Source organism: Equus asinus, chromosome 3, assembly GCF_041296235.1.
Source record: "Equus asinus isolate D_3611 breed Donkey chromosome 3, EquAss-T2T_v2, whole genome shotgun sequence".
NCBI lineage: Eukaryota > Metazoa > Chordata > Mammalia > Perissodactyla > Equidae > Equus > Equus asinus.
This window is the reverse complement of record NC_091792.1, coordinates 77,894,746-78,183,103: the sequence shown is the minus strand read 5'-3', so window position 1 is coordinate 78,183,103 and position 288,358 is coordinate 77,894,746. Positions and strand designations below refer to the sequence as shown.

Below are 288,358 nucleotides of genomic sequence, written 5' to 3'. Positions count from 1 at the left end.
CATGTTTCTCATGTAATTTGATATATCAAATAAGCCTAATTAGTGTAATATGTCTCTTTTTATAAGGAGAGGGAATAAATCTTTTGAGATGTCCGAGGTGCCACTCAGAAAATCCCAAAATTATATCCAGGTTGAAAAAAACTTCATTTAGAATTTGAATATTTTGGGAAGCTTGTCAAAATAGCAAAAGGTTTGGACGCTTGACCAAATAGGATCACACATCAGTATAAAATAATATTTAAGTATCTATTTGACCAAAGTAACAGAACAGGTTTCAAAGGCAAATAAAAAAGTCACGTGGTGATAAGCAAAACTCAACTTCAACCCTAAGAAGATTGAGTTTTCCTAAGAAAGTAGAGACCTAATTTTAAAAAGCACAAGAAATCATTTTGATAAAACATAAAATCTCTGTTTTGTAGGCATATTACTTAAAGGCAAAGAAGCTTTCCAAATCTGTTATCACGAGCAGACCAATAGCCCAAGAAAACCTTGTCCTTTCCATAGAAAAGAAGGCCAAGTTTTAATTTTGCATCACCTTATTTTAGTATTAAAGCTCATTTTAATAAATTCATTTTAATCTTACCCAGCCTGACCACACATTAAAATTCTTTTCACAAGATTCTTTTCCATAAACCTTCTACAGCTTTCTTTTTACATTTAGATTTTGTCCTATGATTCCCTCTTTCCCATTCCAAAATAACCAGCTTCTTTTTAAGACAAAATTACTTTCTTTTTGCTCAATAAAATGCATTTCCAATCCTTATACCTTCTTTTACCGAAAACACATGCTACTTCCCTTGCATACAGGGGTGTTTCCCTTTTTATTTCTTGTAGCTTTAGTTACATATATTAGAATTCTTAACCCTTAGAGTCCCCAATTCCTGGTAAAAATTAAGAAATAAGAAATTGTGAACTGTATTAGCATTTTGTGGCTTAGCAAACCTAAAATACCTTTTATAAATTTCTAGAAACATTGCCCTTTTTTCTGTGGAAAATTTCTCAGCATGGCATAGAACTTGTTCACTAATAGACTCAAATATCTTTAGTTTTCTGCCACAGGAAGCCAAAATGAGATAAACTTATCTTCGGTAATTAATGTTTTGGTATTTTGTTTAGTTTGGAAAATGATTTAGGGATTCGATGAGTAGCCATTATTTAGTTTAACTTAGTATAAACTTTGATCTCATTTACATTTATTTTAATTACTTGCTTTAGCAATCATGCTTGGAGTAGACATTAAACAGCCAACCGTCATCTTGTTACTTTCTTGCTGACAAATTTTGTAGCAGACAGAGACAGCATGAGCCTACATGACTCGTGAACCCAGGCAGAGAGAAAAGTTGCACGTTTGCATTACACCCAACTAATGACTCTGAAGATATGCCTACTTTTTATTTACACCAACAACCTTCAGCCAGCTTTTATTTACTAAAGATTAATTCTAGATCACATAAACTTGAAAAGCATTTGAGTTAGTTTCTTTTATATTTCTGAGATTTAGGAATACTTAATTTATAAGTAGTTAATTTCAAGCCAATTAAATTGAGCTTTTTACAAGTCAATTCTAGTAACATCATTTGGAGGTAGAAAAATATCACATCTCTATAACATGCATACATAGACACATAGACAGACACAAAGAAAGATCTCATAGCTTTCATTTAAAGAACTTTAGACATGTCTCAAAAGAATAATCGGATCCAAGCTGTATTTCTGGCAGATGGACTAAGGTGAAGTTTAGCTGTTCAGAGACGGCTGAAGTCTCTTACTGAAGGTTTTTATTTGCATCATTTTAGAGCTACTTTTGGAGTCATTTTGTCTATCATCAAAAGTCTAGGGTAGTTGATATTTAAACTTTTCCTTCTAGTTTTTATTTGTTCCAGTTAACTTAGAAATAGCAATAAGGAGTTAAGCTTTTGAATCCTCAGAGGTCTGATTTTAAAGGGGCAGGTTTTTGCAGAGAGGAAGAGTGGAAGGTGGCATCTGGGGTGGAGCCTGAGACAAAGGAGTCTGGGAAGACAAGATGGTGCCTGAGACAGAGAAAGGGGGAAGGGAGCAGGAGGCTTAAGAAACCTTTTTGTTTTCCCTCAGCTTTTTAGTTGTTTTGGTGAATTTAGACAAGATGTCTAGTAGTGAGGCAATTTTAGAGCTTTGTGGGTATCCAGTGAAAATACACTTACCATTTGTTTTGCTTCATTTTAGAGCCATGGTCTTCCAATATGATTTTAAGAAAAGCTAGTTTGGGGAGATTGAAAGTTCTCCATGATGGCCATTGCAATTCTGAACTGCTTTTGGTCAGTTCATCCCACTTAGTTAAAAGTGCACATATAGAGGCCCACAGTTCTTAAACATAACCCGGCTGGCATCCCTGAAGGAGGATTTCCCTCAGAACATTTAGATGACTGGGATCCCATTTCCGAAATGTCCTCTGAAAACCCAAGAAAGTCTCTGGAGTCCTAGCCCTGAGCCCTGAAGGAATCTAAAGACAAAAGAGTTGCTGTATTCCCAACCCTGATTCCAAAAGGAACCTGAAAACCAAAGAAACCTCCAGGAAGTCAGCCAGCTTTGAGCAGTCCCACGAGTCCTTCTAGGAGGTGAAGTATCAAACCTGACTGTGATCTGGAGGACCCCACCCTTGGGCCCACAACACTGATGTTCATGCCAAATCCTAGACATGAATGATGCCAGCAGCTCTGTTCATCACTGCTCCAAGCTGGAAACCACACAATGTCCTTCAAAGAGCAAATGGCTAAACATAGGGTTGGGGGTTAGTTGAACAGTGGGTGGAAGTGGAGAGAGGTGTTGGGAGACACATACCAGAGGAGGACTGGGCAGGACCGGGCAATGAATTGTGTGTGATTTGGGGAGATACAGGATGAGGACACACTTCTGGAGTTTGGAAAGAGTGAGGTCACCAGGTGAACAGGGATACAGTCCACTCAGCGGGGAAGCCTGGGGCACGGCCCAGATGACGCTGAACAAACTTTTAGTGTCAGATCATTCTTGGAATGTAATGTTCAGGCAACATCCAAGCCAGAAGATCAACCAGGCAGTTGTATGTCTGATTCTGGGTGGAGATAAATCTGGGGTGCATAAGCACTAAGGTGGTAATGAATGCCTTCAGAATGGATTGGATCACCCAGAGGTTATTTAAAACAATGAAAGCATAGAGATAAAAGATTACGGCCCTGAGTTGAGCATGGGAGCACTTCAATTATTAAAACCCAGGCAGATGAGGCTCTGCTGGCAAACATTCCTGCGGAGGAGCATCCAGAGAGGTAGAAAGAGAAGGAGAAGATTCTGGCATCAGGAGCAGAAACCAGAGTGTCCTCAGAAACAAGGAGGAGCCCATCCCCACTTCTTTGCCCCTGTCCGCCCCAGAGCCAGGCAGGTGCTGGTATCCCAGCCCCTCAATCTCTCTGCTCCACCCTGACCTGGGGCCAACCAGGGTGGGTGGGACCCCAAGCCTCTAGGTCATTGGCCTCTTCCATATACCAGAGCCCCTGGAGATTCAGTGGGCTGTCCCAACCCTCCAAGACCTGGGGCTGGCAGTCCTGATCTCTGGGCCAGTGCAGTCCTGCTCTGCAGGAGACTCAGGCTGCTTTCCCAAGGGAAGGATATTCCTGTCACATGGCAGGGATGAGCCAAGGGGGCAGCATCCCTTTGCACCTGGACCCCATCTTACAAACTTTGAGTGCCCTCCACTCTGGAGAAACAAGATGACTGATGCTTCAGGCCCCACTGGCCTACTGATATCCACTGCTCTCATGGGAGGCATGAGCTCTCATTAGGTCCAGGGTTACCCAGCAGGCAGGGGAAAGACACACACAACACATACACTCACACACTCCCCAAGGGCCAGTTGGTCCTCCTGCTGGGGCCCAGCAGTGGTGGTAGTAAAAAAAATTTCAGGAGACCATCGCTGCCACTTCTTGGTCCCCTAAGCTGTCACCCCCAGCTGATTCAAGTTTGTTTGTTTGTTTGATGTTACCACAAATTGAGAGCTTGGAGCTTCCTAATCTGCCATTGCATTTTATTCTTTCTACTCCACTCCTTCTCCAGAGCACACAATCATAATTAAGAAAACAATATTATGCATATATTGCATTTGGCTTTCAAACTTGAACCAAGGTTAGTAAGAGAGGGAAATTGAGTTGTCTTTGTTAAGAGAATTTTATCTTTTTTTGGTACTATCAAAATGTTCAAGTATAGTCTATAAAACTTTAATATGTTCAAAATTGAGAAACATACATAAGTGGTTCCTCATTGCTGTCTCTGGTCCTATCCTCTCCCCCCACCTCCAGGCTGCAACTATTTACTGGGGGGCTTTGGGGAGAAAAGAAAAAGAAAAAAAAAGAAGATTGGCAACAGATGTTAGCTCAGGTGCCAATCTTAAAAAAAAATATTGATTTAGTTGGTACTTTACAGATTACAAATGCTGTTATATATGTAAACTGTGAAATGAAGAGTTGGTCTTCTCACCACATCCTCACATGGTCTTTCCTCTGTACACTATAGCTTATAAAAACTTTAATATGTTCAAAATTGAGGGACATAAATAAGTGGTTCCTCATCGCTCTCTCTCGTCCTATCCTCTTCCCCCACCTCCAGGCTGCACAGCCTCCACTCCAGCTCTTGTGACACTGGACTCACCTGCTGAAACACCTACCTCCCCACTGGTCTAGGAGCTTCTGCCCTCACTCATCTCTATTGCCTGTGTTCACACATATGTAAGGCCACTGCAGCTACTAACATGGTAAGTGAGGGAATTATTTCTCCACTGAGCCACTGGATGAGAAGAAAAACTTTCCCATCTCTTCTGTGAAGACACAGCCTCAATGGAGACTAGAGCAAGTGAGTGTGAATGCTGGGAAGATTATTTCCACACCCATCCCTCACCTGCTGCACGCCTAACAGGGTGGTGAACATAATGGACACCAATATTTCCCAGGGTGTTTAGAGGATCCAGGCCCGAAGGAGAAACCCGACCACTTGGCAAAAGAGGGATCAATCCAGGAATGAGAGCAAGTCCCTTCTCACCTGTTGTGTCATTGTCAGGAGCTCAGCTGCCACCCGTCCTCCTCTGTGTCTCATCCAGGAACAGTTTGAAAACTAAGCAGATCAAGCTGATGAAAAAGAAGGAAGTCATGAGAATCCAGTCTTTAAAACAAAAGAGAGACCACATAGGTAGGGAGTATCGCTGGATACACCAGGCACGAACCCCTGAACATTCACCTGGGAGTGGCCCCCACCCAGCCCAACCCACAGGAATGCCCTGTGAGTGAAGACCAGCAGGGAGACCCTCTCCCCTCCCAGGGTCAAAAGTAAGAAGGCTTTGGTGACTTCGCACATAGGAAGATAGCAATATCCCCATTTTACAGATAACAAAATGAGCATCGGGGGTGTTATGGGCTGGACTGTGTCCCCCTAACTCACATGTTGAAGTGCCAAGCCCCACTGTGTCTGTATTTAGAGACAGAGTCTTTAAAGAGCTAATGAACATTAAATGAGGTCCTCTGGGTGGGGCCCTAACCATAAGACTGGTGTCCTTGTAAGAAGAGGAAGACACACAGAGGAAAGACCATGTGAGGACGTGGTGAGAAGGCAGCTGTCTGCAAGCCAAGGAGAGAGGTCTCTGGAGAAACCAACCCTGCTGACATCTTGATCAACTTTCAGCCTCCAGAATTGCGAGAAAATACATTTCTGTTATTTAAGCCCAGTTTGTAGTATTTGGTTAAGGCAGCCCTTGCCAAATAATAATAGTTTTAGACTTTAATTAGACCTCCTGTTCATAGTTGTTATTTAATTTTTAATTCCTAGGATTAAAACCATATCCTAGGAAACCCTCACAATTGTCACATGGGGATTCTTGTCTCCACAGCAGCACACCACTCTGGAATTTATGGGTTAATAATTCTTGGTTAGGTGCACCCGATTGCTTCTCCAACACCACCCCAGCCCTTTAGAGCCCCCACCCTCCCTGCTGTGCCCTGCCACCACTCTCTGGATGCACCTGCCTTCAGTCCCCTTGGCTCCTCCACATGTGGGATTCAGATAACATCAGAAATTCAGCCCTAGCTCTGCTTAACATGGCCTCGGACATGTGGCCAGGCTCCTGTGGTATCTCTTTTTTTTTTTTTTTTTTAGGAAGATTAGCCCTGAGCTAACATCTGCTGCCAATCCTCCTCTTTTTGCTGAGGAAGACTGGCCCTGAGCTAACATCCATGACCACCTTCATCTAGTTAATATGTGGGACACCTCCCACAGCATGGCTTGCCAAGCAGTGCCCTGTCCGCACCCGGGATCCAAACCAGCAAACCCTGGGCTGTCAAAGCAGAATGTGCGAACTTAACCTCTGCGCCACCGGGCCGGCCCCTGTAGTATCTTTTTAGTGGTGAGTGGAACGATCTAAGGACTCATGTCAGTGACTCTCATTACACAAGTCAGGCACTAACCCCTCTCACCCAGGGAAGAAGGAGGAGTGCACACATCACAAGTCTAGTCGTGTCCCACAGTCCCCACAGGGTGTACAGGCGGAGCAAACAGAGAGTGCAGGAGTTTAATTTGGGGGAATTGAGTTGACTCCTGCAGATATCTTAGTGAAATGCTAGCTAGAGTTCCGTCTTAGTCATTAGCATTGGCAGAAACATTCTTCACCTCACAATTTACGTATATACATATATATTTGTAAACTGTAAAGTACCACCTAAATCAATATTTTTTTTAAAAGATTGGCACTGGAGCTAACATCTGTTGCCAATCTTCTTCTTCTCCCCAAAGCCCCCCAGTATGTAGTTGTATGTTCTAGTGGTGGGTGCCTTTGCTTGTGCTATGTGGGACGCCACCTCAGCATGGCTTGATGAGCAGTGCCATCTCCGTGTCCAGGATCCAAACCGGTGAAATCCTGGGTCACTGAAGTGGAGCACACAAACTTAACCACCTGGCCACGGGGCTGGCCCTAAATCAATATTAATCATTAACTACTGCAAGGTCAAATACTGATAATGTGTCAGGAACAAGGATGGCTTAAAACACTTTGACCCTGGAGGTCCCAAAAAGAGAAAACATTTCTCGTAGCTTTAATTGAAACCCTGCGATGGGGATTTACATGTATTTGCTTCTTTAACCTCTACCATAACCCTGCTAGTTATAGACAAGTTATTCATTTTATAAGTGACATGAGCTAGGTTCAGAAAGCTTGATTAAAATGACAAAATCATGAGGCTAGAAAATGACAGAGCCAGAACTTAAACTTAGCTCTGCCTGTCTCTGAATCTCAAATTCCTAAACCCGGTGGTCTTGAGGGGTGGCCCCCAGACTCTAGCTTTACCTGGAAATGTCACCTCTCAGATCAGTGATCAGAGACACCTCTTCTTATCACAGTGCTTCCCAGTGCAGCCTATTTACACAGTCTTCCATGCCCAGGTTCTCCCACCGCAGGGGTCCTCAAGGGTGCTCAACCAACTTCCCCAAATCAGCCGCAACTTTCCTCTGCTTTACATGTCAGTTTCACCACGCAAAAAAGTCTCAGGCCCCTCTGACCTTTCAGCATGGCTGATGACCAAGCCTCAAGCCCACAGGATAATACTATCTCCCCATCCCACAGCTGCATCTGTCATAGCCCCCACTGGGTTTTATAACTGACATTTATCACTTGACCCAGGTGGCTGGGACAGCTGGCCTCCTTTGGACAAAGCAGGCAAGCTGCAGGGTGCTCCTCTCCTACTGCCCCGCATGTATGCACTCACGGAGAGGGCCAGGGGAGGGCCAGTATCAGCTCACAGACACAGATTTCTCACAAGGTTAGTGCCTTAGGGAATAGGAGAGCATGGCTTTCCTGACTCCAGAGTTGAGGGCAGTACCTGCTGATGGAAGGGCATGCCTGATGAGTTCCCTGTCTGTTCCCTAGGGTGTCTGCCTTGTGTGGTCACACTCCTTTGGCAAGCTGTTCTCGGCCTTGTGACTTGACGAAGTCTTTCCCTCTCTGGGTGTCAAAAGATTCATTTGTGATGAGAGGCAGTGTCTGTCAGAAGAACAAATGAGGCCTGGAATGAACCATCAGGCAGAGGGACAGCTTGACTGACTCTGCGGTCTGTTGCAGGCAAAGAGGGTGAGAAAACCACCACTGCCAAACAATGCAAATGGGCCCTTGGAAAAGTAGAAGGGGATGTGAGGCACAGCTGAGGGAAATGGGGACCACTGCCTTCACTGGCAAATGATCACTGGAAGAGTGTGCCCCACACCATCAGAGCCCTGCTGACCCGATACTCAGCCATCGTGAGGGTCACTGCGAGGCCACAGGCACCAGTCACAAAGCGTGTGTAGTTGGAGTGATGGGCTTAAATAAAGGCAAGAGGGCTCCTAAAGGGGTGAGAGTCAGCAGGAACTTTGGGAAAGGTCAGGGACTTGGGGATGGTGTGAGTGGTCCATGACACTCTCCTCAGATTCCCAAGATGCCAGGTGTCTGGATTACAGCCACCTCCACACCCCACCAAAGCAGCCACTGCCACCCCCCCCACCCTTTCTCTCACCACTGCCAATAATATCTCAGCATAGGCCCAATAGAGCGGTGAAAGCTGGGTCCCCAGGTCACATCTGTGGCCTCTGAACCAGACCTGGTTTCATGGGGAAGGGGGGCATGAGGCAGGATGAAATCCACTGAGGCATGGGTGGTGAGGATCCCTGAGTCCCATTCCAGTGTATGGTCATGGCAACTGACAATCTCTGGACCACAAGACAGTCCTTCCAAGACCAGGCCAGAGGCAGCCCGTTCCCTGGTCCCAAAACCTGGGGTACCCAGCTCCTCCCAGGGCAACACAGGAAATGATGGAAGGCCTGTCTCACCACTCACATCCTTCTCCCCACCACTGCCGAGACAATCAACCTCCCTCAGGAGGAAGGACATGGTCGGCAAGGACCCGGATGAAGCTGGTGCTACCTCCCATGTCAGGCACATGACATGCACAGGAGCTTCCTCCCAAAACAGGGGCAATGACACCTCCCAGAAAACCTTCAGGACTCAGGGCCCTTTCCTCTGTCCTTGCCCCACTGACAGAGTCTTGGCCCAAATGAGTGGGACAGTCAGCCTCCTTTGGGTATATCAGGCAAGCCCTAGTGTGGTCTCCCTCTGCCCCTCCTCGGTAGACTCAGGGAGTGGGCCAGGAGAGGGCTTCTCTCAGCCCTTCTTGTCAGGTATCTCCCAAGGGGAGCACCCTAGGCAGCAGCAATGCAGGCTTTCCTCAGTCCAGAGTGGAGGGTGGGAACCGCTGATAGGAGAGCATGCCTGTGGGTTTCCCCTTCGTTCCCTGGGTGGCATGCCTGTGCTGCCACACTCCTTTGGCAAGCCTTTCTCAGCCTTCTGACTTGACACAGCCTTTCCAACTCCTGGGGAAGAAAGGTTCATTCGTGATGAGAGGCTGTGTTTTTTCCAGCAATAAGTGAGGATGGGGATGAACCAGCTGGCACAGGGAGAGTCTTGCTGCCCTTCTGGGTCAGATGTGAGCAAACAGGGCTGGAAAATCTCTTCCAAGGAGGCAGCAGTGACCTGAGTGGAACGGGGGAAGGGGATGTGAAACACAGCTGAAGGAAAGCAGGCAAGCCAGAGTGCGCCTCCCCCTGTGCCCTGTGGCTGTGCACTCAGGGAAAGAGCCAGGAGAAGGTGTCTCTCCGCCCTTATTCTAGGATTTCTGGCAAGGGTAGTGCCCCAGGCAGCAGGACATCAGGCTTGTCTGACTCCTGGAGCTGAGGGTGAGTCCTGCTGAGGGAAGAGCTTGCATGGAGGGCTCCTGGTTTGCTCCCTAGGTGGCCTGTCTGCCTTGCCACACTACTGAGCAAGGCATTCTGGGACTTCTGAATAGACAGGGCCTTTCCTCCTCCTGGAGTCAAAGGGTTCATTTGTGATGTGGGGCTGTGATTTTTCTACCAGTCACTGAGGCCTGGAATGAGCCAGCTGGCAGAGAGACAGCCTGGGTGTCCTCCCCTAGTCGTTGTTGGAAAACAGGGTCAGAAGGCCTCCCCCGTGAGAAGGCCAGCAGCCACCTGAGCCGAAGGTCAGAAGGGGAGGTGAGAAACAGGAGAAGGAAAGGTGGACCCTAGTTCACCTTTGAACATTTCTACCCCAGGAGGAGGGAAGACTGTGCCTAGTCTGTCAGAAGGCCTGGAGCTCCTTGCAAAGAAGAGCGGCACAGCAGACTGGCCACCTACGTAACGGATGGGGCATCCCCCCAGGTAAGTGCTTGCACTGGGAGGACCCACCCACATGCCACTCTGGGGCAGAGGGAGAGGAGAACCCTATAACTTGCCGACTTTCCCAAAGAGGGCCAGCCAACGCAGCCCCTCGAGCCAAGACGGTGTCCATGGGACTGCTAGGAAGGAAAGAGCCCTGGGTCCAGAAAGTTTTCGGTGAAGGGTCATCAGCTCTATCAGAGGTAGAAGCTGCTGGAATTCTGGTGTGCCCGACCTGGGAGCTGCTGCCCGCCGCACCCGGGTCCTTAGTGCCCTGCCTGGGCTCCCCAGGGAGGATGCCAGACTTAGTCTTGGCCTTGGCCTGAGGGATGCCTGCGGTGATGGGGGCGTTCCACAGTTGCCTGGGCTTCCCTGGGAGAGTCAGAGATCCCTGGGTGGTGGCCTTATGGAACGGGCCACCTCTGGCCAAGTCTAGGGGAGGGAGCCGCCTCAGGGTCGAGATGGGTGGTGGCCAGCATCATCCTCACCAGGAGCAGCCCTCGGGGATCTTTCGCAGGGATTGTGTCACGCCCCGCCTTCCCCGTCGGATGCTATCCTCCTGCACCCAGATCCAGGTTGGAGGCCACGGATGACGCCTGGAAACTGCCTTTCAGCACCCTGTCTGGCCTTCCCTGCGCCTTGTAGGGCAGCGGTGGGAGAAAAACCTGTAGGGACGGCTGGACGTTGGCTTCGTGGGCTGCCACGTGGGCATCCAGAATCTTGGGGACCTGAGGAGAGGAGGGCAGGTGCACCCATGGCCTCTCTACCTCCCCGACCTGACCTAGGGTTCTGACTGACTCTCACGACTGTGGGAGCCCTGCTCCCTGGCCTGAGGACCATTCCTCCCACTGTGCATGCACGGGTGGGAGGGAGGGGTGGGGGGAGGAATCCGGCCTCTGGCCTCACTGGGAGCCCCGCACTGGGTGGGGGGGATCTGGCGGGGTGGGGGCGCCCTCTGGCGGAGGCCCCGTGCAGCTGCCAGGGAGCTGGGGTTCCCACTTCCTTCAGGGCTTCTCATGACCCTTTCCCCTCTCTGCTCAGGTAGCTGCTTTCCTCCTTGGAAGAGGTTTTCTGGCCCTGTTTGCTCCCAACTGACCCAGAAGGGCAGCAAGACTCCCTGTGCCAGCTGGTTCATCCCCATCCTCACTTATTGCTGGAAAAAACACAGCCTCTCATCACAAATGAACCTTTCTTCCCCAGGAGTTGGGAAAGCTGTGTCAAGTCAGAAGGCTGAGAAAGGCTTGCCAAAGGAGTGTGGCAGCACAGGCATGCCACCCAGGGAACGAAGGGGAAACCCACAGGCATGCTCTCCTATCAGCGGTTCCCATCCTCCACTCTGGACTGAGGAAAGCCCGCATTCCTTCCGCCTAGGGTGCTCCCCTTGGGAGATACCTGACAAGAAGGGCTGAGAGAAGCCCTCTCCTGGCCCACTCCCTGAGTCCACCGAGGAGGGGCGGAGGGAGACCACCCTAGGGCTTGCCTGATATACCCAAAGGAGGCTGACTGTCCCACTCATTTGGGCCAAGACTCTGTCAGTGGGGCAAGGACAGAGAAAAGGGCCCTGAGTCCTGAAGGTTTTCTGGGAGGTGTCACTGGCCCTGCTGGGGGAGGGAGCCCCTGGGTGTGTCATGTGCCCGACATGGGAGGTAGTGCCTGCTTCATCTGGGTCCTTGCTAGCCATGCCCTGCGTCCCAAGGGAGGTTGATGGTCTCGGCAGTGGTGGGGAGAGGGATCTTCGTACCTCACAGAGACCTCCCCTAATCTAAGAGATGCCCTCTGAACTCAGAGAGACCTCTCCTGACCTCACAGAGCCCTCGCCTGACCTCAGAGACACCCCATCTGACCTCACCTGGATCTCCCCTGACCTCACAAAGAAACCCTCTCACCTCACAGAGACCTACCAAGACCTCACAGAGACCCCTTTCTGTCCTCAAAGGGCCCTCCTATGACCTCAAAGAGACCTACTCTGATGTCACATCCTCCGCTGAACTCATAGAGACCCCCTCTGACCTCACAGAGACATCCCCCTGACCTCACAGAGATGTCCAACATCACAGACACCCAATCTGATCTCATAGAGATGTCAAGTGACCTCAGAGACCACCTCTGACTACAGTGACCCCTTCTCTGACCTCAAAGAGAACCCTGGTGATGACACAGAAACATCCCCTGACATCATAGATTCCTCCCCTGAACTCAAAGACCTCCCTGACCCCAGAGACATCCCTGATCTCATAGAGACCTCCTGTGACCACACAGAGAACTCCTCTGAAATCACAAAGACTTCCTCTGACATCAAAGAGACGTTAGCTGACCTCAGAGACCTACTGTGACCTCACAGGGACCTCCCCTGACTTCACAGAGACCCCATTTGGCCTCACAGAGACCTCCTCTGTTCTCAAAGAGATGCCATCTGACCTCACAAACTCATCCTCTGGTTTCATAAAGACACACCCTGACCTCAAAGAGACCCCACAGAGACTTCCTCTGACATCACAGGGACCACCTTTGACATCACAAAGTCCTTCCTGACCTCACAGTGACCCCCTCTAACCAAACAGAGACCCCCCTGACCTCACAGAGACCTCCTTGATCTCACAGAGGTCTGCTCTGACCACACAGAGACCTCCCCTGACCTCACAGAGAGCCCTCTGACTTCACTGAGGCCTCCTCTGACCTTGCAGATAGCCCCTCTGACCATACACATACCTCCCTTGCCCTGATGATGACCCGCTCTGACACACGGAGACATCCCCTGATCTCACAGAGACCTCCATGACCTTGCTGAGACCCCATCTCACATCAAGAGACCTCCCTAACCTCACAGAGACCAACTGTGCCCTCACAAAGACCTCCCGTGACCTCACTGAGAAACCCTTTGACCTCACAGAGACCTCCCCACACCTCATAGAGACTCCCTCAGATGACACAGAGACCTCACATCACCTCACAGTGATGTCCTCTGGGCTAGCAGAGACCTCCTGCGAACTCAGATAGACCACTTTGACCTCAGAGAGAACTCCCCTGACCTAAAAGAGAACTCCCTGACCTAAAAGACCTCCCCTGACTGCACAGATACCTCCCCTGAGCTCACAGAGACCTCCCTGACCTCAGAGACCTCAGTGGCATCAGAGACCTCCACTGAACTCAGAGACATCAAGTGAGCACGAAGAGACCTCTCTGATCTCAAAGACACCTCCCTGACATCAAAGAGACCTGTGTGAGGTCACAGAGACATCCAGTGATGTCACAGAGACCACTCTGACCTCACAGAGACCTCATGTGACCTCACAGAGACCTCCAGTGACCTCAAAGAGACCATCTTTATCCTCAAAGAGACCTCTCCAACCTCACAGAGACATTCTCTGAACACACAGAGACCTCCCTGCCCTCTGAGACATTCTCTGATCTCACAGAAACCTCCCCTGACCTGGAATAGACCTCCCCTGTCTCACAGAGACCTTGCCTGACATCACAGATACCTCCCTGTCTTTGAGGACCGCTCCTGACCTCAGAAAGACACCCTCTGATCTCACAGAGACCTTCCCTGACCTATAGAGACCCACTTTTATCTCATAGAGACCTCCCCTGATGCCACATAGACCTCCCCTGAACTCACAGAGGCCTGCCTGAACTCACAGAGATCTCCTTGATCTCAGAGACCTCCCATGACCTCACAGATACCCACTCTGACCTCACAGAGAGCTGATCTTGCCACACAGAACTTGGTCTGACTTCACAGAGACCTCCGCTGACATCACAACATGCTCTCTGACCTCACTGTGACAAGATCTAATCTCACAGAGACCTCTGATCTCACAGAGACCTCCTTGAAATCACAGAGGTCTCTCCTGACCTCACAGAGACCTCTCTGCCATCTGAGAAACACCCAGATCTCACAGAAATCTCCCCAGACATCAGATAGGCCTCCCTTCTCTCACAGAGACCTCGCCTACCATCAGAGACACATCTCTGTCCTCACAGACCTACCCTGACCTGAGAGACAGCCCCTCTGACCTCACAGAGATATCCCTTACTTCACAGAGACATCCTTGACTTCACAGAGACCTCTCCTACCTCACAGAGACTTTACTTGACTTCATAGACACACCATCTGGCCACAAAGAGACCTCCCCCTAACTCACAGAAAGCCCCTCTGACCTCATTGAGACCTCCCCTGGCCTCACAGATACACACTCTGATGTCACAGAGACCTCCCAAGACCTCACCGAGAACTCCCATGACCCCACAGAAACCACCTCTGACCCCACAGAGTACTCCCTGACCTCACAGAAGCCACAGCTGACATCAAGAGACCTCTCTGACCTCAGAGAGACAACCCTGACCTCAGAGAGACAACCCTGACCTCAGAGAGACATCCCCTTACATCACAGAGACCTACCCTGATCTCACAGAAACCTCCCCTTATATCATAGATATCTCCTCTGACCTCACAGAGAATTCCTCTGACAACACACAGACCTCTGCTGACCTCGGAGACCTCACATCCCCTCGCAGAAGCCTCCTTTGAACTCAGAGAACTCCCTTGATTTCAGAGATCTCCCTGACCTGACAGAGACCTCCCATGAAGACACAGAGAACTGTGGGGGACTGGAATTGGCCATCCCAAGATACGTCTCTTTAGCATGAGGATTATTTTGGGCTGGTTAATTTTAAAAACTGCAGACATGGGGGCTGGCCCGATGGCCAAGTGGTGAGTTTGCGCGCTCCTCTTCAGTGGCCCAGGGTTTTGCTAGTTTGAGTCCTGGGTGTGAACATGGCACCGCTCATCAAGCCATGCTGAGGCAGCATCCCACATGCCACAACTGGAAGGACCAACAACTAAGAATACACAGCTGTGTAGAGGGGCGCTTTGGGGAGAAAAAGGAAAAATAAAAAAAAATTTAAAAATCTTTCAAAAAACTGCAGACATGAGAGAAACTCTGAAAAGTAGAATTTACTTACCCTCTGTTAAGAGATATTTACATTTGTAAAGGAAATCTCCATCTGTAAAGATATCTCCCTTTCTGTACCAGGAAGAAGGGGGATGACCTTATCTCTAGAAACTCTTATCAATGCAGAAGGCAAGGACTTATATCTGTATATAACCTTACTCTTGTGTACTGTGCTTTTCTGATAATCTCCCATAACTGACTCCCTCCACCCCCAACATCCTCCTTTGTCTTTAGCTGAAGATGGTATTTAAGGTGATGGCTTCAGCCATTTTGGGGAGTTACTCAGTTTTTCTAGGTCTCTCCCATGTATACATGTTATAAAGCTTTAATTTTCTCCTGCTATTCTGTCTCATGTGAATTTAATTCATTGTACAGCCAGAAGGACCCAGAGTGGATGGAGGAAATGTCTTCCTCCCCTGCAGAACTCTGACCTCACAGAGATGACCCTGAACTCAGAGACCTGCATGGCCACCCAGAGACCTCCCCTGACATGAAAGACCACCCATGATCAAACAGAGACAACATCTGTCCTCACAGAGACTCCCTCTGACCTCACAGAGGCCTCCCCTGACCTAACAGAGAACTTCCCTGGCCACATGGCTCTCCCATGTGATCAGAGGCAACCCCTCTGACCTCACAGAGACCAAATCTGACCTCATAGAGACCTGCCCTGACCTCACAGAGACACCCACTTACCTCACAGAGACCCACCCCTGAACTCAGGGGGAGTGCCCCTGACCTCACAGATACCTCCCCTGACCTCACATATACCCCCTCTGACCTCACAGAGTCCTCCCTTGAATTCACAGTGACCCTGTCAGAACTGACAGGGACCTGCCCTTATCACTGACTAGTTGTCCTGAGGAACTCAAGAGTGGGTTTACAAGAATTTAACTTTTTCCAAATTTTTTCCTTTTGTTATGTTAAGAAGATGCCATCACCAACCTCCTGGTGCCAGACCAGACCATCCCACAAGAGCTACATGTATGACCTTTGCCTTATTTTTAATGCTAAGTTCTCTCCAGGAGGAGCGTAGGCCTTGTTACCATCACCTGCAGTGTGTGTGGAAGCATGCTTTCTATCTGAGTCTGTGCAAGAGGATACTCACCTCTCCCTTTTGAATATTCATTCCCCATCTGAAATAAATGTCCCTCCTTCCCTTTGTCTGGGGACACCATGACTCTGGAAATGATTCCTCATGGTCTCCTATTTGCTGCAAATATAGCTTACTTTGTGAGACTACTTCTGGTAGAGAGTCTGATGTAACTCACCAGGATGGAACGCGTTTTGCTTTCAGTAACAAATTGGCACCCAATATCGGGTTTGCCTCTTTGTGGTGCTCATGTTGCCAGCTTGATGTCTCCGCCCCCTCGGGAGACCCAGCAGCAGCTGCACTGAGCGCGTTGCTCTGTGGATCTTTCAATGGAGGTGAGTGGCGCCAACCGCACAGCATGGCTATAAGATTTATTTCTTTAAGTTGCCTCATAAAGTCTTCCTGTTAATGTCTGGCTTCAGGGTTTGAGTCCCATCTGGGGGTAGCCTGGCTCAGGGGAGTGAGAGTCCCCTCTGAATGGAAGGATTGCATGACCCAGCTACTCAGGATGGGACGATGCTTGGCTCTGGTGAAACAGGAGCAATCCCTGTTGACTAGTCTAGGGTTCCGGATCCCTCTGGAGAATGAATCTCCTCTGGAATGATGAGGTGGGGCTTTTAGGCTCCCACCCGAAGTCACTGAGTCTGTCTTTGTGTTATGTCTGTGATCGGAGAGGGGTCCCTTTAGATGCGGTCAAGCCCCCTCTGGAGTTGGTGAGTCTGTTTTTTTGTCATTGGTTTTTGTTGAGGATGCTCGACATCAATCTTGTTTGTCCACAGTCTGGCTTTTCTGGACTCCTAGGTCTCTTTCCTTGCCCTCCCTATCACTGACCCCTGGGTGAAACCCAGTGTTCACCCAGTATTATTTTCCCTTTTCCGGCACTTGGTTCTGGCATGTCCGGCAGGTAGTTTCTGCGAATCAGGCACCTGGTTCTGGCGTATCCAACAGGTGGTTCTGGCGTGTCTGGCAGGTGGTTCCAGCATGCCTTGCAGGTGGTCCAGTCGTGTCTGGACCCTGGTTTTGGCGTGTGCGACACATGTTTCTGGAGTATCCGTCCGGTGATTCCAGTGCATCCAGCAGGTGGTTCTCGCAAATCTGGCAGGTGGTTCTGGCGTGTCCAGCAGTTGGTTCTGGAGTGTCAGGCACCTGGTTCCAGTGTGTCTGGCAGGTGGTTCCGGACCATCCGGCAGCAGGTTGTACTGTGTCCCCTACCTGATTCCCACGTGTGTGGGGGGTGGTTCCGGTGTGTCTTAATGGTGGTTCCAGTGTGTCCGGTGGGTGATTCCAGCATGAGTCCTGGGTGGTTCTGGTGTATAAGGAGCTTGGTTCTGTCATATCCAGCAGGGAATCTTGGCTTGTCCGGCAGGTGGTTCCAGAGAGTCAAGCAGTTGGTTCCAGACTGTCGGGCAGGTGGTTCAGGTGTGTCCAGCAGGTAGTTCAGGCCTGTCTGGAAGGTGGTTCCGGCGTGTCTGAGAGCTGGTTCTGGCATATCTGACAGGTGGTTCCGCCGTACCCGGCGTGTGGTTCCGAAGTGTCTGTCAAGTGGTTCAGGCATATCCGGCAGGTGGTTCAATCTTGCCTGACACGTGGTTCAGTTTTGTCTGGCAGGTTGTTCTGGCATATCCGGTGGGTGCTACTGGCTTATCATTCAGATGGTTCCGGCGTGTCAGGCAGGGGGTTCCTGTGTGTCTGGCATGAGCTTCTGGGATGTCTGGAAGGTGGTTCTGACCTGTCCATTGGGTGCTTCCGGTGAGTCTGGCAGTTGGTTCCCGCATGTCTGGCGGGTGATTCCAGCATGTCTGGCAGGTGGCTACGGCATGTCTGGGACCTGATTTCATCGAGTCTAGTTGGTGGTTTCAGCATCTCCAGGTGATGGTTCTGGCATGTCCGGCATGTTGTTCTGAAGTTGGTTCTGGCGTATCCAGGACCCGGTTCCAGCATATCCACCAGGTGATTTCAGCGTGTCTCGCACATTGCTCCAACGTGGCAGGCGAGTGGTTCTAGCTTGTCCGGCTGGTCGTTCTGGCGTGTCCACCAGAGGGTTCCAGCGTGTCCTGAAGATGGTTAAGGAGTGTCAGGCAGGTGGTTCAGTCTCGTCCAGCAGGTGGTTCAGGCTTCTCCAACAGGTGTTTCAGTCATGTCCAGCACCTGGTTCAGGTGTGAGACACCTGTTTATGGTGTATCAGGCATGTGGCTCCATAGTGTCTGGCAGGTCTTCAGTCATGTCCGGCACCAGGTTTCGGCGTGTGCCACAACTGTTTCTGGCATATCCAGCAGGTGCTTCCAACGTGTCCGGCAGGTGGTTCACAAAAGTCTGGCAGGTGGTTCGGGCGTGTCCAGCAGGTGGTACTGGCGTGTTGGACATCTGGTTTTAGTGTGCCTGGCATGGTGCTTCAGAATGTCAGACTACCCGCCGGACATGCTGGAACCACATTCTGGCCATGCCTGAACCACCTGCTGGACACCCTGAACCACCTGCCAGATACGCGTGAACCACTTGATGGAAACTCCAGAACCACATGCTGGGCACGCCGGAACCACTTGTCAAGTACACCAGAATCAGGTGCCGGACAAGCTGCAACCACCTGCTTGACTTGCCGGAACCACTGCTGGACATGCCAAAATCACCTGCCAGAAACGCTGGAAACAGGCAGCTTATATGCTGGAAAAACCCGCCAGACATGCATGAACCACCGGCCGGACACACTGGAACCACCACTCAGACACACCGGAACCACCTGCCAGACATGCCAGAACCAACTGCCGGACATGCCGGAAGCACCCACCAGACACGCCGGAACCACCTTCTGAACGTACCAGAACCACATGCCAGTCACACAGGAACCACCTGCCAGACACACCGGAACCATCTGAGGGAAGTGGCAGAGTCACCCACTGGACATGACAGAGCCACCTTCTGGACATGCCGGAACCACCTCACTGACACGCCGGAACCACCTGCCAGACACTTCGGAACCACCTGTTGGATATGCCGCAACCAGGTACCAGATACTCTGAAACCACCTGCCATATACGCCAGAGTCAGGTGCCAGACATGCCACAAACACCTGCCACGGAGGCCGGAACCACCAGCGTAACACGTCGGAACAACCTGCTGGACACGCCAAAATCACCTGCCGGATACACCAGAACCAGGTCCTGGGTACGCCAGAAGCAATTTCTGGAAAAGGCCAGAACAACCTGCTGGACACACCGGAATCACCCCTGGACATGCGGGAACCAATGGCCAGACATGCTGGAACCAACACCTGGACACTCTGAAAGTACCAACCGCACACGACGGAATCAGGTCCTGGACACATGGTAGCCACCTGACGGACACGCTGGAACCACATTCAGAGCATACCGGAACCACATGCCAGACATGCAGGAACCACCTGCCAGAAACCATGGAACCCACTGTCAGATACGCCGGAACCAGGCACCCAGTACGCTGAAGCCACCTGCCGAATATGCCAGAACCATGTGCCAGCCACGCTGGAACCATGTGATGGATACACCAGAAACAGGTACAGCAGAGGCCAGAACCAGGTGCCTGAAATGCCAGAACCACCTGCTTGACACACCTGAACCACCTGTCAGTCTTGTGAGAACCACTTGCCGGATACACCAGATGCAGGTGTCGCACATGCCAAAAACCAGGTTCCAGACACATCTGAACCACCTGCCAGTCTTGTGAGTACCACCTGCCAGATACACCAGACACAGGTGTCACACATGCCAAAACCAGGTGCTGACATGACGGAACCACCTGCAAAACATGCCAGAACCAGGTGCTGGACATGCTGGAACCACCTGCCGGACACGTCGAAATCCCCTGCCGGATACACCGGAACCACATGTCACATGTGCTGGAATCGCCTACCAGACATGCCGGGACCACCTGTTGGATACGCCGGAACCAGGTGCCTGATTCACTGAAACTACCTGCCGGACGCGCCAGAATCAGCTGTCGGACACGCATGGAAAACACACAGGATATGTCGAAATCACCTGCATGATATCCCATAACAATGTGCCAGAAAATAAAGTACCTAGGATGTGTGAAATCCTATTGAGGCATATTCATATAATGCATTTATTATCATCTTTCTCGCTTTTTCTGTTTTATTGTTATTATCATTTTTTTTTGAGGAAGATTAGTCCTGACTAACATCTACCACCAATCCTCCTCTTTTTGCTGAGGAAGACTGGCCCTGAGCTAACATCCATGCCCATCTTCCTCTACTTTATATGTGGGACTCCTGCCACAAAATGGCTTGATGAGTGGTGCATAGGTCTGCACCCAGGATCTGAACCGGCAAACTCCAGGCCACTGAAGGAGAACATGCAAACCTAACCACTGTGCCACCAGGCTGGCCCCAAGCTTTCTGTTTTTTTAAAGCAATTTCAATTCTTGCATTTGTTTCACCAGCAGTGGTATCATCATCTTGGACAGTTTCCTCCAGAGTCACAGTATCTAAAATTTGGAGCATTTCTGTTGCTTGTTTGGATAAGTGATGTCAGAATGTCTAGTAAATCTTCCCTAGGAGAACTGTCTAAAAGACATCTCAATTTAGCAACTGCAGGGACATGTATATTCAACATTTCAATCAATAGTAGTTCATTTTTGTAGAACTCTTCTGATAATTCTCCTAGTTTCTCTTTAGTTTTACAGGTGTTGAAAAATTCCTCAAGGCAGCCCACCAGTTCCGCTTTAACGACAGGATATGACTTCTCTTTTAAATCTGTACCATCTGCAAACAGCACAGGTGTGTGGTCAACAAAAGTGGGTGGGAATTGGGCTGGGTATTGCCCACAATCTGAACCATCAGTGCAGCTGCCCCAATCCTGTGCAGTGGAGGCAGATCCTGAGTATTGCTGGCCATGTAGGTCATGCTGGGGATGACACTTAGGATGGTGCTCTGCAGCCCTCGAGCAGGCAGCTCCACACCAGCTGCCAGTTGCAAGTCCAGTCCACACTGGGTGCACATGGGGGAGCTTGGAAGCAGGCAGCCATCTGGGTGAGCAGCAGCAGGAAGTGGCTGAAGAAAAATTATGGGAAGAGGAGGGGAAAAAATGTATAATAAATAAAGCTTGCCTTGTTATGCAGATAAATCTCTCAGTTAAAAAAATTCTCTAGGGGTTGGCCTGGTGGTTCACTGGTTAAGTGCGCACGTTCTGCTTCGGTGGCCTGGGGTTCGCCGATTCTGATCCCTGGTGCAGACATGGCACTACTTGGCACGCCATGCTCTGGCAGGTGTCCCACATATAAAGTAGAGGAAGATGGGCGTGGATGCTAGCTCAGGGCCAGTCATCCTCAGCAAAAAGAGGAGGATTGGCAGCAGTTAGCTCAGGGCTAATCTTCCTCAAAAAAAAAAAATTCTCTAGGGGCTGGCCTGGTGGCACACGGGTTAAATTCACACATTCTGCTTTGATGGCCTGGGGTTCACCAGTTCAGATCCCAGGTGCGGACCTACACAACACTTATTGAGCCATGCTGTGGCAGGCATCCCACGTATAAAGTAGAGGAGGATGGGCAAGGATGTTAGCTCAGGGCCTATCTTTTTAAGCAAAAAGAGGAGGGTTGGTGGGGAATGTTAGCTCAGGGCTAATCTTCCTCAAAAAAAAATTCTCTAAGAGTCATTCTCTTTCTGGTGCAGATGCTTTTACTAATGGAAATTTCCTTTATAAACATAAATTTCCTTTCCAAAGAGGAAGTCTATCCTTCATTTAAAGCAGTCAAGGTGGAGATCAAGAGTTTTTTCTGCATCTGCGGGCTCTCGATTGCTTTTGGCTCAAAATAATTTGTATGTCAAAGTACCATACTTTGGGCATCTTCAGCATTCCTTCAAGAAGAAACAACTTGTTCTTGGAAGTCTCTGTCTCCTCCCCAACCCAGATGCACTCAAGCTGTTAGGGGCCAACAGCAAACAGGGTTCTGCCACAAGATGCTTTGGGGAAGCCTCTTCACCCTCAAAGGCCTGAGACACACTAGAGGGATAGATCACTGCAGGTTCTTCAGCCATTGAAAATAATATAAACAGCTCCATTCTCATAAATTTAACAACTTGAAAACAAGGAACAACTTACCAAAAATTTCAAACTAACAAAACTCAACCAAGATGATAGTATTTTCCTCGATCGGGCACTGCCAGCCAAGCTTTTTGCCACAAAACTCAAGACTTGGATTCATGTGACACACCTAAAGAAAGCACAAAACCCTGGGGGACTGCACATCATTTGGTGACTTAAAAATAAAGATTTCTCCAAATGGAAGCAGACAGTATCTGATGCGAAGGTTTCCAAAGTGTCCGGACCAGGTCTGTTGGAAGTTTGTCTGCCAAACCTTTGATGATGACATGACACTTCAGATCATCTCCAATGCCTATGATCTTGATAACATGCAAACTTTAGGTCAAAAGTGCCAGAGAGTTCTCCTTCCTCTCACTCCGTGTTCCTCAAATGTGGCCACGATAGGTTTCCAATCTGTGTGTTTTTCCTCCAACATGGGACATGACTCCCAGAGAAGGTCCTTCCTGGCCTCGAGGGACGAGAGGCTACTGAAACTGGAAAAATCTGACTGCAGATCAACAATGCTTTCAGAGAAAGATCACAATCAAAATGGGGACATGTGAAAGTTAATAAACGGAAACGTAGTTGAAATAGTGTTGGAAGGCTAATAGAGGGAGTTCTCATGCCCTATGTCAAAAGCGCAGTGCAACAGGAAGAATAAAGACTTTCTCTTCCTGACCAGTCAGAAACTAAGCCAAGGAGAGACTGTCACAACTCTGCCGATGAAAAGCCACTGCCCTCAAGACTGTGTCCAATAGCCCCCCAATTTTCCCCACTCTGAGATAAAAGAGCTTCTCCTCTCTTTCTTGCTGGGTGCTCCTGCATAGCTTGCCATGGTTTCACACTCCAAATGGCTATTCTTTGCTAATCCCAGGTAAACCAATTTTCACCAGAGAAATAACTGGCTGTCTATTTGTTTAAGGTCAAGACTTGTTAATAAGCCAGAGATGTAGAGAAAACATTTGATAAAATCGAACTCCTGTTTGTCATAAAATTTTCTAGCAAGTTTGAAATAGATGGAAATTACTTTCACTTGTTGAAGGTCATCTACAGAAAATGCACAGTTGACTTCATGCTTAACAGGGAAAGACTAAAGGATTCTCCCCATAATAAGGAACAAGGAAAGGAATACCACTTTCACTATTCTTATTCAATAAAATACTGAAGCTTCTGGCAATAACAGAAGTAAAGGAAATAAAAGCCATAGAGTTTAGAAAGGAAAAATATAACCATTCTTAGTTTCATTGTTGTCTGTGTAAAAAAGTCTGGGAATCTACAAAAAAAAAAAAAATCAGAACTAATACATGAGTACAAAAAGTTCACCAAGTACAAGATCAACACACAAAAGACCATTTTATTTCTACAACTAATGATGAACCTGCAGATGATAAACTTGAAAATGCTGTATCATTTAAAACCACTCCGAAGAACATGAAACATTCAGGCATATATTCAGGAACATGTGTACAGGATCTGATGCTGAAAATTATAAAATACCGATTACGGTAATTAAAGAAGATGCAAATAAATTGAGAGCCTTACTATTGTCAAAGACAAATGCAACAGACATTAGTTAAAGTGGTGAAAGCAGATTTTATTCAGTAACGGCTCACAGAAGCTGAGCTGCGCTCAGATTTGTACGCAGGTGAATTTAGAATTTTAAAGGGAATGAAGGAGCAGGGTTCAGGGGCTCAGTGGAGTCAAAGAAGTGAAAAAGTACAAAGGTTGGTCAGTGTAACTGTGATTAGACCCACTGTGTTCGTTACTTTGCAGTTATCAAAGTTAGGATTCTATCCTCACTCAGAAGTTGAGAGAAAGAGTCTCTATCTGTCTTAATGATCGTATTTCAAAGGAGTGGCTCTTAGGTCCTTTAGAGAATTGTGAGAGATACATATCGACAGTTGTAAGCCCTCTTTAGTAAATACTCTAAGGAGGGGGATCAGAGGCCTATAATTGGGTGTTGACTAAAATAAATAGCAAATTTTTCTGGTAGCTTTGAGCTCTCAGGAAGGCATTTTAATGGTGGGCTGGAGTCATTCCGGTTACACAGCCTTATGCTGCTAGAAGCCACGCCAGAGTTTGGTTGAGTCTCCTCCTGGTGTGGGGGTTTGGAAGGAGTTGTTATGTGCTGAGAATTCTGCAGTCCTCACCATACTACTGGATAGAATAAAGAGTACAGGTCTCAATTATCCCCAAATTGATCTATAGGTCTAATATTATTCTAATAAAAATTCCACCACAGTTTGTAGACAGAGACACCTTTTTCTAAAATTTATATAGAAAGGCACATAGCTGAGAGTAGCTAAAACAATCGTGACAGGAAGAATAATGTGGCAGTAAACACTTTAACAATATTTAGTATTGCCTTGTAGATAGTGTAATCACAGCATCGTCATTTTCATTGTAGGACAGCTACATAAATCAATGGAACAGAGTAGACAATCCAGAAATGGACCACAGAGTTATACCCTAGTGATCTCTGACACCAAGAGTGAACCTTAATGTAAATTATGGACTTTGAGTGATAATGGTGTGCCTATGTATGTTCATCAATTGTGAGAAGTATACTACTCTGACGAGAGATATTGACAACAGAAAGGTTATGCATATGTGGGGGCAGGGACTATATGAGAACACTGTATATTTCATTAAATTTTGCTGTAAACGTAAAACTGCTCTAAAAAGTAACATCCGTTTATTTTTTAATAGGCAATACAAGAATACCTTGTGGTGATAAAACTAGTCATTATTTTAGCGGTGATGGATACACAAACTTGCACTTCTGATAAAATTGTACAGAACTAAATACACAGGAACAAATTAGTACAAGTAAAACTGAAGAAACCTGAATAAGATAGTGGATTGCATCAATGCCAACAAGCTGGCTGTGGTATCGTCCTATAGTTTTGCAGAATGTTATCATTGTAAGGAACTGGGTAAAGTGTACACTGGAACTTTTGGAGTTATTCCTTACAGCAGTGTGGAATCTACAACGATCACACTATAAATTTCAATTAAAAATAGTTGGCAAATGGAAAGTCAGTCTATGTTCTAAGTTAGGAAGTTTCATTAAATGGTCAGTCCCATTACTTTATAAATTGAATATAATGCCAATAAAAATTTTAACGAGCTTTTCTGTTGAGTTAGATAAATGATCCTACATGGAAAAAATAAACGCATAAGCTAAGCTAGGAAAATATGGACCAGGAAGAACTCTGAGGGAGGAACTGTTCTATCACACGTTAAAAATATTGCAGAGACTGTAATGCGACAGGAGAGGATTGTTGCATGCACAAGAAGAGGAGAGAAGGGAAAGGGAGGGGAGAGGGTGGCAGAGGTCAGGGGAGTGGGGGAGGGGTGGCCTGATTGGAAGTTGTTGACGTGGAGAAGCGGGAGCTCACTAAGTAGAAGGCAGGCATCCTATGTGATGGTTTAGGGAGCATACGTGGCTTTCTCTGGCGGTCCTGTGTTGAAAGCAGAACGAGAGTTTTGGAAACTGGCAGTTACTGACCAAGTGCTGACTGTTCTGTGCTGAATGCTGCAGGGGCTGTGACTTGGCTTCTTGGGATGTTTACTTCCCACGTTGGGGGTCAGAGTTATACTGTCATATATGATCTGGCCTTTGTCCATTTGTATATTCAGTCTCAAAAAAACAGTCGGTGCACAAATTCATCAGTTAGCTCATCATTAAAAAATCGTCTCTTGGAAAGTTAAACCTTTGAAAGTTAAAAAGATGAAAATGTTAAAAAGATGAAAGATGCCAAATAAGTTTTATAGATGAATATGAAGAAAGTGAATAAGAATCTCAAAATTATCCTTCAACAGATTAGGGTGTCATGAAACAGGTTTCTCAAACTTAAAGTCCTATATTAACATTATTTTCTAAAAAAGAAATTTGGCAAAATGTATTAAAGGACTTCAAACGTCCTTAGCGTTGACTTCATGTTACACTTCTAGTAATTTACAATCAGGAAGTAATTCTAAATAGCAATACGTTTTATCTCCTAAATTGATTTTTTTGTGTAAATTATTGATTAAAAAAAGAAAAAAATGAAATCAAATGTCCAGCAGTTAAGTATATTTACTTGAGAATATATCATGCAAACTACGTTTAAGTAGAGTGTCATTTTTATTATCAGCATAGGAGAAAAGATGAGTTATGGAAGGGATTCTGCTCATGCTCAGTTATTTCCTTTACTTAACATTAAATCTTGAATAAAGTATAATGTCAAGCTGCCTCATTTACTTGTTCATTTTAAAAGCTGAAGACTATTTCCTTGGTTTTTAAATAATGAGGTGTAAAGAAGGGGGTGAGGTGTTGAAAATAACTTCCACTGAGATTGACAGTAGCAACTGCTCTTGATTTTTTTGAGAGTTGTGGGGTCACCCATCAAAGCAGGAATGCTATTTATGTTCAGAAATTAACAATCTGAATTTTATTAGAAATTTTGACTTTTATACACCCTCAAAAAGTAAACTTAGGAATTTATTTTAATTTTTAGCTCTGTTGAGGTATGAGTAATAGACAAAAAATGCACACGTTTTCTATATGTGTATTGATTAGTTTGGACATATGCATACACCCATCATATCATCCCCACAACCAAGTGCTGAACACATCCATGACCTCCAAAACTTTCCTTGTGATTTTTGTGTGTTTTTTTAATCTTAGGAATTTCATGGATTTTAACCTTATGCTCAGATAAAAGAGGGAGAAGATGAGGTGTACGTTGTTTCATTGTGGTACCTTAAGACATAGACTTTCAACATACACATGACTTCTGAAAAGCAACATTTATTACTTTCACAATGAAATATTTTCTCCTATTTCCTTCAAATATATGGCCTTCTTATTCTACCCCCCACCCACTTCCTTTTTGAGTAGGGACTCAGGAGAAATTTCCAATGGTACTAACAAACAGGGTCCAAGGGGTGGCTGCCCCTCAGCCCTGCAGGCTTTTCCCCTGTGAGAAGCGCCCACTTTGCACGTGTGTGAGCCAGTGTGGAACAGGACAGAGTATGTCTGCAGACTGGTTCAGCCTGCTGAGCCCCTTTGCTGCTTCTAACCTATGGCCACAAAAAAGGCTAAATGGAGGGAAATTAAACTTTGATGTGTTGATGATTGAAAAGAAAAGTGGCTTGCTATCTAAGGGATAAAGTCATTTGGAGGAAAATCAAATAACTATCATAGTTATTTTTTCCTATCTTATTTTTCCACTGAAGGCACTAGATATTTCAATCTGACTTCCTAACACAATCCAGTAGTACCTTCCTTTTCTAAGGCCAATGAACTGTTATGTAAGGGGCTTCTATTGCTTTTTCCAAACCCTCCTGGGATTCTGTTTATCTACTGTTCATTTTTCACCCCCTGCTTTTCAGATTGCTTTGTTCACTGTCCTTGTCAAATAAATGTGGCTCATTAAAATAAGCAGCATTAATATGTATCTCTTTCACTGCATTTTATCTAATAAATACGCTGAAGATTTTCTGTATTCTCCATGTGAATCCTTTGTTGAATATTGGAACTGGGACAATCTCTTCACATCCTGTGACTTGCCAATTCCCTCTTGTAATGTGTCTTATGATGAACCGAAAGCCTAAATTTTAATGAATCCCAGTTTACCGATATTTCTTTTATGGAGAGTGTGTCTGTGTGTGTGTGTCTTCTTTGAGAAGTTTTTTCTACCCTGTGGTCCCGAGGATGTTTTCTTATGTTGTCTTCTAGAAGTTTCATTATTTTACCTTTCCCCTTTAGGTCAAAGTGTCCAGGAATTGAGTTTTGTGTATTGTGAGGGTACGGCTCAAGGTTTCGTTTACATCCATATGCTCATCTCTACGAGTAATAACAGGCAGCATTGGGACAGGTGAACACAAGCCTGGGAGTTCGGGGTCCTGTATTCTCAGCCTTACCCTCCCTTTAAAGCACCCTCTGAACGTGGGCAGGTGATTTTCCCAGTTCTCCCTCCTCTCAGACTCCTTCCTTCCTCTCTTCCTTCTATCCTTCATTCCTCCCTCCCTCCCTCCATTCTTTCCTTCCTTCCTTCCATCTATCCACCCGAGCATCTGTCCAGGTATCAATCTGTCCAACTGTCCTCCTGCCTGTTCGCCTGTTTCTCCTTCTCTCCTTCCATCCTCTTTCCTCCCATGTCTCAACTTCTCTTCCTTGTCTTTGTTCTCCCTGCTTTCCCTGTGACCCTCCATTTGTCCGCTCTTCTTCTGTCCATCCAGGTATCCCCTCTATCTGTGCCTCTACCTATCTCTTTGTCGCGTCTCTCTCTTCTTCAAGCACACTGTCTCTCTTGGGTTCATCTCACTCACAGGCTCGAACATCCCTCTACTCACACAATCCCTCCTTCTGTCACATTTATGGCTCACCTGTGAATGGTTGTCCTGGGACAGCCACTGCTGGAGTGCAGATGAGCCTGTGGGGCTTCACCCACTGTGTGGGGTCTCTGTGTCTCCCAGACGACAGCCCTTTCCACAGCTCCTGAGCTGGGCAGCATGTTCCTGCCTACTTCCTCATTGCTTGAGCAACCAGAAGCCACCACAGGCCTAGGGGGGCCCCTCTTCCTTCCCCAGAGGAGCTCTCCAGCCCCACAACTCCACTGCACAATTATTACTGGGCAGCTGGGAAGCCGAGGTGTGCAATTCTGCTTTGAGGGCAAGCATGCTGATCACAAGGATTATAGCAATATTTCAATCTGATGCAGCCCTCAGAGAGCCCCTGGTCTTGTGAAAGTCACAGAAAATTCTAATACAAGGTGGGATGTTTTGAGGAGAAGCACCTGGCATCCTTTGGGTGAGAAGGGCTCTCTGGAGGAAGTTTTGCCCAATTGGGGTCTTTAAGAAGGAGTAGGAGTTATATAGGGAAATAGGGTGTGGAGCGTGTTCCTGGCAGAGGAAATTGCATGAGCAATGGCCCTGTAGGCAAAAACAGCATAGTGTATGGGAGAATTGACAGGAATTTGGTTTGCCTGAAGCACAAAGCCTAACTCAGAGTGAATGGATCAATAAGGCTGAAGAGTCAGCAGGAGCCAGATGTGCAAGGGCTTTGAGTGCCAGGTCAAGAAGCTTGAACTTAACCCTGAAGGCCTTAGGGAGCCATGGGTGATGCTAGAGCAGGAGTGTTCTAGTGAGATCTTCACTTCAGAAAAATGCTTCTAATGTTCAAGGCAGAGAACATCCTTTAGACAATGCATCCAGTGAGCATGTTAGGGTGTTGGTTCCGGTGAGAAAAGGTAAGACCTACCTGGGACGTGAATGAACAGAAGGAACGCATTGAGGAGCAATCTGTAAGTGCAATTGGTGTTACTGGCAGGTGAGGGAGGAGAAGCTGAGAGATATGCTGGCTTCGACTTGGATGAGCACAGCATTGGGTGGTGGTTCCACTGGGAGCAAAGGCAACAGATGATACTGAGTTCAGGACTCTGATCTGGTCTCAGCTCAGCTCTCAGTGATGGCCATCTCTCCCCCTCTCTTCTTGCAGCCAAGGGACACGACCTGAAGGCCCTCACACTCAGTTCCACCCTCTCCAACATCCAGTATTTGACAGACATGAGCAAGAGCTCAGCCACATTGAACTCCACTGAGAGAGGCCTGCAGCCCCTAATGAGACCCTGGTGTCAGCAGCTCCTGGCTGGATGAGTCCCAGCCAGCCACTGTCCACCTGCTGTCTCTCCTGCTCGTCGTCCTCCTGCCTCCTCCCCAGCTTGGATCCTTGTTCAAGAAGAGCAGCCTGGGCCCCTTGTCTTGGGCTGTAGACTGATCTCCCTCAGGGAAGTCCCTTTTCTGAGCATTTGAGAGTCATGAACACTTTCGGTGACCACCCCAGTTTTCACTCTTCCCACTGACTGCCAATTTGCTCCTCCCTCCCTCTGGCCCCCATTATCAGAGGATTCAGGACATCTCTCTAGAGTCCCCACATTCCTCTCTCCCCGGGCCTGCGGAGGAAGGGGCAGCCTCCAGCATGGAAGCTGTCTGCACCTAACACCCTGACCCCATGGCTCATGATGGAGAGTGTGACAGAGACCCCATGTGACAGAGAGCAGCATTCCTGGGTGTGGAACCAGCTGATCCACCCTGTCACCCCGAGGGGCCTCTACTCCCTGCTCAGGGACAGCCTTTTTGTCAGTGGTGAGTGTTCGTGCTGAGCTGGATTGACAGTGATCGTTACTTATGCCTGTTCTGCTTTATATCCTCTCTAACACGTCAGCCCAGGTTCTGCGTGGGGGACACAGAAACCGTATATGTAAAAAATTTCAACTTACAAATGGAGACTATGTAAATGGATTTGTTGATCCCAATAAAAAAAAAAAGTGAACTGTCTCACTATTAATTTTTATATAGATTGCCTGGACAAATGGTAATATCTTGGTTATAATGGGTTTACGTATACAATTATAACTTAGTTTCACTTGTTTATTTTTACTTTTTTAAATGTCAGTATTTAAAAAAAGTTTAAATTTCATTAGATAGAGTGTGAAATTCTACTGTTGGACAGCACTGTTCAAGACGTGAAAATGAAGCCCAGAGAAAGTGGTTAGGGACAATTTTTCCCAGGAAAGGAGTCAATCTGACCCACGTGGCAAGATGCAGACAACAGTCTCATACACACATACATACACACACACACACTTAGAAAGCAAGACCAACATCATCATAGAGTTGAACCACTACTTCTCAAGTGGCAAGAGCTTGCAGTCCTACATTGTTCTAAGTGGACGAACCTCAGGAAAGGAGCCAGGAGTCAAGAAAATTTACCAATCAGGAAGATCTAAAACCAGAGAGTCAAGGTCAGGATCTTTGGTGAAGTTCCCAGCGGTGGATTCTGTTAGAGACTCAATACATTAGCGAGAACTTTGCAAGAAGGGTTGTTACAGAACTCACCTATCGTTTCCTATGTAAAAATACACAAGTTTTGTAAAGAATACTAGCTCCTGCCAATCAACGAAAAGATGGTAGAAGACGAATATCGCCCTTGTAAATCACTCCTGGATTAGTGAGCCAGTCAGGGAACAGATGACAGTGGATTGAGCTGGACCTCACTAGGCTGATTCTGACTTCATGACCATCCTGTGGATTGTCTCATGCCAGGACCTCTAAAACATGCTGCCCCCGCCACTCTTTTGCCACCAAGGTCCACCAACCAGACCTTGCTGACAAATGCCCTGGCTGGGCCCCTTCTGACCACACCTGGAGGATTCTCCCCAAATCCTACTCCATCACGGCGCTCTTCCACCTGCCACTGGCCAGGGAGGCATTTCCTCCAAGGCTGACACTCTGTGTGCCCAGCTCTGGGAATGACATGTCTCCCTCAAGTGAAGAAAAGGATGTCAGTTCAGAGCCTGTGGGCTGAAGCCATTAGGACAAGGCCTGGGGTTTGCTGTCAGAGAGAAGAGAACCTGTGGTGGGTGTGGGTCCCAGGTTTCAAGAAGCCCCCGTGATTCCTGGATAGAATCCCAGAAGACGATGCAGGACAGAGGAGGGATGCTTGGGTGTGATTGTGCTTGGGAATGTCCATAGGGAGGCGGATGTGCCATTGGTAATGCCTTCAACAGTGTTGTTCATTCATCGATTCATCCTGTCTCAGGGAGTGCTGTCTACAGCCTTCCAGCCCCTAGTCTCCCGTCTGGAGCAAACAGACAGCGTCAGAAGAACATTTGCATTTCATTTGTAATGTATGCGTACAGGGCATGCAATGTGCTGGATGTTGCAAGTGTTTTGAAACATTAACTCCTTTAGCACTCTCCATATCCTCACAAATTAGGTACGCTTATCCTTCTTGCCAACAACAGATGAAGAAACTGAGGCACCAATGAGGTAAGTACTTTGCCCTCTACCAATATCTAGGAAGTGATTGAGGTGGAATTTGAACATAAGATGTTGGCTCCATAGTCTCTGCTCTTAACCATGTTCTTTGCTCTGTAAGACTTCACACCATGAAGACGATGGCTCAGTGTATCCATTTTCTTGTTACACCCGGTAGCCCCACTCTTTGATCTCTGTCTGAAAAAGATGCTATTCGCATCAAAACTGTTGCACATACACAACCAAAATGACTTCTCCCCATATCCCATGTCCTGGAAAATACATAGAGAACATTTCAAAACATTTCTTGCCCAGGCTGGGAGTGCTTCTGGGAAATCCCACTGTTCCTGTAAGAAGCCAAGGGCAGGCTGGGAGCTGTGTCTCAGGGGAAAGGTGAGCAAAGGAGTTACAATGGGGTTACAAAATGGATGGGGGGCCTCAGCAGGAAGTGACTTCAGGATCTGGTTGTGTTTCAAGCTGGGTGCTAATTTTCAGGCTTTGGGTGTAGGGGCTGGTGCTGCATTCCAGGGAGAGGGGAGTCTCCCTGTGTTCTTGGGGAAACCAGACCCTTGAAAGCAAGGGAATGAGAATTTCCTTTCACAATGGACTTGGGAGGGGAAACATTCAGCCCAGAAGAGACAGTCATGATCCTGAGGAAACCAGAAGAAGCTGCCTCCTCATCCGCCAAGCAGAAAGCCCTCCTTCATGGACTCACTTTATCCAGATGAGACCAAGAAGGAGGACATGATGAGATGCCCTTGCAGGTGGGAGACCTGTGACAGTGGAGCCTGTTCCTGGGAGGCTCTGAAAGGCATCATAGGGGTGACATTTGCTGTGAGCAGGGTGCCAGATGAGAGGCACGCCTGCCTGTGTCTGGGAACAGTTTGAGTGTCAGGGAGAAGGCACCGCTGGCGCAGAGGCTCACAGGAAGAAGTGGGTCTGACCAGACAAGGTCAGAAAGATGGCGGTGTAGCTGGAAGGAGCCTGAGAAGAGAGAGGAGGGCAGATGGGGACAGGCAGGGCCAGAAGGCAGGAACTGGCAGACTGTGCTTTTCACGTCACTCTCTGATGACACTGCTCTAAGACATTGCACCTAGAAAATACAAATCCTTAACATCTCACAAAGTGTGTGTGCCAGGAATGGGGCACAGCTTAGCTGGGTGCCTCTGCCTCAAGGTCTCTGTGAAGCAGGGGCTGTGGCTCTATTGCGGCTCGACACGGGGAGGGTTTGCTCCCAAGTTCACTCACATGCATGTTGACGGGGTTTGTTTGGACTGAAAGTCTGAGTTCCTGCCTGTCTGTTGGCCGATCATTCCTTCCCTTCTCTCCTATGGAGCCTCTACATAGGGCAACTGAAAACATGCACACTTGCTCCCCCAGTTCCAGAGATATAAGATGCAAACAGAGAGAGAGATGGAAACAGAAGGAGGGAAAGACGGAGGGGACTAAAGCCAATGAGTAAGAAGGAAGGGCCAGGCTTTTTGTTCTTAACCCTGGGTTGCAGGCCATCCCATGACCTTGGCTGCATTCTATTCAGAAGGCAGTTCCTGACCACTTGTGGTTGCACAAGGACATGCACAGCAGAAGGCAGTGAGCACTGGGAGCCATGGTGGAGGATGCCCACCACATAGGCCGACATGAGGCACTTGGGTCTGATTCTAAGTCAAACAGGAGACCGTGCAAGGTTCATGCCAGTAAATGGAAATATCTGAATTTCCGCTAATTTCCACCTCTTAAAGGTGCAGACCTGGAAACGAGGCCCAGAGGGGCAGTGACTTTCTCAAGGTCACAGAGCTGGAACCCAGGCCTGTTTTGAGGGGTACTCCACACTACATCCCACCCCCTCTTGTCATTCTTTCATCTCTAAGTGTGTGCATCAGACACATGCAAACCAGACCACAAGTGTTGTTGCTATTGTCTCTTCTACACCTGAGGATGTCCGGAGGGAGATATTTCTGGCCTCGTCTCCATTGTGCAGGTTGGGTGATTGAGGAGGCCCTGGGAGGCCCATTGGCATTTCCAGGACACAGAGCTTGTAGGAAAAAAGAGGTCGGAACTCAGCTGCATGTCCTCAAGCTGGCACCCTGGTTCCATCTCAAGGTCCTGTTTTGGGATCTGTGCTGGCTATTTGTGTACAGTTCTGGAGGTGACATGGGCAAGGAGGGTGAGCAGCCAAGATCCCAGAGAGGTTTTCGGTGGGTGTGATTGAAGGAAGGGGCCCAGGTAAGGGAACCTTGAGGAAGTGACCTCACTTCCTTGGAGACAGACCCCAACAGAACTTAGCACACTGGTCTCCAGGTGCCCACATTCTAGACATAGCATCCTATCGAGCCCACTTGAGTGGCGACACTGAAGACAAGAGGATGTTCTCCTGCTGTCTCCCGAGTTGTGGAGGCTCTGGCTTCAGGAAAGCCAAGAAAAAGAGCCTTTTCAGTCACTATAGACACTGGCTTGGCCCTCACCTGCACCGCCTCTGTCCAACTGGCAGGAGGAGCACTCAGGTAACACAGGGCAGGCCATCCGGGTTAGGCCAAAACTGGATGCCACCCGCACACCCCTTTGAGCCTACTTGTGTGTCTGAGGGGAGTGAGTGAGGGACGGCGGGGCAGAGCGGGGACCCACCCTGGGTAGGAGCCGTTTGCTCGGTGTTGGAAGCCTGGCAGTGTGTCATGTTCCCAGCCTAGGTGGTGGCTAGCAGGATGGGAGAGTGGGTGCTGGGAACCAAGCTCCTTTACCCATAGGTTAGTCCCGAGCCATCCGGTTGTCATCTCATTCCCTCCCTGGCTGGAGGTCTATGCAAATGCTGCTTGGTACCTGATCTGTGCTGGGGTTTCCTCCTGTGGCCAAGTCGAGGCAGGCCCCTGAGACCTCCCGGCCGGGATCTCGGGCACTGTCTTTGCAGAGCTGCACGCAGGAGGTGGTCAAAGATCTGGCGGATGTCTTCGGGTACTCCATCTCCCTGGACAGGGACCAGCTGCACCGCACCATCATCAATAACCAGGGCTGCTCTGAGGTGAGAGTGGGCACAGAGGGGTCTTCCCACCCAGAACCCTGAGATAACCAGGGCCGGCCCAGAATCCAACCTCAAACTGCCGTTCTCCTGGGACCCGAACAGGGCTGTCCCCCATGAGTGTCCCACAGTCCCATTCCCAAAGGAATCTGGACTTCCGCTTCTCCCCACCAGCTGCATAGGAGGGTAGGAGGGCACTCTTTGCATTTCCCTAGGAAGATTAGAGAAAACGTTGCTGTCGTTGTCACTTCCCAATAGGCCCTGAGTATCTTTGAATTTTGCCTTTTTTGGAAAATGGAACCTCGATAATGAGGGTCTCCAAACTCCCTTTAATGTAAGAGAGATAACCATCAGCGTGTTTTGGAAGTCAAAGGGATTCTCAGAGTGTGTCACTGCCCTGTACACTGTTTCCAGACCTGTGAGGGGTGAGGTGGCCACATAACATTTCCCTCCGGGTCAGGGTCCGATGAAGCCTCAGGCAGTTAGAAGGGCTGGCCCTCAGCCCCCAGTTTGGGCGGTTCTCAGTTCTGACCCACAGGACCTAGAGAAGCCACCTGGCATGTCTAAGCCTCTGTTCTCCTCTCTAGAGAGGGCATGTCTGTTGAGGATTCACTGGGCTGGTGCTCTGCACAGAGGGAGGTGTGTTGTCCCTCAGCGAGCAAATGGCCTCGCGGGAGATCAATGTGAAGTCCTTCGCAGGACCAAAGTCAGATTGTACTTTGAGAGCCCAGAACCTTGCTGAGTGTGGGAGCTCCTGTGTCTCCTGTCGCACACGTCTGGGAGGGGCTAGGAGTTCCTGGGTCAGCTGCAGACCTCGATAATGCTGGTGGTTTGCAGTGGTGACCCTGACTCTGTGTCCCTCCTCGTCCCACCCAGAGTGAAGATGAGTCCACTCTGTCACTGAGGCCTGCAGGATGCGTGCCCTCCAGGCAGGCATGATGCAGAGGCTCTCAGAGTCTGTGCTGCCAGCCTTCCCCAGCAGAGTCCTCTGCAGTGTCATCACCTCCCTCTGCAGCTACTCAGGCTCCAGCACAGCCCACCAGGTGCTGGACCAGCTGTTTCCCAGGTGACTGCCCACCTCCTCCTCAGCACAGTGGTGACTTTGCCCACTGCCAGCTGTGTCTTGTCTTGGGAATGTCACCACATCTCTCTGAGCCTGAGTTGGCTCCTCTGAAATGTGGGGTGGCAGAGGATGAACTTGCTAGGCTTCTCCCAGGGATGAATGGGATCAGCCCTCCAGGTGCTGCCCTGGTGCCTGGCTCTGCAGAGAGGGTGGTGGGTCATGCTGTGGTTGCTGGTGTTGATTATTTCTCTGTCCCCCACGGAAAGTAGTCTTCCTCTCCCTTCACTGGCTTGTGGCTTTTTGAGTTTGGAAAAACACCTGGAGAGCATCCTGTCAAGGAGTTTGAGATGCCATCCAGCTGGTCCTGGTGCTTGTCTTTGGTGTAGCCATTTAGGGATCTCTGGGGCCCCAGAGGGGCCCCAGGCCTACTCAGACACCTGGGGTGGTTCAGGTTGGAGTTCATTTAACAATGTCTATGAAGGACGTACTGTGTGCAGAGCATCTGGACACACTAAGTGTCACTCAGTGAATGAAGCAGACAGCCTCCCTGGGCCTCTCCTCTAATCTGAGAGTCAGTCAGTCACACTTGACATCATTCACAGGTCCCATCTACCCTCCATCCCGGCCGATGCCCTCATCCCCTTTGGGACACATGGAGGCAGCTTGGCCCATTGTGTGCAGGATGCTGGAGGACAGCACCACCTCCCAAAGTGAGTGGTCTTTGGGTGCAGACCGAGGGCCTCCTGTCTCTAGCAAACAGAGTGCGGGGAGAGGACGGAGGCTGTGGCCGGGTCAGGCCTGGGAGAACCCTGCATCTCACCCATCTTGTGATTCCCATGGGAGGGCTGAGTTCTGGTGGCTTCCACTCCAGCAGGGCTGGACTCAAAGAGAGCTATGCATGGGTCCCAGGCCCCCTGAGAACAGGAAGGGAGGCTGGGCTGAGTTGCCTCCTAGAGACCCAATCCCAGCAGAGTCCCAGCTCCTTCTGCCTCCCTTTGTCCACATCCACCTCTTGTGAGCGGCACCACCAGGTCCATAGTAGGAGGTGTGTGAGCAAGCTGCTCACAGATGTGCTGGTGTCTTCATTCCAGTGGCCCATTTGCATGGAGGGCTGGGGTGGGCTGTGTCCAGACCCTTGGGGAGGAGAGTGTCGGTGGGAACAAGAGACTCTCACAGACTCTGTGTTCAGCCTGCTGGATGAGCAGGCCTGCCACTGCCAGGACAGTCAGCCGGGGCTCAGAGCTGGGATGGGCCCCTCCTCTGGAGGGGGAGGGGATGGCACAGGGGCCCAGATGCTAACAAGAGTGCTTTGGGCGGGCAGTGTTTAAGGAAAGGCCAGGCCACTGACTCTCTGGCCCATCTGCCTCCCCGCAGTGCTATCTATTTCCTGCTGGGAACCTGGCTGGGCCAAGGGCAAGATTGCAGGGAGCCCCTACAGTTTCCATGCTGGACCCTGCAGCTGGCCACTCTGCACGTCAGCTTTGGTGGCTCACATGTGGAGGGCCATGCCTACCTTCTGCCAGGCCACCTGGAGCACCTCAAGGCCATTGAGGCCAAACGGAAAGGTGAGGGGACTGGAGTCTGAGAAGACTGTCTGTATTGAGGTTCATGGGCTAGAGTTCCCTTAAAGGCAGTGGAGTCCTTCCTGTCTTTGGAAAGGCAGAGAAACTGTCAGGTGTGTGGGTGAAACTTTCTCCTTATCCTGCTGCAGAGCCAGCTCCAAAGCTCCTGCCACATCCAGAGCCAGAGCCAGAACCAGCCCCTGGGCTAGAGCCAGCTCCAGCTCCAGCCCCACCACCCGTGGCAGAGCTGGAGCCAGCGTTACCTGCATCGGACCCTACAGGGCTGGAGGAAGGGGCACCATTAGCTTCAGCCCCAGTGCCAGCTCCTGAACTAGAGCCCACTAGACCCTGGGCTGTGACCACCGAAAACCAGCTGGGGGAGGAGAAGCCGAACATCTTGGACTTCCCTCCCTGGCTGGTGGCAGAGCAGCTGACAAGGATGGAGGCGGTGAGCAGCGGGGCTTGCAGGGCAGGGGGGCCCTGCCTTCCTGTGCCATGAGCTGCCCCACACCTGCCATTCCCTGATCCAAAATCTGATGATCTGGATCCACATTCCTGCTCCCCTGTTACCAACACTGCGACTTGGGCACTTTCTTAACCCCAAGCGCTCGCTGTCCCCATGTGCACAGCAGAGCCGGACACTAAGGGCACCTGCTGCACGGGGTGGCTGTGCCGATGAATGAGGTGGAACAGAGAGGAAGTTGGGCAGGGTCTGGCCCTTTGGTGCAGGAGGGAGCTCACTGAAGTGCTGCCAGGTCCTTGGGCCTATCACGCGTGTGCCCAGGGGGCCTTCAAATCCTCAGCACACATCAGGCATGTGATGTGTACTGACTCCAGTGGAGACAATCACACAAAGCCGGTGCTTCTCCCTGCCTCGGGGGAATGTGCATGGGAATGGGGAGTGGGACCCGAGGGGGACTGTGATGGGTGGAAGATGTCCCTTGGGGTGGGCCGGTGAGGGCTGTTTTCCGGAGCCTGGAGGAAGTGAGATGGGGCTGGGAGCAAATGCCCTCCCTTCTGCACAGCACTGTGTCCCGGGTCATCTTGTGCTGACACCTTCAGTGGATACAGACAAAACCCAGGGAATCCCACACACCTCAGAGATCACATCCTCTGATTCCTGAGCTCCCGCTCTGTCCTCAACCCGCCTGGGACTGTGGAGGACCATGGAAGCCGACCTGGGGTGAGGCAGTGCTGGCTACACTCTGAATCTTCCTCAGGAGCTGTTCAAGAAATTGGTGCCTGCCCACTGCCTGGGCTCCATCTGGTCCCAGCGAGACCGCAGGGACCACAAGTACCTGGCACCCACCATCCGTGACACTGTGGCACACACGAACACCTTGGCCAACAGTGTCATCGCTACGTGCCTCGGGGCCCTGGGCATGACAGCGCAGGACAGGGCCAGGATGGTGGAGCTGTGGATTCATGTGGCCGAGGTAAGTCATGGGAGGCCCATGGAGGCCCTGTCTGGAGTCATGGGAATTGCCTCTTGTTTCTCAGCTGTCGATATTGAAGTCTGTGGTCTGAGTCCCTGCACTGGCCCTAGACACTCCTGCCAGGGCCACACTGACCTTGACTTGAGGTCCTGGTGGTGGCAAGCTCACTTCCTTCCTGTGCTCCTTCCTTATGTTCAGCTAAAAATCCTTGTGCCTGGCAGTGCTACTCCTCAGGTCCCAGGTGTGCCTTCCCTGGGTTTCCTGGGCATCTGTCTCATCAGGGACAGGAGAAGTCCATGAGGGGACAGAATCCAGAGCTGGAGAGCTCCAGCCCCCACTCACAGCTCAATCTCTTCCCTTCCCTAGGGGTGCCTAGGCCTCAGAAATTTCGCATCCTTCCACACGATCCTTTCTGCTCTGCAGAGCCCTGCCATTAAGCGTCTCAAAGACACCTGGGGACAAGTGTCCAGGTGGGTAGGCTGCTCTCCATCCAAGCACCACGAGGGGGAGGTGGACCCTGCACCCGGCATTGGGTGGCCATGGCCCCCGCAGTCAGCTGAGACCACCTGGGAGACAGTGAATGCCTGGGACACGGACTGATCTGGTTCCTGGGTCTCTGAGCCTCTCAGGGCCCTTAGGCCAGCGATTCTGCCCAGGAACTCATTTCCTTCAATATCAGATCCTGACTTGAGCCCAGTTGGAGATTCTCAAGTGTTTCCTTTGCAGCAACAGAAATCTCCATCCAACTGAAACCAAGAGTGTTCAAAACAGATCTGTGTGGTAGATATGGGAATGGAGGCCCCAGGTGACAACAGGAGAGGCCCCTCCCCAGTCCCATGGGGACCTTGGGGCTCAGAGCAACCCAGTGAAATCCCTCATCCAGGCCCCAGGCTGTTTGGGTCTTCTGGGATCTCAAACAAATGGGATTTGCCCTTCAACCACCCCATAATCTTTCTTTCTTTCTTTCTTTCTTTACCCACTCCCCCAGGGAGAGATCCTACACCTTTAAGAAGTGGTGCAGGGGACAGCAGCACGTGAGCAAGAGACTGTTCCTGAAGGTAACCTGGGGCTGGAGATCTGGGAGGAGGGGTGCGCCAGGGCCCGGGAACATCCTGAGGGCATCCTAGGAAGCGAGGCTATGGTAAGGCCATCCTGGGGTTCAGAGACCCCTGTCGGTGGGGTAGGAAGGAGATGCCACATGGCCACCACCAACACCCTCTGCCCTCTCCCTCCATGTCTCAGTTTGGCTATTGTTGGGACACACTCTGGGAGTGCAGAGGTCAGGACCGTGGTCAGTGGTGGGGCAGGGCGAGGGGTGAAGGCAGCGGGGACAGGGACTCTGGCTGGGACAGAGAGTGGACTCTCTTCAGTGGGTCCTTGAGCAAGTCTCTGCCCCTCTGTGGGCCTCGGTCTCCTCCTCTGGGAAATGGAGGGAGATGATGTGGTGCAGGCCTCACGGTGGGGTGATACCGTCCAAGGGCGGACAGGAATGGGAGGAGATTTGTGCTGGCTCCTCCTCGAGAGCTGAGGGGAGAGCGGTGATGACAGTCAGATGACAGGGACTCCTCAGGAGAGCCCTGGAGGCAGGTGGAGTTCTCCCCACTCTTTCCTGATGAGGAAAGAGTCTCAGGGAGGCCTGGGCAGGCCCAAGGTCACACAAGAGTGAGTCCTGGAGCCAGGACTGGTCTAGAATCAGAGCACCCTGGAGGTGGGAACAGCATGGGCAGCAGGGGACTGGAGCCAGATGGCCAGGGTCTGAGGTCAGGGGCCTTGGGGGACATGTGGAATGGAGCAGGGCCTCTCTGACCCTGTCCTCGGCACTGACAGGAGGCGACCTCCGTGTTGGCCACTGCACAGAGGGGCCGCCATGGAGCCCGGCAGAGGCGGCGGCAGCAGGTGAGGGTGCCTGGGGGGGAGGTGCCCAGGAGTCAGAGGCGAGGGTGCTCGCCCTCCCAGCTAGAGGCCTGCCCCAGGAGAGGGGCCTTCCTCCTCCAGCGCATCTGCTGGGGCTGCCGAGCCTGAAGTGCCTGCACTGGCAGTGAGCAGGAGGAGGCCTGAAAGGGCTGGGAGCAGGATGGTTTTGGGGTGGGGAGGGACAGGGGCCACACCCCCTGGGATTGGCCCACAGCCAGCCCTGGGACGTGACTGGGGGAGTTTGGTGTTCCTGGAGGGGAGGGGAGGAGGGCATTGTGTGTGGTGGGGGCTCCTGAGGGTCCTAGGCTACTGTACGTGGGAGCCTGGGGTGGGCAGGTGGCTGGGGTAAGGGGTTTCAGGGGAGGGTTCATGGGGGCACCTGAGTGCTGGAACTCATCACCATCCCCACCTTGATGGAGCAGGGTGTCATCCCCTCCCTCGAGCTGATCTTCAGTTACCTGGAGCTGCTGCATGATGAGACGGATTATTATGTGGAGGTGAGTGAGCCTGGAGGTGGGACCCCGGGATCAGGCTCCTGAGGGTTTGGGAGGAGAGAGTCCTGCCTGAGCCCTGAGCTCTCACACTTGGAAAGGTCCTCTGCAGAGCCTCCCAGCCTCCTGTGGAAGCCAGGGCATCAGGCCCATCTCAGCAATGAGTGATGGGAGGCTCTGCCTAGGCCACCATCCAGATTCCCTGGGCCGCTGAGGCTCAGAGCTGCCTGGCTGTGTGGCCACAGGAGGTGGTGTCTGAGCTGGACTCAGCGTCTCCCTCTGGCCCTGCCCATGAGGGAAGAAAAGTCGGGCCCCTCCCAGTCAGGAAGCACATCAGTGGCTGAGCTGTCCCTTCCTGCCTGAGGCCTCAGTCTCCCCATGTGTCATCAGAGAGGGTTAGATTACAAGGTCTCAGCTCCTCTGCCCCAAGGTCTGGAGCCCAGAGACTGGCCCAGGTCCAAGTCCTGTCTCTGGAAGGGCCTGCCCACTGGCAGCAGTGCAACACTGGAAGGGGTGGGATGGGGGCTAGTTCTGGGCTAAGGGGGCTGTTTCTGATGGACTTCGGCTGTCTGCCTTCCAGGGCAATGTGCTCAGCTGTCGGAATGAGGTAAGGAGCTGCGGCCTCACTGTGGTGAGTGTGGGTGTGTGGGAATCAGAGAGCCCCCCTTTCATAACAAGCCCTTTAGCTCAATCCCTGGGGTTGGACATTTATTTGCAGAGTTCGATATACAGAGCTGGGGATCCTATGGCGTTGGCGGGTGGGGGAAGGGCTGGCATCAATGACCCCTTCCTTGTAGAGGATCTATTTCGGGCCAACTGTGAGAACAGGCACGTCCTGACTGGAATTGCAGGGAAGGAGAGTTCCCAAGTTGACAAAGGCCCCACACTGGCTCCTTGTCCCCCTCCTCACCCCCTCCAAGAGCCCTGCAGGGTCCCCCACCCAGGCCATGTCTCCATCCTGTCCTTCCTCTGTCCCAGGAATTCAAATTCATCAAGGACATCGAGCTGGTCCAGAAGGCTGCAAATCTGTACACTGTGCAGCCCGATGAGCACTTTGGGGCCTGGTTCCAGGCCGTGGAGCCCCTGAGTGAGGAGGCGAGGTGAGGCGGGGCAGGAGTTGGGTGAGGGCAGGGCAGACTCTCTCTGCAGACCAGCTCCAGTGTCCATGGCCGTGGCTCCATGGTCAGCCTCAGATCTGGCTGCATGGTGACCTCTGGGGCCCTGGGACTCCAGCTGCTGGGAGGCTCTGGGAGGCACAGCTCCAGTGTGGCTCCTGGGAGCCCACAACTCCACTCTGTCCTGTAGCTACAGCCTGTCCTGTCAGCTGGAGCCACGATACCAGTGGACCAGAAAGATTCGACTCTTCTTCAAAGACAAGAAGAGCCACTCATCTTCCCGCCCAGGGCTGAGTGAGTGTCTGGACTGGCAGTGGCTGAATCCAGGGGCTCAGTACAGATTCAGGCCAAGTCTGGGCCAGGGGAGTCGGACAGCTGTGGTGCTGGGGCCCCAGCTCCACCGCTGAGCAGTCCTGTCACGGGTGATTCCCCTCACATTTCTGGGACTGGTTTGTTCCTCTGTGAAGTGGGTGACACTAAATATCAGCCCCTGTGTCGGGGACAGATGGGGTGCATTGGCTGACTGAGCACTCAGCACTGGGGCTGGGGCACAGGGTACAGTGGGTGCAGGGAGGGGGGAGAGTATGCTGTGATACTGGGGGAGGCCTCCTAGGAAATTCCTCTCTCTATCCAGACACCAGGCCCCCAAAAAAGAGCTCAGCGGTGGTGGCAGATGACGCTCCTGAGACCAGCTGAACTACAGCAGGGACACAGCGGGGACACTCAGGTGCACGGGGCCACCTCTCAGATGCTGATGTGAATGAAAACTTTGTGATCCATTTCCTGGGGTCCCTGAAGGCCACAAGGCAGTGGACGACACCCCCATCTCCCTCACACATTTTCCCCAGCGCCTATTTCCCTCTTTGGAGGGGCCATGTTTTTGTTGTCAATGATAAATGCTAAGTTTGAGTATTCTATTAAATTTCTGTTTTTTTCTCAGCCTGGGAGTGGACATGTGGTTCTTTCCCTCTCTGAGCTCATGGAAATGAGATCCAGAATCTCACATTCCTCCTTGAATTCAGAAACCTTGAAGAGTCCTCAGCTCAGAGCATGTGGTGAAGGGAGAAGTGCCAGTGCCATCCCTGGCTGCTGAAGGACAGTCGTGTGTCCCCCTCACTAAGAGGACAGGATCATTGCAGTGTGGTTCACCTGGTCCTGGAGCAGAAGCGGCCCCTCCGATCTCCCGGGCCTGACACATTGGAGGGACTTTCTCTGGCAAAACAACAGCCACGGAAATGGGGTTGTCTTTAAAAGTAGCACTTGCTTGGGGCCAGCCCAGTGGTGCAGCAGTTCAGGTCCCATTGTCCCCTTCGGTGGCCTGAGGTTTGCTGGTGCAGATCCCGAGAGCCGACCTACACACCCCTTGTCCAGCCACGCTGTGGCAGGTGTCCCACATTTAAAGTAGAGGAAGATGGGCCCGGAAGTTAGCTCAGGGCCAGTCTTCCTCAGCAAAAAGAGGAGGATTGGCTGCAGATGTTAGCTCAGACCTGACCTTCCTCAATAGCCAAAAAGCTGGCCCTGGCCTGTGCCCAGCACAATTCCTGCCCAGGACCGTGGCTGCCTTTCTGCGCTTGGAGGACGAGGGAACATTTTCCCAGTTCCTCTTGCCCAAATGAGGAACTTGTTTTCTGATTCAGCCCCTGGAATTGCATCCACTGTAAGTGGGGAAAATCCTGTAAAACCTCAAACTGTGCACGTGGAGAGGGTGAGGCTGGAGGAAGGCCCTGTGCAAAGGGACTAAGGGCAGGCAGGACCCTCCCTCTCTGGGCCCCTCTAGGGTCTCCCTGTTCACCTTTGACCTGGGCTTGGTCCTCCTGGGATTCGGGTCCGTGACTGATTCCCACTTCCTGCTTATTTTCTCTCCAAGGGGAAAGATTGGGGAGGCAGCTTTTAGTGCCACAGCCAGGTCTCCCTCCACGAACCTGGTGCTCCCTGGGAACTAGGATTTTCAGCATCCCTGCGCTTCCGCATGCAATTCTCTCTTAGGGCAGAAATTCCCTAGATGCCCCTAGCCTTTCTGTCAGGTCCATCGTGGCCACTCCTTCCAGGCTGGACCTGATGGATCCCAGGGGAGCTCTGGTTGTCCAGGATAACAGACCATCATCCTGACCAGGAATGACCCCACAGTGTTCCTTGCTGCCCAGGGTGACCTCTGGGCCTGTGTGGTTCTCAGGTCCATGGTCTTGGACAATCACCAGTTTACACACTCTGGTGTAATTTGACTGGCTTTTCCTAAAGTGGCAGCTGGGCCCGAGCCCATGAAGCACGTAGCCCCTGGGGTGACTGGGGTCTTTTCCACAGTCTTGTGCGGTGGTTCTGTCATCGAGGTGTGAACCTTTCCTGTTGGGAAGTTGGAAAGATGAGGCCTAAGAAGGGTGTGAGTTGGGGGTCCTGCGGGCAATGCTACCAAACTAATCTGTGGATGTGCACGGACACAGCTTCACCAAGTATAATCCGGAAATGCTCCCCATGTGGGTGTCCAACAGACACTGGTCTGGCTCAACCGGAGAACCCGCCTGATAACCAACAGGTAAAGGGTGACCACCCGGCCTTTTGAGCCTCATCCCCAGGAAACACCATGTAAGCAAGGACCAGATGAATCGCTTGTCACTTCTGAGTTATCCCCTCCTTCCTGATGGGTGCAAGTGTCACTCAGACACTCGGCAGGCTGGACTCTGCCAGGGAGGCTGTCTCATGACACCCAGAAGATGAGGATCAATCCTGGTTCCCAGCAGCCGAGGTCCTTGCTGATGCAGCACAGCCACCCAGGAAAAAGACTTGCCAGAGGAAGGTGGGGAAATGTGTGCTGTCCCTCCAGGGAGAAAGAGTCATGGCAGGTCCCAGGGCTAGTCCAGGGCCAGGATGAAGGCACGGGTGTCCCAAGAGTGTCTGCTGCAGGACTGGGATGCTCCTGAGAGCCGACCCGGCACGTAGCAACATTCAGTAAGTCACATGGGTACAGCTGTGGCAGAGGAGGGACAATTTATCCCATCTTTGGGTTTCCAAATTGGAAATTGTTTGCTGAAGTCCGTGAGTAAAGCAGTTAGAAAATCTGGATGACAGGTTTATTTTTGAAGGAAAGTATGAGTTACCAAAACTGGCTTCATAAGAGCTAAGTAAAGGGAAGAGAAAATAACAATGTGAATCTCTTGAAATCCCTCAGGTGCATATAGTGTCAGAGAGAAATCCTCAAAATGTTTCAGGAACTGGAATGCTGCGTTCTTTTTAAACTGTTGCAGGTGTAAGGTGGGGATGGGTGCTTGCATCTCGTCTTCCAGTGTAAGTGAAAACAAGATCACATTAGGATTGAACTCAGTCTTTCCAAAGTGGTGTAAGACATGGGATTGTACTCCTCACTCACGTCCCTCAAGAATATCTTGCCACGTGGTCCACTCATTGATGCATCTTCCATTTACAGGAGCTAACAAAAAATCTGTCCCATTGACAGCCATACCATCCAGCTAAATGCCACCTCACCCCACTCACAGTGCCCCGCAAGCCTCTCTTGGTGATCTGTCTCATCACAGTTAGGGAGTCATGCCAGAGTGTTCCAGAGCCCTGGGAACCATATTCATACCACCTCCAATTGTCAAGACAGGAGGATCTCTGAATGGGAAACCTGACTCTCAAACACTGCCTTTCCCTTGTCTCGCCTTAGGATTTCTCCCTGAATGACATGATTGGACCATTCACCCGACTGCTGCCCCCTCGGTTTTGGTGGCTCTGGAAGAAGTACCAAGATGTACTGGCCTTTCCTTCACCATTGAGGAGATCAATGTGAACCCCTCTTGACTCCCCAACCTGCCCTTAGGTTTTGATGTCTACACTGCCTGTCCCAGTGACCACAAGACCTTGGAGACCACTCTGACTCTCCTTAGGGAATTGAACTCTCTCTAACTACAACCACCAGACTAGAGCAAAACTGGGGCCACTGTTTTAGGAACAACTTCAGCATTTGCAGCTAAGGTTGGAACACTTCTGGAGATCTACCAAAGCCCCTGGGTAACTGGCCTGGATTCTGGAGAGAGAGATTCTGGTCTTCACCAATCAGTTCTCTCATCCAATCATAGGGAAAGGCAGAAGCTGTACGTGTGTCATCCCAAGGATTTCTCAGTTTGTGAGATTATTAACTGGGTTGGGAAGGAATATAATGGTGAAGGAGAAGTGCCATGGAAACATTGAGACTCAGCCCAGGGTCATGCTCAAGGCCAATGCATCCACCGCACTGCTCCTGGGAACATTGGCTGAGGACAGCTCACAGCTCTTTCCCTCACAGGACATGCCCACAGCATAGGGAACTGCCTAACCTTAGGACACAGCCCTCTCGAGGGACAGCCAGAGGCCCATGTCTGGCCGATAAGGAAATAAGAAGCCTGGTCTCAATTTGGGACAACACCAAAGGGCCGTCCCATCTCCAGAGATCCTTGAGGGTTGGCAGAGACTCAGTGGCAACTGTCTTGTGCTTCAGCTTCTCCTTCATCTATCCCTGCCTTGCTAACTTCCCATAGGGATATCTCCCCACAACCCTTCCCTAAACCTTCCACATGGAATCCTCCCCCTCACAGTCTCTTTCCAGCGTCCCATCTGTGACAGGCAGCAATCAGGAGACATTAATGCTGAACACAGCAGCATGAGATTCGGCAAATGCTGTTCTGGAAGAATGATCTGTTAGACGATCAGAGAGGGTAGGTCATTGTAGTCTCCAGGATAACTTAGGTAATGCTCTGGTAATAAATGCAACAATTGAGAAATTCATGACTAAAGATGTATTTCTCCTCAGATTTACATCATACATTGATAGTTGAGGTGAAGGGACCCCTGCTTCCTAAGTCACATGGGGCAAGGTTGATGGAGGCCCCACAATCACGTTGGTACACCATGTGAAACTGATGCCTTCTTCAGTTGCCACTAAAGGACAGAAAGAGCACCTAGGGTCTTACATATCCTTTTTTATTCTTTGGCTTAAAAATGATGCCATTGGTCGGAAAGTGCCACACGTCCTTTCCAAAACCAAGAGGTCTAGGAAACATAGTCTTCTGTGTGCCAGAGTGAAAGCAGAAGTGGATGCTGGCCACCACACTCTCTTTCTTTTCACCGAAGGATATGATTGCTCTCCCTCTCACATAGAGAATTCATTCACCCTCTTTCCCAAGGAGGACATCTGAAGACCCAGTAAAGTCAGAAACCCTAGCTGACCCTTGGGCTAATGGGACAAAGACTTCAGGGACCACACATGACAAAGAATACAGAACTCGCAGGAGTGGATCTGAAAATTCACTAAAGAAACTAACAAGGACTATTGTAATAAGCAGAAACAAGAAACGCTGGGGATGGGGAGAACCTGACATCCATAATTGTCACATTATCATACTCAGTCTTCTGCAAGAAGTTGCAGGGCATACAAAGGGACAAAGAAGGATGGCTCATACAGAGGAAAACTTCATGATTAGAAGGGGCCCTTGAGGAAGCACTGAGGGGTTACTGCAGAAACTTTTGTCTGCTTGTTGCTATTCACATTCCTGTGCTGAGCCTATGTCTTCACAAGCTTCTCACGGGGATGCTGAACAGCTCTGTTTCTGAGTAAGACAGTCAGAGGTCATGGATACCAGCAACTGATTTGTCCATTTTCTTCTGTCTTTCTCCATGACTATATCTACTGTCTCATCTTGCTTTACAAGCAAAACCTGGAAAACCTACCAAAGCAACTGTTTTTTGGTTTTTCTACGAATAGTACAGAAAATATGGCTGTTATTTTTGGTGCTGAAACTCAATTTTGTGGAGTAAATTTCAACCTGAATTTGAAGTTTGTTTAAAATAGTTAAACATAGAATAACCATATGACCTGACCCTTCCACTCCTAGATATTTACCCCTAAAGCCGAACACAGGTATGCAACCAACAATTTGTCTAGAAATATTCACATCAGCCCTGTGCATAATAGTCCAAGGTGCAAGGTCCATCAACCGATGAAGGGAGAAACAGAAATGGGTACATCCATGCAATGGGATAGGAATCAGCCAGGAAAAGAAGTGAACTGCTGATGTGTGTATAATCTTTAAAAACATTATGCTAGTGAAAGAAGGCAGACACGAAAGGAGAAATCTTTGTGTTTCTATTGATATGAAAAGTCCAGAAAAGGCAGATCAATAGATAGAGTGTCCCTTCCTGGTTGTCAGAGGCTCGGCGCAGGGTGGAATGGGGAGCGACTGCTTAATTTGTACAGGGTTTCCTTTAGGATGATGAAATCTTCTGGTATAGACAGCAGTGATGATTGCACAGCACTGGGAATGTCCTAAACCCCACTGAATTGTGGGTCATTCACCTTTTCACAGTGAATTTTACGTGATGTGAATTTTACCTTAATTTAAGAAAACAATACAGAGTTCATTATCTCCCACAACAGAGTGTCAAGAGCCCCTGTGGCTCAAGGATGAAACAGCTCTATCAACAACCTCATGACTACTCCAGGAGTGGTAGATTTTCATTTTCTCTCATAGTGAGAGTGTTCTGTCCATTGTCACAAGGCTATTCTATTCTTGGCCCCAAATGTCCAAAGACAGTGAGAGAAAATATGCCCTGTCATACCCCTTTTCACTAGACAGGTGTTTCCTTCCAGAAGCCCCAAGGGAACTTTCTGGGTCAGGGTTGCAATCCAGCCCATGACTAAGCTACACTTTGAGCAGTGACAGGATTGTATTCAATTCCTTCCCCACTGTTCTCAGGTGGGAGGATAAGGTCATGTTGCCTGAGTCCATGAGATGGGAAATACCCAAACCAAACTTAGATTCTAGCAAGGAGAAAGCCTGAGAGTGGGGAGTTGGGAAAAGAATGGTGGCTTTGTAAGGATGCGCCTTCCATCTCTCATTTGAACGCACTCTCCACTTTGCAATCTTTCCTGTCTGCTAGCTTCACCCAGTCCTGAACAAAACCCAACTTAGAAAAGGTGCTGTGGAGCACACGTTCTTTGATGAAAAAGAAACACTGTGACTTGATAGGACATGCTGAACACTGCATATTCCTGCTGGTATTGGGCTCCTGGCCAGAATGCGAGACTTTGGGTTCAATAGTCTATGTGATGAAGACTTGGTCATCAGCAAAGAGGTGATAGGATGGCCCGTTGGATACAAAGCAGTATGCCATCTTCTCAAGACTAGATTGATAGATTGTAAAGGTATCAGAGCACAACCCTCATATGAGACGAAGCGTTTGCTCACTGAACACTGTGCCCAGTTCACCTTTGGAAGGCGATGCCTTGACTTCATCCCATGTCATGCTGCTCACCTATATTCAGAGCCAATGCCTAGAAAGAGTAGGTTTGTGCATGTTATTCTCTTTGAGTATATGCACCCAGGCAGCGGTTGTGTGAGTGCAATGAATGAAGTGGATGGATATATCGGGCATCCTGAGCCTCCTGTACGAATGATAAGAGCACTTCTCATGTATGGATGCACTGCCGAGACAGGTAGACTGTGGATGTCTACTCTCTCAGGAGACCCCACTTACATTTTCTCTTGGTTACTTTATTTGCATACCATCTGGTTATCAAACTCCATTCTGCTTAGCATCATGAAGCATTGACCACTATTTCCCTTAACTTTCCCACAGTTGTAAAGTCCCAGGATATTTTGTAGCTGATTTATACAATCATAATGCTTTGTGTCCTTAATATGTTGCTAATTTTCTGACAAAGCAGTGCCATACCTGAATCAAGAGCCCAGGACTGGGTTAATCCAGATCTGCATTTCATAGCATGCTCTCATAGTTTGTGTCTGCCAGGACCACATTGATTTTTTCATGGAGGGACCTTTAGTAGTGTGTCTACTTTGCACCTTCTTAGCTTCTCTTTCCTGGAACCTGGAATCTTCTATCCAGCCAGGTAAGAGAGCATAGTCAAATAGGTTTGGCCACATAATGCCTCATTATTGTGGCCACACACATATCTGCTTGGAAAGAATTTTTGGATGAAGTGTTTAAATAAGAGAAAACCAAGGTATGTTGCCAGTAATATATGCAACAAAAGTGATAAAATAATTTGGTAAAATTGCCTTTGTCTCTGTAAATAGTTCAGAAGAGAAGAAAGAAAGAGGGAACATAATCCTGGTAACTCACAATTAGCTGTGTAGATAATATCAAGCCAGGTGGACCGTGGGGAGAGCGTAGGGATGTAATAGAAGGTAAAAATATGCTCTCTTCTCAGGGGAGAAATAGAGATAGCCTCTTGGAGCTGCTAGTAATGTAGAAAATGATGAGCAGTGATACTCTCTTTTTCCTGCCACTCACCCAAATCCGTGTGTCGCCAGAGCTGCAGTTCAGGATTCAGGAACATTCCACAAGAAGGAAGGCCTCTTTGCTGCTTTCCTTGAGTTTTGGTTTTGAGAGACAGGCTTGCAATCAGGCGGGTATAGATGTTACTAATCATCCTGTGAGAGCTCCACCTCTTCCCTATATAAAGAAGTCTAAGCAAAAATATTTATAATTAAGTTATCAAACTTTTAAAACGGAGAGAGACTTCTGAAAGTAGCAACAGAAAAGTGACTCTATGCATACAAAGAAACATCAACAAACCGACAGGTAGGTATTTCAAAAGAAACTTTGAGATCAGGAATAATTGATATAATCAAAGCTGAACATATGACGGAAAGTATATCATACACAGAAAAACCGTCTGAACAGTAATTTTTCCAAAGATGTATAGAGGGTCAACGGACACATGAAAAGATGTTAAACATCACCAATTATTAGATAAATGCAAATTAGAACCTCAATAAGATATCACCTCACACCCTCCAGAATGACTGTAATTAACAAACAGGAAACAAGTGTTGGAGAGGATGTGGAGAGAAAGGAATATTCATACACTGCTGGTGAGAATGTAAACTTGTGCAGCCACTATGGAAAACAGTATAGAGATTTCTCAAAAAGTTAAAAATAGAACTACCATATGATTCAACGATTCCACTTCTGAGTATTTATCCAAAAAAATGTGAAAACATGAATGTGAAAAGATATTTGCACTCCTATGTTCATTCTAGTATTATTCACAATAGGTAAGACTTGGAAACAACCTAAGTGCCCATCACTGGATGAAGAGATAAAGAAGATGTGGCACATATATATATATATATATATATATATATATATATATATGCACACCATGGACTACTACTCAGCAATAAGAAAACATAAAGTCTTGCCATTTGTGACAAAATGGATGGAGCTTGAGATCCATGGATGGACACTCCAGGGGGTGAGGACATGTACATGGGCCAGGACTGTGTTGACAGTGTGTGTGGGCCTATGGGCCATGGGGTTTATCAGTGGCAGAAGAACTGTGCTTTGCAAACAGCCACATAGGTGACCAGGCCCACCTTCCAAAGCCTGAACAATTGGGTGCTCCTGTGCCTGGGCCCAGCCTCACACAGCTACAATCCTGAGAGAGCTGACAACAGCCTTGCAGGCCCAAGGCCCACAGCAACTGTAAACCCCTGAGCCTAGCAACCAGGTACGCTGGGGGCATACTAAGATAGCAGAAAAACTGCAAGAGGATTGTGCTATTAGATCTTGTAGCCAACTGTGCTGGGGCTCCTCAAACCCAATAAACTGACTGATGGGTCCGTATCAGCCACACACACCTGAGCATTACAACCAACTGGGCAAGGGAGACAATCCAGATACCCTGGGAATCTGCAGCAAAAGCAACCCTGCCACAACACAAGGACATACGTAGTCCACATAGGGGAAACCCCTGGAAGGTTTGGAACTGGCAGTGAGAGGGAAGGACACGGTTGGGCCTCAAAAGGTGTCTCTCACATACGGCCACTTCTCCAAGATGAGGAGACATAACTGATCCGTCTAATACATAGACATAAGCACAGAGAAAGAGGCAAAATGAGGAGGAAAAGGAATATGTTACAAGCAAGGGAACAGGACAAAACCCCAGAAAAACAACTAAAGGAAACAGAAATAAACAATGTCCCTGACAGAAACTTCAAACAAAAAGTCCTAAGGACACTCCATAATCTTGGGAGAAGAATGGATGAAGGCAGTGAGATCATCAACAAAGAATTGGAAAATATAAAAAAGAACCAATCTAAAATAATAAATACAATACTGGGAAAGAAAAATTCACTAGAGGGACTCAATAGCAGAAAACATGAATGCCCATAAGTATATATTGTATCGTCTTGTATTAACTCTCTAATTCTATCGTTTCTAAATGTCAGACTTTTGTTTGGTTGTGGTTGTTTTCTTTCTGATCCATTTCCTCCAATTTATCTTTAAAAGCTTTCATTGACTCTATTATATTAATTATTGTATCTTTAATTTTTAGAGCTCCCTTTATTGTCATCTGACATTTCCTCTTATATTACTCTTGATAATTGTACTGTGGATTTAACTTCTCATATTTCTCTGGATGTGAAATTATTCTGTAAAGATTTCTTGCATTTTTACCAATCATTTTTTAACTCAGTATGTGTGCCTGTGCGTCTATGGGTGTGTGTATCTCCTTCTTTCATTTGGAGACTTCCTCAAAAGTCTGATGACCTTTGGTCTTAGAGCAGTATTATAAGACTGAAGACCTAGAGACCCTTTTTGGGAATGGCATGCTGAGCTTGCTCACTTATGGTATTCTCTTTGAAAGGGAATTCCCCCACTCATTCCCCAGAAGAAGATTTTCAGGATGCCATCTCCCCTTCTCCATTTAAGTGATTGAATTTTTCTCAAAATTCTTTCTTCCAAAAGGTCCTGAACTCTTTCATCCCTGATTCCCCTCCTTTACTCTCATCCACACTTTCTTTAAATGATAACATTTATCTTTTTATTATCATGTTAGTTGAATTTTATGGTGGAGAGGTGATAAATAGATGTGTTTATACTCCCACACTCATTTACAAATAGAAAGAGCTTTAAATACATAAAAACAAAAGGGAAAAAAATGAATAAGTAAGAAAAGATTCCATAAAGAAATGTACGATGCTATATGAGCATTGGGAAGCAGATGGACAGAATTGGTATCTTTTGGGAGACCTTGAGTGGAGTCATGGAGGCTACAATGAAACTGGAGTATAGATTCATAAGAAAAGGATCTATTTTAACTTGAGCAGTTGGAGGTTGAGTGAGAAGGCAGAAGAAAATTGCTTTGCATGAATGGTGTTTGGCAATAAAGATTCTTTGTAGATTTCTGAAAGGAAGAAGCAAATAATGAAATGATGTCTAAGCAGCTTGATTTGGCAAACTTCTTGAGGAGAATTAAAAAAATGAGTTTAGGCCTGCAAGGTGAGCTGATAGGCTGCTGCAGTCTGAGAGGTATCAGGGCTTCACTATAAAAGAAAAACTCATTCCCTGAGGGTCATAAAAATGTATTCAAATATTGGTCTATATTTTATGCATTTGCATTGAATTTTTTCATATACATTTAAAGTATAAGGTCTGGAATTAGTAATGCTGGAATTATGTTGGGGAATATATCTACATCCTAATAAAGTCATTAAAGAAATACATTTTTTCTTACATTGCAGATGTCTATAAAATATTTTGGCCACAGATGTTTGTCTCATCAAGCTTTTATCTGTGAGGCAAAAACTGTAGACTTTTTTTCCAAAATAGGTAATTCTGTTCTTCATTTAAGAGCTGTAATTTTTCATGAATAAATCATAGTATGACTAAAATTATAAATTAAAAATGCCTTATTATGCTATACTAACAATTTTGTGTCTGTCTTTAGGAAAAAATTAATGAAAACCCCTTGGAAAATGGTCAATTATTGAGATTATTCCACCATCTGGAATTGGCCTGTTCTTCATTTCCATTGTTCTCATTTTCATGATGGCTCTGTTTGGCAATCTGTCCATGATCCTCCTTATCCTGCTGGACACCCATCTCCACACACCCATGTATTTCCTACTTAAACAGCATTCCTTCATGGCCCTAACTACATCTCCACCGTTGTCCCCAAATGGTTTCTAATCTTCTGTTTGCAAATAAGTATATTCTTTCATTGGGTATTACGTTCAGAGCTTCTTCTTGGCTTTAGCAAGAGCATAATGCTCACTATTTGCCTCTATGTTCTATGATTGTTATATGGCTGTTTGCTTTCCTCTCCACTACGCTATTCATACAAGGAGTGTGTGTGCTGATGTTAATAGGATCCTGAATAATGGTCTCTATCAAGTCTTGTGCCCACATTGTATTTGCCCTCCATTTCTCTTATGGCTGATTTACGGCCATCAATCATTTCTTCTGTGATGTCCCAGCCATGTTGACTATGGCCTATATGGAAACCTGGCTCTATGAGTATACAATGTTTGAGTCCCACCCTCTTCCTTGTGTTGCCTTTTTTCTTTTTTTTTTTTTGAGGAAGATTAGCCCTGAGCTAACTGCTGCCAATCCTTCTCTTTCTTCTGAGAAACACTGGCCCTGAGCTAACATCCGTGCCCATCTTCCTCTACTTTATATGTGGGACGCCTACCACAGCATGGCTTGCCAACCAGTGCCATGTCCACACCCGGGATCTGAATTGGCAATCCCTGGGCTGCCAAAGTGGAATATGCGCACTTAACCGCTGGGCCACCTGGCCGGCCCCTGTGTTACCTTTTATTGGTACTGTGTGTTCCTATGTCTGGGTTCACCTGGATCTCTATCACATGTAATTAGCAGAATGGAGGAAGAAGTCTATTCGAACTGCAGCACCCACCTCACTGTGATGACTTTCTAATATGTGCCTTTTGCTTACACTTCCTGTGCCTGAGATCCCGCCAATCTCCTACAGATGTCATTGTTCTGGCTGTCTTCCACTCCCTCCTGACCCCAAGGCTCAACCCCGACTCTACAGCCTGAAAAACAAAGAGGTGATGGGGCCCTGAGAAGAGCGATTTAGAGAATCCACTCGGTGAAAAGGTAGACAAACCATCTGTCTTAGTCTCCAGGTCTCAGTTACACATCTTTTCAGCTGTGTCCAGTCATGAAGAAAACTGATATTCTGTGTCTAGAGTGAAGGAACTAAAATTAATCTAGAAGATTAAAAAAATTAAAGTTTCACATAATAATTGTAAATTCTAAGGCATCATTTTTGTTTATCTTTGTGAACCTCTCTTTTCAGTAATACTAAAGCAATGGATTTTCCACTAACTCATGGGCAAGGGGGCTTAACTAACATGTATAAATGAAAACAGAAAATGCACAAACATGACGTCATTCAGCATACCAGTTCTACAATTCTTTATCTCTCAAAATTAGTAAATTAAGACCAAAGAACAATAAATGACTTAGGATGGACCCGATCTAATTGGAACCAAATATTTTATTTATTTGTATAATAATTTACATTTTTTCACCCTCATTGAATGTAATTGACTAATAAAATTGTATTGTTTTCAGTTGTGCAGTAGGATGATAGGATGCATATCCATTGTGAAACCATCACCACAGTCAAGCTAATTGACATATCCACAACCTTACATAGTTAATTTTTGTTGTTGAGAACAGCTAAGACCTAGTTGCTTAGCAAATTTCAGGTATGTAATTCAGCACCATTAACTATAGTCGCCCTATTCTGCATTAGAGCTCCAGAACTTCTTATCCTGCATATCTGAAGTTACGTATCCTTTGACTAAAATTTCCCCATTTCCCCCATAGTCCATCCTCTGGTAAACATCATTTTACCCTCTGCTTCTAAGAGTTTGAATTTTTTATATTTCACATATAAGTGAGAACATGCAGTATTTTTCTTCCTGTGTCTTCCTTATATCACTTAGCATAACATCCTTCAGGTTCATCCATGTTGTCACAGTGAGCGACAAGATTTCCTTTTCTAAGGCAGAATAGTATTTCATTGTTTATATTTATTTATATTTATTTATATTTACCACATTTACCACATTATTTATATTTACCACATTTTCTTTATCCATTCATCCATCCATAACCACTTAGATTGTTTCCATGTCTTGGTTTTTCTGAATAATGGTACAATGAACATGGGCATACAGATACCTCTTCAAGCCAATGACTTCATTACCTTTGGATATACACACAAAAGTGAAATTTCTGGGCCATATGGTGGGTCTATTTTTAATTTTTTGAGGAACCTTAACTGATTTTCATAATGACTGTGTCAATTTGCATTCCATCAACAGTGGGAGAGATTTGAATAGATGATATAATTCTTGACATTTTATACACATGTCAATTAAGCATTTACTAGAAAACTAAATTATTAGAAGTTTAACTTGTAGAATAGTAATTGCCTATAACTTGCTTCTCTCCAAATTTAAATTAAGTGGAATTATTTCTTCACAAGGAACAGGATGAAAATGTCATAATAATGTGAAAAAAATGTGACAGTTGCTTGTTGTTAAAAGATTTGCTTTATCCAACTTAACTACATGCTTCTAGAATTTGGGGAAATTTGAAAAATATTTAAAAATATACAAAAATATTAAAAAGACAATTGTTGCTTAAGACCAGTGACCAAATACTTACTAAGTACTTCACACATTGTGAGGAACATTAAGACATATTTCAGACTAAATGGTGAGCCAATGACAATTGCAAGTTAGCATAAGCCTTTTGTTCTTGCATTACAATAAACCAATCAGCCATAAAATTTTCTAAATGTTTTCTACTTGAACATTTTTTAAGATCTCTCTTCTTCAATTCCTGTTATCACTTCATTACTCTAGGTCCTCCTTCTCTCTTTACTGGAATATTTCCTAGCAAGATTTTCTAACTGAATTCAAATGGAGTTTGGAATTCAATATCATTAGCTAGGGTTCTTAAGTGCAAAAAGAGAAATAAATTCAGTCCAATATAAACCGATAATATAACACTAAAAATGATTGAAAGACTTATAGAATCTTCAGAAATAGAGGTGAATCTTGTCTGAAGACTGCAACCATGAAGAATGTCCAAGATGAGCCTGAGGATGAGTCCTGTGATGATACCTCTGTTGCTCCATCTGGGTGCCATTGACAGCCTCAGAAACATGTGATGAGCTCCTCTAGAAACGTCATGAGTTTACTTCTGTTGCATCCATATTCCCTTAGAGGCTGTGCACTTGCCCTGGTTCTTTGAATGACACACTCCCAGGTTAAATCCTGCAGATAAAGAATCTAATGCATAGCGTAGACATATGTCTTGGTCATAGAAGTACATCAAGTAAGGAAGCAAGCATTTAGGTTCTATCGTAGATATGGAAATGTTTGCTTTATAAGACATCTCAAACGAGCTCAGATAAAAAATGATGATAAATGATTTCTAGACTTTCTGCTTAACCAGAAGTCCTGTGGCCCTTCGTTTATCTATTTACATGAGCCGTGACAAGTGAGATATAGGGATATGTGAGGAGTTTGTCTTAGTTACAATGTCTGGGGAAATAAATATGAGAGATTGGAAAAATAGAAACGATTCGATCTCTACTTCCTGATTAATTCACAAAGACTTCCTATGACTCTATTTGGGTAGACACAGTGAATGGTCACAGAGAGATAGCACCTATCATGAAGTTTGTGAAATTCATGTGTGACTATTGGTGCCTCTAAAGACTGGTGATCTAATGTGACTCAGAGCTGTGTAGAAAGGCCATATCTACATTTCAGTAGTGAATGTAATACGGTGGCAACAATACAGGAAGTTCTCTTACTTCCTTTGGTATCTCAAAGCTCCTGCATCTTTCATATTTTCCAGAATGGTGTCTTCTTGGGGAGGATCCCAATAACCATTCTCATAAGCTAAGAGAATCTAGAGATGATTGTGTTATTATGACTGCAGTCTCCCAGCACAAGCCTGTTTTTCTTCTATCTCCCTTTCAATCCTGACTGGCTTGAATTTCTCCTAGAATTTCTTAGCTACAATATATATTGATCATGTTAATCTCCTTAGTATGGTAAGTAATTATCTCCTTTAGCTTGTAAACCCCCTCATTTGCAGCAACATGCAGTACAATGTCCTACCTAAAACTTTATCTTGTCTTCATGCTAAATTGAATGGAGTTCTCTGAAATGTTTTGACAAGTCAGAATTGCATCAGGTATACAATGGCCTGTATCTTCAATATATTATCCACCATCCTCACAAAAAGTTCTTTGACTGGATAATTCTTTCTCACTGATCTCAAGTTTCAGATCAGGAGTCATTTACACAAGGAAGCTGTATCCTTCCTCTCTGCTTGCATAGATCCCAATATCCTACAAATAAAACATGCCATCATCATATGGGAATCATCTTTTTCACTATCCTTCCATGGACCATTAACTGTTATTTTTCTTCTTTAAAAGCATTCTTAAAATATGATTTACAAACACTTGGTAGATTTTCACAAATAGGAAACACTGAAACAGGCGTCCTGACTGGTGAGCAGACATGTCCAGAACCTCACCAGCTACCCCTGTGCTCTCTTTCATTATCTATCACTCAAAGAGTAGTCCATTTTACAACTTCTGACTGCATAGATTAAATTTGTCATTTAAATGTTTTATTTGTATATCATGTGCCTTTTTGTATCTGTCTTCTTTTCCTTCACATTATGTCTGTAAAATTCATTCCAGTCATTTGTGCATTTGTAGATCATTAATTCACGTTGCTACTGAATACTCTATTTGGTAACTATCCTCTATTTACTCACTCAGTTTTGTTAACAGACATATGTGAATATTGTAGGATTTAACTATTACAAATGTTGCTGCTATGAATATTTTGTACGTGTCCTTTGGAGACTTTATTAAAAAATTCTGTTGGAAAAGACCTAGAAGTGGAAGTTCTCAGTCATTGGACATGCTTATGTTCACCTTTTTTCATCAGCTTTATTAAAGTACAATTGGCAAATAGAAATTGTATATATTTATGATGTGCAACATGATTTGATATATATGAACCATTAACTGTTAACCGTCAATGGCTTTCTTTTTTCTTTTCCATACTCCCAGATCTTGCTTACTGAGTATTTGTTCTACTTTTGAAATATTTGCACATCAAAGCATGTCTCAGTTATTCTTAGCCCAATGCATTTCCACATAATTACTAGAATTAGTTTATAAAATTTCCACCAAAAAATTGGGATTTTGAGTGAGATTGCATACCATTTGGATGAAATTTGTGGAAAGAAAAAAATCTTTTACAAGTTGACTCGATTCATTAAAAAACATATCTCACCATATATATGTCAATTTATAAAGGCTTGAAACACATCCATATTCTATTAAATTAGTATAGAAATGTTTTCTTTTATGATTTTGTAGATATTTTCAAACAATTTTATGAAAATATTTGTCATCTGAATCTCGCATTTTTCAGAATGGGGCTTCTTTTTCAAAATATATAAATGTGATTGTTCATGTAAGAGCTGTGTGATTTTATGAATAATTTAACTGGACTGAATACAGAAATTTATAAAAAAAGAGCTGAGGAGTTTATTTAAGTTTCACACTCTTCTTTCTTCTCTTAAGATAAACCAGATGCCATGGTAAAAAAAAAAAATAGAGAGAGAAATGTACCAAACAGAAATTCTAGAACTGAAGAACACAATGACTGAACTGAAAAAACTCAATGCAGAGTCTGAACACTAGACTTAACGAAGCCAAAGACAGAGTCGGTGAGCTCAAGACAGGTCATCTGAAATTACCCAGTCAGCAGAACAAAAATAAAAAAGAGTGCAAAAGGGCTACAGAACTCACAGGATTCCACAAGTACACCAACATATGCGTTGTGGGAATCCGAGAAGGAGCAGATGAAGAGAAAGGGGCAGAAAGCTTATTTAAAGAAATAATGACAAAAAACTTTCCAAATCTGAGGGAAAAGAACATCCAGATCCATGAAGCCCAAAGAACTCAAAACAGAATGAACATACAGAGGTCTTCACTGAGACAGTTTATAATCAAAATTTCGAATATTAAAAAATATTTTTAAACAATTTTAACCAGGCCAATATTATTCCCTCTCAAGTAAAAGATGTAATTAACTTGGTTACTAGAAATCATGAGAAATGTAAGAACAATTAGACTATTTTCTTCAATAGCATTGTTTTATTAAATATTTTGCAAATATAAATGTACCAATGAGTACTATCATTATTTTCGTTATTAAGTTGAACTGTTTATAGTTTAATGGGTTTTTCCAACAGAATGGAAATAACTGGAGAATATGTAGTAACTAAAATAAATTAAAGATAACTCACATATGTGTGATACATTAAGAAGTTTTATGTATACATTTTTATTAAACTAACTAAATTTCATTTAATTTAATAAATTTGTAGGCCAATATAATCAAAACGGGGAAATAATATATGCAGACACAGGTTTACTGTGCACCTACTGAACAACAATGTATGAAATATACGATCCATAAAACTTTAGAGATGTAATAAGAATGTGAATAAATATATTTGTTTCTTTCCCCACTGAATTTACCCTTAACACACCTGTAGAAACATCTAAAGAAGTTATCAGAACTCCTTCTCCAAACGTGGCTTACAGCCATCCCGGGCAATTAGTGACTTAGCTTACATTTTCCGAGCCTCAGAGAACATACCCAAGTGAATACCAAAAAAAAAAAAAAAAAAATGAGCATTAGACTAAATCTCCAGGTAAAGAAGCCCTAGAATCATTGTTGCTGCTGAGTTTCATTGGATGTACCTAAAATTTCAAGTATAGACATGAAAGTTTAATATGTATGTTGGTTTGGAAAATATTCAAGGAAATTTACAGAAAATGACTTTGTTCATTTTATGACAGTTGGACCACAGCCAGCTAACCAAGCCAGTGAGTTTGTGAAAGTGTGGAGATAATGAAAGGTATTAATCTTAATTGTATGTTTATCTTTATTAGCCGCTTAAGAGGAACTCTTCAGCAAGTGCTTAAGAGAGATTTATTCAGAATTAAGTACTTCTGTTTATAATAAGCCATGGATACATTCAGGCATCTCATTAACCAGGGAACTCCAAAAAGAAAATTCCATTTGAATATAGTGGGTTTGAATAAGATATATAAATATTTTATCCTTAAAAATAAGAAATGGATGGGCTGCTTGAACACTTGTTCACATTTTTTCAGATATGAGTTCTTTATAAACCTAAAATGTGATATTATACAATTCTGAGAACTGATCTATTTGTGAACAATTGGTCATGAAATGACAATAAAATATGGTAAAATTGACAGAAAAGCAGATGATGATATTGTCTATGAACTACCGTTCTGGAACTATGGTGAATAATACGTGGGCCTAGATGCAACAATACCATATTCTGAAATATAATTGAAAATACTTATGATACTCTATGATACAATATACAATAAAAGTTTATATGAATTTCAGTGATACTTCAAATGTGAGAAGAGTTTATTTGGCCATATTTGGCCCAAGACATTTATAGAAAAAATGAATTTGCAGGATAAAGAATATTCACTGAAGAAGAGAGGATGCATTGTACCCACAGTCTGTGATCTATCCTCTGGGAACAGGGAAGACTGAAGCCAAGTCAACAATGCTTGACAGCAGTGTAGGTAACATGAATTACATTCTTCAGATGTAGAGGTGTTTTCATTCAAGGACATTAGGTGATCACAAAAGTATCGATTTCAATGTTAGCCACTTTGGCAGTGTTGGTTACCATTTGTATTCAAATCACTTAGAATTTAAGGTGGCAGTTTAGAAATGAGTGATGTAATCCATGTAAGAGTTTTAAGTTAATAAGCAAAAGATCTGAAATGCAGTTTGAGGTTGAGCGAGTGGCTGCACATTTTCGATGCTGTTCAGAAGGAATTGTAGAGTATGAAATTGACAACAGAAAGTGGTTTTGGAGCTGATCCATAAATGTGCTCTCTAGAGACAAAGTGAGATGAGGGTCATGAGAAGAGGTAGGGCCTAATCACATTGGAGTGTGCTTTGGATGTGCCCAAGTGAAACTTGAAGAATAAACCTAACACTTAATGGTCCACATCCTCAATAAAGATTGTAATGGATAGCCTTTCCTAGTTCCTGCTGCTTTATTATATTTTTTTCCCACGAAAGAAGAGAGGTTACATGGCACCCATGGTGATCTTAATGTTGCTTACTACTTCCTCTTTTACTCTCCACTCTTTTTAAATTTTAATTTTTAAATTAATTTTCTGTTTGTTGAGTTGTAGGAGTTCTTTACATATTCCCTGTATCAATCCCTTATCAGATGTATATTTTGCAAATATTTTTCCATCTGTGGGTTGCTGATTCACCCTGCTGATAAAATTCTTAGATGCACAGGAATTTTCTAATTTGATGAAGTCCAGTTTATCTATATTTTTATTGTTTTACGTGCTTTGACGTCATAGTCAATAAAGCACAGCTAAATCCAACATCATGAAATGTTTCCTCTATGTTTTCTTCTAAGAGTGTATACTTTTAGCTCTATATTTAGCTCTTCTGTTCATTTAATTTTTGTGGATAGTGTAAAGTAATGGTACAATTTTGTTATTTGCATCTAGATATCCAGTTTTCTCACTGCGATTTGTTGAAAGGATGTCTCCATTGAATGGTTTTGAGATCCTTGTCAAAAATTTGACATTTGACCGCACATGTGAGGATTTTTTTCTGGTATCTCTATTTTACTGGTTTATGCTTGTCTTTATGCCAATACTACACTATTTTTATTATAATAGCTTTTTAGTAAGTTTTGAATGAGAAAAAAATGAGTTCTCTAATTCTTTTTTATGGTTATTTTGGCTGTTCAGAGCACCTTGAGATTTCATATGAATTTTAGGATGCATTTTTCCATTTCTGTAAATAATCTCATTGGGATTATGACAGGCATTTCACTGAATCTGAAGTTACTTATGGTAGTATCGACATCTTAATAATATTAAGTTTTCCAATCCACGAACGCAGGATGCATTTCTCTTTATTTGTCTCTTCTCCAATTTCTTTCAGGATCTTTTATGATTTTCAGTGCACATATTTTTTGCTTTCATTGTTAAGTTTATTTCTAAGTATTTTATTCTTTTTGATGATATTATAAATGCAATTGTTTTCTTATATTCTTCTTAGGATTGTATGTTATTAGTGTACGGAAATACAACTGATTTTTGTATCTTGCAACTCTGCTGAACTTCTTAGTTCTAACAGATTTTTATTTGTGGACAGTTTAGAATGGAAACCTTCCTGCTCTGCATGCCACCCACTTCCACCTCTTTTTCTGTTTCCCATCCTTTCAACATAGTTACATACCGCTTTGGGTCTGGGGGGCAAAGTTGACAGCGTTGTTTCATCTTCCAGCATATATTGCTAAAATACAAAAATATAAACTACAATAAAATCTAATGATAATTTAGTTACTATTTCTTTGTATAGTTCTTTTCATTATTATGGCTATTTACTCCGTCAAGGCACTTTTCAGGTCATAAATTTATCAGCAATGTTGACAGTTTTCAGAAAGTATTTTCAAGAAGACATTCAGCATTTTCAAGAAAATATCTTTCAATAAAATATTTCTCATTTACTTTTCTGTGTTCTGTTCATGATGTTTGAATATGGTGGATCATATATATCAATTCTGAAAAATTTTTTTTGATAATATTAACTCCATTATTATTTTGCTAATTGCATTTCTAGGAATAACAAGCATACACTGGTTTCCCTGTATTAACTCTCTAATTATCCTAACTTTTCAAAATGGCAATCTTTTTATTTTGTTGTTGCTGTATTCTTTTAATTCTGGTAGATTTTTTCACTTTGTCTTTGAAACTTTCACCTAATCATTTGATGAACTATTATGTATTTTTTAATTTGCAAACCCTTTCTTATTATCTGACACTTTTTAAATTAATCTAATAATACATCGTGGAATGATAATGTTTCATACTTCTTTAAAGATATGAATCCTGATTTTTAAAAATGTGCTGTCTTTCTGCATTTTCCCAATCATGTGTAACTCACTTTATATTTGTGTGGGGTGTGTGTGAATACACGTGTGTTTGTGTGTGTATGTGTGCACATTTGTGCATCTTCCTCTTTCATGTTGGAAGCTTCCTTAAAAGTCTGGGAACATTGACTCTAAAATAATATTTAAGACTAAAACATCGCGCACTGTGTGGAGCTTGTTCACTTCCGACGTCTCTGGAGGAGAAGCCTCCTCCTACCTCCGTGAAGACCGTCAAGGTGCCAAGTCCTTTTTCTCCATTTAAGTAACTGAACATTTCTCTAGCCAAATTCTTTCTTTCAGAGAATCCTGAACTGTTTCATTTCTCATTGTGCCTTTTGCTCACCTGCTGTCTTTAATTTATAACACATCCAGTTGTTTATCATCATAATAATTGGGTTTTAAAAGAGAGAAATGGTAAGTATATATGCTTAAATTCACACACTTATCTAGAACTGGAGATAATTTTAAATACAAAAAAAGGGAAAAATGAATAAGACAAAGTGTCATAAAGCAATGTATAATGTTATATACATGTTAGAGAAGCAGAGAGACAGAAAACATCCTCTTGGGGAGATGTTGAGCAGAGTGATGACAGCCACAATGAGCATGTGTGTAGATGTTGGAGCAGAGGGTCTTCTTTAACTGCAGCACTCAGAACCTGAGTGAGGAGGCAGAAGAGAATGACTTTGCATAAGTGCAACTTGACAATAACGATTTATGCTATATTTCAGAACAGATGAACCAAATGATAATACCTGACTTCAGGAAAACTTGACTTGACGTTATTGTGAAAAGAAGATTTAAGAAAGACAAAGCTCCTCAAACATGAGCTGATAGACTACTTCAATTTTAGAGGTAAGTTTTAGTGAAAAATATGAAAGAAAAATCATCCCTTAAGGGTCATAAACATTTATTGATACTAGAACTCTATCATATATGGGTTTCCATAAATTTTCTATGCATGAACTTTGAATACAACAACTGATGTTAATGATATCTGAGTTTGTGTAGGGCAGTAAAACATATTTATCCTAAGGAGATCAAAATAGAAATCTTGTTTTTAAAATATTTTAATAGATTCTTAGAAAACACTTTGGCCACAAATGTTCGCATTTTCACATTTTAATCTCTGGATCAGAAAATAAAGTTTATTTCTCCCAAAATAGATAAGTTCAGTTCTTCATTTAAGAGCTATGAAATTTTAAATAATACACAGTCTAAAATATTAAGTTAAAAAGAGATTATAGTTTTATACTCAAATCACTTACTCTTGTGTCTGTCTCTAGGAAAAATCATGTTAATGCTCCATGGAAAATTATAATCTAACATCAACTGATTTTATTTTATTGGGGTTGTTTCCACTGTCAAAAATTGGCCTGTTCTTCTTCATTCTCGTTGTTCTCATTTTCCTAATGGCCTTGTTTGGCAGCCTGTGCATGATTCTCCTCATCTTCCTGGACTCCCAGCTCCACACACCCATGTATTTTTTACTTAGTCAGTTCTCCATCATTGACTTGAATTACATCTCCACCATTGTCCCCAAAATGATTTCTAATTTTCTCTTTGGAAACAAATCTATCTCCTTCATTGGATATGGGGTTCAGAGCTTCTTTTTCTTGACTTTAGCAGGTGCGGAAGCGCTGCTCTTGACATCTATGGCGTGTGATCGTTATATAGCTATTTGCTTTCCTCTCCACTATCCCATTCGTATGAGCAAAAGAATGTGTGCGCTGATGATAAGAGGATCTTGGATAATGGGCTCTGTCAACTCTTGTGCCCACACCACATATGCCTTCCACATCCCTTACTGTTGATCCAGGGCCATCAACCATTTCTTCTGCGATGTCGCGGCCATGTTGACTCCGGCCTGCATGGATACCTGGGTCTATGAGTACACAGTGTTTGTGAGCACCACCCTCTTCCCCGTGTTTCCTTTCATTGGCATTGCATATTCTCATGGCGGTGTTCTCCTTGCTGTCCACCGCATGCACTCAGCAGAAGGGAGGAAGAAGGCCTATTCCACCTGCAGCACCCACCTGACTGTGGTGACTTTCTATTATGTGCCACTTGTTTACACTTATCTACACCCAAGATCCCTAAGATCGCCAACAAAGGACAAGGTTCTGGCTGTCTTCTACACCATCCTGACCCCACTGCTCAGCCCCATTGTCTACAGCCTGAGAAACAGAGAGGTGATGGGGGCCCTCAGAAGAGTGATTCAGAGAATCTGCCCTGTGAAAATGGAGACAGAGCTTTTTGCATGTGTAGCCAGGACTTGGATATACGTTCATTCACCAGTGTACAGAATTAAAAATATTATTTTATGCTTAGGGTGCAAGGACCACAATTAATCGAGAGAAGAAGATTATCACTTAGGTCTGGACAAAATTCTCTTGTAAATATATATGCATGTGAGTATATATATACATATATAAAATTCTAAGCCTTATCTTTTTTCTTCATGATGCTTTTTCCCATCAATTTCAAATAAATTTCCAAATTAATTTATTTTTTGCTGATGTGATGTTGATGATAATTATTGTTTGTCATGCAGCAACGAAAGGAGAAACTAACTGAAGTTGTCATTCATCATAGCAGTTCTACTATTTTCAAAAATATCTAAAACAAAAATAAATTTTTCCTGAATGTCAAGATCTAATTGAAAGTCAGAAGACTTCTTGTTATTCTCATAGTAAACCTGTAATTTACCATGCCAGTTAGTCTTTCTTTTAATTTAAAGAAACTTATCATTACAGGTATTTAGCTGAGACTTCAAGAATTCATCAGGGGTTCAGAATTCCTTATACTACTCTGAGTGGAATATGAGAGGTTTATGTCTCTAATAGGGTGATGAATGCTAAGGAAACGATTTAATTTCAGGTATACCTCAGGATCAACAATAAAAACGTGGAGGTGCTAACAGAGGTCAAGGAAATTGTGCAGTTAATTATACGATGAGTGGCTCAAAGGTTTAGTCAAATTAGTGGGAATTCATTAATCAAGGACATTCCCACACCCATCACTGGTTTTCTACATATACTGTTTGCATCCTAAGTAATGTTAAGAAACAAATTCAACTGAATAAATTTTAAAGGTTGTATTGGTTATATTTAATGAATCGGGCAACATCCCATCTAGTAAACAGAAAGGAGCTCTGAAGAACTTTACACAATGAAACACTCTTATAGGCAGAAGCAGGCAGGGCAAGAAAGTTACTCTTGCAAAGAGCTGATTGTTTCAGGCAAGGTCACCTTCCCTTGGGGGATGGCAGGAGTCCATTAGGTGGGTTACGTCACTGGTGCTGAAGGGGTAATTCCAGATTGACTGGTTTGAGACTCCAACCCTGTGGAAGGTTGAAATTGTAATTAAGTTTGGTATCAAATCTCAGTTTTGTGATTTGGGCTTAGCGCATACGACTCCATTCTGAACCTTTTGTCTCTTTTTTAATAGTAGCCACTGCTACTCGTAGCATTAGATAATGTCTCTCAGATGAGATTTTATTCCCCATTACTGCATCTCATAGCTCTACTGAAATATGTTGAGAGAAGCCAACATCTATGGATCAATTTTACTCATTGATATTATGGCTCAGTCGCTATCACAAATAGATCCCACCATTACATCCAATAAAAATCCATCAGCTCCAGTAAACTCCCTCGGTGAAATGCCCATCAGTGATGAGTGCAGAAACGCTCTTTACCCTCTCAGGTATGGCAGGAGGGGAAGGGTCATACTCCACAGAATTTGAAGGGCACAGCACAAAATGAAAATACGAGGCTTCTTGTTCAAAAAGCAGGAAAGACTACCACTATTGGTGCTAAAGTATAAAGTTTCTTCCTTCAGAATTAATTTATTAGCTATAAAATGAAATACAAATTACAAACAATATGTTTGTATTATAATTTTATATATAATCAATAGATATAGTTTATTATGTAATATCAATATTGGTCATAAGATTTTTCTGGAACTCTTTTCTCCAAATTTATCTTCATCAAAATTTATAGTTTTAGGAACTTCGGTTGTTGTCAATATAATTGAAAATATTGTCAGTCACTGGTGGCAAATGCTAAGTTGCAATTACGTTTTGGTGATTTTTAATTTTGAGAAGAATCTGCTTAAGTTATCGGAGATATTAAGAGTGTTTGTGGGTTATGAAAATTTGGACTGAATTTCTGATACCTTATATAAAAATATAAATTACAGTAAAGATAGAGCTAATGATTCTCAAGGAGAATTTTTTATAAAAAAATTTCTCTTATGAATAAATTTCAACCTATCCATATCAGCCAATTTCATGTAACTCTGAATTTAATTTTAAATATAAAGCTAATAAATGGCATTTTAAAATAAAAAATCTGAATGAAAATAAACTTAAAGCTTCCAAATGATGGTCTCACTATTTCAAATCATGCTTATTGCTACCTAACTTCAATGAAAAGGACACATTCTGACAATTATTTCACGTTTATTCTTTATAAATAAATGAACCTACATTGTTGATTTGACTTCCATATGACTTTCTTTGACAAGGAAAAGAGCTTAAGAGAGATTGTCATCTATGAGCTTAATTTTAAAGAAGTGAGAAAGAAAAAAGCAGACTGACAGTTTTCTACTCAGCTTGTCTGATTAAACAGCTGGGTCACGCGGTCCTGTTGATCATCACTAATTGGAGTCGGGAAGACCTGTAGGGGGAGCTCTCACACCTTGTCACATGTCATCAATTACTCCAAACAAGAAGACGCAGAAGCTTGAATCTCTGACAGAAAGTACAACTACTTCACCACTGAAGGGAGATTTCTCTCTCTACCTGCCAGTAGCCCAGCCAATAAGAAACGCCACAGCTCAGCCACCGAGAAGTTGTTGCCACCCTGAACTTCTACTTTTCCCCAATGAACTTCGTTTAGAATAGACCATCCTTACTCTCTTCTTTCATTATAAAAGCATGCTCCTCTCCTTTCTTGTCTGGATTTGCCTGTGGTTCACTATAGCATGCACATCCCAAATGGGAATTCTTTTGGCTATTCCAAAATAAACTCATTTTGAGGGTAAAAATAATAAAATTAGCTTTAACGTTGACAAAACATATTTCTATATATTTTATCCTGAATAATGTCAAATGACGTGCGACAAGAAAGGCCCGTTTGGTCTTTTTTTTTTTAAGATTTAATTTTTTTTCCTTTTTCTCCCCAAAGCCCCCCGGGTACACAGTTGTATATGCTTCGTTGTGGGTCCTTCTAGTTGTGACATGTGGGACGCTGCCTCAGCGTGGTTTGATGAGCAGTGCCATGTCCACGCCTAGGATTTGAACCAACGAAACACTGGCCGCGTGCAGCGGAGTGCGCGAACTTAACCACTCGGCCACGGGGCCAGCTCCCTGTTTGGTCTTTTTGTCCCTCTTTATAATGGCTGTTTTTAAATGTGTGCTTTTTAACTCTGATGAAGTAAGATTTCATATAAGATCTACTTTATGGACTGTATTAGATCAAGTGGAGATAAGCAAGTAATATGGTTGGGATGACAATGTTACATTTTTAAAATGGCAAATAAAAGAAATGTGCTATGGAGGGCAGATCTCAGAACTGCATTTGTTGATATGCATCTAGAAGATAGAGTAAATGTTAGATATCAAATTGTAATTAAAAATATTTAAACACTATACACTAAAGCTATCCAAATACTGAATAGTTTCACTTCCTATATACATTTATTTTATATATGATACAAATATTTTACATATATTTATATGTAATGTGTATATTATCTATATTATCTGTATACTATTACATTTATCTTGAAAAGAGAAGATTGTTATATATGCCTGTCAAAACAAATATGTAAGGGCAAAATGAAAGTGGTGGCTATACAAAAAGAGTGGAAACTAAGAAACCCTTAGACGAGGCTTTCAATATCCACAAGGAACCCTCTGTTCTGTGAATGTTACAAAGTAACATAGATCACTCAGGGGCACTGTTTGGCCGGTTGCTAAACCACAGTTGTGTGTGTGGTCTGACCAGTAATCAGTTATCTAAGTAATTTAGTCTGTGCGCTGTAACCAGTCTTTGTTTAAAGGTAGTTGGCAGGAAGAAAATATGAAAGAGGAGTGGGGTGTAAATAGATTATAAAATCAAAACTGATTTTCCAATGATAAATGTTAGTGTCGTTTCTCCTGAGGCTTGTGCGTTAACGGAGGACTCAATAATATATTCTGTCTGTTTTTCAAAGGTGAGTTAGGGGGTTTATGGAACAACGACAAAAAAACCAAAAAACTTTTATTTGGGAACAAAGAAAAGGCATCAGGATTACCCAGTAATTGGAATTCACAGTGTGATTGCTTTGTTCTCACGGACACTGTTCACAGGGAGTTTCCAGTTCGTGGTTTGCTTTCTCCAACTTGAACATCACCTGGCCTCCCACAGAGACTATTTACGAAAAACAGGGCAGGTTAAAAGCTCAGGGACTCAGTAAAGATTTACATTGTCTCTCACATAACATGAAAAAAAGGCTTGAAAGCAGCTTTGTTTCCTTTGCTAACCAACTTCCGAGAGCTGGGAGCCCTGCCAGTTCAACTCCTTCCTGGACAGGCCAGGGCACTTGTTAGAGTCTACACTATAACAATAACAACTTAGAACTAAGTAGGAGAAATTACAAGCACTTGCACCTGTAGTTTGGATCCAAAAAGAAAAGCTTGTTAAAACATCCCTGGGGTTTCCAACTCAGCTCTCCCAGGCATTTTGGAAAGTAATGAGGTCCCACATGAACATAAGGAGAATTTGGCAACAGTGAGATAAAAAAGAAACTTTGAGAACAAGTTTTAGGTTTGCCTCATGCAATTCTCATACACAATGCATGGACCTTTCGCGTCTCATTAAACTCGGTGTGTCTGTGTTGACAAGCACATCGAGAAGAACTCATTTTCACCCAAATATTCATTTTTACATTACTTTTGAACAGATGCCTTTTTGAAAATCTTAAAAAAACAAACCTTTCAAACAGTTGGCTAACACGCATGAACTAACACTCATTCAGTTTTTAAATTACGGATAATATCCGTATTAACATTATAATGACTCTGTACTACAGATTGACACGGTACATCGTAACAGCTCCGAAGGATTCTTCCTTGATGCATCTCAACACATCCTTGAAGCACCTCAACATGGACTGGAGAGGAGGCACTTGGAAGGAAATCAGAATGTACACTAAATAATACAGTCAACTTTTGGGGCGTGGATGGAAGTGGGGGGCCTCCATTTAAAAAGTAAAGTATGGTGGCACTGCCCCACTGGTCGGGGAACAGGACACCTTGTAAAGTGTGCCAGGAGTGTAACCTGTTTGGAAGGTGCGGTTCGCTCCAGGGTACATGTTGGGGGAGTAGGCGGGAGCCGCTGCTGCGTAGCCCGTGGGGAAACCAGCTGGATAACCAATTCCTTTGGCATTGGCATAGGGAACCCCAGAAGAACCAGGGCTATAAACAGGATTCATGATTTCAAGAACATGACATCCACAACCACGGCTAAGACAGAGGTCCAGATCAGCGCTGTCCTACAGCACTTTCTGCAGCGATGAAGCTCTTCTCCATGTGGGCCGTCCGATAAGCACCCATCACCTAAAAGTAACAATCGCTCCCCGCGCCGCGGCGGGCGGCCTGGGCCACGCTGACCAGCGCGCCGGCCAGGGGAGCGCCGCGAGGCCTGCTCCGATGCGGGGCCCCAGCCGCCAGGGCCAGTGTCCGCCGCCGCCGCGGGCCTCTCCCCTGCTCCGCGCCCGGCGCGCCTCTCCGCAGCCCGCGCGACCCGCCCACGCTGCTGCATCTTTTGTTTTTATATATTCTTTGATATTTTTGTTTTTCTCCCAACATTGTAGTATGAAAATTATTTTATAAATGAGTAAGTTGAAAGACACATACAGTCAATGCTCATATTTCTACCTTCATTTAACTGTTTGTTTTATTTGTTTTATCCCATATCTATATATTTATGAATGCCTTTCTCTATTTAGTCCATTTTATTTATCTATTTTATTTGTTTCAAAGTGAATTTCAGACACTGGTACACTTTAGCCCCTGAACATTTGAGGATAGATATATAATATTAACTAACTAGAGTTGTTTGCTTAGTTTTAAATTTTATTTCTATATTTTCAATTAAAAAATTAGTATGTAAAACTACATATGCTATATTTTTACTTAAATACAATTAGATACACAAATTTAAGTGTACCACTCAATGAATTCTGGCAAATGCATACACCCACGTAGTGTGTTGCATTTATCCTGCAGAAAATTTCTTCCTCCTACGCCCATTCCCGTTAATCCTTGCCCCAAACCCCAGAAGTTTCAACATCGTTCTGACTTTTTACCACCTTGGATTAGTTTGTTTTCTGGACGTTTATACTAGTGGAGTTCTATGGCATCCAGTTTTGAGTAAGAGTTCTGTCATTCTACATGTTTTTGAGATTCACCCATGTTGTAGTATGTATAAATACTTGATTTGTTGTTGTTGGTTAATTTAAACTCTTTTCTTTTGAGAGATAATTTTAGATTCATATGCTATTGTAAGATATAATGTAGAGAGATACTAAGTAACTTTTACCCATCTTTCCTCAAGGATGACATCTTACAAAACTAAAGTACAATAATTATAACCAGCACAGAAACATTGATAAAATTTATCAATATTTCTCAGATTTTCCTAGTTTTACTTTTCTCAAAAGTATGTGTGTAGGTGTGTGCGTTTAGTTCTATGTAAGTTTATTATGAATGTAGGTTAGAGTGTCCTCCACTGTGGTCAAGATACAGATCAGGTTCATTACCATGAGAGTCCATCAGTTTGCCATTTACTGCCATACCAACACACCCTCCCCTAATTCGTGGAAATCATTAATTTATTCTCAACTCTATAATTCCATCATGAATTACATGAATTTATGTATATTACATAAATATTATATGAGAGGAGTTTTATACACTATATAATTTTTCAGGACTGGCTTTTTTTCACTGAGCATAATTGTCTGGAGATTCATTCAAGTCATTGAATGTAACAATTCCAAAAACTTAGACCATTTTTAATTAATTTGTTTTTATGTTGGAAATGGAAACATCTTGTATATTTTTTAACACTAGAAAAGAGGGGACTGGTGAAAGAGAAAGTTGACTAATATAAAGTTATTACCATGCAAGCTGTAGTTGAAATTATTCTGTTTAATATAATAAATTTATATAATAAATTTAAAAATCTCAAACTACACTTCAACATACTAAACTTTTGAGATGGAATGAAAATAGTTAATAAGAGAAATTTTATAGGAGCTAATGTCTGCATTTAAAAAAAACCTTAAATAAACAACCTAACCTTGAAGTTTCCAAAGAACTAGTAAAAGAATAAATTAAGTCCTAAGTTTGTAGTAGAAATAAATAAAACTGAGACTGAAAACAATAAAAGAGATGAATTAACCTGAGAAATGCTTTTTTTTAAAGGTAAACAAAATTGGCGAAAATTTGGCTGGACTAATCAAGAAAAAAAAGAAAGAGGGGTCAAAAAATACAATCAAAAATGAAAGATTACACATTACAAATGATACCACAGAAATAAAAAGGCCCATTACGTATTATTATGAACAACTATATGCTAACAATTTAGATGGTCTGGAAGAAATGGATGAATTTCTAGAAATGTAAAATCTACCAAGACTGTCATGAAGAAACAGAAATGATATCTACATATACAATGTAATATTATTCAGCCATAAAAAAGAGTGAAATCTTGCCATTTGTGACCATGTTGTTGGACCCTGAGAACATTATGCTAAATACAATAAGTCAGACAGAGAAAGACAAATACTGTAGGATCTCTCTTATATGTGGAATATATCTATACAAACACACACTATTTATACACACTATGTACTATACACCATGTATATACTCTATAATATGTATGCTAGATATGTATGCTATGTACTATAGATAGATCGATCGATAGATAGATACAAGCTCATGGATACAGAGACCAGACTGGTGGTTGCCAGGGGTGGGAGGAAGGAGATGGGAGAAATAGTTAAATTGCTGTTTGTTTTTGTCTAGTTTAAATCAATTGAACAAAAAAGTAGAAATAAAAAGAAGTAGAAAATCCAAACAGACTAATATCAAGGAAGAAGATTGAATTAGTAATCAAAAATCTTCCAACAAATGAAAGTCCAGGATCAGATGGCTTCACTTGTGAATCTGACTAAACAATTAAAGAAGAATTAACACCAATCCTTCTTAAACTGTTTCAAAAAACGGAAGAGAAAGGAACACTTCCGAACTCATTTTATAAGACCAGACTTATCCTGATAGCAAAGCCCGATTAGGACACTAGAAGAAAAGAAAATTACAGGCTAATATTGCTGATAAACATAGATGCAAAAATTCTCAAACAAAAATTAGCAAACTGAATTCAACAGCGTATTAAAAGAATCATATACCATAATAGAGTAGGACATATCCCTGCTATGAAAGGATGTTTCAATATGTGTAAATCAATAAATGTGACATTAGCAAAATGAAGAATAAAAATCATACAATCATTCCCATAGATACAGAGAAAGGATGTGAAAAACACTTAACATCATTTCAGGATCAAACATGATAGCTATAGTTCCCACTGTTGTATGATATATATGAATGTTGTTAAGAGAGTAAATTCTGAGTTATCATTAGGAGAAAAAATATTATTTTATTTCCATGTATTTTTATTGTATCTGTGTGAGATAATGAATGTTAGCTAAATTTATTGTGGTAATCACTTCTCAATATATGTGAGTCAAACATTTATGCTGTACACCTGAAACTCATACAGTGATGTATGTTAATTATATCTCAATGAAACTGAAAAAAGACCTCTCAAACTAGATATGGAAAGAATGCAATTCAACATAATAGAGACTATGCATGACAAGCCCACAGCTAACATCATACTCAACAGAAAAAGCTGAACACTTTCTCTCTGAGATTAAGAACAAGACAAGGGTGCCACTCTTGCCACTTCTAATTAACATAGTACTAAAATCCTAGCCAAAGCAGTTAGGAAAGAAAAATAAATAAAAGGCATCTGAATAAGAAAGGATGAAGTAAAATTTTCTCTGTTTGTAGTCGACATGATCTTACATATAGTAAACCCTAAAGACTCCACAAAAAACTGTTAAAACCAATAAATGAATTCAATAAACTTGCAGGTTATAAAATTAATATGCAAAATAAGTTACATTTCTATACACTAACAATATACTACCTGAAAAAGAAATTAAGATCTCATTTACAATAGCATCAAAAAGAATAAAATATTTAGGAATACATTTACTAAAGGAGGTGAAAATCTGTACACTGAAAACTATGAAATACTGATAAAAGAAACTGAAGACTCAAATAAGCTGAAAGATATCTTGTGCTCAAGCATGGAAAGAATTGATGCTGTTATAATGTCCGTTATACCCTAAATGGTCTACAGATTCAAAGCAATGCTTATCAACATCCGATGGCTTATTCCAAGAAATAGAAAAAAAATCTTAAAATTTGCATGGAACCCATAAGGCCCCAAATAGCTACAGCAGTCTTGATCAAGAACAAAGCTGATTTCAAGCTGTGTCACAAAGATATAGTAATCAAAACCATATGGTAATGGTATAAAAAAGACATAGGCCGCTAAAAAAGAAAAAAGAGAACAGAAATAAACCTGACTGATGTTTTTACAAAGGCACTAAGAAGGGGCTGGCCCCATGGCCGAGTCATTAAGCTTTGGTGGCTCAGGGTTTTGCCAGTTCGGATCCTGGGTGTAGACCTAGCACCACTCATCAGGCCATGCTGAGGTGGCGTCCCACACAGCACAACCAGGGGACCTACAAGTAGAGTATACGACTATGTACTGGGGGATTTGGGGAGAAAAAAAAGAAGATTGGCCACAGATGTTAGCTCAGGTGCCAATCTTTGAAAAAAAAAGGCACTAAGAATACACAGTGGGGAAGGGTATGGATGTTAGCTCAGGGCCAGTCTTCCTCAGCAAAAAGAGGAAGATCGGCAGTAGTTAGCCCAGGGGTAATCTTCCTCAAAGGAAAAAAATCATTAAAACTCAAAAAAGTAGCACAAATCTCCCTGGTAATGGTAAATGTACAGCCATAGTTAAATCTGCAATATGGTAATAGTGGTGTATAACTCACAACTCTAGTTTACAAGGTAAAAAAGTCAACGTGGCAAAAATAACCAAAAATTCAATAATCTGTCATTAGTTACACAATACTAAAAAAATTTCAATTGTAGCATCAAAAATCTAAAATTTGAGGAGGAGAAGAAACCAAAATATAAAGCATGTAAAATATATTGATGTTAAATTGTTAACAGTTCAAAATAGGATGTTATAAGTTTAAGGTATTTTATGTAAGCCTCATGGTAATCACAAAGAAAAATCTCATAGTAATTATTCAAAAGAACATGATAAAAAGTCAACGCATACAGTTACCAAAAACATGAAAACACAAAAACACAGCAGGAAAAGGAAGAGAAACAAGGAACAATGGATATATAAAACAGCCAGAAAACAATTAATAAAATAGCAATAGTAAGTCCTACCTATATATAATTACTTAAAATTTAATCAAATTAAACTCTTCAATCAAAAGATAAAGAATGGGTGAATGGATAAAAACAAGACCCAGTGATATGCTGCCTACAAAACACTCATTATAATTTTAAGGACACACATAGGCTGAGAGTGAAGGGATGAGAAAAGACATTTCAGCAAAAGTTAAACAAAAAAAGAAGTGGTAGCTATACTTATCACAGACAAAATAGACTTTAAACTAAACATGATAAAAAGAGATAAGATTATTACATAATGATAAAGGGATCAACACATCAAGAAGATATAACAAGTGTAAATATTTATGCACCCAAGATCTGAGTAGCTAAATATATAAAACAAAAACTAGCAGACCTAAAAAGAGAAAGAAACAGCAATACAATAATTATTGGGGACTCTAATACCACATTCTCAACAACAGATGGATCATTCAGACAGAATCAATAAGAAAACAGTAAATTTGAGCAACACTATAGATCAAATGGACCTAACAAACATATAATGAACATTCTGTCCAGCAACAGCAGAATACACATTTTCTCAAGCTCACGTGAAATATTTTTCAACATATCATATGTTAGGCCACAAAATAAGTCATAGTAAATTTAGGAAGATTGCAATCATCCAACTATCTTCTCTGACCACAATGGCAAGAAACCAGCAATCAAAGCAAGAGGAAAACTGGAAAATCCAAAATCACATGGAAGTTAGATAACATTATCCTGAAGAACCAATGGATCAAAAAAGAAATCAAAGAGGAAATAAAAAAGTTTCTTGAGACAAATGAAAATGGAAATACAACATACCAGAATTTATCGAAAGCAGCAAAAAGAGTTCTAAGAGGGAACTTCAAAGCAATGAGCACCTACATTAAGAAGCAAGAAAGATCCCAAATAAACGACCTAATTCTACATCTTTAGGAACAAGAAAAAGAACAAATTGAGCCCAAAGTTAGCAGAAAAAAAAGAAAATCATAAAGATTAGAGCAGAAATAAATTAAAGAGAACAGAAAAACAATAGAAAAGATTAACCAAACTGAGTTGATTCTTTAAAAAGATAAACAAACTCTTAGCTAGATTAACCAAGGGGAAAAGAGAAAGAACCCAAATCAAGAAAATTATAAATTAAAAAGGAGTTAACCTAGATTCACCAAGAAAGAAAAAGGCTCAGATAACGAAAATCAGAATTAAAAGAGAAGACGTTATAACTGATACCACAGACATTCAAAGGATCAAAACAGGCTACTATGAATATCTATATGTCAACAAACTGGACAACCTAGAAGAAATAAAAGAAAATTCTTAGAAACATACAACTTACCAAGAACCAATCAGGAAGAAGTAAAAAATCTGAATAGACCAATTACTAGTGAGGACATTGAACCAGTACTCAAAAGTCTCCCAGCAAAGAAAAGCCCAGGATCAGATAGTTTCACTGGTGAATTGTACCAAACTTTAAAAAAATCCTTCTCAAATTCTTCCCCAAAACTGAAGAGAAGTAAACACTCTCAAACTCATTTTACAAGGTCAACATTAAGCTGATACCCAAACCAGAAACAGATATTACTAGAAAAGAAAATTACAAGCCACTATCCCTGATGAATATCAATGCATGAATTATCAATAAAATACTAGTAAATTGAATCCAGCAGCACATTAAAAAGATCATTCACCATGTTAAAGTTGGGCTTACCCCTGGGATGCAAGAGTGTTTCAACATATGCAGAGCAATCAATGTGGTGCATCACATTAATAGAATGAAAGAAAAGAATTCTGTAATCATCTCAATAGACACAGAAAAAGCATTTGACAAAATTTAGCATCCATTCATTAAAAAAACTCAAAAATTTAAACATGGAACATATCTCAACATATTACAGGCCATATATGACAAGTCCACAGCTAACATCATACTCAAGAGCAAAAGGGTGAAAGATTTTTCTCTAAGATTAGAAACAGGACCAGAGTGCTCACTCTCACCACTCCTATTCAACAGAGTACTAGAAATCCTAGCTAGAGCAATCAGGCAAGAAGAAGACTAACAAATTATCAGAATTGGAAAGAACAAAATAAAATTGTTCCTATTTGCAGATGACATGATTTTATATAGAGAATATTTCAAAGATCCAACCAAAAATCTGTTAAATCTAATCAATAAATTGAGTAAAGTTATAGGATACAAAGTTAATATACAAAAATCAGTAGCATTTCTTACACTAGCAGTAAAATTTCTGAAAAAGAAATAAAGACATTGATCCAATTCACAATAGCATCAAAAACAATAAAATACTCAAGAACAAATTTAACTAAGGAGGTGAAAGATCTCTGCTGAAAACTACAAAACATTGATGAAGGAATTCAAAGAATGCAAGTGGAAAGGTATTCTGTGTTCATGCATCGGAAGAATTAATATTGTTAAAATGTCAATATTATCAAAAGCTATCTATAGATTCAGTGGAATCACTATCAAGTTTCTAATGGCGATTTTTACAGAAATAGAAATAATACTCCTAAAGTTTACATGGAATGACCAAAGACCCCAAATAGCCAAAGAAATTCTGAGAAAGAAGACCAAAGCTGGGAGAATCTCAGTTCCAGATTTCAAGATATAGTAGAATGCTATAGGCACCAAAATATTACAACACTGGCATAAAAACAGACGAATAGAAGAGCATTGAGAGCCCAGAAATACACCCAAGCTTGTGTGGTCAACTAATATCTGACAAGGGAGCTGAGAATGCTCCATGGTGAAAAGACAGTCTCTTCAATCAACGGTGCTGGGATGATTGCATATTCACATTTAAAAGAATGGAACTGAGCTCATGTCTTACACCACTTGCAAAAATTAACTTGAAATGGATTAGGCTTAAATGTAGGACCTGAAACAAGGAAATTGCTAGAAGAAAACTTAGGAATAAAGCTCCTTGACACGGATCTTGCAATAAACTTTTGTATATGGATTTTTTTGACGCATAAAGCACAGGAACAAAATAAAAAATAAACAAGTGGGACTACATCAAACAAAAAAGCTTTTGCATGACAAAAGAAACCATCAACCAAGTGAAAAGACAACACCTGGAATTGGAAAAAATATTTGCAAACCATGTATCTGATAAAGGGTTAATATCCAAAACATAAAAACTCATACAACTCAATGGCAACAAACAATGAAATTGAAAAGTGGGCAAGGGATCTGAATAAACATTTGTCCCAAGAAGATCTGCGAAAGGCCAACGTACATAAAAATATGCTGAACCTCATTTGTTATTAGGAAAATGCAAATGAAAATCACAATGAGATATTAGCTCATGCCTGTTAGAATGACCACGGTCGAAAAGACAACAGTTAAGAGATACTGACCTGGAAGTGGAGAAAAAGGAATGCCTGTGCCCTGTTGGTGAGATTGTAAATTGGTACAGCCACTGTCAAAAACAGTATGGAGGATTCTCAAAAAATTAAAAATAGAACTACATTATAATTCAGCAATTTCACTTTTGATAATATATCCAGAAGAATAAAAGCATAAACCCAAAGTTAAAATAATACTCCAAAGTAACCCCATTGTTAGCCTCCAATATGGTTCTTTTTGCTTATCATCACCTAGAATATCAATACAGATTACAAGATATCCTGCTAAACTGTGTGCTGCTTAGTTTCATGTTTGGAGATTTCTGATAAATGTTATGGCAATAAAATATTCTTTTATATTTTGATTTTAATACTCAACTTCAAGTTTGTGTTCTTCGTTTAGGTTCATTAATGCTGCTCTGTTTGTGATTATTCTTCTTTAGGTTTAGAATGACAGTTCTTCCATCCTGGGAAAAAATGAAGACTATTAAAGGAAAATGCCACAGATGAAATTATTTTTGTGGCAAAAAGAGGGGAGATCATGCATGCATGTGTGAATACCTGCTAATGTACTCCATTCACGTGTGGCGATTCTGCCCAAATCTGAGCCCTTTTGTTGAACTAAGTGCTATGGACTGGATATCTGTATCCTCTCAAATGAATATGTTGAAATCTTAGCTGCCGATATAATGCTATTGGGAGACACTAGGCACTTTTGTAGATGATTATGTCATAAGGAGGCAACTCTTAAAAGGGATTAATGTTGTTGTAAACGAGAAGCCAGAAAGCTCCCTTACCCCTTCCACCATGTGAGGACACAACAAGACTATGGTCATCGATGAACCCTCACCAGACATCAGATCTGCAAGACCTGATCTTGTAGTTTTAGTGCCCAAAACCGTGAGAAGTAAATTTTTGTTTTTTAAGCCGCCCAGTCAGCAAATTCTTGTTATAGCAGCTGAATGGACTTACACCAAGGAAAGCATCCTTTGACAGGTTGGAAAAGATCACAGCCCCCAGTACAAGGTAGACGTGCAGACAGGGAAACTATGGAATGCAGAAATTCTGCAATGTCAACAATTTGCTGCTTTGGGGCCTACTGTAGAAACAGTTCAGAGCTGGGAATGTCTGGGTCATAAGGAGAAGGTCTCTCTGATCGCTCACCAGGGGAAGCTGGTGATAACGGCCCCAAATATGCCGGGACACTAGACAAGTTCTTTCCTATGCTAAGGAAGGAGAACTCACCACAAACCTGGAAACTATTCAGTGTATACTCCAGCACATCTCCAAATCCAAATCTTGTCTATGGTCTTGTTTCACTCTTCCTCAAAGCTTCTCTGAAGAACCAAAGGTTCCCTCAAGTTTTTAGGGGAGGGTGAATGCAGGGAGGTAAGCATCTTATATAAGCTTCTCTCCCATAATCAACTTAAAAACTAGTCTCAGAAACACACCCAAACAGAGACAGTGGAGAAGGCAGACCCTAACCCCCCACACAGGCTCTCTGACCTCATGTAGCAGCTTAACATCTGGTTGTCCTGGCCTCTCTCACATCACAGGATGAAGATAGTATGATAACAAGCAGGAGACACTGCTTCAAAGTCCATTCTGCAGACTGCAACTCCGTCTTCCTTAGAATCTGGCTACGAAATCAACTAAGGTATAATGGGAAGTGGGGGAGAAAGGTGATACATAGGTGGGGGGATTTTCCTGTTGTTGGATCTTTGCAAGCCAGCTGTTCCAGTCTGGTTCAAGCTCACTATAAGCAGAGTATTCCATCGGCAACCATATCCACCTGCACAATCTTCTGGGCCACCCCTTGCCAGACCCCTTCCCTCCCATCCCCCAGGGACTTAGTGGAGGGCTCTCCCTTTTCCATACAAACGTGGCCCTCCTGGCTCAAGAAGTCATTGACTGTGCCCCTCTTCCATGAAAGAATGAATTGTACACAGCAATTGCTCAGCCTTCTCTTGAAGGGTGTGAAAACACCACAGAGGACAAGTGAAGGAAACAGAGGGAGGTGTGAACTGTATGTGACTCCTTATGACAGGCCTGCTTCCCCTTGGCTGGCGAACTCTCCTATATGTGCTCCATTTAAAAATGATGTGATATTAAACATGGCAAATCACAGAGAATCAATGTTAAAACTAATGCCAACAGTTCAAACATCCAATGACGTAGCAGGATGTCAAACTAACGTGCAAAAGTCAGCAGCTTTCATGTAACAAACAGTAGCCACAGCATATAATAGATGAGTAGACCTTATTTACAATAGAAATAAGGAAAGATAAACTAAAAAAGGTTGCCAAGAAATGACCTGGACCTCTATGCACAAAAGTACAAAATAACCTATAAATGCATAACAAACACAGAGACAAGATGGTCCTCTCTGCTAAGTTCAACCATAAAACCTGGACAACCGTAAAAGAAGAAATTTAGTGAGAACTCTGAAAGGTGGTAAGAAGAAGGCAAACTGACTTGGGACTTCAGGACTGGAGGAACAACACAGTGACAGGGTGTCTTACTCCCCAACTTTAGAAGGAGACCCAGATTCAGTAATCTCAGATCCTGATCTGCCAACAGAACTCAGCCCAGATAGGCTTGTCCTCCTCCAGATGTAATGAGTCTCAGGAACTCTTCCGAATTAGCACAGCAACACTCCCAAGGGGGTCTTTGGAAAGTGTCACTAACAAAGAAACCAAGAGAAGATTCTCCTTCCCTGTCACCCATGAGACTTTCCTGCTTCCCCTGGAGGTACCAAGCCTGCTGGGCAGCAGCAAGAGGGACTTTGCCCACTGGAGGGGACAAAATGACTTCCTCCTAGGTTTTTAGGTTCTGTGGCTGCTCTGCAGATTAAGTTTGCGTGAGACAAATTAACAAAAGGAAATAAATTGATTACACAGTAATTTGTCTATGGCTTGAATTTCATAAAATATAAGACTCAAAAAGGTAGCCAGATGATTCAGACTTTTTTCAATTTTTACCAATTTATTAAATTAATGTTTCTCTAATAAACACTAACCGCCACTTGAGTGAGGTTCATAATCATTCTTGTGATTGTGTTCACAAATTAGAGACAGTTTACTTACCCCTACTGCTGTGAATAAAATCAATTTTGTCAGTGCTGTTGGCACGTCATAACTGAAAATTCTGTAAAGTTGAGATTTGGGCCTACAAAACGCAATTTAAGAGAGTAGGTAGGTCTTGACAGTAAAGACAGCATCAAAAGCTTCATCCAGGCAGTTTGCTGTGACAAAACTTCAATGCTATCATACATCGCCTGGGATTTCTTCAAGGTCTTTTTCATTCCTCTGAGAAATGATGATTCACTTCCATCCTGCTCTGTGTGCTGCCAGCACTTTTTCTTTAATTCACTGGAAGATCAAGACCCCTCTGTAATTTCTCCAGTCATAACTACATTTGAATGTAAAAGCAGCCCACTAAAAGGTGAGGCAAGACAAGTCACTGTGATAACTCCAGCTTGGGGTCCATCTTTTGTGACAGCTCCAGCTGGAAAGTGCACGTGGATGTCTGTGTTGTTAAGATCAAAACTTCCAGAAGCACAGGGCAGATGGTATTTCTCGGCATTGCTGCAGAGTCTGATAATAGCAAGATGAGCAGACTCTTCTCATGATATCCCCTAGCTGAGCAGTTGGAGTTAAATGACCTTCGCCATCCATTCAACTTGCCTCCACAAATATGATTTCTCCACCTAAGGGAGTCCAAGCCAAACTTATTGCCATTCCTGGTTGACTCAATTGCCCATTTTATATATCTGGAGCCCAAAGTTGTCTTTTGGAGCATAGAAATCAATCAAAATTGGCATTTCAGGTGGTAGGGCCAAGTAACTGCTGTCATTGATAGATTCAGATTTTGCGTCTTCTAAGATGTTTTCTCTGTAAATTTCTTTCTCATTCACATCAAAATGGCCCAACTTGACTTCCTTATATTGTTCTTTTCCCACCTTCACAGCAACAGCTGGGCAAATGGCCCCAAACCAGCTATCCAGAGAATGACCCCCTGCCTCTCTGGCACACCTGGTGAAGATGTGAAGAGGAGTAACCTGAGAGATCTGAATCTGCTGAGGACTCAGCCCATGTTGTTCCAGTTGCTTTGGGATCAAGTGCTTGCTGGCAATCTATCTTCTCTTGTGTATACCCTGGCACCTGAATGTCCTCATTCTGTCCAAGAAGACAGGTGGAGTAGTAGCAGTGGTATTGGCGATAGTTATTAAAATAACTTGGGAGAGGTTAAAGCCCACATTTAGAGAATGATTTGTGAAGCTATGGTTTTGTTCATGATCCAATACCTCAAGCAGAGCTGCTGCAGGATCACCTGGACACAATTTTTTCTAATTTGTTAACCTCATCTAATAGAAACACCAGATTGTTAACCTCAACGGTCTTCAAGTCATTGATTTTATGACCAGGTATACTGCCAACATAGGTGTGCCTGTGTCCTCCAGTGTCAGACTATTCACGTTCTCATCCAAATACAATCTTGTGGAAGTCTTGATCTAGAGTCTTGGCCACAGAATTTCCCACATTGTTTTGCCAACTCTAGGAGGGTCAGCAAAGCAAAGAATGGGCCCTTCAGATTGGTTTTCAGCTGTTTGACAGCCTAATATTCCAACATTCTTTCCTTCAATTTTTCAAGGCAAAATGCTTATTATTCAGAAGAATTTAGGCTTCTTGAATGTCTGGATGGTCAGTTGCACTTTTGTTCCAGAAAGTTCCACCATAAATTCTAAATAATTTCTAATCTGAACATATTCTGGCATTGCTTGCAGCATTTTTTAAGTCTTTTTCTCTTGTTGACACAGATCTAATGGGCTTCTTCTGACATATTGGATGCTCACTTTTTTTTCTAGCATGACAATATCATGATTATCTTCTTCCTCACGTTCGTTTTTTAAAGTACCTAGGATGGTGTCCAGCCCGGTGGTGTAGCAGTTAAGTGCACACGTTCCGCTTCAGCAGCACAGGGTTTGCAGGTTCGGATCCCGGGCATCGCTTGGCAAGCCGTGTTGTGGTAGGCATCCCACATATAAAGTGGAGGAAGATGGGCACAAATGTTAGCTCAGGACGAGTCTTCCTCAGCAAAAAGAGGACGACTGGCAGCAGATGTTAGCTCAGGACTAATCTTCCTCAAAAAATAAAAAAAATAAAGTACCTAGGATGTTTGAAATCCTATTGAGGCATATTCACATAATGCATTTATTATCATCCTTCTCGCTTTTTCTGTTTTATTATTATTATAATATTTTTAGGAAGATTAGCCCTCATTAACATCTGCCACCACTCCTCCTCTTTTCGCTGAGGATGACTGGCCTTGTGCTAACCTGCATGCCCATCTTCCTCTACATTATATGTGGGACTCCTGCCACAGCATGGCTTGATGAGTGGTGTGTAGGTCTGCACCCAGGATCTGAACTGGCGAACCCCGGGCCACTGAAGGAGAACATGCAAACCTAACCACTGTGCCACCAGGCTGGCCCCAAGTTCTCTGTTTTTTTAAAGCAATTTCAATTCTTGCATTTGTTTCACCAGCAGTGGTATCATCATCTTGGACAGTTCTTCCAGAGTCATGGTATCTAAAATTTGGAGCATTTTTGTTGCTTGTTTGGATAAGTGATGTCAGAATGTCTAGTAAATCTTCCCTAGGAGAACTGTCTAAAAGACATCTCAATTTAGCAACTGCAGGGACAGGTATATTCAACATTTCAATCAATAGTAGTTCATTTTTGTAGAACTCTTCTGATAATTCTCCAAGTTTCTCTTTAGTTTTACAGGTGTTGAAAAATTCCTCAAGGCAGCCCAACAGTTCCACTTTAATGACAGGATATGACTTCTCTTTTAAATCTGCACCATCTGCAAACAGCACAGGCGTGTGGTCAACAAAAGTGGGTGGGAATTGGGCCGGGTACTGCCCACAATCTGAACCATCAGTGCCACGGCCCCAAGCCTGTGCAGTGGTGGCAGATCCTGAGTATTGCTGGCCAGGTAGGTCATGGTGGGGATGAGACTTAGGATGGTGCTCTGCAGCCCTTGAGCAGGCAGCTCCACACCAGCTGCCAGTTGCAAGTCCAGTCCACACTGGGTGCACATGGGGGAGCTTGGAAGCAGGAAGCCATCTGGGTGAGCAGCAGCAGGAAGTGGCTGAAGAAAAATTATGGGAAAATGAGGGGAGAAAATGCATAATAAATACAGCTTGCCTTGTTATGCAGATAAATCTCTCAGCTAAAAAAATTCTCTAGGGGTTGGCCTGGTGGTTCACTGGTTAAGTGCGCATGTTCCGCTTCGGTGGCCTGGGGTTCCCCGGTTCTGATCCCGGGTGCAGACATGGCACTACTTGGCATGCCATGCTGTGGCAGGTGTCCCACATATAAAGCAGAGGAAGATGGGTGTGGATGCTAGCTCAGGGCCAGTCATCCTCAGCAAAAAGAGGAGGATTGGCAGTAGTTAGCTCAGGGCTAATCTTCCTCAAAAAAAAAAAAATCTCTAGGGGCTGGCCTGGTGGCACACGGGTTAAATTCACACATTCTGCTTTGATGGCCTGGGGTTCACCAGTTCAGATCCCAGGTGCGGACCTACACAACACTTATTGAGCCATGCTGTGGCAGGCATCCCACGTATAAAGTAGAGGAGGATGGGCACGGAAGTTAGCTCAGGGCCTATCTTTTTAAGCAAAAGAGGAGGGTTGGTGGGGAATGTTAGCTCAGGGCTAATCTTCCTCAAAAAAAAATTCTCTAAGAGTCATTCTCTTTCTGGTGCAGATGCTTTCACTAATGGAAATTTCCTTTAGAAACATAAATTTCCTTTCCAAAGAGGAAGTCTATCCTTCATTTAAAGCAGTCAAGGTGGAGATCAAGAGTTTTTCCTGCATCTGCTGGCTCTCGATTGCTTTTGGCTCCAAATAATTTGTATGTCAAAGTACCATACTTTGGGCATCTTCAGCATTCCTTCAAGAAGAAACAACTTGTTCTTGGAAGTCTCTGTCTCCTCCCCAACCCAGATGCACTCAAGCTGTTAGGGGCCAACAGCAAACAGGGTTCTGCCTCAAGAAGCTTTGGGGAAGCCTCTTCACCCTCAAAGGCCTGAGACACACGAGAGGGATAGATCACTGCAGGTTCTTCAGCCATTGAAAATAATATAAACAGTTCCATTCTCATAAATTTAACAACTTGAAAACAAGGAACAACTTACCAAAAATTTCAAACTAACAAAACTCAACCAAGATGATAGTATTTTCCTCAATCGGGCGCTGCTAGCCAAGCTTTTTGCCACAAAACTCAAGACTTGGATTCATGCGACACACCTGAAGAAAGCACAAACTCTGGGGGGAACTGCACATCATTTGGTGACTTAAAAATAAAGATTTCTCCAAATGGAAGCAGACAGTATCTGATGCGAAGGTTTCCAAGGTGTCTGGACCAGGTCTGTTGGAAGTTTGTCTGCCAAACCTTTGAGGATGACATGACACTTCAGATCATCTCCAATGCCTATGATCTTGATAACATGCAAACTTCAGGTAAAAAGTGCCAGAGAGTTCTCCCTCCTCTCACTCCGTGTTCCTCAAATGTGGCCACAATAGGTTTCCAATCTGTGTGTTTTTCCTCCAACCTGGGACATGACTCCCAGAGAAGCTCCTTCCTGGCCTCGAGGGACGAGAGGCTACTGAAAGTGGAAAAATCTGACTGCAGATCAACAGTGCTTTCAGAGAAAGATGGCAATCAAAATGGGGACATGTGAAAGTTAATAAACGGAAACGTAGTTGAAATAGTGTTGGAAGGCTAATAGAGGGAGTTCTCATGCCCTATGTCAAAGGCGCAGTGCAACAGGAAGAATAAAGACTTTCTCTTCCTGACCAGTCAGAAACTAACCCAAGGAGAGACTGTCACAACTCTGCCGATGAAAAGCCACTGCCCTCAAGACTGTGTCCAATAGCCCCCACAGTTTTCCCCACTCTGAGATAAAAGAGCTTCTCCTCTCTTCCTTGCTGGGTGCTCCTGCATGGCTTGCCATGGTTGCACACTCCAAATGGCTATTCTTTGCTAATCCCAGATAAACCAATTTTTGCCAGAGAAATAACTGGCTGTCTATTTGTTTAAGGGCAAGACTTGTTAATAGGCAAGAGATGTAGAGAAAACATTTGATACAATCCAACTCCTGTTTGTCATAAAATTTTCTAGCAAGTTTGAAATAGATGGAAACTACTTTCACTTGTTGAAGGTCGTCTACAGAAAATGCACAGTTGACTTCATGCTTAACAGGGAAAGACTAAATGATTCTCCCCACAATAAGGAACACGGAAAGGAATACCACTTTCACTACTCTTATTCAACAAAATACTGAAGCTTCTGGCAATAACAGAAGTAAAGGAAATAAAAGCCATAGAGTTTAGAAAGGAAAAAATGTAACCATTCCTAGTTTCATTGTTGTCTGTGTAAAAAAACTCTGGGAATCTACAAAAAAAAAAAAATCAGAACTAATACATGAGTACAAAAAGTTCACCAAGTACAAGATCAACACACAAAAGACCATTTTATTTCTACAACTAATGATGAACCTGCAGATGATAAACTTGAAAATGCTGTATTATTTAGAACCACTCCGAAGAACATGAAATATTCAGGCATAAATTCAAGAACATGTGTACAGGATCTGATGCTGAAAATTATAAAATACCGATTACAGTGATTAAAGAAGATGCAAATAAATTGAGAGCCTTACTATTGTCAAAGACAAATGCAGCAGAAATTAGTTAAAGTGGTGAAAGCAGATTTTATTCAGTAACAGCTGACAGAAGCTGAGCTGCGCTCAGATTTGTACGGAGGTGAATCTAGAATTTTAAAGACGGAATGAAGGAGCAGGGTTCAGGGGCTCAGTAGAGTCAAAGAAGTAAAAAAGTACAAAGGTTGGTCAGTGTAACTGTGATTAGACCCACTGTGTTCGTTACTTTGCAGTTATCAAAGTTAGGATTCTATCCTCACTCAGAAGTTGAGAGAAAGAGGCTCTATCTGTCTTAATGATCGTATTTCAAAGGAGTGGCTCTTAGGTCCTTTAGAGAATTGTGAGAGATACATATCTACAGTTGTAAGCCCTCTTTAGTAAATACTCTAAGAAGGGGGATCAGAGGCCTATAATTGGGTGTTGACTAAAATAAATAGAAAATTTTTCTGTCAGCTTTGAGCTCTCAGGAAGGCATTTTAATGGTGGGCTGGAGTCATTCCGGTTACACAGACTTATGCAGCTAGAAGCCACGCCAGAGTTTGGTTGAGTCTCCTCCTGGTGTGGGGGTTTGGAAGGAGTTGTTATGTGCTGAGAATTCTGCAGTCCTCACCATGTTACTGGATAGAATAATGAGGACAGGTCTCAATTATCCCCAAATTGATCTATAGGTCTAATATTATTCTAATAAAAATTCCACCACAGTTTGTAGACAGAGACACCTTTTTCTAAAATTTATATAGAAAGGCACATAGCTGAGAGTAGCTAAAACAATCATGACAGGAAGAATAATGCGGCAGTAAACACTTTAACAATATTTAGTATTGCCTTGTACATACTGTAATCACAGCATCATCATTTTCATTGTAGGACAGCTACACAAATCAATGGAACAGAGTAGAGAATCCAGAAATGGACCACAGAGTTATACCCTAGTGATCTCTGACACCAAGAGTGAACCTTAATGTAAATTATGGACTTTGAGTGATAATGATGTGCCTATGTATGTTCATCAATTGTGAAAAGTATACTACTCTGATGAGGGGTATTGACAACAGAAAGGTTATGCATATGTGGGGGCAGGGACTATATGAGAACACTGTGTATTTCATTAAATTTTGCTGTAAACGTAAAACTGCTCTAAAAAATAACATCCATTGATTTTTTAATAGGCAATGCAAGAATACCTTGTAGTGATAAAACTGGTCATTATTTTAGCTGTGATGGATACAGAAACTTGCACATCTGATAAAATTGTACAGAACTAAATACACAGGAACAAATTAGTACAAGTGAAACTGGAGAAATCTGAATAAGATAGTGGATTGCATCAATGCCAACAAGCTGGCTGTGGTATCGTCCTATAGTTTTGCAGAATGTTATCATTGTAAGGAACTCGGTAAAGTGTACACTGGAACTTTTGGAGTTATTCCTTACAGCAGTGTAGAATCTACAATGATCACACTATAAATTTCAATTAAAAATAGTTGGCAAATGGAAAGTCAGTCTATGTTTTAAGTTAGGAAGTTTCATTAAATGGTCAGTCCCATTACTTTATAAATTGAATACAATGCCAATAAAAATTTTAACGAGCTTTTCTGTTGAGTTAGATAAATGATCCTACATGGAAAAAATAAACGCATAAGCTAAGCTAGGAAAATATGGACCAGGAAGAACTCTGAGGGAGGAGCTGGTCTATCACACGTTAAAAATATTGCAGAGACTGTAATGCGACAGGAGAGGATTGTCGCATGCACAAGAAGAGGAGAGAAGGGAAAGGGAGGGGAGAGGGTGGCAGAGGTCAGGGGAGTGGGGGAGGGGTGGCCTGATTGGAATTTGTTGACACGGGGAAGCTGGAGCTCACTAAGTAGAAGGCAGGCATCCTATGTGATGGTTTAGGGAGCACATGTGGCTTTCTCTGGCGGTCCTGTGTTGAAAGCAGAACGAGAGTTTTGGAAACTGGCAGTTACTGACCAAGTGCTGACTGTTCTGTGCTGAATGCTGCAGGGGCTGTGATTTGGCTTCTTGGGATGTTTGCTTCCCACGTTGGGGGGTCAGAGTTATACTGTCATATATGATCTGTCCTTTGTCCATTTGTATATTCAGTCTCAAAAAAACAGTTGGTGCACAAATTCATCAGTTAGCTCGTCATTAAAAAATAGTCTCTTGGAAAGTTAAACCTTCGAAAGTTAAAAAGATGAAAATGGTAAAAAGATGAAAGATGCCAAATAAGTTTTATAGATAAATATGAAGAAATTGAATAAGAATCTCAAAATAAAATGTCCAGCAGTTAAGTGTATTTACTTGAGAATATATCATGCAAACTATGTTTCAGTAGAGTGTCATTTTTATTATCAGCATAGGAGAAAAGATGAGTTATGGAAGGGATTCTGCTCATGCTCAGTTATTTCCTTTACTTAACATTAAATCTTGAATAAAGTATAATGTCAAGCTGACTCATTTACTCCTTCATTTTAAAAGCTGAAGACTATTTCCTTGGTTTTTAAATAATGAGGTGTAAAGGAGGGGGTGAGGTGTTGAAAATAACTTCCACTGAGATTGACAGTAGCAATTGCTCTTGATTTTTTTGAGAGTCGTGGGGTCACCCATCAAAGCAGGAATGCTATTTATGTTCAGAAATTAAGAATCTGAATTTTATTAGAAATTTTGACTTTTATGCACCCTCAAAAAGTAAACTTAGGAATTTATTTGAATTTTTAGCTCTGTTGAGGTATGAGTAATAGACAAAAAATGCACACGTTTTCTATATGTGTATTGATTAGTTTGGACATATGCATACACCCATCATATCATCCCCACAACCAAGTGCTGAACACATCCATGACCTCCAAAACTTTCCTTGTGATTTTTGTGTGTTTTTTTAAGCTTAGGAATTTCATGGATTTTAACCTAATGCTCAGATAAAAGAGGGAGAAGATGAGGTGTACGTTGTTTCATTGTGGTACCTTAAGACATAGACTTTCAACATACACATGACTTCTGAAAAGCAACATTTATTACTTTCACAATGAAATATTTTCTCCTATTTCCTTCAAATATATGGCCTTCTTATTCTACCCCCCACCCACTTCCTTTTTGAGTAGGGACTCAGGAGAAATTTCCAATGGTACTAACAAACAGGGTCCAAGGGGTGGCTGCCCCTCAGCCCTGCAGGCTTTTCCCTTGTGAGAAGCGACCACTTTGCACATGTGTGAGCCAGTGTGGAACAGGACAGAGTATGTCTGCAGACTGGTTCAGCCTGCTGAGCCCCTTTGCTGCTTCTAACCTATGGCCACGAAAAAGGCTAAATGGAGGGAAATTAAACTTTGATGTGTTGATGATTGAAAAGGGAAGTGCCTTGCTCTCTAAGGGATAAAGTCATTTGGAGGAAAATCAAATAACTATCATAGTTATTTTTTCCTATCTTATTTTTCCGCTGAAGCCACTAGATATTTCAATCTTTCTGACTTCCTAACAGAATCCAGTAGTACTTTCCTTTTCTAAGGCCAATGAACTGTTATGTAAGGGGGTTCTCTTGCTTTTTCCAAACCCTCCTGGGATTCTGTTTATCTACTGTTCGTTTTTCACCCCCTGCTTTTCAGATTGCTTTGTTCACTGTCCTTGTCAAATAAATGTGGCTCATTAAAATAAGCAGCATTAATATGTATCTCTTTCACGGCATTTTATCTAATAAATATGCTGAAGATTTTCTGTATTCTGCATGTGAATCCTTTGTTGAATATTGGAACTGGGACAATCTCTTCGCATCCTGTGACTTGCAAATTCCCTCTTGTAATGTGTCTTATGATGAACCGAAAGCCTAAATTTTAGTGAATCCCAGTTTACCGATATTTCTTGTATGGAGAGTGTGTGTGTGTCTTCTTTGAGAAGTTTTTTCTACCCTGTGGTCCCGAGGATGTTTTCTTATGTTGTCTTCTAGAAGTTTCATTATTTTACCTTTCCCCTTTAGGTCAAAGTGTCCAGGAATTGAGTTTTGTGTGTTGTGAGGGTAGGGCTCAAGGTTTCCTTTACATCCATATGCCCGTCTCTACGAGTAATAACAGGCAGCATTGGGACAGGTGGACACAAGCCTGGGAGTTAGGGGTCCTGTATTCTCAGCCTTACCCTCCCTTTAAAGCACCCTCTGAACGTGGGCAGGTGACTTTCCCAGTTCTCCCTCCTCTCAGACTCCTTCCTTCCTCTCTTCCTCCTATCCTTCATTCCTCCCTCCCTCGCTCCCTCCATTCTTTCCTTCCTTCCTTCCATCTATCCACCCGAGCATCTGTCCAGGTATCAATCTGTCCAACTGTCCTCCTGCCTGTTCGCCGGTTTGTCCTTCTTCTCTCCTTCCATCCTCTTTCCTCCCATGTCTCAACTTCTCTTCCTTGTCTTTGTTCTTCCTGCTTTCCCTGTGACCCTCCATTTGTCCGCTCTTCCTCTGTCCATCCAGGTATCCCCTCTATCTGTGCCTCTACCTGTCTCTTTGTTGCGTCTCTCTCTTCTTCAAGCACACTGTCTCTCTTGGGTTCATCTCACTCACAGGCTCGAACATCCCGCTACTCACACAATCCCTCCTTCTGTCACTCACATTTATGGCTCACCTGTGAATGGTTGTCCTGGGACAGCCACTGTTGGAGTGCAGATGAGCCTGTGGGGCTTCACCCACTGTGTGGGGTCTCTGTGTCTCCCAGACGACAGCCCTTTCCACAGCTCCTGAGCCGGGCAGCATGTTCCTGCCTACTTCCTCATTGCTTGAGCAACCAGAAGCCACCACTGGCCTAGGGGGCCCCTCTTCCTTCCCCAGAGGAGCTCTCCAGCCCCACACCTCAACTGACCAATTCTTACTGGGCAGCTGGGAAGCCGAGGTGTGCAATTCTGCTTTGAGGGCAAGCATGCTGATCACAAGGATTATAGCAATATTTCAATCTGATGCAGCCCTCAGAGAGCCCCTGGTCTTGTGAAAGTCACAGAAAATTCTAATACAAGGTGGGATGTTTTGAGGAGAAGCACCTGGCATCCTTTGGGTTGGAAGAGCTCTCTGGAGGAAGTTTTGCCCAATTGGGGTCTTTAAGAAGGAGTAGGAGTTATATAGGGAAATAAGGTGTGGAGCGTGTTCCTGGCAGAGGAAATTGCATGAGCAATGGCCCTGTAGGCAAAAACAGCATAGTGTATGGGAGAAGTGACAGGAATTTTGTTTGCCTGAAGCACAAAGCCTAACTCAGAGTGAATGCATCAATGAGGCTGAAGAGTCAGCAGGAGCCAGATGTGCAAGGGCTTTGAGTGCCAGGTCAAGAAGTTTGAACTTAACCCTGAAGGCCTTAGGGAGCCACGGGTGATGCTAGAGCAGGAGTGTTCTAGTGAGATCTTCATTTCAGAAAAATGCTTCTAATGTTCAAGGCAGAGAACATCCTTTAGACAATGCATCCAGTGAGCATGTTAGGGTGTTGGTTCCGGTGAGAAAAGATAAGACCTACCTGGGACGTGAATGAACAGAAGGAATGCATTGAGGAGCAATCTGTGGGTGCAGTTGGTGTTACCGGCAGGGGAGGGAGGAGGAGCTGAGAGATATGCTGGCTTCAACTTGGATGAGCGCAGCATTGGGTGGTGGTTCCACTGGGAGCAAAGGCAACAGATGATACTGAGTTCAGGCTTCTGATCTGGTCTCAGCCCAGCTCTCAGTGATGGCCATCTCTCTCCCTCTCTTCTTGCAGCCAAGGGGCACGACCTGAAGGCCCTCACACTCAACTCCACCATCTCCAACATCCAGTATTTGACAGACATGAGCAAGAGCTCAGCCACATTGAACTCCACTGAGAGAGTCCTGCAGCACCTGATGAGACCCTGGTGCCAGCAGCTCCCGGCAGGATGAGTCCCAGCCAGCCGCACCCAACCTGCTGTCTCTCCTGCTCGTCCTTCTCCTGCCTCCTCCCCTGCTTGGATCCTTGTTCAAGAAGAGCAGCCTGGGCCCCTTGTCTTGGGCTGTAGACTGATCTCCCTCAGGGAAGTCCCTTTTCTGAGCATTTGAGAGTCATGAACACTTTCGGTGACCACCCCAATTTTCACCGACTCAATTTGCTCCAATTTTCACTGACTCAATTTCCACTGACTGCCAATTTGCTCCTCCCTCCCTCTGGCCCCCATTATCAGAGGATTCAGGACATCTCTCTAGAGTCCCCACATTCCTCTCTCCCCGGGCCTGCGGAGGAAGGGGCAGCCTCCAGCATGGAAGCTGCCTACACCTACCACCCTGACCCCATGGCTCATGATGGAGAGTGTGACAGAGACCCCATGTGACAGAGAGCAGCATTCCTGGGTGCTGAACCAGCTGATCCACCATGTCACCCCGAGGGGCCTCTACTCCCTGCTCAGGGACAGCCTTTTTGTCAGTGGTGAGTGTTCGTGCTGAGCTGGATTGACAGTGATCGTTACTTATGCCTGTTCTGCTTTCTTTCCTCTCTAACACGTCAGCCCAGGTTCTGAGTGGGGGACACAGAAACCACGTATGTAAACAATTTCAACTTACAAATGGAGACTATGTAAATGGATTTGTTGATCCCAATTAAAAAAAAATGTGAACTATCTCACTATTAATTTTTATATAGATTGCCTGGACAAATGGTAATATCTTGGTTATAATGGGTTTACATATACCATTAAAAATTAGTTTCACTTGTTTATTTTTAGTTTTTTAAATGTCAGTATTTAAAAAAAGTTTAAATTTCATTAGATAGAGTGTGAAATTCTACTGTTGGACAGCACTGTTCAAGACTTGAAAATGAAGCCCAGAGAAAGTGGTTAGGGACAACTTTTCCAAGGAAAGAAGTCAATCTGACCCACGTGGCAAGATGCAGAAAACAGTCTCATACACACATACATACACACACACACACACTTAGAAAGCAAGACCAACATCATCATAGAGTTGAACCACTACTTCTCAAGTGGCAAGAGGTTGCAGTCCTACATTGTTCTAAGTGGACGAACCTCAGGAAAGGAGCCAGGAGTCAAGAAAATTTACCAATCAGGAAGATCTAAAACCAGAGAGTAAAGGTCAGGATCTTTTGTGAAGTTCCCAGCGGTGGATTCTGTTAGAGACTCAATACGTTAGTGAGAACTTTGCAAGAAGGGTTGTTACAGAACTCACCTATCCTTTCCTATGTAAAAATACACAAGTTTTGTAAAGAATACTAGCTCCTGCCAATCAACGAAAAGATGGTAGAAGACGAATATCGCCCTTGTAAATCACTCCTGGATTAGTGAGCCAGTCAGGGAACAGATGACAGTGGATTGAGCTGGACCTCACTAGGCTGATTCTGACTTCATGACCATCCTGTGGATTGTCTCATGCCAGGAACTCTAAAACATGCTGTCCCCACCACTCTTTTGTCACCAAGGTCCACCAACCAGACCTTGCTGACAAATGCCCTGGCTGGGCCCCTTCTGACCACACCTGGAGGACTCTCCACAAATCCTACTCCGTCACGGCACTCTTCCACCTGCCACTGGCCAGGGAGGCATTTCCTCCAAGGCTGACACTCTGTGTGCCCAGCTCTGGGAATGACACGTCTCCCTCAAGTGAAGAAAAGGATCAGAGTGAAGAGCCTGTGGGCTGCAGCCATTAGGACAAGGCCTGGGGTTTGCTGCCAGACAGAAGAGAACCTGTGGCGGGTGTGGGTCCCAGGGTTCAAGAAGCCCCCGTGATTCCTGGATAGAATCCCAGAAGATGATGCAGGACGGAGGAGGGATGCTTGCGTGTGATTGTGCCTGGGAATGTCCATAGGGAGGCGGATCTGCCATTGGTAATGCCTTCAACAGTGTTGTTCATTCATCGATACGTGCTGTCTCAGGGAGTGCTGTCTACATCCTTCCAGCCCCTAGTCTCCCGTCTGGAGCAAACAGACAGCGTCAGAAGAACATTTACATTTCATTTGTAATGTATGCGTACAGGGCATGCAATGTGCTGGATGTTGCAAGTGTTTTGAAACATTAACTCCTTTAGCACTCTCCATATCCTCACAAATTAGGTACACTTATCCTTCTTGCCAACAACAGATGAAGAAACTGAGGCACCAATGAGGTAAGTACTTTGCCCTCTACCAATATCTAGGAAGTGATTGAGGTGGAATTTGAACATAAGTTGTGGCTCCATATTCTCTGCTCTTAACCATCTTCTTTGCTCCCTATGACTTCACACCATGAAGACGTTGGCTCAGTGTATCCATTTTCTTGTTACATCCTGTAGCCCCACTCTTTGATCTCTGTCTGAAAAAGATGCTATTCGCATCAAAACTGTTGCACATACACAACCAAAATGACTTCTCCCCATATCCCATGTCCTGGAAAATACATAGAGAACATTTCAAGACATTTCTTGCCCAGTCTGGGAGTGCTTCTGGGAAATCCCACTGTTCCTCTAAGAAGCCAAGGGCAGGCTGGGAGCTGTGTCTTAGGGGAAAGGTGAGATCAGGAGATACTATGGGGTTACAAAATGGATGTGGGACCTCAGCAGGAATTGACTTCAGGATCTGGTGGTGTTTCAAGCTGGGTGCTAATTTTCTGGCTTTGGGTGTAGGGGCTGGTGCCGCATTCCAGGGAGAGGCCAGTCTCCCTGAGTTCTTGGGGAAACCAGACCCTTGAAAGCAAGGGAATGAGAATTTCCTTTCACAATGGACTTGGGAGGGGAAACATTCAGCCCAGAAGAGACAGTCATGATCCTGAGGAAACCAGAAGAAGCTGCCTCCTCGTCCGCCAAGCAGAAAGCCCTCCTTCATGGACTCACTTTATCCAGATGAGACCAAGAAGGAGGACATGATGATATGCCCTTGCAGGTGGGAGACCTGTGACAGTGGAGCCTGTGCCTGGGAGGCTCTGAAAGGCATCATAGGGGTGACATTTGCTGTGAGCAGGGTGCCAGATGAGAGGCACGCCTGCCTGTGTCTGGGAACAGTTTGAGTGTCAGGGGGAAGGCACCGCTGGCGCAGAGGCTCACAGGAAGAAGTGGGTCTGACCAGACAATGTCCGAAAGAGGGCAGTGGAGCTGGAAGGAGCCTGAGAAGAGAGAGGAGGGTAGATGGGGACAGGCAGGGCCAGAGGGCAGGAACTGGCAGACTGTGCTTTTCCCGTCGCTCTCTGATGACACTGCTCTAAGACATTGCACCTAGAAAATACAAATCCTTAACATCTCACAAAGTGTGTGTGCCAGGAATGGGGCACAGCTTAGCTGGGTGCCTCCGCCTCAAGGTCTCTGTGAAGCAGGGGCTGCGGCGATATTGCGGCTCGACTTGTGGAGGGTTTGCTCCCAAGTTCACTCACATGCATGTTGACGGGGTTTGTTTGGACTGAAAGTCTGAGTTCCTACCTGTCTGTTGGCCAATCATTCCCTCCGTTCTCTCCTATGGAACATCTTCATAGGACAACTGAAAGCATGCACACTTGCTCCCCCAGTTCCAGAGATATAAGATGCAGAGAGAGAGAGAGATGGAAACAGAAGGAGGGAAAGACGGAGGGGACTAAAGCCAATGAGTAAGAAGGAAGGGCCAGGCTTTTTGTTCTTAACCCTGGGTTGCAGGCCATCCCATCACCTTGGCTGCATTCTATTCAGAAGGCAGTTCCTGACCACTTGTGGTTCCACAAGGACGTGCACAGCAGAAGACAGTGAGCACCAGGAGCCATAGTGGAGACTGCCCACTACATAGGCCGACACGAGGCATTTGGGTCTGATTCTAAGTCAAACAGGAGACCTTGCAAGGTTTCATGCCAGTGAATGGAAGTATCTGAATTTCCCCTAATTTCCACCTCTTAAAGGTGCAGACCTGGAAATGAGGCCCAGAGGGGCAGTGACTTTCTCAAGGTCATAGAGCTGGAACCAAGTCCTGTTTTGAGGGGTACTCCACACTACATCCCACCCCTTCTTGTCATTCTTTAATCTCTAAGTGTGTGCATCAGACACATGCAAACCAGACCACAGGTGTTGTCGCTATTGTCTGTTCTACACTTGAGGATGTCCCAAGGGAGCTATTTCTGGCCTCGCCCCCATCGTGCAGGTTGGGTGATTGAGGAGGCCCTGGGAGGCCCATTGGCATTTCCAGGACACAGAGCTTGTAGGAAAAAAGAGGTCGGAACTCAGCTGCATGTCCTCAAGCTGGAACCCTGGTTCCATCTCAAGGTCCTGTGTTGGGATCTGTGCTGGCTATTTGTGTACAGTTCTGGAGGTGACATGGGCAAGGAGGGTGAGCAGCCAAGATCCCAGAGAGGTTTTCGGTGGGTGTGATTGAAGGAAGGGGCCCAGGTAAGGGAAACTTGAGGAAGTGACCTCACTTCCTTGAAAACAGACCCCAACAGAACTTAGCACACTGGTCTCCAGGCGCCCACATTCTAGACATAGCATCCTATTGAGCCCACTTGAGTGGCGACACTGAAGACAAGAGGATGTTCTCCTGCTGTCTCCCGAGTTGTGGAGGCTCTGGCTTCAGGAAAGCCAAGAAAAAGAGCCTTTTCAGTCACTATAGACACTGGCTTGGCCCTCACCTGCACCGCCTCTGTCCAACTGGTAGGAGGAGCACTCAGGTAACACAGGGAAAGCCAACAGGGTTAGGCCACAACTGGATGCCACCTGCACAACAATTTGAGCTTCCTTGTGTGTCGGAGGGGAGTGAGAGATGGACGGCGGTGCTGAGCGGGGACCCACCCTGGGCAGGAGCCATTTGCTCGGTGTTGGAAGCCTGGCAGTGTGTTGTGTTCCCAGCCTAGGTGGTGGCTAGCAGGATGGGAGAGTGGGTGCTGGGAACCAAGCTCCTCTACCCATAGGTTAGTCCCGAGCCCTCCAGGTGTCATCTCATTCCCTCCCTGGCTAGAGGTCTAGGCAGATGCTGCTCGGTACCTGATCTGTGCGGGGGTTTCCTCCTGTGGCCAAGTCGAGGCAGGCCCCTCAGACCTCCGGGCCCGGCTCTCGGGCACTGTCTTTGCAGAGCTGCACGCAGGAGGTGGTGGAAGAGCTGGCGGATGGCTTCGGGTACTCCATCTCCCTGGACAGGGACCAGCTGCACCGCGCCACCATCAATAACCAGGGCTGCTCTGAGGTGAGAGTGGGCACGGAGGGGTCTTCCCACCCAGGCCCCTGAGATGACCAGGGCAGGCCCAGAATCCAACCTCAAACTGCCGTTCTCCTGGGACCCTAACAGGGCTGTCCCCCATGAGTGTCCCACAGTCCCATTCCCAAAGGAATCTGGACTTCCGCTCCTCCCCACCAGCTGCATAGGAGGGTAGGAGGGCACTCTTTGCATTTTCCTAGGAAGATTAGAGAAAACGTTGATGTCATTGTCGCTTCCCAATAGGCCCTGAGTATCTTTGAATTTTGCCTTTTTTTGAAAATGAAACCTCGATAACAAGGGTCTCCAAACTCCCTTTAATGTAAAAGAAATAACCATCAGCGTGTTTGAAAGTCAAAGGGATTCTCAGAACGTGTCACTGCCCTGTACACTGTTTCCATACCTGGGAGGGGTGAGGTGGCCACATAACATTTCCCTCCAGGTCAGGGTCTGATGAAGCCTCAGGCAGTCAGAGGGGATGTCCCTCAGCCCTCACTTTGGGCGGTTCTCAGTTCTGAGCCACAGGACCTAGAGAAGCCACTTGGCATGCCAAAGCCTCTGTTCTCCTCTCTAGAGAGGGGTGTCTGTTGAGGATTCACTGGGCTGGTGCTCTTCACAGAGGGAGCTCTGTTGTCCCTCAGCGAGCAAATGGCCTTGAGGGAGATCAATGTGGAATCCTTCGCAGGACCAAAGTCAGATTGTACTTTGAGAGCGCAGAACTTTGCTGAGTTGGGACCCCTGGCTCACCTGTCGCAGATGTCTGGGAGGGGCTAGGATTTCCTGGGTCAGCTGCAGACCCCGATAACACTGGTGGTTTGCAGTGGTGACCCTGACTCTGTGTCCCTCCTCGTCCCACCCAGAGTGAAGATGAGTCCACTCTGTCTGTCACTGAGGCCTGCAGGATGCGTGGCCTCCAGGCAGGCATGATGCAGAGGCTCTCAGAGACTGTGCTGCTAGCCTTCCCCAGCAGAGTCCTCTGCAGTGTCATCACCTCCCTCTGCAGCTACTCAGGCTCCAGCACAGCCCACCAGGTGCTGGACCAGCTGTTTCCCAGGTGACTGCCCACCTCCTCCTCAGCACAGTGGTGACTCTGCCCACTGCCAGCTGTGTGTCTTGCCTTGGGAATGTCACCGCATCTCTCTGAGCCTGAGTTGGCTCCTCTGAAAGGTGGGGTGGCAGAGGATGAACTTGCTAGGCTTCTCCCAGGGATGAATGGGATCAGCCCTCCAGGTGCTGCCCTGGTGCCCGGCTCTGCAGAGAGGGTGGTGGGCCATGCTGTGGTTGCTGGTGGTGATTATTTCTCTGTCCCCCACGGAAAGTAGTCTTCCTCTCCCTTCACTGGCTTGTGGCTTTTTGAGTTTGGAAAAGCACCTGGAGAGCACCCTGTCAAGGAGTTTGAGATGCCATCCAGCTGGTCCTGGTGCTTGTCCTTGGTGTAGCCACTTAGGGATCTCTAGGGCCACAGAGGGGACCCGGCCCACTCAGACACCCGGGGTGGTTCTGGTTGGAGATCATTCAACAATGTCTATGAAGGACCTACTCTGAGCAGGACTTCTGGACACACTAAGTGTCACTCAGTGACTGAAGCAGACAGCCTCCCTGGCCCTCCCCTCTAATCTGAGAGTCAGACAGTCACACTTGACATCATTCACAGGTCCCATCTACCCTCCATCCCGGGCGATGCCCTCATCCCCTTTGGGACACATGGAGGCAGCTTGGCCCAATGCGTGCGGGATGCTGGAGGACAGGACCACCTCCCAAAGTGAGTGGTCTTTGGGTCGAGAAGGACGGCCTCCTGTCTCTAGCAAACAGGGTGCAGGGAGAGGATGGAGGCTGTGGCCGGGTCAGGCCTGGGAGAACCCTGCATCTCACCCATCTTGTGATTCCCATGGGAGGGCTGAGTTCTGGTGGCTTCCACTCCGGCAGGACTGGACTCAAAGAGAGCTGTGCATGGGTCCCAGGCCCCTTGAGAATTGGAAGGGAGGCTGGGCTGCGTTGTTCACTAGAGACCCACTCCCAGCAGAGTCCCAGCCCCTCCTGCCTCCCTTTCTCCACATCCACCCCTTGTGAGCACCACCGCCAGGTCCATAGTTGGAGGTGTGTGAGCAAGCTGCTCCCAAGTCTGCTGGAGTCTTCATTCCAGTGGCCCACATTCATGCAGGGCTTGGGTGGGCTGTGTCCAGACCCTTGGGGAGGAGAGTATCGGTGGGAACAAGAGACTCTCACAGACTCTGTGTTCAGCCTGCTGGATGAGCAGGCCTGCCACAGCCAGGACAGCCAGCCAGGGCTCAGGGCTGGGATGGGGCCCTCCTCTGGAGGGGGAGGGTCTGGCACAGGGGCACAGATGCTAACATGAGTGCCTTGGGAGGGCAGTGTTTAAGGAAAGGCCAGGCCACTGACTCTCTGGCCCATCTGCCTCCACGCAGTGCTATCTATTTCCTGCTGGGAACCTGGCTGGGCCAAGGGCAGGATTGCAGGGAGCCCCTGCGGTTTCCCTCTTGGACCCTGCAGCTGGCCACTCTGCACGTCAGCTTTGGTGGCTCCCACATGGAGGGCCATGCCTACCTTCTGCCAGGCCACCTGGAGCATCTCAAGGCCATTGAGGCCGAACGGAAAGGTGAGGGGACTGGAGTCTGGGAAGACTGTCTGTGTTGAGGTTCATGGGCTAGCGTTCCCTTAGAGGCAGTGGAGCCCTTCCTATCTTTGGAAAGGCATAGAAACTGTCAGGTGTGTGGGTGAAACTTTCTCTTTATCCTCCTCCAGAGCAAGCTCCAAAACTCCTGCCACTTCCAGAGCCAGAGCCTGTGCCATCCCCCGGGCTGGAGCCAGCTGCACCTCCAGTCTCACCACGTGTGGTAGAGCTGGAGCCAGCAGCCCCTGAGTCAGCCACTCCAGGATCAGAGCAAGGGCCATCATTAAAGGCAGCTTCAGAGCCCAGCTGCCCCTGGGCCGTGACCACCGAGGACCAGCTGTGGGAGGAGAAGCCGAACATCTTGGACTTCCCTCCCCAGCTGGTGGCAGAGCAGCTGACGAGGATGGCTGCGGTGAGCAGAGGAGCTCGCGGGGTGGGTGGCCCCTGCCTTCCCGGTGCCATGAGCCGCCCCACACCTGCCATTCCCTGCTCGGGATTCCGATGATCTGGGTCCAAATCCCTGCTCCCTCCCTTATCAACACTGTGACCTGGGCAGCTTTCTTTCTCCCCAAGCCTTCGCTGTCCCCTAGCGAACAGGGGACGGTAGAGACGGACACTCAGCACCTGCTGTACAGGGTGGCTGTGCCGATGAATGAGGTGGGAGAGAGTGGAAGGTGGGCAGAGTCTGGCCCTTTGGTGGGGGATGGGCACTCACTGAAGTGCTGCCAGGTCCTTGGGTGGATCCCCCATCTGCGCAGGTGGCCCGGACAGCCTCAGCACTTACCAGGAAGGTGATGTGTATTGACTCCAGTGGAGACAGTCAAACAAAGCTGGGGGTTGTCCCTGCCTCGGGGGGAATGTGCATTGGAATGGGGAGTGGGACCCGAGGGGCACTGGGATGGGTGGATGATGGCCCTTCTGGTGGGCATGTGTGGGCTGCCTTCTGGAGCTTGGAGGAAGTGAGACAGGGCTGGGAGCAAATGTCCCCTCCCTTCCCCACAGTCCTGAGTCCGGGGTCATCCTGGACTGGGTGCATTCAGTGGACACAGACAAAACCCAGGGACTCCCACAAGCCTCAGGCCACATGCTCTGCTTCCTGAGCTCCAGTTCTGATCTCACCCTGCTGGGCCTATGGGGGACTGTGGACGCCGAGCTGGGGTGCGGCAGGACCGGGTGACACTCCGAATCTTCTGCAGGAGCTGTTCAAGACGTTGGTGCCCGCCCACTGCCTCGGCTCCATCTGGTCCGAGCGCGACAACAGGGAACGAGACTACCTGGCACCCACCGTCCGTGACACTGTGATGCACGACAACACCGTGGCCAATTGCATCCTCGTCACCTGCCTTGGGGACGCGAGCATGACAGCACAGGACAGGGCCAGGGTGGTTGAGCTGTGGATCAGGGTGGCTGAGGTAAGCCTTGGCACGCCCTGTCTGGATGCGTGAGAATTGCCTCTTGTTTCTCTGCTCTCAGGATTGAAGTCTGGGGTCTTAGTCCCTGGACTGTCCCTTGACCCTCATGCCAGGGCCACGTTGACCTTGACTTGAGGTCCCAGTGGGGACAAGCTCACTTCCTCCCTTGTGCTGAGCTACAAATCCTTGCGCCTGGCAGTGTTACTCGTCGGGGGGCAGGTGTGCCCTCCCTGGCTTCCCTGGACATGTGTCTCCTCCAGGACAGGGGAAGTCCATGAGGGGACAGAAACCAGAGGCAGCAGAGCTTCAGCTCCCCCTCACAGCTCCATCTCTTCGCTTCCCCAGGAGTGCCGATGCCTCGGGAACTTCTGTTCCCTCCACACAATCCTTTCTGCCCTGCAGAGCCCTGCCATTGCCCGTCTCCAAGACACCTGGGGACAAGTTTCCAGGTGGGTAGTGGGTGGTCTGCTCTCCAGCCAAGCACCATGAGGGTGAGGTGGCCCAGGCAGCCTGATTTGGGCCGGCATGTCCCCCAAAGTCAGCTGAGACCACCTGGGAGACAGCGAATGCCGGGCACAGGGACTGACCTGGGTGCTGGGTCTCTGAGTCTCTCAGCGCCCTTCGGCCAGCAGTTCCGTCCCAGGGATTCATTTCCTTCCAGACCAGATCCTGGCTTGAGCCCAGGTGGAGATTCTCAGGTGTTTCCTTTGCAGCAACAGAAGCCTCTATGCAGCTGAAACCAACACTGTTCCAAAGAGATCTGTTTGGGACATCTGGGAATGGAGGCCCCAAGGGACAAGAGGAGAGGCCCCTCCGCAGTCCCATGGGGACCTTAGAGCTCAGAGCACCCCAGAGAAATCCCTCATCCAGGTCCCAGGCAGTTTGGATCTGCTGGGTTCTCAAATAAATGGGACTTGCCTTCAAGCATCCCACAGTTTTTCTTGCTTGCTTTCTTTCTTTCTTTCTTTCCCCACCCCGCAGGGAGAGTTCTCGAACCTGGAAGAAGTGGGTCAGGAGAGAGAAACGCGTGAGCAGGGAGCTGCTGGTGCAGGTAACCTGGAGGCTGGAGATCTGGAAGTAGGCCAGAAGGAGAGGGGAGGGGGGCATCCCGAGGGGATCCTAGGAGGTGAGGCTATGGCAAGGCTTGGCCCAGGCTGGGGGTCAGAGAGCCCCGTGAGGGTGGGGCAGGCCGGGGCCACTCGGCCAGGTCCCCCAAGACACCCTGCCCTCCCCCTCCCTGTCTGTTCAGCTGGGGTCTGGACACACCCCTGGAGTCCAGAGGTCGGGGCCTTGGTCAGATTTGGAGCCAGGGCTGGGGTGAAGGCAGCGGGGACAGGGCCTGTAGCTGGCACGGGGAGCGGCCTCTCCCAGTGGGTCCTTGAGCCAGTCACTGCCCCTCTGGGGGCCTCCGTCTCCTCCTCTGGGAAGTGGAGGGAAATGATCAGCGGTGCAGGCCTCCCAGCGGGGTGCTACCATCCAAGGGAGGACAGGAACGGGAGGAGATTTGTGCCGGCTCCTCCTCGAGAGGTGAGGGGAGAGCAGTGATGACACGCAGATGACTCTGAGTCCTCAGGAGACTCCTGGAAGCAGGTGACGTTCTCCTCACACTTTTCAGCTGAGGAAAGAGGGCCAGGGAGGCCTGGGCAGGCCCAAGGTCACACAGGACTGAGTCCTGGAGCCAGGACTGGTCTAGAATCAGAGCACCCTGGAGGTGGGAGCAGCAGAGGCAGCAGGGGACTGGAGCCGATGGCCAGGGTCTGAGATCAGGGGCCTTGGGGGACATGCGGAGGGGAGTATGGGCGCACTGACCCTGTCCTCGGCCCCGACAGGAGGCGACCTCCGTGTTAAAGACTGCAGAGAGGGCCCGCCAGGGAGCCCAGGAGAGGCAGCGGCAGCAGGTGAGGGTGACTGTGGGGGAGGGGCCCAGGAGTCAGAGGAGAGGGGGCTCCCCCTCCCAGCTGGAGACCTCCCTCAGGAGAGGGGCCTTCCTCCTCAGGCGAATCTGCTGTGGCTGCCAAGCATGACGGGCCTGCAGTGGCAGTGAGCAGGAGGAGGCCTGGAAGGGCTGGCAGCAGGGCAGATTTGGGGTGGGGAAGGGCAGGGGCCACTGCCCCTGGGAGGGGCCAACAGCCAGCCCTGGGACTTGACTGATGGAGTTTGGTGTTCCTGGACGGAAGCGGGGGAGGGAATTGTGTGTGTTGGGGTGTCCCGACGATCCTAGGCTGCTCTGTGTGGGAGCGTGGGGTGGGCAGCAGGCTGGGCTGAGGGGTTTCAGGGGAAGGTTCATGGGGGCACCTGAGAGCGGGAGCTCATCACCATGCCCATCCCGATGGCGGCACAGGGTGTCGTCCCCTCCCTGGTGACGTTCTTCCGTTCCCTGGAGCTGCTGGACGCTACGATGGAGGATTATGTGGAGGTGAGTGAGCCTGGAGGTGGGTCCGGGGGCTCAGGCTCCTGAGGGTGGGGAGGAGAGAGTCCTGTCCTGAGCCCTGAGCTCTCTGCGTTTGGCAAAGGTCCTCTCAGCAGGGCCTCCAGCCTCGTGTGGGAGTTAGGGTGTCAGGCCCATCTCCCCAGTGGGTGATGCAGGCTCTGCATAAGCCACCGTCCAGGTTCCCTGGGCTGCTGAGGCTCAGAGCTGCCTGACTGTGTGGCCGCAGGAGGTGGTGTCTGAGCTGGACTCAGCCTCTCCCTCTGGCCCTGCCAGTGAGGGAAGAGAAGTCGGGCCCCTCCCAGTCAGGAAGCACATCAGAGGCTGAGCTGTCCCTTCCTGCCTGAGGCCTCAGTCTCCCCACGTGTCATCAGAGAGGGTTGGGTCACAAGGTCTGTTGCCTCAGTTGCTCTGCGCCCCCTGCTCTGGAGCCCAGAGACTGGCCCAGGTCCAAGTCCGGGCTCTGGATGGGCCTGCCCACTGGCAGTAGTGCAACATTGCAAGAGGTGTGGACGGGGGCTAGTGCTGGCCCAAGGGGGCTGTTTCTGATGGACTGCGGCTGTCTGCTTTCCAGGGCAATGTGCTCAACTGTCGGAAATGGAATGAGGTAAGCGGCTGCGGCCTCCCGGTGGGGAGGGTGGGGGTTGGAAATCAGAGACCCCCCCGCAGTGTGCAGGACCCCCTCTGGCCCAATCCCCATTTGGATTGGGACATTTATTTGCACAGTTCGATATACAGAGCTAGGGATCCTATGGCATTGGCGGGTGGGGGAAGGGCTGGCATCAAAGACTCCTTCCTGGAGGAGGAGCTATTTTGGGCCAAGTGTGAGAGCAGGCAAGCCCTGACTGGAATCGCAGGGAGGGAGGGTTCCCAAGTGGGCAAAGGCCCCAGACTGGCCCCTTGCCCCCTTCCTCACCCCCTCCACGAGCCCTGCAGGGTCCCCCACTCAGGCCCTGTGGGCATCCTGTGCTTGCTCTGTCCTAGCAATTCAAACTGATGGACGAGATCGAGCTGCTCCAGGAGGCTGCAAATCTGTACACCGTGCAGCCCGACGAGCACTTTGGGGCCTGGTTCCAGGCCGTGGAGCCCCTGAGCAAGGAGGAGAGGTGAGTCGGGTCAGGAGTTGGGGGAGGGCAGGGCAGCCTCTCTCTGCCGACCAGCTCCAGAGCCCATGGCCGTTGCTCCATGGTCAGCCCCTGATCCGATTGCATGGCGACCCCTGGGGCCCTTCGACCCCAGCTGCTGGCAGGCTCCAGGATGCACATGTGATGTGTGGCTCCTGAGAGCTCCCAGCTCCGCTCTGTCCTGTAGCTACAGCCTGTCCTGCCAGCTGGAGCCCCGATACCACTGGGTCAGAAAGATTCGACTCTTCTTCAAAGGCAAGAAGAACCGCTCAGGCCAGAGTGAGTGTCCAGACCGGCAGTGGCTGAAACCATGGGCTCAGGAAACATTCAGGCTGAGCGTGGGCCTGGGGAGGCAGACAGCTGGCCCTGGGTTCCAGCTCCACTGCTGAGCAGTCCCGTCCTGGGCGATTGCACTCACGTTTCTGGGACTGGTTTCCTCCTCTGTGAAGTGGGTGATGCTAAATATCAGCCCCTGTGTCAGGGACAGATGGGGTGCTCTTGGCTGACTGAGCACTGAGCACAGGGCTGGAGCACAGAGCGCAGTGGGGGCCGGGATGGGGTGTGCACTGTGGTTCCAGGGCAGGTCGCTCAGGAAATGCCTCTCTTTCTCCAGACACCAGACCCCCAACCAAGGGCCCAGTGGTGGTGGTCGATGACCCTCCTGAGACCAGCTGAGCTACAGCGGGGACACAGCATTGACACTCAGGGTGCACAGGGCCACCTCCCCTGATTCTGATGAGGAGAACTTTGTGATCCGTTTCTTGGGGTCCCCTGTTGGCCACGAGAGAAGGCACCAACCCCTCTTCCCCCTCCCCCCTTTTGCCCAGCACCTATTTCCCTATTTGGCGGGGCCATATTTTGTTGTCAATGGTAAATGCTCCGTTTGAGTATTATATTAAATTGTTGCTTCTTTCTAATCCTGGGAGTGGAGGTGTGAGTCTTTCGCTCGCAGCACTCATGGAAACCAGATCCAGAAACTCACATTCCTCCTCGAATTTAGAAATCTCCCAGAGTGAGCGGCTCAGTTTATGTGGAGAAGGGAGAAGTGCCAGTCCCCTCCCTGGCTACTGAAGGACTTGCCCAAGTGCCCCTCCCGCCGAGGACAGGATCATTGCAGTGTGGTTCACCCTGTCCAGGAGCAGAGATGGCCCCTCCGACCTCTTGGGACTAAGCGGTTGGAGGCGTTTTCTCAGCCAGAGCCACAACCACTAAGCTGGGTGTGTCTGTCAAAGTAGCACGTGCCTGTCCCTAGCACACGTCCTGCCCAGGACAGTGGCTGCCTTTTGACACTCTGCCGGAAGAGGGAACATTTTCCCGGTTTCTCTTGCACACAGATTAGGACCTTGTTTTCTGATTCAGTCTCCGCAATGGCTTCAGCTCTAAGTGGGGAAAATACCGTCAAAAGCTCAAAACGTGCACATAGAGAGGATGAGGCCAGAGGAAGGTCCTGTGGACATGGACCATGGGCAGGCAGGACTCTTCCTTCTCGGGCCCACTAGGGGCTCCCTGTTCACCTCTGACCTAGACTGGATCCCCCTGGGCTTCTGGTCCCTGACTCCGAATACCATTTCCTGCTTGTTGCCTATCCAAGGGGAAAGCTGTGGGATGCAGCTTTTAGGGCCTCAGCCAGGTCTCCCTCCATAAACCTAGTGCTGCCTGTGAGCTAGGATTTTCAGCATCTCTGCACTTTTGCATACAATTTTATCTTGGGGCAGAAATTCCCTAGATGCCCCCAGCCTTTCTATTCATCATCCTGACCAGGAATGACCCTACAGTCTCCCTGCTGCCGAGGGTGACTTCTGCGCCTGTGTGCTTCCCAGGCCCGTGGTGTCAGACAGTCCCAAATTTACACAATCTGGAGTATTTTTAGTGATTTTCCTAAAGTCGTTGCTGTGCCTGAGCCCAGCAAGTGTGCAGACCCTCGGCTGGCTGTGTTCTTTTCCACAGTCTTGTGCTGTGGTTCTGTCATGGGGATGTGTGCCTTTCCTGTTGGGAGCTTTGAAAGAGGAGGCCTAAGAAGGGTGTGAGTTGGGGGTCCTGCGGGGAATGTCAGTAACCTGATGATCTGTGGATGTGCGTGGACACAGCCTTACCAAGGGAAATGCTGAAATGCTTCCCATCTGGGTGCTAAACAGACACTGCTCTGAGCTCAACAGGAGCACCGGGTCCAGAAGCAGGAGCGAAAGCGTGACCACCCACCCTTTGCAATGTCGTCCCTTGGAAAGAGCCTGAAAGACAAGGGCAGGGTGAAGCGCTTGGCACTTCTGAGTTATCCCCTCCTTCCTGGTGGCTGCAAGTGTCACTCAGACACAGGCAGGCTGGGCTCTGCCAGGGAGGCTGTCTCAGCACAGCGGGAAGCTGAGGATCAATCCTGGTCCCCGGCAGCCCAGGTCTTTGCTGATGCGGCACAGCCACCCAGCAAAGAGACTTGCCAGAGGAAGGTGGGGAAGGCTGTCCAGTCCCTCGGAGGAGAAAGAGTTGTGGCAGGTCCCAGGGCTAGCCCAGGGCTGGGATGAAGGCATGGGTGTCCCAAGAGAGTCTCCTCCGGGACTGGGGTGCTCCTGAGAGCCGACCTGGCAGGTAGCAATATTTAGTTTGTTGTGAGAGTACAGCTGTGGACACAGGAGGCACCATTCATCCCATCTTTGGGTTTCCAAATTGGAAGTAGGTTGTGGAAGTCCACGAGGAAAGAAATTAGCAAATCTGGATGAAATGTTTCTTGTTCAAGGCACACAGAAGTTACCAAAACTGGCTTCCTAGGAGCTGACTTAGGGGAAGAGAAAGTAACAATGTGAGTCCCTTGAAATGCCTCAGGTGAATATGGTGTTGGCAGGAAATGCTCAAAATGTTTGAGGAACTGGTAAGCTGGGTGCCATTTAAACTATTCCAGGTCTAAGGTGGGGATGGATGCTTGCATCTTGGCTTCCAGTGCAAGCGAAAACAAGGCCACTTTGGGATTCAACTCAGTCTTTCCAAAGTGGTCGATGAGACGGCGTTTGTACTCCTCACTCACGGACCTCGAGAACTTCTTGCTGTGTGGTCCATGCACAGATGCATCTTCCATTTATGGGAGCTAACAAAAAATCTGTCCAGTTGACAGCCATACCATCCAGCCTAATGCCGTCTCCCCCCACTCACAGTGCCCTGAACACCCGTCTTGCTGATTTGGACATGATTTGCCTCATCACAGTGAGAGAGCCATGCCAGGGGGTTCTAGAGCCCCGGGAACCATGTTCACACCCCCTCTATCTGCCAAAACAGGAGCATCTCTGGACGGGTAACCTGAGTCCAGAACCCTGCCTTTCTCTAGGCTTGGCTTAGGATTTGTCCCTGAATGGCATGACTCGACCATTCTCCTGAATGCTGCCCCCTGGCTTAGGTGTGTCTGGAAGAATTACCAGCATAGACTGGCCTTTCTTTCACCCTTGAGGAGACCAACGAGAACGCCCCTCGACTTGCCAACCTGCCCCTGGGTTTCGATGTCTACCAGGCCTGTCCCTGTGATGCCAAGACCTTGGAGAGCACACTGTTCTGGCTCTGTGGAGGGAATCGGACTCTCCCTAACTACAAGCGCCGGACTACATCAAATCCGTGGCCACTGTTACAGGAACAACTTCAGCAGTGTCAGCCGAGGTCGGAACCCTTCTGGAGCTCTCCAGAAGCCCCCAGGTAAGAGGGTCTGAATGCTGGAGAGAGAGATTCTGGTCTTCCCCCATGCCTTTCTCTCAGCCAATCACAGAGAAAGGCAGAGCTCTACATAAGTCCTCCCAGGGACCTCCTCCCATGGGGAGTTTGTTAACTGGGTTGGGAAGGAAGACCACGGTGAAGGAGAAGTGCCGTTGAAACATTGAGACTCAGCCCAGACTCATGCTCAAGGCCAAGGCATCCACCCCACAGCTCCTGGGAATATTGGCTGAGGACAGCTCACAGCTCTTTCCCTCACAGGACATTCCCACAGCATAGGGAAGTGCCTAACCAGAGGATGCAGCCCTCTCCAGGGACAGCCAGGGGCCCATGTCTGGCAGATAAGAGAGTAAGAAGCCTGGTCCCCTTGTCTCAATTTGGGACAACACCAAAGGGCCATCCCAGCTCCAGAGATCCCTGAGGGTTGGCTGAGACCCAGTGGCAGCAGGCTTGGGCTTCAGCTTCTCCTGCGACCATCTCTGCTTTGCTACCTTCCCATAGGGATATCTCTCCAGAACACTTCCATACACTTTCCACATGCAATACTCCCCATCAGACTTAGAGTCTCTTGGCAGGGCCCTGATATGTGACAAGCAGCCGTCAGCAGACACGACTTCTGACCATAGCAATATGAGATTCGGGAAATTCTGCTTTGGGAGAATCACCCTTTAGACAATCTGAGAGGGTAGGTCATCGTAATCTTCAGGACAACCTTAGGTAATGCTCTGGTAAGAAATTAAATGCAATGATTAAGAAATCCATGACTCAAGATGTATTTCTCCTCAGATTTACATCAAACATTGGTCGCCGGGGTGAAGGGGACCCTGCTTCCCAAGTCTCGTTGGGCAAGGCTGATGGAGACCCTATGACCTTGTTGCTACACCATCTGAAACTCACGCCTTCTTCCATTGCCACTGAAGGACACAAAGAGCACCTGGGGCCTTACACACCCTCCTTTCTCCTTTGGCCTAAAAGTGATGCCTTGGGCAGAAGTAGCCGCACGTCCATTCGAAAACCAAGAGGGCTAGGAAACCTAGTCTTCTGTGTGCCAGAATGAAAGGAGAACTGGATGCAGTCTGCCACGCTCTTTCTCTACACCAAAGCAGACAGTCGCTCTCCCTGTCACATACAGTGTTCCCTCGCCCTGTTTCCCCAGGAGGACATCCGAAGACCCACTGAACTCAGGATCTCTAGAAGATCCTTAGGCTAACAGATCCAAGTGTTCAGTGGCCACACATGACAAACACTGCAGAACTTTCAGGGTTGGATCAGAATATCCCCTAAAGAAACTATCACCATCGATTGCAGTCAGCATCCCCCAGAAACGCTGGGGAGGGGGAGAACCTGATTTCCCTAGTTGTCACGTCATAATATTCCAAATGGTAAGTTTTCTGCCAAAAGTCCCAGAGCATACAAAGAGACAAAGAAGGATGGCTCCTACCTAGGAAAAATCTAAGAACAGATGGGGCCCCTGAGGAAGCCCTCAGGGGCGAGCACACAAAGCTTTCTCTGGTTGTTGCTGTTCACATTCCTGTGTCGAGCCTCTGTCTTCCTAAGTAGCAATATGCTGAAAACCTCTGTTTCAGGGTCAAGACAGAGTCAGAGGCCATGGATGCCGGAAATGGATTTGTCTCTTTTCTTCTGTCTTTGTCCGGGACTGTACCTACTGCCTCATCTCGATTTACAGGGAAAACCTGGGAAACCTACCCAAACAAGTGTGTTTTGGTTCCTGCAGGCAGAATACGGAAAATATTGCAGTTATTTTGGGTGAGGAAACTCAACTTCGTGGAGCCACTTTCCACCTCAAGGTGAATTTTGTTTAGAAAAAATTAAACATAGAGTTATCAATGACCTAACACGTTCATTTGGGATTTTCTGGCATGGAGGGCTGTGGCATCTGATCCGAAGGTCCGACTGTGGACCACATTTCCCAAAGGCCAAGGGGCAGAGACACGCAGCTTCTCTGTTTCCAGTAAAAAAAAGACTCCATTTCCCAGCAGGCAGCGGGCAGGAGAGGCGCAGCTCCAGGCGTTTGTGAGCAGGCAGTTGGCCAGCCTGGGCTCCGCTCCCACGGGGGCCGTCCTGTTGGCCACGCCTCCCAACACGCGGTGCTCCCGAGCTGGCACAGCCTCTGCTCACACTGCTCCTCGCGCTCCTGCTGTCACCCCTCTCAGGGCGGCTCGACTGCCCCGCCCCCTCTGTGGCCACGCCCCCTGCTCGTCACGCCCCCCCCTCGCCCCGCCTCCCCGCTCTGCCTGTCACTCAGACTTATGCTCTCTGGCCTTCCCCTGTGAGGCTGCAGGCTGCAGCCCCGGCTCCTCTGTCTCCGCGCCTCCCCGCTCGCCCCGCCTCCTCACTCGCTCCGCCCCCCGCCCCTGAGCCAATGGGGAAGCCCCAGACGTCCGCGTCAGGCGTGGCGGTGCCACCGTGTGGAGCCGGTGAAAGGGGCTGCAGGTTCAGACCGGCGTGAGGGGCGTGCCTGACGCGGAGAGCCGGCAAGCTGGGGCCTCGCGGGCGTCCGCGACGATCCGGTTCCCCTCAGCCCAGTGCGCGCGGGGCTGTCCCGTCCAGGCCTCGTCCCTCCTGGGCGGGAGCGGCCGGTCCAACGCGCGCCGCGTCGGGCGCTCGGCCGGCGGAGGACGGTCTGTGCCGCCCTGGCCCGCGAGGCCCCCGGGGTCCGTGCGTCGCTTCCGCGGGGAGCCCGGGCGGGAGCGCTTTGACGGGGCTCCGCGGAGACGAGGAGGCCCTCGGAGGACGGCGGGCAGGGCCGCAGCGGGGCGGGAGGGCCGCTCCGAGGGGAGACGCGCCCTGAGCCCGGGCACGGATCCCCGACAGCCTTCCGGGCGGCGGCGCGGCCCTGGCCCGCCGTGTCCGCTGAGGCCTGCGGGGCGCTGTCCTCGAGGGCCGGGGCGCGGGGCTCGCGGGCTGCACAGGGCTCCTCGGGGCCTCCGTCCCCTCCGTCCCCGCTCCCCAGCGATGGCGGGGCCGTCCTGGCGGCTGTCTGAGGCTCAGAGAGGCAGCCTGCTGAGCTCCCCGCTCTCAGGGGCTCGAGGGAGGGACAGCCGGCTGAGTCCGGGCGGAGGGAGCGGGAGGCCGCCTGCTTCTCTACCTGCCTCCCCGCGACTCACCTGGTTGTGTCTTGCCTGGTGTGGACGCCTCCCGTCTCCCCACAGCTCCCTGTCCTGGAACGACCTGGACGCCCTGCTTGGCTGTGGGAGGGCGGTGGGTTGGGGGACGGTCGAAGAGCCTCCTGAGTTCTTGTTCTTGTTCTCTGTTTTACTGGGATCGCCTGTCGAGGCTGAAATTCGCAAGCGTCGGAGGAAACACAGGGCAGCATTTCTTTGTAGGAGTTCAGAGCGACAGCCCCTTGCTTTTGAGGCCATGCTGAGCAGGATGGTTTGGGGAAGGATTTGGTCTATGATCATAAAGCAGTTGCAGAGGGAAGCAGAGGTATTTCCTGTCACCATTGGGTCCTGCTGCTGTTTATGCTGTTGCAACTGGCGTGTCGTGATTGGCATTAAGTTTCTGAGTAGATGAGGCGATGTTCCTCTGCTCCCTGGAGAAGGGAAGGTGTCTCGGGAGGTCGCTTAAAGGCTTTCTCTGCAGAAGGGGCCGCAGGTGGTGTTCTCTGCCTCCTGACGGTGCTGCTCAGATTCTGGGTCGGCACAGTGACCAAACTTTTGGACTTAATAACAGGTCACCATGTGAAGCACTCCTGTCCCTTCAGCGCTAGCATCTGCGTGAACAATCTGCACGGATATTTACAGGGTAACGGCTTGCTGTTGTGTTCAGCGCTGCAGCAGTTGTGAAGCCAATGAGATGATGCAGGGCTGTGTCAAGCGTAGAACCTGGCTGACAGCAAGTGAGAAAGGACCCAGGAGGGGCCATCTGACCTTCGTAGAGGCGTGACTTCCAACACGATGACTCGTCCACGGAGGAAGGTGGATCGGTGCTCTCAGGCTGTTCTGTGATGACATCCAGGTGAGCACAGCATTTTCACAAGTGCTGAGGGGACGTGTGATGGTGTGAGGGAGCCTTTTTATTGGCAGTTACTTTGGGGGCATCACTAGGGAAAATAAGTTAGAGAGAATGTAGTAACACCAAGTGCTGCCAGTACAGACTGATTCTGGAAGGAAACTCGGGAATCAAACTTCTTTCTCTGTTTTGTCTTTTCCAGTGTCTGTGCTTCATCACGGGACCTTCATTCCTCAGTAGTATTTCCGTCTTTCATGGTTTATTCTTTGTCTCCCATTTTGGGACTGTCTGTTTATCCTCCTTCAATAGTTTGTTTTTGCAGTCATTAAAAAAATCTTTTTTTCCCCAGCAATTGATGTATGGTAGGCACTAAATCTTATTCTGGATATTGAGTAATGACTAAGACACTGTTTATTCTCACAAGGCACTCATTGGCTACACATGATGGGAGATGTAAAAAAACTGTAATATCCAGAGGTGACATTGAACTCTGGTGAAGTCTATCCAAAGAAGTTGACTCTTCAGTGAGAGTCTAGTGAAAGCTTCACAGACAAGCTTGTGACTGCGCTCAGCCTTGAACAAGGTGTTGGAATTCTCCCAGGTGATCGAGAGGTGGGAGCACTCCAGGATGAGCCGGGAGAGGAGGACATTTAGGGGATAATTAGACTGGAAGGTGTGTGTATAAAATTGCAATACGACATTGTAATTGTAATGCAGATTATTCCTATCTGACCAATACTGCATAGCAGAGGGTGGGAAATGAGCCTGGTCCAAGAGAACACAGTCAGGTTAAGAAAGAGCCTTATATTTTGGCCACAGGATTGTGGTTTGATTCTGAAATTAGTGGACGGTAAGTACAGGTTTCATGTGAGGGGACAGCCGTGATCAGGTCTGCTCTGTGGAAAAGTCACCCAGGTCAATGTGAGGAACAGACTGTTGCTGCTTTCCAAGTGTAAGAGAGACTGAGGGACGGAAACAGCACGGGAACCCTGGGAGTGGAAGGAGAGGAGCGGGTCTCTGAGGGGTGAAAAATAACGTATCCCAAAATTCCGATTAATTTTTCCATTAAGTAGTGAAGTTTTACTAGAAACAATGCCAGAAATGTTATATTCATTATTTAAATCTCCCAGAAACTATGAATTTGGTATCATTATCCTATTTCATGAAGAATGTGACTGTAGTGACAGTGCTTGTGCAGGGCACATAATGGAGTCTGGAGACATGTTCAGAACTCATGGTTTCCAGGTATTTTGCATTTCGCTAGTACTCTGATTTTTAATTCACTTTATTTTTTGAACAGTTGTACAGTTACAAAAACTTGCTGTGATAGTACAGAGAGTTTCCCTCAGCTCCGTTCGCAGTTTCTACTCTTATGAACACATCCTGTCTGTTATCCTACACTACATTTAGTCCTTTCTGCCTAGCCTCCCCTGGCTGTGACAGGTTCTCGGGCTTTCCTTGTTCTTGAAGAACTTGGTAGTTTTAGGGAGTAATGGTCAGGTGTTTCGTAAAATGTTCTCCAACAGAATTTGTCTGTTTTATTCTCATGATTAGATTGGGATTATGGATTTGGGGCAAGAAGATCAGAGAGGTAAATTGCCATTTTCATCTCATCATTTCAAGGGTCCATGCTCTCCCTGTGACTTCCCCCCATTGATGTTAATGTTGGTCACCTGGCTGAGGCAGCATTTCTCAGATGTCTCCCCTGCGCAGTCACTCTGTCCCCTCTGTCCACACCGTGCCCTTTGTAGGGACTTTTGTCTGTGCAGCCCGCGCCTAAGAAGCGGAGAGTTAGCCTCGACCTCCTTTAGAGCAGAATGTCCGAGTGAATCATTGGTATTCTCCCACACAGGAGATTTGTGTCTTTTCATTTCCTTATTATTCAGTTATTTACATTGGTACAGTATTGATATTCATACATTCTCCTGATTATAATCCAACAACTTTATTTATTTTGTTGCTCAGGTTGTTCCAGCTTTGGCGATTGAGAGCTCCTTCAGTTAACCGATGTGTCCCTTTGGCGTCCCCCCAGCATTCTTGGCTTTTTTTGAGTAGCATTTCATGACTTTCTTATGTTGAATGACACTTTAGTCTCATTTTCTTACATTTCCTTCCCGAATCCTAGAATTGGTTATTTCTACAAGGAACCCTGTTTCCTTTTGTTGGACTGTGGTATTAGAATTAAGACCTGGGTACCAGGTGTGTTTGCAGCTGTCAGGGCATTAGGTTCTTTCAGCGGACATAGCAGGGAAATATATCTGTGTGTAGTAGCCTGTGTGTATTCAAACACCTATAAATATATCTATACACAGCCTTCTGTGTCTATATTCAGCTAAAGTAAGTTCACACTGATGTCTCCAACTCTATCACCACGTGGATTACTCTAGCCTCTTCTCCTTGCTTATCTGTAAACTCCTACTCCAAATAATAACCTTGTGCCCACTGTTCACTGTCCATTTACTTATCTGCTCATTTTCAGTCCACATGGATAGAAGTATCAGCATTGTTAACAATACCCCCCGGGTCACAACTTTATCAGCTACAATACAGTGCATCTGCACAGTTTCTTTCATCTTCAGTTTTACAGACTCGACTCACTTCCCAAATTACATATTTCTGCACCTTTTCACCCACTCCCTTCATTCAGACTGTTTCATACATTTGTAATACAGTTAGATTTTTTCCACAGTTTTCATTCACTTCGGGAATTTTCTTGGACACATACGTGGCTTTTTGCTTGCACACATTGTTTCACTCTCTGTGCTGTAAAATTCAGAGTTTTGATAACTATCTAAGGTTTTGTCCATATTTACAGTATTATGCAGAAGAGTTTCACTGCACTAAAAAATCCCTTGTGCTTTATCCATTCGACTCTCCTTCCTCTTCCATGAGGACCGTGCTACTACTGACATTTTATTGTCTCTATACATTTGCCATTTCTAGAATGACATAAAATTGGTGTTCTACAATAGCCTCTTCAGATTGCTTCTTTCACTTAGAAATAAGCGTTAAAATTCATTCATGTCTTTTTGTGACTTAATGCTTTGTTTCCTTTTATCACTAAATAATAATAATCCATCTTATAGCCGTACCCCGGTTCTTTCTCCACTCACCTATTGAAGAACATCTTGGTCATTTCCAGTGCTTAGAAAGTATAAATAAAGCTACTATCTATATTAGCCCACAGGTGTTTTGTAAACCTATTTCCAAATTACTTGGGTAAATACCTAAGAATGCAGTTGCTGGATTGTGTGGTAAGACTATGCTCATCTTTGTAAGAAACTGCCAAACTGTCTTCTGATATGGCTGTACCATTTTGCTTTCCAGATCGCAATGAATGAGAGTTTGCTTTGCCCCACATCCTCACGTGCAGTTGGTATTGTCAGTTTCCTGCATTTATCAGTTCTAATAGGTGTGTAGAAGTGTCTCATTGAGGTTTTATTTGAAATTCCCGAATGACCTGTGGCGGTGGTTGTCTGTCCTCAGGCTCGTTTGCCATCTGTATGTCTTCTTTGGTGAGGGATATATTCAGGTCTTTTGCCCATTTTTCAATAAGGTTGTTTATTTTTTTGTTGTGGTTGACTTTTTTTTTTTGAAGATTTTATTTTTTCCTTTTTCTCCTCAAAGCCCCCCAGCACATAGTTGCATATTTCTCATTGTGGGTTCTTCTAGTTGTGGCACGTGGGACACTGCCTCAGCGTGGCTTGATGAGCAGTGCCATGTCTGCACCCAGGATTCGAACCAATGAAACACTGGGACGCCTGCAGCGGAGCACGCGAACTTAACCACTCGGCCACGGGGCCAGCCCCCTGTTGTGGTTGACTTTTAAGAATTCTTTACATATATCTTGGACATATTTTCTTTATCATATATCTGTTTTGCGAATATCGTCTGCCAGTCTGTAATTTGTCCTTTGACTCATCGATTTTGCCTTCCACAAAGCAGGAGTTTTTAATTTAATAAAGTCTAACTTGGGGCCGGCCCGCTGGCACAGTGGTGAAGTTCACGCACTCCACTTCGGCAGCCTGGGGTTCACAGGTTTGGGTCCTGGGTGTAGACCTACACACAGCTTGTCAAGCCATGCCGTGACAGCATCCCACAGGCCAAATAGAGGAAAATCGGCACAGATGTTAGCTCAGGGTCAACCTTCCTTACCAAAATAATAAATAAAGTCTAACATCAGTTTTTTTCCATAGATTACATTTTCAGTTTGTATCTTAATAACATAATTCCAGATTCGAGTCCACTTAGAGTTTGCTGCATAATCTTTTTAGAAGTTGTATTGTTTTGCATTACGTTTAGATCTCTGTTCCATTTTCTAAAAGTTTGTGAAAGTGTAAATTCTATATCTATGTTCATTTTTGTAAGAGCTTTAATGAGGTGCAATTGATAGAAAAAGAACCTGACATATCTAATATGTACTATTTGATGACTTTCCCCCCCATATCAACTGACAGATATGTATAAATTTCTCCTTTAGCCTGTGACAGGGTGGATCACATTGATTTGATTTTGGAATGCTGATACAACCTTGCATACCTGAATAAATTTCCTCTTTGTCCTGGTGTATGATTGTTTTACATTGTTGGCTTCAGTTTTCTAATATTTGTAGAAGACAGTAATTGCTCATTTCTGAGACTTGCTGTTCTCAAGTTTTCCCTACTTTTAAACTCTAGTTTTGCTTTTAGGGTACTGCTGGGCTCATAAGATGAGTTGGAAAGTGTTGTCTCTGGTTATATTTTCTGGAACAGATTGTTGGGAGCACGAGGTTTCTGGAGGGAGACCTGGCTGAGGCCCTAAAAGCTGCATCCCACAGCTTTCCCCTTGGATAGGCAACAAGCAGGAAATGGTATTCGGAGTCAGGGACCAGAAGCCCAGGGGGATCCAGTCTAGGTCAGAGGTGAACAGGGAGCCCCTAGTGGGCCCAAGAAGGAAGAGTCCTGCCTGCCCATGGTCCATGTCCACAGGACCTTCCTCTGGCCTCGTCCTCTCTATGTGCACGTTTTGAGCTTTTGACGGTATTTTCCCCACTTAGAGCTGAAGCCATTGCGGAGACTGAATCAGAAAACAAGGTCCTAATCTGTGTGCAAGAGAAACCGGGAAAATGTTCCCTCTTCCGGCAGAGTGTCGAAAGGCAGCCACTGTCCTGGGCAGGACGTGTGCTAGGGACAGGCACGTGCTAGTTTGACAGACACGCCCAGCTTAGTGGTTGTAGCTCTGCCTGAGAAAACGCCTCCAACCGCTTAGTCCCAAGAGGTCGGAGGGGCCATCTCTGCTCCTGGACAGGGTGAACCACACTGCAATGATCCTGTCCTCGGCGGGAGGGGCACTTGGGCACGTCCTTCAGTAGCCAGGGAGGGGACTGGCACTTCTCCCTTCTCCACATAAACTGAGCCGCTCACTCTGGGAGATTTCTAAATTCGAGGAGGAATGTGAGTTTCTGGATCTGGTTTCCATGAGCGCTGCGAGCGAAAGACTCACACCTCCACTCCCAGGATTAGAAAGAAGCAACAATTTAATATAATACTCAAACGGAGCATTTACCATTGACAACAAAATATGGCCCCGCCAAATAGGGAAATAGGTGCTGGGCAAAAGGGGGGAGGGGGAAGAGGGGTTGGTGCCTTCCCTCGTGGCCAACAGGGGACCCCAAGAAACGGATCACAAAGTTCTCCTCATCAGAATCAGGGGAGGTGGCCCTGTGCACCCTGAGTATCAACGCTGTGTCCCCGCTGTAGCTCAGCTGGTCTCAGGAGGGTCATCGACCACCACCACTGGGCCCTTGGTTGGGGGTCTGGTGTCTGGAGAAAGAGAGGCATTTCCTGAGCGGCCTGCCCTGGAACCACAGTGCACACCCCATCCTGGCCCCCACTGCGCTCTGTGCTCCAGCCCTGTGCTCAGTGCTCAGTCAGCCAACAGCACCCCATCTGTCCCTGACACAGGGGCTGATATTTAGCGTCACCCACTTCACAGAGGAGGAAACCAGTCCCAGAAACGTGAGTGCAATCGCCCAGGACGGGACTGCTCAGCAGTGGAGCTGGAACCCAGGGCCAGCTGTCTGCCTCCCCAGGCCCACGCTCAGCCTGAATGTTTCCTGAGCCCATGGTTTCAGCCACTGCCGGTCTGGACACTCACTCTGGCCTGAGCGGTTCTTCTTGCCTTTGAAGAAGAGTCGAATCTTTCTGACCCAGTGGTATCGGGGCTCCAGCTGGCAGGACAGGCTGTAGCTACAGGACAGAGCGGAGCTGGGAGCTCTCAGGAGCCACACATCACATGTGCATCCTGGAGCCTGCCAGCAGCTGGGGTCGAAGGGCCCCAGGGGTCGCCATGCAGTCAGATCAGGGGCTGACCATGGAGCAACGGCCATGGGCTCTGGAGCTGGTCGGCAGAGAGAGGCTGCCCTGCCCTCCCCCAACTCCTGACCCGACTCACCTCTCCTCCTTGCTCAGGGGCTCCACGGCCTGGAACCAGGCCCCAAAGTGCTCGTCGGGCTGCACGGTGTACAGATTTGCAGCCTCCTGGAGCAGCTCGATCTCGTCCATCAGTTTGAATTGCTAGGACAGAGCAAGCACAGGATGCCCACAGGGCCTGAGTGGGGGACCCTGCAGGGCTCGTGGAGGGGGTGAGGAAGGGGGCAAGGGGCCAGTCTGGGGCCTTTGCCCACTTGGGAGCCCTCCCTCCCTGCGATTCCAGTCAGGGCTTGCCTGCTCTCACACTTGGCCCAAAATAGCTCCTCCTCCAGGAAGGAGTCTTTGATGCCAGCCCTTCCCCCACCCGCCAATGCCATAGGATCCCTAGCTCTGTATATCGAAGTGTGCAAATAAATGTTCCACCCTGGGGATTGGGCCAGAGGGGGTCCTGCCCACTGCGGGGGGGTCTCTGATTTCCAACCCCCACCCTCCCCACCGGGAGGCCGCAGCCGCTTACCTCATTCCATTTCCGACAGTTGAGCACATTGCCCTGGAAAGCAGACAGCCGCAGTCCATCAGAAACAGCCCCCTGGGGCCAGCACTAGCCCCCGTCCACACCTCTTGCAATGTTGCACTACTGCCAGTGGGCAGGCCCATCCAGAGCCCGGACTTGGACCTGGGCCAGTCTCTGGGCTCCAGAGCAGGGGGCGCAGAGCAACTGAGGCAACAGACCTTGTGACCCAACCCTCTCTGATGACACGTGGGGAGACTCAGGCCTCAGGCAGGAAGGGACAGCTCAGCCTCTGATGTGCTTCCTGACTGGGAGGGACCCGACTTCTCTTCCCTCACTGGCAGGGCCAGAGGGAGACGCTGAGTCCAGCTCAGACACCACCTCCTGCGGCCACACAGTCAGGCAGCTCTGAGCCTCATCAGCCCAGGGAACCTGGACGGTGGCTTATGCAGAGCCTGCATCACCCACTGGGGAGATGGGCCTGACACCCCAACTCCCACACGAGGCTGGAGGCCCTGCTGAGAGGACCTTTGCCAAACGCAGAGAGCTCAGGGCTCAGGACAGGACTCTCTCCTCCCCACCCTCAGGAGCCTGAGCCCCCGGACCCACCTCCGGGCTCACTCACCTCCACATAATCCTCCATCGTAGCGTCCAGCAGCTCCAGGGAATGGAAGAACGTCACCAGGGAGGGGACGACACCCTGTGCCGCCATCGGGATGGGCATGGCGATGAGCTCCCGCTCTCAGGTGCCCCCATGAACCTTCCCCTGAAACCCCTCAGCCCAGCCTCCTGCCCACCCCACGCTCCCACACAGAGCAGCCTAGGATCCTCGGGACACCCCAACACACACAATTCCCTCCCCCGCTCCCCGCCAGGAACACCAAACTCCATCAGTCAAGTCCCAGGGCTGGCTGTTGGCCCCTCCCAGGGGCAGTGGCCCCTGCCCTTCCCCACCCCAAATCTGCCCTGCTGCCAGCCCTTCCAGGCCTCCTCCTGCTCACTGCCACTGCAGGCCCGTCATGCTTGGCAGCCACAGCAGATTCGCCTGAGGAGGAAGGCCCCTCTCCTGAGGGAGGTCTCCAGCTGGGAGGGGGAGCCCGCTCTCCTCTGACTCCTAGGCCCCTCCCCCACAGTCACCCTCACCTGCTGCCGCTGCCTCTCCTGGGCTCCCTGGCGGGCCCTCTCTGCAGTCTTTAACACGGAGGTCGCCTCCTGTCGGGGCCGAGGACAGGGTCAGTGCGCCCATACTCCCCTCCGCATGTCCCCCAAGGCCCCTGATCTCAGACCCTGGCCATCGGCTCCAGTCCCCTGCTGCCTCTGCTGCTCCCACCTCCAGGGTGCTCTGATTCTAGACCAGTCCCAGCTCCAGGACTCAGCCCTGTGTGACCTTGGGCCTGCCCAGGCCTCCCTGGCCCTCTTTCCTCAGCTGAAAAGTGTGAGGAGAACGTCACCTGCTTCCAGGAGTCTCCTGAGGACTCAGAGTGATCTGCATGTCATCACTGCTCTCCCCTCACCTCTCGAGGAGGAGCCGGCACAAATCTCCTTGCGTTCCTGTCCTCCCTTGGATGGTAGCACCTCGCTGGGAGGCCTGCACCACTGATCAGTTCCCTCCACTTCCCAGAGGAGGAGACGGAGGCCCCCAGAGGGGCAGTGACTGGCTCAAGGACCCACTGGGAGAGGCTGCTCCCCGTGCCAGCTACAGGCCCTGTCCCCGCTGCCTTCACCCCAGCCCTGGCTCCAAATCTGACCAAGGCCCCGACCTCTGGACTCCAGGGGTGCGTCCAGACCCCAGCTGAACAGACAGGGAGGGGGAGGGCAGGGTGTCTTGGGGGACCTGGCCGAGTGGCCCCGGCCTGCCCCACCCTCACGGGGCTCTCTGACCCCCAGCCTGGGCCAAGCCTTGCCATAGCCTCACCTCCTAGGATCCCCTCAGGATGCTCCCCTCCCCTCTCCTTCTGGCCTCCTTCCAGATCTCCAGCCTCCAGGTTACCTGCACTAGCAGCTCCCTGCTCACGCGTTTCTCTCTCCTGACCCACTTCTTCCAGGTTCGAGAACTCTCCCTGCGGGGTGGGGAAAGAAAGAAAGCAAGCAAGCAAGAAAAACTGTGGGATGCTTGAAGGCAAATCCCATTTGTTTGAGAACCCAGCAGATCCAAACTGCCTGGGGCCTGGATGAGGGATTTCACTGGGGTGTTCTGAGCTCTAAGGTCCCCATGGGACTGCGGAGGGGCCTCTCCTCTTGTCCCTTGGGGCCTCCATTCCCAGATGTCCCAAACAGATCTCTTTGGAACAGTGTTGGTTTCAGCTGCATAGAGGCTTCTGTTGCTGCAAAGGAAACACCTGAGAATCTCCACCTGGGCTCAAGCCAGGATCTGGTCTGGAAGGAAATGAATCCCTGGGACGGAACAGCTGGCTTAAGGGCGCTGAGAGACTCAGAGACCCAGCACCCAGGTCAGTCCCTGTGCCCGGCGTTCGCTGTCTCCCAGGTGGTCTCAGCTGACTTTGGGGGACATGCCGGCCCAAATCAGGCTGCCTGGGCCACCTCACCCTCATGGTGCTTGGCTGGAGAGCAGACCACCCACTACCCACCTGGAAACTTGTCCCCAGGTGTCTTGGAGACGGGCAATGTCAGGGCTCTGCAGGGCAGAAAGGATTGTGTGGAGGGAACAGAAGTTCCCGAGGCCTCGACACTCCTGGGGAAGCGAAGAGATGGAGCCGTGAGGGGGAGCTGAAGCTCTGCTGCCTCTGGTTTCTGTCCCCTCACGGACTTCCCCTGTCCTGGAGGAGACACATGCCCAGGGAAGCCAGGGAGGGCACACCTGCCACCCGATGAGTAACACTGCCAGGCACAAGGATTTGTAGCTCAACACAAGGGAGGAAGTGAGCTTGTCCCCACTGGGACCTCAAGTCAAGGTCAACGTGGCCCTGGCATGAGGGTCAAGGGACAGTCCAGGGACTAAGACCCCAGACTTCAATCCTGAGAGCTGAGAAACAAGAGGCAATTCCCACGCATCCAGACAGAGCGTGCCAAGGCTTACCTCAGCCACCCTGATCCACAGCTCAACCACCCTGGCCCTGTCCCGCGCTGTCATGCTGGGGTCCCCAAGGCAGGTGACGAGGATGCAATTGGCCACGGTGTTGTCGTGCATCACACTGTCACGGACAGTGGGTGCCAGGTACTCTCGTTCCCTGTTGTCGCACTCGGACCAGATTGAGCCGAGGCAGTGGGTGGGCACCAACGTCTTGAACAGCTCCTGCAGAAGATTCGGAGTGTCACCCGGTCCTGCCGCACCCCAGCTCGGCGTCCACAGTCCCCCATAGGCCCAGCAGGGTGAGATCAGAACTGGAGCTCAGGAAGCAGAGCATGTGGCCTGAGGCTTGTGGGAGTCCCTGGGTTTTGTCTGTGTCCACTGAATGCACCCAGTCCAGGATGACCCCGGACACAGTACTGTGGGGAAGGGAGGGGACATTTGCTCCCAGCCCCGTCTCACTTCCTCCAAGCTCCAGAAGGCAGCCCACACATGCCCACCAGAAGGGCCATCATCCACCCATCCCAGTGCCCCTCGGGTCCCACTCCCCATTCCAATGCACATTCCCCCTGAGGCAGGGACAACCCCCGGCTTTGTTTGACTGTCTCCACTGGAGTCAATACACATCACCTTCCTGCTAAGTGCTGAGGCTGTCCGGGCCACCTGCACAGATGGGGGATCCACCCAAGGACCTGGCAGCACTTCAGTGAGTGCCCATCCCCCACCAAAGGGCCAGACTCTGCCCACCTTCCACTCTCTCCCACCTCATTCACCGGCACAGCCACCCTGTACAGCAGGTGCTCTGAGTGTCCATCTCTACTGTCCCCTGTTCTCTAGGGGACAGCGAAGGCTTGGGGAGAAAGAAAGCTGCCCAGGTCACAGTGTTGATAAGGGAGGGAGCAGGGATTTGGACCCAGATCATCGGAATTCCGAGCAGGGAATGGCAGGTGTGGGGCGGCTCATGGCACCGGGAAGGCAGGGGCCACCCGCCCCGTGAGCTCCTCTGCTCACCGCAGCCATCCTCGTCAGCTGCTCTGCCACCAGCTGGGGAGGGAAGTCCAAGATGTTCAGCTTCTCCTCCCGCAGCTGGTCCTCGGTGGTCACGGCCCGGGGGCAGCTGGGCTCTGGGGCTGCCTCTAATGGTGGCCCTTGCTCTGGTCCTGGAGTGGCCGACTCAGGGGCTGCTGGCTCCAGCTCTACCACACGTGGTGAGACTGGAGGTGCAGCTGGCTCCAGCCCGGGGGCTGGCACTGGCTCTGGCTCTGGAAGTGGCAGGAGCTTTGGAGCTGGCTCTGGAGCAGGATAAAGAGAAAGTTGCACCCACACACCTGACAGTTTCTGTGCCTTTCCAAAGATAGGAAGGGCTCTACTGCCTCTAAGGGAACTCTAGCCCATGAACCTCAACACAGACAGTCTTCCCAGACTCCAGTCCCCTCACCTTTCCGTTCGGCCTCAATGGCCTTGAGATGCTCCAGGTGGCCTGGCAGAAGGTAGGCATGGCCCTCCACGTGGGAGCCACCAAAGCTGACGTGCAGAGTGGCCAGCTGCAGGGTCCAAGAGGGAAACCGCAGGGGCTCCCTGCAATCCTGCCCTTGGCCCAGCCAAGTTCCCAGCAGGAAATAGATAGCACTGCGTGGAGGCAGATGGGCCAGAGAGTCAGTGGCCTGGCCTTTCCTTAAACACCGTCCTCCCAAGGCACTCTTGTTAGCATCTGCGCCCCTTTGCCAGACCCTCCCCCTCCAGAGGAGGGCCCCATCCCAGCCCTGAGCCCTGGCTGGCTGTCCTGGCTGTGGCAGGCCTGCTCATCCAGCAGGCTGAACACAGAGTCTGTGAGAGTCTCTTGTTCCCACCGATACTCTCCTCCCCAAGGGTCTGGACAGAGCCCACCCAAGCCCTGCATGAATGTGGGCCACTGGAATGAAGACTCCAGCAGACTTGGGAGCAGCTTGCTCACACACCTCCTACTATGTACCTGGCGGTGGTGCTCACAAGGTGTGGATGTGGAGAAAGGGAGGCAGGAGGGGCTGGGACTCTGCTGGGAGTGGGTCTCTAGTGAACAACGCAGCCCAGCCTCCCTTCCAATTCTCAAGGGGCCTGGGACCCATGCACAGCTCTCTTTGAGTCCAGTCCTGCCGGAGTGGAAGCCACCAGAACTCAGCCCTCCCATGGGGATCAAAAGATGGGTGAGATGCAGGGTTCTCCCAGGCCTGACCCGGCCACAGCCTCCATCCTCTCCCCACACCCTGTTTGCTAGAGACAGGAGGCCCTCCTTCTCGACCCAAAGACCACTCACTTTGGGAGGTGGTCCTGTCCTCCAGCATCCCGCACGCAATGGGCCAAGCTGCCTCCATGTGTCCCAAAGGGGATGAGGGCATAGCCCGGGATGGAGGGTAGATGGGACCTGTGAATGATGTCAAGTGTGACTGTCTGACTCTCAGATTAGAGGGGAGGGCCAGGGAGGCTGTCTGCTTCAGTCACTGAGTGACACTTAGTGTGTCCAGAAGTCCTGCTCAGAGTAGGTCCTTCATAGACATTGTTGAATGACCTCCAACCAGAACCACCCCGGGTGTCTGAGTGGGCCTGTGGCCCCTCTGTGGCCCTAGAGATCCCTAAGTGGCTACACCAAGGACAAGCACCAGGACCAGCTGGATGGCATCTCAAACTCCTTGACAGGGTGCTCTCCAGGTGCTTTTCCAAACTCAAAAAGCCACAAGCCAGTGAAGGGAGAGGAAGACTACTTTCCGTGGGGGACAGAGAAATAATCACCACCAGCAACCACAGCATGGCCCACCACCCTCTCTGCAGAGCCGGGCACCAGGGCAGCACCTGGAGGGCTGATCCCATTCATCCCTGGGAGAAGCCTAGCAAGTTCATCCTCTCCCACCCCACGTTTCAGAGGAGCCAACTCAGGCTCAGAGAGATGCGGTGACATTCCCAAGGCAAGACACACAGCTGGCAGTGGGCAGAGTCACCACTGTGCTGAGGAGGAGGCGGGCAGTCACCTGGGAAACAGCTGGTCCAGCACCTGGTGGGCTGTGCTGGAGCCTGAGTAGCTGCAGAGGGAGGTGATGACACTGCGGAGGACTCTGCTGGGGAAGGCTGGCAGCACAGTCTCTGAGAGCCTCTGCATCATGCCTGCCCGGAGGGCACGCATCCTGCAGGCCTCAGTGACAGACAGAGTGGACTCATCTTCACTCTGGGTGGGACGAGGAGGGACACAGAGTCAGGGTCACCACTGCCAACCACCAGCGTTATCAGGGTCTGCAGCTGACCCAGGAACTCCTAGCCCCTCCCAGACGTGTGTGACAGGAGAGACAGGGGTCCCAACTCAGCAAAGTTCTGGGCTCTCAAAGCACAATCTGACTTTGGTCCTGCGAAGGATTCCACATTGATCTCCCTCAAGGCCATTTGCTCGCTGAGGGACAACAGACCTCCATCTGTGCAGAGCACCAGCCCAGTGAATCCTCAACAGACACCCCTCTCTAGAGAGGAGAACAGAGGCTTAGGCATGCCAAGTGGCTTCTCTAGGTCCTGTGGCTCAGAACTGAGAACCGCCCAAAGTGAGGGCTGAGGGACATCCCCTCTGACTGCCTGAGGCTTCATCAGACCCTGACCTGGAGGGAAATGTTATGTGGCCACCTCACCCCTCCCAGGTCTGGAAACAGTGTACAGGGCAGTGACACGTTCTGAGAATCCCTTTGACTTTCAAACACGCTGATGGTTATTTCTTTTACATTAAAGGGAGTTTGGAGACCCTTGTTATCGAGGTTTCATTTTCCAAAAAAGGCAAAATTCAAAGATACTCAGGGCCTATTGGGAAGTGACAACGACATCAACGTTTTCTCTAATCTTCCTAGGAAAATGCAAAGAGTGCCCTCCTACCCTCCTATGCAGCTGGTGGGGAGGAGCGGAAGTCCAGATTCCTTTGGGAATGGGACTGTGGGACACTCATGGGGGACAGCCCTGTTCGGGTCCCAGGAGAACGGCAGTTTGAGGTTGGATTCTGGGCCGGCCCTGGTCATCTCAGGGGCCTGGGTGGGAAGACCCCTCCGTGCCCACTCTCACCTCAGAGCAGCCCTGGTTATTGATGGTGGCGCGGTGCAGCTGGTCCCTGTCCAGGGAGATGGAGTACCCGAAGCCATCCGTCAGCTCTTCCACCACCTCCTGCGTGCAGCTCTGCAAAGACAGTGCCCGAGAGCCGGGCCGGGAGGTCTGAGGGGCCTGCCTCGACTTGGCCACAGGAGGAAACCCCAGCACAGATCAGGTACCGAGCAGCATCTGCATAGACCTCTAGCCAGGGAGGGAATGAGATGACACCTGGATGGCTCGGGACTAACCTATGGGTAGAGGAGCTTGGTTCCCAGCACCCACTCTCCCATCCTGCTAGCCACCACCTAGGCTGGGGACACGACACACTGCCAGGCTTCCAACACCGAGCAAATGGCTCCTGCCCAGGGTGGGTCCCCGCTCAGCACCGCCGCCCATCTCTCACTCCCCTCCGACACACAAGGAGGCTCAAATTGTTGTGCGGGTGGCATCCAGTTGTGGCCTAACCCGGTTGGCTTTCCCTGTGTTACCTGAGTGCTCCTCCTGCCAGTTGGACAGAGGCGGTGCAGGTGAGGGCCAAGCCAGTGTCTATAGTGACTGAAAAGGCTCTTTTTCTTGGCTTTCCTGAAGCCAGAGCCTCCACAACTCGGGAGACAGCAGGAGAACATCCTCTTGTCTTCAGTGTCGCCACTCAAGTGGGCTCAATAGGATGCTATGTCTAGAATGTGGGCGCCTGGAGACCAGTGTGCTAAGTTCTGTTGGGGTCTGTTTTCAAGGAAGTGAGGTCACTTCCTCAAGGTTCCCTTACCTGGGCGCCTTCTTCAATCACACCCACCGAAAACCTCTCTGGGATCTTGGCTGCTCACCCTCCTTGCCCATGTCACCTCCAGAACTGTACACAAATAGCCAGCACAGATCCCAACACAGGACCTTGAGATGGAACCAGGGTTCCAGCTTGAGGACATGCAGCTGAGTTCCGACCTCTTTTTTTCCTACAAGCTCTGTGTCCTGGAAATGCCAATGGGCCTCCCAGGGCCTCCTCAATCACCCAACCTGCACAATGGGGACGAGGCCAGAAATATCTCCCTCGGGACGTCCTCAGGTGTAGAAGAGACAATAGCAACAACACCTGTGGTCTGGTTTGCATGTGTCTGATGCACACACTTAGAGATGAAAGAATGACAAGAAGGGGTGGGATGTAGTGTGGAGTACCCCTCAAAACAGGACTGGGTTCCAGCTCTGTGACCTTGAGAAAGTCACTGCCCCTCTGGGCCTCATTTCCAGGTCTGCACCTTTAAGAGGTGGAAATTAGGGGAAATTCAGATACTTCCATTCACTGGCATGAAACCTTGCAAGGTCTCCTGTTTGACTTAGAATCAGACCCAAGTGCCTCGTGTCGGCCTATGTAGTGGGCAGCCTCCACTATGGCTCCTGGTGCTCACTGTCTTCTGCTGTGCACGTCCTTGTGGAACCACAAGTGGTCAGGAACTGCCTTCTGAATAGAATGCAGCCAAGGTGATGGGATGGCCTGCAACCCAGGGTTAAGAACAAAAAGCCTGGCCCTTCCTTCTTACTCATTGGCTTTAGTCCCCTCCGTCTTTCCCTCCTTCTGTTTCCATCTCTCTCTCTCTCTGCATCTTATATCTCTGGAACTGGGGGAGCAAGTGTGCATGCTTTCAGTTGTCCTATGAAGATGTTCCATAGGAGAGAACGGAGGGAATGATTGGCCAACAGACAGGCAGGAACTCAGACTTTCAGTCCAAACAAACCCCGTCAACATGCATGTGAGTGAACTTGGGAGCAAACCCTCCACAAGTCGAGCCGCAATATAGCCGCAGCCCCTGCTTCACAGAGACCTTGAGGCGGAGGCACCCAGCTAAGATGTGCCCCATTCCTGGCACACAGAATTTGTGAGATGTTAAGGATTTGTATTTTCTAGGTGCAATGTCTTAGAGCAGTGTCATCAGAGAGCGACGGGAAAAGCACAGTCTGCCAGTTCCTGCCCTCTGGCCCTGCCTGTCCCCATCTACCCTCCTCTCTCTTCTCAGGCTCCTTCCAGCTACACTGCCCTCTTTCGGACATTGGTCAGACCCACTTCTTCCTGTGAGCCTCTGCGCCAGCGGTGCCTTCTCCCTGACACTCAAACTGTTCCCAGACACAAGCAGGCGTGCCTCTCATCTGGCACCCTGCTGACAGCAAATGTCACCCCTATGATGCCTTTCAGAGCCTCCCAGGCACAGGTTCCACTGTCACAGGTCTCCCACCTGCAAGGGCATCTCATGATGTCCTCCTTCTTGGTCTCATCTGGATAAAGTGAGTCCATGAAGGAGGGCTTTCTGCTTGGCGGACGAGGAGGCAGCTTCTTCTGGTTTCCTCAGGATCATGACTGTCTCTTCTGGGCTGAATGTTTCCCCTCCCAAGTCCATTGTGAAAGGAAATTCTCATTCCCTTGCTTTCAAGGGTCTGGTTTCCCCAAGAACACAGGGAGACTGGCCTCTCCCTGGAATGCGGCACCAGCCCCTACACCCAAAGCCAGAAAATTAGCACCCAGCTTGAAACACCACCAGATCCTGAAGTCAATTCCTGCTGAGGTCCCCCATCCATTTTGTAACCCCATAGTATCTCCTGATCTCACCTTTCCCCTGAGACACAGCTCCCAGCCTGCCCTTGGCTTCTTACAGGAACAGTGGGATTTCCCAGAAGCACTCCCAGCCTGGGCAAGAAATGTTTTGAAATGTTCTCTATGTATTTTCCAGGACATGGGATATGGGGAGAAGTCATTTTGGCTGTGTATGTGCAACAGTTTTGATGCGAATAGCATCTTTTTCAGACAGAGATCAAAGAGTGGGGCTACCGGGTGTAACAAGAAAATGGATACACTGAGCCAACGTCTTCATGGTGTGAAGTCATAGGGAGCAAAGAACATGGTTAAGAGCAGAGAATATGGAGCCACAACTTATGTTCAAATTCCACCTCAATCACTTCCTAGATATTGGTAGAGGGCAAAGTACTTACCTCATTGGTGCCTCAGTTTCTTCATCTGTTGTTGGCAAGAAGGATAAGCGTACCTAATTTGTGAGGATATGGAGACTGCTAAAGGAGTTAATGTTTCAAAACACTTGCAACATCCAGCACATTGCATGCCCTGTACGCATACATTACAAATGAAATGTAAATGTTCTTCTGACGCTGTCTGTTTGCTCCAGACGGGAGACTAGGGGCTGGAAGGATGTAGACAGCACTCCCTGAGACAGGATGAATCGATGAATGAACAACCCTGTTGAAGGCATTACCAATGGCAAATCCGCCTCCCTATGGACATTCCCAAGGACAATCACACCCAAGCATCCCTCCTCCGTCCTGCATCGTCTTCTGGGATTCTATCCAGGAATCACAGGGGCTTCTTGAACCCTGGGACCCACACCCACCACAGGTTCTCTTCTGTCTGACAGCAAACCCCAGGCCTTGTCCTAATGGCTGCAGCCCACAGGCTCTGAACTCAGATCCTTTTCTTCACTTGAGGGAGACGTGTCATTCCCAGAGCTGGGCACACAGAGTGTCAGCCTTGGAGGAAATGCCTCCCTGGCCAGTGGCAGGTGGAAGAGCGCCGTGACGGAGTAGGATTTGTGGAGAGTCCTCCAGGTGTGGTCAGAAGGGGCCCAGCCAGGGCATTTGTCAGCAAGGTCTGGTTGGTGGACCTTGGTGGCAAAAGAGTGGTGGGGACAGCATGTTTTAGAGTTCCTGGCATGAGACAATCCACAGGATGGTCATGAAGTCAGAATCAGCCTAATGAGGTCCAGCTCAATCCACTGTCATCTGTTCCCTGACTGGCTCACTAATCCAGGAGTGATTTACAAGGGCGATATTCGTGTTCTACCATCTTTTCGTTGATTGGCAGGAGCTAGTATTCTTTACGAAACTTGTGTACTTTTACATAGGAAAGGATAGGTGAGTTCTGTAACAACCCTTCTTGCAAAGTTCTCGCTAACGTATTGAGTCTCTAACAGAATCCACCGCTGGGAACTTCACCAAAGATCCTGACCTTTACTCTCTGGTTTTAGATCTTCCTGGTTGGTAAATTTTCTTGACTCCTGGCTCCTTTCCTGAGGTTCGTCCACTTAGAACAATGTAGGACTGCAACCTCTTGCCACTTGAGAAGTAGTGGTTCAACTCTATGATGATGTTGGTCTTGCTTTCTAAGTGTGTGTGTGTGCATGTATGTGTGTATGAGACTGTTGTCTGCATCTTGCCACGTGGGTCAGATTGACTCCTTTCCTTGGAAAAGTTGTCCCTAACCACTTTCTCTGGGCTTTATTTTCACGTCTTGAACAGTGCTGTCCAACAGTAGAATTTCACACTCTATCTAATGAAATTTAAACTTTTTTTAAATACTGACATTTAAAAAACTAAAAATAAACAAGTGAAACTAATTTTTAATGGTATATGTAAACCCATTATAACCAAGATATTACCATTTGTCCAGGCAATCTATATAAAAATTAATAGTGAGACAGTTCACTTTTTTTTTTTATTGGGATCAACAAATCCATTTACATAGTCTCCATTTGTAAGTTGAAAGTTTTTACATATACGGTTTCTGTGTCCCCCACGCAGAACCTGGGCTGACGTGTTAGAGAGGAAATAAAGCAGAACAGGCATAAGTAACGATCACTGTCAATCCAGCTCAGCACGAGCACTCACCACTGACAAAAAGGCTGTCCCTGAGCAGGGAGTAGAGGCCTCTCGGGGTGACAGGGTGGATCAGCTGGTTCAGCACCCAGGAATGCTGCTCTCTGTCACATGGGGTCTCTGTCACACTCTCCATCATGAGCCATGGGGTCAGGGTGGTAGGTGCAGACAGCTTTCATGCTGGAGGCTGCCCCTTCCTCCGCAGGCCCGGGGAGAGAGGAATGTGGGGACTCTAGAGAGATGTCCTGAATCCTCTGATAATGGGGGCTAGAGGGAGGGAGGAGCAAATTGGCAGTCAGTGGGAAGAGTGAAAACTGGGGTGGTCACCGAAAGTGTTCATGACTCTCAAATGCTCAGAAAAGGGACTTCCCTGAGGGAGATCAGTCTACAGCCCAAGACAAGGGGCCCAGGCTGCTCTTCTTGAACAAGGATCCAAGCTGGGGAGGAGGCAGGAGGACGACGAGCAGGAGAGACAGCAGGTGGAGAGTGGCTGGCTGGGACTCATCCAGCCAGGAGCTGCTGACACCAGGGTCTCATTAGGGGCTGCAGGCCTCTCTCAGTGGAGTTCAATGTGGCTGAGCTCTTGCTCATGTCTGTCAAATACTGGATGTTGGAGAGGGTGGAACTGAGTGTGAGGGCCTTCAGGTCGTGTCCCTTGGCTGCAAGAAGAGAGGGAGAGAGATGGCCATCACTGAGAGCTGAGCTGAGACCAAATCAGAGTCCTGAACTCAGTATCATCTGTTGCCTTTGCTCCCAGTGGAACCACCACCCAATGCTGTGCTCATCCAAGTCGAAGCCAGCATATCTCTCAGCTCCTCCTCCCTCACCTGCCAGTAACACCAACTGCACTTACAGATTGCTCCTCAATGCGTTCCTTCTGTTCATTCACGTCCCAGGTAGGTCTTACCTTTTCTCACCGGAACCAACACCCTAACATGCTCACTGGATGCATTGTCTAAAGGATGTTCTCTGCCTTGAACATTAGAAGCATTTTTCTGAAGTGAAGATCTCACTAGAACACTCCTGCTCTAGCATCACCCATGGCTCCCTAAGGCCTTCAGGGTTAAGTTCAAGCTTCTTGACCTGGCACTCAAAGCCCTTGCACATCTGGCTCCTGCTGACTCTTCAGCCTTATTGATCCATTCACTCTGAGTTAGGCTTTGTGCTTCAGGCAAACCAAATTCCTGTCAATTCTCCCATACACTATGCTGTTTTTGCCTACAGGGCCATTGCTCATGCAATTTCCTCTGCCAGGAACACGCTCCACACCCTATTTCCCTATATAACTCCTACTCCTTCTTAAAGACCCCAATTGGGCAAAACTTCCTCCAGAGAGCCCTTCTCACCCAAAGGTTGCCAGGTGCTTCTCCTCAAAACATCCCACCTTGTATTAGAATTTTCTGTGACTTTCACAAGACCAGGGGTTCTCTGAGGGCTGCATCAGATTGAAATATTGGTATAATCCTTGTGATCAGCATGCTTGCCCTCAAAGCAGAATTGCACACCTCGGCTTCCCAGCTGCCCAGTAAGAATTGGGCAGTGGAGTTGTGGGGCTGGAGAGCTCCTCTGGGGAAGGAAGAGGGGCCCCCCCTAGGGCTGTGGTGGCTTCTGGTTGCTCAAGCAATGAGGAAGTAGGCAGGAACATGCTGCCCGGCTCAGGAGCTGTGGAAAGGGCTGTCGTCCGGGAGAGACAGAGACCCCACACAGTGGGTGAAGCCCCACAGGCTCATCTGCACTCCAGCAGTGGCTGTCCCAGGACAACCATTCACAGGTGAGCCATAAATGTGAGTGACAGAAGGAGGGATTGTGTGAGTAGAGGGATGTTCGAGCCTGTGAGTGAGATGAACCCAAGAGAGACAGTGTGCTTGAAGAAGAGAGAGACGCGACAAAGAGATAGGTAGAGGCACAGACAGAGGGGACACCTGGATGGACAGAGGAAGAGCGGACAAATGGAGGGTCACAGGGAAAGCAGGAAGAACAAAGACAAGGAAGAGAAGTTGAGACATGGGAGGAAAGAGGATGGAAGGAGAGAAGGAGAAACAGGCGAACAGGCAGGAGGACAGTTGGACAGATTGATACCTGGACAGATGCTCGGGTGGATAGATGGAAGGAAGGAAGGAAAGAATGGAGGGAGGGAGGGGGGAATGAAGGATAGAAGGAAGAGAGGAAGGAAGGAGTCTGAGAGGAGGGAGAACTGGGAAAATCACCTGCCCACGTTCAGAGGGTGCTTTAAAGGGAGGGTAAGGCTGAGAATACAGGACCCCTAACTCCCAGGCTTGTGTCCACCTGTCCCAATGCTGCCTGTTATTACTCGTAGAGATGAGCATATGGATGTAAACGAAACCTTGAGCCCTACCCTCACAATACACAAAACTCAATTCCTGGACACTTTGACCTAAAGGGGAAAGGTAAAATAATGAAACTTCTAGAAGACAACATAAGAAAACATCCTCGGGACCACAGGGTAGAAAAAACTTCTCAAAGAAGACACACACACACAGACACACTCTCCATAAAAGAAATATCGGTAAACTGGGATTCATTAAAATTTAGGCTTTCGGTTCATCATAAGACACATTACAAGAGGGAATTGGCAAGTCACAGGATGCGAAGAGATTGTCCCAGTTCCAATATTCAACAAAGGATTCACATGCAGAATACAGAAAATCTTCAGCATATTTATTAGATAAAATGCAGTGAAAGAGATACATATTAATGCTGGTTATTTTAATGAGCCACATTTATTTGACAAGGACAGTGAACAAAGCAATCTGAAAAGCAGGGGGTGAAAAATGAACAGTAGATAAACAGAATCCCAGGAGGGTTTGGAAAACGCAATAGAAGCCCCTTACATAACAGTTCATTGGCCTTAGAAAAGGAAGGTACTACTGGATTGTGTTAGGAAGTCAGATTGAAATATCTAGTGCCTTCAGTGGAAAAATAAGATAGGAAAAAATAACTATGATAGTTATTTGATTTTCCTCCAAATGACTTTATCCCTTAGATAGCAAGGCACTTTCCTTTTCAATCATCAACACATCAAAGTTTAATTTCCCTCCATTTAGCCTTTTTTGTGGCCATAGGTTAGAAGCAGCAAAGGGGCTCAGCAGGCTGAACCAGTCTGCAGACATACTCTGTCCTGTTCCACACTGGCTCACACACGTGCAAAGTGGGCGCTTCTCACAGGGGAAAAGCCTGCAGGGCTGAGGGGCAGCCACCCCTTGGACCCTGTTTGTTAGTACCATTGGAAATTTCTCCTGAGTCCCTACTCAAAAAGGAAGTGGGTGGGGGGTAGAATAAGAAGGCCATATATTTGAAGGAAATAGGAGAAAATATTTCATTGTGAGAGTAATAAATGTTGCTTTTCAGAAGTCATGTGTATGTTGAAAGTCTATGTCTTAAGGTACCACAATGAAACAACGTACACCTCATCTTCTCCCTCTTTTATCTGAGCATAAGGTTAAAATCCATGAAATTCCTAAGATTAAAAAAACACACAAAAATCACAAGGAAAGTTTTGGAGGTCATGGATGTGTTCAGCACTTGGTTGTGGGGATGATATGACGGGTGTATGCATATGTCCAAACTAATCAATACACATATAGAAAACGTGTGCATTTTTTGTCTATTACTCATACCTCAACAGAGCTAAAAATTCAAATAAATTCCTAAGTTTACTTTTTGAGGGTGTATAAAAGTCAAAATTTCTAATAAAATTCAGATTGTTAATTTCTGAACATAAATAGCATTCCTGCTTTGATGGGTGACCCCACAACTCTCAAAAAAATCAAGAGCAGTTGCTACTGTCAATCTCAGTGGAAGTTATTTTCAACACCTCACCCCCTTCTTTACACCTCATTATTTAAAAACCAAGGAAATAGTCTTCAGCTTTTAAAATGAACGAGTAAATGAGTCAGCTTGACATTATACTTTATTCAAGATTTAATGTTAAGTAAAGGAAATAACTGAGCATGAGCAGAATCCCTTCCATAACTCATCTTTTCTCCTATGCTGATAATAAAAATGACACTCTACTTAAACGTAGTTTGCATGATATATTCTCAAGTAAATATACTTAACTGCTGGACATTTGATTTCATTTTTTTCTTTTTTTAATCAATAATTTACACAAAAAAATCAATTTAGGAGATAAAACGCATTGCTATTTAGAATTACTTCCTGATTGTAAATTACTAGAAGTGTAAACATGAAGTCAACGCTAAGGACTTTTGAAGTCCTTTAATTCATTTGCCAAATTTCTTTTTTAGAAAATAATGTTAATATAGGACTTTAAGTTTGAGAAACCTGTTTCATGACACCCTAATCTGTTGAAGGATAATTTTGAGATTCTTATTCAATTTCTTCATATTCATCTATAAAACTTATTTGGCGTCTTTCATCTTTTTAACATTTTCATCTTTTTAACTTTCAAAGGTTTAACTTTCCAAGAGACGATTTTTTAATGACGAGCTAACTGATGAATTTGTGCACCGACTGTTTTTTTGAGACTGAATATACAAATGGACAAAGGCCAGATCATATATGACAGTATAACTCTGACCCCCAACGTGGGAAGCAAACATCCCAAGAAGCCAAGTCACAGCCCCTGCAGCATTCAGCACAGAACAGTCAGCACTTGGTCAGTAACTGCCAGTTTCCAAAACTCTCGTTCTGCTTTCAACACAGGACCGCCAGAGAAAGCCACGTATGCTCCCTAAACCATCGCATAGGATGCCTGCCTTCTACTTAGTGACCTCCAGCTTCCCCACGTCAACAACTTCCAATCAGGCCACCCCTCCCCCACTCCCCTGACCTCTGCCACCCTCTCCCCTCCCTTTCCCTTCTCTCCTCTTCTTGTGCATGCAACAATCCTCTCCTGTCGCATTACAGTCTCTGCAATATTTTTAACGTGTGATAGAACAGTTCCTCCCTCAGAGTTCTTCCTGGTCCATATTTTCCTAGCTTAGCTTATGCGTTTATTTTTTCCATGTAGGATCATTTATCTAACTCAACAGAAAAGCTCGTTAAAATTTTTATTGGCATTATATTCAATTTATAAAGTAATGGGACTGACCATTTAATGAAACTTCCTAACTTAGAACATAGACTGACTTTCCATTTGCCAACTATTTTTAATTGAAATTTATAGTGAGATCGTTGTAGATTCCACACTGCTGTAAGGAATAACTCCAAAAGTTCCAGTGTACACTTTACCCAGTTCCTTACAATGATAACATTCTGCAAAACTATAGGACGATACCACAGCCAGCTTGTTGGCATTGATACAATCCACTATCTTATTCAGATTTCTTCAGTTTTACTTGTACTAATTTGTTCCTGTGTATTTAGTTCTGTACAATTTTATCAGAAGTGCAAGTTTGTGTATCCATCACAGCTAAAATAATGACTAGTTTTTCACCACAAGGTATTCTTGTATTGCCTATTAAAAAATAAATGGATGTTACTTTTTAGAGCAGTTTTACGTTTACAGCAAAATTTAATGAAATATACAGTGTTCTCATATAGTCCCTGCCCCCACATATGCATAACCTTTCTGTTGTCAATATCTCTCGTCAGAGTAGTATACTTCTCACAATTGATGAACATACATAGGCACACCATTATCACTCAAAGTCCATAATTTACATTAAGGTTCACTCTTGGTGTCAGAGATCACTAGGGTATAACTCTGTGGCCCATTTCTGGATTCTCTACTCTGTTCCATTGATTTATGTAGCTGTCCTACAATGAAAATGACGATGCTGTGATTACACTATCTACAAGGCAATACTAAATATTGTTAAAGTGTTTACTGCCACATTATTCTTCCTGTCACGATTGTTTTAGCTACTCCCAGCTATGTGCCTTTCTATATAAATTTTAGAAAAAGGTGTCTCTGTCTACAAACTGTGGTGGAATTTTTATTAGAATAATATTAGACCTATAGATCAATTTGGGGATAATTGAGACCTGTACTCTTTATTCTATCCAGTAGCATGGTGAGGACTGCAGAATTCTCAGCACATAACAACTCCTTCCAAACCCCCACACCAGGAGGAGACTCAACCAAACTCTGGCGTGGCTTCTAGCAGCATAAGGCTGTGTAACCGGAATGACTCCAGCCCACCATTAAAATGCCTTCCTGAGAGCTCAAAGCTGACAGAAAAATTTGCTATTTATTTTAGTCAACACCCAATTATAGGCCTCTGATCCCCCTTCTTAGAGTATTTACTAAAGAGGGCTTACAACTGTCGATATGTATCTCTCACAATTCTCTAAAGGACCTAAGAGCCACTCCTTTGAAATACGATCATTAAGACAGATAGAGACTCTTTCTCTCAACTTCTGAGTGAGGATAGAATCCTAACTTTGATAACTGCAAAGTAACGAACACAGAGGGTCTAATCACAGTTACACTGACCAACCTTTGTACTTTTTTACTTCTTTGACTCCACTGAGCCCCTGAACCCTGCTCCTTCATTCCCTTTAAAATTCTAAATTCACCTGCGTACAAATCTGAGCGCAGCTCAGCTTCTGTGAGCCGTTACTGAATAAAATCTGCTTTCACCACTTTAACTAATGTCTGTTGCATTTGTCTTTGACAATAGTAAGTCTCTCAATTTATTTGCATCTTCTTTAATTACCGTAATCGGTATTTTATAATTTTCAGCATCAGATCCTGTACACATGTTCCTGAATATATGCCTGAATGTTTCATGTTCTTCGGAGTGGTTTTAAATGATACAGCATTTTCAAGTTTATCATCTGCAGGTTCATCATTAGTTGTAGAAATAAAATGGTCTTTTGTGTGTTGATCTTGTACTTGGTGAACTTTTTGTACTCATGTATTAGTTCTGATTTTTTTTTTTTGTAGATTCCCAGACTTTTTTACACAGACAACAATGAAACTAAGAATGGTTATATTTTTCCTTTCTAAACTCTATGGCTTTTATTTCCTTTACTTCTGTTATTGCCAGAAGCTTCAGTATTTTATTGAATAAGAATAGTGAAAGTGGTATTCCTTTCCTTGTTCCTTATTATGGGGAGAATCCTTTAGTCTTTCCCTGTTAAGCATGAAGTCAACTGTGCATTTTCTGTAGATGACCTTCAACAAGTGAAAGTAATTTCCATCTATTTCAAACTTGCTAGAAAATTTTATGACAAACAGGAGTTCGATTTTATCAAATGTTTTCTCTACATCTCTGGCTTATTAACAAGTCTTGACCTTAAACAAATAGACAGCCAGTTATTTCTCTGGCGAAAATTGGTTTACCTGGGATTAGCAAAGAATAGCCATTTGGAGTGTGAAACCATGGCAAGCTATGCAGGAGCACCCAGCAAGAAAGAGAGGAGAAGCTCTTTTATCTCAGAGTGGGGAAAATTGGGGGGCTATTGGACACAGTCTTGAGGGCAGTGGCTTTTCATCGGCAGAGTTGTGACAGTCTCTCCTTGGCTTAGTTTCTGACTGGTCAGGAAGAGAAAGTCTTTATTCTTCCTGTTGCACTGCGCTTTTGACATAGGGCATGAGAACTCCCTCTATTAGCCTTCCAACACTATTTCAACTACGTTTCCGTTTATTAACTTTCACATGTCCCCATTTTGATTGTGATCTTTCTCTGAAAGCATTGTTGATCTGCAGTCAGATTTTTCCAGTTTCAGTAGCCTCTCATCCCTCGATGCCAGGAAGGACCTTCTCTGGGAGTCATGTCCCATGTTGGAGGAAAAACACACAGATTGGAAACCTATCGTGGCCACATTTGAGGAACACGGAGTGAGAGGAAGGAGAACTCTCTGGCACTTTTGACCTAAAGTTTGCATGTTATCAAGATCATAGGCATTGGAGATGATGTGAAGTGTCATGTCATCCTCAAAGGTTTGGCAGACAAACTTCCAACAGACCTGGTCCAGACACCTTGGAAACCTTCGCATCAGATACTGTCTGCTTCCATTTGGAGAAATCTTTATTTTTAAGTCACCAAATGATGTGCAGTTCCCCCCAGAGTTTGTGCTTTCTTCAGGTGTGTCGCATGAATCCAAGTCTTGAGTTTTGTGGCAAAAAGCTTGGCTAGCAGCGCCCGATTGAGGAAAATACTATCATCTTGGTTGAGTTTTGTTAGTTTGAAATTTTTGGTAAGTTGTTCCTTGTTTTCAAGTTGTTAAATTTATGAGAATGGAACTGTTTATATTATTTTCAATGGCTGAAGAACCTGCAGTGATCTATCCCTCTCGTGTGTCTCAGGCCTTTGAGGGTGAAGAGGCTTCCCCAAAGCTTCTTGAGGCAGAACCCTGTTTGCTGTTGGCCCCTAACAGCTTGAGTGCATCTGGGTTGGGGAGGAGACAGAGACTTCCAAGAACAAGTTGTTTCTTCTTGAAGGAATGCTGAAGATGCCCAAAGTATGGTACTTTGACATACAAATTATTTGGAGCCAAAAGCAATCGAGAGCCAGCAGATGCAGGAAAAACTCTTGATCTCCACCTTGACTGCTTTAAATGAAGGATAGACTTCCTCTTTGGAAAGGAAATTTATGTTTCTAAAGGAAATTTCCATTAGTAAAAGCATCTGCACCAGAAACAGAATGAGTCTTAGAGAATTTTTTTTTTGAGGAAGATTAGCCCTGAGCTAACATTCCCCACCAACCCTCCTCTTTTTGCTTAAAAAGATAGGCCCTGAGCTAACATCCATGCTCATCGTCCTCTACTTTATACGTGGGATGCCTGCCACAGCATGGCTCGATAAGTGTTGTGTAGGTCCGCACCTGGGATCTGAACTGGTGAACCCCAGGCCATCAAAGCAGAATGTGTGAATTTAACCCGTGTGCCACCAGGCCAGCCCCTACAGAATTTTTTTTTTTTTTTTTTTTAGGAAGATTAGCCCTGAGCTAACTGCTGCCAATCCTCCTCTTTTTGCTGAGGAAGACTGGCCCTGAGCTAGCATCCACGCCCATCTTCCTCTGCTTTATATGTGGGACACCTGCCACAGCCTGGCGTGCCAAGTAGTGCCATGTCTGCACCTGGGATCAGAACCGGCAAACCCCAGGCCACCGAAGTGGAACGTGCGCACTTAACCAGTGAACCACCAGGCCAACCCCTAGAGAATTTTTTTAACTGAGAGATTTATCTGCATAACAAGGCAAGCTTTATTTATTATACATTTTCTCCCTTCATCTTCCCATAATTTTCCTTCAGCCACTTCCTGCTGCTGCTCACCCAGATGGCTTCCTGCTTCCAAGCCCCCCCATGTGCACCCAGTGTGGACTGGACTGGCAACTGGCAGCTGGTGTGGAGCTGCCTGCTCGAGAGCTGCAGAGCACCATCCTAAGTCTCACCCCCAGCATGACCTACCTGGCCAGCAATACTCAGGATCTGCCACCACTGCACAGGATTGGGGCCGCGGCACTGATGGTTCAGATTGTGGGCAGTACCCAGCCCAATTCCCACTCACTTTTGTTGACCACACGCCTGTGCTGTTTGCAGATGGTACAGATTTAAAAGAGAAGTCATATCCTGTCGTTAAAGTGGACTTGAGGGATTTTTCAACACCTGTAAAACTAAAGAGAAGCTGGGAGAATTATCAGAAGAGTTCTACAAAAATGAACTACTATTGATTGAAATGTTGAATATACATGTCCCCGCAGTTGCTAAATTGAGACGTCTTTTAGACAGTTCTCCTAGGGAAGATTTACTAGACATTCTGACATCACTTATCCAAACAAGCAACAGAAATGCTCCAAATTTTAGATACTGTGACTCTGGAGGAAACTGTCCAAGATGATGATACCACTGCTGGTGAAACAAATGCAAGAATTGAAATTGCTTTAAAAAAACAGAAAGCTTGGGGCCGGCCTGGTGGCACAGTGGTTAGGTTTGCGTGTTCTCCTTCAGTGGCCTGGAGTTTGCCGGTTCAGATCCTGGGTGCAGACCTATGCACCATTCATCAAGCCATTTTGTGGCAGGAGTCCCACATATAATGTAGAGGAAGGTCGGCATGGATGTTAGCACAGGGCCAGTCTTCCTCAGCAAAAAGAGGAGGATTGGTGGTAGATGTTAGTCAGGGCTAATCTTCCTCAAAAAAAAAAAATTATAACAATAAAACAGAAAAAGCGAGAAAGATGATAATAAATGCATTATATGAATATGCCTCAATAGGATTTCACACATCCTAGGTACTCTATTTTCTGGCACATTGTTATGGGATATCATGCAGGTGATTTCGACATATCCTGTGTGTTTTCCATGCGTGTCCGACACCTGATTCTGGCGTGTCCGGCAGGTAGTTTCAGTGAATCAGGCACCTGGTTCCGGCGTATCCAACAGGTGGTCCCGGCATGTCTGGTAGGCGATTCCAGCACATGTGACATGTGGTTCCGGTGTATCCGGCAGGGGATTTCGACGTCTCCAGCAGGTGGTTCCAGCATGTCCAGCACCTGGTTCTGGCATGTTTTGCAGGTGGTTCCGTCATGTCGGCACCTGGTTTTGGCATGTGCGACACCTGTGTCTGGTGTATCTGGCAGGTGGTACTCACAAGACTGGCAGGTGGTTCAGATGTGTCTGGCACCTGGTTTTGGCATGTGCGACACCTGCGTCTGGTGTATCCGGCAAGTGGTTCTCACAAGACTGACAGGTGGTTCAGCTGTGTCAAGCAGGTGGTTCTGGCATTTCAGGCACCTGGTTCTGGCCTCTGCTGTACCTGTTTCTGGTGTATCCATCACATGGTTCCAGCGTGGCTGGCACATGGTTCTGGCATATTCGGCAGGTGGCTTCAGCGTACTGGGTGCCTGGTTCTGGCGTATCTGACAGTGGGTTCCATGGTTTCTGGCAGGTGGTTCCTGCGTGTCTGGCATGTGGTTCTGGTACGCTCTGAATGTGGTTCCAGCATGTCCGTCTGGCGGCTACCATGTGTCCAGGACCTGATTCCATCGTGTGCGGTTGGTACTTTCAGAGTGTCCAGGTGTTGGTTCCAGCATGTCTGGCCGTTGGTTCCCGCATGTCCAGGGGTGATTCCGGTGTGTCCAGCAGGTTGTTCCCGCCTTTTCCAGAAATTGCTTCTGGTGTACCCAGGACCTGGTTCTGGTGTATCCGGCAGGAGATTTTGGCGTGTCCAGCAGGTTGTTCCAACGTGTTACGCTGATGGTTCCGGCCTCCGTGGCAGGTGTTTGTGGCATGTCTGGCACCTGATTCTGGCGTATACGGCAGGTGGTTTCAGAGTATCTGGTACCTGGGTGCGGCACATCCAACAGGTGGTTCCGAAGTGTCTGGCAGGTGGTTCCGAAGTATCTAGCATGTGGTTCTAGTACGTTCAGAAGATGGCTCAGGCGTGACCGTTGGGTGCTTCAGGCATGTGCGGGAGTTGGTTCTGGCGTGTCAGAGTCATGGTCCCAGCATGTCCGTCATTTGGTTCCAGGTGGTTCTGGCTTGTCTGGTGGGTGCTTCCAGTGTGTCTGGCGGGTCGTTCTGGCATGTCTGTGTGGTGGTTCCAGAGTGTGTGGCGGGTGGTTACGGCATGTCTACCAGGTTTTTCCAGCACCCAAGGTGCCTGGTTCCAGCGTATCAGGCAGGTGATTTTGGCGTGTCCAGCAGGTGGTTCAGGTCTGTCCGGGAGATGGTTCCGGCGTGTCCAACATGTGGTTCTGGCATATCTGAGAGGTGGCTCTGGTGTGTCCGGCAGGTGGTCCCATTATCTCTGGCACGTGGTTACGGGGTATCATGCAGGTGATTTCAACGTGCCCTGTCGGTTGTCGAGGCCTGTCTGACACCTGGTTCTTGTGTGCCCGGCAGGTAGTTTCAGTGAATCAGGCACCTGGTTCTGGCATATCCAACAGGTGGTCCCGGCATGTCTGGTACGTGATTCCCGCCTGTGCAGCACATGGTTCCGGCGTATCCGGCAGGTGATTTCGACGTGAGCGGCAGGTGGTTCCAGCATGTCAGGCACCTGGTTCTGGCATGTCTTGCAGGTGACTCACTCGTGTCTGGGACTTGGTTCTGGCATTTCTTTAAGGTGGTTCATTCATGTCCAGCACCTGGTTTTGGCGTGTACAACACCTGTTTCTGGAGTTCTTGGCAGGTGGTTCTCACAAGACTGGCAGGTGCTTCAGGCGTGTCCAGCAGGTGGTTCTGGCATGTCGGGCACCTGATTCTGGTGTGCCCAGCATGTGGTTCCAGACTGTCTGTCAAGTGTTTCAAGCTGGTCTAGCAGGTGTTTCAGGTGTGTCCAGCAGCTGTTTCAGGCGTGTCCGGCACCTGGTTCTGGCCTGTGCTGGACCTGTTTCTGGTGTATCCGTCACATGGTTCCAGCGTGTCTGGCACATGGTTCTGGCATATTCGGTAGGTGGCTTCAGCATACTGGGAGCCTGGTTCCGGTGTATCTCACAGTTGGTTCCATGGTGTCTGGCAGGTGGTTCCTGTGTGTCTGGCATATGGTTCTGGTACATTCGAAAGGTGGTTCCGGCATGTTCAGCAGGTTGCAACAGTGTGTCTGGGACCTGATTCCATCCTGTCCGGTTGATGCTTTCAGAGTGTCCTGGCTTTGGTTCCGGCCTGTCTTGCAATTAGTTCCCACATGTCCGGTGGGTGATTCTGGCGTGTCTGGCAGATTTTCCAGCCTTTTCCAGAAATTGGTACTGGCGTATCCAGGACCTGGTTCCGGTGTATCTGGCAGGTGATTTTGGCGTATCCAGCCGGTTGTTCTGGCGTGTTAGGATGGTGGTTCCAGCTTGTGTGGCAGGTGTTTGTGGCGTGTCTGGCACCTGGTTCTGGCATATTTGGGAGGTGGTTTCAGTGTATCTGGTACTTGGTTCTGGGATATCCAACAGGTGGTTCCAAAGTGTGTGGCATGTGGTTCTGGTAGGTTCAGAAGATGGTTCCGGCCTGTCCGTTAGGTGCTTCCAGCATGTCTGGAAGTTGGTTCTGGTGTGTCAGACTCATGTTTCCAGTGTGTCCAGTGGGTGGTTCCAGGTGGATCTGGTGTGTCCGGTGGGTGCTTCCGGTGAGTCTGCTGGGTCATTATGGGATGTCTGTGTGGTGGTTCCAGAGTGTTCGGCGGGTGCTTTCGGCATGCCTGTCGGGTTTTTCCAGCCTCTAAGGTGCCTGGTTCAAGCATATCCAGCAGGTGAGTTCTTTCTCAGCTTCCTAAAGAGCTGGAAGCAAGACAGTTTGTGGCTTGTCTCCACTTGAGGGATGGAGGCAGTGCTTTGTGCCATCCACCTCTCGAGCAATATAGGGCATGGTTGAGAGCAAATGGGCCTTTCTGACATAGGGGCTTTCTGACACTCTCTCCACGAATGCACAAGGACAGTTGGTTAAAAGCCTCTTGTCTCTATCCTCCTAAGCTTGTGGAATCACAATCATTCGGGCCTTGGCCCCCTTGCTTAAGGGGAAGATGTAGCCATTACCCCTGAGCCGGGTTGGCAAGAGGGAAATGTGGCAGAAGCAGAAGTTCTAAAGCAGCGAGTTAAGGGCTGGGAGGAAATGGCGTTCAGCTGCCTGTGTATGAGAGGTTCCCAATATGCTATAAGAGCACTGTGGAAAGCGACTTCTTTCTCAGCTTCCTAAAGAGCTGGAAGCAAGATGGTTTGTGTCTTGTCTCCCCTTGAGGGATGGAGGCAGTGCTTTGTGCCTTCCACCTCTAGAGCAATGTAGGGCACGGCTGAGAGCAAAGGGGCCTTTCTTCCATAGGTGCTTTCTGACACTCTCTCCTCCAGTGCACAAAAGCGGTTGGTTAAAAGCCTATTGTCTCTCTCCTCCTAAGCATGTGGATGCACAATCATTCGGGCCTCAGCCTCCTTGCTTAAGGAGAAGATGTAGGCATTTTGTCTGAGCCGGGTTGGCAAGATGGAAATGCCCCAAAAGCAGAAGTTCTAAAGCAATGAGTTAAGGGCTCCAAATAAACAGCATTTCAGGTGCCTTTGTATGAGATGTTCAAGGTACACTATAAGAACAGTGTGGCAAGTGAGTTCTTTCTCAGCTTCCTAAAGAGCTGGAAGCAAGATGGATTATTGCTCATCTCCCCTTGAGGGTTGGAGGCAGTGTTTTGTGCCTTGCAATTTTAGGGCAATGTAGGACTCTGCTGAGCAAACTTGGCCTTTCTTCCATAGCTTCTTTGTGAACACTCTCTCCACCCATGCACAAGGGCGGCATGAGAGGTTGCCAGTATGCTGTAAGAGCACTGTGGAAAGCGAGTTTTTCTTAACTTCCAAAGAGTGGTTGGTTAAAATCCTATTGTCTCTCTCCTCCTAAGCATGTGGAAGGACAATCATTCGTGCCTCAGCCAAATGATTCGGGCGGGACTTGTGTGACCCACCTGCCTTAAATGCTGGAACCAACTGTTGAACACTTCAGAAGCATCATCTGGAAACGGTGGAACCACCCATCGCAGATGTGAGAATCAGGTCCAAAACGTGCCAGAAGCACCTGCAGGACACACCAGAACCATCTGACTCAAACGCCAAAATCACCTGCCGGATACACAAGAACCACTTGATGGACACTCCAGAATCACATGACGGGCATGAAAGAACCATCTCTCAGAGTGCCAGAACCATGTGCTGGAAATGCCGGAACCACATCACTGACAGACATGAACCACCTGCTGGACACGCCTGAACCACCTGCTTCACTCGCTGGAACCACCTTCTGGACAAGCCAAAATCACCTGCCGGATACACTGGAACCAGGCCCCTTAGAAGCCGCAAAAAGCCAACAGACATGCCAGAAGCACCTGCCGCACACTCTGGAACCACCATACAGACATGCCTGAATGACCCGCCATACACACCAGAAGCACCCACCAGACACGCCAGAACCACCTGGAACCACCCACCGGACACACTGGAACCATGACACTGACACGCCAGAACCACCTTGCAGACATGTCAGAAGCACCCAAAGGACATGCTGGAACCATCTTCCGAACGTACCAGAACCACATGCCAGACACACAGGAACCACCTGTCACACACTTCGCAACCACCTGTTGGATATGCCGAGACCATGTGCCAGATACACTGAAACCACCTCCCGAATACGCCAGAACCAGGTGCTGGCCATGCCACAAACACCTGCCAGACAAGCCGGAACCACCAGCCTAACACGCCAGCACAACCTGCCGGACATGCCAAAATCACCTGCTGGATAAACCGGAACCAGGTCCTGGATACGCCAGAACCAATTTCCAGAAAAGGCCAGAGCAACCTGCCAGACAGCCTGGAATCCCCCGCCAGGCATGCGGGAACCAACTGTCAAACACGCCGGAACCAACACCTGGACACACTGAACGCACCAACCACACACAAAGGAATCAGGTTCCGGACACATGGTAGCCACCAGTCGGACACGCCGGAACCACCTTCAGAACATACTGGAACCATATGCCAGACACACAGGAACTACCTGCCAGACACCACGGAACCAACGGTCAGATACGATGGAACCAGGCGCCCAGTACGCTGAAGCCACCTGCTGAACACGCCCAAACACTGTGCTGGACATGCCAGATCCATATGATGGATACACCAGAAACAGGTCCAGCACAGGCCAGAACCAGGTTCCAGAAACAGCTGAAACAGCGGCTGGACACACCTGAACCACCTGTTAGACCAGCCTGAACCACTAGATGGAGAATCCTGAACCACATGCCAGGCACACTGTAACCAGGTGCCCGACACGCGAGAACCACCTTCTGGACACGTCTGAACCACCTACAAGTCTTGTGAGAAACACCTGCCGGATACACCAGATACAGGTGTCGCACACACCGAAACCAGGTGATGGACATGACTGACCACCTGCAAGACATGCCAGAACCAGACATGCCAGATGGGGAAGAGGTGATTTTGGGGGAGAGGAGCTTTGTAGATTTCTCACTTGGGCACTTACCTGTTTTGTTCTCCATCCAGGGTTTTTCCTGGGAGCAAGTTCTTGAGAAATCTATAATGAAAAGTATGAGCTATCTACATAGGGAGAACTCAGACTTCGTTCAGCAATTTCCTGGGCGTCTGGAGACTCGATAGAATACTTTTTTCTTTTTCCATTGCCAACACCCATGCCCATTCAGGCCTATGTGAGCTTTTACAATGCTCCTCCAACTGGTCTCCAGGCCTCCAGCGTGCCTCATTTCTCTTCATCGTAGAGGACAATAGCAGATCAATGTTTCTGAGGCATGGCTCCACCAGTGCCCTCTCTGATGCGGAAACCTTCCTCTCACTGCCTACCTGATAGACTCCAACTCTCTGCCTTAGCACTCAAGGGCCCCTCCGCCTTTCATGTATCCCACAGTCCTGCCAAACCGAACAGTACCCACTACCCAAAAACACACATTGCATTCTTCTCTTTCACCTCTGCCTGATCAGATGATGGACTTGAAACAAAGCCATCATTTGCTATTTAAGTGACTTTTGCACAGGTCATTTCACCTCCCTGACCCTCAGTTTCTGCATATATAAGTGATGAATAGTAAGAGTCACCTCATATTGTTCTTATAAAGAATTAAAATTGACTTAGAGAGCATATGCAAAAACAGCTGGCTCCCTGCCTGACATGCTGCAGTCACCAATAATTATTCGGATCTAAATATTGGCTCATGCCATGCACTGCTTCTTTTCCTATTAAAACCTTATCCTTCAAAAGTCGGTGTGTACCCTTTCTTGAAGACCAGCCCAAGGTGTAAACTGAAGTTCATTTTCCTAAGCTGCTCAGTAACATTTATAACGCAAAGTCTAATGCGTTAGACCATGTTTTTTTTTTAAGCAAAAGAAGCTGACTCTGGCTAACTTCAGTTTTCTTATTAAAGAAATTGACTAGAAGGATTTACGGTAACTCACATAACTGAAGGGAATTTTTGAAAAAATCAACAAACAAAAAGCAAAAATAAGCTTTGGAAGACACAATAGAGCACAGTGTATAGTTATTATTACTGCCGTTCACCAAATATTGTCGGCTCTTCTCTGGCACACAGAAGGGATGTATCTTCTTGGCCCCTTAAAGTCAAATGTGACTTTGTGAGCCTTTGGCAAATGAAACTTGAGCAAAAATGAGGCTGTCTCTTCCAGACAAACCTTTGGCAAACAGTAGGAGTGTGTTTTTCCTGCCTGGCAGTTGTGCAAGAAGTTGGATCGAGCATCTTTTAGCTGCCATCTACTCAATCCTCCAGACTGAGCAAGGATAATACAGAGCCAGCTCCTGATGACATGGAGCATGTTCGAGAAATAAACCTTGGTTATTTTTAGCTGAGACTTAGGAGTTTGTTGTGAATACAGCACAACATGGACTATCTGACTGATGAAAACATATGTAGGGGAGGAAGACATTTCCTCTTCCCAAATGTGGGTTCGTCTGGCTGGAGAACGAATTAAATTCACATGAGACAGAAAAGCAAGAGAAAATTAAACAAAGCTTTATGAGGAACCGTGGCCCGGTGCCTTTCTTCCCGAAGGAAGAAAGGGCACCAAAGAAGTGGGGTGCACATAGTGGTTATATACCGCCAAATGGGGTGTTTCACATGTGATTGAAATGTCCCTCCCACAATAGTCACAAGATTGCCCTGTCGGCACTTGATGGACACAGCAGGTAGTGGGTCTGCTATCTCAGTGGGCATAGCAGGACTCAAGTCGATTGTCTGGAGCTGGGCGGTCACAGGTGAGCTCAGCAATCAGTTCCTAGCCTAAGGAAAGATGCTTAATCCTTAAGAAATGCCAACGTTGGGAGGGGGAGGAAAGTCAGTTACAGGAGGTTACCAGACTAGCACAATAAAATGCAGATTTAAGTCCTTGCCTTTGGTATTGATTAAGAGTTTTTAGAGAGAAGGTCATCTCCTTTCTTCTTCCTGGTACAGGGAGGGAGGCAACTTTTACAGATAGAGATTTACCTTACAAATGTAAATGTGCCCTAACAAAGGGCAAGTTCCATTCCTCCTTCCCTGTCCCAGTTTCTCAAAAGCAATCAGCCTCAAATAATCCTGATGCCAAAGAGACATATCTTGGGGTGGCCATTTCCAGGTCCCCACACATACATATTACCAATTTCCTGTGCTGTTGACCAAAATGACTTCAGTGAGCCAATATTAGAATTCCTTTTCACAAAGGTGGATAAGTGACAGATTAGAAGTCTACACTGTCCCAGGAGTGTAGACAGATACCATGCTTATATATAGCAAAAATATTTCCTCATTTTGTCCTTTACCTGTCAATAAAAAAGCATATCTATAGAAATTTGGAGGTAAAGCTCCAGACAAAACCAACATGGTGACAAGGAGGAACATTACATACTTGTAAAAGGAGCGACAGATGAGAAAATAATAATAATGGCTGGGAACTTATAGAACCTTGCATTGAAAGGGATCTCATATGGAACTCAGGAAATATTTATAGCTGAAAGCACTACATGACAAAATCTGGTGGATGGAATTAAACAATACTTAGAAGAAAGATACCTTCAACATACGTATCTAAAAAGAAAAATTAGAAACCAATGAGCTACTTGTTCAAGAAGCTAGACAAAGAGCAAGACAGTAAAGTCAGGAAGAAAGGAAATGAGAAAGAGAAATGCCAAACCTTTGTTTCTATTTATTTGCTCTTTATTTATTGCTATGGACTGAATTCTCTCTCCCCACCATTCATATATGGAAGCCCTGACCCCCCCTTGTGACCATGTCCAGACACAAGGTCTTTAGGAAGTAATTATGGTGAAAATGAAGTCATAATGGTGGAACCTAAATCAGATAGGACTGCGGCCTCATCAGAAGTGGAAGAGATCTCTCTTTCTGTTTCTTCACACGCATACACACACCCCACCATCTGAGGACTCAGTGAGAAGGGGACCTTATGCAAGCTGAGGAGAGAGCCCTCGCCAGAACCTGACCATGCTGGCATCCTGCTCTCAGGCTTCCAGCCCCCAGAATGGTGAGAAAATAAATTTCTGTTGTTTAAGTCACCCACGCTATGGCATTTTGTTATGGGAACCCAAGCTAAGATGCTTATCTTTCACAGTTTGTTCCTAGGTTCTGGTACCAATTCCAATGTGTGTGGGGTTGTGGGTCGGGGGAGTCCCCCCCACCAACAAGCAATTCTTGGGACACCAGCTGGGTGTCCTACAACTCAACTCGATTCTGACACTATGTACCCAGAGACAGCATCACACCCCACAGGTTAAGGGTTCAGTCCCCAAGACTGCCCCCACTGCAGGTGCCAACAGCAAGTCTAGGTTGTCGCCTATGCTTCTGAGCAACTGGCTGTCAGTAGGAGGTTCCCAAGACTCTCTACTCCGGTTCGACGAATTTGCTAGGGTGGCTCACAGAACTCAGAGAAACCTCTTACTTACTAGATTACCTGTTTATTAGAAAAGGATATGACTCGGGAATAGCTCGATGGAACAGACGCATAGGGCAAGACATGGGGAAAGGGCACTGAGCTTCCACGCCCTCTCCAGGTAACCACTCTCCCAGAACCTGCACGTGGTCACCAACCTGGATGCTCTTGGAAATCTGTCCTTTTGGGTTTTTATGCATAAGCCGTTTATTTATTCTCTTACCCTCGGCTGCTGTTTTTCCTTCCCCATTTATAGCCCAAAGCCAATCAAAGAAGGACATGTGCAGTGTGATGCTGTTCCTGTACATTTTTTAAGTGCATAACAATGTAAGAATTTGTTAACGGAGACATACACATGTATGTCTTGACTCTGCATAAAAATGTAATCTTTTGTTAATGGAGCCATGCACATGGATATTCTTGGAATCATAAAGAATGTAATTAATTTTAGGATATTGATACCTATGATGAGGGAGGGAGGAGAACGGGATGGAAATGTGAATTTTAGGTGTGACGGCAACATTTTGCTTCTTAAAAACAGACATATCGTTGTGGGCTGAATCATGTCCCTGAAAATTCATATGTTGAAGTCCTAACTCCAGGACCTAAAAATAGGGCTGTATTTGGAGAGAGGGCCTCTAAAGAGGTAATTAAGGTAAAGTGAGGTCACATGGGTAGGCTCCAATCCAATGTGACTGATAGTCACGTAAGAAGAGAAGATTAGAACTCAGACACACACAGAGGGAAGACCGTGTGAGGACACAGGGAGAAGCGGCCGGGGAGAGAGGCCTCAGAAGAGACTATACCGGCCAACGCCTTGATCTTGAACTTCAGCCTCCAGAACCGTGATAAAATAAATTTCTATTGTTTAAGCCACCCTACGTGTGGTATTTTGTCATGGCAGCCCCAGCAAATGAATGCAAAATAGGGCAGAATTTAACGTCTGTTCTTTCTGGGTATTGGGGCCGGAGATAGAGGTCATACTATGTACTCTTCTGCATATTTGAAATATTTCCATAATAGTTAAGAAAATAACAAGCAGATCCCGAAAAAGAATAACCAGAGAGTAGAAATTTATGTGTGATTACCTTACAGGCCAAGGTGGGTTTCGTGTTGGGCAGGTGGTTCTCTTCCACAGGGTGTGTCAGTCACCCATGAATTCCCGTCTCTTGGCTCTGCCATTCCTGATGCCTGTATCATTGTCTGCAACCAATCTGCACAAGGAGAAAGAAGGAACACGGAGAAGACACACCTGCTTTCAAAAGTTCCAACCTGGAAATGGCACACACCACTTCCACTCCCATTGCATTGGCTGAAACATAGTCACACGCCACACCTCACTGCAAGTTGCTGGGTGACTGCCTTCCTGGGCACCCAGGACAAGGATGTGGACAAACAGCCAGTAGTCCCACCCACAATGTCATCAGGTTGACCCTGGTCTTCATGCTGCTGCTCAGTCTACAGCGTGTCTGCCAGGTCTATGGTTAGGGTTTAGATATTTTACAAAGTCGCGGGGTTGGGGGTCATGTTTTGGGACTTCAAAGAGGAGGAAGCCAATTCACAAGGAGACAGAAAACCAAATGTTTGCTGGGCCATCTCTAAACAAATGAGAGAGAACTTGTGTAAAATGGGCCCGGCTAGGTACCTTCTTCTCTACCACATCTAGAGTTCCCTACGTTGACAGCTCCTTCCTGGAACAGGCCTTCTGTCTTAAATTCTTTTAGGCAGTTAGGGGCGAGGCCAAAGTTTCTTTTATATATAAATTTTATGTGTATATATGTAATTTATAGAACTAAATAAATGAATTTAAATATAGATACAATGGATTATATATTCTATTATATATCAATATTAATATATATTATATATATATAGATAATCTCCTTGGTTCTCCAGAGAACCCTGACAAATACAGGAGGAGTTAATATTCTTTTATCGATGGCATTTACATTTAATCATTTGAAATTCTTAGTTATGACATTGTTATGGCTTGCAAGGAAGTGTCCTTTTCAGTGTTTCATTTAGAGGCCTCAAGATACCAATTTTAAAAAGTTTCCCATTTTATTTGTTTGGTTTGATAGGCTTTTTCCAATTGAGTGCACAGATAAACCAATTTAGGAATTTCAAAGGAGCCCCATTTAGGCCAGTGAAGCCTTAAATCACCCTGAGTAATCTGAGCCCAGTGGGACAGAAATCTACATGTAGAAGGTCTGTATTCTTTAAAGACAAAACCAGCAGGAGTCCGAGAGTGGGGCTGTTCTTTGGTGGTCCTCTTAGAAAATGGATTTCTCATTTGTATGAACTTACCAAAGGATCAAAGGCCCAAAAAAGGAGTGAAAGAAACAGAAGTTTCTAACAAAGCTGACAATGGAAGGATGGCCAGAACCACTATCAAAGGACGCCTACATAAAGAGTCTGGACCTCTACCAAAAATGGGAGGTCCAGGCCCAGGAGGACTTACCACCAGGAACCAGAGCCACCAGGAGGAGACGACAGAGCACAAAAGATTCTTTGCAGGCACCTTGCTTGTGTCTGTGAAGTGGCACCAGAATTGAAGGTCAGTAGCTAGGGATCCCACTTCTGTCACCACATAAAGTCAGCAAATAAGAGGCATAAACTGCAAAAGAACCAAAAAGTTTATTTGGGGTCTCAAGAATTGCAATTCAGGAGATGTAGATTCGAGTAGAAGCTCAAATGTGCTTCTAGGAAGACAAAGGAGGCAGGGGTATATAAAAGGAAAGGACACAGGCTTACAAAGGTCTACAGTGAACAGTTAATGACTGGTTCTGGCATGGGGTGAGCTGACTTGCCAGAACATAGTTGGTCCTAGGCAGACTGCCCCTTCTTGGAATGAGGAAACACTTGAAGATGTGACCTCTGCTGTCAGGTAAAGCTCAAAAGTTCAGTTAACATCTGGTGGTGGATGTGGTGTACAAGCATAAGCCCCACTTCCTTAATGGCCTCCCAGCTCCATTTTAGAAGCCTTGAAAATGGTACTCCATTTTGTCATTGTCATCCACCACAGTCACGCACCATGTAACAATATTAACGATGTTTCGGTCACTAATGGACCACATATATGACAGTGGTCCCATACGGGTAGCACCACATAGCCTGGGTGTGTAGTAGGCTCTACCACTTAGGTTTGTGTAAGTACACTGTGTGATGTTCACACAACAGTGAAAGTGCCTAATGATGCATTTCTCAAAACATGTCCCTTTCATTAAGTGAGGTATGCCCATACTGATTTTAGTCTTGTGAATGTTGAATAATGAATTATTCATTTCAATTATTTGAGTCAGCCCCACTGGCTGAAGACGGTAAAGGCTGACTGAAGCAAAAAACTAAAATTTGTTATTCAACATTCACAAAACCAAATGAGTAAAGAACTTTAAGTTCTATATCAGGGTTCATGCAAGGCAAAAACATTTAAAGGAAAGATGGATTTGAGGACATATATGATTCTGAGTGTAAATGTCTGGGTACTAGCAAAAATTCCAGGGAGCATTTCAGACTTTCGAGGCAGTGGAATTGGTGAAACCAAAGTCAAGCTCTCCAAACAGTCAAGGGGGCCCAGGTAATATCTGGAGTACAGGTGGAACAGGCAGAAAATTCCATTAATGTAATTGTATGATATGATGAACGGACAGAGTTGGAAAATAGGATGGCAGGGTAGGGCAGAGGGACCTGGAGGGCCCAGGATGGATGGAGAGATCAGCTGGGCTGGTGGGGGGAAGGGGCCATGGGCACACCCTCTTCATGTCCCCTCCCCCACCCTCTGAAACCCTTTGTGACTCTTCAGTGCTCTGTGATGCAGGCCTGGGATTATAGGCAAGTGTGGACACTCTCAGAGCTCAGTTGCCTCAGGCAGCCTTGCGATTCAGAAAATGGAGTTCAGTCAATGGAATGTTCTCTCATTTCTGAATAGCCATATTGAGTTGTTGTTGAGCATCTGCTCAACATTCTTAGATAGTGACCACAACCTCACCATCGTGTGTGGGTTGTGGTTGCTTCTTCTGTTCCTGTGCTTCCTGGTGGGGATTCCATCTTTACCAACCTTCTGGAAAACCAAAATCTACCAAAAGGTAAGGATCCCTGGGCAAGCCACCAACAGGGATTTTTTATTGTTGTTTCCATTTCTAGTCCCACATTTTTAAATGAGTTGGTCCAGAGAGACTCCTAAGATGGCAAGTCTGAATAGAGGATAGAACATCATCCTTCTAGGGGAATAGGCCAGGCAGGACTAGGGGTTCAGCTGGGACTGTTTCCCATTTAAAACTCACAGACCATCTGGGTGTGGTGGAGGATTCCTGGATAAAATCCCATCACTGATTTCACGGCCCTGCATTAGGTTATTTAGAGAGTTTGGGATCTGTGTAGGAGAACACTGTTCCCAACACTGGATCATGAGTCACGTTCCCATGTCGGGCGTCATTCGACCAAACTGTCCTTTGTATTGGGCAGATCAGGAGAGCAGGGCTGAGCCTCTGAGCAGACACTGGAGTGTGAGCTCTGTCCCAGGATACAGGGTCCTATCTGAGGAAGCACAGATGTGACTGTGGGCCTCAGAGTCTATGCCTTCCTTGAGCAGAGGACTTCTGACTGAGAATATCAAGTGTGGACTCTAGCCAAAAATCCTCCTTCGAGTTTTTCAAAGAAGGAAAAATTGAAAGTATCTTATCACCTTTAGAAATTCAGAAAGGGAAAGAACACAAAGTGCTAGTAATAAAAATGGAGAGTGACATTAATCTTGGATGAATATCTGAGTTTCCTAGAGAGAGGAGCAAGCCAACTAAGTCCTCGCTCCTCATTCTTTTCTTTTTGTTCTCAGCGTCAGGGCAGAGCCAAGAGGAGAAGAAGAGGTGGAACATCAAGTGGTAAGGTTCCACCTTTCCCACCTGAGCTCTCCAAGGGTGACCCTTCCTGTCCTCTCCATGAGGTCCCAGGTCCATGGTCTCTGAGGATGTCAGTCGCTAGATAGAGTCCCTCTCAGAAGATAGAGGCCTCAGAGGAAAGGCTCATGGGAAGGTAGTCAGAACCCGAGACATTTCTCAGATTCCTGCTCTGCCCAGCTCTGGGCATGAAGCAGTGATGGGCCTGGACAATGGGTGTTGCCCAGTGGGTGGCCGTGGGAGACGTCAAGAGTCAGAACTTCTGTCTCCTGACCTTGTAGAAACTACGTTGACTTCCTGGATGATCAGACTCCTCGAGGTAACCATTGACCTATGTTCCTCACATGGTGGTTTTGAACATCCCATGGGATAATGTATGTGACAGTACTTTATAAATGAAGCAACAAACACATGTGAACCTTATTAATATTATCATTGACCGTTTGACCACATCTACTGGTTCTTGGGGCTTTCAGAGTTAACAGCCCGTTAATATCCCAAGGGTCTCCCCTAAAGGGACTCCTGTGTAACACCTATGCTTCTGCCTTTATTACATGTAATTCACTCTTCTGGTTTCCCAGGTTGGAGAAATTACCAGAGGGAAACAGAGGAGAAAAGGAGGCTAATTTCTATTCTGAAAAGGTGACTAGTCTTTTCTTTCCTGATCCCTCTTTGACATGTTCTCTGCAATTCCAGGGATTCAGTACAGCCTGCAGTAGTCATGGGAGGGGTTTGCCATAGGAACGGGTATGTGAATGAAGGCCTTGGGGTGAGGGCTGCTGAGTGTATGGTGAAGTCATAGACGTGGGGCATTGTGAAGGGGCAGCAGGCTTCAGGTGGCCCCTCCCCTGACAGGCCAGCAGGTCCTCCTTTCCTTGTTCTGGTCCGGGCTACAGTTTTCTACTTCCTGTCTCCCGCAGGCCCCTAGGCCGGCCTCTCGATACCACCCGCTTTCGTCAACTATTATGCCCAGACCCCTCCTGTGAGGTGTGTAATAGCACAACTGCTGAGATCAATCGGCTCCTGGAGGACCTGGAAGATGATACCGCCTCTGTGTCCTCTCTGGCTTCCACAGCTTCTGGGACTGAGTCATCATTCACTCTGTCCTCTGCCTTCTCAGAAGTCCCTCCAGGAGACCTAACACCATCCCCTCCACCTGACCCTTCCCCACCGCCCCCCTCCGTCCTCTCACCTAACCCAATGACACCCTTAGCTGACTTTCTTTCACCCTCACCACCGGGTCACTCTATGCCACCAGAGCCTTTTCCTCCCTTGGAGTCCAAATTCCCAGCAGACCATTCCCCACCCCAACCCCTTGCCCTTCCCCCTCTGCCACCACATGACACCCAGGCAACGGGTCCTATTCTCCAACCAGAGGCCACTCTGTCTCTGAATACGATCTTCTCTCTTGACCGCACCCTTTCCCAAGATATTAACCCCTTACCAAATTTGTCCCAGATAATCAATCCCACTGATTCACTGGCTTGTCATCACACACCACCAAGGCCGTCTGTCTCACCACCGACAGACCACCCTTTAACTGTGACTCAATCTAAATCGGTTTCCATCTTATTGAAGTCTGTTCCAGAGAACTCATCTCCAGATAGCCCTGGTGGGTTGTCCACTTATGTCCCAACAGTCAGAGGCACTGACCATTCAAGCCTGTCAATTTCAGAATTATCCTGGTGGCAAGCTTCTGCCAAAGACTTGTTCTTAGCACCTTCCACCTTGGCACCATGTGATTTTAATCGAGAGTTTCTTGCCCTCCATTCTTCAGAGTCCTCTCTGGAGAGACACCCTACAGCTAACCTTATAGAGCCTGGTAACCTCTCATTTCTCAGCCCTCATGTCCTGGCACTCCTGGAGAGACAAGTCCGAAAGAGGAGGGATTTCCTGATGTGGAAGGAAAAGGAGAAGGAGAAGGGTTCTTTTCCAAAAAAGCTTAGGCCAGACTACCAACTAAATCCTTCGGGGAAAATGCTAGAGTCAAATGCTGATGAGTGTGACTCAGCATTCTCCCTTCCTTTTTGGAGCAGTGCAGGCAAACCAAAGGAGCTGCACATGCATGAGCAGCCCCCATATCCTAAAATCTGGGAGGACCATTTACAGGAAAAATGTATGCAGCTCTTCTGGGGTCTCCCATCTCTGCACAGCGAGTCCTTGCCCTCTGCTATCCATGACTCAAGTGGCTGCACCACAATCTTCCTTTTCAATACCATCTCAAATGCCTCCATGGGCCAAGAATCCCCAGTACCTCTCCAGCGCCCACCTCCATCCTTGCCTGAGATCCAGCCCCAACCCTTGCCTCAAACCCTGCCCCAATCCCAGCCCCTACCTCTCACTCAGGTCAAGTCCCAGGCCCACCTTAAATCCCCACTCCCAATCCTACCATCTGGTCCTCTACCCCAGATAAGGATCTGTGGAGTGTGTCACCATAGACCCCAGGATGAATCAGAGTCTCTCACCTCATCTGAAATTCAACAGCTGGAATGGAAAGTGTTGCAGAAGCAACAGGAAAGTTTGTGGGGTTCCCCCTCTGTAGTCCAAAGATCTCAGGAAGAATTTTGTTCTTCAGCTCCCAACTTTCCTTACCATCAGGCCTCCCAGGCCCATGCCTCCATCTCCATCCTTCCCGTAGAGTTTCCTCTCAGTGATGAGCTGAGGAAGAAACTGGAACATCACCTTCGAAAGAGGCTCATCCAACACCGGTGGGGCCTGCCCCGCAGGATCTGTGAGTGTCTGTCACTGATGATGCCTCCAAGAGATTTCTCAGAGATAGCTAAGGCAGAGAGCAATCGTGGACTCTCACGGATCTCGGTGAACAAAGATCTAAATGTTGGATTGAGCCAGTCCAAAAGCTTCCATGAGAGGGGTTCAGAACTGCTTCAGGTAGAGAAGGAGATGGGGAAGGATCAGGGGCATGGCCCAGAGAACGGCCCAAAAGCTCATCTGTTGAGTGACCCAGAGAGCTCTTCAGATAAGGATCCGGCATATGACTCTGAGAAAGACCTAAATAGTCACGTGGCAAGTCTGTCAGGGAAAAATTCAAGGGCCTTGGAGGAAAGTCTAGATCAGAAACAACTTGAAAATGTCCTGAAAGCACATTTGAGCAAGAAGTTTGAGGAAATCAGTGAGGCTCGGCTCCCTGGGACGGTGCGCAGTTCATGGCATGCCAGCAAGCAGACATTGCTGCTTTCTGACAAATCCCGCACCCAAATAACACAGAGGAGTTTGCCACCTTCAGTGGGTGGGGACTCCTCCCTGAATACCTTCCAGGAGCTTTGCTTCATTGATTCCAGTGCACAACAGATGATGGAAACCCATATTAAAAGCTTTCGTATGAGAATGGAGTGGGGCCTTCCCTGCAGGGTCCTTGAATCCATACAGGCGTTTAAATTGGAAGATGCTGCATCCCAGTCCTTGACCTATTTCTACTGTCCCCCCTCAAATAACCCAACTTTGGAAGTGGACTCCAAATCCGAGGGCTTCGAGCCCCATAGAGGAAGCTCTAAATCTGTTCTTCAAGAAAAAGCGGAAACAACAAATTCAGCCCTGGTCCTGGATCGTCTTTGCCCTGCTACTTCACCTATGGGCAGGCAAGGACAAGGGGTGCCGAGACAATCACCCTCTGGTATCAACCAAGAGATTGCAGAGGTTGTTCAGAGGAGTAAGGGTGCCAGGCAGACTCATCTGTCTGTCACGTGTGGCATCACAGGCAAAGCGAGTCAGAAATTTACTCAGCTAGGCAACAGATGCCCCCCAGAGCTGCCTGCAAGGCAAGCTGGTGCCAAACATGAGACAAAGGATGAGAGAGTGAGTCCCAGTGATAGAAGAGAAGGGCGACAGGACAAAAAGATGAAGTCGGAACCCTTTTCCGTGCACAGCACGGCCAGGGACATATTCAGGGCCAAGGAGCTCAATGCTCTGCAGTCAAAAACTGCTAATGTGTTGACAACCAGCAAGCCAGGAAGCTCCCAAAGGATACGTGAGAATCACAGTAAAATAGAAATTACTGGGACCATTGAAAGCCCTGCAGCAAAAAGACAAGCTCCCCAAGACCCGAAGTCATTGGATCTTAAGGAACATCTGTTTAGGGAATTAAAGTCGAAACTAGAGAAGAGGAATCAGAGCCAGGTCCAAGGCCAACACACTGACAGGTCCCCTGCCTCAGAGAGCTTGACTTACAAGGCCTCACTGACTCATGCCCACGGTGTCTCCAGTGGGGACATGGGAGCTTCCCAGGTGCTGCATGTCCATCTGGAGGACACTGGGATCAGCAGGCAGCAGCGGCAGGAGCCTTGGGTCCCTAAGAAAGACCGAAAGAGGTACGAGGATAAGAAATTCCCACCAGCTACAATGAGAGTGAGCCCTCCGGGCAGCAACAAAGAAGAGCTTGGTGGAGGGGATGCAGGGTTGGGGACATCCCAACCTACAAGAAAGAGTTTCCCTACTCAGATCACAGCATCAGAGGAGACGCTTGGGAGCAAGTCTTCCCAGACCTCATCACAGAAGGCACAGCCGCCTCCTGAAAGTCTGTTCAGAAAAAAGATGAACCACATTTTTCAATGGCTTCGTCCTGGGACAAAAGGCAAAAACCAAGAACATCCCCAGGAAAAGGGCAGCCCCATATCATCTGCACAGAGCAGAGGCCTGGTTAAAGGGAGAGCTGCCGTTACTGGGACCACCACGGCTCAGAAGACCAGGACGGTCCCTGGGAAGTTCCCAGTGGAGAAACTGGGGCAGCGGTGTGCAGCAGAGGTCACCCGCCCTCAAGAGCCCCTTCCTTCCCTGAGGAAGTTTGTGAAAACTGACCAGAAGGCAGAAGAGCAGGCCCAGGCAGAGCCCGTCCAGGGACATCCTTCCAACTACAGGGCTCCCTCCTGTAAAGTGCCAAGCACCAAGTCCCGCCACCAAGAAGTTGTCTTTGCTGGCCAGAATTATCCTACATGTTCTAGACGGATCAGGGACCAGAACAGACACCCTCAGAAAGTCATGGCGTTTAAAGATCAGCTATTGGATCAGAAGCGTCCCTTATCTGTGCCCCGCAGGGAGCATGTGCCCCATCCAAGCTCCACCTGCAGGCGTCAAGCCGGCCCAGGGGCCTCCAGCTGTTCTCACCACTGCTAAAGGCACTATGTTTAGGGATCCGTCTCTATGTCAACAGAAAACGCTTTTCCAGCGTTTCGAGAGCGGAAAATTTCCCACCGCAAAATAATTCCTTCTTGTGGAGAATATTAATTCTCCCCAATAAATGATTCTCTAATAATAGTGATGTCTTTTCTGTGTCCTGTGTTGGGGGCATGGGTTTCAGGTAACTCAGGGCTTGTGCTTAGGGAAAAGGAGGAGTGAGTTCAGCTCTTACTGATTGCTTCCTCTGGCTTCTAAAAGGTCACCAGTGCTCTGGAGCTCTTGTTGACAAAGAGATATCACGTGCCCCCAAAAGCCCATTTCCTCCCTGATGAAGTTTGAGGAGGTGGGCTCTGCCTCCTGCCTCTTCGCTTAGCCTTAACGAAAGTGTAGAGCAGCTCACACCTTCCGCTCACTGAATGTTTTACATCCTTCAGAGAGTAGGGAAGACAGGTGTTCTCTATCCGAAGAGGGTCAAGAATAGGTATGCAATTCATAAAACAACAATGAAGAAAAAACAGTGGCTTCATCATGATTTAGAGGTCAGTGACCAGAGGACCCCACAGGTGGGTGAACCCTGAATGGGATTTGGGGGGTGGGGGAGGGTATTGCTGCAGTGGATCCTGGGCTGGTGGGGGAGGGGCTAGGAACAGCACAGACGCGGCTTAAGAATCTGTCATGCGAGTCATATTAATGTGTTAGGGAAGAATACTTTAAACTTTACATTGAGGTTTCCCTACTGGAAAGGCACCTGGGGGAAGTGGTTCCCCTCTGTAGGTATTTCTTCAGACTGCCAAATGATATTTTGTTGCAGAGCAAAAGCATCACTCAGCTGCCAGTAGTAACAATGTTGACCAGGTAGCCACCTACCTCCCAGGATAAAATAAAGCGGAGAGTGAGGAAAAGATGACTTGGAGTAAGCGAGGAGGGAAGAAAAAATGAAGAGGGGAAAGGAGGACCTTGCTGGTAGAACAAAGCTTTATGCCTCATCATCCATATGGTGACCCTGTCCTGTTCCCCCTGCCCCCTCCTCAATCTGATCCAGGCATCACCACCTTGAGGCTGATCCAGGCACTGCACAGCACACTGATGCCTTATTCCAAAAAGGCACTGGGCTGTTCTTTGAATACTAAACAATATCTGCAGGGAGGTCATCAGGCATGGCATCCCCCTCTTTGGGGAAGGTGATCTTGCTGCCTTCCTTCCATCTATGCTTAATAGGAATATACAAGATCTTGCCCTTAGTGTGTACAGTTCACCTATCAGGATGGAAGTGCCGCCTCTGATATTCACGGCCTTGGTGGAGCCATGGCTGGTCTCCCCCAGAACACCTGCAGCTCATGAACCAGAGGTGAGTCCCAGACTGTGCACCAGGTTACAGATATATGGGGGTCTCACCATGGACTGCACACATACCCACCCTTACAATAGGGGTTTGGAGGAAAGGCAACTCCACTTAGACAGACTGGGACTCAAAAATTGGCTGAGTGTCAACTGGGGCAAAATTCAAACAGCATTATGATGGTGAGCGTTAAATACATTAAGTTGTAGACGTCTAAGTAAAATAAAGATGGCTACAAGGGTGGAAAAATAAAATACCAATTTTGTTTTCTAAAAACAACATGATTTTAAAAATGGAAGGGCGGAGAAAAAGGGAAAAATAGAATAAAATGATTGTTCTATAAGTAATAAGAGGGGGTCAAGATATAGGTGACAAACGAAATAAGACTCCGAGTAAGGGAAAGGAATTTGAGGACATTAGAAAAGATACAAGTATAATGGTAACTATTGTAACAAAACCGAACACGCACACGCGCACACACACACACACCACACAAATGGGGTGAGTATCCCAGAGGGCACTGGAGGTAGTTTTCCCAGAAAGGCTTGTGAATGCTAGGTGTTAAAACAAAAACCAAAAACAAAACCGGTGTCCACTACAGCCTCTCTCACTCCACACTTGTATCTTCTTGTCCAGAGTTATGCCATTGAACCCACAATGTCTGAAACTTGAGGTCAAAGAAAGAATGCAGATTCTGTGGAGGTCCTGGGAGGGGGATGGGGCCCAGGGCAGGAGACTTGAAGAGGTGAGGCGGCCATGGAGGGCTCTACCATCGATGTGGATAGACCAGCCAAAGACCAGCCTCTCAGTTTCTACATCATCTCATCTTAGGGTCCTTTACTTCCATTCCAGTGTAGTTACTGCCACACTGCAGAGCTTATCACCAGGAACACTTCAGCCATCCAGATTATTACAGTCGGACATTCCACCCCTTGGCCTCGTCTCTCATTCTTCTGATTCATATGCCCCTTGTTAACTTTTCAACTCCAGGCCCTTCATTTTTCCACTTACTCCTTGTCTGTCGGTCAAGCTCTTGTTTACATTTCCTCCCTCTCCGGGGTAGACTCGATGGTCTGTCAGCTAACCAACATTTAAAAAGCTCCGCTACTAATGGGCCCCATCCAATCCCTTTTAATCCTGCCTGTCTGGCAAAATCCCATCTCTCTGCCTTTCCCAGAAATGCCTTCCTATAACTAACTGATCACTATTGGATTAAATCTCACAATGGAGTCTACCGATGCCACAGTAAATTCAGCCCCAGCACTAGCTGGAAATCACTCACTCATTCCACAAAGAATTATCCCATGCTTACTAACATGAGAACAAGACAAATGGAGCTTAGGTCGCTGTTTCCTTATTCCATTCTCTCTCCAGGGACACTCAAATTTATTTCAAATCTCCTTCACTTTCCTCAAATTTAGGCTGTCTCCATTTGCTCAGTAGATGTGCTGGACCACTGATCACAGAGGAACTAGAAGTCAGGAGACAGGAACTTTCCGTCAATAAACCTTCACAAAAACCTTTTCCCGTTCCTCCTTTCCTTCTTTCCTGTTATATGAAAAGAGGTTTCCTTCCTAACCTCAATGATTACACTTCCTGAAATGTCCTTATTGAGAGAGCTAAACCCTCGTCTTGACGGACTGAGCCCCCTTGCCAGGTATCCTCTCGTCCCCTCCCTCTCTTTAGGAGACACCCAGCTTCTTTCATTATTTTAAGCTTTCTATTACAGAAATGTTTAAACATGCACAAGAGCAGTGGGACTTCCCAGGTACCCCTTACCCCACTTTCACAGTTATCATCTGGCACGTGTGATACGGCCCGTCTCCTACAGTACGGTTAAGGGGCAAAAGCCCATGGGAACATCCTGCCATCCGTCTCTCAGGTGTATGCTTTGTGCCCATGTCACAGCTCTCACGTTTCTTTGACATTTACTACCTGTGGAGCTCACTGACCCAAAACAGATGGACAGAGCCATGGGGAGGAAACGCACTGAGCTTCAGATGCTCTGGCCATCAGTTCTGCTCAGCCCTGTAGTCAAGCCTGAGAAGTCACTGAGTTAACTCCTCCCTCCACCCCACGCAGAAAGGAATCTTCCTAAGCAAATGCAGTGCATGGTGTTGCAGTCCCTCAGTCACACAGTGACTGCAGCACGTAGAGAGCACAGAAGGAGAAAACTGTACATGTGATAAGGACTTCACATCACCATGCAAGTGTTTTCAAAGATTTAGAAGAAAGTTTCTTTCCTGTAATACATTTAAAACGAGCTACTGTATGATGAGTTAAACACAGGAGATCAAACACTTTTTTATCTCCTCTCCTTCCCCAAAAGTAAAATATTACATGAAAAGATGCTCCACATCATTAGTCACCAGGGAAATGCAAATCAAAACCACTGTGAGATAGCACTTCACACACAGGATGGCTAGAATCAAAAAGTTAGATAATAGCAACTGTTTGAAGGCCGAGAAACTGAAACCCTTCTATGCTGCTGGTGGGTATGAAAAATGGTGCAGCTGTTTTGGAAAACCATCTGGCAGTTCCTCAAAAGTTAAACACAGAATTACCATATTACCTAGAAATTCCACTTCTAGCTATACACTCAAGAGAAATGAAAACATATGTCCACACAAGAACTTGTACACAAATGTCCATAGCAGTATTATTCATAATGGTCAAAAGACGGAAACAACCTAAACGTCCATCAACTGACGAATGGGTAAATAAATTACGGTATATCCACACAATGTAATATTTTTTGGCAATAAAAAGTACTGATACATGCTACAATATGCACAAACCCTGACAACATTATGCAGAAGTGAAAGAGGCCAGTCACAAATAACCTCATATGATTCCATTCATATGAAATGTCCACAACAGGGAAATCTAGAGAGAGAGGAAGTAGACTAGTGGTTGCTTAGGGCTGGGGGGATGAGAGGACAGGGGAATGACAGCTAAAGGTTATGAAGTTTCTTTTTGAAGTCATGAAAATGCTTTAAAATTGACTGTGGTGATGGTTACCCATCTGTGAATACACTAAAAATCATGGAATTGTACACTTTAAATGGGTAAGTTGTATGGTATGTGAACTATATTTCAATAAAGCTGCTAAAACAAGTAAAGGATTTAAAAAGAATAAGGCCCTTGAGGATGACAAGAAGGGGAGAAGATATGACAAAAGATGTCAACACAATTTTTGAAGACGGAAATCCGGTGCAGGAGTGGTAACTGACTAGCAGAGCAGAGGCAGTGCCGGCAAATCAACTCACACCACAAAACCCCAGAAGACGGACGACCCAGTGGCACCAGATAAGGAAGAAATTAAGGGTTTCATGCTGTACACGTGTTGAATATTTTGTTCTTTCCTTTGGTTCTTGTTTTATATTATGTATAATTTTTTTAAAAAAATTTGGGGGGGGATGCTCTTTTCCAGTATTTTGTGAAACCCTGTTGAAATGTTAGCACACTTTAAATGTGCAAAGAGGATCCAGGGTTTCTTGCCTGGGACAGAACCTGCGACAACTGTTTTAAAGTCACCACTGCACACTTCTGGGGTCTGGGTAGGCTAGCGATGGCAGGTGCGGGAATCAAAGCCAGAAATTTCAAAGGTTAGGCAAAATTTGGAACAACAGCCAATGGTCCATTTATAAAATGTATTTATTTAAAGATAAACTTGTGGAAAAGTTGCATGGATGGTAAACAACCATATACCCTTTATCCAGGTGTACCCATTAGTATTTTGACCCATTTTCGATATCTCTCCACTTTCTCTCTGTTTCCGCTCCCTCCCTCCCCTTTCTCTCTATATCAGCACACACACACACACGCACACATGGATGTCCATGAATGAGCCATGTCCGCGCCCGGGATCCAAGCCGGTGAAACGCTGGGCCACCAAAGCGGAGTGTGCAAACTTAACCACTCGACCATGGGGCTGGCCCCACCTGAAACTATTGTTGGTGGAGCTGATCTTGCTCAGACTTTAAAGGATGATTTGACAATCATGAGTCCTGGGGACCTTAGGGGCAGTCAGGACCAGACTTGCTATAAAAAAAAACAATGCCAGAGAAGCAAAGATACATAGAGGGATTTGTCTGAACAGAGACCTCCTGCAGTCGAGGGAGGGTACATGAGAGGGGTGGGCTTGAAGTGTACCTTCCTTTTGGGTAGAGACGATGGTGAAGCTGTGGATGAGGGAGAAGACAGGGAAAGAAAGGAGCTGTCATTACTGGTAAACCCTCTCACATGGGAGGGAAAGGATTGGGTGTCTGCGGCCAAGATAGATTCATCAGACTCAGCGAGGGAATGCGGGCAGGCAAAGGGAGGACATGACACAGGGCTTCATTCCAGCAGTTTAGCACTGAACAATGAAGCTGTAAAAGTTATAACTATTAAATGACTAGCTAGCGTGGGGGGAGATGAAATAAACATATATACACCATCAACAAAAATGACATTATTGTTTAAAAAGGTACAGAGATGTCAATGGGAATTTTGGGGAAAAGATAGAAAGTAGATGGGGAAAAAAATCATAAAACCTTTCATGGAAGAAGTAACCATAGGTGTGATTCAAAAAAATCTAAAGGTACTGTCAAATATGATTACAACTGTGCTCACTAGAAGTTATGCTAAAGAGAAGCCTAGTCCCTAAATCAAGATGAGTTTGACCCTGCAGGTCATGGTCCAGCACAATTGCTCTGTAAAATAATGGAAAAGTTTAAAATTTTGCTGGGAGGACGGGATTTGGCAGAGAAAAAGAGGGAGCAGCAGGGTGAGACACCGTATGGGTGGAGGGGGCCAGATTTGAGACCCTTTAGAGGCTGACTAGCCTAAGAGGGATTCGGGGAAAAGAAGAACTACCAAACATTTTCAAGTTGTTTGCCCTGGGTCCACGGATGTGCCACGCCCTTGTGGTCCTCTTTCTCATGCTTTCTGTTGGTTGATACAGACTACTCTGTTCTCTCATGCTTTTGGGTGATAGTGGATTCTTTTGAGGAGATAACGGGAGGTGGGGCTGCTGCTGAGTGTATTTGTGGTTTCATACAGGTAAAAACACATCATGTATGAGGGGAAGTTTTAGTTGAAGGCCGAGTAGATCTTGGGGATGTAAATCCCTGGGCACAGGACCGACTTTCAAAGATGACGTGGGGGTCCAAAAGGAGATCACCAAGCAATAAAAGGCTCTTAGGTAACAGCTGGGTAACAGAATAAATAGAAAATTTCACCAAGGTGAAATATATGCTATGGTGAACATGTGGAGTTGGAAGATAAGTTGGAAGGATCTAAAGGGCCTCAGAGGGGTGGACTGATTTGCTGGCCTGGATGGTGGGGGAAGGGTTGTGGGTTCATCACTTCTGTGTTTTCCCCTCCCCGACCTTCAAGAACCTTTGGTGTCTATGCTAAAGCTCTGTGATGTGGGCCTGGAACTCTAGTCTAGAATGTGCACTCTTAAGGCCCAGCTGCCTGAGGTGGCAGTGCACTTCTGGTGATGCAGATCACCCTCTTTGTCTGAGGAATGTTAATGCACCATGGCTGAGCTCCAGCTTGAGTTCCTAGGTATTCCCATCCCTGCCTTCCTGTGTGGGGTGGGGCTCCTTCTTCTGTCACTCTGCTACCTAAAGAGGAGTCCATGTTTCCCAATATTTCGGAAAGAGAGAGACATCAATCAGGTAAGTAAATCAGGTCCCTCAGAAATATCAAATCTTTCTTTTCAAATAGATGCATTCAATGCTATCAATTTCCCCCTAAGTACTGCTTTTGCTATACCTTATAAATTTTAATAAGTTCTATTTTAATTTTCATTTAGTTTAAAATACTTTGAGACTTCTTCCTTGACCAATGTGTTTAGTAGCGTGTTGTTTAATCTCCAAACATTTTAGGATTTCCAGCTATCCTTCTGTAATTGATTCCTAGTTTAATTCCATTATGGTCTGAAAACATACTTTGTACAATCTCTATTTATTTTTGTTAAAGTGTGTTTTGTGGCCAAGAACGTGGTCTATCTTGGTGAATGTTCCATGAGCGTTTGAGAAGAATGAGTATTATCGGATGAAGTACTCTACAAAATGTCAATTAGACCACGTTGACTGATGGTGCTGTTCAGGTCAACTGCATCTATACTGATTTTCTGCCTGCTGAATCTGTCCATTTCTGAGAGAGAGGGTGAAATCTCCAAACATAACAATGGATTCAGCTATTTCTCTTTGCAGTTCTACCAGTTTTTGCCTCATATTTTGACACTATGTTGTTCGATGTATACATGTTGAGGACTGTGTGTCTTGTTGGAGCATGGACCCTTTATGGTTATGTAATACCCCTCTTTATCCCTGATAGTTTTCCTTGTTCTGAAGTCTGCTTTGTCTGAAATTAATATAGTTACTCCTGTTTTCTTTTGGTTAGTGTTAGCAGGGTACATTTTACTCTGTCTTTATTTGTAATCTATCTGTATCTTTATTTTTAAAGTGGGCATTTTGCATACAACATTTAATTGGGTCTTGTTTTTTTATCCACTGACAGTCTCTGTTTTTTAATTGGTGAATTTACACGATTTATGTTTAGTGATTCTTTTAAAATATGGTAGGACTCATATCTACAATGTCTATAACTGTTTACTATTCATTATATCTATTCTTTTTTCTTCTCTTTTTCTGCGTTTTCTGGTTTTAGACAAGCATTTTCTATGATTCCATTTTCTCTCATCTCTTACTATATCAATTGTTCTTTAAAAAAATTTCAGTGGTTGCTGTAGAGTTTGTAATATGCGTTTATAAGTAATGCAAGTCCTCTGTAACATTGTTTTCATTCCTTTCACTTATCCATATACTATAATCACCCAATACATCGTCACTATTATTATTAGCTCAATTGAGAATAAGAAAAATAAAAGTTTCATTTTACCTTAATTTATTCCTTCTCTTCCTCTTTTTAATGAAGATCCAAGTTATCATTTTCCTTCTCCCTGAGGAACTTTTAAAAAATATTTATTGCAGAGCAGGTCTGCTGCTGATGAATTCCCTCAGTTTTTGTTTGTCTGAGAAAGGTTTTCTTTCTCCTTCACTTTTGAATGATAATCTCACTAGATATAAAATTCTAGGTGGGTGGTGTTTTTTCTTCTTTCAACACTTTAAATATTTCACTCCACTCTCTTCTTGCTTGCGTGGTTTATGATGAGAATCCCACAATTCTCATCCTTGTTCCTCTAGATGTAGGGTGTTTATTTTCCTCTGGATTCTTTCAAGATTTATCTTTTGGTTTCCTACAGTTTGAAGACGATATGTCCAAGTATAGACTTTTTTAGTATTTATCTTGTTGGGGTCTTTTCTGAGCTTCTACAATCTATGGTTAACCTGTCATTAATTTTGGAACATCCTTGGCCATTATTACTTCAAATATTTTTCTACTCTGTTCTTTCTCTTTTCTCCTTCCGGTATGCCAATTACACATGCGACATATTTTGAAACTGTCTCACAGTTCTTGGATAGTCTGGGCTTTAAATTTTTTTTTCTTTTTCTCTGTGCATTTCAGTTTGCAAAGTTTCTATTGACATATATTCAAACTCACATATTCCTTCCTTGGCCGTATGCAATCTACAGATGAGCCAATCACAGGCCTTCTCCATTTCTTGTAGTGTTTTTGGTTTCTAACATTCCTTTTTGATTCTTTCTTAGAATTTCCCTCTGTCTGTTGACATTCCTCATCTGTTCTTGTGTGCCATCTATTTTTTCCATCAGAGCCCTTAACATACTAATCATGGTTATTTTGGATTCTATGTGTGATACTTCCAAAACCTGTGTCAATGTGAATGTGGATCTGATGCTTGCTTTGTCTGTTTAGACTGTTTTTTCTTGCCTTTTAGCATGCCTTGTAATTTTTGGTTGAAAGCCAGACATGCTGTATTAGGAAATAGGAACTGAAATAAATAAACCTTTAGTGTGAAGTTTTATGCTCATCTGGCTAGGTGTTGGGCTGTGTTTAATATTTACCATAGCTGTGCATGTCAGAGGCTTCAATTTCCTCTAGTGTCCTTGTTTTTGTGTTTCTTGTGTCTTTAGGTTCCCCTAAATCTCCTCCTTAAACAGAGCCAATGCCTTGCAACTCTTTCAGCTATGATCCCATCACTATACTGCAGCCCTGGGGACGCGGTGGGGAGGTGTTAAGGGAGGGGATATAATTAAATCTTTTAGTGGGCCTGTGTCCCTGGGTTGTGACCTTCACAAGTGTTTCTAAGCTTTTTTTTTTCTTTTCTTTGAACTCTTTAGATGAGACAGGAAGGCTACAGGGGGCTGCAGTTGGGTAATTGCCCTTCACCCACATGGGATAAGGCTTGGTACTCTTTTCCCCTGCTGAGGAGGCTTCTATTACGGAGCACACTCAGGGGATATTTCAAAATCCTTTCAAAATGGTAACCTTTCTCCCCCACCCTCCCGTGCCAGAAACATCAGAGTTTCTTCATGGTTCTTCACTGTGAGAACTTAGTAGGGTTCCTGGAAGTAAAACTCACGAGTAGGTGGGGCCTCCCCTTAAAAGGTCCTCCAGAAGTTTCTCACTTTCATGCTAGCCCACATGCATCCTCAGCAGTTTGTCAGTGTCTTTTACGTGTTTCTACCAGTTTATGGCTCTAGTGGCTTTTGCTCCAGGTAAGCTGATCTTAACTGTGATTCTCAGCATTCACCCTCTCTGAAGATTTTGGGTAGTAGTTTGCCCTGCAACCTCAATTCTCTGGTGACTTCAAGAAAAGCCATTGATTTTCAGTTTGCTCAGCTTTTGCTTCTCCTAAGGACTGTAGTAAAGACTCCCAAGATCTTTAAGTGTTGGAGCTGGAACCAAAAGTCACTCCTCAAAGGATAATTCTTTATTTTCCTGTTCCCTTTCTCACATTTTTAAATGAGTTTGGCTGGGCCAGAGAGACACCTAAAATGGGAAGTCTGAGGAGAGGACAGACCATTGCTCTCTTAGGGGAAGAGAACAGGCAGAACTAGGGCTTCAGGGAGGACTAAGGATTCCATTTAAAGCTCACAGACTATCTGGGTGTGCTGGTAGGTTCCCAAATAAAATCCCAAACAGTGATTCTGTAGTCCTTGATTCAGTTATTTAGCGTTTCAGATCTGTGTAGGAGAACACCGTTCCCAGCACTTGATCATGAGTCATCTTGCCATGTCAGGTGCCACTTGCCAAGCTTTCCTTCATGTTGGGCAGAGCAGGAGAACAGAGCTGAGTCTCTGAGCAGATGCTGGAGCAAGAGCTCTGTCCCAGGATACAGGGGCCTATCTGAGGAAGCACAGATGTGACTGTAGGCCTCAGAGTCTATGCCCTCCTTGAGCAGAGGACTTCTGACTGAAAATATCAAGTGTGGACCTCATAGCCAAAAATCCTCCTTCAAGGTTTTCAAAGCAGGAAAAACTGAAAGTATTTTATCACCTTTAAAAATTAATAAAAGGAAGGAACGCAAAATTATAGGAATTAAAATAGAGAGTCATATTATTCTTGGATAACAAATATCTGACTTTCCTAAACAGAGAAGTGAGACCAATAAGTCCCAGCCCTTCATTCTTTTCTTTTTGTTCTCAGTGTCAGGGCAGAGCCAAGAGGAGAAGAAAGCTGGAACACCAAGTGGTAAGGTTCTACCTATCCCACCTGAGCTCTCCAAGGGTGACCCTTCCTGTCCTTTCCATAAGGTCCCAGGTCCATGGTCTCTGAGGATGTCAGTCACTAGATACAGTCCCTCTCAGAAAACAGAGCCCTCAGAGGAGAGGATCATGGGAAAGCAGTCAGAACCTGAAACACTTCTCAGATTCCTGCTCTGCCCACATCTGGGCATGAAGCAGTGATGGACCTGGGCAATGGGCGTTTCCCAATAAGTGGCCATATGAGATGTCAAGAGTCAGAACTTCTGTCTCCTGACCTTGTGAAAGTACTTTGACTTCCTGGATGATCAGATTCTTCCTTGAAGTAACCAGTGACCTATGTTCCTCACATGGTGTTTTTGAGCCTCACATAGGATGACATACATATATGAATGAAAGCCCTTTGTGAATGATAAAGCAACATACATACGTGAGCTTTATTATTATCATTAACCGTGTGATCTTGAATCCCAATTCTTGGAGCTCTCCAAGTCCAATCTACCAAGGGTACCATACAGGACATTCTACTCTGCCTCCTAAAATATCTCTTTGCTTCTGTCTTCATCACTTTCCTGGTTTCCCAGGTTGGAGAGCTTGCCAGAGTGAAGCAGAGGAGGCAAGGAAGGTGCTTTCTCTGCTGCAAAGGTGACTAAACACAATCCTTCTTTCCTGTATCCCGCTTCTTAGCAGGGTCTAAGAATTTCTAGGGCCTCAGTGAAACGTGAGATTGATAAGGGAGGGAAAATCCTCAGATTTTGAAATCCAGATTGTGAAAGTCTTAGGGAGAAGGAAACAACGTAGATTGTGGGCTCAAGGAAGTGGGGGGATGTGAAAGGACACTATGCAATGGGTGCCCCTACCTTTGTCAGACCAGGGCCCCATACATTTGTTCTGGTCCTGGCTGCAGCTATGTATATCCTGTCTCCTTCAGTCCCTGGGGCCAATATCACGATACCACCTGCTTTCGTCAACTGCTATGTCCAGACCCCTCCTGTGAGGTGTGTAATAACACAACCATGGAGGTCAATCGGCTGCTGTTCCTGGAGGACCTGGAAGATGATGCTGCCTCTGTGTCCTCTCTGGCTTCCACAGCTTCTGGGACTGAGTCATCATTCACTCTGTCCTCCGCCTTCTCAGAAGTCCCTCCAGGAGACCTAACACCATCCCCTCCACCTGACCCTTCCCCACCGCCCCCCTCCGTTCTCTCACTTAACCCAACGACACCCTTAGCTGACTTTCTTTCACCCTCACCACCGGGTCACTCTATGACACCAGAGCCTTTTCCTCCCTTGGAGTCCAAATTCCCAGCAGACCATTCCCCACCCCAACCCCTTGCCCTTCCCCCTCTGCCACCACATGACACCCAGGCAACAGGTCCTATTCTCCAACCAGAGGCCACTCTGTCTCTGAATACGATCTTCTCTCTTGACCGCACCCTTTCCCAAGATATTAACCCCTTACCAAATTTGTCCCAGATAATGAATCCCACTGATTCACTGGCTTGTCATCACGCACCACCAAGCCTGTCTGTCTCACCACCGACAGACCACCCTTTAACTGTGACTCAATCTAAATCGGTTTCCATCTTATTGAAGTCTGTTCCAGAGAACTCATCTCCAGATAGCCCTGGTGGGTTGTCCACTTATGTCCCAACAGTCAGAGGCATTGACCATTCAAGTCTGTCAATTTCAGAATTCTCTTGTTGTCAGGCTCCTGCCAAGAACATGTTCCTCCCCACATTATCACACTCTGATTTTCAACGAGAGCAAGTTTCCCTCCATCTACCAGAGACCTGTCTCTGGGGAGACTCTGCTACCAATCACATGGAGGCCAGCAGCCATTCTTTCCTTGGCCTTAACGGCCAGGCATTCTTGGCAAGACAAATAAAAAAGAGAATGGATTTCCAGATATTACAGAAGAAAGAAAAGGAGGAAGGACTATTTTCCAAACAAATGTGCTCAGAAAACCAACGGATGTCTTCAGGGAATTCATTGCAGCCACTTGACGTACAAGACACCACAGCCCCCTAAACTGGCTGGGACATCACAGGCAAACCAGAGCAGCTGAGCATTTGTCAACAGCTACTGTATGTCAAGACTTTGGGAGAAAACTTGCAGCAGAAATATAACCAGCTCTTTTGGGGTCTTCCCTCTCTGCACAGTGAGTCCCTGGTGGCCACTCTCCTGGTTTCTAGTAGTAGTGCCCCACTAGGGTCTCATTTTGTCTTATTCAATGGAATCTGTAATGCTTCTGCAGTCAAGATGTGGGAACAAGAATCTCCACCACGTCCCCATTCTCACCCTCCTCCCCTCCCCGATGTACATCCGCAACCCTTCTCTCAGACCAACCCCCAATCCCAGCCCCCACCTTTCACTCAGGTCCAGCCCCATGCCCACCTTCAATCCCCACTCTCAATCCTACCATCTTCTTCTCCATCCCAGATTAGGGACCATGGAGTGTCTTTCCATAGGTCCCAGATTGAGTCAGACTCTCATATCTCAACTGAAAATCAACACCTGAAATGGCACATGTTGCAGAAGCAACAAGAAAGTCTGTGGGGTTTAGTCCCTGCATTCCAAAAATCTCAAGAAGCCACTTGTCCTCAAGCTCTCACCCCTCCTTTGGTCAGCCAGGCCTCCCATGCCTATGTACCAGTCTCTGTCCTTCCTGGCCATTTTCATATCACCAGTGAACCCCAGGATAAAATGGAGCTCCACATTCCAAGGAGGCTATTCTCACACTGCTGCCTCCATGCCAGTAGGAATCTAGAGTCTCTGTGTAAATGCACAGAAACATCTCAGCAAAAAGGCAGACATGCTCACTCACAGCTCCGTCAGCTTCAGGGCCAGAGTAGCAAGGATCGAGCAGAGACTGAATTGAGTTTCCCAGGAAGCTTCCATGAGACGATCTCAACAAAGTTTCAACTAAGGCAGGACATGAAGAGGAATCTTGGATATATCCTAGAGAAGAGCCCAGAAGATAGTCCTCCAAGGGTCTCAGATGCTACCTACTAAAGAGTCTGAGGGCTGCCTCAGAGACAAAAAGTAGCTGTGTGTGTCACTCAAGGAATTACTCAGGGAATGAACTCTTAAATGTCTCAAGGAAGGACACAGACCAGAATGAAATGAAAACCATTCTTAGATTACATCTAAGCCAGAAGTTTTGGCAGATCACTGCGGGGAGGAGCCCCCTTGGGGTGTGTCATTCATGGCTGGCTGAGGACAACCCATCCCCTCCTTCTGGGAGTTCCCAGAACAATATGGAAAACAGAAATTTGAAAAACATAACAGTAGGTGGGGTCCACCCCCAGATGACCACTCCAGAGCTTTCTTTTCTGGATCCCAACACCCGACAGGTGCTAGAAGCCCATATTATAAGGTTTCGTGTGAGTCAGAGGTGGGGCCTACCCCTCAAAGTTCTTGAATCCATAAAATCCTATAAGATGAGAAGCCAAAACATGGCCTCTTCCCCAATTTGACTTTCTCTCCTCAGCCACCTATATTTCTGGGGTGGATTCCAAAGCTGAGGTTTCCAAGCCCCCTGAGGGAAGCTCTAAAAGTTTTCAGGGAAATAAGGTGAAAACAACGAATTCAGTCCCCATCCTGGATCTTCCACTCCCTGCTACCTCATCTGTGGGCAACGAAGGACAGGGGTCCCTAAAACCATCCCACTCTGATATTGACCGGGAGCTTGCCAAGGACATCCAGGCAATCGAGCATGGCAGACAGACTTCAGAGATCCTCACACACAGCTTTATAGACAAAGTGAGTCAGAGTAAGACTGCCCTAGACAATAACAGATGCAGCTGAGAGGTGCCCACAAGGCAAGCTGGGGCTGGACATGTGCCAAGGGATGAGAATGTGAGTTCCAGTGATACAGAGGACATGATTCAGGGCCAAAAGATAGTGGAGAAGAATTGAAAACATTTTTCCACGTCCACCATGAACTTCAGGGAGATATTCAAGGCTGAGGAGCTGTGCGTTCTTACATCACAATCTTGTGACATCTTGACAACCAACAAGTTGGGAAGCTCCCAAATGGTAAATATCAATGTGAGCAAAGTAGAAACTACCCTGACCAGTGAATGTCCCTCACCAAAAATACCAATTCCCCAAGATTCCAAACCATCAGACATTAAAAAACAGCTCCCTACCGAGTTGAAGTTTCAATTGAAGAGCAAGGAACATAGCCAGCCTAAAGGCTCTCCTGCTGACATATCCCTTACTTCAGATAGCTTGCCTTCGACTCCTCACTGACTCAGTCCCAGAGCGTCTCCAGTGGGGACATGGGAGCTTCCCAGGTGCTGCAAGTCCACTTGGAGGACAATGGAGATTAGCAGGAACCCTGGGCCTCTAAGCATGTCTCATGGAAATGCCAGGATAGGAATTTCCCACCAGCTGCAAAGACGGTGAGACCTCTGGACTCCAGAGCAGGAGAATGTGGAAGCGAGGATTCAGGAGTTGGGACGTCTAAAGCCAGAAAGAAGAGCCACTCTATTGAGGACAGAGAATTAGAGGGCACTTCCCCGTGTCTGTCACAGAATGAACAGTTTCCTCCTGAAAGTTACTTCAGAAAAATAATGAGGCAGTTTTTTCAGTGGATTAATTCCAAGAAAAAAATCACAGGGCAGGAAAGTCCCCAGCAAAAAGCCAAGTTCACGTCAACCTTTGCACCACTCTGAGACCCAGCTCAAAGTGAAGCTCTCGTGAGCTGTGGGCCTCCTGAAGCTCATGAGCTCATGGCAGCCATCGGGAAGATCCTAGAGGAGAAACTGGCATGTAGATGCAAACCTGAGGCTGCAGAGTTAAGTCAGCAGAAGGGGGAACTGCAGGCCCAGGTAGAGCCTGATGAGGGGCATCCCTCCAACTACGGGGCTCTCTCTGACCCACAGCCAGGGGAATGGGCAAGGACCACATCCTGCAGCCAAGATGCTGTCCCTCCTGACAAGAGTTTTCGTACAAGGGTTAGACAGAAAAGAGACAGGATCAGACAGCCCTGGAAAGTTGTGGCCTTCAAGGACCAGCATTTATGCCAGAGTCAACCCCCTTCCTCACCTTACAGGGAGTCTGTGCCCTATCCAAGACCCACCTGCATGCATGATGTATGCCACGTCCCTCCGGCCACCCTCACCTCTAATGAAAGCACTGTGTTCAGAGATCTGACTCTTCTATTCAAACAGGAAATGCTTCTCCAACACTTCCAGGGAGGAAAAATGTCCCCAAAGAAATCATTCAGTCCTTGTTGAGAAAGCATTGCAGTTTTCACGAGAACACATCCTCTGACGAGAACCATGGTTAGCACAACCAAGGATACTGATCGTCCTCAATAAATGTTTCTGTTAGGAGAGAGTAGTGTTCTCTGTGTGGTGCTTTGGGGGAGTGGGTTTGGGGTTCCCAGCGCTTATGCTCAGGGAAAGGAAGGAGGGAAGTCAGCTCTGACTGATTTCCTCTTTCGGTTTCTGCAAGATGACCAGTCCCTTGTAGGGGGCCTGACAGTGGCTTTCTCAGTTTTATCTTGGGTCCTGTATTTGACCTTATTCAGATGCCCTGTACTTAAAACACTTTACTTTTTCATAAAAAGTACAAAAAGTTTACTCTAAAAACTTCCGGGCCTTTTCAAAATGAGAAAAACCCTTCAAGTCCAGAACTCGGCTCAACTTGTCTTTCCATCTGCTCCCTCACTATCCTGAACTATACAGAGCTGCAGGGTGGGATGCGTTCCTCTGGAAGGATACAGCCAGAATTTCCCCTTGTTGCCTCAGAAAGTTTTGGAATTGGAAGTGTGGGGGTGTTTAGGCCCTGAGGTGAGTGGCAGGGGGAAATGTTGCTCTTGGATCTCTTGGTGAGGAATGAATGTCACCTGCTCCTAAGAGCCTTTCTCTCCCTCAGGAAGTCTGGGTGGTGGGCCACGTCCCCACACCTCAGCTGACCCTAACGAAAATGGGGAGCAGTTCACCCTTCCCCTTTCTCTACCCTTCCTGGAGCAGAAGGGAGGAGAGAACTTGCAGCTCTGAAAAGGACCAGAGATATGAATATTTTCCTGAAAACGGTAACTTACCTTCATTTAGAAAAAGTTGCTGATTCCTGAGTATCTCACAGGTGAGCAGTCAGTGCAGGTGTGTGTATGGATGGGTTTTGCGATTGTGGACACTGGAGTGGCCAGGGCAGGGTCCAGGAACTGGGTGGGTCCCGCCGAAGAATCTGTTATATGTGGGGTGTTAATCTGTCTGGAAGGCACATTCTGAGCTCAACAATGAGGTCTCCCTGCATGTGAGGACACCTCAAGGAATGGCAAGAGCCGCTCCCGAGGGAAACTTCCTCAGGATGCCCAGCTTGGTAGAATTATTGCAAGACCAAGAGATCACCTGGCTATCATTTTTAGGAATGGTCGTCGGGCAGCCACCCAGAATTTGGGGCAAAAGGAGAAAACAAGTAGGGAAAAAGGAACGGTGGAGTGAGTGGAAAAGGAAGGAAAGAATGAGGAGGGGAAGAATGACCTTATCATCACTCCTCATGATCCCTGAGGGTCACTTCGAGCTCACAATGTCCCTTCCAGACAGATTAACACCCCACATCCTGGCCATCCATTCCACCCAGCACTACCTTACCTAGGCCTCACCTCCTGGAGACTAATCAGGGCTGGGGGGAGCACAATGATACCACTGCAGCTAAGAGAATTGGGGATAGTCTTCGAGATTGAAGACAGTATCTCCAGGAATGTTGTCAAGGAGGTGGTCCTCTCATTTGGTGCCTGCCTTCCCAGCCATGCTACATCTTACACCAAGGTTACAGTAATTTAGGGGTGTGTTAGTTACTATATAAGAAATACCCCAAAAGTTAGTGGCTTAAAAAACCAAGTATTTATTAATTCATAGTTTCTGTTGGTGAGGAATGTAGGCAAGGCCTACCTGGGTTCTCTGCTCCAAGGTCTCTCACAAGGCTGCAATTAAGGTGTCAGCTGGGGCTGGGGTCTCATCTGAAGGCTTGACTGGGGAAATACACACTTCTTTGCTCACTTCTATAGTTGCTGGCTGGATGCAGTTCCTCAAGGCCTGTTGGACTGAGAGCCTCAATTCCTGGATGGCTGTTGGCTGGAGTTGGCTGGAGGCAACCTTCAGTTCCTTGTCATGTAGGCCTCTCCAACATGGCAGCTTGCTTCATCAAAGCCAGGAGAGAGTCTGCTAGCAAGACACAAGTCACAATCTTGTAAACTAATGAGGGAAATGATATGCCATCACCTTTCCCTTATCCTATTACTCAGAAGCAAATCATGAGGTCCAGCTTACACTCAAGGGGAGCAGTTTATACAAGGGTGTGACTAGCAAAATAAGGGATCTTTGGAACCTTCTTAGAACTCTTCCTAACACAAGGGTTTCTTCTTGGACATCCCACTGAGTTCGCTGAAGCAAAAGTGACCAAAGGGACCAAGTGGATCCTTGTGCTCATCCATATCCACGTCATCAAAGTTAAAGCTGTTTAATGGCTAAGCGGAGGAACGTCTGGTAAGAAAAACATCAAAGAGATTGAAGCATCCAAAGAAGGAGGGAAAGGTGGCATGGAGGTAAAGGCGGTGTGGGGTCATCATGAACGGTAAAGTGAAAGGAGCCCTTAGAACCACCTGCCTCACCACTGCCAGTATTCAGACTTAGAGGGGAGGAAAAATTAGGTGCAAGACGGCTCATCCTCACTCCGCCACTGTATCTCCACTCTGCTCTAGCTCCCCGACTACAGGCCTAAAGAAGCAACCTTCAGTTCCCATAGAGATAGCCAGGCTTATAGAGGAAGCAAACCCTACAGCTTGCAAGGTTTAACTTCTGCTCTTATTGATATATTTAATACAGCACATCCATCATTTCAAATTTGCTTCTCACAGCTTGAACATCAGAGAGGATGAATCACACAATCGATGGCAAAGCCAGTACTAGGGAATTCAGCATGTAGCTCCCATTCTGGGATGTTTTCCATGAACCCATTGCCAAAGAGCTTCTAACCAAGGGAGAGGTGGTGGCTCAAAAGGGCTGACTTACTGGCTGGGGTCACAAAACAAGTCATACCTGGTGCCCAGATATTTGCTTCTATTCAGAGAAACATTGGATGAGGCAACGAGACAGAATTTGCACACTCAGCACATCTAGGCAGTGAACTGTCCAAATGAGGTGACAGTACCACCCAGGAGTGATCCCACACTCTTGTTCTGCTTCTAGTACTGTTTTCCTTTTTCCCAGATTCCAGTTCCTATGGGAAAGCAGGACTCTTACCAAAAGAAGGAAAACGTATTAGCTGAACAGTGACTGGAGAGATGAGGATGAATTTCTCTACAAACAGATTTCATGGGCTTGCTGCTTATACCCAGAGATCAGTGCTGTGCAGCTTGGGGGGCGTGGGGGGTGGGGGTCTCATTTACACGATATTCTGTGGCACCTGAAGAATTTTCAGTGACATAGAATGTGATGGGAATGGGTTACCTGAATTTTTATACCCTCAAGCCCACACTCCAAACCTAATGTCAGGGCCAATAAAATGCATGAATTGACTGGTACCTTGATGTGGCTTGGGTATGGGAACCCCAGATCCCAGCTTCAGGTACTGTGAATTTCTCTGGTACCAGGTGCTGCCTAAGGGAATCAGCTTTCTTGAGGCAGCCTTCACATGGATTAACACTCAGAACTGTGCCCTAATCTGCAGCCACAATGAAGGGGCCAAGGCTATGAGAAGGGGTTCTTCTCTCTTTTTTTTTTTTTTAAAGATTGGCACCTGAGCTAACAACTGTTGCCAATCTTCTTCTTTTTTTATCCCCAAATCCCCTCAGTACATAGTTGTATATTTCAGTTGTGGGTCCCTCTAGTTGTGGCATGTGGGACGCCGCCTCAACGTGGCCTGATGAGCGGTGCCATGTCCACACCCAGGATCCGAACCAGTGAAACCCTGGGCCGCCAATGCGGAGCGTGCGAACTTAACCATTTGGCCACGGGGCTGGCCCCAGGGCTCCTCTTGAGGCCTTTCCTCTGGAACTTCCATTGGCCCTGGATCAGAGCCTAAATTAGGCTATTTTCCTGGGGTCACAAGGACACGTTTGGTCTTCCTTAGGGAGGCCAAGTGGAAGCTCAGAGATTTGTGGAGGCTGCCTCCCTATCTCTCCCAGGAGACTCGGGGTCTGTTCCTTCCTTCTATGGGGGCCAGGAGGTAGAGAAAGAACTGAGTATTATGCAAGTTTAGCAATGCTTCACTGTGGGAGAGGGTTGGGCTGACAAGAGTAGGTAATTTTCCTTTGCAGGGATTCTTGCCCAGCTTGAGGCAACCTTCATTTGAAACAGGATAATGCTGTTTCTACCCTCCACCTGAGGGGACTCCAGAAGGAATAAAAGTTACCTTTCCTCATTTGTCTTACAGGAAGTTCTGGGCTTCTGGGTTCAGGAGTTATTAATGGCTTTCATGTTTCCTGAACCCAAGCAGAAGTTGTGAGATACCTGTTGTACAGTCCTGTCCAGACCCTCATGTGGGAGGAGACTTTAGCTGGCTGCTCCAAGGAGAGAGGAGATAGGGGTTGACACAAGTGCTGGGGTGAGAGAAGGAGAGTTGCCTAAAGGTAGCAGTGGCTCCAAGACCCTGAGATTCAGGATGTAGAGACGAGTCCCTTAGGTGGACGGGTTCTGTGAGGAAGTCCTCTAGGAGAGAGCACAATGTTTTAAGGGATGAAGTGATGATGCTGAGATGACTAATCATCAAGCCCCATCATCTTGAGAGCTGTCGCAAGACACGGCATTGCTCACACTTAGCACAGAGGCTGTGCAGCCACTGGCCTTTCAATGGGCCTGAAGGGCTTGGGCAATGAAAATCCCAGGGGCAACCAAGATGGACTCAAGATCACAGGCTCTTATCTACATATTTGATGGTGAATACTTAACTAAATAGGCAAAAAGCTCCCATTAATGACTACTATTGTATATCTTCCTACCCTTTAAAATGGGGTCTTTGAGCCAGATTTAATTTAATTTAGAAAAATTAAGTACTGCTTATTGTACTTCAATGTTGTGAAACAAATTTATGCTTTTTATGTATATTATCCCATTTAAACTTTACAATGCTTTGAAGTAGGTTTCTTTACCCTCTTTTATAGAAGGGAACGACCTGAAGGACAGAGAAGGTAATACATATTCAGAGTGCTAGCACAGAAGAGGTAGCCAGGGATGGAGAGCCCCCTTACGCTGTGCGGGATTCTTTGGATGTAAATGATGGCAAGTACAATTCAACTGACTTTAAAAACAGGATCTGTTGACTCAGGCACCTGAAAAAGGTCTGGGAGTAAGGCTGCCCTCAGGCAGGAGGATTCATATTGGGACTCAGCTGATGTCATCAAGTTTCAGTTTCTATCCATTTCTCTGCTCTAGATTCTGGACTGGCTACCTTGTAAGTCTGTCTGGCAAGTTCGTAGCTACATCTTCCAAACTAAAAGCACAGCTAAAAATGGGTTGTTTCTCCCACTAGTCCTTTCAAAAGTCCCACTGTGCCTTATTGTCTCCAGTTGGGTCACATGCCCATCCCTGACCAAACGCTGTTGCCAAAAGCATGGACCAATCTTTTTGGCCAAGCCTGACTTCAATGCCCTCCTTTAAAGTAAGAGCGTTAGTGATAAACAACTCCACTTGACATGGACTGAAACTGACAACGGGGTTAGATCCCCAGAGGGCAAAAGAAGGACTATTTTTAGAAGGTGAGTGAATGCTGAGTGTCAAAATAAAAACAAAAACAAAACGGATGTCTACTTCAGCCCTCTCTCTCACCACCCCATTTCTGCCTTCTTGTCCAGAGTCATGCCATGGACTGAAGGTTAGAGTTAGAGGAAATGCCAATTCTGTGGAGGACAGGAAAGGAACTCAAAGTGGAAGGAATCAATCAGAGGCCCCAACATCCATCCGGATAGACCATCCAATGATCTGATCTCTCACTGTCTGCTCCTTCTCATCTTAGAGTCCTTTACCTTCATTCCAGTTCAGTTATGGCCATAGCCTAGAACTTATCACCAGCAACACTTGTGTGTTCTGAAAAAATACAGTCTGACATTCCACCCTTTATCCTCTCAGCTTATGCCCTCAGCATGCTAATTCCTCAACCTATTCAGGAACTACAAGCCACTCTATACTTTCCCCTGCTCACCTGACAACCTTTGTCTTCATTTCCTCCCCCTCCAAGGAAAACTTCATGGGGGCATCACTTAATCCTAAACCTAAATATACTGCTCTGCTCTAAACAGCCTACCCCCTTCTTTCATTCATCCTGTCTAGCAAAATCCAACTCTGCCTTTTTTAGAACTGCCCTCAAATAAGGGCCTGCTTCCTCTTGGATAAAATCACACAAGTGTGTTTGTGCCCCATAAACTTCTGTTCTACATTTGTTGCTCAGCTCCACCACTGCCTCAGAATCCAGTCATTCCTCCTGTGTTACCATGTGCCAGACGCTCTTCCAAGCACTTGGGACACCCAGTGGAGGCAACAAACAGAGGCCCTGTCTCGGGGGAGCTTCTGTGATTGTTTTCTCAGTCAACTCGCTTGCCTAAGTTCTCAAAACAATTCCACTTTCCTACACCTTGTCCACACTCCTCGCTCATTGATCATATGTGCTGGACCACCAGAGGGAAACAGAGAAGTCATCAGATGGGAACTTTTCTTCATAAAAACTTCAAAACAAAACAAAACCAAAACCAAAATGAGATCCTCCATCTCTTCTTTCCTCCTTCCCTGCCACCATACTGAAAGGTTTCCCTCAATGCTTTCCTTAATCCTCCCAACCTGGGATCTGCCCGCCCTTTCCAAGTCACAACACTTTCACATGTGTGGACTATCTGCCTTAATTATCTACTTTTCCAGAGGACCAAGACTACATTTACCTCATCACAGCTGGAAACACCAAGCAGAGCTCAGAATCCTCTGGAGGAATACATTGGCAATGGGAGGGATCTATGGGGAGGTCCTGCCCAGCATGCTCTGGGGCAGGGCCACGTCCGGGGGTAGGGCCTGAGAGACTCTGAGAGCCTGTTTGGCTTCTTGAGGGCGACGGCACCAGCAACATGGCCAGACATCTCACCTCAGGCTTCTGGAAGATATGAGTTGAGATTTAATTCAAAGACAGGTTCTGAGGAAGGTTTCTGGATGCCTGAGTGACCTTCCCCACTGCCCAGCCTGAAGCATCCTTTCCTCCATCTGCCATTTCCATTATGGTGGGCAGGCCCTCACAGCCCCTGGGCCCCCAAACTCTCACTCCAGGCCCAGCCTTAGAAGGTGCTCAGAGGCCTGGGGGCAGGGCTGTGCTTGCCCAACACCACCCCCTTTGACGATGGCACTCTTAGGAACTCCACCAAGGTGAGAATAGTAATAAATAGAGTAACAATATTGACAACTGTTAAGGCTTCACCTTACACTGGCTGCCTGGCCTTGCACAAGTAGCCTGAATCTCAGATCTCATCTATTATGTGCAGATACTGACGTGTACTGATAGGGTTGGTCCTCGGAACTGGAATGAATGAGTAAAGAGTTTTGAACAGTGTTTACCTAACACTAGAAGTTTAATATGTGCTACCCATTATTATCACTCATTTAAAATGCTAGGCCTCCTCTTTATTATTTTAGAAGTATCAATTTACCACTCATGCATTCTTCCTTCCTTCAGAATGAATTTATTTAGTACCTAACATGTGCCAGACACTATGCCAGGCTCTGGAATACAATGGTAAGCAAAAAGGTAGAGTCTCTGCCTTCATGGATCTTACAGTCTAGAGGGGAGATCAGGCAGAAATTAATCATACAAGATTGTGTAAATGTCCCATGTTACATTCTATGAAGGGTTCATGAGCTGGTTGTCGGTGCCAAGGGAGTTTAAAACATGGGGATTTGGCCTAACCAAGGAGAAGAGGGTCTTCCTCACCCATCCCTCAGGAGCTGATAAGGCTTAAGAGGTAAAAGGTGAGTAGGAGACAACTTGGCAAAGCAGGGAGGGAGAAGTGTTCCAGGCAGAGGAATCTGGGTGATGAGAGCAGAGAGAGTGAGGAGGGAGGAATGTGATGCAACAAGAAGAGGGAAAAGCGTGGGAGGCACAGATTAAGCAGAGTTCTCTGGGCCAAATCAACTAGTTAAGTCTTTGGAGTAATGGGGAGCCAGGGGAAATTTTTAAGTTAGGATTTATTTATATGTGTAGGGTATTCAGATTTTAGTTGTATTATTTGAGTTTCCAAAAGATTACTGTGAATTAATACTGTGAATTAATGAATTACAGTGATTTAATGTGAAGAATGCTTTGGATGGGGCAAACAGGATGTGAGAGACCAGTGAGAAGGCCACTGCAGTAATCTACGAAAGAAATGATGTCAGCATGGACCACAATGGTGGTGAACAAAGTGGAGTAACGTGGACGGATGTGAGTGGCATGACTTCATTAATTCTAATAAGACGGAACATTTTTCCTTTTGTTTCGCTCCAGTGCCCAAGAGGTACAGGTTGGTGCAAGATGTGGGGTCTTTTATAGAGTTGGACAAGTCAGCAGACACGAAACATTTGAAAAGGCTGCTTGAACTGCTGACTAGCCAAAATCAAAGAGGAAGTTGACCTTCAACCCTTTGTTTCATTCCAGCTGCAGAAGTCATTTTCAGTTACTCTCTGACTCAAGTAAACACCGCTCCCTGTCACCTTATCCCTTTGAGGGTTGGTTCACTTCTACATTTTCACTGGGACATGATTCTCACCGACAGTAGAAAGTTCGGCACCCAGACCTGCAGATGTGAGGACACTTGCTCCTCTCTCGAGCTATTAGTACTTCTGGGAAACACGTCCCAGTGCCAAACTGTCCTGGTCCTGAAATGACCCCGTTATTTGGGGAGGTAGTAAAGGAAATTGCATGTTTTAAACCCCGAGCGGCACTCTCTTTGGACATCAAAAGGTGTAAATGATAAAATACTTACTAGACTTAAAGACCAGGGAGTAAACGGGGGGCTGGATGCTGCCCAGACTCTGTGTGTCAGCAAAACATATCTGAGCTCAGCGAAGTAACCCAGGACCAAGTGTTTTCCTCAGTGGAATAGTTAGACAACAGAGGTGGGCAATTTAGGAAAGATAACTTCTTCTGTCCCTGCTTTAGAATTTCTATTACAAACAAAACCCAATCCTTAGCAAGATTTAAGAGCGTGGGACAAACACTGCTAGATGTTGAACTGCTGGGAGTGGGCCCACGTTTTATTTATCTTTGTATCCAAGCACATCCGCAGTGCTTGCCACGAGGCAGATACTCAGTGAATGCTGGGTGGATCAAGGATTCCTCTGTGTTTTCATGGGGTATTTATATGGTATGGGAATTCAGTCATTTTTTGCCCCACTAGGTAGAGATGGATGCTTTCTGTTCTCCATGTTTACTTTGAACACCATTTAGCTACAGGGATGTTCTAAAATGAAATAATAAGGCAACCAGCTTTAATACGATTTTATATATACAGACAGATACACTTTCTGACCACGTGCAGATATGAATGCTCTCCCTGGAAGATGCTTTTGTAACCTAAATTGCACTAGAATGAGGTTAGAGATGGGGAAGAAAGGGAAAGTGAGGTAAAACTCACAGCTTAATTTCCAGACAGGATTGCTGCTTTAAAAATGAATTTCAGGGGCTGCTTGGCATACTTGGCCCAAGCACTGGAGATTTAACAGTGATTTGTGATTTGGTGTGACCCAGAACATGGCCCAATGGTCCTCTATCCTTTGAAGCAGTCAGTCTGTTCTCTTGATTGCTGTTCTGGACTGTCTCACCGTCACTCCCCATCAGGGCCCCATTCCTTCTGCTCTGTCCTAGTGGAACAGTCCCTTGACCTTCATTCTCCCACTACTCTAGTCTCGACTTCTCCTCGTTGCTAGATTACTCTATTATTGCTTCTCAAATTGTGGTTCCCAGACCAGGAGCATTAGCATTGCCTGGGAACTTATTACAAATGCAGATTCTCGGGCCTCACTCTGGACCTACTCAAGAAGAAACTTTGATGTGGGGCCCAGCAATTTTAACAAGCAAGGTAATCTCCAAGGTGAGAACCACTGCTGTACGTAAAGCTCAGTTCTGAGCATATCACCCCTTTGCCCAATACCCTTTATTGCTTTCCTGCCGACAACCACATGAGTGTGTGTGTGTGTCTGTGCGCACCCTTCTATCCAAGGCCTTCTGCAATCAAGCACCAGCTCAGGTGTCCCCACGCAGGGAGGTGTGTTCCACAGTCATCCTAATGGGTTACCTGCTCTTCCCTTTGCTCTCCTGCCACCTCTCTCTGTTAATGTTGGGTCCTCTGCTAGAAATACCCACCTCCTCCCTCTCCTTGGAGAAACCTTACTCATTCTTTAAGGCTCACTGAAAAATTAATATTTATCTAAGGAATCCATACCTGTGCCTTCAAAACCAAATAGTACTGAAGGCTTTATAAAAAGCCACGGCAGGCCCTCCCCAACCTCACAACCCCAATCCTTCCTATCCCTCCAGTTCCATTCCCCATGGAAACCACTTGAGCCATTTCTATCATAGGTGTTCTGGTGTTTACCTCTATTTATATAACTAATATGCAAATACTTGTATTTAAAAGTAATTTTAAAATATTAGACACTAACTTCTTGCCGTGGTAGATAAAATTTGAGTAGGTAAAATTGCAGGTGGATGAAATTTGGTCGACACCCCATTCCCCTCTTCACTCTTCTCAATCTGTCCTCACTTAAATCTTTATTCATGCAAAGTTCATCTTGGCATGGAAGGTGACCCCTTTCCTGGAACGTGTTCAGAGACTGCTCCTCCCCTGCTCCCACAGAGCTGTGTATCTCTCTTAGTGCACTGTCCCCCTTGCCCTTCCATGTTTGTATGTATGTGTCTCCCATTCCCACCAGCTTGTAAGAGCCAGGAAAGTCTAATCCATCTTTTACTTTCTCTGAATCCTCCCAGGGCAAAGCACAGGGCCTGGGATATAGTACACACTGAGCAAACGTGGCCAATTTAACGGTAAAGTAAAATATCTGCCTGACCTTTGAAGCTTGCTGGTGTGACAGCAGTACTTGGAATGAGTCTTCCCGTTCCAATGTGGCTTTCCAACATTATTGTGGGGAATAGTAAACTGGAGTCAGGAGACTTGAGCCACACCACCTTCTTGGTGACTTCTTTTAAGACCTTGGGGAAGACACTTAATGGTTTTGCTTCCGTTTTTTCATCTATAAAGTGGCAACAATAATATCTATGGACAGAGTTGTAGGGAGGACCAAATACAACAGCACAGGTTATCAGGCATAAGGCATTACATTGATTCCTTATGTTTAAAACAAAAAGGCAAACCATTTTCTGGTAGCACATAGGGCTATAACGAGCATTAAAACCAACCTTTAAATAGAAAACTTTATTTTTAGATGATCCAGGGGGTCTTTCTTCCAAGATCAGCCTAAGATTTTTTCGGAGGAAACTGTATTCTCATTGTCCTGAAATTTGAAGCAAGAAAATTCAATCATTTAAGACCATTTGCCTATTCTGACTTGTTGATGAGAAATCACCACTACTGCCACCCTTTTAGCCTCCGAAGGGATTGTAAGCTTTGTCTTGATGTGATGGCTCAAAAATAAAATCTACCAAAGGCACGTTTTCTAAGCCTTGTCTGGCTCTACCCATTAGAAAAGTGTGAGCTACTGTTCTATCAAAACTAATTATATTTTAAATCTACAACCAAGTCTCAATTACCAAGGTTAATGGGACTACATGCATACATAATTCTCTCTTACATTTATACAGTGCTTTTAACTTCTTCAAAGCACTTTTCACTGTACTGCATATATAAAACAGAGGCATTTTTTAAAATCCACAAATAAGGTAAAAAATAAATCTTAAGATCAATAATTTCAACTGTGTACCTGTCAAAAGCTATTAGAACTTGCAAAATTGTCTAATAGGACTTTCATTGCCCTACTCTCCTCTCGACCCCTCTCAACTAAGGCCAGAAAAGACCGAAAGATCTGGAGGAATCTCCAGAGGAGAGGAAGCCAGAGAGGGAAGGAAGCCAAGGACCTGGGCCATCCACAGCCTGGATCATTAGCTCCAGCGTAATTGAGAATAACTGACTGTATGTGTGACTATGGCCAGAAAATCCAGAAAGAGATGAAAAGGCAAAGAAAATGACGTGTGAGTAACAGTATTTACAGGGTCTGTCTTTGTCATTCTCTCAACAAGCATTATTGAGTGCCTACTGTAATGACAGGTGCTTTCAACAAAGAGGATGGACACAGCAATGAACAACCCAGGCAAGACTGCTATTTTCATAGTGATGACCTTCCTGAATGGTGCAGACAGACAACAAACACAAAGACACACAACTTCACATAAACAGATAACTTCAGGTGGCACTAAGCTCTGTGGAGTCCATAAACACAGGAATGTGATAGAGCCTTGGGGAGGGGATGCTGTTGTAGATAAGGTCACCAGGGAAGGCCTCAGGGTATCTGAGCTGCAATCTGCGAGAAGAGCCCACCCTGTGCAGGTCTGCAAACCAGATGATGGAATGAGTGAACTCGCCAAGTATGCTAGAGGGAGAGGGGTCCAGGCCAGTTTCAAGGGGTTCCAGGAAAGTCACTGTTCTGTGGTTATTCACTTTGTGTCCTTTTGGGGATATTACTAAAACCTCTCCAGGACCCCGGATTTATTGCCTCTACAATGTGAGTTGCTAACACTGATCACCTGGACAGGGGAGCGCTGAGAAATAATGGGTAAACAATTGTGAGGAGCCACATAAATGCTAAATAATGCTCACAGTAATAAGCTTTTATTAAAGTCAGCACCTTGATAGGCAGCTCACAATCAGATACCTTGGCAAATGTGTGAATTGATGTGGCTGCTCCCTGTGCACACCAGCACCATCCTTTAAAACAGAAAAAAATAAATGAGCCTATGGTCATGATATTCGAAGTAGTTAGTGATCAAACAACTGTCTGGAGAGAAAGCTGGTGTGTGAAGTGTACAATGGGAGCAGGAAGATAACGGCACATCACAGCCCAGCTCACGCAGAGGATAACTCATGAATTGACTGGATGCTTGCTGGTGCACACACCATCCACTCCAGGGTGGTACTCTAACCCCATCAGGACTAGGTGCTGCCACCAAAAGCCCCAGCAGACAGGAAGGGGAGTGAGAAGGAGCCAGAACAGAAGCATCTCTGGCAGCAGCCCTCTCTGGCCCTCTTGGCCTTGGAAAGCCACCCCTGGGAGAGGACTGAGCAGCCAGCACCAAGGGCCCTACCTTGGAAGGGCACCAAGGAAGTGGTGGGGGGGGTGTGAGGGAGGAGGGATGAGCATTGCATTTCTCCCTACGAGAATGAAATATCCCAACGCCAGGAGAGACTTCAGTTGTCGTTAAAACTGAGCCTCCCCACACAGAGATATGAGTCCACCCGTTAGAAGCAAATCTTCCTCCCCCAAAACCTCCCCCAAAAATATAACATTAACATCACAAAAAATGAATTCTTTTTTGTGGGTCCTACCATCTCTTTGATATAAATACACAAGTGCCTAAACATTCTTTCCCATCTTCCATCCCACATCGGCAATCAGATTGTGAAACACACACACACACACACATACACACACAAGCACATGCTCACACAAATACCACACAAACCCAAGCACATGCTCACACAAATACCACACACACCCAATTCCTTTGTTAAGCCCTGGCTCAGCTATTATAAGGTACCTGTGGAGTGTAGGTCACATAGCAGAAAAGTTTAAATTACTGTTGCTTCTACTCTGAAAAGCAGACAGGAAGAAAAGACAATAAAAAAGAAAACACTTATTTTAAGGCTGAGACTAAACACTCTACTCCACGTTGACTGAGGTCACTTTCCCACTGTGGGATGGGGAGAATCGAGATGATCTCTGAGGTGCTATGAACCCACAGTGCAGACTTCATGTTTTGAGGCTTGACTAGAAACGACAGGGACGTGAAAAAGAACATGGCGAGATAATCCTAGTCTTCAGGAAATTATGGTTTAAACTGGGCTGGAGAAAGACGAAGATCCTCAAAAAAATCTAATTGATTTTAACCAAATGGAGTAATTTTAAAATGTTAAATACACTGGGATATCATATTAAAAGTATTCTGGGAGAGCATGCCGCATGGGACGTGGTAAGTGCTGAATTTTCTGCTGCTAAGGGAGGCATTCCTATCTGCCAGTGTCTCATGCTGCTCAGACCTGAATCATTCATTTAGGTAGACCATTTGTCCAAGTGCGTCATTTCCCAAAACAGCCAATGAAGGAATCCAGGGAGAACTGTCCTGAGGAGATGTGGTCATCCTCAAGGCCAAATCAGTCTAGACTAATATGGTTTTTAGCAAGACTGCCCAAAGGGCTTCTAGACTTTGGTAAGTGTTGTTAATGCCTTGGTAACAATGGACTGTTGATAAGGTGGGAGATAATGTCAGAAGGAAGGAAGGTACCCGCTCACATCTTTTGCTTTTAACTTAAGCTAACCCATAAAATCCATTATCAAACCCCAAGGAATGCTCCCAATTATTGTCTTGGACCCTTCATTTTGCTTTGCTTTGTTTTTTTTTTTTTTTCAACTCTCTATTTCTGTTTTTACCTGACACTGACTTGCTTGACTCCTCTTCTCCTCTCAGCTTCTGGCTCTGTGCTCCCCCTTTAGACTTGATGAGTAATTTTGGTTTTCCTGCTTTTCACCTTTGGCACCCCTTCAAAAATGGGTTAGGTTTATCTTCTGGCTCTTTCTACTTCTGACTGCTTGGAAGTTTGGATCATACTTAGCCAAGTTTTGATCCCAGGACCTTTCCCTGGCTTTGACCTGTCTCAGTGGCATCTGTGCTGGGCTTGACTCCTCCAGGTGAGGGCGTTGGCAAGAGGGAGGATCAAGCAAAGATCAAGCAAGGAAACAGGAAGAATACCTGGCTCAGCTTAAACTGTGCAGGGCACTGAGGCCTTGCTGGCTGTCCAGTCTCTGACTCCTTCTTCCTCTGCTGCTTTCATTCCCTCCCGTCTCTGACTTTCAATTTTTATTAAGTTTCCACCTTCTGACTGGTCAATCCTCTTCTAGCATCCCTTTGTAAGATTGAAATGGGAGTGGGAGTGATATCCATTAGCCAAAATAAGTTCGGTAGCTGGGAGAAACTGCTGAATCTCTGGTGTCTTTATAGCACTTATCAAATCCCAATTAACCATATTAGTTGGCAAACTGCTCTGGCTTCCCAGGGAGTCAGCTGGTAGGTGAGTCAATAAATATCTGTCAGATGGATGGATGCACACACACTAGTTGTGTAGCATGGCATCAGGTACTTTAAATAATACAAAGTATAAGACTTCATCCTTGGCTGAAGAAGGACATCTTCTCACGGCCCTTCACAAAAGGACTGTTTGGAAATATCACCAAGCGCTAGACCAGCTTCGCTATTTCTTCTAGAAAACAAGAAGAAATCTCTTGTTTCAAGAGATGTTTGTGTCATCTCTTAATGCACAACTGGCTTCATGTGGGCAAAAGGGAACGTGAGCAAAGCCCTGGTTAAAGCATAACAGACACCCTTGGGCTAATGAACTGTCGAAGGTATTAGTGTCAGCGGATTTTCTACATAACTGCTTTGTAAACAGCAACACGCATAAACCATAAACAAGGAGAATGAAGTGAGCACCCACAGACCCACCACTCATGTCAAATCATACAATGTTGATATCACCCCAGAAGCCTCCACTCTCCTGTCTGATAATCTTTCACTTACTTTTCTTTATAATTTCATCACCTTTATAAACTCCCATAAAACATTTAGTTATATCCAGTTTGGGGATCAAAATAGATTAAAAAACAACAATTGCAGGTGCATTCAACATTGGACATGAAAAAGAAAACTGGTCTTTTAATAAGATACTTGAAGTGTACACTTTCCGTAGGTGATCAAGACATTTACTCTTTCATCCATTTTTATGTTTGCTGACTGCCAATCACTCTACTCCTTAATACTTCAAAGGTATTTTTCCCAAAGCTGCCTTTTGTCTTACACTAAAGCTTTCCCGGACTCAAGTGAATTTTGAAGGAGATTGAGCTCATCATGATGAAATGGATGTTGACATTCCATAACCATCACTGTAATTATTCCTAATTTGTACTTTGCTTGAAAAACTCTCTTCCCTTGCCCCCTAAAGTCTGTACTTTCAGAATAGCATCTACAGCTTTAATTATACCTGACAATAAACTACTCTCACCACAAAATCTTGTTAATCACGGTGTGTGTTACTATCTTCAAATATCCTGTTTTTTTAAAACTGCATTTATATGAGGTTCCCAAAGAGTTACAATATTAGCAATGAATGTTTTAACTGTTTCTGTAATTACTGTTTGTAATTACTACAAATCAAAGTTGTGCAAACTTTGGATTGGAGGCTGGTTGAATTATCTACCAAACTGGGGTGAATGGTCCTTTAATCAACCGTATACTGAACAAATCTACAGAGTAAAAACTGAGATGGAATTTGAGTGACTTGGTGTCCATCGAGAATCAAATCTGATGCTGTAGTGTTAACAAGGGACTTCAGGTCCAGAATAATTCTGTTAATCACACTTCTTCCAAATTAGTCAGTTAATGTTGTGGGTCCTGACGAGACAGGATTTAGGAAGGCAGAGAGCGGTGGGGAATGCTCCTGGTGATAGGATCCTTAGAGCAAAGGACAGAAGACAAAAGGAGAAGGCTGTATTCGTGAGAAGTGAGCTGGACCATAACCGCTATAATTATAAGCTTATAATGTCACCACACTGCTTTCTGTAATGTAATATTTTTGTTGTCTGTTATTTTCCTTGATTCAGGTTTTGTATTTTTCATGATGTAATAGTGAGATCTAGTCTCATTTTTCTGTGTATTTGGATACATTGAGTAGAGTGCTCTGGCTGAGTAAAGAGTTTCACATATGGGAGACTTGAGAAACAAGAGTGGCAAGGAAAGTTAGGTCAGATTATGAAAATTCTTAAAATGTTTATATTGGACTTAATCCTTCAGAAGTCATTTAGTGTTCTCTTTTCTTTTTTTGTAATTGAGAACACCAGGAGAAAAGGAGTGTTTTTGATGATCTATTTTATTTTATTTCTTTCTCTTTTCTTGGAGGAAGATTGGCCCTGAGCTAACATCCATGCCCATCTTCCTCCATTTCATCCGTGGCTCGCCTGCCACAGCATGGCCTGATAAGCAGTGTATAGGTCTGTGCCAGAATGGGAACCTACAAACCCCAGGCCGCCAAAGAGGAGCACACAAACTTAACCTCTACACCACCGGGCTGGCCCCATTTTTGGTGATTTCTAAGGGGTAAAAACTAGGCAGGGAGATTAGGTAAGATGATATAGCAAAAATTCAGGCATTAAGAAATAAGGTTAGACTAGACTGGCGATGGCGGCCATGGATTGGAAAGGAAGGAAGGATGGATGCAGCACCATAAGGGAAAAATTTGCTTCTTTCCCTTTGTCTTTTCAGCCATTTGGGCTTAACGGTGTTCAGTGCTCCTGATTTATTTCCTTTCCCATTTATATTTTCCTTCTTCCCTTGATAATCTACTTTTGCTTTCCCATTTTTCCCTCTCTTCTCTCCTTGGTTTGCATTCTTATCACCTTCCTTGATAGGACGATGACTGAATCAGGCAGGTAGACATCAAATGGGAGATCTGAGTAGAAACTAACTATAAGATTTACTAATTAGAGTATGTTGCTGCTTAAAACATTTTTTTAACCTTTCATCTGCAGTTAAAAAGAAGAAAAGAAAGGTGAGGAGGCAAAAAAGGAGAAGAGAGGAAAAGGGAGAGACTCATTTATCCATTCATTCAAGAAGTGCTGTGTTTCCAGAGAAAGAGAGAGTGCCAAAGAGATAAACACCACACAATAATTTGTGTTATTGTAGTTGTATCATCTATTTCCCCTTCTAACTCAGTTGGGTAAAGTAGAGATGCCAGATGGGAGGCTAAAGACTAAGGTGACATGGGCAGTCTCCCTCCCTCCCTTATTGCCTGCTGCTTCTCATATCAAAAGATGGAGTCTACATCCCTCCCCCTAGGCCTCAGTGACTGGCTCAACCAATAGGATGCTGTGGAGGTGACTTTCTGGGACTTCTGAGGCTAGGCTGTAAGAAGCCTGGTCTTTTGGAATATTTCCTCTTGGGATGCTTTCTTTTGGAACCCAGCCACCACTCTGAGAGATGCCTAAGTCACATGAAGAGGCCACATGCAGGCCCTCCAGTTGGCAGCCCCGAATAAGATAACAGCCAGCATCCTCAGCAAACACAGAAATGAACCATCTTGACATCCAGCAAAATAGAGGCAAAGAGGATTTCAGCCCAAGATGACATCTGACTGTACTTCCTAGGAAACCCCAAGCAAGAACTGCCCAGCGAATCCCAGCCAATCCACAGAATAAGAGACAAGAATAAGTTACTGTTTCAAGCTACTCCACTTTGTTGTGGTTTGTTATACAGCAATAGATAACTTTTTTCATCCTTACACGAGACACAAAGAATATCGAAAGTTTGAAGATTCATAATGCCACCCGGAATGCATGTATATTTTTTACATATTTTTTTCCTTTTAAAGGTCACTTTCTTATTCATTAGCCTTGAAATTGGAATTTGAATTGACCTTGATCAGAAATCCTAAGAAATGCTTAAGCAAATAGTTTAAGCACTATCATATTTTGAGTACTAGCTCAGGATAAAGTGGTATTGATGTGACAAGAATAATGGATGTGTAATTAGAAGATGGAGTTTAAGTCCTAGTTCTGTCATGTATTACTGTGTGGCCTACAACAAGTTATTTAACATTTCTGCTTCCTAGTTTCCAACGCTATAATGTAATCGAAGGTATTTAGTGATGCATGACAAAACACAGACATTCAGTGAATTTCCATTTCTTTCCTTCCTACGAAAGTCCTGTACTCATTAGTGCAACCATATCAGAGCCTATCATACCGCTTCCTAAAACTAAATATTTTTATTATGTATCAAGTATTTCCCTTGATAACTATTTCATAAGCTTCCATAGTGTTGCCTTTACTAGTGTGATCTGCCTCACTTTTTCTGTGGGATAGTTTACTTAATAGATTTTGGGGACTCATCCTGTTGCTGGATTCTTACAAAGACTCTTTTGTGATAACCTTCTTTGGTTTTCAAGGACATGACCCTGTTTCTCAAGTGTGGTTCCCTACTGTAGCATAAATGTTAACAAGTTAAATGCATATCACATAAGAATTTTAATTGTTCATCATATATTTATGTATTGAAATATAGAGTCGAATTGATATAATTGGTAACATTACCCATTTGCTTTGATTTGAGATGTCAAGTGATTGAAAAAATTTTTAATTCAGAATTGAATTACCTTGCTTATTTGAATTTATCATTTTTGTGTAATTAGGATGAACTAATTTAATTTGCAGTTATCCTTAAATGACTTAACTGATGTCTGCTGAGGTTCTTAAGGCCACAGGATTATGGAGTCATGCTGAACATCACTCTGTCTCTTAGGCTTGGAAGTACAAGTGCACCTTGTGAAGCCTGGAGACAGAAGTTACAAGCTTGATTTTTCTCCATTAATGTTTTTTTTCTGTTTTGTCCCCCTCACCTCACTCTAGGCTGCTGCATGTTTCCCAGAAGCACCACACATTGCATTTGGAGGTGGTCCTCCTTTTCCAACTTTGTTCTGATTTTATGTCATTTTTACTTGGTGTTGAGCTCACATCTCAGTTCTGCAAAGGAAAGCTGGTTATTTATCTGGTAACTTGTGGTTGGAATCCCCAAGACAGTGCTCTTAATAGAGACTGATGGTCCTTTAGCAAATATTGCTTTTTGATGATGCATTTTAATAAGCATTTTAAAAATCTGGATACCAGACTACTGGCTAGGGTACCTGGAAGCAATAATTTTAAAATAGTGTTTTTCAAACTGCAGGTCCTGACCCATTAGTGGATTATGAAATAATTCTAGAGGGTGTGACAAGCACTTAAAAAACAATGAAACAAAACGGAATAGATAATATTAGAGTGTATTACACGTAAAAAGTTAAGAACAGTTTCATAAAATTTTTATATTCTTTTGGTGTGTGTGCGTATATACTGATTTACGATAAAAAATAATTTATAGATTTATTTTGTGAGTTGCCATCAAGAGAATTTGAAAGTCACTGCCATGGATTTAAAGTTATCTGAAACAGTTTTGTAATACAGTGTTTTGAAATGAAGCCCCAACAATATATGTAACAAATAAAAGTGTAGATAGGTTTTAGTTGCAAATTTAAAAGGGACTGGCAAGTTACTTTTCCTGAGAAGTCTAGCCCTGGGATGACTGGGTATTTTCCAAAGGGCCAGGAACCAGTTATCCCAATAAATGGTAGGGGCCTAAATGCTCTCTCCCTGGGAGGCTCTGAGGTCATGTTCCTCATCTCACTTGTAGTGCTGCTGTTGCCCTGCTGCAGTGGCTGTTGGAAGTACTGCGTCTTCCCTAACCAGATCAGAAGGACCCAGTTTTCCCAAAGTCTTGGTCTGCCAGAAAGATGGCATTGCACTTCTCCCCGATTTGTGGGACCTGCACCCAGCTTGGAGAGCTGGAAAACTCCAGCCCTTAACTCCCCTCTTTGCTAGGGAACCACGTTTTCCTTCCCACTGGGTCCTTGGAAGATGGGAAGCAGCAGTAAGGTTACTTGTGTTTTATCCACACCATGTGAGTCTGTGCTTTCGTGTGAAGGCTGACTCATGTGGAGGAAAGTTCTCTGCCTAGAATTATAAAATTAATGCTAATCAGAGTAATGCAGCATCCCGCTTCCAATCTGCTAATGAGCTTTGGGGAGAGATGGCACATCTTCCTGCAGCTGATGGATGCCCCTTTTAGAGGATCTACAACATCCTCCCCAGGTCTTCCCTCAGCTGGGCTAACACACTTCAGAACAGAAGAATCCTCAGGGCAGGATGGGACCCCTTGCTTTTCTGGTTCTTGTCCCTTGAATTTTCCAAACTTCTCCTCACTTTTCAGTCTACTCTCTCTGCCACTAAAATGGCTGCCTATTAAACTCATCAGTGGAAGCTGCCATACTGTGTCACTTAAACTTTTTCCATCTGCTTATGGTTTTTACTTGTTTTTCATAGAAAGCCCTGACCTAAATCCCTACTCTTCTTTTATAATGCTTTCATTTTGACCTTACTACTGCTGAAAGTCAACCAAACTCATTCATCACTGTCCCTCCCCCCAATCTCCATTAACATTATCCTGTTATCCAGGTTTTTAACATACACTCAAGAGATTGTCAACAAAAATGGACTAAACCTTTGCATGGAACTTCTCTACCTCCACATGGGACATTTTCAAGAATAGGAGCTTTCAGATGAATTAACCATGTAGATAAATTTGTTACCAACACTAGAATCTCATTCTAAAATATTTTCTACAGCTCAAAACATGGCATGAGGCAGATTCCTATTTAAGAGAAAGGGTCTTCTTTTAAGTTGTCTTGAAGATTCTGAGACTGTCCTTAAGAGCAGTGCTATGAGAGGATATGAGGCACAATCTCAGTCACCCCAAGAGTTAATTTAAATGGAGAAAGTGAGATGGTTTCCCAAAGCACTGGAATTGATTTTTCCCTGAGTCTCTCCATAGTTGTAGATTCTGATAATCACAGAAGAAAGAGAAGGAAGAAACTTGGTGTTCCTTCTAACTGCCTCATTTCACAAACCAAGAAATTGAGGATCAGAGACATGAGGTCATTAAAGTCATCTAGTTACTTAGTTGCTTACTTCGACTAGGGTGGTTTCAGAAAGGATGCAGGAAAGTACAAGTATTTGAGAGCTACTTAGGGACTGTATTAATCAACACTGTAATAATCAGCTCTGTGTCCTTGGGTGCTGCGACAGCTGGGGGTCCACTGCTGCAGCTGAGAAATAAAGTGTGAGGAACAAACAAAAACTGAGGGAGTCCATCGCCACTAGACCTGCCTTATAAGAAAGGTCAAAAAGAGCTCTCCTGTCTGAAATGAAAAGGCAAAGGATACAAAGCTTTAAACAAGTTGATAAATAGATAAAATCAGAAAACTGCAACTCTGTATCAGAACATGTTAGTAAACAATTGTGATGCAAAGGTTAAAGGGAAAGAAAGCATTAAAAATAACATTAACCATTCCAATTTGGTAACAAATTCACAATAAAGAAAGAAATAATTTTGACAACAAAAATAGCAAGGGAAGAAGAAAAGGACAGAACTTGCCTAGTCAAATGAAGGAAAAATGCTATCAGCAGAAAAAGAACTATCTCATCTGTGAGACCTTTTATATAAACCTCATGGTAACCACAAAACAAAAATTAAGGCAGAGTCACGAAACATAAAAAAAGAGGAAACTGAAAAACACATCACCAAAAACCGTCAAGCTGAAATTGTAGTGAGAAACACAAGGAAAAAGAAACAAAGGAAATATAGAGCAACCATAAAACAAAAGATAAAATGGCAATAGTAAGTCCCTATATATCCATAATCATCCTAAATGTAAATGGATTGAATGCACCAATGAAAAGACAGAGAGGCTGGACAGGTTAAGAAAAAGACCCAAAACCAGCCAGACTTACAAAGAAAAAAAGGGAGAAAGCTCAAATAAACAAAATCAGAAATGAGCAAGGAGAAATAACAACAGACTCTGCAGAAATACAACAGATTATAAGAGAATACTACAAAAAACTATATGCCAACAGAATGGATAACCTAGAGGAAATGGATAAATTCTTGGACTCCTACAATCTCCCAAAGCTCACTCAAAAAGAGGCAGACAATTTGAACAGACCAATCACAAGGAAAGAGATTGAAACAGCAATCCAAAACGTCCCAAAGAATAAAACCCCAGGACCAGATGGCTTTCCTGGGGAATTCTACCAAACTTTCAGAGAGGATTTAATACCTATCCTTTTCAAGCTATTCCAAAAACTTAGGGAAGATGGAACACTTCCTAACACATTCTATGAGGCCAACATCACGCTGATACCAAAACCTGACAAGGACACCACAAAAAAATAGAACTGCAGGCCAATATCACTGATGAACATAGATGCAAAAATTCTAAACAAAATTTTGGCAACCCGAATTCAGCAATTCATCAAAAGTATCATACATCAGGATCAGGTGGGATTCATACCAGGGACACAGGGATGGTTCAACATCCACAAATCAATCAACGTGATAAACCACATCAACAAACTGAGGAATAAAAACCACATGATCATCTCAATAGATGCAGAGAAGGCATTTGACAAGATCCAACAGCCATTTATGATAAAAACTCTGAACAAAATGGGCATAGAAGGAAACTACCTCAACATAATAAAGGCCATATATGACAAACCCATAGCCAACATCATACTCAATGGGCAAAAACTGAACCCCATCCCCCTGAAAACAGGAACGAGACAAGGATGCCCTCTATCACCACTCTTATTCAACATAGTACTGGAGGTCCTGGCCAGAGCAATCAGGCAAGAAAAAGGAATAAAAGGAATCCAAATAGGGAGGGAAGAAGTGAAACTCTCGCTGTTTGCAGATGACATGATCTTATATATAGAAAACCCCAAAGAATCCATTGGAAAACTCTTAGAAGTAATCAACAACTACAGCAAAGTTGCAGGGTATAAAATCAATTTGCATAAATCAGTAGCATTTCTATACTCCAGTAATGAACCAACAGAAAAAGAACTCAAGAATACAATACCATTCACAATCGCAACAAAAAGAATAAAATATCTTGGGGTAAATTTAACTAAGGAAGTGAAGGACCTATATAATGAAAATTACAAGGCCTTTCTGAGAGAATTGGATGACGACATAAGGAGATGGAAAGACATTCCATGTACATGGATTGGAAGAATAAACATAGTTAAAATGTCCATTCTACCTAAAGCAATCTACAGATTCAACGCCATCCCAATCAGAATCCCAATGACATTCTTTACAGAATTAGAACAAAGAATCCTAAAATTCATAGGGGGCAACAAAAGACCCTGAATTGCTAAAGCAATCCTGAGAAAAAAGAACAAAACGGGAGGCATCACAATCCCTGACTTCAAAACATACTACAAAGCTACAGTAATCAAAACAGCGTGGTACTGGTACAAAAACAGGTGCACAGATCAATGGAACAGAATTGAAAGCCCAGAAATAAAACCACACATCTATGGACAGCTTATCTTTGACAAAGGAGCTGAGGACATACAATGGAGAAAAGAAAGTCTTTTCAACAAATGGTGCTGGGAAAACTGGAAAGCCACATGTACAAGAATGAAAATTGACCATTCTTTTTCACCATTCACCAAAATAAACTCAAAATGGATTAAAGACATAAAGGTGAGACCTGAAACCATAAGGCTTCTGGAAGAAAACGTAGGCAGTACACTCTTTGACATCAATATTAAAAGGATAGTTTCGGACACCACGCCTTCTCAAAGAAGGGGAACAATAGAAAGCATAAACAAATGGGACTTCATCAGATTAAAGAGCTTCTTCAAGGCAAATGAAAACAGTATTGAAACAAAAAAACAACCCACTAACTGGGAAAAAATATCTGCAAGTCATATATCTGACAAAGGCTTAATATCCTTAATATATAAAGAACTCTCGCAACTCAACCACAAAACATCAAACAGCCCAATCAAAAAATGGGCTGGAGACATGAACAGACATTTCTCCAAAGAAGATATACTGATGGCCAATAGGCACATGAAAAGATGCTCATCATCGCTGATCATCAGGGAAATGCAAATCAAAACTACACTAAGATATCACCTTACACCCGTTAGAACGACAAAAATATCTAAAACTAATAGCAACAAATGTTGGAGAGGTTGCGGAGAAAAAGGAACCCTCATACACTGCTGGTGAGAATGCAAAGTGGTGCAGCCACTATGGAAAACAGTATGGAGATTCCTCAAAAAACTCAAAATAGAACTACCATACGATCCAGCCATCCCACTACTGGGTATTTATCCAAAGAGCCTAAGTCAGCAATCCCAAAAGTCCTGTGCACCCCAATGTTTATTGCAGCACTGTTTACAATAGTCAAGACGTGGAAGCAACCTAAGTGCCCATCAACAGACGAATGGATAAAGAAGATGTGGTACATATTTACAATGGAATACTACTCAGCTGCAAAACAGAACAAAATCATTCCATTTGCAATAACATGGATGGACCTTGAGAGAATTATGTTAAGTGAAATAAGCCAGCGAGAGAAAGATAATCTGTGTATGACTCCACTCATATGAGGAATTTAAAACTATGGACCAAGAACAGTTTAGTGGATGCCAGGGGAAAGGTGGGGTGGGGGGTGGGCACAAAGGGTGAAGTGGTGAACCTACAACATGACTGACAAACATTAATGTACAATTGAAATTTCACCAGATTGTAACCAATCAATAACTCAATAAAAAAAAAAGGGGGAAGGCCCCTTAAAAAAAATAAAATAAAAAATAAAGATGAAGACAAACACACAAAAAAAACAAAAAAAGAAAAAGACCCAAAAATGTCCTGCCTCCAGGAGACTCATCTCAGCTCTAAAGAAAAATATAGGCTCAGAGTGAACGGGTGGAAGATGATACTCCAACCAAACGACAACCAAAAGAAAGTGAATGTAGCCACAATTCTATCAGACAAAATAGACTTCAAGCCAAAAAAGACAAGAGACAGAGATGGGCATTATATAATGATAAAGGGGATGATCCATCAAGAAGACATAACATTTATTAATATATATGCACCTAACGTAGAAGCACCAAAGTCTATAAAACAACTATTAACAGATCTAAAGGGAGAAACTGACAGCAACACCATCAGAGTAGGGAACTTTAATACCCCACTTACATCAACGGATATGTCTTCTAGAGAGAAAAATCAACAGAGAAGCGTTGACCTTAAATGAAACACTAGACCAGATGAATTGAATAGATACATATATAATATTCAATCCAAAAGCAGCAGGATATACATTTTCTCTCAAGTACACATGAAACATTCTCAAAGATACACTGTTTCTTGGGAAACAAAACAACTCCCAATAAACTTAAGGAGACTGAAAAGATATCAAGCATCTTTTCCAACCACAATGGTATGAAACTAGAAATCAACCACAAGGAGAAAGCTGGAAAAGTCACAAATATGTGGAGCCTAAACAACGTGCTATTCATTAACTATTGGAACAACAACAAAATTAAAGGAGAAATGGAAAAATATCTGGAGACAAATGAAAAGGAAAATACAGTGTACCAAAATCTATTGGATACAGCAAAAGCAGTACTAAGAGGGAAGTTCCTAGCAACACAGGCCTACCTTGAGAAACAGGAAAAATCTCAAATAAACAATCTAACAATACATCCAAAAGAATCAGAAAAGAAGAAAAATGAAGTGCCCAAAGTCAGGAGAACAAAGGAACTGCTAGAAATCAGAGCTGAAATAAATGACATGGAGAGTAAAATGAAAATAGAAAAGATCAGCGAAACTAAGAGCTAGTTCTTTGAAAATATAAACAAAATTGACAAACCTTTAGGTAGAATAAGACAAAAAGAGAGAAGCCTCAAATAAATAAAATCAGAAAGAGAAGAAATCACAAACAATATAACAGAAATACAAAGGATTACAACAGTATTCTTTATCAATGTTATAAACTACATTAACAAAATGAAGAATAAAAATCACGTGATCATCTCAACAGATGCAGAGAAAGCATGTGACAAGATTCACCACATATTTATGATAATAACTCTCAATAAAATAATTATAGAAGGAAAGTACCTCAACATAATAAAGGCCATATATGACAAACCAACAGCTAACATTATACTCAATGGTGTAAACTGATAGCTATCCCTCTAAGAGCAGGAACAAGACAAGGATGCCCACGCTCACCCTTCTTAGTCCTAGCCAGAATAATCAAGTAAGAAAAATAAATAAAACATATTCAAATTGGAAAGGAAGAAGTAAAACTGTCACTACTTGTGGATGATGAGATTTTACATATAGAAAACGCTAAAGAATCCATCAAAAAACTAAAAACAAACTAGCAGAAATAAAAAATCAAGAATATAATCCTATTTACAGTCACAACAAAAAGAATTAAGTGGGTAGGAATAAATTTAACCAATGAGGTGAAAGACCTATACACTGAAGACTATAAGACATTGTTGAAAGAAATTATAGAAGACATAAAGAAATAGAAGGATATTCTGTGCTCATGGATTAGAAGAATTAACATAGTGAAAAAGTCCATATTACCTAAAGCCATCTAGAGATTCAATGCAATCCCTATCAAAACCCCAATGACATTTTTCACAGAAATAGAAAGAAGAATTCTAAAATTTATTGGAAACAACAAAAGTCCCCAAAGAGCCACAGCACTCCAGAGAAAAAAGAACAAAGCTGGAGGCATCACATTCCCTAATTTCAAAGTATACTACAAAGCTGTATTAATCAAAACAGCACGATACTGGCAGAAAAGCAGACACAGATCAATGGAACAGAATTGATAGCCAAGAAATAAACCCATACATTTAGGAACAGCCAATTTTCAACAAAGGAGCTAAGAACATACAATGGAGAAGGGAAAGTCTCTTCAATAAACACTTTTGGGAAAATGGACAGCCGTACACAAAAGAATGAAAGTAGACCATTATCTTACACCATGCACAAAAATTAACTCAAAATGGATTAAAGACTTGAATGTAAGACCTGAAACCATAAAACTCCAAAGAAGAAAACGTAAGCAGTAAGCTCTTTGCTATCATTCTTAGCAGTATCTTTTTGAATATGTCTCCTCAGGAAAGGGAAACAAAAGAAAAAATAATGGGACTACATCAAACTAAAAAGCATCTGTATGGCAAAGGAAACATCAATAAAATGAAAAGACAACCTAGCAATTGGAAGAAGATATCTGCAAATCATTTATCCAATAAGCGGTTGCTATCCAAAATATATGAAGAACTCAACAACAAAAGAACAAACTTAGTCAAGAAATGGGCAGAGGATTTGAACAGACATTTTCCCAAAGATATACAGATGGCCAACAGGCACATGAAAAGATGTTCAACATCACTAATTATTAGAGAAATACAAATCAAAACCACAGTGAGATATCACCTCATGCCCATCAGAATGGTTATTATTAAAAAGACAAGAAATAAGAAGTGTTGGAGAGGGGCCAGTGCCATGGCCAAGTGGTTAAGTTCGTGTGCGCTACTTCAGCAGCCCAGGGTTTTGCCGGTTTGGATCCTGGGCCTGGACACGGCACCACTCATCAAGCCATGCTGAGGTGGCATCCCACACAGCACAGCCAGAAGGACATACAACTAGAATATACAACTATGTACTGGGAGGGTTTGGGGAGAACAAGAAGGAAAAAAAGATAGACAACAGATGTTAGCTCAGGTGCCAATCTTTACAAAGAAAACAGAAGTGTTGGAGATGATGTGGAGAAAAGGGAGCCCTCATACACTGCTGGTGGGAATGTAAATTGGTGCAGCCACTGTGGAAAACAGTACAGAGATTCCTCAAAAACTTAAAAATAGAATGACCAGGCATGACATCAGCATCACGGCGGAGTGAGCTCTTCCCTTAGACTCTCCTCCCTAAGAAACAATGAAAAGGACATTCATAAACCAACAGAGGACAGGCACACAACACAAAAGACATCTGAGAGACCCATGCAGCCAAATGTCTGAAGATGGAGGTGCTGGACCCCCCAGGAGGAAGAAGGAGGAAGTAAGGGGATCTCCTCTCCCTCCCCAGCAATGACCTAGGGCACAGGACCATGCACAGCTCTGAGAAAAGAGGGGCCTGGGGGGAGACTCTGTGGGAATGCCTTCGCTCTCCAAGTTCCCTCACATCCCATAGGAAAGCTCCACAGAGGAGGCTAAGCTATTGTGGGGTTGTCTTCATGAAGCCAGCACGCCAGGAGGACAGACAGTGAGGGCAAAGTGAGAACACTCACGGGATGGCACATGCAAAAGAAGTGCCCCTCCCCCTGCTGGGCTCACAAGCTCAGCCAGTCAGCCAGAGCAAGGGACCCCGTCTAGAGTGCCCATGCGTACATTAGCAAAGCAGCAGCTACAAGCAGGCAATCGCAGATGGGTCCTGTCAGCATAGATTCCAAAGGACAAGCACAGACACCAGGGATCACAGCAGGCTCAGAATACACAGCTCCTGAAGCTCCTCCAGTGGTGGCAGGTGGAATCTGAAACCAGATTCTATCTATGTGAAGGCACAAACCAACCCCATCAAATAGTATGAAGAAATATATTAATAGTCCAGACCAGAAGGAAAATGAAAAGCACCTAGAAATCAATCCTGAAGGCACACAAATTTACAATGTAAACGACAGACAATTCAAAATAGCTAACATTAAAAAACTCAATGAGTTACAAGAAAATTCAGATAGTTCAATTAAATCAGGAATAAAATTAATAAACAGAGGGAATACTTCACAAAAGAGATTGACCCTATAAAGAGAAACCAATCAGAAATGTTGGAGATGAAAAACACAATGAGATAAAGAAAAATCTGGATACCCTGAATTACAGAGCTGACATTATGGAAGACGGAATTAGCAATCTGGAGGACCGAAATATAGAAAGGCTTCAGATGGAGGAGGAGAGAGAATTAAGACTAAAAAGAAATGAAGAAATTCTCTGAGAAATATCTGATTCAATTAGGAAATGCAACATAAAAACTATGGGTATTATAGAGGGAGAAGGGAGGGAGAAAGGAGCAGAAAGTCTGTTCAAACCTGGGAAAGGAGCTGGAATTACAAGTAAAAGATGCTAACAGAACTTCTGATTACATCAATGTAAAAAGACCTACTCCAAGGCATAGAGTAGTAAAACTGGCAAAAGTCAGTGACAAAGAAGAAATATTTTTAGAGGCAGCAAGGCAGAAGAAAATAACTTACAAAGACCATATCAAACTTTCAGGAGATTTCTCAGCAGAATCTTTACAGGCTACGAGAAGGTAGAATGAGACATTCAAAATTCTGAAAGACAAAAACCTTCAGCCGAGAATACTCTATCCAGGGAAAAATATCCTACAGATATGGTGGAGAAATAAAAACTTTCCCACATAAACAAAAGCTGAGGTAGTTCATCGCCACAAGACACCCCAAATAGGAAATGCTCAAGAAGACCTTCATACCTGAAAAAGAAAAAAAAGAGTTCACAGAGCCTTGAGCAAGGAGATAAATAGGCAGCCAAAGTCAGAAAATTGCAGCTCTCTACCAGAACAGGTTAGCAAAAACTTAATTATGACATGAAAGATAAAGGCAAGGAAAACATCAAAAATAACTATAATCTTGTGATTTTAACCACAACATCACAACACAAAACAGAATATGTTATGACCAACAAATCAGAGGAAGAGGAAAGGGATGGACCTGGCTTAGACCAAGGAAATAAGAGGCTATCAGAAAATGGTATATCTCATCTACGAGATTTTTTATACAAACCTGATGGTAACCACTAAACAAATAATCAGAACAGAGACACAAATGATACAAAAAAAAGAAAACTGAGGGGCTGTCCCAGTGGCATAATGGTTAAGTTCACATGCTCTGCTTCAGCCACCCAGGGTTTGCAGCTTCAGGTCCAAGGCACAGACCTATGCATCTCTCAACAAGCCCTGCTGTGCTGGCATCCCACATACAAAAAACAGAGGAAGATTGCCACAGATGTTAGCTCAGCAACAATCTTCCTCAAGCTAAAAGAGAGGAAGATTGCTTACAGATGTTAGCTCAGGGCCAGTCTTCCTCACACACAAAAAAGAGAAAACTGAGAAAACCATCATAGAGAACTACCAAACTGAACTGGCAGTCCAAAATACACAAGACGAGAAACAAGGGAAATACAGAACTGGAAAATAAGTGATAAAATGGCAGCATTAAGCCCTTATATATAAATAATCACTCTAAATGTAAATAGATTGGATTCTCCAATCAAAAGACAGAGTGGTGGGATGGATTGATAAGACTCATCAATATACTGCCTTCAGGAAACACTCTTAGCTCTAAAGACAAACACAGGCTCAGAGTGAAGGGACGGAAGATGATACTCTAAGCTAATGGCAAACAAAAGAAAGCAGTTATTGCAATACTTACATCAGACACAGTAGACTTCAAGATAAAAAAGGCAATGAGAGACAAAGAGGGGCAGTATATAATGATAAAAGGGACACTCCAACAAGAAAACCTAACACTTCTAAATATACGTGCACCCAACAAAGGAGTACCAAAGTACATAAAGCAACTACTAACAGACCTAAAAAGAGATATTAACAACAACATAATAATAGTAGGGGGCCCCAACACTCTACTTACATCGATGGATAGATCATCCAGACAGAAAGTTAACAAGGAAATAGTGGAATTAAATGAAAAACTAGACGAGATGGACTTAATAGATATATATGGAACATTCTATCCACAAATAGCAGAATACACATTCTTCTCAAGTGCACATGGAGCATTCAAAGGACAGACCATATGTTTTGAAACAAGACAGGCCTGAATAAATTTAAGAAGATTGAAATCACATCAAGCATCTTTTCTGACCAAAATGCTATGAGACTAGAAATCAGCTACAGGAAAAAAGCTGGGAAAGTGACAAATATGTGGAGACTACAGAACATGCTACTGAACAACCAATGGATCATTGAAGAAACTAAAAGAGAAATCAAAAAATATCTGGAGACAAATGAAAATGAAAATACACCACACCAACTCATATGGGATGCAGAAAAAGTGGTCCTATGAGGGAAATTCATAGCAATACAGGCCCAGCTTAAAAAACAAGAAAGATCTCACATAAGCAATCTTAAAATACAGTTAGAAAATGAAGAACCAACAAAGCCCAAAGTCAGCCGAAGGAGGGAAATAATAAAAATCAGAGCAGAAATAAATGAAATTGAAACCAAAAAAGAAAAAAGAATAGTAGAAAAGATCAGTGAAACCAAGAACTGGTTCTTTGAGAACATATGCAAAATTGACAAACCCTTAGCCTGACTCTCTAAGAAAAAAAGAGAGAAGGCTCAAATAAATAAAATTAGAAATGAAAGAGGAGAAATTACAACACATACCACAGAAATATAAAGGATTATAAGAGAATACAATGAAAAACTATATAGCAACAAACTGGACAATCTAAAAGAAACAGATAAATTCTAAGACTCATACAACTTCCCAAAACTGAATCAAGAAGAAACAGAGAATCTGAATAGCCCAATCACAAGTAAAGAGATTGAAACAGGTTGCTGAGTGGGAAACTACTTACCCTGACAAAGTTACCCACTCAAAGCTAACAGCCAACATCACAATTAATAGTAAAACATGGTATATTTTTCCTCAAGACTGACTTGATTTCTACTATTTCTACTTCTCCTTTTCCTTTAATGCATGGATCCTGCTAAACCTTATAAATCCACTACAATATAAAATGGGGAATGAATAAAGAGCTCACCTGAGGGATGTTCACTTTCTGTGGCTCCTGGGCGAGTACAGAGGACTGTGGTTCAGCTGAGGGGACAGAAAGAAGACAGGGGTCCTGAGATTTAGCTGTCTGACAGCTCTTAGATTCACCTCCTCAAATCTCAGCACCCCAGTTGGGGATCATCCTCCCCATAGGCACAGGGCCCTCTGGGCCTTGAAAAGGCACAAGAAGGATCATCGACAGGCAGCAACACCTGTCTTTGTGTGATTCTGAAATGACCATGGAGCTGAAATCTGAAGTTTTTTACTGAGTGAACATAAACTTTACTCGATTGATTTAACAATAACGCATGCGTCCTTCTGAATAACAGAAAGAAATAAAAACAACCGATTAGTTGAATTAAAGTACGCCAAACGACAAGACACTATTCCTTCATTAAAGTTAACTTAGCAGGAAAATACTCAGTATGCATCATTTATCTATTTTTCTCAGTAATATTATTTAACCCCTGGCATACACAATCCACGGAAAGCCTAGTAAAAGAGATGGGAGGATTTAAGGCAGGAATTTTTAATTGTTCATTTCAGCTGGGAAGTATTTCTCAAAAGGCCCTTTTGATAGATGCTTTTGGTAACTTACCTGTGAGAGAGTGAACTGTCACAAACTGCGTTTCCCTGGACAAGACACTGAAATTTTCAGGCCCAATGTCTTTAAATCTTTCAAAAGAGTTAGAAGTAGGTGACCTCGGAAAACTCTTCACAGATCATCATTCTTGGATCCTGTGACGTCAGGATAACGTCACTAATGTCACATGTGGTGGTGGACATGTGTGACAGCAGCGCATCTGTAAATAGCGGGGGCCATTTAAGGGGACTGGAGACAGAACTTCCTCCCTCTGCCTGGTTGTCCCTTACCCCCAGACCTTGCCCTCACGGCTCTCCAACAAAGCAGCCTTTCCTGAGCAGCCTGCCCCTGGGCCACCCCAGCTCACCTGTACTTCCCAGGGACGGCCCAAATGCCCCACTGTCACACAGTGTGGTGGCTCCTGAAGGTGGCATCATCATCAAGTCTGGTTCATTCTGGGCAGGAGGATCAAGACCTGCTTCTGATCTTGCAAATCTAGCATCTGCTCCTTTCTGGGCTCTTGTCTCTGCTCTGAAGCTCTGGAGAGAGGTCTAAGGTCAGAGGGGCGCTCTCTTCCAGGTAAGACTCCCTCACAGAGGCCCCCTGCTTCCTGCCTCACAAGGGCTGGTTTGTTTCAAGGCAACTGGGACATGGATCTGAGAAATAAATTCATTTTAGGGGCAAAAAGTCTGACTCTTGGAATTCATTATAACGTTAGACTTCAAGGACAGAAAGCCTGACAATGCAGAGGGGGCCAGGCACCTCTGTCTGACCCAAGGGACCTGAAGAGACACTAGAAATCCCAGGATACATGTGACACACGGTGGGATTCCATCCACATCCTTTCCTTTACATCCCTGGGGACGGAGGAACAGGCCATGTTCCTAAATGCTGTGAAGGCTGTAATGCCAGTCTTGGGCAGGTGTGACATCAGACAAAGCCTGAGACTGAAGTGAAGCACACCTGCCCTCGAATCCAAATTCCCTGGCTGGGAGCTCCTCACTCGAGCACATCGGGCCACCGACCCGAGCCTCGGTTTCTGGTGAAGTGGTTGTCAGGGTACATTAAACTATCCAGTAAAAAAGCAAAGCGTCCTCTAACTATAACAGCAGTTGTCACTTACTTAAGGCTTCCTACCTGGCACTTGTCTAAAATAGTGATCTATGTTTCCAAACGCCGCCGTGAAACAATCATTATTAATATTTATAGATGAGAACCCTGACTCTCGCCCAGGTTCCTTCTGTCGCCCCTGCTTACAGGTGACAGAGCTGGCACTGACCGGGCCTGTAGTGCTCCAGAGCTCGGGCTCCACCGCAGACCAACGGTCACCGTCCGCCTGATAAACGCACTCCTCCCTCCCGCACCCACCGCCGCCGACACGGGCTTCTCTCCGGTCGGGCTGCAGGCGGGCTGGTCACACGATCCTCGAGCACCCCGGACCGCCCCGAACACCTGCGCCCCGGGAGCCCGAGGGCCGGGGTCTCCCCCATCGGCCTTACCCGCTCTGACGGCCTGCCCGGGTTTATACACCGCCGCGGGGGGCAACGAGGTCCCAGACACTTTCTGCTCCCATCCCCAAGCACAGGCACACCCTTCCCAGCTAGTCCCTCGCCCTAGGTGCGCACCCTGCATTTTCCGAGCACACCCCAAAGTTCCCCAACGGTTCTCTGGAGTCCTGAGAAGACGAACGAGGAGGCTACGGCTGCACATGCGCAGAAGGAGCGTGGCGTCCCCTTCCCAGAGTCCAGGCGGTGAACCTCACCTATTTAAAACTACATTTCCCATAGGCCTCCGCGTCTACATTTCAAGTCACTCTTGTCCTTTCCGCGAAAGCGAAAGCGGGAGGAGGGTGTTCTTAAATCTCTCCTGCCCAGGGTCCTCTGAGCCCGAAGAGGTTAAGGGTTAAACCTGAACTCTGCTGTCAAATGCAAAGGGTAATCCGCTATTGGCTCCCGATTAAAATAGCATTTTTTTCATAAGTCATTTGGAGGTAATTGGGGAAATTTGAATACAGATTGGATATGGAAAATATTAAAATATTACTTAGATGGTGTGAAAAAAATTTGGAGTTATGTAGGAAAATTGACTTTGTAAAAAGAAAAAGACATGACGACTGAAGTAGTTAAATTATATAGCTGTAAAATTATAATTTTACAATTTTTCAACCTGGGACCTCCACCCTGTTCCTTTACAGCCGCCGGACCCACCAACCCCTGAGCCCCATCCTGGCGCGCCTGGGGCCCAGTGTGCAGATTCTACTGAGGGTCTGCACAGGTGCTCCAGGGGTGGATGTTTATAGGAAATCTGTTGGGTTTTATACATTAACATTGCTTCTTGCTGAATTCTCTTATTGTTTCATAAATTTTTGTGTTAAATATCTTGGATTTCCATGCACATAACGACAAGCTTGCTTGCTTTTTGCTGACGTTTATAATTCTTTGTCATTCTTTAGCAAATTACAGATAAAAGCACAAGAATGCTGGTTAAACTATATTAAATCAATCATAATAGACTTTAACATAAAGATCACGAAGGAGAGAAAGTGGTCACAACATATGTCATTTAACAAACATTTATTGAAAACTGACTGTACAATCGACATCATTCTAGGTGCTGGGATAGCAACATCAAATAAAAGAGAGTAAATTCCCTAACCCCATGGAGTTTATGATCAGGGTTGTTGTGGGGCCTATTAGTCAGGGTCCCCTCAAGAAACAGGTGTCAGTTGTCAAGAAACCATGGGACACTTGAGGATAGTCTAATAAATAGGGCTCTAAAAATGTGGGTAGGGTTAGTGAAGCATCCTGTAACTAGTGTTGGTAGAGAGTTATTATCACCCCCAGGGCTGTAGTGAGAGTAGGTAACATTATCAGAACTTAGCACAAAAGGCCACCCTTATGAGAGCTGTGGTCTTAGGAAGAGAAACATTGTGAATGCCCATTACATGGCTCAGCACGGAGAGCCAAAGGAATAAATACCCAACACCTCACTTGTTCTCTTCCCTCTGATATCCTATCCTCTGTTAAGCATTTATAAACCCCATTCAATACCTATTCTTAGAATTCCATCCACATATGTCTCTTCTAGACCTTTTTGTCACGAATTTTCCAGTCTTATTCTTGTTTAGCCCCTACTACCTGTCAACTCACTGAGCTACTGGACATAAATCAGTATAAATCTAAACTCAAGTACATGTCAGTTCTTCACAAAGTGAACTAAATATACCTCCTTAAACTCTACCCACTGGGAAGGTTTTTTTCACCACACGTTTCAGAACCACCCCTAAGTGAGACTGTAATTGTAGCAGCCATAATTTCCAATGATGCCACCATACACTGTAAACCCAGTTTGAAGGAGAGTTGATGGGTATGTGGCCACAGGTCTCCCTTGGGGACTTTTGGGGAATGTTTAATTGTATATTCTTGTGACCAAGTTATGAGGAATTTTGTCAAAGGGACCCAGCCTTCCCTTTAGTCAAAGCCTCCTGTCTATAAAGTAGGATATATCAAGGATTTAGAAAGAGAATCTGAATCCCTGTTGTGGTGATTTGTGTTCGTTTTCTGCCCACAAGATCCAGAATTTCACACGTATATAGATATATATCTCAAGAAGCATCTTAGTAGAATACCCATCTATTTCATTTCAATGAAATTCATGATCAAAGAGCCACCACCACCGATCCCTTCATGTCACCACAAAAGATGGCTGCACATGAGAAACACTCTAAGAGTTTTAAAAAACATTTGTCAGTATCCCATTAGAGAAAATACATATTTCATTGGTATGAAATGCAACATGGGCTGCTCCTGAGTCCACAGGGAGTATACTCATATTGATTAATTTGAGCCTATCCAAACATAATTCATCCTTTCTAATCTAATATGGTAAGGATCCACCCCCTTATGTGCTACCTAGTTTCTGCTTTATTGGGCAAGATCTTGAGATCCTTTTGTGTTTTTGGTTTTTTAATTTCTGGATTTCTTGCAATTTTACTCTGAACATAGCTGGGTTTTTATTCCCATTATGGGCCTGGAGCCAGTAAGGAAGTTCGGACAGGGCCTGAGGATAGTGTTTATCTCCTTCAGGGGTAACTTATACTAGGATCACCCCTTAGGATTTGGAGAGAGAGAGAAGTGAGAGAGACACTGTCAGAATTCAGTTACTCTTCACTTCTTTTTCTAAGCTCCTCAAAGCAGTGACTTTTAGTATACCTTAAAGGCCTTAAAATTGCAGAGAGTGTGGCAGGTACAACAAACTTGAACTGTCTAATAAGCCTCAAAGCTGTGCAGAGGCAAGTGTACACCTGCCAGGCAAAGTGCACAGAGTATAGAATATCTGTTCTGACCAAGTAGTAGTATATGTTTGACCACATCCTTCTCCTCTGATAATAACTTTGGGCTTCCTAGATGCTCAGTAAATCCATGTAAGTGAAGGAATACAATTTATTCACCTTAATCTTGACCTCACACTGAGTCCATTCTAGCAGTAATTGGGGGAGGTGTACTTACCTGGCATTCACCCTCATATGGGTAGTGATCATTTTATAAAATATTGAGGAACTTAATGTCCCTCTTGAAGATATTCTTGTATTCAAGCCTTATCTGAGTGAGTAATTGAGGCAATCTATTAAGAGCCCCAGTATATTGGATCACTTTTCAAAGTGTTCAGACACCTCCATCTGGGAACTGTTTCTCTCTATGCCTGTCAATATTAGATTAGTTTTATCTTTTTAGGATTTCATGCAAAAGGAATCATACAGTGTATTTTTGTGTGGCTTTTTTTTCACTCAGGATAATGATTTTGAGATTCATCCTATAGTTGAATACCAGCAATGAAGGAACAGCCTCACACAGGGAGAAACAACTGCTTATGAAATCAAGGGAGACTCATTGTGCCCAATGAGTTCAGCTGTATCTGAATCCAAATACATGTAATCATTCCAATGTCCAGGTTCCTAGACTTTCCCAGTAAATGTCCCAAATCTCATCTAATACACCTCCTCAAATTGTGGATCTAATAGCTATTGTAATTTTTTGAAGAAATAATGTCCAAAACTTCCCAAAGTTGATGAAACAATGTTAATTTACACATCCAAGAAGCTTACTGAACTCCAAGTAGGATAAATACAAAGATGTAGTTTTCCCTAGACACATCATAGTCAAACTGTTGGAAGCCACACACAAAGAGAAAATCTTAAAAGAAGAAAGAGAAAAACAACTGAACATGTACAGGAGAGCATCAACATAAATAATATCTAACTGCTCATCAGAGAAGATAGACCCTAGAAGGCAGAGAAATGGCATATTCAAAATACTGAAAGAAAAAATGGTAACGAAGAATTTTTTTATCCAGCAAGACTATCCACTAATTATAAAGGTGAAATAAGGACATTCTTAAATTTAAAAAGACTGGAAGAATTTCTTGATATCAGAACTGAATTGTGAGAAATACTAAAGGAAATTCTTTGGGCTGGAAGAAAATGACATCAGACAGTACCTCGAATCAGCTGGAAGAAATTAAGAGAGCCAGAAGTAATAAATTTCTGGGTTTTAAAAAAAAGAATCTATAAATATATTTTCTCATTTCTTCTGTTAAATTCTTTAAAAGACATGAGATTGTACAAAGAAATAATTGTAACATTGTAGTATTGGTTTGGTAACATATATAGATATAATATATATAAAAATAATAGCACAAGAGGGGAAAGTAATAGAGTTACATTGGAGGAAAAATTCTATATTTCATAGGAATTAAGTTAATATTCGTTTGAAATAGACCATAGTCAGTTAAAATGCATATTGGAATCCCTAGCACAGACACTAGGAAAATAGCTCAAAAACAGTAAAAAATATTCAATAGAGGAATTAAAATGATATACTGAAAGATTTATTTAGCACACAAGAAGTTAATAAAGGAAGGACAGAGAACAAAAAAGCCTGAAGACATAGAAAACAAATAGCAAAATGGGAAATGTAACTCTGATCCTATCAATAACTGCACTAAATGTGAATGGTCTAAAAAAAACAATTAGAAGACAGAGATTGGGAAAATGAATAATAAAGCAAGATCCAACTACATGTGATCTACAAAAGACACATCTTAGATTCAAAGACAAACAGAAGTTGAAACTAGAAGGATGGAAAAGACACATCATACAAACAGTTACCAAAAGATTGCTAGAGGGTTGTATTAATACAGGACAATGTAGATTTTAAAACAAGAAATATTATTAGAAGCAAAGAGGGACATATCCAAATGACAAAATGTCAATACATCAGAAAGATATAAAAATTATCAATGCTTACAAATGTAACAACAGAGCTTCAAGATACGTGAAGTAAAACTTCACAGAAATGAAAGGAGAAAGAGACAATTCAACAACAATACTTGGAAATTTCAACTGCCTCCTGTCCATAATGGATTAAAAAGAGGAAAGACAATCAGCAAGGCTATAAAAGACTTGAACAGCACTATCAACCAAATTAAATTAAGTGACGTGTATAGATCACTGCACTCAATGACTACAAAACACACATTCTTTTCAATAGCACATGGAACATGCTCCAGGATAGACCGTGTACTCAGCCATAAAATAAATTCAACAGATTTAGCAAGAATGAAATAATATAAAATATGTTCTCCAACCACAATGGAATGTGAGCTATCAAGAATGGAATATATTTGGGATATCCACAAACATTTGGAACTTAAATGACATCCATCTGAATAACACATGAGTCAAAGAATAAAGTGGGAACAAAATTTGAAAGTACTTTGAAGTGAATGAAAATTTAAAAAATAGAATATCAAAGTCTATGGGATGTGCCTAAAGCAGTACTTAGAGAGAAATTTATAGTATTAAACACCTATAGTGGAAGAGAGGAAAGTCTCAAATCAATAATTTAAGTTCCCACCCTAAGAAAGGAAAGAAAGGAAAATAAACCAAACTGAAAACAAGAAAAAGAAAGGAAATACAAAAGATTAGAACACATGTCTGTGAAATACAAAACACAAAAAATCAATAAAACCAGAAATTGGCTGTTTACCAGATAAAGTTGACTATCCCTTAGCTAGCATCCCCAAGGAAGAGAGAAGATAGAATTTACCAAAATCAGAAATTATAAAGGGCCACCCACAGAGAAATTAAAGGATTATAAGAGAATATTATGAACAACTTTATGCCACAAATTAGACAATTTATAAGATATTGGCAAATTCTTATATCCAAATTTCCAAAACTGACTCAAAGAGAAATAGAAAATCTCCATAGATCTGTAACAAACAAGAAAATTAAATTAGTAATTAAAACCCTTTCAGGGAAGAAAAGCCCAGATTCGGATGACTCAACTGGTGAATTCCATTGACTATTAATGGAGAAAATAATCCCAATCTCCCACCATCTATTTCAGAAAATATCGAAGGAGAGAGCTGGTCTCACATCGTTCTATTAGGCCAGAGTTACCTTGATTTCAATGGCAAGTGAAGACATCACATGCAGAGACAAGACCACTATCCCTCATGAATATAAATGAAAAATCCTTAACGATGTGTTAGTGAGTGATGTCACCAAGATGGGAGAGTAGGAGATGTTAGCCTCTGTCCTCCCAGAAAGATCAACAATTAGACTGCTACCTACCCATGATCAAAAAGAGTTCTGGGAGAGCTCTAAAGCCCTCTTAAGAAACTTCAGCAATGTAGCAGAACAAAAAAATGTGAGAATAACCACACATAAAGAGAAAGAACAGCAGCTTCATTTTGCCTGCATCACCCCGTCCTTTAAGCTGGTATTAGTGCTAAGAGGGAACCCCTCAGCTAGAAAGAGCTCTCCTTTCAGGGAAAGAGAGAGCAGAGTGAACGACCAGCGTCCCAGCCTTTCAGGGCACACATGAAGTACCCACTTTGGTTTCCCCCACCCAGAGACTGGCAAAGCAGAGAGATATAGAGATGGCTAGGGACAGGGAAGAAGAGCAGGGTTTACCAATATCGGGCACACAGCAGTAAAGACCACAGTTGTGTGACCTGTTCTATAGATAACCCCAACGTGGAAGGGCAAGGGGAACAGTGCACTAAGAGAGATACACAGCTCTGTGGGAGCAGGGGAGGAGCAGTCTCTGAAGACGTTCCAGGAAAGGGGTCACCTTCCATGCCAAGATGAACTTTGCATGAATAAAGATTTAAGTGAGGACAGACTGAGAAGAGTGAAGAGGGGAATGGGGTGTCGACCAAATTTCATCCACCTGCAATTTTACCTACTCAAATTTTACCTACCACGGCAAGAAGTTAGTATCTAATATTTTAAAATTACTTTTAAATACAAGTATTCGTACTAGTTATATAAATGGAGGTAAACACAAGAACACCTATGATAGAAATGGCTCAAGTGGTTTCCATGGGGAATGGAACTGGGGGGATAGAAAGGACTGGGGTTGTGAGGTTGGGGAGGGCCTGTCACAGTTCTTTATAAAGCCTTCAGTACTATTTGATTTTAAAGGCACAAGTATGGATTCCTTAGATAAATATTAATTTTTAAGTGAGCTTTAAAGAATGAGTAAGGTTTCTACAAGGAGAAACTTGTAGTTTCTCAGTTTACTTTTCCTGCCACTCTAGTGCCTATGACCACAGGGCGTGGGAAAGCCCTGGCCCCAGCTTCAGAGTGGCTGTGGCTTCACGGAACATGGATGATCTGTCCCTGTGGTACCACAGCATCACGTCTGCCTGCGATCCTGCTCTAAACCAGCAGCCTCTGTTACTGCCAGAATCCGAGCATCATCCCCCCTGGCAGTTCTTCATGCCAGGCCCCACCCACTGGACCAGACTCCTGAAATGCTGAAATGGACCTGAATCCCTACTTTCTCCATCCTTAGTTCAGCCTCCTCTTTTTATACGTGGCCCACGTCAGCCTCTGGACAGCATCCACGATGCACTGATGGTCTCCCACCAGAACTCATTTGTACATTTCTGCCTGTTCCTCCTTCACCCGCTCTCTTCCTGCAGAATGGCTTGGCTGCTCCTTGGAGCTCCTGCAGGATCGATGTATCAGTTAGAGCAGCTCTAAGGAAACATCTGGTGAGGGGGAAACAGGACTCACTCGAGGCAATTACCAGACGTAGGAGGTACTGCCGATTTCCACAACCAAATAATGCACTGCACCAAGCTCCAAGGTAGGAAAGGGCAGAGATCCTAGAGCCAGGCTGCTGAGGTTGGAATCCCTATAACACCACTTACTAGCTGTGTGATTTGGGGCTCTTGATTGAACCTCTCTCTGCCTCAATTTTCTAATCTGTAAAATGGGGCTACTAATGGATCATGGAGGATCCAAGCCGAAGATACTGAAATTGGTTAAGAGGTTCTTGCATTAATCCAGACAAAAGACAATAAGGGTCTGAACTGAGGCAGTGACAGGGAGAATGAAGCTGAGGAGACCGAATTAGAAAGTTATTTCGGAGGCTGAATGGCACAATTTGGTACCAAGTGACCATGGGGGATCAGGCACGAGAAGAAGGGGACAGGTAGGAGGAGAGAGAAACCATTTAAGTGTAGCTCCTAATTTTTTTATGAGGGTAGCTGAGTAAATGTGGATGCTATTAACATTGACAGTTCACAAAAGAGACTCATATTTGCTGTGTGTGTGGCAGGGAGGGGCATATTCCAGACAGTTCTGTTGTAATGATGACATATCTCCTTTCATTTTCATCACCACACTGTGGTTCCGATCCTCAGATGACGAAAGTGTGTCTGCAGCCTGACATTTGTTACCTCACTTAATCCTCACATGAGCCCCATGAGGTAAACGTGCTGCTATTATCTCTGTGACGTAACAGGGTACTTGAGTCTCAGAGAGGTAAAGCAACTCACCCAAGATCACACAGCACCTTGGCTGGGATTTAAATCCAAGAGGATTGGACTCCTTGAGCTATCAGCCTTCCAGTATTGCACACTGCCTCTCAAATACACTCTTCCAGAGAGGCGTCCTACATATTTTCATCTGTGCAGTCCTCCTGCATGAAATAGTTCAGATTCTTCTACCTAATTTTCATTTGAAACTCTCCTTGTATACTCTAGAATTTGCCCCAGCTAGTGAAAAGGTGTTTTACCATATTATGTATTTGTCACAGCTGCTCTATAAACCTGCATGTGTGCACTGTGTTGGCACGGTGTGGTTTCTGTGTCTAATTACAGTGTTGAAAGCTACTACATGCACAGATAGATATGTATATAGATTAGGAACACAGAGCAGTTCCCCTTTCACATAAAAGTGCATGTGCTGTAGAGGAAGAATAGCATATTTTTAACTCTTGAGCACTATTTGCTTAGCTGACAGCTAAGTGAAATGAGGGGGTGTTAGAAAGCTGTGAATAATGTTCAATATGAATATTATAGGTTACCTGGGAAAAAGGGGTTTTACAGTATAAAATGATACTGCCAAAATCCAGCAAAAGGCGTAAAAGTCCAAACCACTCTAAACATTGATTTGACTCAATCGTGCAAGTTAGAACATTCCATTTCCCCAGAAAGAAGTCATTCCTGAGAAAAACTGTGCAAATGAAATGTAAGAAGGAGAGAGAAGAAAAAGTAAGATTGCAGATCCACAATGAACAGCGTCCACTTTCATCTTTTGGGAAATTTATTTCTACTCCTCAAAAAAATAGAGCCACAAATAATGGTTTTCCCGATGAAACCACCCCGGCTGGATCATGCTAAAAAGCTTTCAGGAGGGAAGCAGTAAGTAAATTCAACTGTTCAGAGGCATTTGGATGTCATCCTAAAGCAGCAGCCCCAGTAATCGCTGCGCCATCAACAACTAAAAGGATCCAGACTATTAGATGTGGACAACAGAGAAATAATGGATGCTAAAGAGGTCGGAAACAGAAATGATGGCATTCACCCACTACATAGCTTCAAAGCGGATGAGGGGAAAATGGAGGCTCCATTTTCTAACTACTGAACTATTAAAACACACACACACACACACACACACACACACATACACACACAGACTGATAAATGCCAGTATCAGTTTTATCACGTAGGTGGTTAAACAGTCACTTTCTTCTTCAATATTTTGAAATATACAAGGACTTTGGTCTTCTACTAATTTCAGAGTTGAAGAGGCAGCACGGCTTCCTTCTTTGCCAACGTGCAGACTGGGAATATTTGATGCTGGGGCACCAAAGCTTCCAGAACCTTGGAGGCAGGATGCTGGAACATAAGGCAGGCAGGGACACACAAAATGTCTATCTGTGAGCTTAAAGAATTTTTGGATAAGAACCAGTTCTGCTTCTCCAGCCAAGCTTTCGCTACTTGCCAAGAACATTATGCTTCGGTAGCCCAGTGATTCTTGCAGTAAGGACCCACGAAGTCTGCTTACATCAGAATCAGCTGCATCCCTTGTTGAAATGCAGACGCCCAGGCCCCAACCTACTGAAGCAGAATCTCTTGAGGTGGGGCAAGGATTCTCATGCCACTGTCCTTGAGACTTAGCAAGGTAATTAATGTGACCAGATGTCGTGGTTTGACTGGGACAATCCGAAATTCCAAGATCTTCGAAGTATTATGATATAGACTAGGGGTCCACAAACTACAGCCCATGGACCGAATTTGGCTGCCATTTGTTTTTGTAAATGGCTTTTAATTGGAACACAGTCATGTTCGTTCATTTTTGTCTTTGGCTGTTTTGACCCTACAACAGCAAAGGTGGATAGTTGCCACAGAGACTGCATGGCAGGCAAAGTCTAAAATATTTACTATCTGGCACTTTACCAAAAAAGCTGGTTCACTCCCAATGTAGACCAAAGGTTTTCAACCATTTCTGCACATCAAAATCATGTAGGGATTTTTATAACACCACTTTCCCAGACCTAGTCCCAGAGTTTCTGAATCAATTGGCCTGGGGTAGGACTGGATATAGCTATCATTTAAAAGCCTGTTCAGGTGATTCTAATGCGTGGCCAGGAAGAGGCCAATTGCTCTAAGGGAGACTGCACATACTTTGGAACCAGGCTGAAAAGACTCTGCTCCATAATCCCTCCCTTCATAATCCGGCTGAGTGTCCTTGGGCAGCCCGTGTAACTTGCGTGAGTCTCAACTGCTTTATCTGTAAAACAGAGCTACCAATAGTCACTTTGTTGGGCGAGGTATTAGGAAGATGAGAGACAATATACGCACACCTCCCGAGACAGGGCTTAGCATCCTGTGAGACTAAATAAATGGTACTGGCAGTGATGAGGAGGATGATAATGATGATAACCATGATAGAGGGTAATGCCTATGGCTTCAATAATGCAATTGGATATACATTCATTAAGCACTGTCTGTGTGCTCTGGAAGGGGAAACCTTGATAAATAAGATGTGATGACCACCTGAAGGAGCTCACAGTCAAGTAAAACAAACAGGTACGTAAGATAGTGACAGCAAGAGAAAAGAAAAACGGGCCAAGAAGATGGAAAAATGAGTCACAAAAGAGAAACTAAATTCTAATAAATATAGACAAACATGTAAACTTCAGCAATAATCAGGGAAATGAAAAACAAAACTCGAATGAGACATTTTCTCCCAGCAAATAGGCAAATATTAAAAATATCCCACCTTCACAGAAGCAAATTTTTTACAGGCTTTTTAAAGGGTGAATTGGCAGGTTAAAATCTGCACACTTTTCAAATCCTCTATTTCCCTTCTAGGTATGTAGTCTGGAGAAACACATATGCTCTAACAGACCTGTGTAGGAACTTTCACTGTGGCATGGCTGCAGCAATGTGAACCATCTAAATACCCATAAGATGGGGAATGGCCAACTAAATCTTCTTGCCTCCATTCTATCTAATTCAATGCTAAAGTATTTTTTGAAGTGATTTAAATGCATACCGGTACAAAACGGACAATCACACAAAGTACTCTGTGTCAAAGATGCAAATCATAGAAAATGCCAGAACATAGGTATAATAAAGCACACACATGCACACTCAAAACAAAACTTTACTTTTTTATCCATGTATGTGTATGTAAATTCCCAGACAAGATTACTTCTAGAAAGGAAAGGTAGATTTTGAGAGCAGCCTAGAGGAGATCTTTCACTTACTATATTGTCTGAATATTTAATAAAGTGAATGTATTCATGTACTGCTTATGTACATCTTTTAAAAGAAAAAAAACCACCAGACAATAATTGAATGTAGTGAGTATTATTAGAGAAGTATGTGTAAAGTATGATGGGGGAACCAAAAACAATGCTGCTGGGGTGGGATGGAGAGGAGGAGGTGCTGCAGAGATAGGGTAATGCTGAGCTAGGCCTTGAAGGAGAAGATGATGGTGGCATCCCAGAAAGAGAGGGGACCATATGCAGGGGCTCAGGGGCATGGCATGTATGCTTTCATTCATTCATCCCATTATTCACTCAACAAACATTTGTGGAGTGTCACCTCTGAGCTCAGGAGTGTTTCAGGTGCTGGAGAGACAGCAGGGAACAGACAGACAAAGGTCCCTGCCCGCACGTTGCTTCTCTTCTAGCCTGTCTAGATAGATAATATGCAAGAAACAATCAAGACGCATAGTGTGACGGGGAGTGCTGTGCGGAGAATAATGCAGGGAAAGGAGGTGGGAGATGCTGCGGTGGGAACGGGGTCCCCTACTTCAGTTGGGGTCACCAGAGAAGATTGTGCTAGGAAGTAGCATAAACAGAGAGCTGAAGGAGCTGAAAGAGCTAGCCATGGGGACAACCAAGGGAAGAATGTTCCAGCCACAAGGACAGCAGGTGCAGAGGACCCCATGCAGGGCTGAGCTTGACGTGTCCCAGCGACCACCAGAAGGACAGCATGGCTGGAGTGGGTCAGCAAGAGGACAGAGAGACGGTCGATGGAGGCTGAGAGGTGTCGTGCAAAGCTTTGTGAAATGTGGAAAGGATTTTGACTTTTCCTCTGGGTGGGGTAGGTGGGGGTGGGGAGCGGTCACCGTAGGCTTTTAAAATGGGAAGTGGCTTGATTCATTATATGTTTCAAAGATACCTCTGGATGCTTGACTGAGAAGACTCCAGGGGGCTAACGTGGAGGCAGGGAGACAGTTGGGAGCCTCCGGCATTTGCAGGGTCTGCTCAGGGCCTGGGCAGCTGAGTCACGGGGCGCTGGGTCACTACATAGAGGGGTGGGAACACGGAATCTCAACAGCACGTGGACATCACTGGCCTCTTCCTCGGGTAGCAGCATCCTGATGCTCTTTGACCGACCTGCCTATACCCTTGCAGGACCCAGAGGAAGAGTACAAATGAAGGGCCATATACCACATGCCCAGGGATTTGAAAGTTATAAAGCAATCTATTAAAGTGTCATTTAAAATATGTACTATCCTCCTATCTTCATAATGGCTCGGAAGGCCAAGTTCAAATTTGGAATCCTCTGACTTCTCAGATTTTCTTGCCAGAATATAGCAGCATGGGGAGAGCTGGCTCCTGGCTTATGGCTCCCAGATTCCTACCCTCAGCCTGTTCCCCACTTCTCTTCCTACTCTCAGCTCTGCCCATCACTGTAGGGGCTTTTTGTACGTGTGTGAGTACATCATAACCTGCACAGTGAAAATGGGTGGACAGCAGTCTTTACATCCCCTCTGGCTTTCATGTGCCATGTGCCCTCGGGAGGACAGATCCAGGGAAGAGCCAACTTGGGCAGGGAAGTCCAGGGTCTCCATGACCAAGAGAATGGTCCAGAAGGGAGGGTGCAGGTTGATGTGGGCAAGTGCCCTTGGCCTGTGGCCTCCTTATCCCCTGGGAAGACGTGATGGGAGAAGGACTAGAGTGGAGACTTCTAGGGTGGATGACTCAGTGCAGGGATGTTTTCTGCATGGGCTTAAGAATGGCGCTGCCCTCCTCAATCAAGCCGGCTGAGCTTAGGTCACTGCTCCTTACCCAAGGGACGTGGGACACCTTGGTTGGTATTTCCTCTAAGAAGCTACACAATGGTGGTGGGAGGTGGTTCTTAGGAATTTAAATCATGAACGGAGGGGCTGAGGGAAATGTCTTGGAGCTGGTTTGTACCAGTCACAGGGTCTTGAAGAGACTGTCGCTTAAGTCCTATTCTCTGGATTATTGGAGGTCTCCTGGTTCCAGTCCTTTCTTAGGCTTCTTTGATCAGCTATGCCTTCCATTCCGTGAGCTTTCTAAGGCTTGCACCATTCAGAGATAGTTACTGTGCCTGTAACCAAGAAACCCCACAAGATGCAGGCTGTGTTACAAAGAATTCCATGTGCCACATTAGAGCGGTTGAACTTTAGTCTGCAGAAAATTGGAGGCTTTTAAACAGAGAGCTGGCTTTTTTTTTTTTTAATGTCTCTAGAGAGACACAGAAGATGGGCTGAAAGGGAAGAAACTCTGTCTGGCCTTCCTTGCTCCTCCAGCACTTCAAACGGTGGATTAAACAGAGGCACCTATTATGAAATATAAGTTCAACTTCAAGAAGGAAAGAAGAAATCTTCAGGGTAGGTAGGTGAGAGAGACACCAGGAGACTGTTGATGAGCAATTGAGCTCATTTTCAGGCAAGAACAAAGATTCAAGGCCGACTCCCAGGAATTAGAGATCAGGCAGTACAACATCAAATCCCAGTTCAATTCTAGAAGACATTATAGAACAGATGGTTTCTGAGCAGGGAGAAGCCAATGGAGGTTCAGTATGACCAAGTCATGCCAGACTCCTGTCAGCCCCAGCCTGCTCCTGTATAGCTCCATGAACTGGAAGTCTTCAGCAGTCAGATGCATATTAGGTGCCTTGGCCTCACCACTAGTGTGGTCTTACTAACACTGCCCTAAACTTGATATATGTGCCCTGATTCCACTCAGTCAGCTTTTCCCTAAGCCTATAAGGTCTCTTAGTCTCTTGCTGAAACCATTATCTCAGCCCACCTGTACAGGGTCTTGAAATCCTGTTAATCTCTTGCAAAGTTCTTCCTTGAGAAAACTCTCCCTTGAGAGACTGCCCTTGGGGTGGATGTCTGCTGTCTCTCCATGACCAGCATCCACTTCCCCTTGTGTAACAGTTTCGTATCTGGCCTTGATAAAGGACACTTCCTCCACTCCCACTTCTGTGCTCAGCTCGGGGGAGCTCACTTTGTCTCCAGCTCTAGAGCCTATCTTTATCATATGAGCAAGGAGCCGCCACTGAAGAGTTTTAGTATGTCCCTATGAGGACAGAGTCAATGGCAGGATGATGTGATCAGAGATGCATCTGGGTAGAATCCCTCTGGGTGCAGGGTGAGGAAGAAACTGCATGCAAGAAGACCAGCTGGAAGACTGTTGGGAGTTTTGAGGAAAGAAACGGCAGTTTGGACTAGCATATTGGCAGGAGGTAAAAGAGAAGTAGATCGACTCAAGTGACTTTTAGGAATTAAAGTCAACAGGCTGGTGATGAATTGGATATGGGGGATGGAGGGAGAAAGAGATGTCACAAATGATTCCTAAGTTTGCGCTTTGTGCAAGTGAATAGATCACGGTGACTTCACCAGTAGAGGGAAATCAGAAAGAGAAGCAGACTCGAGGAAGGGAGTCATGAAGAGCATGGCTTCAGTTTGGAGTATTTTGCAACACCTAAGAGAAAGTGTTAAGAGGCAATTGGATATCCAAATATGGAACACTGAGGATGTATCTGAGTTGGAGATATTAACTTGCCAGTCCACGTAGAAAGCCAAAGACGTGCATTATATCAGTGAGGGGAGAAGAGCGAGCCAGAGACCAACCTCATAACTGTCCCCTCTGTGTTCCCTCCGACAACTCTCTCTTTCCATCTTACATTTATGCTCTTGGTTTTTCTACCTCTCAAAATGCACGCACCCATGACTTGTTCCTACTTAAACCCAATATTCTCCCCCTGCTAATTTCTGCAGATGGTATTTTGACTTTGTTAAATATTTTTCATGGCAGAATCATAGCAATGCCTTGCATAGAGATGGCAAAAGAGATCTGGGCAGACAATGAGGCTAATTCTATTTTGTCTTTTATTTGTTCTTGAAATGGAGACACCAGGCATCTGGAATCTGAAACCCTGTACTCTATGCGTCTAGACCTCCTATTCCGTACTTCATGAAGCATCTCCAGTTTGGGAGATTACACATTAGGACAGGAATGGATGAACTAGTTTATGTCCTGTGGACAAGGGTCCGGCACAGAGAGCAGGCTGGAAGCCATGTAGGATGGGGAGCAAGGTAACTTGGGGATATTATCTGACTTATTCCATGTGGTCCCAAGAATAAGGGCAGGATCCATGACTTACACCTCTTGTGTTCTTGGGCCAGGACAGGCCTGTTACAAAGTGGGCTTCTATAAATGTGTGTTAGTAACTCTGCAGATGATGAATATACGGAGCAGTGATGAGGCCTGGCTGAGGATGCTGAAGATGTCATTCAGAAATCCTGGCATATATTACCCTTAAGTGCTGCCTCGGTGGTTGGGCATCTGCACTTAGAACCCAGCAGAGTCTTGCCCCTGATATCAAGATATCCATGGGCCTGCCTCCCGCCGTCCCTCCCTCACCCTACCCTCCACCCGAGAACCTGTGGAATTCAGTCAGACACCAGAGACTCCGGGAAGGTCCTAGAGAAGAGGCGATCAGGGGTGAGACTCTCTCAATCATTTATTGCAGCTCTCATTGGCTTTCCTAGAATCAGCCGGAGCTGAAATCTGTTTGTGGAACCTGGGATTCTGGATTGCGGGGGTATGGACCCAGGGAACGTTTATTAAGCAAGACTATATGTAATGTCCACTTAATTCTCACTGCACACTGGCGTTCTTATTACTTTTGCTTAGGGAACTGAGGCTCAGAGAGGCTGAGATTGTCTAGCCTGCAAGCAGTGGAGCATGCATCAAATCGAGACCAGCCCAATTCCACAGCCTGTGTTCATTCCACTCAACTTCACACTGCCCATGTCGCTACCACAGATGAAACCAAGTAGCAGCAAGGGGTGAATAATACACTTGTCTCATCTTTATTAACATGTATTGAGGTCCATTGAGTGCCAAGTGCTGACCCACGCCGTGCAATAAATATTAACTCAGGATAATGACATGGATCATTACCTCAGAAATGAAGGCGGATATTATCCCCAGATCCCATAGCTCGGAGGAAGCAACTCAAGGGGGTTATAAGAACACGGTTTAAAAAGAAAGAGAGCCAGAAAGCCAGTGTCTTCCCAAGCTCTCCCAGGGCATATCACCAGCCTTGTCCTTCCTCTGCAGTCCCAGCCGCACCCGACTTCTGGGTCATTCTTGAGCGGCCTCGTTTCCACCCACAGTGAGCCTTTGGAACTAGCTTGCTGCTATGGCAGGCAGCCTCTAAGAGCCCCAGTCATCCACGCCTCCTGGTGCTCATGCCCTCATGCCGCGTGGAATCCCCTGGCCTTGGGTCTAGACTCCACCCTCTGACTCATTTCTGGCAGAACACGGTAGACGTGATGAGATGTCACCTCTGAGATGACGATGTGAAACTCTCACTTCCCTCTTGCTGGCACTGTGGCTCTTTCACTTATTCACTCTAAGGAAAGCCACACTGAGAGCTGCCCTGGGGAGGTGTCCCTGTGGCCAGGAACTGAGGGCAACCCTCCAGCCAACAACCAGCGAAGAACTGAGGCTCTCGGCCCAACAGCCTGCGTGGAATGGAATCCCACCAACAACCATGGCAGTGAGCTTGAAAGTGGCCCCTCCCCATCTCGAGCCTGAGATGACCACAGCCCCAGCTGGACCCCGAACGCAGCCTGCAGACTCTGAGATGGAGGACTCAGGTAAGTTGTGCCTGGATTTCTGACCCAGAGAAACTGTGAGCTAATTCATACACGCTGTTTTAAGAAATTTTAGGATAATTATTACATAGCAACAGATAACTAATATAGATGCTTCTCATAATCTTCAGTGTCGTCCCACCTGACATGGCCAGGCGAACAGTGCCACATCTAATGCTGTTACCAGTTCTACTTCTCCCAGTTTCACTTCCATTAACACTACAATGCCTGGTGCCAAGGAAGTGCTCAAGAAGTACTGGATGCCACCTGTCTTAGTCTGTTTGGGCTGCTCTAACAACATAGCACAGACTGGCTGGCTCATAGCCAACACAAGTTTATTTCACACAGTCCTGGAGGCTGGAAGTCCAAGATCAGGGTGTCACCATGCTCAAGTGAGGGCTCTCTTCCAGACTGCAGACTTCTTGTTGTGTCCTCACGGGGCAGAGGGGTGAGGAGTTCTCTCAGGCTTCTTCCTAAGGGCACTAATCCCATTCATGAGGGCTCCACCCCCATGACTTCATCACATCCCAAAGGCCCCACCTCTTAATACCATCACCTTAGGGCTTATGGTTTCAACATATGAATTTTCAGAAGACACAAACATTCAGACCTTGGCCCTACCATCATCAACACCATCATTATCATCAACATCATCATCATCACCGTTGTTACTTAACAATCATTACTGTGAAGAATCTTCTGTGTATTACGGGTAACAAGCCCTTTACCTACATTATCATATTTAAACCTCACATCTGATCTTTTCAAGATGCAAATCTGACCCCTGACTCCGATGCCCCCATGTTGGCTAAAACATCTTTTTGATTTTCCAGTTGTCTTATGATGTACATCGAAATCCCTGACTCGTTCTAGGCATCCTTCCACTCTCCCTGTGTCAGGCCGCTGGCTTTGAGTTCCTCCAAAGCCCCTTGCTTCCTCCTGCCTCAGGCTCCCTACACCTGCTGCCCTGTGTGCAGTGCCCCCTCCCTCCCTGTGCCTCCTGTCTCATGAATTCCACCTCTGAGGTCTCTGCTCCAGCTCTCAGCTCCACGTGGCTTCAGCTGATGCCTGCCCACCCCAGGTTAAAAGGCCTGTGACAGACTCTCACAAGCCCTATACATCTCTTTACAGCATCTTTCCCAGAGCTGATTTTCTTTATTTGTTGATTCTTTAATGAATTTCTATCTCCCTCCCTGGACCCTGAACCCCATGAGGGTGGAAACTATAGGTGCCTTCTTCCTGGAACACTGTAAATGCCTTGTTGGTGTGCCATTTTTCTCCAGCCCTTTCAATAGGGCTGCACAAAGTAGGCACTCAATAGGTACTGAATGAATGAGGCAACCATATTTTAAAAATGAGGAAGCTCAGAGAGCTTAAGTAACTTACTCCAGATCACAATGCTGATAAATGGCAAAACCAGATTTGGACTCAGGCAGTGGAAGAGTTAGGATCTTTATGTAACCCTTGCACATAAAAGCACTGCATTCCTCAGGCCTAAAATGTCCCTTTTCTTGATAAACTGGAAGCCACAGAAAGAGTCTTCCTGGACTCACCTTAAACACCTGTTTCTTGAAATGTCCCAAACTGCGGAATGTAAGTATCTATTTGCCCTGGGCTTACTTACCCTTGGGTCATCTTTTCTGTGAACTCAGAATGGTTAACTTCTCCAGACTTTAGACTATCTTTTCTGGAAACTGACAACAATGACCTAATCTTAGTAGCACTACCGTCCCTGTTTCCCACCCTCCCTCCTCATGAACACATAACATCTCTGATAACTTCCAGGAGTCTAGTGTGATGTGAAATCAGGCTTTCTCCCCTGCTACAGTGGAGAGAAAGGTTTCTCTTCTCTCACTGTTTTCTGTCAATCTCACTCTAGCACAGTGGTTCTCAAAATGTGGTACCGGACTAGCAACACCTGTGTTACCTGGGAACGTGTTAGAAATGCAAGTCCTTGGGCCCCATTCCATGCACTGCATCGGAAACTCAGCAGGACGGGCCCAGCCATGTGTGTTTTAACAAGCTCTCTAGGTGATTCTGGTGCATGCTGGAGTTTGAGAACCACTGACTGACAGCCAGACTGTGTGATTCACCCTATACACTTTGCCTCCCCAAGAAAAGCTTTTCAACAGGAAGTGAGTCAAGTTGGAGCTTCGAGAAAGAAATGAGGGATTAGGCTTAGGATTTGTGGCTCACTCTCAGAGCAGAGAATAAAACCAAGATGATGGGTAAAATTTATGAAAACGACATGAAGGAATGAAAACGGAGAACTATGCCTTAGCAAATGGAGCTTCTAAGAGGAAAGGAAGAAACAAATGGACACCTAAAGAATAGCCAGAGAGTACGAGGAGAAACAGAAGAGTTGTGTCTTATTATGGAAGCTCCGGGAGAAATGAACTTGAAGTAGGAGGACCCGCTTCCTCCCCAGGCTCCACCTCCACCATGACCAATTTGGCGATCTCAGGCCAACAGCTTCGTGTCTCTGGAACATTTTTCACACTCCAGCATTTCCCTGAAATCACTCTCTGCAGAACTACAAGCATGCATCTCAACACTGGACCTCCAGTCTTGGTGCATCTCCCATTCTCCTTGAACTTCCTATCTCCCCCAACCACTGCTACTCTAGCTTCTTTGAGACTCTTCCTTCACATTGTCTCAGGTCACCTGTACTGAGCGACTCTTAAGTGCCGGGCACTTAAGTAGGTATTTTCACGTGTGTCATCTCATCGAATTCCCACAGCTACCATGCCATGTAAGCACGAGACATTCATTTTGTAAACAAGCAGACTGAAGCAGAGAACATTCAAGTGACTGCCCAGTTTTGTAGAACTGGTCATTGGTGGCCCAGGAACGTAAACCCAGTAGCCTAATTTGAGCCAACACTCCTCACTGCTACATTCCACCTCCACAGTATGATGCCTACACTGCGCTAAGACCCTCTACCCCGAGATTAAGAGTCTCCCCCTCAATTGATGAGGCTGGGAGGTCAGTTAGCAGAATTTACCTGGTATACCTTGACACCTTGGCCCAAAGCTGAACTGCTGTTCCAGTTCTCTATGAAACATGCTGTGTGTCTCACTAGGATCTTGAGTCACTGTAGGCTGAAGATAACAGAAGCCATGCCACCCCTGGGCCCCCATGTCATCCTTTAATGAACCTCCAGCCCTGAAAGCACCATCTGTGTGAGTCTGTTCCTCCGGATTTCCAGAAACCTGACTCACAGGCTGGTGAATCCTGTGTGTTACACAGTATGTACATCCCACTTTCATTCATTCAGTCAACACACTTTGACGGAGCCCTGACTACATATATACCAGACTCTGCTGCGGACTGGGCAGTCAGAGCTGACTAAGAGTCTCTGCTCTCCAGGGACTGTGGCATCCACCACGAATTATAACACACACAGGTGACTGTGGCCAGAAAAACAGTAAAAGGTTGTTTAGAGAGCTCATAAAAGGGAGTGATTACCTGAGGGAGCAGAGGAAGGCTGCTGAAGGAGGCAGAAAAGGAGAGAGGAGGATTCAAGGCACAGGATGTGCATTATGAACACACGTGCACTGCGTGCAAACTGCCGGTCGAGCCTCGCCCTGCAGGTCTGACATGCTTCGTCCCATTCATTTTGCACAAAATCCTGGGATGGAGGTCCTGTTATCATCCTCCTTCTACAGCTGAGATGAAGCCAACGGTCACGTAAAGCAGGGAGAGCAGTCCCACCTCTTTCTGAAACCTGGACATGCTTAGGGAAGGGTGGAAAGGTTGGTGAGGCTGGAGCACAGGGGGCTATGGTGGTAAGAGAGCCTAAAGAAGGAAGCTGGGCTGATGGTGAAAGGACTGCAACAGCAGCCTCATCGTCCTGTCCTTCCCTCTCCCTTCCTCTGCATTTTTCTTCTAGCACTTACCATCACGCAACGCAGTACATATTTCATCATTTATTGGTATCATTGACCTCCCTCCACTTGAATGGAGCTCCGTGAGGGCAGGGTTCTTGCCTGTTTCCTTCACTCTTGTATCCTCAGTGCCTAGAACAGTGCCTGCTACCCAGCTGGTGCTCAATAAATATTTGTGGAATAAAGAAGAGATGGTTGCAGACTAACAACTAGGACTTTCAGGTAGACACAGGTTTCTAAATGGAGACTGAAAGTTTTAAACAGAAGGGCCATGATCGATTTTATTTTAATAAGAGAGCTGTGGCTGGGGAGGCATTTGGCTCCAGAAAGTAAAGCCAGGCACCTGTTTGTGACAAGGGAACGGTGGCTGAGGCAACAGAGTCAAGGTGACCCTACGGAGGCTGCCAGATGTTCCTCCAAATCAAGGCCTTATCAGCACACATGGTCTGACTTTTTTTCTGGGGGTTTTGGAAGGCAGAGGGATGGCTATTTGTCAAAGAACACCAGGAAATCGGGAACCCAGCTGGGTGAGTGAAGAGCACAGAACACAATGAAAGTGGGTTACCCTCAGTTCATCTCCCCTAACATCCTCCTCCAGCCTCAGCTGTGTCCTGGGCCAAGCAGGATGGTCCTTATTCTTCTAGCAAAGCTTTCCAGAAGGTGGGGTGTGTAGGCACAAACGAGGGCCACTGGGGAGACGGATGGAAACCCCGTGCATGTGTGTGGAAATATACAAACACATGCTGGTGTGCACTCACGTACATTCTTCTAAATTCCCAGGGGAACATGACTGCAGCTGTTGATGAGGTGATGATACCAAGGGTCATTTGTTGAGCACTAACTGTGTGCCACGGCCAGGCTGAGCACGTTCCATTTATGAGACAGGCGTCATTATCATTATCCCCATTTTGTTAATAAAGGATTGAGGCTCCAAGACCGGGCAGTTACTACATGGAGAACCAAGACTGGGAGCTGAGCTGTCCTGCACAGACTGCCTCCCCGTGGGGGCTTGGCCCCTTCATTTCAGTCTTTAATGAAAAGCCTCACTGTCACCTGTAGGATGAGGTGGCAGAGGAAGCCTGTGGACTCTGTGCCCTCCATACAGCAACTCTGGACAGACCACAGGTGAAAGCCCTCTGCTGCATGGGCCCCTGCTCTGGCATTTACCAGGCTCCCTCTGTGGGCCTGGGGTGTGCTCATGGAACAGAGCTTCTCTGCCCTGTCATCTGCGAACAATCGCCACCACAGTGCCACCCTTAACTCTCCACTACAGGGGCTGGCAAACTACAGTCCACAGGCCAAATCCAGCCACTTCCTGTCTGTGTCAATAAAGTTTTATTGGAACACAGCCAGACCGATTCATTTCTGTATCATCCATGGCTGCTTACAGGCTACAATAGCAGAGCTGAGTAATTGCTATGAGACTGTATGGCCAGCAAAGCCTAAGATAGTTACTATTTGGCCCTTTACAGACGAATTTGCCAATCTGTAATCTACTGGATAGTCCTCAGGCTGGTTGAAGACAAGAAGGAACCAATATTTTTGAGTACCTACTTTTTGCTATGTCTTTAAAAACTCCTAAGAGAGTTTTTATTTCTTTTACCTAAAGCAAAAGTAACAATCCTATTCTGATAAAATTCCATGTTGAAAATTCAAATTAAAAAAACTGATATTGTGTATATATATACATATATGAGTGTGCGTTTATATGAAATTACTTATCATGTGAATTTTCACCATCCAGAGATAAACATTGTTAACATTTTGTTGGACACCATTCCAGACACACATAGACACATGAATATATGTGTATAGATTTACATGTATGTGTGTATATATATTTTTTAAATAAATAAGATCATGCTATACATGCTCTTTTGTAACCTGCTTTTTGCATCGAACAATATATTACAGAACTCTTTCCATGTGAATGAATATAGATATAAATAGGCTAAATAAAAGCAGAAGAAAGAAGCAAGATAGAAGCAAAATTCAATAAACTTTTCTTTTCATAGAAGAATGATAGTGCCATTAATCTCATATATTCATTTAGCAAGTATTTATTGAGTGGTTCCTACATGCCAGGCTGGGAACACAATGGAGAGAAATACACCTTGAGCCTCTGTCCACTTGTCTTATAGTCCAATGTGGGATACAGACATTTATCCCAATAATCCCACAATTACATCAGTTGCATGATGAAGATGCATAGCGTGCTATGTATGATTAATAATCTAGCCTGAGGAAGTGATCTAGGCTCAAGTGTGAAGTATGGGGAGGTGAATTGAGTATGTGTTTTTTTTTATTTTACTGCTCTGACATCCTGGGGCCTTGCTGACGCTGGAAGGGACTGCCCCTCCAGGTGTCAGCTAATTCCTAGAGTTAGCAAATGACTCACCCTGGAGCACATCTTTCATATGCAAACCAACATGGGCCCCCCCCAGCCCCCCACTACCTCTTACATGCCCAGCCACTATCCCTCTGCCCTAATGACTCGAAGGCCAGGTACCAGACAACCAGGGACAGTCCTGCCGAAAGGATTCAAATTAGGCAATCCCAAACTTGCTAAGCTTGCCTACCCCGCCTGCCTCATTCCTTCCTCCCCGTGCAATCCACAAGAAAGGCTCTCACCCACGTTTTCCCCTCGCTCCTTCTGCTTCCTGACCCACACTGATGTTGCTCTGTGTGGCCCTCTGCGGTGTGCCCTGCCTCCTGTTTCTAGGGATCTGTGAGGATAAAAACTTCTTCCTTCATGACAGTCATTTCTATGTCTGTGAGTCTTACCAAACCTGATTAAAATAAATCCCGGGTACATTTTAAAGCAGCAGGAGTCTGTCAGGTGGGTATGCGCAAAAATAGGGAGCTATCGTGGGATGGCAGATGGTTCAGGGATGCCTGAACCTTGGTGGTTGGTTCTGACCATTCCACTGAACTTCTGTTGCCAGGATCCACAGGAGATGGTCACCATGCTGGGTACAAAGAGCATCCAGCAGCGGCTGGCTTCGTGGAACCACTGTTTAATACACTGTGATAAATGGTGTAGTCAGGAATTACGCGGTGTTCATAGTGCAAAAAGAGGGGGACTTGATCCTGCCTCACAGGAGAAAAAGAGTATCAGAGAAAGTCTCCCAGACAAAATGACACCCACATTGAGTTCCAAAAGGTACGGAAAAGTTACCCAGGAGAAGCAGGAAAAGGTGAGGATGGGTGTGTCCCAGGACAAGAGCAGACAGCATGACGTGTTAGGGAATTACTGGGCAAAGTGCACAGGCGGAGTGACATGGATGAAGCTGGAGAGGACACAGGGCCTGGAACAACACACCTGTGGTTTAGACTTCATCCTGGAGACAACCTAGAGCCACTGAAGTCTTAGGCAAGGAGCAACAAGTCTGATTTTTGTTTTAGAAACACCTGCTGTGTGGAGAACGGATCAGAGGAGGGCAAGACAGCAGAGAGGAAGACCAGGAAGGAGGCAGGTGGGATGGTCCAAGGGAGAGCTAATGGGGCCTGAAGTGGCAGCAATGGAAACGGAATGGAGGAAGCAGATTCAAGAGAGTGGCTGGAGAGAGGACGAGGGTCAAGGACGACATGGGGTTATGATCTGCACCTCTGGAAGGTGGTACCACCGTCCACCGAGGAATGAGCCACAGAAGAGAGGAAGCCAGTCACAGGTGAGGAGAGGGGAAGTGCCAAGTTTAGTTTCAGAGTCTTACGGGACATCCAAAAAGACATACCCCACGGAAAGCTGCAAGCAGGATCCAGAGCTTAAGAAAGATGGCAAGTCGGAGACCTCATTTAGACACAGTTGTACACTCTCTCCATCACTATCATTTGGTACATATGTCTCCAGGTCCTGAAGTATCTCATTCAAAACTTCTTCCCGGCTTTGCCTGAGCCTTGCTGTGGTTTTTTCTGCCTTTTTTCTACATTTTCTGTTTCTAATCCTGAGGAAATCAGTCATGCAAGACATAATGAGAATGCTGAGACTTGCCTGTGTTGATCTGAATTTTGGCACAAGATTCATAAAGAGAATAGTGACTTTTATGCTCAGATGAGGAAACTGAGGTTTGGCCAGGTGAGAACCACCCACTGGACCAAGAAAAGACATGAGATGTGAGCTATATATATGTGTGTGTATATAATATACAGATCTTCTTTGACTTATAATGGAGTTAACATTTTGACAAACCCATCATAAGTTGAAAATATCATAAGTTGAAAATGCATTTAATACATCTAACCTACCGAACACCATAGCTTAGCCTAGCCTGCCTTAAATGTGCTCAGAACACCTACATTAGCCTACGGTTGGGCAAAATCATCTAACACAAAGACTGTTTTATAATAAAGTCTTGAATATCTCGTGCAATTTGTTGTGAGTATCTCAGTCTTCGCCCCGGGATCACATGCATCATACTGTCTAGAGCTAGCTTGGGAAAAGATCAAAATTCAAAATTCCAAGTATGGTTTCAACTGAATATGTGTCATTTTTGCACCATTGTAAAGTTGATCAATTGTAAGTTGAACCATTGTAAGTCAGGGGACCATCTGTATATATATTTATTTATTATAAGGAATTGGCTCACATGACTACGGAGGCTGAGAAGCCCTAAGACCTGCAGTCTGAAGACCTGAGACCCAGGAGAGCTGATAGTGTAAGTTCAATGCAAGTCCAAAGGCAAGACAGGACCAGCATCCCAGCTGGAAGACTGACAGGCATAGAGGGAAAATTCTCTCTCCCTCTGCCTTTTGTTCTATTCCTGCCTTCAATGGACTGGATGAGGCCCACCCACAATTAGGGAGGGCAATCTTCTTTCCTGACTTTATCAATCAATATGTTAATCTCATCCTGAAACTCCACCACAGACACACCCACAATAATGTTTAGTCAAATATCTAGGCACCCCATGATCCAGTCAAGTTGACATGTAAACTTAACCATCACTGAGGGGAACTACGGGCCCAGGCCAAATCTAGTGGCCATCTAGCATTTCTCAACACTCAACACAAAATTGCCTTTACGTATCTCCTAGGTAATTGGTTGCTGCCTGTCTGTCCTTTCCAACCAGGCTGTGAGGTCCAGTACGTCAAACACCCTGTCAGTCTTGCTCACCAAGTGTCCAGGCCACTGAACACGCACCGACCAGAGGAAAGGAAGGACTTGTCCCCAAGTCAACTCTCCAGACTTCCTGTGCAAGGAGGGAACGAACGGAGCACCCTCCAGCCTCACGCTTTCTTTTCCAGACTTTCAAGTGGGAGGGGCACAGACCTGTGCTCACAACGCTCCCCGGACAGCCCCCACTGCACCCCTAACAGGCAGACTTCTGCACAGGCAAGGGCTTTGGAAAGCGCTGGCTCTGCACACAAATATTATGTGGCCCTCGACAGGCCACTTCCCCTGAACCGGCCTGAGCTTCAGGGCCACGACAGGCTTCGTGAAAACCCCAACGGAACGTAGCCTCGAAAAGAGGGAGACCTGCACTCCTCAGAACGCCTCGAGACCAGTGTCCTTATCGACTCCGAGTCTGTCCTGCCAAGAAGCCAAGACCACGGGTGGCGCTTCAGCGCCCGACTCCCGGGCACCGCATGCCCAGGCTGGCCCCGTGCCTGGCACACACCGCCCGTTCCACGAACGCCTGAAGCGCACGAAGAGACCCCCTCGCTCCCCGCGCCGCACAGCTGTCCCGCGACCTGACGGGCACCTCTTGGCGCACAAGCCTATTCCTCAGGTACACGCTCGCCTCCCACCGGCCCCCAGGCCCACGCCCCCCAGGTACCTCTCTCAGATGGAATCATCTTCGCAGGCGCCCTGGTCGTCCGTGTCCGGCGAGCAGGAAGAGCGGGAGCTGAAGCAGGGCCTCCTCAGGCTAGCGGCCGTGGCTGTGGAGGGCCCGGGCTGCTGTGCCCAACGGACGAGCCCGGCCCGGGAGAGAGCAGCACAGCGCGGCCGGACTCCGCCGGGCTCGGCTCTGGGCAGGCAGGCCCGGCTCGCCGACGCCTCCCACGCCTCCCAGGACCGCGGCCCAGCAGCCGCGCGCTGCTCTCCACGCTCGCGGGCGTGCCCGCGCGCGCGCCGCCCAGACGCTGCCCGGCCGTTGCCCCGCCCCCCCTCTGGCGGTGGACTGCGCACAGCGACAGGGACACCCTCCTGGGAGAACTCCTGCGGCCCCGCCCACACGCTTCGGACCTTCGCGGAGCGGGAAGGTGCGCTGACAGGGACGCAGGGTCCCCGCTGCGCTCGCTCTCGGGGAAATGCAGCCTCCTCCCTCGGCTTTCACTTGAATGTCAGACCCGAAACCATGCAACCTGTACAAGAAAACGCAGGCAGTATGCTCTTTGACATCAGTCTTAGCAGCCTATTTTCAAGTACCACGTCTGACTGGGCAATGGAAACAAAATACAAAATGAACAAATGGGACTACATCAAAGTCAAAAAAAATCCTCTGCACCGCAAAGGAGACCATCCGCAAAACCAAAACACAACCTAACAACTGGGAGAAGATTCTTGCAAACCGTATATCGGATAAGGGGTTAATATCCAAAACACAGAAAGAACTCATACATCTCAACAGCAAAAAAAAATCAACAACCCAATTAAAAAGGCGGGCAAAAGATCTGAGCAGTGATTTCTCCAAAGAAGGTATATGGATGGCCAACAGGCATATGGAAAGGGACTCAACATCATTAGCGATCAGAGAAATGCAAATCACAACTACAAGGAGATGTCACCTTACTCTGGTCAGAATGGCTCTAATTAACAAGACAAGAGACAAGGGTAGGAGAGGATGTGGAGAGAAGGGAACTCTCCTGCACTGCTGGTGGGAGGGCACACTGGGGCAGCCACTATGGAAAGCAGTATGGAGCATCCTCAGAAAACTAAGAATACATCTACCATCTGTATGATCCAGCTAGCCCACTGCTGGCTATTCATCCAAAGAACTTGAAAACACCAATGCAGAAAGACACATGCACCCCTAGGTTCACTGCAGCATTATTCACAACAGCCAAAACTTGGAAGCAACCTAGGTGCCCATCAAGGGAAGAATGGATAAAGAAGATGTGGTATGTATACACAATGGAATGCCACTCGGCCCTAAGAAATGATGAGATCCGGCCATTTGTGACAACGTGGATGGACCTTGAGGGTATTATGTGAAGTGAAATAAATCAGAGGGAGAAAGTCAAACACCGTGCGATCTCACTCATAAGGAGAAGATAAAAACAACGACAAACGCACACAGAGCAAAGGAGATTGGATTGGTGGTTACCATAGGGGGAGGCGGGAGGGGACAGAGCCAAAGGGGTGATGAGGCTCACATGTGAGGTGACGGACTATCATTAGTTTTCGGGTGGTGAACACGATGTAATCTACACAGAATTCAAAATATATTACAACGTACATCTGAAAGCTATATCATCTTAGGATCCACTGTTACTGCAATAAAATAAAATAAAATAAATAAAATAAAATAAAATAAAAAAGTGTAGGAGCCTCAAGAGGCTAACAGGCTTTTGAAAAGTTATTCCAGGGATTTTCATGGCTTAGCTCAGGGCGGCAGACACCAGCCTGAGACACAGCTGTGACACAGCCACTAACTTCAACTAAACTATATTCCGACTGGAGGGAAATCAAAACTACTGTAATCATAATTTATTGAAGGCTTCACTTTGTGCCAGATCCTGTGCCGACTGCTTTGCACCAACTGTCTCATTTAATCCTCACATCCAAAAGGTAGGTTACCGTTATTCTCCCCATTGTAAAGGTGAGGAGGCGGAAGCAGAAAGATGGCAATCTGCCTGGAATTCACAGAAGGATTCTCTAGGTAATGACATGACTTTTGGACAAGATTTCAAGGTTTAACACATTACAGTGGGGATGCAGATCCCAGTATCACAGAACATGAAAAACACTGAGTCCTGCCAAATGTATTAAGACACTAACTATGGATCCTCACAATCTCTTGGCCTGTTTTCTCAGATGAGGGAAAACCCGGCGTGAAAAACCGTTGATGAGATGTCTGCAGAGGAGGACTACGTCTGGTCTTTAAAGCCGGGAACTATCCCAGTAGATTCTGAGTCAGTGGGTCCAGAGTACGCCTTGAGCGTCTCTGTTCTTTTCAAAAGCCCCACAGGCTACACTTCCGTGCCCTTGGAGTTGGGAAGTACAGTCATGCCCTACATCGGGACCTTTCAGTCAACAACGGGGGTCCCATCAGATTAGTCCCCTATGGCCTAGGTGTGTAGGAGGCCCTGCCATCCAGGTTGAGGAACTCTGTGGTGTTTGCACAGTCTCGAGATTGCCTGACCATGACACACTCCTCAGAACTTATCCCCACTCTTAAGCAAAGCATGACTATACTGCCGCCTTGGATTCTCCACGGTCTCAGACCCTGCACTGTTTAGATGACTGCACACGCAGAGGGCACCTCGTCTGAGGCAGAGAGCAGCTGGAATCACAAAAGCCCTCGACAGAGAGTCAAGGAAAGGCGTGCTCTGCTTACACGACTCTCTACTTTTCTCTGGGTCTGAACCATTTCATAGCTAATCTGCTTTTTTTAACCGAGCAGCTTTGCCAAAAAAAAAAAAAAAAGGTTACCAACAAACACTAAACAAACCAATATAAAGAATACATATTAAATAAGCCTAACCCTACTCTACTACTGGCTTTTATTTCCCTGGGATAATTTGGACAGCATTAGATGGTTTTACTAAGAGCAGCCTAGTCGAGGGAGATTATTTCTAATTCCACAGTGCTGCAGATGCGGTCAGTAGCAACTGCAAGCCGGAAAGGAAACAAAACAAAGTTGGGTGTAATCCATTCAAGTTCACACGTTTCACCAGGGACAGCCTCCAAGCCTTTAATACTTAGGTATGCATTTATCCATTTCTTTAATCAACCACTACTAACGCCTACTAAAGGCCAGACACTGCTCTCAGTACTCTACGGATATGAAATATCCTCTCACCTTTACACTCACCTATGGAGTGTGTATGATAATCATCCCCGTCTTACAGATCAGGAAACTGACACACAGAATGGTACAGTAACTTGCCCAAGTTCACACAGCCCGTAGGTGGCAGAGCCAGGACCCATTTGACAGAGTCTGGCTCCAGAGGCCACGTTCTGAATCACCACGCTTAGTCTCCAAAAACCTAGAGAAAGCGCCAGCCTCAATCGAAAAGTTTTGTTTTCCCCACCCTACAGTCCCTACGCGGTGGCCCCAGTCTCCAGGGCATTCTTTCAGCGCCTCTGACAGGCCACACTCCTCCCTTGCCCTGTCCCAACACTCTCCCGCACAAGTCCTCCTTGTCTTTTAGGCATCTGCTCTCAGCTTCAATATCACTGCCTAAGTCACAAAGTCTAACAGTAAAATGCCGTATTTCTCAACACTCAACACAAAATTGCCTTTACGTATCTCCTAGGTAATTGGTTGCTGCCTGTCTGTCCTTTCCAACCAGGCTGTGAGGTCCAGTACGTCAAACACCCTGTCAGTCTTGCTCACCAAGTGTCCAGGCCACCGAACACGTACCGACCAGAGGAAAGGAAGGACTTGTCCCAAAGTCAACTCTCCAGACTTTCTGTGCAAGGAGGGAACGAACGGAGCACCCTCCAGCCTCACGCTTTCTTTTCCAGACTTTCAAGTGGGGGGCACATACCTGTGCTCACAACGCTCCCCGGACAGCCCCCACTGCACCCCTAACAGGCAGACTTCTGCACAGGCAAGGGCTTTGGAAAGCACCGGCTCTGCACACAAATATTATGTGGCCCTCGACAGGCCACTTCCCCTGAACCGGCCTGAGCTTCAGGGCCACGACAGGCTTCGTGAAAACCCCAACGGAACGTAGCCTCGAAAAGAGGGAGACCTGCACTCCTCAGAACGCCTCGAGACCAGTGTCCTTATCGACTTCGCGTCTGTCCTGCCAAGAAGCCAAGACCACGGGTGGCGCTTCAGCGCCCGACTCCCGGGCACCGCATGCCCAGGCTGGCCCCGTGCCTGGCACACACCGCCCGTTCCTCGAACGCCTGAAGCGCACGAAGAGACCCCCCTCGGTCCCCGCGCCGCACAGCTGTCCCGCGACCTGACGGGCACCTCTTGGCGCACAAGCCTATTCCTCAGGTACACGCTCGCCTCCCACCGGCCCCCAGGCCCACGCCCCCCAGGTACCTCTCTCAGATGGAATCATCTTCGCAGGCGCCCCGGTCGTCCGTGTCCGGCGAGCAGGAAGAGCGGGAGCTGAAGCAGGGCCTCCCCAGGCTAGCGGCCATGGCTGTGGAGGGCCCGGGCTGCTGTGCCCAGCGGGGACATGGAGCGGCGTCCACGGACGAGCCCGGCCCGGGAGAGAGCAGCACAGCGCGGCCGGACTCCGCCGGGCTCGGCTCTGGGCAGGCAGGCGCGGCTCGCCGACGCCTCCCACGCCTCCCAGGACGGCGGCCCAGCAGCCGCGCGCTCCTCTCCTCGCTCGCGCGCGCGCACGCGCGCGCCGCAGCCCTGATGCTGCGGGGCTTTTGCCCTGTCCCACCTCTGGTGATGAACGTGGACGCCAGCAAACCAACCAACCACAACAACAGAAACCCATGACTACTGTCTCCCTCGGGGTGAGATCAGATATTAAAAGCTTGCTTCCTCTTCATTCAGTTGTGGAACCAATGGGTGTCACTGATAAGCAAAGTAGAAATGACCTTGAAAGAGGCTGAGGTGGGGCAGTTTATCCAAGGGAAGAGGTTAGGAGATGAAATACACCACTTTCTTTGACTCATCCTCAGCCTAGAGGGTATTGCAAGCCACTGAACAAGCATAGTCGTCGGGCTCAGCAGCATACACAGTCCACACGTGTGTGTGGGTAAGAAGTGTCAACGACACACAGTAGAAGGTGTGGATCCCATCGGTCTAGATGAGGAGGCTGAGGGGTACTGGAAGAAGGTGGAGGCAGATGCACCAATACACCTCTGTTGATCGATGAGCAAAGAATTCTTGTGTTCTTTGCTGAGCCTCCGATTCAGAAAAACTGGTGATTCAGAGGACTCTGGTCAGTTTTTCATTGTGAGGCCACCCCAAAGCCTTCCTTCAGGCAGGGCCAGCTCATTCCATTTAAGCTCCTGATCAAGGGGCTGAAACTTTAGGACATAGCAGTAGAGTCTGGAAATGGTGAGCTTAACCATCTCAAGCTGCATGATGCTTCCAAGTTTGCGACTGTACTGGGGGAGCCATGAACAATGTCCCAGCCAGAGAAGGTGGCTGCCGGCTAATCTGCCTCCTCTGACAAAGTCAAGAAAAGAGAAACTGGAGTTTCGATCCCTGTGAACACTAATATTGGGAGAAAAAGCTGGGCATGAACCATGGCCTTTCTCCCCAAGAGGCTCAAGTGGTCATTTGCTGCCTTGGCTGTCCAGGATTGCTTTCTTCTCGAACAACAGCTAGAGTTTATTCTGAAGAACTAAACTCTCCTTTCAGTCCACTTGTATCACATGAGGCTCCATGCTTGGCACGGGGGGCAGAACCTTACCACGGCCTGGCATTGATACCCAGAACACCCCAGTGATACTTTAGGAGTGTGTGTATGTGTGTGTTGGGGCAGGGGAGGGCGGTGACCAGGTGGGTCCAATCTGAACGAATCCAAGGAGTTGAACCAAACCAGGAGTTACTAAGTCTGGAAGAGCTCTCTTTTTGGCCAGACTTGAACCTGGGAGGATGTACCTTTCAAGCTACTGAGAGCCATCTTGCCATCTCATATAGCCTGAGAATGATGCTAATGGGAAGGCTAACGGAGTCTGGGGCACCGTATACACAATTAGTGGTGACCTCAGTTTGGAGTGTGGTAGCTGACGGGAAAATCACCAGCGCCTGTGGAAATAGTCAATTAGAAGCAGCTAAATTCAGAAAGATGAAATAAGCTGTCATTGGGTAGTTGTAACTTTACTCCTGAGCTAGGCGCCAACTATCCCTCCCTTTCCATCACCACCTGGTAGTACCTCAGTCAACCATTTTCTTCCTTCCCTGTGTTTCCGTTTGCCTACGTTTTGACCTGTGATTTGCTCCCAAGCCTTAAGTAGCTCTAGTCTCTTGGAAGACCAACTTTCTTCCATTGAACTGCTGTTGCTCCTTTGTCAAAAATCAGTGGGGCATATTTGTTGGGGCTATATCTGGGTTCTTTGTTCAGTTCCATTGATCTATGTGTCAATCCCTCTGCAAATATTACACAGTCTTGCTTACGGTACCTGTATAATAAGTTATGAAACTGAGTAGCTCAATTACTCCCACTTCCTCCTTGTCAGAGTTGTTTAAGCTATTTTAATTCCTTCTCTTTCCGTATAGATTTTGGAATTACTTTGTCTCTAGCTACAAAACCAATTTACTGGATTTTGATTGCATTAAATCTGTATAACAGTTACGGAGAATTGACATCTTTACTATATTTTGTCTTCCAATTCAGGAACATGGCATCTTTCTCCACTTATTTAGCTGTTTCATTGCTATTGTCAGTGTTGTGTAGAGTTTGCCATACAAGTCCTGGACAAGTTTTGTTGGATTTACACCTAAGTCTTTTATTTTTATTAGTGATCCCAAGTGTACTGTTAATTTTGCTATCCTGTGCACATGTTCATTGCTAGTACGTAGAAATACAACTGACTTTTACATGTTTATTTTCTATCCTAGCATATTGCTGAACTATATTATCACTTCTAGGAAGAATTACTTATTAATTGAATTTTCTTTTTTGAGGAAGATTGGACCTGAGCTAACATCTGTGACCATCTTCTTCTACTTGATATGTGGCGCACCTGCCACAGTATGGCTTGATAAGCAATGCATAGGTCTGTGTCTGGGATCCGAACTGGTGAATTCTGAGCCACCGAAGTGGAGTGCACCAACTTAACCTCTATACCACTGGGCCAGAGCCAAGAATTATTTTTAATAACTTCTTGTGACATAAAGCATGAAATTAAGATTCAATATTATGACCTGTCTTGACATCTGACAAATCAAGGGGACTGCAAATGGCCTAACTGCAATTCCCGACTCCTCTTCCCCCTATTCTCCCACAGATAAGGTCCCCTGGCCAAACACCCCTTCTCATCACAGGGAGCAGACACAGTGCCTGCTTGTTCCTGACCTCAGGCTTCAGTTCCCTATCACAGAATCATTCCAACAAGCCCACCACACCCTCCTGTGGGAACCAGGGCTCACCTCACCCTCTTGTTACCACACAGTCCTGTTCCTACCCAAACCTCTGCTTGTTCCATCTGTTCCCAAGTGCAGTCCCCGTGTGGCCCTGCATGGTGTGTGCTGTCCTCCTCCTGGGGCTGTGAGAATATGTGATAAACTTATAAACTGCTGTCCATTCCACCTGTCCACTGTTGAGTGTACTGTGTTTAGCCACCCCCATGAGTCTAGGGTGGAAAACTCCCTCTCACCAATGGAGTGAAGTGACTAAAACAGTTGGCATCACAAGGAGGATGGCCCAACCTCACCTGAGGACACCTGGGCAGTGCTCACTAACTACTCCTTTGCTAACTATCGGGGTCGTTGGCAGCAGTTTCTATCTGGGGAGTGAGGGCCCATTGCCGGCCAGCTTGGGCTTTAGCTCATGTTCTGTTCTCTCAAGTGGATGCTGCCATCTCTTCCCCACCCCAGTGTCTCATTCTTCCCCAGAAAGTGAGACCTATTCTTAGTTGACTCTATCCCAGAGTGAGGTGCCATCAGGTGTGGCCTGTGTCTGGCAGGTGGTCTCCCAGCCTCCTACCAGAGGGCAGCGACAACACAACCTCCTAACTGGTGGATGCTTGAGTTCCATTTCCTGAATCTCAGGCTGATGCTCCTTAGTCACTGTGTCTAGTCTGATGACCATCAGTGGCTGCTTGGGGCGGTCACAGAGACACTGTTTGGGAAAGTGTCCCCCCAGCACAGTCCTGGGGATGACCCCTTGTTTGGCTTGAGGAAAGGAGAAGGCCATGACCCCAGGAAGATTTCAGAATGACTCCCTGGTTCCCTCCAGAGTCAGGGCTGTTCAGGCAAAGGCAGTGAGCTCACCCATCTCCTGTGCTGCTGCTCATCATGCTGCTGTCAGGGGCTCTCCAGAGCCATAAGGGTTTCGAGGTCCACGAGCATGGGAGCCCATGGCCCAGGCACAGATCAAAAAGAACAAGTGCCTATGGGGGAGCGTGTGGTGTTCTACTTCTCTCCCAATGCGAAACTCTGAACCAGCACACTTGGGCTGTGCTTAGCTTTGTTCCTGACCAGCATGCCAAAGGACTAATCTGGTCATCAAGGGGCTCGAGGCCCCCACCTTGGCCATAGACAAATGACCTCCTGGATGTGGACTTCAACACTGGGGAGATTGACTGGCATTCCTGGAGGGAAAGAACACTTGTCTTTGAGGCCCGACACCTGGTTCCTTTCCACATAACCACCCTGAAGGTCTGTCCGCATGTCATCCAATGGAGAAACACAAACACTGTGACTCTCCAGGCAAAAATATCCCGAGGGAATAAGTACGGAGAGAAGGTGGGGGGAGGGAAGCAGTGCCCAGCGGGGAGAAGGTAGGGCTGCAGCAGAAGATGGCTTCCACCCCTCAACATCTGCATGGTGGGGGCCGTGGGCTCCTCCAATGCACTCTGTCACCTAAGCCAGGGTGGCACAAAACTCTGATCCTCAGGGTTATGAGGAAAACAATGCACAGCACCCCTGTGGCACAGTGAAGGTGTTAATTCAAACCTGATTTAAATACAACCATTGCTGTGAGAGAGGCCCTAACCCTGATGCTCCCGACCTGAGCCTCTCTGGATGGAAAACTGATAAACAAGAGCAGAGCAGAAAGACAATCTCCCAGCCCCAAGTGCATCCTGTGACCATCAGACCAATCAAAAGATAAATAAAGGAGAGAAACCTGGATACGTGCGGAGGAAGCAATGACACAAAAGAACTAATTCCAGAAAGGTTCACAATTTGGCCCAATTAGAAATTGAAAATTTACTAGACTAATTTATATGGCAAAAAGATAAAGGGTTCTAACTGGCCTTTGTTCCTCCACAACATAGTTTCTGAACTAACTTTAACATGTGCTAACATGCCCTAGTTCGTAAACCTTCATGGACTTTACACAAGGGCTGAAATTATGGTTATACCTAGTGAAATGAGTATGTTTTCTAGTTTCTGTATTTAAGGCTTTGACATCTGAGGCCTCGGCAACCTTGGAGGAACTGCCCTGCCAGGGTTAACTAGTTGCTACAGATAGTAAATGACTCCTCTGAGCAATCCTTTCATACGTAATCATCTAGAGTCAACACCCTCAACCCCCTCCTCTCTGAGGCTCTTCCACTCTGGGCCACTCTTCCCTTGCCCTCGTCACCCCAGGGACGGGGACCAGACAACCAGGGACACTGCTGTGCCCTGAGCCCACTGAAATGATTCAAACCAGCCAAGCCAACACCTGCTCACCCTGCCTCACTCCTTCCTTCCCCTGGAATCCACACGAAAGGCTCTTGCCCACGTTTTCCCCTCACTCCTTCTGTCTCCTGACCGACCCTGGTGCTGCCCTGTGTGGCCCTCCATGGTGTACCCTGCCTTCTGTTGCTCGGAATCTGTGAGGAGAGAAAACTTCTTCCTTCGTGACAGTTATTTCTGTATCTTTGTGTCTGACTGTACCTGATGGAAATAAATCCTGGTACACTTAAACCTCCTGGGCACAACTACATTTACACGTGGCTGAATATTTTGCTATTATAGATTTGGTTAATATGCTCTGTTCAGAGCCTGTTTCAACATCCGCCCAGCCACAGTTTGCCATCACCTCTGAGGGGACATGTTTTTGCCTTGTTACCCACAGGGACTAAGCCATTCTGCTCTCACAGGCAGTCTTTGCAGACAAGACCTTCACCGGATCCCCCTTTCTCCAGGAGTACAGGCATGACATAACTTTTGTGACCTCCTCCTTCGAGGACATTTGTTTGACACACTTGTGAAGGATGTACAATCCAATATCATGTAATCCCTTTTTGCTTCTGGAGGCAATATAGTCCTTGTCTACAAATTTTACTTAAGGCCATTTATGCTGTGACTTATAAATGAGCCCAGCTTCAGTGGGGACCCCCTCCAACAAAGGACTCTAGGAGCTGTCCAAATTAAAATCAACAGTCCCTCCCACTAGAGCCCTCGGAGACTCTTGTGGGGAAGAGGCTTCGGCAACCTCCTCTCAGGCTTCCTGGAGTCTCTGGAAAATGCAGGATGTGCATAAGTTGTCTGTGGGTTCCTGATGCAGGAAGCCCGCCTCCTTGGCCCTGTATTCTGCCATATTAGAGCAGCAATTACTGGCCACGCACTGGCCTCTTCTGGAAACAGAATCTCTCCCAGACGCTGAGCCTCCATCCCCAGCTGCCTATTATCACTTTAGTCCTGGAAGTAGCATCCAACAAGTGCGGGAAGATGGGGCCGGCCCGGTGGCACAGCAGTTAAGTGCACACGTTCTGCTTCAGCGGCCCGGGATTCGCCAGTTCGGATCCACGGTGCGGACATGGCCCTGCTTGGCATGCCATGCTGTGATAGGGGTCCCACATATAAAATGGAGGAATATGGGCACGGATGTTAGCTCAGGGCCAACCTTCCTCAGCAAAAAGAGGAAGATTGGCGGCAGTTAGCTCAGGGCTAATGTTCCTCAAAAACAAAACTAAACAAAACAAAACCAAGTGCGGGAAGGTTACCAAGGCTTCCTTGCAACAGGATGGATCCAAACCCGGGCCCTGTGGCATGTGTGACCTGCCAGATGGGGTGCCCTCCCCTGTCCTCCCTCCATTGCCAAATATGATGGAGCTGCAGGATGTCACCTCTCCCACAGAACCTTTGGCTGCTTGGGAATTCTCTTGGGATCAAGTGAGTGAACATCAATGAAAGTTCATACACTCAAGGTTGTCGATGACCCCCTCTCCCTCCTGGTCTAGTGCCAACATTGTTTCCCAGGGAAGCATTTTTCCTCCTCCCTAAATGTCTCAGATATCACCAGGGTGTAAGACGATGTCAAGGCATGAGAGAGACAACTGTACTGTGAGGCCTGAGATGAAGATTCAATATGAAGTGTTGCTTTGAAACCTGCTAAACGAAGAGGGCCTCAAATGGCCTACCTGCAAGTTTCCCTCCTCCACAGCTCCCAGAGATAAGATCCCCTCGCCAAACAACCCCTTCATCACAGGGAGCAGGCATGGGTGCTCCCCAAGTAGTGGTCTCAAGTTTCCTTCTCACCTGTGAAATTATTCAAATGAGCCAGTCCCACCTTCCTGTGGGAACCAGGGAACACCGCACCTCTCCTGTGGCTACAAAGACTGTCCCCCACCACCTTGCGTATTTACTCTCTCCCCAAGTGCACTTTCCTATGTGGCTCCATATGGTGTAGAGTGTGGTCCCATAGGCTGCCTGTGTAAATAAATAAGAAATTGCCATTGAACTCACCTGTTCAGTGTTCGGAAATCCCCATCAACCTAAGGTGCATAGGAATCCATCCCTCGCCATCTAGGTCAGGCAGAGGAAAATTAAAGACTTCCAGTGTGCACTGGATTGAAGGAGTTACCCTGCCACCATGAGGCTCCTGGGCTTGAAGTCATATGACTCAGAACCTGTTTGGGGTCTGCAGAGAGTCGCACGTGGCGGGAGGGTGGCCCGCGTGTGGGTGAGGAGCAGGGAGGAAGGCTGCAGGGGCGAGGCCTTGGAGATTCTGCTCCAGTTTGGCCTGCAGGCAGTGGAGAACCCTGGATTCCTTTCAAGCAGGGAAGCAATGGGACCACACACAAACTCAGGTCCGGGTACCCGATTTCACAGCCAAGCCAATCAGTGAGACGTTAGGGTTGCAGCAAGGAAAGAAGTTTATGATCAAGAGGCGGCCAGACAAGGAGGTGGGAGTAAAACTCAAACCCGCCTCCTCAAAGGGAAAACAAAACGTTGGGGCATTTATCTGGGGTTCAGGGTAGGGGTGGGACCAGGAGAGCGCTGGGGGTGAAGCTTGAAGAGTCCTCTGCTCAGGTGCGACTGTCGCTCGTATTTCTTCGTGGGTCACAAGTGCCAAGTCAGTGGGGTTCGATGTGTTGCACGCCGAGGATCTCTGTCCGTGACGCGGAAAGTGGGCGATCCGTCATTTCAGCTGGTCCAAGCCTCTGCATGACGTCCAGTAGGGCGGGGGCCGGGGGGCTGCCATCAAGCTGCTCTCTGCTCTGCCATCTTCCTGTTGTTCTGCAAAACAACCTCAGAAACTTTGGTTACTTTCTTGCCCACGTCCACCCCTGTGGTTGCCGGGCACCGTGGTGTCAGTAACGGCAGGGTTTTCCTCTTGGGTCACCCTCCCAACAGTGTGGAGGATGGATTCAAGCGGGGGGGGGGGTGGTGTGCCAGGAGGCCAGCCGGCAAGATCAGTAAGGAGTCTACTGGGCTGGTTGCGTGCAAGAGACAGGAAGGCATGCGGCAGAGCAGCGGGGACAGCAAAGAAGGGAAGGCGCTCGGCTCCCTTTGGGAGTCGGTAGGCTGCGAAGTGTGTGAGACAGAGAGCTCAAGCATGGCCCTGAGGCCTCTCGCTCTCGGGTGATGAGAGGGGCAGAGGTTTTCTGAGGTGATGAAAGGAAGGTAAGAGGAGGGGGAGGGTTTTGTTGGAGGATACCGGGCTCCCTTTTGGACGTGTCGGTTTTGAGAAGCCTTTGCACATCCTGAGAGGTGCGTCCAGCAGACAGTTAGAGAAAGCAGCGTGGAGTCAGGGGCAGGGTGACGTCAGTCGTATGCACTCAGAAGCCCTGGGCATCCGCGGGCGAGTCGAATCGTAGGAGCACATGAGCTTGCTCTGAGACCCGAGGCGTTCCTGTTCCCTGAAGACCGTGCCTTCGAGAACAGAACCCTTTGAGAAGTGGTCAGGAGGAGAAGCCGCAGAGGAAAGTGAGACAGAAGGGTCTGAGGTTAGGAAGGGCACCTGGGGAGGGGGCCATCCCCCAGAGAAAGAGGGTGGAGAGAACTTGCAGAGACTGAAGACGTGGGCAGCATTCCTCAGACACCACAGAGAGTTTAGGAACACAAAGGAACCGAAGGGCGTGCCCTGGCCTCTTGCTAGGACGTGAGGGTGACGAGATGTGGGGAGTCTTTCGAGGAGCCCCTGAGAGACAAGGTGATGACTGGATGGCTGACGAGGAGTCGAGGTCTTTTGGCAGCAGCTTAGCCGTGACAGGTAGAGAGAGAAGGCGGTGGTAGAGGAGCAGAAAGGAGAGGTGTGGATGCTGGGAGAGACTTGGGTGTGCTCAGCGGCTTAAGGAAAGAGATGGGCCGAAGAGAAAGCAGCTGGCAAACTGAGGGAACGAGATCTTTGGGGGAGGCTGAGCAGATGGTTCCCAGGGCACCCCACGTGGAGCCAGGACCCTGGAACTGCCAAGCTGAATCCCTCTTCCTGGAAAACCAAAGGGAAAGGGGAGGGGTGGGTGGAGAGTAGTAGAGGGATGTTCAAACGGGGGTGGGGGGGTGTGGGAAACGGAGAGTTCTTGACTAGCTGGCCTCTGATCTCTTCGGGTACCGAACGGTATGAGGATGATCCCGCTTGAGGCAGGCGATGGAGATTTGGAGGGGCTGTTGAGGAAACGGGGCGGGGGGGGGGGTTGACCACGGCCCTCTGATGGGCTTGGGGGCGGAAGCGGCTTCCATGCCCATCGCGAGGCGCCGGTTCAGTCAGTCGGTGTCCATCCGGACCACAGACCACAGACCCCTGCTTTGGAAAACAACAAGATGCAGTTCGTAAACCCTTGCAAAGATCTCTGACGTCTGGTGACTGGCTTTTCAACCAAAAGCGAGTCAGGGAATAAGATCCTCCCGTGCTTAGGAGTTTTCCTGTCTGTCCCAGAGGCAGGAGAGCACCCGAGGGCGGTTTCCCAGGCAGTGGAAAGAGGAGGAGGACCGAGCCGGGGGAAACCAAGCTTTCCTTGTGAAGTTTGGATGCCCTTTGCACGTTGGTGCCCTTCCCCTTTCTTCCTACTGTCCCGGGAGTGGGCGCCCTCAGGCACTTTCTGATTCTGCAGCACTAAGGCAAGTTAGGTTCCCGCTCCCCAAGGGAAAGCTCAATAAACGCCCCCTTCCCCCCACCCCCACCCTTCCCACCCCCCACCCCCCACCCGCCCGCAACCCCCCCACCTCCCAGACCCAACCCCCACCCCCCACCCCACGCCCCCCAGCTCCTCGGAGACAGTGACAGCGTGACAAACAGACTCAGAAGCGTCCTTGGCCCACAGCCTGCGATCCCACCGGTGCTGCGCCTGCTCTCCAGAGAAGTGATGTCCGCTTTAAGTTGGGTGACTACCTGCAGCAACACCCTTTTAAAAGCGTGAACCATAGCTGTTTCTTTGAAAGCTCCAGTAAAGCCGCAGAGAAACCTGTGACCTTTAGCACAAGGCCACTTTGTGCTAAGGAACCCGCAGCGAGGGACCGGCTTTCCTAAAAGCGCCGTCATCTCCTCTGCGGCTTGGGGAGCCTCTAGGGCTTGGACAGGCCTTGGAGCAGCCCGGCAGCACTCTTGGCGGGTGGCAGCAGCCAAGGTGTGCCCGTGGGCACGATGTCGGTCACGGCGTCTAAGAGAAGGTGCCCAGACCCTCCGGTTCCGGGGCCGGGTGGGTCGATGAGAGACACGGCTGGGGAGCAGGGATTCCCATCTGATCTTCTGGGGGTGGCTGCGAGGGTGGTTCTCAGAAGAGCTGGCACGTTCTTAGCCAGTCTCTTCCTTGCGGGTGCTTCGGGACACTTCCTGGGCTGAGCGGGGAGCTGTCGAGGTGGAGAAGCTCCCTGAGACTCAGCTTCTAGAAAATTCACAATAAGCTCTGAGAAGGAAGTCTTGAGCTCGGATTGCTGGTTGGGTCTCCGAGGCATGTCGGGGGCACTGCGGGATCCGAGCCACCCAGTCACCCATCTGGTAAGGCCGCCCTGCTCTTCCTGCAGCAACTGCTCCATTTCCTCCCTTTCCACACCCAGGGTGCTTCCCATCTGTCGGAACGCTTCCCGGCGTTCGTGTCTGGCGCTTTGCAAGGCATCCGTGAAGAGCTTTCTCAGGAGGGCCTTGTCTGCTTTTCCTTCCAGGGTGCTCACTAAGTCGGTCCACTTCTTTTGGATGTCCTCCAGCACTTCCTGTCGGGCCTCGTCTTGTCGCTGCAGTTCTCCGATCTGCTCCTCCTGCAGGCGCGAGGCAGCTTGCGCTCTCTCCAGCTGTCCCTGCAGCGACCTCAGCTTCCCTTCCAGACCGTCTGCCTTTTGCATCCATTCGGCCAGGACCACCTTCAGGTTGGCCAGGGCTCCGGCGTGCTGCTTCTCTGCTTCCCGGGAGGCGGACAGCTGGAGGGCAGTCTCCTCTTTTTGCTCGGTGACAGCAGTCAGTTGTTCCTGCAGGGACCCGACCCGGGCAGCGGCCCGCTGGCTCGCCTTCTGCATGGCGTGGGAAGATGACAGGAGCCTCTCCTCTAGTGCCGTGACCTTCCTCCTGAGTTGAGCCGCTCTGTCTTCTGCCAGCCGCGCTGCCCGGAGATGCCAGTCTTCGCATTCTGAAGCCTGTGTCCGAGACCTCCCCAGCTCCTGGCCTAAGCGCGCTTCCTTGTCCCGCAAAAGGTGAACCTCCTCCCGCAGGGCGCAGTTTTCCACTCGTTCCTGTCTCAGCGCCAGCGCCGCCTCATCTCTCTCCTGTTCAAAGAGAATGCTCTTTTCCTGCATGGAGGTCACTGCATTGAGAAGCTGGCTTAATTCCCCAGACCGGCCCTGTTCTTTTTCTCTCAGGAGGCACTCAAAAGCCAGAGCCTTCTTCTTCACGGAGACGCATTCGAATTCCTTCTCCCTCAGCATCATAGAGAGGCGCATGTTCGTCTCTTGTAAGGCTTGGTTTTCGGTGTCCTTCTCCCTCGACCTTTCCAGCAGCTTTGCATTTTCCTGTTTGACTTGGCACGCATCCACTTCCAGATGGACTATTCTCTCCTTCAGGTTTGTCACCGCCTGCCTCAAAAGTTCGTTTTCGCTCGCTTGGGTCGTGAGGTTTTCCCTCAGAGAGAGGAATTCCTCCCTCTGCGCCTTGATTAAGAGCTCTTTGTCCTCCAGCGTGTTCTGTAAAGCCTCTTGTTTCTCCTTGAGCCGCTGAATTTCGGAATCCGTCTGTGCGTGTCTTTCTCTCTCCAGTTCCGAGGTGGCGGCCATCGCCTCGGACAGTCTCTGAATCTCCTCTTGGAGGCTTCTGATGGCTGCGTCTTTTTCCTCCGTGGCTCTCCTTAAGGCTTCCACCTCTGCTGGCGGCCCTTTTGAAGACTCGCCCAGCGCCTCGGACTTAATTGCCTCCTGAGAGCCGGCTGCCTCACAAGTCCGCGACGATGTGGCGGGCGGCTGTGGTGACGTGAGGTCGGGTGGACCCAAAAGAACCTCCTTGGCATTGCAGAGCTGCTCTAGGCTGAGCTGCATCTGTGCCAGTCTCTTCCCCAAGAGCCGGAGTTGGGTCGCATCCCCTTGAGGACGGGGGAACGGGGCGGCAGAGTGCATCTGTCGCCGACACTTCTCCTCGCTGTCCACTAAGGCCCGTGCCTCGGGTGGTGGGAGTTCTTTCTGAAGTTGGGATGACTCCCGCTGCAGATTGTGCACCTCGGTCAGCACCAGCCGCTGCCACTCCTCCAGCACGTTGACCCACTGCTTCAACGTGTCCCGTTCCCGGAGAAGCTCCTCCAACTGATTCGCGTCCATGCCCCGAACCTCATGGCCAGCGTTGGACGTTTGCCAGATGGTGAGTAAAGTCTGACATTTCTGGCTCAAGGCACCGATTTCAATGTCTTTGGCTCGGACGAGGCGTGATAAGTGCCGGATCGCTTCTTGAAACATGTCCTCACCGCCGCTGTCAGATCGAGGGCGCCGTGTCTGATTTTCGCCTCGCAGCTTCCCGAGCTCTGCTTCTTTGGCCACCAGCAGGTCCATCATTGTGTGATACGCCCTTTTCAGGTGGCTGTTTTCCCTCACCTTCTCGTCGAAAACGGCCAACACTCGTTCCCTTTCCAAAGCATATGCTTGCAGTTGCTGCTGGAGACCCCCCGCGTCCTGGACGGAGGCAGCCGAAGCTAGGCGAGCGGGAAGGCCCTGGCTCTCCCAGTCTTGCGCCTGGATCGTCTGAGTTCGTGGACCGGTCGCATCTTCGTCCGGCTCATCAAGCTGCTCGGTCAGAGGGATAGTCTTTTCGGTCCCAAGTTTCATCTCCCCTTCTGCCGCTTCTCTCCCTTTTCCTAAAGGTTCGGTTTCAGCTTTGGCCCCATCATGCTTTTCACTTCCGTTTGGCCGACGAAGACCCGCCGCTCTCGCTCCTTGACAAATCTCAGCAGGTTTTGTCTGCACGGGCTGGGTCTTCTCGGGCGACGGGGTTTGGATGTGTTCTGTGGTGTTCTGCGCGGTCTCGCTTTCCTCCTCCCCGGCTGAAGAGAGCTGAGCGCGTTTTCTAGGCATGGGCTCGGGCGCCTCCTTAAGATCGCCCACTTGCCGTTTCTGCTCTTGGCAAGATGGAAGGCGTTGTGCCTTCCTCTGCTTTTGCTCTTCAGTGGTCCTTGGAGGATGCTGGGTTTCCTCCTCCAGGTGACCTTCGATCCCTTTCAGTTGAGACACCTCGGATTCTAGTTGTGTCCCGGCGTCGAGGGTGTTCGGGTCAACCACAGGAGCGGCTCGAGCCCTCCAGTTCTTCCCTCAGGTGACTGCCTTCTTGCAGGGAGGCGAGCCCCGTGCCTCCTTCCTCGAGGGTTTCCCGCAGAGTTGCGGTGTCTCTCCGAGCTGGAGTTGCCTGTCTCTCCTTCTCGGGTTGTCCGGTCGCCTGAATGGCTTCCGTCTCCTTTCTCCCCGAGTCGGGGAAGTCTGGCAGCTTTTGCGTCCCCTTCCTCAGCACACCTCTGGTGAAGTCAGAGAGGTGTGCTGGGAGGGAAGCCACGCTGCCGCCCACTCGCCCCAGGGAATGGCCTAAGCCGGAGCCGAGGCCGAGGCCGCCAAACCAGGAGGCCATCGCTGCGGGTCACAGCACTGACCTGGTGCGCTCCGCGAAGAGCGTCCAGCCCAGTCGGACAGTCCCGCCAAGTGTCAGGGCCCCGGTGGCTGCCCGAGGCTAAGAGTCAAATCACAGCCAGGCGCTGCTAGGCAACGGCGGGCTGGCGGCCTGGGGGCGGGGCCCGGGCGGGGCGCGGGCTCCAACCGTTGGGCTCGGGCTCCGGGAGGGGAGGGGAGGGGCTGCCCGCAACCGCGAGGCCGGCAGCCTGGCCCTCACCCATGGCCACCTCCTGACCCGCGTGCCCCGCTCCTCCCCCTCCCCCCCACCGCCAGCCCCGTGGGCCTCCGCTCAGCCCCAGGGCTTCCCACCGCGGCGGTGGGCCCCCTTCTCCCTCTGCTTCAGTGCCCCCCCCGGGGGCCAGGCGGCCCTCCTGCCCCCTGGGGCCGCCCACCAGGACCGCCGCGCTGAAGGCCGCCATCCCCACACCACCGCCACCTGTGCGCGTGGCAGCGCGTGTGGGCAGAAAGGACCCAGGGCTCTGACTGCCGCCAAGCGCCTCCCACGCTCCCTCCTGTCCTGCAGCCGGGGATTTTCCGAGCCGGCTTGGAGAACACTCGGAGGGCCAAGGTACGTGGGGACCCGCCTCCACCTGCAGAGTTCCGACGAGTGTGTTTGGACACACGTCGGCCCCCTGCGTGGAAGCACGACCCTCCTGAGCACCCTGACCATTGCCATCCCCCACACAGTCGCCGCGGTCCTTGCCCCGCCGCCTCGCCCCCCTCTTCCTGCGGCCCTGCCTGGACAAGCGGTCCCCGGGAGGAGTCTGGGGGCTCTCGGGCGCCACAGGCGGGCTGTGGCACACCGCGTGCACGCTGTGCGCCCGCTTCTGTCAGCGCGGGGCGGACTCTCCTAGGGAAGGGAGTCTTCCCCATGCGTCGAGCGGGCGGTGGAGCGGGGAAAGGACCCAGAGGTCCTCGTGGAGCGCGCGGCCCCCAGCCCCGCTGAGCCCGGCGGAACGTCGTCCTCGGGGCCCGACTCGAGGCTGGCGGCCGAGGCCCGGCTGCGCGCCGCGCCCTGGGCCTGCCGTGCGCTCCTGCCCTGGCGCGGGACGCGGGGGCAGAGCGGCTGGCCCCGCCGGCCTGGGGACCCGCCACCGCAGCGGCCAGAAAGTCCCGGCCAGCCAGCCCCGAGCTCCGCGGGCCTGGGAGCCGGGCCCCGCCGCCGCCGCCTTGACTTGGCCAGGCGGGAGCAGCCGCCAGGCCGGCCCAGTGCGCGCGCCACGAGCCCCGCAGGCCAGGGGAGCCGCCGCCGCCGCCAGGTAGTGGCCGTTGCACTGCGGGAGGCCGCGGGCCCACCAGAGCATGGGCAGGTGAGGGCCCGGGTAGGCTGCCTCCCTCCGTGCACCCGTCGGGGTCTCCACCGCCCGGGCCCCGCCCCCGGGAGCAGGGACCTGAGCCTTCTCCTGTCCTGCCGGCGACCCTGGCGCCCGTGCTGGCTGCCTGGGGCCACGACTCCCATCCCTGGGGCGCGTGCCGCAGCACCGGCGACGGTGGCGCTGGGGGAGGGGGGGGACGCGGGGCGGGGCGCGGCGGGGTGGCGGGTGCTGGAGCCGGATTCTCAGCCTTGGGCTCCAGCGGGGCGGGTGGCGGCGAGGAAGGAGTGGCGTGGGGTGGTCGTGCGGGCAGGGTGCGCCGCGCAGACCCTTGAGGTCCAAGTGCAGACAGAGGAAATCAGTAAAGGGGCTTCCAGCCGGTGGGATCCCCTCGGTGCGTGCGTTTCCCTTGGGCCTTCAGGGAAGCGGGAGGCGGTGCTGCCTCCAGCCCAGGGAGAGGAGGAAGTAGCGGTGCCAGTTGTTGACCCCGCGAAATTTGGAATCGGGAGCAGGATGCAGGCGCCGGGCGCCAGTCAAAGGAAAAAGGGTTCTCCCAATCCTCTTCCTCAGTTAAAGGAATTGTCTTTTGAATTTGAAGTTTCATCTCCCATTCTTGCTCTTTTCTTTCTGTTTCTAATCTTTTACTTTCAGCTTTACAGAAACTATGCTTTTCACTTCCAGTTGTTATGCAAGACCCCGAACTTTTGTTTTTAAAAAAATCTCAGAATGTTCTGTTTGAATGTCCTGGGGTTTTTCAGGCAATTGTGTTTTGATTTGTTCTGTGGTGTTTTGCAAGCTGTCCATTTCCTCATGTTTGGCTCAATAGACTTGTGTGTGTTTCCTATGCATTTGCTTGTGCTGGTATGTCAGATCATCCTTTTCCTGTTTCTGCTCTAGGAAAGACGGAAGTCGTTGTGTCTTCCTCTGCTTTTGCTCTTCGGTTATCTTTTGACCATGTTTTGTTTGCTACTCCATATGACCTTTTATCACATTCGACTCAGAGACCTCAGATGGTAGTGGTGTAACAGCATCTAGCAGTTTAGGATCAACCACAGGTGAGGCTGGAGCCTGTTCTCTCAGTCGCTCCAGTTCTTCTTTCTGGTGACTGTTTTCTTCTTCCAGGGAGGGAAGCCTTGTGTCTTCTTCCTCTAGGGTTTCCTATAAAGTTTTGGTGTCTCTCAAAGCTGGAGTTTCCAGTCTCTCCTTCTCGGGTGGTACAGTTGCCTGAATGGCTTCCATCTCCTTTCTCCCCGAGTCAGGGAATTCTTCCACCTTTTGCGTCCCCTTTCTCAGCACATCTTTGGTGAAGTTAGTGATGTGTCTGGTGAGGGAAGCCACACTGCTGCCCACTTGCCCAAGGGACTGGCCTAAGCTGGAACCGAGGCCACCAAACCAGAAGGCCATCGCTGTGGTTCACAGCACTGACCTGGTGCACTTCTCAAAGAGTGTCCAGCCCAGTCGGACAGTCCCACCAGGTGTCAGGTCACTGGTGACTGCATGTGGCTACGAGTCAAAGCACTATGAGGCATTCTCAGCCAATGCCAGCTTGTGGGAGGGCCCTCCAACAGGGAGGGTGTGGCTGTAAACTCTGAGGCCTTACCTGGGACCTTACTAATGCCTCATCTACAGTCACCCATCCCTCCAGGTGCCTCTGTTCTTCCAGAAGACTTCTTCCAACCACCGTGGTTGGGGCTCTTCTCCCTCTGCTTCAGTGACTTTCCCAGTGCCAGGTGCCACTCCTGCCACTTCACTGTCAGCTGCCATGATAGCTGCTCTAAAGGCTGTCATCTCCAACCTACCTCCACCTGTACATGTGTGAGCAGGTGTGCTAATAGAAAGTACCCATTGCCTCTGAGCTTTTTACTATGTGTTCCATACCGTCCACATTGTCCTTCAGCTGCTTATCTTCATGCCACGGTTTTTTTTTCAATTTGCATTAAATTGTACATAGTGATGCACATCCGCCTTAAGATTGCATCTCAGTACGCTTTGACAAATATCTATACCTGCGGCTAAGCACAACCCTAGTGAAGACACTGAACATTTCCGGTGTGAAATAGGAAACCAAACAGGTCACTTATGTCTAAGGGCTTTAAAATGGAGCCAGAAACCCATTATGGAAATGGGTCTTATGCACGTCCTCATTGGGCAGAATATGATCTTTTGAACTCAGTCAAGACTCCAATATTCTGAGAATCCTGCAATAAACCTGCAACTTGTCACAGTGACAGACTTTTGCCTCTTTGTAGTCAGCCTTAGCAATTAATTATGTTTAGTCAAAATTAAGTTTCTGTCACCGACTCCAATTAACGTTCTTTGTAATGCAAATCTCCCTCTTTTGCCTTTAAAAGCCCTGGTTTCTTAGTCCCAGTGGGATGCTATTTCCAGTTGCTGCTCAAATCTGTGTACCCCTAATTGTAATTCTTTGAACCCAAAATGAACGCCTTTCTGCCTCTCAGTTTGGCTCTTTGCTTTGATGTTAACATACACGTGCCAGGAGTAGGACCTGAAGCAATCTCCCCTTTGTGGACCGGCATCCTCAGGAACCGGATATGGTACCTACACGAGCCCCTTGTGCTGACGGTTTCCAGGGACCTGTGGCTCCTGCAATTGGGAGCCCTCCCAGGTTCTGACCTCCTTCCACTTGGTTGAGTTCAGTGTCTTTTTGGGGATGGTTGACTGCCTATGAGACAATTGTCTCAGTGCCAGTGTGGCTTTTTTGGCTCAAGGTCATTGCCCCAGGAAGGACTTCACTTGCAGAGTTTTCTCCCCTCTGCTTGGTGAGCACTCTGACATAATTGATGGGTTTCCCTATTGTCATTCTTACTGTTTGTTTGCCCCCTTTTCTTTAACATGGGACTTTTATTCCCTGAAGTTCCTTGAGAAGTTCCTCCCTCAGGATCTCCAGCTGGTTTTCTGTTGAAAACATATGGTCCCTTCTCTTGTAAATTTTAATCCCAGTGAACCAAGATTACTAAGGATGATTTGCAATTACAACTGGCAGTAGAAGGAACATCCTGATTTGATACTATCATTTAAAAGTGCATGCAGTTAAAAGCAAAGGCTTCAAAATTCCACAATAGTTTTATTGAAAGTTTGGTTGTGTAGGGACCTGAAATTGGCCACCCCAAGATATGTCTCTTTGGCATCAGGATTATTTGAAGCTGATTGCTTTTGATAAACTGGGACAGGGAAGAAGGCTCTGAGGAATGGAACTTGCCCTTTGTTAGGACACGTTTACATTTGTAAGGTAAATCTCCATCTGTAAAATGTGCCTCCCTCTCTGTACCAGGAAGAAGAAAGGAGATGCCCTTCTCTCTAGAAACTCTTAATCAATACCAAAGGCAAGGACTTAAATCTGCATTTTATTGTGCTAGTCTGGTAACCTCCTGTAACTGACTTCCCTCCCCCTCGCAATGTTGACATTTCTTTAAGGATTAAGCATCTTTCCTTAGGCTAGGAACTGATTGCTGCATTCACCTGTGACCACCCAGCTCCAGACACTAGACTTGCCTCCGGCTACGCCCACCGAGATAGCAGACCCACTACCTGCTGTGTCCATCAAGTGCCGACAGGGCAATCTGTGACTATTGTGGGAGGGACATTTCAATCATATGTGAAACACCCTGTTTGGGGGTATATAACCACTATGTGCACCCCACTTCTTCGGTGCCCTTTCTTCCTTCGGGAAGAAAGGCCCTGGGCCATGGTTCCTCATAAAGCTTTGTTTAATTTTCTCTTGCTTTTCTGTCTCATGTGAATTTAATTCATTCTCTGGCCAGACGAACCCACATTTGGGAAGAGGAAATGTCTTCCTCCCCTACAGTTTTGGCGTAGTCGGCAGTATAAAATTTCACTGGCTGGACACTGCTTGCTCCTGGACTGCTGTGGCTGAGAGATCCCGGACGCCTGACAAGAACCGGCAAGAGGTAAGAGTTCTTACCACATCAGTCTCCCGGATCTCTGCCTACAGACTCCAATGGAAGCAAGAATGGTGAGTTTTTTGCTCTTCTAAATTTATATTAGCAGGAGAAAATGTTGGTGAGGCTAGTGACAAATAAAAATGGCAAGTAATAGGACATATTGGAATATAAGAGGAAGCCATTTGGTGTAAACCTAATTCGGCCTGACCTTGTCTTTCCAAAAGGGCCTGACCTAGGCCGTTGAGCATGCATTGTATATCTGCTTTAGAGATTCCCTATGGCAAAAGCAAAGGCCCTTGAGATAAAGGTGCAACTTCCCTCCCTGTCCCCATGTTGGCGTCTCCTTAAGGATTAAGTATCTTTCCTTAGGCTAGAAACTGATTGCTGTGCTCACCTGTGACCACCCAGCTTGAGATGATAGACTTGCCTCCTGCTATGCCCACCAAGATAGCAGACCCACTACCTACTGTGTCCATCAAGTGCTGTGCCGACAGGGCAATCTTGTGACTATTGTGGGAGGGACATTTCAATCATATGTGAAACACCCTCTTTGAGGGTATATAAATGCCCTGTGTACCCCCACTTCTTTGGAGTGCTCTCTTCCTTTGTGGAAAGACTCTGCCGGGTTATAATCCTAAGATTTAAGCTCAGAATAAACTCACCCAAATTTTCATTTATAGATTGGTTATGGATTATTTTCATCAACATGAGTCAGTTATAAGGGTAGGAGACCTGTGATTTATTCTGTGAACTGTCCTGCTGGGGTTGTGTGCCCAGCATAGGAACTGTTGTGTGACTCTTATCTTGACAAGCCTGTGGAAGAGGCCGTGAGGGCGACGTCTGATCTCTTCTTTTCTTTGTCTGTTTTGCTCATCATCTCTTCTGTTGTCACCAAGTCGAGGTTAAGTTCAGGCTGGACCTGACCAGAACCTGGACCTTCTGTAAAATCGAAAACTTGGGTTTCTCTGTGCCTTTGTGATGCAGTTGGACAGGTAGATCAACCTAGAATGTAATTTGAGTTACAACCCAGTTTCTGGGAAATCAAGAGCAACTGTGCTTAGAAAATCCTTGCAAGACTGGAAATACTGCTCTAGAGGCAGTTCAGATTCCACCCAGTTCCTTTATCTCGAAAAGGATTATCATCTCCCCTCTCCAGGAACTACTACCTAGCCAATCATTAATTCCTAAGACTGAAGAAAAAAAAAAGGGGAGGGGAAGAAAAAACAGCTTCCAAATTCTTTTTGGTAGCAATCTTGAGTTCTGCTAAGTTAAGTGATAAAAATCTGAGTATCTGGGTAATTTTTGGATTGGATAGAACAAACGTTGCTAAACATCTAAGTTTATCTGCCTTTGGTTTTTATTGCAGAGATGCTAAAAGTCTTTGGGCCTTTTACTGTAAAGTGATGTGTTCCTAGAAATTATGAAGTGTTTAGAATGCTGATATAAAAGACAATTCATAATTGCTTACCTTTTTAGTGTTTACTAGGGTCTGTTAATGGTTAAAAGTTCTAGTTAACATATATAATTAAAGCTATTGGAAATTAATAAGGAAAACAGCTCTGCATTCAAGGAAAGTAAGTTTTCAGTAAAGAAGGTATAAAGAATGGAAATATTTTTGTTTGGTTGGTTAAGAAAGATAAATTTGTCCTAATGTACTAGAAGGGAAGAAAGAAAGCATGGGACAAATTCTGAAGGCAAAAAGAAAGTTATAGAAGGTTTGTTAAAGAAATTCTGAAAGAGTTTTGTACCTGGTCAAGTTGGTTAAGATTGAAATGAATCTAATTAAGTAAATGGGTTTTAATATGAAAAAAGGTAAACTGGTACAAAAATTAGAATTTGGCTCTCTCTTAACAGGATAATTTTCTTAAACTCTCAGTCTGCTCTTGATAACGAGATTATAAAAGGTTTTTCCTTCTGAGTAAGTTTACAAAAGATCTATGTTTTGTTGTGTCTGTGTTTATGTTTCCTAGGTGCAAAAGACAGAGGTCTCTCTATTATGGCTTTTTTTTTATTATTATTTTTTTTTTTGCTGTTGATACCTAAGCATTTTTTCACAGTGAGCATTGTTTAAATAAGTGTTTTAAAAACCTTTTGATATTTTTGACAAGCTTCTCTCTCTCAAAAAAAAATTATTCAAGTCCTAAATAAAGGTTTTCCTTTGACCTGAATGAAGGAAGAGAATTTCTCTGAGGATTTTCAGAGGGCCCCTGAGACTTCTCAAAGAAATTTGCTCTCTCTTCCTATAAGGTGGAAAATACTAAACTAATTAGGCTTATTTAGTATGTTAATTTACATTGGAAGCATTATCAGATAAGCGATGATAATCTTTCTTAAGTGGTATTATGTGGGTAAATGCTATTGATATAGATGTCTTAAAATTATATAGCATTCTTGAAATTCTGATCTGTCCTGGTTATCGGTCATAACTCCAGTTATTATCTTGAAGTGTTGCACGTCACAGAAGTAGCCAAGTTTCTTTGTCAATTGCCCTTTTGAGTCTTTTGTCCACTTACAGATAGTTGCTGTTTTACTCTGATGCTTTTTGCTTTTGCAAATATGTCTTATCTTCAGAGACATTCATGGAAAAGACTCTGACACTTACTCTGGGTTACAGTTTTCTGATAAACTTTCAGATTGTAAAACTGAACTGGGTAAGAAATTACAGAAATCTAAAGGAGAAACTGATGACCTGGTAAAACTGCTAATAGAAGATTAAGATCAAGAACAGATTATACAGGACTGAATGAACTGAGGGTGATAATTTTTGTGACTCTTATTTGAAATATTGTTGATTTTTTGATGTTTTGCTTTGTTTTCTCAGATTCAAGAAAATCTTTTTCTGTTTTCTCTTATGCTAGCTATGACTTATAGCAATTTAGTGAAATTGAGTGAAGTTATACCTTTGTTAGCAAAACTGAGACATTTATCTTTTTCTCCCTACCTGATCCCTCAAGAGTTTGGAAACTCTTTGTGAGTATGGTTATTTCATGGCAATATAGTTATTTGCATAAGTTCAATAAGAATCTGTTCTCCTTATAACAGGACATTGGTTATCTTGCCAAGCTTTGACTGGAATGTCATATTTGAGAAAAACATACAGACTTGGATATGGCAATACTGCGTTTGAGGAATAAGGTTGACTTTCTGGAAATAAAGCCACTTGGAAAAATGGGCCTGGTACCTTGCTTTACAGAGAGATTCCAGCAATCTTACCTGGTAAGTAAGGAAGCTTGCTTATCTGGCAGGTGCAAGGAACCTCGGGATATTTTGGGGGACCTCAAGAAGAGAGGAATTCACCCAAATCTAAGGTATTGCAGGCAAGGCCTGATGGCACAAATCCTTGGCTTGGCTTTCCCGGCCTCAAGAGGTCTTTACAGTTCAATCTGAGATTCCTCATAAAAATTCCAGCAAAGCAAATTTAAGAGCCTATCTGATCAATTGCTATTCTTGCTGCACTTATGTAAATAATTGGGCCAAGTTTCTTGAAACTAAACTTATATTGCAAACCAATTAGTCTTCATTTGACTATCTTTGGTAAAAATGAGGGTGATTTTAGAGAGAAGAATTATGTTTCAGTGAAAAAACTATAATGCACATTTGTGGATATTAGATCCTAGTTCTGTTAATTGTCTTTGAGGCTTTTTCTACCTGTGAGCTGGACTGGATCCTGAATTCTTCTACTGAAATATCTGGTTACAAACCTCCAAACTAATGTTTTCAATTTTTCCCTCATTTTCTTCTGGAATCATTGAGAATTGAACATGCTCTTTTTCCTGAAACCTTGCAAACTGAAGTTGAACAACTTGATAGAAACTTGAGAGAGATTCCTGTCTGTTGCTGTGTCAGCTGGAAGCCACTCACAAAGATACCTGAATGCCCGATGATGTCATCAGAGACCTTTCAAGCTACAAAAAGATGCTTTGACTCTGACAGCTAGAAGTCTTCTTGACTGTCTGCCCCCTGGACGCAGGAACTAATTTATAATTTGCTCCAACCATTAACCTTGTTACCTTGCTTCCAACATCACAAGGGAGAGAAGACCACGACTGCATTCTATTGTTTAATTTGGTTTACAAATGAGTCTTACTTCAATGATAAGTGAGGATGTTACACTGTCTAGCCTCAAGAATGCCTGCTACTTTCTGTTAACTCTGCTAACCCAGTAAAAGATTTCCTTCTACAGGCTCAAGAAATTGCCACGGAACAAGAGAAACAGATATGGCAGTCAAAAGGGGGAATTATTGACACCCCCTCGCAGATGTGGTTCGGGCCCAATAAGAAACCCATTCCATGGGTCACAAGGCCACTTTCCCCTTCCTAAGAGACCCTTTGAGATATGGCAATTGGACTTTGTCCAAATGCCACCATCTCAAGGATATAAATACATCTTGGTAATGATTTGCATGTTTTCACATTGCATTGAGGTCTTTCCTTGCAGAAGAGCAACGGCTTTAACAGTAGGTAAATTACTATTAGAGAGAATAATTCCTGTTTGGGGAATTCCTACTGAGTTACATAGTGACTGGGGAACTCAAATCTGTTTGTAATGTTTGGCCAATATTGCAGCATTTCCACTGTGCTTACCATCCTCAATCCTCAGGATTGGTAAAAGGAACTAACGGCACAACCAAAACTTAATCGGCAAGCTTTCAGAAACATTTACTCTCTCACGGCCAAAAGGTCTTGTGCTAGTGCTCTTTAATCTTAGATCTATACTTTTTGTAAACATCGGCTGTCTCATTTTGAAATAATAATAAAACAGCCTATGCAATTGGATGAAGAAATATATGAACCAGCTTTGCTTAAGGGATGTATTACATTGTTTTCATGGTCTCATTGTGGTGCTTAAAAGAAATGAAAGATTTGTAGCTGATTCTTTCACAGAGAAGTCCCAGAACTTAAGGATCATGGACTGTAACTGGAAGAATTTATTTATTGAAAGAGACATCAAATAAGACTCTTTGCAGCCCTATTGGAAAGGACCGTACGAGGAGGAGAAGAAGACGACATCTGTTGTAGACAGCTGTCCCAAGACTCCGGACCAGGCCTGTGTTCCCAACCTTATATCTCCTCATTTAAACATTTGTTATGCTTAAACTGTATACCTATTTTATAATTTGTTTGGAATGCTATCATACTTAAAGTGATTAATTTGGAACAGACTGATCTTGAAGGCCAGGAATTTATCAAGTGACTCCTAATGGAACTCAATGGTTATGTGGAACAAATCTTTGGCCTTGGCTACTGCCTGGATGGCTAAGACACTGCACCCTGAGCTTCCTTTAAAAGCAGGGAAGGAGTCAGGTTGAGTTATAACCTGATGGCAATCTCCCTTTCTTAAGGCCAGATGGGCTTGTTCAGTGTTACACTGGTATGGCTATATTTGCTTCTTCTTTGCAGTTAAAAGATGTCATTATTACATTTGGAAGCTCTGACTAAATTTACTCAAGAAGCCCTTAATGATAGTCAAGCAGGAATAACCTTATTCAAATACTGAAATGTCTTTAATGAGAAGGGCTGTCCTTCCAAACAGAATGCCTTTAGATATTCTTACTGCATCCCAAGGTGGTACATAGACAATCATTCAGACTGAATGCTGTGCTTTTATACGTCATGAATCTTCCAATGTGTCATCTCTGCTAAAGCACATGAAGAAGCAGGTGGATGCCTTATGCGATCCTGCACCTAGTTTGATTTGTTTCGTTGGCTCCCTTTTCAGTATCAGTTCCCTTTTTCGATCTGGATTGGAATTCCTATTTCTATTATTTATTGGAATCCTTGTACTGGTCATAATATTCAAACTAATTGTTGTTTTCTTTACTCAGTGTTGTAAGAGTAGCATACAAACTCAAGTAATGATTGCTCAACGGCTTGAGATGGTCAATCTGTCTTATAACCCTGGACAAATTTCCTTTTCTGATAGGGACTATGACTAAGAATTCATTTCAGACTAATCCTTTCAAATATGTTGAGTTATTATCATTACTGTACTTGTTCTATAATCATATACAATGTAAATGTGAACTGTCATAGAAAAGCACATATACAATGTTTGTGCAACAATCTAAAATTAATTGGAAATTACATGACATGAAATACTTCCTCTGTTAATATATATATAACTCTATGCTTGTCCACTATTTCCCCCCAACGTGGTCGGCTAGGCAAATAAATGAGTTCAAAGCCTAGCACCGAGGGACATGATGGACCCAGGGCAGGCGGCAACCACCCTGATGCCGAGGGATAATATTTTGATCATAAATGCTTTCTATTGAAAGATTAGAGATCAAAAGGGGGAAATGACAAATAAAAATGGCAAGCAATAGGGTATATTGGAGTATATGAGGAAGCCATTTGGTATAAACCTAATTCGGCCTGACTTTGTTTTTTCCAAAAGGGCCTGACTGTGGCTGTTGAGCATGCATTGTATATCTGCTTAGACATTTCCTGTGGCCAGAACAAAGGCCCTTGAGAAAAAGGTGGAACTTTGCCCCCACATTAGCATTTCCTTAGGGATACGCATCTTTCCTCAGTCTAGGAACTGATTGCTGCACTCACCTTTGACCACCCAGCTCACCTGTGACCACTCAGCTGGAGACAACAGACTGCCACCCTGCTGTGTTCACTGAGACAGAAGACCTACCTGCTGTTTCCATCAATCGCTGTGCCAACAGAGCAGTCTCGCGACTATTGTAAAATGGACATTTCAATCCTATGTGAAACATCTTCTCTGGGGGTATATAACCAGTCTGTGCACCCCACTTCTTTGGTGCCCTTTCTTCCTTCAGGAAGAAAGGCCCCGGGTTATAATCCTCAGATTTAAGCTCAGAATAACTCACCCAAATTTTCATTTATAGATTGGTTATGGATTATTTTTTGTCGACAATAGAAACTAATCTAAATGTTTGTCAAGTTAATGTGATATAAAATAATCTTTGGTAAATAAAAGCTTGTCTAAGTTTGTTGGGTTAATTAAAATAGGCATGTCCTGAGAGTTCCCAGCATAAAATGGAAAACTTGTTCTACCTAGCTTTACTAAAAATCAAGCAAGTTTACATTATCTCTGCTACAAAATTTGTCAGCAGAGAAGTGACGGCTGCCTTTGTCTAATGTCTCATGAAGTTTTTGTAGGTAATGTAAACAAAATTATTAGGAACAAGTAAAGTAAATGATGTAAGTAAGATAAAAGTTTTTAGCTGAACTTTTTAATAATAGTCATGTGTTATGGTATAAGTCCTTAAAAATAACTTCAAAACCTCTTGGTAACTTGAAACCTCAGAGTTTTACTAAATTAAGCTAAATGCTAGAAATTTATTGAGTATCTTGACCATTTCCAGATGAGATAAAATAGTAAAACATTAATTACTAAACATAGGTTTATCTACTTTCAGTTTCTGATTAAAAACAAAAAACCTAAAAGATGTTTGGGTCTATTAGTAAACATGTCTTGTGCCACACTGAAAAATGTATGCTATAAGGAAATGTATGTTTTCAGTAAAAGAAGGTATAAGGAATGGAGATGCTTTAAGAAAGTAAATTGGTCCCAAAGTCAAAGTGGTTATGGGAAAGAGGAAAGAACAAACTCTGAATATGAGTAAGAAAGTCACTGAAGGTTTGTGGAAAAGGAACCCCGAGAAAAGAGATTTTCCACCTAGTCAAGCTGGCAAAGATTGAAGGAATTTAATTAAGCCAGCGTTTCTAAGACCAAAAGTAAGCTGGTGCAAAATTAGAAACTTGGCTTCCTCACTGTTATAAGGATGAGGTTTTCTTGGGCTTCTAGTCTGCTCTTGATGAAGAGATTATGAAAGGCTTCTCTTTACATTTGATAGTCTGCCTAAAAGGCAAAAAAGGGATTTTATGTTTTCAAAATCATTTCCCATGTTGCTTTTATCAGGTCTTAGATTGCGAGTGCTAAAGGTTTTCTTACGGCCATTTAACTTTCTCTATTTGTCTGAAAGTCTTTGTCACATGGTCGAAGGCATAACTGAGTATTAGCTCACGGTGACCTATGATCCTATTTGACCAAGGGTTTTAAAACTGATTTGAGATTTTTTGATGAACTTCTGAAAATCAAATTCTAAATGAAGTCTTTTTCGACCTCTAGTTAACTTTGGGATTTTTCGGAGGATCCCTGCAACATCTTAAGGACTCGTTCTCTCTCCTTATAAAAAGAGGGATATGATACTAATTAGGCTTATTCAACAAGTTAAATTATGGGAGGCATTTTCAAATAAGAAATAACATTTAGACTTCATGTTGTATTTTCATAGGTATATAAATATTCTAGAAATTATGTGAAATTCCTACAAATCTGATATGTCCTGATATAATGTTATCAGTCATAACTCTAATTATTATCTTAAAATGTTGTATGTCACAGAAATGACCAAATTCCTTTCTCAACTGCTGTATAATGAACCCTTTTTAAGTCCTTTCTCAGTTAGAGTTACTCTGACAATGGTTCATAGAAAGGAAACTCATCAGACTTAACTGGGTCTCTGTCATCAAAATTGAGGCCACCCTGCGAGGACTGAATCTGAGCGTCAGGAAAATGCCCTAGCTGACTTTCATGCAAAGGCAGCAACATCAGAATCTGTAGAGACTGGCATGTGTGGATGAAGTCCACTCTGTCTCTGCAAAGAATAGCCCCTCATTGCCAGACTTTCATTATCCTGATGTGTTCTTGTAACACGGCAACTGTCTGGTCCTGAATCAGAGGCATTAAAGTGTGTAAATAGTGGCTGTACATAAACAAACAGTCAGGGCTATGGGAAACCCCAAACAGCTGTTTGGTTCTGGCTCCCTGGCAAACCCCACTTTTGGGTTTTTGCATTCCTTTCCCCACCATAGTGCATTAAGCAAAACTCTATCCCTAGAGGCCTCACATCTCCTCCCCCTGGACCGTTTGAGCACTTGCAGCTGGATTTCATTCAGCTGACGCTTAATGTGGATTAGCAGCGTGTTCTGGAGTGGAAAGAAATCTGGGATCTTTGCAGCTCCTTCTGATCCGATCTTCCCGGGCCTTTTATGTACTTGACATATTGTGAAGTCCTAGAATATCAAACAGGGTATGTATAGGCAAGGGAAAACCCACTTTTACTGAGAAATAAATGAATCCTAAAAGGATGTGGTCATACAGCATCATTCTTATATGTGAAGGCAGCATGTGTCTCTAACCTGGAATTCCCTTTGTGGCTGCCGTTCCCACTGTGGGCATGGCAGACCCTTCAGGGACTGGACATTCGGGCACGGGTCCTAGGATCAGTATGTGCACCTCACATTCCTGTCAGACTGCAGATGATTTGAATACATCATTCTATTTATGTTTCTCACATATTGGTAGATGCCACAGTAATTAATCCACTGAAAATTCATTTAAAAATATTATTGCAGGGGCTGGCCCCGTGGCTGAGTGGTTAAGTTCACGCACTCTGCTGCAGGCGGCCCAGTGTTTCATTGGTTCGAATCCTGGGCGCAGATATGGCACTGCTCATCAAACCACGCTGAGGCAGCGTCCCACATGCCACAACTAGAAGGACCCACAACGAAGAATATACAACTATGTACTGGGGGGCTTTGGGGAGAAAAAGGAAAAACATAAAAAAAATAAAAAAAATAAAAAAAAATGTTATTGCACTTGTGTCTGCCTGTGTGTTTGCGTGTGTGTATTTTCTCCAACATAGATATTAAAAGTACAACGGGCCCACGGTCCCTTATCTAAAGTCGTTGGGGTCAGATGAGTTTCAGAATTCAGAATTTTTCAGATTTTGGAAAAGTAATAATGTGTACATGTCGTTTTTATATAATGTCTCCAGCTGGGTCTGGGGCAGCAGCCCTTAGCCAAACGTGTTAGCATTTCTGTAGCAAAATATATGAATGTATCTCACACCGAATGGAATACATAGAGATGATAAATAGCTTCATGTCACTTCAGGTCCAGTTTCGCTGCCTAGTGACGTATAAAAAGAACTTGTCCTTTAGATTTCAAAATGCTGGATAAGGGATATGGACCCGTCTTGCTTTCAGTAATGTTCCAATAGACAGAGCCTGTGAACTTTTTAGACTTTTAGTGCTGTTTCCCATACTCCAGGAAGTTGGAAGCCACAATTACATTCTGTAAGCAGGGGTCACAGACTCAAGTGCCAGGGCAGGTAAAATTAAGAAGCGAAGTGGGCGGTTGGTTAGAAGACAGTAGTGAGTGTGAGGACTGTGATGAGCTAGTGGGTCCGTGTCCATCTGCAGGAGCTGGCTGCTCCCAGCTCTAGCCACTTGTTGCCGTGGGGAATGTTCACACAGTGTAGCCACATCTTCCCATGTTCAGTGATCCCCCAGAATGCTGATTTCCACGTAAAGTTTCTTGACATTTAAATGTTGTCAACTAAAAAGAAAAATCCCCTGTGGAGGCCAAAGAAAACATATCTGCAAGCTTTCTCTGGCCTTGGGCTGCCTGCTTTGACCTCTGCTCTGGAGACTAATTCTCCTGAGGTGAAAGGCTGCACGGTCGTGTTTAGGTAATGAGCTGCTTCTTGAGATGGGGACGGGACGTGTGTTTTATCGTGATTCATCGTACTTTGCATATAGGTTAGAAGTTTTTGAGTGTAAAAGATGTCACAGTAAAAAGAAAACATGAAAAAGTCGATAGACACTTTGCTTTAGAATTGCCTTATTTTCTAGCCAGCAGGAAGTTTTCTTTTTCACTTGTGAATCTGAAACTTTCAAGTTACTTATCTTGGAAAAGGGAATGAAAGCCCCAAGTTAAAAAGGAGCCTCTTTGTACAAAGTTTGAGTTGAGGGAGTTTAGACTATAACGCCCCTGCCTTTCCAGGGCCCTCATGATGGGAAGTGATATTGCGTATCCACCCTTGTATTGGGACAGGGAAGTGTCCTTGGTCTCCTCTCTTTTCAGACCACACCCCTAGGTGATGTCAGCCCCATAACACCACCTCGTGGCTGATGGCTCCCAGTTTTCTGCCTCCAGTCCTGGCACTTCTTCATCCTTGCATCGATCTCTGCCTTGGATGTCTCCCTTAAATGTCCTGCTATCATTGAACTCCTGAACTTCATCCTGAAATGGGCCTCCTTTCCCTGTATTCTCTAGTGTATATGTCGGCCACCTTTGGCCTGTTGCCTGTTCTATGAAAAAGGTTTATTGGTGCCCCGTCCAGCACTAAGCCGCACAATTGAGTAGTTGTCACGGGGACCGTGTGGCCCGCAGAGCCTATGCTATGTACTGTCTGGCCCTTTACAGAAAGAGTTGCCGACACTTGCCCTAGTGCATTGTGTGCCCCAGTGCCCACTAGTGCACTGAATGTCACCACACCTCCTGGGTCACCTGTCAGGCAAATAAATGTTCAGAACTGCACAGAAATTCTTCTAAGCACCTACCAGGTAGCTGTCTACTGTCAGTGTGAACATTTGTAAATCAGCCAGCTTGGATTTCACGTGGTCATTGGATACTCGCAGATGCACGGGCTGGAGTGGCTGCTTGAACCCCTGCCCAGCTGTTCCTTGAGGAAATTCATCAAAGTGTTCTGCTCTGCTAGATCTGGTGAGGGCTAGCATAGAGGGAGCCGGGCACAGGCATGGGGTCTCTGAGATGTGCTTGGGGCTCAGGGAAGGCTTCTCTGACATGTGACACTTGGGCAATCTTGCTAACAGGCAGGTAGAGATGTGGGGTGATAGAGAATTCCAAGAGGGAAGAAAAATTCTTAGGGGAGACCTAACACACTGGCAGTTTTATCCTTTAACTTAACATTTTTTGTCTATGGATTGGAAAAAGGCAATATCTGATTCTTAGCAGCAGAAAAACTCTACCCAGCTTTTATTTTTAAGTTAGGTAGTGAATGGCTGTGTATAGATCCACATGTTCTCAAGTCCAGAGTGACTGTGGTGTTTAACTCAGAAGCCCTTGGATACATTTCCATCCAATAGAAGGAGTAGGTTGGTTCTTCAAGGCTTTAAAAAACTTTAAAAGCAGCACACTCAACTTGTTTTGCTTAGCGTAAACTCATGGCCATCTTTCCCCAAAATAGACAGTTTTGTTATAGGACGTTGAAAATCTCTTGAAGCATCATTTCCCACACCGTTACTTGTAAGTTCTATAATTTTCATTATACTTGTTCATCTCCTCTTACAATCTTTTCAAAACTCTGACTGCTTTTGCATTTTTGGACTGCTAGGATGCATAATACTCCCCAAACCACCACAAGATGGCAGGACACAAATATATGACCACCACTGACTGTGAAGACCAACTGTTGGAGACAGGCAGCATTGATTGGCTTTGTTCTCATATGGGCAAGACAATCATTAGAAAGCTTCTGTGCCAGTTTGGGGGGATCACAGCTGGAGGACCACTGCAGTAGAATTTGGGGAGCCCTTCTAGGCAGAAACCTGAGAAAACTGGTGCTTTAGGAAGACAAGTCTGGGGGAAGGTGGAGTGAGGATTGTGGAGGAAGGGAAAGAGGAGAAGGTGAAAGGAGACCAGTGAGGAAGCTAGTGCAACAGGGTAAGAGAGAGGACGACAGCCAGAGCGAAGACAATGGCATTGGAGACTCATTGGAAAAAGTATTTAACACCATACATAGTGTTGGGGACAAAGAAGAAAGAAAGAGACGAGTCGAGGAGATTCGGGTTATGGCTGGATGTTATTTACTGAAAAGGTAACAGTGGTTCTTCATTCTTCCATTGTTTTAAAATGCTTCTGTTTTTAAACTTATAGTTCCTATATCTACCCTTTTGCTGGCTTCCTCTTCCAATGACATGACATTGTGTGTGTGTGTGTGTGTGAGTTTCAAGACCACCCTGTGTGAGTATCTGCGGATCTGTAAAGTGGTTTAAATCTGGGAGAGCTGCTGTCCTTCAGCTTTTCTTTTTCAGTTATTCTCTCCTATTTTCACATCAAAATGAATTTAGGTATCACTTCTTTTCTAGTTCTTAGAAAAATTCATTCATAATTTTGGTTGGTTTGGAGCTCATTCATCCAAATATTTATTGGGTTTGTGCTAGGGGCTAGGTCCTGAGGATACAAAAATAACTAAAACTCAGGCATTTATGGTTTAGTAAATCTGTGAACTAAGCCTTGGGGAGAATGGACATCTTGACAACATGACGCATCTCTTTATAGACACAGAGCTTTTATGTGGTTCGTAAGTTTTGTTGTTATTGTTGAGAATAGTGCCTAATTAGGTTAGCTGGTGAACATGGGTGACATTAACGTTTGTATATATTTATTTACTTTACAACGTATTTAACTCATATTGATAATTTTGTTACTTCTTTGAATTTCTATGTATATTATCTGTGCTACGTTTTTATTTCTTCTTTTCCTATTATTTATTTCAGTGCCTTCTTTTTCATTCCTTCTTTAATTGGTTAGACTCTCCAAACAAATGTGTAGCACATATTTGTTTGTAGCAATATTGTATAAAGGGCATGTGATTGCCCCCCATTGGGCATTCCAGAAAAGTGATGAGGAATGTGTAAGTCGTGCTGAAATGCAAATGTCTCATCTGAGTGGTTCCCTATGCAAATCTACAGGCATTTTTCCTCTCTTTTGGGCCACATCCCTTTTAGTATGTCTGATATTTGAACCTCATCCTGTGTCAGTCATAAGATTGGCAGGTGATCTTAAAGGCAGAATACTGAATTTCTAGTCATCCAACTCTATGGAGAAAATAGTGCAGTGGACTCAGATGAGGAAGGAATTGGAAGAGAAAGTTGAGAAATGGTGAGAGGAGTTTAAATGGTGCATATGTGGCAATACGTTCAGATAACTTCTAAAGAGGTGGTCAGCAGGTCACACGGCAGTGGACTTCTTTGGAGTCTTTGAATCTTAGAGCCGTCTTTAGGAATAGAAACCTTGTTTCCCGCTGATTTAGATGGAGCTCTGACAACCCTCTCCCCAGAAACAATCATCTACACTCAGAAATTGGCATATCATTTCATGGACTTCCTAGACATCCTCAAGCCCATGACAAGAACCCCAGGGTCAAAGAAAATCCATTTACGTGTTTGGGATCTCAAGAAGCCTACTCGTTATCAGAGATGATTAGCTACAGTCCCTATGCTGGGAACTGGTCTCTAGAGATATGCTGTTTATGGACGTGTACGTCCCACGTCTCTGTGTGTGTTGTCCTCTAGCCTCCAAAACACACACTTGAGGTCAATATGAGAGCCTTCCCCCAAAACACAGAAAAGCGATGGACTGCATATACTGCGGTGTTCCCCTAAGATTAGTACCATATAGCCTAGGTGTGTAGTAGGCTATACCATCTAGGTTTGTGTAAGTGCACTCTCTGATGTTCACATAACGACGAAATAACCTAAAGGCACATTTCTCAGAATGTGTGCCTGTCATTAAGCGACGCATGACAGTATATAGTGAGATCGTAGTGAGAAGATGGATCCTATACGACCACTAAAGAGAGCACACTAAGGAGATCCCGGGTCACTTCAACCACTGTAACGTACAAATACAGAGAGCACACCACCGTGCATTTGCTCTGGAGCCTCCGATGCCATCTGCACACAGTAGCTGACTATGCCGCAGTCAAACCAAGAGCTCAGGTGAGCCCAGCAGTGTCACCTGAGCTGTATCTCTTGGGCAGGAAGATCAGAAGGTACACGGGCCCTACAAACATTTGGGATCATATCTAAGAAATCTGAATTTAGTTGCCAGCTAGGGCCGCTGCTGGGAAATGACAGCTTCCATCACCTGGACATCTTGAGAACTCCCGATCTGGTGGGAATTAGAGTTCAGGCAAAACTCCATTAATCAGGGGTGACTGGGGCATCATTGCAGACTGACAATCTGAAGAACGTGTCCAGCCTCACTCATCAGGCTGTCCTGATTCCTTAAAGCTTTAAATGACATCTCCTTCCTCTCGGATCAAAGCCGAAGTCCCTTGCATCACACACTAGGCTTGGCAAGAGCTGGTTCCTTCTTCTTGTTCACTAGGTTCCAGCCGTACCAGCCTCCTTTCCATTTCTTGAAAACGTCAGGAGCCTTCCTGCCTCCAGGCCTTTGCACACTCTGTGCCCTCTTCCAGGGGCTCAGAACGGCTTGGCTAACCTAACTCCTCTTCGCTCTTCAGATAGCAACTCAGATGTCACTTCTTCTGGGAAATGTCTCCACACACCTAAAGGAAAAGTTTTCTTTAAGAAAAGTTTTCTTGTTAGTACCTATCGCTTGTCTCCACAGCAGTGAAGTATCTTTATCGGTGTCGTTCTCTTGCCTGTTTATGATCTGCCTCCACCGCTAGCCTGTAATCTCCCAGAGGGAAGCAGCTGTCCAGGATGCTTCCTCTGCTGTGGTATCCCTAGTGTTACACAGAGTCCTCGGAATACAAAAGTACTCAACAAATATTTGCAAAATGTCTGAATGAACCTTCAGAACATGCTTGCTCACGTTAAAACTAATCATCGATGAAACTGGAGCAGCTCAGTCCAACTCGACCCATTGCTGGCCCATAGCCAGGGCTCAATGAATATTTGTTGACCAACTGGCCAGTGTGGAAGGAAGTAATGGGAGATGTCCAGACAGGCTTATTGCCCTTGGTATCTCCTTTCCAGTCTACCTCCTCAGCCGCAAGCATCCCATAAACATCTGCATCCTATGGTCCTCTGGGATGCTCTCCAAATTCTGCCTCCAGGACACACCAGCTTTGTTTGGCTTTCTCTATGTTGCTGATTATCTACTTTAGTTCCTCTTCCTTCTCCTTGTGTGCTTGGTGGACCTGACGATTCTATTGCTGTTCCTTCGCTCTGCACTCTGCCACTGGAAACAAGTCCACCATCCTCTGGGACTCTGATATCAGTTCTTTTCTCTGTGTTCTGAAGCCCTGGACTAGTCCCGTTTTCTTGCTCAACTGGTCTTTAGAGACCACAGTCCAGACAAGAGAGTTCAAACATCACTCACAGGAGGGGAAGTCAGATGGTCATCATCTGCTGTGATTCCTATTGCTATTTTGGACATTTAACTGGTCGTCAATTAACTTATAAAACCAGAAAACAGACTGGCCTGCTTTATAAGTGTGCATCCAGGCAGAGCACTAAAGCCAGGCCTCTTTGCCTGGCCAGATGGGCTTTTTGTGGATGGGTTACTTTGGCCATTGGCCGCTGCAGGCATTGGCCGGTTATCATCCTCCAAGTGGCCAAGTGTGGTGTTGGCTTCATTTCCCGACAGGGTCTTGTCTGTGGGAAGAATTGTGAAGAGCCGAGGAAACCAATGGCCGTGGCTTCCTGGGACCCAGGAAAGAGTTAGGGCTCCTGCCCCCATCGCCTCTTGGCACTTCCTCCTGGGCATGTGGGCTGCTGTGCAGGCACGGTGGCTTCAGGCATATGCAACCCCCACTCCCAGGCATTAGCTGCAAGCACCTCTTTGTTTTCAAAAAGCTCATTCCTATTTCTCCAGTTTAGACAAAATACACAGAACAACCTGATGTGAACTTCTAGGGCAACGGGCTTCAACCTTCACTGCATATTAGAACCGGCCGAGAAGACTGAAAAATTCCGGAGCTCAGCCCCATTTAGGCCAAAGAAAAGAGACTCCAGGCCTCAGTGTCTGGACGGCTCCTCAAGTGATTCCAGTGCCCACCAAGGTGGAGCCCCGTTGACCCAGGCAGCGCCTCTCCCAGTCGCTTGTGCATAAGAATCCTCCATGGGATGCATTACAACACAGCTTCTGAAGCCCCAGCCCCAGAATGTGGAGTCAGTGTTTCTAGGGCTGGGCCTGAGAGGAGGCATTGTTAACGAGCCCCAGGTGATGCTGCTGCTGCCTGTCCATGGACCACACACTGAGCAGCTCTGTTCCAGAGCTTTGCTACTCAGTGTGCAGTCCGTGGATCAGGAGCCTGGGCATCACCCAGGACCTCATTAGAAATTAAAAATCTTGAGCTGTCTCAGACCTGTTACATCAGCATCCGTGTTTTAAAAAGGGCTCTAGGAAATCTAGTTGCACAGCAAGGATCGAAAAGCATTAACACGTAGGGTGCAGACGTGCAGCCCCTGGGCTAAAGTTAGCTGGCAGATGTATACCACCTGGCTTACACAGTATTTTTTAAAATTTGGAATTAATTTACACTTTAAAATTGGGATTTCTGACTTCTCTTGAAAAACTGGAAGATCTAGCAATACTGGGCATCCGTTCTCACGTGGTGGTTCTGATCTGGATGAAATGGAGATGGAGGTCACGCTTTAAGGTCCATACCTCTGTTTTACACACGAGTTGTTCCTATACCCAGAGTGTCCCCAAGCAAGATCCCTGGAGCAGCAGCACTAACATCAGTGGGGAACTTGTTAGAAATACAAACTTTCAGGCCCCACTCTAGACCCAAACGCTTGATGAATTACCAGGCATTTCAGGAGAGAGTGGAATTCTGCGTGGATTTCACCAGGATCAAAATCCCATCATGAGCTCCATAATTATGTGGAGAAAGTTCAACCAAGATCCATGGGTGACTGATGTTTTGCAGGTGAGAGAGACCAAGGGAAAAGGCTAGTGTGTGTGGGATGGAGCCTCCACAGCTTGCTTCCTCCGGCAGCCCGACACCTCCCAGCTGCAGGCTCACCTCTGCGCCCATCCTGAGCCAACGAGCTGGGCTGAGACTTGGTGTCTGGATAACCCACCCTGAGCCTGGGCGTTCACAGGCTCATAAGACAGACTGCTGCTACTTTCACCACATCAGCCCAATCCACATACAGCGTCTTCTGCCTCAGTTTCCCTAGCAGGCATTTGAGATCTGAATGGACAGATCCACAGCCAATGCCATTGCCATCTGCCTGTGCTGACTTTGGGTACTGCCTGCTGCCTGGGCTCCCCTGATCTCACCCTCTCCATTGGATTGGGCTCCTCAGGTCACGCTATTTCCTCAGTGGAGCTTGAAACTGCCGCCCCCGTTGAGACACTGTACATTTGGGACTGAGCCAGCTGTAGAGTGAGGTCAGTTTCCTTGACCCCTGCCTCTCTCCCTGTCTACACTGGCTGAATTCCTGGTGTCCCAAGATGCCTATGACCAGAGCCTGCCCAAGTAATAGCAGAGGACTGGGGACATATGGCCTTTGGAGGGGAAACTGTGATGTGACCACACACTATTCTTATGGTAAGAGACGTGGCTGCACAGAAAGTTCACACCAAGATCTTGTTTTTCTTGGTCGGGAGCAGAACATGCATAGAAACAGCAGTGAAAGCGAGGCTGGGAGAGAAAATGTTTTCCTAAAGGTGACGATAGATCCGTGTTGGGCTGAATTGCAGAAGGATTCCTCAGGAACTGTTGCTCTGGCAGTTTTTAAAGAGTGAGTCAGCAAGAATGACTCTGCCTCCTGGGATTCATTAGGTTTAATACTGATGAAAACAGGGTTGGACTATGTAATTTTTCAGAATTACTTCTAAGCAGAGGAGTCAGGCAATAATGATATTAATAATAATAGCAGTATCATCTTTTGAGTGACAGACACTCTTCTAGGTTGTTTCTATACATTCTCAGGGCTCAGCAAACTTCTGCCATAAAGGGCCAGAGAGTAAATATTTTAGGTTTTGTAGGCTACATGGTCTCAGTTGTAACGACTCAAGTCTGCCCTCGAGACACAAAAGCAGCCACAGATAATAAGTAAACAGATGTAGGTGCCTGTGTTCCAATAAAACTTTATTTATAAAAACAGATTTGGCACACGAGCTGTATTTGCTAACTCCTGCATTATCTATTGACCCCATGATACTGTGAAGTAGGTACTTTTACTGTTCCCCGTTTTACAGATAAAGGAACTGAGTCTCAGAGAGATGAGGTAACTCGCATGAGATCCCAGAGCAAAAAGTGGTTTCCAACTCAGTATTCCAACTCAAGATTTCCTACGCTATCATGGCTGGGTGAACACTTTCATGCCCAGAGGAGTTTCATCATTCTGGCTCCTCATGTCCCAAGTTCAGTTCTTCAATTATTTCACAATTATCGGGCAGCCTCGACACAACTCTCATGGTCTATCATTTCATTTAACTATCAGGATGGCTGCAGGAGGTAGTTCCCGTTTCCCCATTTTGAGCCTGTGGTCCCCAGAGGATAAGGCAGGATTGTCAAGGTCCACCCTAAGAGAGCAGCTGAGCTTGGAGTCAGACTCGGGGCTGTCTGAGCCTAAGTTCAGTGATCTTCCCTCCAGACCTGTTGCCTCCAGATTTTTAAAATCTTTCACAGTTTTTGAATTATCAAGTTGTACATGCCTTTTGTACAGGAATTGGAGTGATCATAAAGTTAATGACAAAAAATCACTCATGATCCACCACCCCAAAAATAGCCTTTGCTACTAATCTGATGCTTTTTCTCTATCTTGATCCATGCTCATTCTCCCACACAATGACATACTAAATGAAATATTTCATATAATTGTTACTTATCACATAAGATTGGGGGCATTTTCTTATGTTATAAAATTTTAAGAAAATCACCATTTTAATGAGCGCATATTTTTTCATCATTGGATATAAGAATTTTTAAACAATTTAGATACTTTCTATTTTTCTTATCATAAATGCTTTGATAACATTCTTGTACATAAGAGTATGAATCTCCGATTATTTCCCCAAGATAAATTCATAAAAGGAAAATTATTGTTTCAAAGTGTATTATATTTTAAAAGTTATTGCAGATTGGGTTTTTTAGAAATTTGTACTCATTTAGCGTCCCGTCACTAGGTCAGATATAGCTAAGCCCAAATCAACAATTTTTTTAAATTAGATAATTTTGTGGGCTAAACTATTACAGTTCTAGTTTGATTTTTATTAAGTAATGAGGCTTTGGGGTTTCTTATTGATTTGTCAGAGTTGTTTATATATTAAGGACTTGTTTTTCTGGCAAATATTACTCCCAGGTTTTTATTCACCTTTAAAATAAAAATAAACTCATCTCTATTAACTTGTCACCTTATTCACTGCAAAGCATACTCAGATCATTAGCATTCAACACATTCAGCAGCAAGAGGAGTAGGAACAACAAAGGGTTTCTTCTGTGAGTAGAATTTGCCAGGTGGCTGGGAATCACAAGCAGAGGCTTAGCCGCAACCCCCATCTCTCTGGTACAGACCGCAGACTTGCCGGGCTGTGCTTCCACACGTGTGACTCCAGGGTAGGAATCAGCCAGGACCGGAGGCAGCTCGGAGACACAGAGAGGACCTTTGAGGCTCATTATAAGCAGTGAGCAAGGAGCTGTCTTTGTTCAAAGAACAGCCGCAAGGCACTGAGCACCTCACCATTATTTCAAATAAGGACAAGGAGGAGAAGAACAATGTCATGAAAACCTCTTTTAGAAGACTATGAAATTGAAGGCTGGCGAGAACTTCATTTTCATACTCTTGGGTAAAGGCAGAGAAAAAAATGCTTTCAGGCCTGCCGTTTTCTCCCCTCAATCCTCAAGATTATTTTGAGGAAAAATAGTCCTTCATGTCCGGTAAATCCCTTCTTTGGGAACAATAATATTTCACTTTATGTTAGATTGGGCTAGGGTGGCATTTCCAATCTTAGCACTAATGACAATTGGGGCTGGATAATTATTTGTTCCTGGAAACGAAAGAATGAATAAGTGAGTGATCTAATAGTTTGTACTCAAATATTTGAAGAATTGTGATATGAGAATTCACCTTTTGTCCCCCTTGTCGGTGCCTACAGCTGAATTAATTACAGGGAGAAAGATACTGGGATCCGTGTGAGGAGTCTCTGCCATAATGACAACTAGGCAACAACGGAATGGTCTCACTCCAGGATGAATAAGCTCGTGCTCACTGGAGGCAGTCAAGGAGAGGCTGGATTGTTCTCAGGCAGCATGCTGTGCAAGACACTCACACAAAAGATGGGGAGTTCAAAGTTCAAGGGCATTTTCTATCCCTGAGAATCTATAAATCTGTGTTTCCTGCCATCTTTCTTTTTTAATATTTCATATTCAGGTATTATTTCCCCTACAGGAACTTCTTTCTTTTAAAACAGAAGATAAACTTTTCTAGAGTGCTCAAAAATCGTCACACACACTGCAAAAACTGGCTTTTTGGGAGCTCCACAGAGAAAACATGCTTAAAGAAGTAGAGTGAGGGATTTTCTGCAAACAGTGACTACATTTCCCCTAGCCGAGGACGGGAAGATTTTCACGGTCCCTCTCAGATACCGTGGGGTTGACAATGGGCAATGGAGCCGGTTCACTAGGGGGAAGGGTGCAGCAAGTGTGTGGGGGGGTATACTGCCCTCCTAGACAGCGTCCACAATCAGTGCTGCAGATCTTTGTTGACATTCCAGGCCTACCCCGAACTGAGGTCTAGCTTCCTGGAGCCCTGCATCTTCTGAAGGGCTGGCTCCTTTTCCTCTTCCCTCCAGAAGCCATGGTGACCAGAGGCATGGCTTAGCAGGAGCTATGTTTCAGCAAAGGACATGTGTCAGCAGGAGATGTAAGTCAGCAGGACCCATGGACGAGCAGGAGCAAAGGGTCAGAAAGAACCGTGGATCTCTAGAAACCATGAGTCAGCACGAGCCATGAGTCAGCAGAGGCCACAGGTCAAAAGGAGACAGGTTTCAGTAGGAGCTTTTGTTCATCAGGAGCCATGGGTCCGTAGGAACTACTGTCAGCAGGAACCGTACATCAGCCAGAGACAGTCAGCAGTTGGTGGTGGGGTAGAGGATAATAGACACACAGGAAGAGGGCAGCACCAGACTTTGAGGTGGCTGATGCCATAAGCAAAAGCTACAGGGTACCAAGAAGCTAAGGAGAGAGCATTAAGTAACAATAGGATCGATAAAATGTAGAGAGTAAGTCAGTCACTGTTATGACGAGGTGGGGAGCAATGTGTTTCAGAGGGGGGCAGCATAGCCTAGTGTCTGTAGGAGCATGGACTCCTGGATGAGCTGATCTTGAACAACATTCTAGTCTCTCCTAATTTCCCAGGTATCCTTAGCATAAACCCCTATTACTAAGTATGTCTTTAGGTTGGATGCTAAAAAGGGAAATTCTTGAGACAAAGTATAAAGAGTTATTTTTTTAAGGTTCTTAGTATATATTGCTAAACGACTTTTCAAGGATTTGTATAAATTTGCTCTCTCCCACCTTCTAATTAAAATACTTATAAAAATGTATTCCAAAAGGTATGAAATTTTAAGGCAGGCTGAAAGCTGTTAGTATAGCTATCTATCAGGAGAAATTTCGAGTATAAAAAGTTCAGGTAGATGCTTGACGTAGAGCAAGAGGGCAAAGGAGACTGATATTTGCCATTGTGACTGTGCCTCTCTACCCTGTGAGTCAGAACTCTGGAGTTTCAAGGGAAAGAATCCAATTCAATTAAGACTGGATTAATTCAATAAAATAATTTCTAAGGGCTTGTAGCTTGCACATCTAGACAGTAGTGGGGTAGATTTCAGGTGCAGCTGGATCCAGGAGCTTGAAGATGTCAGTCACGACAAACACATCAACTCTTTATGATCTGCCCCAGCTCTGATGGTTGAAAGCCCCGATTGGCCAGGTCAGGCCCCTGTCATGTGCCCACTCTTGGAACCAGATAGATGTTGAGGGAATTCCTGACCCCCCATCCCACTCCAAGCTACATGACTTGGAAGGGATGGTTTTTAAATGGAGATCAAATAGGCGAATCAAAACAGATGACCACAGGCCCGTCTTACAGACATGGGGTCTTCAGGACACCCTTCAACTGGGGAGAAGCTGCATTTGAAAATGTTCAGAATGACTTGAACCTTCCCATCAGTTATTTCCATTTCATGCACCTTCTAGAATCTAGGCTATCATTTTCAATGTTACAATGTTACAGGCTGGGGAAGGAGGGGATGTACTTGCCTGTTGCATCCAAGATGTGGAGTCCACAGAGATAACAGCCTGTGCCTGGAACAGCCTTAGGAACAACGTGTGGAAACTTCTTTGACGCGTCATTTTAAATAACAGCATAATAGTCTGGTACTTTTTAAAGATTTTACTTTTCCTTTTTTCTCCCCAAAGCCCCCAGGTACACAATCGTGTATTTTTAGTTGCGGGTCCTTCTAGTTGTGGCATGTGGGATGCCGGCTCAGCATGGCCTGATGAGCGGTGCCATGTCCGGGCCCAGGATTCAAAGTGGCGAAACCCTGGGCCACCAAAGCAGAGTGTGCGAACTTCACCTCTCGGCCACGGGGCCGGCCCCATTCCTTTTGTAACTTAATAAGAATGTTTGCCTCCTTTATGTATTCAACTACGTAAGTCTAACATTTTTTTACCAAATGATTAAGCAATTATCTGCAAATTATTCTCCCCACAAACGTGAAATGCCACTTTTATCCGATTCTAAACTTCCATATCGTTATCTTTGATCTAATTCTAGACTCTCCAGGCTGTTCCATTGATCTGTGTATTCCTATGTCACCGGTTTGCTGTTGTATATTACATAGCAGTATCTATTCAAAGCTCCTTCCCCCTCATTTTCCCCTCAAAATTCTCCTGTTTCTGGCATAACATTCGCACAGATGACAATTAGGAACTTGTCATCAAGGTCCAGAAAGTCCTATTGGGATTAAGATTGGAGAGGATGAAGACTTTCCATCCAGGATTTGGATATCTATTTTTTATTTATTCAAGCTTTTGCACACCTGTCAGGAAAATTTTATAACCTCATCTCATTAAAAAACAAAGAAAAAACTATTCTTCTGAAGTTCAGGTCATTCAACTCTGACCGCCTATTCTTTGCATATCCCTTTCATCGG

At 46.2% G+C, this 288,358-nt stretch overlaps 1 protein-coding gene and 3 long non-coding RNA genes across 5 annotated transcripts; 3 read left to right on the top strand and 1 right to left on the bottom strand.

The window, feature by feature from the left end:
- Window positions 1-10,002: 10,002 nt before the first annotated feature.
- Window positions 10,003-12,279, top strand: LOC139044822 (uncharacterized). Of its 2 annotated transcripts, none has more exons than XR_011502090.1 (3): window positions 10,003-10,227; window positions 10,742-10,970; window positions 11,270-12,279. It is a non-coding gene; the product is annotated as an uncharacterized lncRNA (long non-coding RNA). The 2 variants fall into 2 exon arrangements; XR_011502089.1 differs by having other exon boundaries at window positions 10,004-10,227; window positions 11,266-12,279.
- A 93,199-nt stretch (window positions 12,280-105,478) lies between these two features.
- Window positions 105,479-108,921, top strand: LOC139044973 (ral guanine nucleotide dissociation stimulator-like). Its single transcript, XM_070506570.1, has 7 exons — window positions 105,479-105,505; window positions 106,284-106,352; window positions 106,796-106,870; window positions 107,457-107,489; window positions 107,867-107,988; window positions 108,194-108,285; window positions 108,620-108,921. The coding sequence occupies exons 3-7, from the start codon at window positions 106,853-106,855 to the stop codon at window positions 108,679-108,681; spliced, it is 327 nt and encodes a 108-aa protein (XP_070362671.1). The 5' UTR covers window positions 105,479-105,505; window positions 106,284-106,352; window positions 106,796-106,852; the 3' UTR covers window positions 108,682-108,921.
- Window positions 108,922-114,077: 5,156 nt separating this feature from the next.
- LOC139044821 (uncharacterized) lies at window positions 114,078-120,401 on the top strand. Its single transcript, XR_011502088.1, has 3 exons — window positions 114,078-115,671; window positions 115,868-116,338; window positions 117,631-120,401. It is a non-coding gene; the product is annotated as an uncharacterized lncRNA (long non-coding RNA).
- Window positions 120,402-134,078: 13,677 nt separating this feature from the next.
- LOC139044820 (uncharacterized) lies at window positions 134,079-241,486 on the bottom strand. The gene is made up of 4 exons (XR_011502087.1): window positions 241,152-241,486; window positions 156,107-156,262; window positions 154,734-154,859; window positions 134,079-135,009 (listed from the first exon to the last, which is right to left on the bottom strand). It is a non-coding gene; the product is annotated as an uncharacterized lncRNA (long non-coding RNA).
- Window positions 241,487-288,358: the final 46,872 nt, after the last annotated feature.

Coding starts and splice junctions, on each gene's coding strand:
- LOC139044973 (XM_070506570.1), top strand. Junction 107,490..107,866: donor ACTGTCGGAAATGGAATGAG/GTAAGCGGCTGC, acceptor GCTCTGTCCTAG/CAATTCAAACTGATGGACGA. Junction 108,286..108,619: donor GAAGAACCGCTCAGGCCAGA/GTGAGTGTCCAG, acceptor CTCTTTCTCCAG/ACACCAGACCCCCAACCAAG.